This window comes from Pararge aegeria, chromosome 17 (genome assembly GCF_905163445.1).
Source record: "Pararge aegeria chromosome 17, ilParAegt1.1, whole genome shotgun sequence".
NCBI classification, from domain to species: domain Eukaryota; kingdom Metazoa; phylum Arthropoda; class Insecta; order Lepidoptera; family Nymphalidae; genus Pararge; species Pararge aegeria.
The window spans coordinates 7,553,130-7,841,487 of NC_053196.1; the positions used below are offsets into that span (position 1 = coordinate 7,553,130).

General features: G+C 34.5%; 3 protein-coding genes across 9 annotated transcripts; 2 read left to right on the top strand and 1 right to left on the bottom strand.

Moving 5' to 3' along the window:
• Positions 1–4,341: 4,341 nt before the first annotated feature.
• LOC120631169 (cGMP-dependent protein kinase, isozyme 2 forms cD4/T1/T3A/T3B) lies at positions 4,342–209,688 on the top strand. Of its 5 annotated transcripts, XM_039900630.1 has the most exons (13): positions 4,342–4,685; positions 40,280–40,903; positions 74,630–75,346; positions 141,528–141,694; positions 172,293–172,512; positions 183,966–184,107; positions 199,685–199,779; positions 200,605–200,751; positions 202,921–203,240; positions 203,890–203,977; positions 204,467–204,651; positions 206,028–206,244; positions 207,079–207,244. In XM_039900630.1, exons 3-13 carry the CDS (start codon positions 74,865–74,867, stop codon positions 207,242–207,244), a joined length of 2,229 nt encoding a protein of 742 aa, XP_039756564.1. In that variant the 5' UTR covers positions 4,342–4,685; positions 40,280–40,903; positions 74,630–74,864. The 5 variants fall into 5 exon arrangements, with proteins under 5 accessions (XP_039756564.1, XP_039756563.1, XP_039756565.1 ...); XM_039900629.1 differs by lacking the exon at positions 40,280–40,903; XM_039900631.1 differs by lacking the exons at positions 4,342–4,685; positions 40,280–40,903; positions 74,630–75,346 and adding an exon at positions 136,137–136,652.
• A 43,439-nt stretch (positions 209,689–253,127) lies between these two features.
• On the top strand, positions 253,128–256,474 carry LOC120631300. Of its 3 annotated transcripts, XM_039900787.1 has the most exons (4): positions 253,180–253,245; positions 253,447–253,742; positions 254,640–254,993; positions 255,298–256,474. In XM_039900787.1, the coding sequence occupies exons 3-4, from the start codon at positions 254,649–254,651 to the stop codon at positions 256,240–256,242; spliced, it is 1,290 nt and encodes a 429-aa protein (XP_039756721.1). In that variant the 5' UTR covers positions 253,180–253,245; positions 253,447–253,742; positions 254,640–254,648; the 3' UTR covers positions 256,243–256,474. The 3 variants fall into 3 exon arrangements, with proteins under 3 accessions (XP_039756722.1, XP_039756721.1, XP_039756720.1); XM_039900788.1 differs by lacking the exons at positions 253,180–253,245; positions 253,447–253,742 and adding an exon at positions 253,128–253,159; XM_039900786.1 differs by lacking the exon at positions 253,180–253,245 and having other exon boundaries at positions 253,289–253,742.
• Positions 256,475–257,130: 656 nt separating this feature from the next.
• Positions 257,131–259,231, bottom strand: LOC120631242. Its single transcript, XM_039900724.1, has 3 exons — positions 258,799–259,231; positions 258,545–258,724; positions 257,131–258,451 (listed from the first exon to the last, which is right to left on the bottom strand). The coding sequence occupies exons 2-3, from the start codon at positions 258,657–258,659 to the stop codon at positions 257,262–257,264; spliced, it is 1,305 nt and encodes a 434-aa protein (XP_039756658.1). The 5' UTR covers positions 258,660–258,724; positions 258,799–259,231; the 3' UTR covers positions 257,131–257,261.
• Between the last annotated feature and the right edge of the window lie 29,127 nt (positions 259,232–288,358).

Consider the following 288,358-nt stretch of genomic DNA (forward strand, 5'->3'; position numbering starts at 1 on the left):
TTAACTAGTGCAATATATTGTTTTTATAATAGTTCAGTTAAATATCAGCATATTATTATGGGGTAATGCTACTGATATTGATTATATTTTTGTACTGCAGAATCGTGTTAGTGACGAGCGTCGCATAAAATTAAATACATATATATAATGTATTTTGAAAATTTTATTCATTTTCATAAAAATAGCATAATTTAAAAAGAAAGTGTACAAAATTAATATTAGAAGTAAACATAAACTTTATTGCAGTTTACTAGGCTACAAAAAATTTATATTTCAATTGAGGGAAATGTTATGGTTAAGTATTTTTTCATAACAAATTACCGGATGAAATCTTACATATGTCTCTGAATAAGTTCAAAGCTTACTTAAAACGTAAGGATTACGTGAATGATAAAAAAGCTTGGATATGAATTGCACTAACTTCATAGCTAAATATTTATTTGACTGTTAGATGGTGATAACTAAAAGAACTCCGGCTAAGTTTGCTGTGGGCTCTAGTTTACTTTTCAGTTAACTTGATGTTTATCTTATAATAAGACCAGCTAGCGACATCTTGCGTGCAGTAGCTGGACTAAGTTTATTTTATCTTGACTAAAAAAATAATTCAAATAAATAAAAATAATTTAAATCAAATTTATCGTTAAATAGCGATGCCCTGCGACTTCGTCCGCGTACTCCTTTCCATAAGTTTGCCATAGACAACGATACATTTGTTTCCTTGACTAGGAGGTAGTGAATATTTTTATCCGCTATTCTACAAAATATACCTCGACCCACCGTATCACATTGTATGGCATTGAGGGATATTTTTGGTTCCTGATGTTAATTGACAAAATCGTTTTGTTGATATTAATAATTAGATACTACTCGCTTCTTTTCTAATACTAGTTAATTAGGCAAGTCTAGAAACCGAAAAACAGAAAAAAGCGATGATATACAGATTACTAGATTATTGTGGTTCTTATACTCTGAAGATACTCCTCATACCTATCTTGTTAGTGTTACACTTACCTATCGTAAAGGTAAGCGTACTGCGTAGTTTGTGTTATAAGATGACGGATAAATATTTTTATGAATAATATAGGTTTATAAATACTTATAATATACAGATAAACATGAATTTTTTCAGTGTTTGGGCTATGAAAAAAATTCATCCCATCGAAGAAATCGAACCCAAACGCGCTCCCTAACAGGTTAGCCCGCTACTATCTTAGACTACATCATCACTTACCACCAGGTGAGATTGCAGACAAGGGCTAACCTGTAGTGGAATAAAAAAAAAAGTTGAACTACTTTTATGTACCCGTTTTACGTTTTCGCACCTGTAACGGATAAGACGTCAGCCAGTGCACCGACCACAGATTATGGATACATTATTTGTCAAAGCCAAGCCGCCATGTTGTCGTACCTCACTTCCGTGCCAAAAATGCCGCCATTATGGTTTGGTACGTCAAGCTAGCCAAAGCCCGCCATTTTTTTGTTGTGTGTTGAAATATTTTGTTGTGCCAATATTGTTTTTATTTGCGTATCCGTTACACACCAATAAATCGAAACCAATAGATCTCTTTAATTTGTCCCTTAAGTAAGTTGGTAGCAATTAGCAACAATACTTTTTATCATCATCCTAATAATGATTCACCCCGTGATGTCTGATTAAAAACTGTGCCGTGTCCGCCAACCAACATTACGTGAGGCGTGGTTGGCGGACAACTCTTTATACCACTTTGTAAGATCGTCCAAATAACTTCTAGAGAGTACTTTATTTAGCCACAGACGAATATTCTACAAGACTTACAATTTTATTAGAAAATAAAGTTTGACGATATAGTCACGGTCACAGCGCATAGTTTCATATTTTTTGGACGAACTATATCGTCAAAGTACTCAGAAAGCAGGATTGCTGACCACTGCGCCAATCACTAGTCGTAGTTAAGGGATCAGAAAATAACATAACATACCTACTCATGAAAATTACCACGCGAACGAAGCCGCGGGCAACCGATAATGCTCAATATTATAAAGATTAAGAGTTTGATTGTATGTCTGGAACCTAACCACGTGATAGAAACAATATTTAAATGCATAAGTTAACCAGTTTATTGGGAAAGATTGCAGGGTAGGTACGATCTATATTTGACTAGTGTAAAACCGCGGGGCTCAGCTTCTAGCTAGTATCATTAACATCATAATGTCGACCAACGGACGTCCACTGCTGCACGTAGGTCTTTTGTAGGAAGTCCCCAATACCACGGTCTTGTGCCGCTTGGGTCCAATGGCTCCATGCGACTCGCTTGATGTCATCCGTCCACCTCGTCAGGGATCTACCAACGCTGCGTTTACCGGCGTTTACAAATAAACACACAAGACGTTGATTATAATTTTGCATGCGATGTCAGGGCTATATCTGATTTCTTTCAGCAAAAACTATGGCAGCGGTTTGCTCAAAAACGATTAGGTTTTCGGTGTCACAAATAAGCCTCAGAGACAGTACATACTGTACCTCTAACGCCTGTTAAGTATTATTTCGGTTTTTAAAGTAATATAATTTTTTTATATTTTGTAGTTCAAATATTGCTTTTTCTAAATACTATATTAAGAGTTACACTTGTCTATTAGACCTATTTAAGCATGTCACTGCTACTATAAGGTGATAAACAATTTAACGACGGGAAAATAGAATTTTTCTAAGGCGTATAAACAGCTGAAGGTTAATATTTTGGCCAGAACGAATGACGATGTTTAATAGGTACCTATAATATCCTTATTATTAGTTAAACAATTAATAATAATAGTTTTTTTATCGATCGAAGTTTTCTAGAAGTAGTAGATTGAGTATATATATATTCCCTAGAGCCAGCCCCTGGGCATTTCTCGCTATGGCTCAGTCGTAGTCGTTGACTGCCAATTGGCGTAGTCGGCAGCGTTCGTGCTTTCTGAGTCCAAGGCCGTGGATTCGATTCCCACAATTGAAAACAAATAAGCACGTACTTTAAAGAGTTTGAAGCCCTGATTGAAGAACAAAGATTAAAAAAATATAATATTTAAAAAATAGGCGTAGTCGGTGGCCACATATTCCACTAAACACACACAAGATAATGAACACAATTGAAAAAAGGATCCCATCAAGGATTTACTAATTCTTACTCATAAACTATGGGCAAGATTTAAAACACTGAAAACTTAATATCAGAACTCGGTTTTTTTTTTACGCTTTATTTACGAATTTACTCTTGTAGACACGGAATACAATTCGTGCAGAGTAATAATTGATGTCATTAAGAACCAATATACTTATCTAAGTATAACTTGGGAACCCGCAGACTTACCGTACAATATTTCAAAGTTCCACGTGGCACGTTCGATATTTCAAAGTTAAACGTCGCGCTGATACAGTGAACGTAGAGATTGTTGAAAGTTGGACTAGCCGAGAAGCCGATGTTTTCCAATCCAAAAACATCAGGACTAATTCTGGAATTTGTGATCTGACATTGTTAACGCTTATGGCAATGAGTTGGATTAACACAAGCGCTAACAATTATTAATTAATACTTTTAGCATAAAATAATTAGTATTTTTTACATAATTAGCGTTTCAATGGTGGAAGAAAGAACCTGCCCGAAGATAAAGTGTTGCTACCTTGTTCTGTAGCTTTTCTGACAAGCTACACACCACTTCTCCATGTATAACACTCATCTTTTCAAACACATCAACTGATTACTTATTTAGCAAGGTTGCTCAATACCGGCGTCAGTCAACCAGCGAATACATGGAAGAAGAGGTCAAGCAATGCCACCCTGAAAAATAAGAGCGGCACTTACTTCTGTGGAATATGTTAGGGTGGAAGCTTTAATACCAGAGTAAATGGAAAACTACTGCTGCAGCCCTGGTGCACTGAGGGTTAAACGATCATTTAGGTAATCGTCATAACGAGCGAATGAATTAATAGTTTTTGATAAGCTAACATTCTAATTTCAGTGCCTACACATTTTGCTGCAGTACATTTCATTCGGCATTAGTAGGTACGCAGGAAGTGCAATAAATGCAAGTCTTAAAACCTCAATGCAATCAGAAATTCAATGCTGTAATTCAAATACAATGCTTGGCTTGCTTCGCGTCTCGCTTATGGTAGGTGTTTTAAAGGGGCATGATAAAAATATTTTATAATAGAGGCAAGCTTCTAAATAGTTTTCACCCACATTGTATGTAATTAATGATGGGTAAATGACGTAAATTCGCTGCGCATTCATTCATATTCACAACGCGGCGTTTTTATTTATACCATATACCGCTTATCGGCGCATCATGCTGGCTTACAGTCTCTGTTTAGTTGCCATACGGGCGGCGAGGTAGCTGCTCGTATCCATCGCAGGCTGCCCTCTATCGGCGTCGCGCGCCGCTAGTTTCGCCTCCAGTGACCTTGACGTGGCGTACGCCGTTCATTGGCCGCGATGCCAAGCGCCGTGCTCCTCTCCATTACCTAAACTATGACAATAATCCAACGAAATAGTACGCGAAACTGGGAACCCGAGCAGCGTGTGCACACCACTGCGTGCAGGTGGCAGTATTGTCGCACGTCACCTGTCAAAATGATGTGATAATGTCCTAACATAACCTCATTTTGTTATAAACTTTATAGTGCAATACAATGATTTGGGAAATGTGGAAGCCGTTTCGACGTGGACTCGGTGAGAAAGGTTTTCTACTTTTGCTTTTTAAGTGCATTGTTAATTTATAGGTTATGTAATTGAGATAATACATACGTGCATTGTTTCGTGCCGGCTCCACAGTCGAGTCACACACAAACAGTCTGTATTCATTTACATTACGGCAGACAAAGTCGTGATCTCTGTGCGGAATCTAAAAATAACTCGCACAGTAATGGCGGTTAGGTTAATCAGTAGTTTGCTTTAAGTTAAAGCCCTTTTAAGTACCTAATAGTTGGAGATTGTTTAATTTACCTACTTAACAAAAACAATTGATGCATAATAGGCACATCAGATCAGATCAGATCAGATCAGATCTTGCACCAATTTATTTAAATGTTAAGCTCTTTCTTTACTTAACCAGGTTTAAATAAGTCACATAGTTCATTCTTTATTTCTATGATAAGTTTCGGTTTGTCTGCTATTGTGAAAGCGCGGGAAACCTGGAGATTCATACTTTTGGGTTGTGGCCGTCTGCTAAACGTAATCCCGGTTTTTTTACCGGGAGCCCTAAATAATTTACTGTGGCTGTAAATTAACCAATCATTTGCGCGACAGAATTTTTTAGCCGGAACTTCGTACTTCACTTATAGGATACTGTATGATCCAAGAAAGTTGTCCGAATAAGTCGTTAAAATAAAGATCACTCTTTCAAAAAAGCCGGGGTCGGTACTTATGCATCTTCAAAATATGAGAAGTGATTTTCACTTCTCATATTTTGAAGATGCACTTATCATTAGCGTGCTAAAAAGCACGCTAATGATAAGGAAAATCATCTCTAAATTTTAGAACGCTAATTCTAGATAATAGTGCTAAATACATTTTCGTGTGTTTAGCACAAAATATGTCATTATCGTTATTATCAAGCTATTACCAGCCCATTACAGAGGTCTTCTTTCGAAATGAGAAGGACTCAGGTCGTAGTCCACCACGTTGGCTATGTGCATCGGTAAATTTCTCACGGCTTTTTGAATATTATGGAGAACTCTCATGCATGCATTTTCTTACGATGTTTTCCTCCAACGCTAAAGGAAGTGATATTTTAATTGATCTATTTAAAAACGTACATAATAACTCCGAAAAGACAGATAGGTATGCGTGCCGAAAAGGTGGTCGAAACTGTAACCACTAGGCCATATAAATCTTAATAACAAGACACTGTTATTAAGACATCTATCCAGTAGACTAACACCGCTTCGCTTTTAGAAAATATATGTGAACAGTTAAATTACTTTTTTGCGAAATTAAGACAACTAATTTAGATTTGTTAATTCTTTAATAAGTTAAATCCGTTAGAACGCTCAATGCCGTTAGCATTATCTTAAGCCTTGAGTAACTTATCTATGACTCGGTTTTCCCATGGTATTTAAAATGTTTTACAGCGATTACAAATATAGTCATGCGTAAGTAAGTAACAAACACCGAAGCATCTTCACAAACTTGTACATTTACGTATAGTGTGATAATTTGATTATCGTGCTGTCCCAAGTGTGACTGACATTTGACATGCATGATATCCTAGTTTATTTTAATCTGTTTGATAATCTCGGTATCTTGATTGTAACTTAAATGTAACAGATAGGTAGGTAAGTATAGTTTTTACATACATTTCATTGGTAGGTAAATATTCTTCTTCTGTAAACAAGATAATTTTATGTCAGATTTTTGCACTCATCGAGTAGTGAAAATAAAGTTTTTTAACTATATTCGGTTACAACTAAAAAGTTTTCAGACGTTTACCACTAAGTAGCATATGTAATAATATGACACTTACATTAAAAAATGAGACGCATATAGCGATCATTTTGGATCCGGAATAATTGCTGTTTATAAGGATGACTTAGCCAGTGTGCAAGTCCAGATCTCTTGACGAAGCTCGTCTCGCTTGAAAGGTTAACGGAGATGAGGAGCTGTTAAGATAACGATAATTGATTGATTAGTTACAAACATCTCCACTCCTGGATCATGGAGTGTAGCATGGTGACTGGTGAGTCAGAACTCTAAATCCCCTATCTATGTGTGAGGAGGCATGCACCCATCAGTGTGATAACTATTAATTAGGCTGCCAGTCCAACGGAGCGGAGCGAGGTAGCGGAGCCGAGAAACTGAGAAATAATAACCAATAGGATTGCACAAAATCTCCGGTCCTCTTAAGTGAACAGGGACTTGTGAGCTAGTTTAAAAATTCGTATAAACCGGTAAGCGGAGCGGGGAATCGGGGCGAAGAATCACATGCGGGGAAATCGTCGCGTACTTGCTGCCTAACTCCGCATATTGAAAATACAGCAACTCCGCTCCGTATTACTTTCTCCCTTCGCTCCGCAGCCTTGCTCCGCTCTGGTCGACAGACACAGTACGCAACTCCGCTCCGCATTAGTCCTTTTCTCAGCTCAGCAGCTTTTCGGTGGACTGGCAGCCTTGATGCTGAGGATGATAAAATGACGTGGCTTTCGGTAATTATATCCCTAACTTGTGGTTATATTTGTTAAACCTCCACAAACCCGTAGGTATTAGAGCAGCGTGGTTTATCGTTATTGGTAGTTGTGCCGTGTGGTGTCTATCAGAACACGCCACCACCCCTTCTTTTCCTGCGGGTGTCTTACGAGGATTAAGGGAGAATATCGGATAACGGGCAGCAGCGTTTTATGGGCTACTAGTACCATCTACGGCGATCAATAGCCCATCTGCCCAGCTTGGTGATTGTAAAAGGCAAACCCTCTCGTTGGGAGAGGCCTTTAGTCGAGCAGTGGATTGTTTTATGCTATTTATGATGATGAGACTTGAGAGAAGAGACTATGAGTATGTAGTGAGAGAGATGATGCTTAGAATTCTAATTAGTGACCGTGAGTTATAGTGTGGGGTATAGTTTTACTGTAATTAAAGTTCGTTAGACGACACGCTTCGTGTACTAGTGTTCCTAGTAGCGATTCCGGGTAGTCGATATGGATTTCTTTTTCCGACTATTGCTTTTTGTGTAATCTAAGGTAAGCACGTAGAGTTAATGTTTTTGTTAGTGTAAAACTGCATTCTGGAAAAGCGGCCGATCTCATCTCACACACTCGTAATAGTATAGTAATTCGAAAGATAGACAACTATATATTTATACATATGGATAGAGTTTTCGCTTACTATCACGTATTAGTGAATAATAAATGGGTCTAACCACATACCGTGAGACTCGTCACCCATCGCCAATTTGGGTCAACGTTATAAAACCAAAGCTCACTCGCCGCTATGGTGTGGAATGCCCTTCCGGCATGCGTTTTTCCCGCCATCTAGATCAGGTTTAATATGGATCGATAACAGCAATTGTGCATCCTTTAAAAAATAATCTAATCCATACTATTGTTATAAATGCAAATATGTTTGTTCTTTGTTTCTTTGTTTGTTTGCTTGCTTGTTTCCTATGTTCGGCTTAGTTAATGCATCGATCTTTATCAGAACACTACACTACGGCTAACTAGCTGTTGCCCGCTTTCTTCGTTCAAGTTTATAACGCATTTTTGCTAATCCTATGGAAACCGTTCGTTTTCCTGACATAAAAAGAAGCCTACGATTTTCTTGTCGGCTTCTTTTACTTCTATCTACTAATTCTGAACGGTTTGTAAAAGTAACGACAAACGGACAGACTTGGATCAAAATAAATATCCCTACTGTATATTAAAAGAAATATATTTTCAAGGGATTTTTTTCTTGATATTAAACGTCTAAGTAGGTATACTAACTATGTTTTGGGCTTGGCCTCAGTTTATTAAGAAGTTGTGTTTTTTTGTAATTTTATGATAAAATAGCCAGATCTAATCAAGATAAAAACCGTTTAAGTACGAGTTGAAATCGCTGTAGGGTTCCGTACTATATAGTATAGGTACCTTTTTCCCTTTTGCGGGTTCTATAGTATATATTAAGGTATGCGGACTTAGGACCTTCATAATATATTTTTTTATAGTGTGTCTAAGTTTAAGTTCTTTCTTGTTTTTGACATAGTCAATAAATCCTTAATAAGATATAATATTAGAGCGATGTATACTCGAGCTCTTTTATCGTTTATGCATTAATTTTTCATGAATTACGGAACCCTCAAATATTATTTAGTTATATTATTATGGAATAGGCAAATCATTACCTATCTTTTAAAATATTATATACCTATTTGATAACAACTAATTCCTAGCAAAACAGTAGCTTTTTGATAACACTTAATCTACTTGTATAATATCTTTCTAATTTTAAATTCGTCATATTCAAATATTTTATAGCTACCATTGTTATATTACGTAAGATTTTATTATGTATGCTTTTTATACTTAAAAAAAAACAGTTTCCCTGACCGATTTCAGCCACGGTGATCAATCAGCAGAGAAATATTCCAGCAGATATTATTGTGCACAAATGTGTGCGCAAACGCAGATGCACTTTCTATGCCCTTACTCTAATAGTCCGATGAGACGGGAGCTCCGACACGATTGGAAAGAGTTCAGGAGCAGGACTGACATATTAACGTGTTCACCGAGGCACGGGGGTTAATCACCGCAGATTTCCAAACTCCGAGCTAGTACTAGGAATTTCTTGATAGAAACAACCAATAGAACCTAGGCCCTCGTGATCCGCAGTCGAACATGCTAACCATTTGACCAGGCAATTATTTTATAATAAGTGTAGAAATAAAAAACATCGAAAATATTATTTCAAACCCCCGACGCGCGACAACAATAACGCGCGTTAAAAATGACATGAAGCTACTCATGTAATTTTTTAAGCATGAACGTAAAGACAACCAATAAAATATAAATAAGGAAACCTATATTATACGAGATACACTAGACTGCACACAGTTTCTGTTTTCTCATCTTTCACTATATGTTTACTCTAGCAAAGTCCTCTTCTTAACTAACTAAAAAGTTCCATCGAAACCTGTGCTCGGTGTTATCTGTGCTCTCCGCTGAGCTTTTTTGACATCAGATGTTTATATACATTCCCACTCTGCGCTACTCTATCTCTTCTAAATTCTATATCTATATATACCTACATAAATATAATTCCTGACTGATTGTTAATCAACACATAGCCTCTGGGGCTAGAAAATTGGAATTTTGACAGTAGGTTTCTGTTAGGACGTAGACGCGCACTAAGAAAATTTCTAAAAATTCTGAAATGAAATGAACTCCTGAATGTTCATGAAAGTCTGTCATTTTTCAAATTATATCCATGTAGGTACCTATGCCTCTAAACTTGAATATGCAAATTGAAAATGTGCATATCTATAAGTATGTAAATACAAAAAATAGAACTTGCAACTTTAAACCAAAATCCCTTATTATAAAACACAATAGTTGACGAATAAACATGATAAAATCAGAAAGATCCCATATTTGACCACTTTACTCTTAAACTGGAGACTAATATCTGCCAGCGACCTTTTCAATAAACTACGGGATAAATAAGAAAACAAAAAACTCTGATATCGATACCAGCATAACATCGCAGGAGTTATGACTAAAGTAGGATAATAAAGGCCCTTTTTCTGTCTTATATCGGTGAAACTGGTTTAAGGGCCTACAACAAAAAAGAATAAAGCAAAATGCAAGAAAGACGGACTTATTTACAATGAAAGAAGAAATGCTAGGCTAGTTTAGGAACAGATTTGATAAATAAATCGATCTGTTATGTATTAACATAGCTTTTTTTCGTGTATAAGAATTAAAGTCAAATATTTCTTTAGGTCCATAGATCCACTTTTTTGCGTTCTTCACATATCTACTCCGACTTTAATACTACAAATCCGAAGCGATAAATAATGTGGAGTCTTTTTCGCCCCGTACTAATACATAAAGTTAGATTAGGTTTTAATAGTGGGCATTTTCAAGTTTGTAGCCTATACATTCGCTCACTTAATATTTTTGTAAGCTTTATTCAGTAATAACTATACCTTTAATATTCGCAAGTTGTATTACTATCCTAATCAATATAAGAACGACCATTCCTTGCCCCAACCCTATAGATATAAGTTTCATGAAACTCTGTATAATCTTAAAGCCATACCCCGTAGAAGTCATGAGTAGATTATTATTCCGCATAAAATTACAATTACGTTTTATCAACGATTTTTAAATAATGTCACATGTTGGCTCAACCTTTTAAAACGTCCCATATTACTTTAACTTAAATTGAATAAAACTTGTACTTAGTTACTTTATAAGGAATATCTTTATCCTGTTCCTTTATAAACATAAAGTGCCTACTTTATAGTAATGTTTATGTAAATGGATAAAATAAACATTTCTGATATGGCTTTGAAGGTAAGTGATCGTGCTCTGAAATTTTCAATTATTTTAAATGGGGCTAACTCGCAATAAAATTAAATTGACGCACGCAACTTTCCTTTTCTTTGAGTTTATGGTCTATTGCCTCAATATATAGACTTATCAGCTTTCATAAAAAGCAGTATAAGAATGGCAATTCGTATAAATTATAGCTGTTTAAGGTTGTAAGTTTACTCGTGCGACCTGACAGTTTTTTTCATATGAGATGAAAATTAACGCACTTGTTTTTCATGTATTTATAAACAATGGTTTATAAATAATCTATGTCCACAAACGTCAGACCTTTCCGGATTCATCATACTCTTAAAGTATATCGGCAAATTACATAAAAGTTTTAAAAGTTTACTAGGAGCTAGCGCGCCAGCGCTAGCATTAGATTCTGTATGAATGCACGCAATGTGGTATAAATATTTTATAGATATAGATATTAGACTACGATTAGGTTTTTTAAAAAGAAAATTTTTTTTTAGACTAAATAAACCTTCAACCCTATTGGAAGAAGAATGTCTATAAATCCTGAAACATTTATTTCAACTGTCAAATTGAGTACCAATTTTTATCTATGTAAGTGTAAGGGGAACCTCTGGATGAATAAAACTCCGCTGTTTGCATCCACCATTCAATCTTTTAATTCCTTTTCTTTTTCGTCACCACGACACACACCCGTTCTTGATGCTCGCGCTGACTCGAACCGTTTTCCCCTTTTGTTTTTGAACTACCTACTTTTCATTTCCTTTAAAATATAAAATAAACAAAGGTGGATTGCTTTTAATATTACGCAAAATAAAACCTAACATAAGTAACAAACTTTCATTATACCCCTTAGGGATGAAATTTTAATTTTTTTTATACCTTATAGCCTTATTACAAGAATGGAATGTTAAATGAGAAATAAATAGTTCTAGACCTATTATTAGTAGAGATAGAAATAATGGAAGGCATAATGGATCGTCCCATAACCGAAATACACGTTCGCAGCACTGCGCCCAATAGTCTAATTAAACATTGTTTCAATTCTTGCCGCATTACTGGTCCCACCGGAGATTACCGTTTAGTAAACTTATTGATGTTCTGAAATATAAGATCCGTTGTTACATCCACAGTTAAGATACATTCTAAGACCGATAAATTCAATAAACCGATGAGACAAGATTTCTCGCATATTTTCTTAGAGTATGGACAAACATTATTTGTTTTTAATAATTATTATGGGACGTCTAACTTCCAGGTGCGAAGCGGTGATAGCCTTTGCCTTAGATTTTGGGGAGACTGAGTTCGATCCTCGGAATGCAACTCTAACATTTCGTGGTTCTGTGCGTTTTAAATGTAAGCAATTAAAATTTATCACTCTATTTAACGGTGAAGGAAAATCATATCAAGGAAACAATTTTTTCGTCCACCATGTTGTCTTGTCCCTCTTGTTGGTTTTGTAAGGTGCCCGGAAAACCCGGTGAATATTTCCCGGACTAAACCAGCATGCCATCCATAAAGTTCTCTAGAGCGTGTGAAGTTTACTAATCCGCATGGCCAGATTGGTGGACTGCCTAAACCGGTCTCCTCTCAGAATGTGGCTGTCCTCGGGGAGACCCGTGCCCTAGTGGGCTGATAATGTAGAGGATGCATATTTTTAGTACTACTATATCACAATAACATCATCTTACTGACATCCTGGGGTAGCTGGAAGTATACATCGATGGCTGGAGGAGATCTCTTATAGAGATAAGCTTTCCTTTATACACTTCATGTGTCATATGTTCTCATTCATAATTTTTGGTACATAAAAATAAAAAAAATTATAAAAAAATGATGATGATTAACTTCCGTGTTAGTAATTTACTATATCGTATAATATCAGTCGGCAACCTAAAGCTGACATGGAGTGTGATTTTATTGCACTACTGCAAGTCAGCTAGTGCCTTCAGAATAATGTTGGAGCTACTCTCGACTTTATTTTAATGAGAGGTGAGGTAACTACAATTAAGTTACAGTATATTAAAGTACGGCAATTAACTCAGAAAGTGTTGTTATTTTGAGCAGCATTTTATCTTTGGGTTTATTTAACCCATTGTGCATGTATGGGGCTTAACAAAAGGACTTAATACAACGTGACTCTTACATCTTTCCTCTTTTGTGCAATGAATATGGGGGGTTTTTTATATGAGAACGGTAAGTTACACAAATTATAGCAGTTCCTTCACTTTAAAGATATAATTTTTTTTAATTATTTTATAAATAAGAGCCTTTTCATTTCATTGAGTTTATGATCTAGTGCTAAAAATAAGTAAGGAATAGCAACGTAGGTAAGGTAAGTAAATGAGTTCAAGAAGATTCACTTGTACTTACTGTATTGAATGTATTATAATAACGTCTCATAATATACTAGCTGTTGCCCGCGACTTCATCCGCGCTTATTTTGGGTTTCCAAAATTAATTCTGGATGACAAATCAAAAAAATAAAAAAATCAATGTTTGAGTTGTTTTTTTTTATATGAGTCCCCTTATTACCGAGGGACATAAAAATAGGCTATGTCCTATCCTCAGCCCTACCATAATATATACGCAAATACTGGCTAGCTATTTCAGATGAGTTCGATAACAAACACTGCCACGTGCTTTTAAATATTAGTAGCTGTTGCCTGCAACTTCGACCGCGCTTGTTTTGATTTTTAAAAATATTTAAAACAAAAAGAAATATTATAAAAATTTTATACTATGAATACGCAAGTGAACCCCGTGCTCTCACTGATAGGTCTATCGAGGGACACACAGAGTTTTTAGTGGGTGCAAGTCCCACATAACTACTCCGTTTCTCACAACGGAGTGGTATGCGTCAGGCATTTTCTCTGTATAAAAAAATAAAAAAAAAGGTGACTCCCCAAAAATTATGGCACGAGAATTATAAATTAGATACATAAAAAATAGATCAGTTGAAGAGTCTGTCTATAAATTAAACATAACTTTATTTTTAAGATCATAAATAGTTTTCCGTACAATCACAAAAATTCCAATCACCTTTTGACATAATATCTTTGCAAAACAAACTTCAAATAACATTTTTAAACGCTCGTGTTCGCACACGTTTCAATTTCCATATTGATTGCTACAACATGTGAACGAATGTGCCGAAGTGTAAGTATACCTACACATTATGTTAATTTAATTAATGCTTCACACATTTTATTATAAATTGAAATTAAAATTAAAATTTGAATTGCAATTCTCACATAAGTGCTAGCTATGTGGCACGTACTCGTAGCACAGCGATAAGATTTGTTGTCTAAAGGTTAGAAGTCCCACGTACGATTCCCGATCCGGGTCAAGTAATTTGCGAATTAGATCGCCTTAAGAGGTTAAATCAAAGTAAGTATCTGTTTCTATTAGAGTTATAAATCTTGGGGTTTAAGGCTGTAACTTCTGTATAATATTAGTCATCCAGTAGCTGGTATACAACAACCTGTTAGAAGGATTAGTAAATACGTCAGAGCCATCGGTTGCGATCAGTAATCGACAAAGGTAAATAATTAGACGTCAACAAAAACGAACGGAAAAGTGAACCGTTTTTTTATGTCCAATTGCCTATCGTAAGATATAAGCTTCTTGAACTTGTTATCTTAAAACTAGATATCATTATCTAAAACACTAAAAATTAAAATGTCGATGTTCAGAATGTCTAATTAATGGGAATCAAGATAATGTTAAAAAACAATTCTAAGTTTAATTAGACAATCAAATTGTATTTATTTGCGATTGAATGCATATTTTCTTCGGTTATTGTCAAATATTTTTCTTTATTCAAATATAAGTAAATATTGTTTTATGTAGGTTATTGGCAGCGTTAAAATATTTTAATTAATCGTTCTTCTGTTAATGTTATGTTGTTTTTTTTTTACTCTATGTATTAGTACTTATAGACTAGGTATTTATTATATTTATAAGGATTACGATTACAGGTCACAAGGGTGGTTGTATTTTGTTTAATTACAATTTGTGTTAGAATTAACTTCTCTGTTATGTGAAAGTTTCCTAAAGTAAAAAAATATGTTTGTAAAATAATTTTAAACCCGGGGAAATTCCTTACATTTCTAAAAATAGTTTATAGTTATTTATTTTTTTTTAATTAAAAAAAAACCTACTGATTATCGTTCCGGATATAAGACAATTTTAAAGCGAAAATATAAATCATTTTTTGCTTGGACCTTATGAAATTTTAAAATTTAGATCCGGAAAGGTACCTACACGAATTACAGCTGGGCATTTATGAGTAAGTCGGGATTTCTCTTACTTTTATCCGTGTTAAAATTCGTAAACTATGGTGTTAAGCTGGTTCCAGATTTGTATCTATTGCTCAATTCTATCATCGTATTCGTATCACCATATCACTCGCATATCTGGACCCGGCTTTATATCGCGTCCTGCCAAATAAAATAAGTGATGTGGATAGCTTTGATATAGCAAAATTTCTATGACGTCAAGATAAATGGTCATATCGATCTGATTGCGATAGGCAAGGACTGACAAAACTGGCTAGAGATTAATAGTTAATTTAACTATAAAACTAGGTATAATAAACTTATACCTAGTTTTATAGTTACCTCCTGAATTTTGATCTTGATCTTCTGCAGCAACGTTATTGAGTGTCATTTTAATTCGCCTCGTTAGTCGTAACTTTTTTTTTTATTATTGTACGAGGAAATCCTCATGGGCAATTAATACCTCTTAAGATGCACGACTTCGCTGAGAGTACAACAATCTGCGACCTACGGACTAAAACCTCCTACATACCCCGACCGTCCTTCCCGGAACCGCAATACGCATGGGGGCTGTCTGATCAGGCTTCGGCTGCCTTTTGCCGATCCCATTCGTCCTTTACTCGTTTATGCATAATGTTCTGAAGCATTGTTGCAGCCCTACTCCACCCTTCGCTACTCTCCAACATTTGGGGCACCAGATTTACCCTCTTAAGAGGCTCTCCATCTCCGCGGAATTTATTTCTCGCCTCTTCGAACTCCATGCACTTGCGTGATTTGGCGTGTCTTACTCACCACAGTAAAGACAGTCTTCACTCGATGCTTTGCCTATTGCATGCAGGTAAGTATTGAAGACTCCATGCCCACTCAGTGCCTGAGTTTGTAACTTGTCGACCTGACCATGCTTTCTTTCTTGCCACTTTGTAAGACTTGTATCAGGTCTCTGGTCCATTGTCTCGTACGTCGTAACTAATAATGATCATCAATAGCCTATCACCGTCCACTGCTAGGCTAAAGGCCTATTCGAACGGGAGGGTTTGACATAATCACCACACTGGGCTGACGAGTTTGTGATCGCAGTAGAGATAGAAGTACCGCAGAGGACTCTGCCATTTCTCAGTTATATTCCTTTAGTCACCTTGAACGACATCCTTTTGTAGATACACATGATTATTAATCTGTAAAAGTGTAACATTTAAATCATGCCAGAAAACTAGCAGATTAATTGTAATTGTAATTAATATGTTGGAATTGTAAATTGCGATAATTGGATCATACATGTAAAACCTATCTCTGTACTAGTCCATAGGGTACATTACTACTATAACTAAGTAAATGATACTGCGCTCTTTTACTCCATTGCCCGCTTCTCCATCGTTAAAACCATACCTTGATCCAATTCAAAGCATAGTTAAGGCACTGCCATAGTTCAGTTAATAATCAATGGTCAATAGTCATTTATTCATAAATATTAATATTATACCTACGCCACATAGTAGTTGAAATAACAAATAATCTCATGCAAATGCATATGAATTCATAAAATCAATATAATATTATTCTATAATTAATTACAATCAAGTAAAGTCAATTTTTACAATATTTTAATTTCCAAGAATTCATTTTCCAAGAATTAAAATTTTTTGAATTTGAATTTGATAATTTTTATTAGAGTTTTTACCCCTGCGATTTTTATTTGTGTTTTTAACACTTCGATTAATTCATTTTTAATGACGAACAGATTCTGTAGCGTCGTCAAGCGTGCGCTAAATATAAATGTGTTTATTCAATTCAATACTTGCAAAGAGTAAACAAAATATCAATAGATTACTTACGAAGCTAATAAAAGCTGTCTTTCACGGCAATAAATCTTCATTATAACCTTTCATGTGAATTTACTGCAAGCATGGCGATCAATTTATTATCTGCTGTAAATACACTTGCATATTTATTACCGACTAGAATTTACTTGCGTTTCTAGTAATAAAAATAAAAAGATACCAGTAACAACAAAAAAAACCTGTCTATTGCTCAAAATATATCCCGGAAGGTTGAATTGTGCGTTCCTTTACCCAGAAGTGGGACATAAATAATAATTGATGGTCATATAAATTAAACGCTATCATTTATTTGATTTATACTAAAAATTATTATTTTTTCCTTGTGTTTTTGCGTATATGTCAAATTAGCAATAATAATGCTTTTATCGTCGACGGACAAACGGACAGCTACTAATTTAATAAGTATATTATTTTTACAGTCATTTCTTACCGCAACTCTTCCGGGTTCGGTCATTTAGCAGTAAGCAGTATTTTATTGTTATCATGATACTAAAACTTCATTAAAATATTTTTTTAAAACTAACCTAGCTTATTTATTCACACAACTTAATAGTATACAAGATATCCACTTAGTATTTCAAAAGCAAAAAAAACAACTTCTATCGTGAACAACGCTAATCAATCATAAACCTGAATTTAAAGAACTCGTAAATGCTATATTTATGTTATTTATGTCGTTAAATTTAAAGTGCTAATTAATCCTGCAAATATATGTCGAACGGCGCCATAAAATGCCATTGGAAATGAAAAGAACATTGAACCTTAGAGGAAATTATCGATTTACAAAAATATATATTATATATGTAATGCTTCGGTAATACATAACCCATGGCAAGACTGTAGATAAATCTGATGCAAAACTAATCAACACAATTGCAGACAGCTTTTAAAAAATCTTAAATTTTCGCACGAAAGTTATATTTTAATCGAAGTAATTTGGAGAAGATGATTCTACTTTTACGACTTTTATAAAATAATGAATGTTAATAAAATAGTTTACGACTGTATTAGAAAAAACGCCGGCATAAAATTTTTGACGGATGATTTTATGTGTAGCTTCAGATGTAGATTTTTATCAAGCAAACTTAATTAAATCAAATGTAAAATAAAAAATTTAAACGGCGTTTGTACTTCTTTTGTCGTGTCAACCTCTTCTTGACAATATGTCATTGATCGCAGCGTGAAACTTCAATTAAACATGGTTCTAATGTTACGATATTAACATATAAACTTACTGATGCATATAAAAATGAAAACGCATGTATGCTTGACCTATAGGTATGTGTAAACGACGTAATAACTTATATCCCCATAAAATACGATCTAATTATGAGTAACATCGTAGATATTGAAAGGTAAAAACAACTTTCAGTCGGCTTCATTCCGATTTATACCTCAATTAATTAAACTCCCGTTAAACATTTTGCATTAAAACTGTAGAACACATTTTAAGCGAGAATTTAACGAAAAAAATCCTAGCTACACTTACAATGTCAATCAAGGGTACAGATTGCGACAGATTTCATCGAATGAGATAAAAAAGTGTTCAAAATAATAATAAACGATAAGCACTTTGTATAATGAGACTCGTGTCGATAGTTGACATGTTTTATCTCACCTTGTAAGATAATTTCTCGATAAAGAAATCCCTGTATTAAAGATCAATCTAGGTTATAACTTCCTGCTTAAATCTAGTGTGCAGTTTTATGCTATCATGTAGCATAAAATGTATTGTATCTAAGACGTTAACCAATATTGGGAATTTAACCAAACTTTTGCATTATCTGAGCTACTTTACTTAGTTTTTGTGATAAATCAACATCTTTTAGTTTTCAGTTGTTGTGATTACATTTGATGATAATCTTTAATTCTTGACGGATATTATTATTATGATTAATTTGCGGACTGTCTGTATTAAGTAGCCTCTCAAAAGATACTTAATAGAGAGAAGAGTATTTTTCTACATTTTAAAATTTTATGGGACGATATTCAGCGTTTTAAATATTTTAAACTAAATTTTATTTTATGTTGTTTTACGAGCCATGCTAGATTCTGTACTAATATTTTAAGGTAGTGCTACTGTTGCACGTACGTGCTCATTTATTGTTTCTATTTAGTGTTGTTTGTTGTCGTCTATATTTGGATCTTTGGTGAGGTTATTTTTAAATCTATTATATGTTTGCAGTTTATTATATAGATGCGTCTACGTTGTGTTGAAAAAACCCAAGCTATTTATTAATAAAGATGAAAACCTATTACAAAGCATATAAACATAAACTTTTAAACAGAAAAACTATATCTTAAAAAGCTTATGTGTCTTTGGTTCTTTTTTATTTTATTTTATATCGAATGAACGTGTTTTTCCATGAGGATTATGTAGAACAAAATTTGAATAGTTATCGCACACTTCTTTTTGTTGCTTCTGCTATTTAATATTACCGTCAAGTGCCAGCCATGCAAATACGTGCAATCAAGGTTGATGCAAATGCATTTATTCGCAGTGAGTTCACTATGTACATTGAACATAAAATAGTTATATGAACTGTACAATATGCAGTTTTAATCACATATTGTAGAAATAACATTTAAGAACACATAAAATCCAGTAAATCTTCGAGAGTACATAGATACATCCTATTAAACTGAGTTTTTTACATTCGAACGTTTTTTTATACTGACAGATGCATAATAAAATTTTAAAAACGTTTTTTTTTCTCTTTAGAATTATGCAATAAAGGTTATGGTAATAGGCACGCTGCAGCCTTTTACTAGATAATGAATAATAATTCTCAACACTTACTTAAACATAAATATCTGTGAAAAATAGTAGTAGTAGGAAAACGTACGAAGAAACTTAATAAATAAAAGTGAAATTATAAGGACCATATGTTTTGGTCTGATGTATGATGCCACCGGTTTAGTGTAATCTTAAAGCTGTTATATTAAACATCACAGAATGCCATTTAGATAAACAAATAAGTGAACGTAGACGAGAGCAGTATGTTTTGAGATCAAACAATCCCGAATACAAGTTCCAGTGTAGCTATCATCATATGTTGTAATAAATTAGCGATTACTGCAATAAATATTGAAAGCACTTTCAATAAAAATGATAAAATTTCATAATAGTTAGGTTGATCGATCAAATCTAAAAAATAAAAACTTGTGCTATAAATATACTGTTCCTTATACTATGATAAAGAATAAAAATATAATTACAATAATCATCACATAAACCTATTATCGGACCCAATACAGAGCACGGGTCTCCTCCCACAATGAGATGGGGTTAAGGCCGTTCACCACGCTGGTAGAATCCACACATCTTTTAGAACACTATATAGAACTCTCAAGCATGCAGGTTTCAAGCAATTGCAATTGATAGTTTAATAACTTAAAACGCACATAACTTACAACAGTTAGAGTTGGGAATCGAAGTCGGCCCCCCGAAAGAGAAATGATATACTAAGATTTCTAACGATGTATTAATGGAACAGCACCTGTGCTTTATAAGAACATAATTTAATTTGGTAGACTTATGTTTATTTAGCCCAATAAAGGATAATTACACGCTTAAAAATAAAACTTAAAAGCAGTTGGGTGAGTTTAGTTAATTAAAACTGTACCTACTTAAAAATAATAGACCCGGAACTCACATGGATACAATTTTATGACCTTGCTTGTTGATTCTTCTACAGTATTCAGAGGACTCTTAAAAAAAGTACACATTCTACTTTAAAATTATTTGAACAAAGTCTTCGAAAAGCAAAGCCTCAAAAAAAATTTGTAAGTAATTTAATGTCGAAATTAAGCTTGTTTTGAGAATAATTAATTAAAAAGCTCTGGAAGGACATAACACTTATAGTAACGACATTAGACAAGCGTTGAAGTATCCAATTGATGTACCAATAACAGGAAAATTTGTCACAAAGCCAAAATTAATAGATAACTCCAGCGTAGGTTAGTTGGCTTAAAGCCATATTACGTGAATCAGATCAATCAGTAAAAAGTACTTTGAAGCGTTTATGAATAATATGGTATCATGATAAATTTCATTCTTAATGCTAAATCATTATTACTTATTAGAGCGTTAAGTCTGATATGATGATAGTTAATGTGACTTTACATTGCAGGATGTATTGTTAAAAGTCGTCTAATTCACATTCTTTGATAAGTTTGAAAGAAGTGTCGGCAAACGTTGGGATCAAAAATACTACACAGATAAAAATATAGACGTAAAATCTGGCCTTATGACGTGTGAATAGTTCGCTTTGATATTTGTAAGGTACTGTCGGTTAAGATGTGAGAAACCCTGCATTTATATTTCATAGTAAAGGTTATGAAATATACTGCTGTAATTTAAATGTAATTTTCAATGGCAAATTTATAATCCATTGAAATCGAGAATTATGTCTTATTTAACATTGATCTCTATTTTCAGTTAGCCTTCAGAAAATAGTGAATATTTTAGATGGATTTTCGCTTTGGCAAATATATTCCAACCTACTTACTTTGTTCATAATAATTGTTATTAGTAGTACAATTAAATAAGGGAAAGCAAGAAGTATCATAGTAATAAATTGTGAGATCCGATACTGTAAACTATTACTTACATAAAATGTAGACTGCACCACATTTGTAATTTGTGATTTTCAATTCAATGCAACATCTAATTTTCGAAAAGAGATTTCTAGCAAAAACAGTTTCTATTACAAATCGGTAAGAACTATTATTGCTTGCAATTTGTTAAATTAATTGCAGTAAAGTCGATTGTACAAGAGAAGGTTCATTCATATTTATGAAGGTTTTCCAACATCGTCAGGTACATAATAATACCGAGTTTTGCGAATTCGTCGATTGAATGTAAATTATCCGTAACAAACACAGCATTGTCCAATGCTTTACCTTGTGTAACATTCAAGAAGGTAATTCCAATCACGAATATGAAAAAAATATTGATGAATTAAGACAATGGTTTCAAGAAGGTTATTTATAATATTCTATTACTAGAAACTACGAGATATTGGACTAATGGTGCAGCAGTAAAATGTAACGAAAGTAAGAAGTAATTATTACATCTTTTAGAAAAACACAACCCAATATTAAACGAAAATGAAAAAAATTACAAACACATATAAAAAAATCATTCATTTGTCATTCCAAGGAAGGAAATTAGTTTTTTTCAAAATCAGAAGAAGAACAAGAAGTCTTTATTGCACGTACAAATAGAAAGCCAGGTTAACAAAATAAACGATAAACAAAACATATGCACAGAGGCGACCTTATCGCTTGAAGCGATCTCCTCCAGACAACTTTTGGTTTATAGAACATATTAAGTAAAACGGGATAGTGCAATATCTGAATTTGTAATATTCAATTTCATTATATTTTTTTTATCTGATTTTCAGTTTACCTAGTTGTTGTTGTCAAATTGATTTTAAATATTCTATGAAAAAAAAAAATATTGAATTTAAATTAAACTGTAACTGTGCGCAAAATTATAGGCATTTGAACGTGATAAAAGATGACTAATTATGGGCCTATGTAATACGGGTGCCTCAAATCATATAGGGTGGCAATGATAGAAAACGACGACGATGTAATTACATCAAAATTATAATGCAAGGCCTGTCATGTAAATTTGTCAACTAAATTAATACTGTTTTCACGTATTTTTATTGTTATTTATTTTTTCTAGTTTTTTAATATATTTCTATTAAAAATTCGTCCGATTTCCTCTCAATATAGGAGCTTATTAAATTCAATGGCGAAAGACAAAACCTCAATAATAATGGATCGTCTCCTTTTGCATAATCTATAAAAATTGACGTCTCAAACTACAGTTTCGAGTTGGTCAATATTTCACAGGAAGCCAGCAAGCTACATAGCTTCAATAACAGTACCAAGGTGTTTGTTTTAAGTCGGGAAAAAGCATGCCGTTTTCACCCTGTATAATTATTAGCTTATTTGTCATTCTGCACACGACGGTACCTCGAACAACTGCTATTTCACCCGAGTCACGTGTAATGGCTGAAGAATTACATACATTTTTTGCATACTTGCATCATTCATGGTTGCTAACGGCTGCGGTTACTGATTGAACAGAATTAGGTTACACAAAATCAAACTCAGTAAATTATATAACGTCCTGAATTGCGCTATGGTGAGAGCTATGATAGACATCTCCCTTTGGTAGAAAATTGACAAAAAGGAAATCCGTTGGAGAACCAAAGTCACTGACATAGCTTAGCAAGTTAAATTGGCACTGGGCGATGCATTTATGTAATACGACCTATTGCTGTTGGGACAGACGCGTTTTAGAGGGAAGACCACGAATCGGTAAACGCAGGTCGGCACGACCACCAACCCGTTGGACAGATGACCGAAAGAATATGGACGGAAGCAGCTGGATGAAAAAAGGCAGAGGACCGTGTTTATTTGTAGAGCGATGTGGCCAAGTTAGGAAACCGAAAACCACAGGTTAAACAACGTTGACGGTCGGTGACCCATCCAGTTACCATGTTGGTATGGTTGATGTTGGTAACTGGATGGGTGACCGACTTTGGAGCTCCAGCTTTTACGTTTCGTTGCAGGGAATTCATATACAAATTGTCATCAGACTCTCGGCAACAATTTGTTTAATAAATAAGATGGAAGAGGTGGTAAGATAAGACCAGAAGAGTTCTCTTATTGCATAAGGTAGGCAGTGGATGACCAAAAGTTTTGTTTTTAAGTATCAATAATGCCTAACTCTAAAATGCTCAGCTGCATATGCAATCAGGAAAATTAGACAGCTTACCGATGTTGAAACAGCTAGGCTTGTTTATTTCGCATACTTTCACAGTATTATGTCCTATGGGATCTTGCTGTGGGGAAAAGCTGCAGATATTGAAAGTATATTTATACTACAGAAAAGAGCCGTACGATCAATATATAAACTTGGATCACGCGAATCGCTTCGTGAAAAATTTAAACAAATAGGTATTCTTACAGTAGCTTCGCAATACATTTATAATAATATAGTCTTTGTGAGGCAAAATATTACTCTTTATAAATCAAAAGCTGAAATTAACAATCGACTTACCAGAAACGGTCATAAATTAGTGATATCTGCATATCGTCTGCGAAAGGTGCAGAACTCCTTTTACAACATGATTCCTAAAGAAATTCTTGACCTACCAATGCATACATTTAAAAAATGTGTAAAAACTAAGCACTGCATCTAGTACAGCGAGGTTACTATACATTTGATGAATTCCTCAATGACAAGGTAGAATGGAAGCAGCCAGCCTCGCTCTCATCTCTCGCAAGATAGCAAAATGATTGTAAATGTTGATGTTGGAAAAGAGCAACTACTGAGTTTCTTGCCGGCTCTTCTCGGTAGAATCTGCTTTCCGAACCGGTGGTAGAGTCACACAAACATGCATACTTGACGTTTAGAGAAGTAGGCCTACTTGAAATAAATGAATTTGAATTTGAATTTGAATTTAACTAAGCATGCAAAGTTTTAATTGCTCCGCAGTTCGTTGGTCGATTTGCGTAATATTTGCTGTATGCTATGAAAAGCTCTCGATAGGGTCCGATTAAAAGTTTGTTAACTTCGATTGTATAAATAGATAGATAGATATTTTTTTATGATTTGATGATTTATTGCACACAATCAATAACAAAACAATAAATATAGGAATTAAGTAAACAAAATTAAAGAGCGCAGAGGCGATCGCAGAGCGAAGAAGAACGCTTAAAGCGATAACTTTAAGCGTTCTTCTCTAGACAACTCTTAATGTAAGAAGCAAATAATTATTGAAACGGGACAATGCAATATCCAAAATATGTCATAACATAAACTACATCAACTATACATACCAATACGTAAAAAGGTCATACAAGTATAAAATATATATATTTTAAACGACTTCTGAAGATGCTTAATGAATTAAACTGTCTAATGTCCCTCGGCTGTCCATTCCAAAGTAAACCGCGTTGACTGCAAATGAATTTACATACGCCATTGACTTACTGGCAGGAACGTGCAACCTGTTGTCATGTTTAGCCCTCAAATAGGGCTACAAAGACGGTTGAATTGCTCTTATAAGTATAGCGGCATCTGAGGAGAAAATAAAATATAATGTATTGTCAATTTTCCTAAAGTAATATATGTGTATAAGTACTTAAGATATTTTTAGTTTTTAACGGTAGAAAATTTTTCCACCGTCGTAGCGGCAAAAATAAAACGACGATTATCGCTTGGTAGTAAAATAAAACCCGATTAGATGCCAGATTTGCAATGAAAAGCCAAATTAGGGTAATCGGTAATTCCATTGTAAATTATTCTCCCACCAAAATATAACTATCCTGGCCGTATCAAACGATGCACGTCTATCGCTGCATTACTGCATTGCTGAACAGGTGTTTTATTCCGAATCCCACGACAACGTGCCGCTTGCGTCCAGCGGCTTTCTGCGTCTCGTTCGATGTCATCTCGCTACTTAGTGGTTTAGTACCAATGCTGAATTTATCGGTGTGGAGTCGCCATTCTAGTACTTCGGGACCCGATTGTCTATCGGCTCTCTGAGCTAACTACCCGGTCCATTGACACTTCGTGACTCGTTGAGTTGTTTAACTCTGGTTTCTTTTAGGATCTCCCCATATCTGATTTAATAACTTATGAAAATACTTTTGCGGTGATATACATCGCGGTCAGTTCATCACCTATTAAAGTATTTTGCTTCTTCGAGCATCGAATAACTCCCATTGCTTTGTGCACTTAAATGGTCATATGACTAACCGAATCTAAAAATAAACCGCTCAGGGATGGTCAATACGATAACTGGTTCAAAACTAAACTGGTTGGTTATATTTACACCATGTCATCTAAATATAGAACGGGCAGGATGGAAATAGTTACACGAGATTATTCACACGTCCGTCGCTTTATCTTCAATGTTGCTTATTATAGAATAATGGTTTATGATGGTAGACGTTTATTACATTGCTACCAATTACTTGTTACTTTGTATCAAAACATTATGAATACTATGATTACATAGAACTTTGCTCTCTCCTATACATAAACCCACTAAGTGTGTAGACAGACGCGCTGCATAAAAATTGTAAGATGGGTGCAAAATTTAAATGTTTTAGCAGCTATGGTAAGGTTAGCATAACTGCATCGAAAATGCAAGCCAATCTTGATGAAAATAGATCCAGAGATAGCTCGGTTTCTGGAGGATACTTTTTATCCCTGAAGCATTGTTAGACCGTCTCCGAAGGTTTCAATAATAACCTTTGTACTTATTATCTAAATCGAGTATCCGAACAAATTGATAAATGGGCCAACATAGGTTCAGGAAAGTAAACTTTAGGACTACCACTTCGCCCAACTTCAATAATTATGTATGTCCACAGAATTATGAACACACCCGCTGAATGTTTTCCATTTTTTTTAACGTTTAGAACTTAAAGAGGTAAAATTTTCGACTGCTAAATGGTATGAAGTGACTAACCGTTTGTTCGAGAAACTCCTCTACAGTCAGTGGCGTGCACTTCATACATGCGCAAAAGCACTGCATACCCTAAAAATTTTGGTATTACTCATAAAGGGGAAGGATTTTTTCATTTTATGCCATTTTCCTTCCTTATGCATACCCTGGTCAAAAACCCCGTGCACGCCAATGTCTACAGTAGAGTGGTTTTTCATGCTTCAATATTAGTCGGTAGGGTTTATTTATGTTCTTAATTCTGTGGTCACGTTATATTTACGGGCAATGTGCCTGTGCCTACCACTGGTGCAGGTATTTCACACAGGTTGATTGCCTTGGTGCGGACTTCTCTTAGGCTCACTCATCGCAGTACCTACCTCTAACAGTGCCAACGCGTATTACATATCTATCATAGTATCACAGTTCGTATTAGCAGTGTCAATTGTCAACATTCAGTGTCTGTACGCCTTATCTTTTTTGTTACCTAGATGTGTGTTAATCTCCTTTTCGACGTGGTAGCACAGCGTAATCTAGATAGTTGGCTAGCATATTCTAGATATTATTATAAAACTCATGACCTTTATGAATACGCTAAGGCGTTTAATCCAGTTTCTCGCATCAACATAAATACCTAACTACTATCTAATTTGTTATGTAGATTATCTAATTCTGAATTGAATTCTAGTTTTATTGCACCTGACAATCAATTAATTTTAATCATTTTATAAATAAAAGTGCAAATTTAATTTAAAATGTAGGTTAAGAGCCTACCGCAAATCTTTATTAACCTAAGTTATTAGATTGCCTCGCTTTTCGGCATTTCTCCAATTTCTTAACATTCCATTGTCACATTTTTGCATTTTGGTATCTTTATTTAATAGCTATATAACCTAAATTCTTAAAATATCTACTATTTAAATAGCTTTATATTCTTGTTTACCAAATAATAACCTGGATTTTTATAAATTAATCTACGGAATGTGTGAATGAGAACGTAGATATGTACTTAATTGTTGCCCATTTCTCAGGAACTGTAAAATCTCGTTCGGCCTATACTAGGTAATATAGAATTAAATTACCCAATTTTAGCGGCATCTTAATAGCGACGATTGTTTGTTAAGTTTACGTGGTTTCGAAAACCATATTGATATCAGAACTTACAATGGCGTGCATGGCTATACATTATCATCATCGGGTGCCATCTTCTTTATGTTGAAGTTTGGCAGTCATAATCGAAAAGCCTTACTATTAAGTGCCAATCTTGTACTTAACATAATTTCTTCCCCAAGAAGTAGGGTATCTTGTTTTAATGGGAGTAAACCCATTAAACAAAGAAAAATATATATGCACAGGGTATTCAGACGATATAAATTGAGGAAAATCTCCAGTACAAGTATACATAACTTTAGGGTAGGATTTTTATAACTCTTACAATGCCTATCCTTATGTTATAACCCGTACTGGCGATTTTTTATACTTTATATCATCTGTCCCCTTAGTGCATACCCTGTGCATACTTATTAGTGAGCAACAGCAGCTGTTATAGCCTATTGTCTATAGATACACTAAAGGCCTCACCTCACGAGAGAGTTTGTCCATAATCACCACGCCGGGGAGATGGGTAGATGTTAGTATTGCCACAGAGGACGCTGCTGCCCTCTCTCACCGTTATTTTCCCTTAGTCGCCTCGCACGCACAGGAAATTACATAGTCATCTGTTTCATAGGTGACACGGATTAGAGCATAGATCTACAACGCTCTCCAATGCGGTAGGCTTTAAAGACTATTATAACGACGATCACAAGTTAGTAAAAAAAACCAGTACCAATAGCTTAACGTGCTTTCCGATGCACGGGATAGTTGCCAGACTTGGGGAAGGCATTTTTAACGATCCCTTTCTAAAATCCCGGCAAATGGAATTCATCGAAATTGGATAGATATTTGTTACCATGTATTTAGTTATGTTATTGTGTAAAACCGTCGTTTAAGAGACTAGAGTATCTAAATGGAATCTGGAATAGTTAAAAAGGTTTGAGTGGCACCCTTCTCCGCGGCGTAAGCACTCTTGTTTCCAAGATTTCCTTATCTGTTTTATATATATATTTATTAATTTTATAATATCTTATTAATATAAATTTTTTCATGTTTTTTTCATGTACTTATATATTTTTCTTATTATTTTTTGCTTCCTAAAACTTTTGGCCACACCCTCATTCGTTTTTCACGCACGCCCGAAGGTTAGCAGGTAGAAAATGATTTAGCATTAAGCCCGCCTACTGTAAACCGTTTTGTTGGTTGTGCAGTGAAGTGAATAAATAAAATAAATAAATAAATTAGATGGCAAGCAAGTAAAACAAAAACTCTGAGTTTATGGCCGTTACGCCTAAATTTCTTGAATCATGATCCTTTTAGCAACTAGCTAGTCTGTTATTGTTATAAGAAAACGTGTCATAAGGGTAAAAACTGTAATTATAGAAGTAATATTATTTAAGTATAAAATTTAATAGAACACGAACAATAAGCTATTCTAACAATTGTATTTATGTAATGAATTATTCGTGACGTTACATTAAGTATAGCGTTAATGCTTGCACACGTTTAAAAATAGCTCCGTATCATGTTTATTTCATCAGTGTGGTTAAATATAACTTTGTGTGTTCTATCATTATAACATTAAATGAAATATTTTCTTGTTTAATCATTTTACCTTACACGAGGTAAAATGATCATCATTTATTGATACACAAGGCTTTTCGAGGCATCGTTTAGCAATCCGTTGCAAGCGATATCCAAAGACTTTCATCGCAGGTGTTCCCACTAACAAGTCACTCACGGATCTAAGTCTTGCACCGTTAACATATCGTCCGCTCATATATAACAAATATTACTTGTACAAGCTACTTGCAAAACAGACTGGTGCAAGCGCAACTATTTGAACAAGTTACTGACTGGGGCATTCTACTTGCACGAGATTTAGCCCAGTACGTACGACTTCGGCTTTCCTTTCGGTTAGACTGAGTACGATATCCTTCATGCATCTCAAATTTTTCGGGAGTTAGTTAGTTTTAAGTTTTAAGCAATAAGTGAAAACTTGCTTTTACGGTGAAAAAAACCATCGTGAAGTTGCAGATTACTTGGCCTGAGTTCAATATTCTCAAGGGCGTGTGAAGTCCACCAATCCGCACTTAGCCGGCGTGGTGGACTATGGCTAACGACTAACTAAATCCTTCTCGTTAAAAAATAAATAGGTAATAATAAGTAAATAAATAGGTCGGCAATGGGTCATGATCTCAACATTACACCGTGCGTGATATTTCATGTGTGTGTCAATCGAAAATATATTAAGAGAAGCAGTCATATATTTATTACAAGTTCGAGCCATATGCACTCTAGAGATATTGTGTCCCGAAATAGATCACTCACAATAAGATCATGAACGTCACTCCGTTTATAGACTTTATGATATCGCAACGCTGCATCTTTCATTCAAATGACATACATAGTTATATACAGTATACAACTTCCATGATGCTGCAACCCAGAGCTGATGAGTTGACCCATTGACCACTATTATTAACGTGCTTATTATTATTTTTTTTCTCATTATTTATATGGTGCTGTAAGACTGATTGTGGTCAATAAAGATGTTGGGCAGTAAAGCTGGGCGACCCTGTTAGCATGAAGATTTGTTATCTTGGTGATATTTCTTTGCCTGGTGTAGTGTTTCTATATATTAAATAGATACACATACATTGTCTTAGCTTTGAAACTAGAGTAAAAAATAGTTAAAACTAGCATCAATTTGGGACGATTGATAAAATTTTATAAGGCGTCCATTTTGGACACGGATTTGGTATTCCCTGGGGGTTTAAATCATTAGCCTAGGTTTGTTTTCTCCTCATTGGTACTAGTCATAACAAAATTGAAGGTCACTCGAGATATATTTATACTTAAAAGTGGAGGCGCCAGTAAAAGTGATAACATTTGAGCAATTTACCTAACTGACGATGTCTATAAATTACCTACATTTGTCTGTTAACAAATATATTGTATATACCTAAATAAAAATTCAGTACGTGTAGTTATATTATCATTATCAATTATCTTTACTGGGTAACTATGGGCACGGGTTTATTTTTATAGAATCAGTACGGTTTAGGCCGTACACCATCACGCCAAGTGCAGATTGGTGGACTTCACACGTCTTTCATCCTGTAGTGGGTCGGTAATGAGCTTAGTTTTACTAGAATAAATTTACTAAATAACTATTTTTTTTTTAAATCGGCGAGGTATTTCTTGATGGGTCTGGGATGAGGGTAGCTTTGGTAACTGTCACGCGGCGCAACTGGCATGATCTCTTCTAAGATTTCTGCTAAGTGGCGCGGCGGTTTTGTATTCTACTTCTGTCTTTTTTTATTCTTCATTTGTTTCTTAAACTTATAGTGGTGTACAAATAAAGGGTATAAAAATTAATAATGAACTAATGAGTTTTACAAATATATGGAAATATTATAGAAAGCAACGGCGAGCGGCGAAGCGATTTGCGACACGGCTGCCCACGTTTATTCACATCGCGCTATTAACCCCGTGGCCAGCACGTAATACATCTGGGGTCAAGCGATCTTCCTTCATTCCATCGTTCCCAAACCAAACAAAGGCGCTAAAAATACGGTATTTTTAGGAATTTTATGTCCAAAGCTTCATGAAATTCGCATAAACGTCGGTGATAAAGTAGCACTTAAAATATTTTTTCGCCCGTAAAACTGGGTTTAAAGTGTAAACACTCGACGTTTTTACAGTCGACGAAAATTGGAAACCGGAGGTTAAAGTTCCAATATTACTATAATGTCAGAATAAGACATTCCTTCTTGTAAGCAATGGCGTGTATATAATGAGGGTAGGCAAGCATAAATCAGGAAGACGGCATAAAATGGAAAAGTCCTTCTACTATAAGAGTAAAATTAAAACAATGAGGGTAGGCAGTGCTTTTACGAATGTATGAAATGCACGCCACTGTTCGTAAGTATTAAAAAAAGTGTTATTCGATATCAAAACTCATTTAGAAGAACAAAGAAAGTGAAAAATAGAGAGGCGCGAGTTCGATCTGGGGATCGCGCCTCTCACACTCAAACTGAAACTCTACAAACTTTACTCTAACTACAACTTACAAAACTCTACCTTTCCTAAGTTATGTGCGTTTAAAGCAATTAAAATATCACTTGCTTCAACGGTGAAGGAAAACATCGTGAGGGAACGTGCATAGAGTTCTCTATAATGTTCCCAAAGGTGTGTGGAGTCCGCCAATTCGCACTGGGCCAGCGTGGTGGACTACGGTCCTAACCCCTACAGATTGTGGGAGACCCATGCCCTGTAGTGGCCCGGTAATGGGGTGATATGATGATGATAAAATCGAACTTCATCATCATATCATATCATGCCAAACTTCATTCTTTATTAATTTTGGTAAAGGAAGGGAGAGTATTTATCCTATACGAGACCCACCATCCCGTTAACGATTTATAAAAAAGTAGTCATATCATTCTTGTCATAATTTTTCCCTATATCCCTCCTTATAATCGCAAGTGGCATTGATTTATTAATTTAGTACGGAACGTGAATAATAAAATATGAGGAAAAAAAATTAAATATCTAGGCAAGTTGAGTTACTATACGTACGTTTGTTCTCTTTGACCCAGTAATGCAACAAAACCTATAGGTATGGAGGTGCATTGTGTATTCATGCCTACATAATATGACACCAACGTGTTTCCGAACTCGTACGATGTGGTCTGTTTCACATATCCGCTCGGCGACCAATAGAAAACATTTTCATTAAATGTAATACCTAATCATAACACATCCATGCCCCTCTCTGCGAATTAAAAGCTAGTACGTAGGTGTACTAACTAGCTTATAGAATCAATAAAAGAATTGAAGCACTATTAGAGCTACATACCTATTAATTACAGTGACATCCATGATGGTCTAGAAGTTTGCAGTTCGATTTCAAACAAAAAACTGTTAAAAAGAAACTGTAAAATCTGTTAAAATATTTTCAAATGACAATGTGCGATGGTGTTAACAAAAATAACACCCGGCTAAGTTTGTTGTGGGCTTCTTCTTAGACCAGGACGCGTTTGGAACCCACGTAGCTTTAGTTTAAAGTTTACGAATGTAGTTATCGCCATCACTACTCACTACTATGTTCACATTTTGTACATAAACGACGCGTAAATAGTGCCATCTATGTGCCTATTTGAATAAAGAAATAGTTGACTTTGACTTTCACTTTGTTAGATATCTAGTTTGTTTTCTATGAAGAAATTCCAGAAATGTTAATAGGTAGGCACCTACCAGCCCAGACTCTGGAACAAAGTCCACGGTGTCTCTGATCGCACGTTAAGCCGTCGATCGCGGATATCTTCACGAACATGTGTAGTTGTAGTTATTGTTTTTTCACTACGAAATTGTTTTTTATTTAATTTTTAAGCATTGTTAAGAATAAAACAAAAAAAAGGAAAAAGAATAAATGATTATTGTGATATTATTATGAACAATGTATGAGTGATGTAATGTGAAATGCAAATAAATTGAAATAGAATACTTAGTAGTAATTAGGTAAATATATCCAACTATATAATATGTTGAACCAGTTGAAAATCATTTTAATTTTTTTGTTTGCTGATTCGCTGGCTTCTCTGTTACTTCTGTCAATCATTTAGATAACTGATTTAGAGTGTGATAATGCTGAAAATTATTAATGGTCAACCGAACTCACTAGTGAGTGAAGTTCTATTGGAACTTTTTTATGAGCGAGAGCGAATCCAATTATCTCTTATCCAATTATCTCTCAATATTATATTTTTCTAACTTATCTTAACATGTACACAATGTTTCCATTTATTTATGCAATTTAACTTGATTTACGGTGAAAGAAAACATTTTGAGGAAACCTGCACGCCTGAGTTTCTCAAAGGCATCGATATACCGCGGACGCGTACGAAACGCTTCGCATCTTCGTTTCTGATCCGCACAGCTAGGATCTGGAATGCCCTTCCAGCTTCCATTTTCCTCAGTGCGTACAATATGAGTAGCTTCAAATAAAGAGTGAATAGGCATCTTCTAGGCAAGCGCGCTCCACCTTAGGCTGCATCATCGCTTACAATCAGGTGTGATTGCAGTCAAGCGCTCGTCTATAAACATAAAAAAAAAATCTAACAATCCGCACTTGGTCAGCGTGGTGGACTTTAGTCTAAACCAATCTCACTCTGAGAGAAGGAACATGCCTAGCAGTGAGCTGGAAATGGGGTTTTAATGTTAAAGAACGTATTAAAAAAAACAGTATGTAAAAGTAATCATTTGTTAGGTATTTACTTGCTTTTTATTCGATATTTGGTGAGCTTTTAAACCATTTCCGCGGCAATTTGTTTTTTTTAGTACCTAATACAAGCTCAAATAAACTTAGTGAGACATTTTTTTACGGCCGATTGGCGCAGTGCTGGCCACCCTGGCCGACCCTGCTTTCTGAGTCCAAGGCCGTGGGTCCGATTCCCACAACTGGACAATATTTGTGTGATGAACACGAATGTTTTCCAGTGTCTGGGTGTTTATCTATATATTATAAGTATTTATGTACACTATTTATAAAAAAATATTCATCAGTTATCTTACGAGTAGTACCCATAACACAAGCTACGCTTACTTTGGGACTAGATGGCGATGTATGTATTGTCGTAGTATATTTATTTTATATTATTTTTCGTCAATAAATGTATTTAATCATACTATATTGAATCTGGTTGAATAAATTTGAAAGTCATTAATTACGGCACGAGGAAGGCAGGTATAATGTTAATATCAACGACACGAGTCATCGTGCATCTCGCATATGTTAAAGTGTTACCTTATCAGTACCAGAGCAACGCACCGCTCCTGTATAACCGGTTCGGCCGAATCTTGTTCCGAAACAGTCTGCCGATCGACTTTTCAACGCCCCTTTTGAACTTAACGTACGAACTTCGTAGATACATACGATACTTCGTAAAAAGTATCATCATCCGCAGCCTACTATGTGCCAATTCGGGGCCCTCGCGTCCCCTCACGGTTTTTAGAGCATAGCCTCACCACACTGCTCCAATGCGGGTTTGTGGGCTCCAAAGACTATTATCACAAGTTAGTGATAATAACCCGGAAATAAGGATTAACGTGCACTCCAAGGGTTGACGCCGCCTATAACTACAATGTTTTCTTACAGAAAAAACACTATACCCAACAATTTTAAGCCCGACCTAGAAGCTCCTGCTCTGTAGTTGAACTTGCTCACCACTAGACGAGGCAGTTAAAAATATACGATATTGATTTTTTTTTGTTTTTATTCCACTACAAATTAGCCCTTGACTTCAATTTCACCTGGTGGTAAGTGATGATGCAGTCTAAGACGGTAGCGGGCCAACCTATTAGGGAGTATGGTAGTATGTAGTAGGTGAGTCATAACCTTAATCGGTTTCTACGCGACATCGCACCGGAACACTAAATCGCTTAACGGCACGTCTTTGTCGGTAGCCACGGCTGAGGCCACCTACGAGACCAGACCAGAGAAAATTCAGAAATTATAAATTCCCAAACTGCCCCTGCCGGGAATCGAACCCGGTACCTCCTACTTAAATTCACAGCGCTCACCGTTACGCTAGGGAGGTCGACAAAAATGTTTTTTCTGCTTTAAAAATACAATGAAACTAAACAAATTCGTACGGTATAATTTAAAATAGTATATATAACATATATCAATGACATATATATATACATAACATCAATATATTCCTTTATTCTTTTACATCAATATCAGACAGCCTATATATCAGACAGCTGCTTCCCAAAAGGCCTATTCCGACAGGAGGAATTGCCTATAATCACCACGCTGCGCAGACGAGGTGTCGTACGAGGCGACTAAGGGAATAAAACTGAGAACGGGCAGCGGCGTGCTCTGTGGCCTGTGCTACTCCTACCGTCTACTGCGATCACCGACCCGTCTGCCCATTGTGGTGGTTATGAGCAAACCCTGGTCTTTAAGCTAGGCTTAGGCTGTTATAGTGTAAATTTTATGTTTTGGAGGTGGGCGTGATGCCTTTTACGCAGTTTCATACTTTTACAGTGATCATCGTTTCATTCATTAGCGGTTAAGTTATGTTATTGTTCACAAATAAATAAATACAGACTAGTTTAAAAGGTCGTAGGACGCCTTTTTAAACTACTCTGTATTTATACCGCGTTATTATATTTTATTGTGGGATAAATAACTTGATTGATATTGGCAATAACCAGTGATTACGAGGGCACGGTGAGTTATCTGAACTAAAAATATATCGCGGAAATATTAGGTCACTCTAGTGCTACATGCATTTATTTATAAACCTCTATCAGTGTAATTTATACAAAGAGACCGTTTGACCTTTATGTAGGCATGTTAGCGGACATGCGAAAAAGGCAGATTTTTAAAACCTCCCTTTTTCGTTATTTTAGACATTCAGATTGTGTTTATATCATTTACTGTCTATTGCTTGCGACTTTTTCCGCGTTGTTATAGTTTTAGATTTGGCCGGGCCAGCATGTATCCGGGCATACAATATTTTAGGATCAATTTAGCTTATTTAGCCTTGATATATTATGAAAATTAAGCACCAATTAACTAGTATTCATTATAAAGTCAACCATCTACTGAGAATGCTCCGGTTTCAGAGCGAAACGTACGTAGAGGGTTCATTGCCGAAGATCTGTTTGGTGTGGAGAATAAGGATTCAAGAAATTATAAATTACACCTTCTCCTGCTTTTCGCGGCGTATAGCAAATTAAGCTTAATTTTCATAATAATAATTATCATGGATTTCCGCAAAGTAACGCCTCCTTCTATCCAATATTATTTAGCCTTGTTTATCCCACAGGGACAGCTTCTTGTCCATTTATGGGATGATAACGAACAAGCAAAGACTCACCGGCATTTATAAGCTCGAAATAATACTTACAGCGGCAAAGCCCGATGATGGTGCTAATTCAGTAGATTGTGATTGCTCACAATGACACGCGTGTCTTTAAGTTTCGTATTGGTTTGTTTTATACCTTTTCCATAAGGTTTTTTTTATAATGATTCCAAAACTTTATCTTGAAAATAAATAACAAAGATTTGACATGTTGATTTGCCTCTAGTTTCGATATACTTCAATCACTTATATTATAGTTATGTAAATAAATATAAATATACTACGACAATACACACACCGCCATATAGCCCCAAAGTAAGCATAGCTTATGTTATGGGTACTAAGATGACTGACGAATAATCAAATGAACAATATACATAAATACTTATAAAATATAGAAAAACACTCAGACACTGAAAAACATTTTCCAGTTGTGGAAATCGAACCCACGGCCTTGGACTCGGAAAGCAGGGTCGCTGCCCACTGCGCCAATCGGCCGTTGAAGTAATATCCAATGTTTTCAAACACCCATCAGCTAACCCGTTACCGACCGCTCCTTTCAAAATAAAAAGGGGTAAGGCCGTAGTCCACCACGCTGGCCCAGTGCGAATTGGTGGACTCCACATACCTTTGAGAACATTACGGAGGACTCTCAGGCATGCAGGTTTCCTCACGATGCTTTCCTTCACCGTTGAAGCAAGTGATATTATAATTGCTTAGAACGCAAGCAATCCATAATAATAGAACTTCTTACTTACAAAAGTTAGAAGTTGGAGTCGTACTCCTAGTACTACCCATACTATCACAGCATGAGAGAGATTAGGTATGTAGGGATACAATACATGCGGATAGAATTTGCAGGCAAAGCCAAGGTTAGAACTAGTCATCTATGCTCATTTTAAATGTAAGTACCCACTTAACAATATCTTAGTTCAAAAGGTCTAGGATATGTCGTGCTAAATAAAGGTCTCAGTTAGCAAAATGTATTCAATAGGTAAAGTACCTACTTCATGTTTTGTTACCATTCGCTTGTATATAGTCAATCCCCTATCGATGGAAGATCTATCTGTACTACTTTATAATCTATTCTAATACAAAGCTGAAGAATGAGTTTGGTTGAACGCGCTTAGATCAAGAACTACTAGTTTGAATTGATTTATTTATCGTAGAATTATATAGGCTTTATAACATCCTTTCGAGAGTTTCCGTTGGCGTGCGCTGTGTTAAAGGTTAAAGTTATGCAATATTTGTGTATGAAGGAATTTTTCTTTTAATATATTTCCAAAAAAACAAAACAAGTTCTAAAAAAAAAATGGTTTTTTAAATCGACTCACTATAACAAATTTTATGGTAATCAAATTGCTTCCAAAGTAATGTATTAAATGCGAAGGTGTTTTTTAAACATGATATTCAAATAAATATATAAAGAAATCAAACGCGGACATTTGTTTGTTTTTTTGTTCGCGGGCAACGGCTAGTAATCTGAACTATTATAAAAGTGTTGCCATTCAAAATTATATTGATTATTTTTTTTATCTAACAATGAAACATGTAACTAAACTTATAACTGTATAAGTCATGCCCGCGTGTTTGCTAAGAATGCTGGCTGCATTACCCTATTCAAAAGTCAGGCTGATTCTTCGCGTAAAAAATGAGCCACCCCTTCTGACTCCAGAAAGAGCAAACACCCGCGGTGTAGATTTTTTGTTGCATTTAGACTCCATGGACCAAGGAAAGCCAATGCAATGGTAATAAATATGTAACTATATTAGAAAGGCATACAAGTTACGATAATGACCGTTTATAGCCATATCCAATATCTCAGGTTTAAACCCCGCCCGGGCAGTTTGGGAATTTATCAATTCCGATTTTTCCCTGGTCAGGTTAGGGTTTAGCCGTGTTAATTACCACCCTTCCTATAAACGATTTAGCGCTCTAGGACTGTCGTGTATAAACTAATTAGCGGTTGGTTAAATACGACTGCCATAAACCTAACAGGTTCGCTCGCTACAACCTTAGAGTGCATTATCAGGTGAGATTCCTAAAAAAACAGATAGGTACTCAAGCAGTCATGTTATGCATATGATGCAATCCGCAGGTCACGCCGATGACAATAATATAATAAAATGATCCGTTTATTCTTGAGTGGTTCTCGTAGTCTTTGAATAGGTAACTAACTCAGAGAGGAAAATTTCTAGAATTGAATAGGTAACTCACTCAGAAAGGGAAGTTTCTAGGTGTTTTTGTAAAGAGGGATCTAATCCATGTTTAAGTCTTGTGGCATTATTGCGTGTCACGTAATAGGTAGGTACATAATTACCGTTTGTTATTAAATTCTGTTCTAAAAATAGCCATTTAACCTTCGAAGTCAAGAGTTATCTTAACGGCGTTAATGATTTTCCCTTTTAAATAAATAGGTATCTACATCTTCATTGAATTGATTGCTTTGCTACCTCAAATAACAATGTAGATTGGATTTCATTAATTGCATATGATTGAAATTTCACACAATATTAAATTATTTTATGCATGTCAAGAACGCCCTCTATGGATAACACAAAAATTTAAAACATAACGGTTTATGTCGTAGTACTGCTACTCGTCACCAGATGGCAGTGTTTGAAAGTTGATTTATGTTTTTAAATTTCATAGTTTATTATTGTTTATTAAGCACAATATGCTTCAAGTTGTAAATTTATAATGTAAGTACTCCATTTTTATTTTATCTGTCTTAATAGTTTATTTTTATAGAACGTCAAATCCAGAAGGAACCACATTTGACCAGATATTTTTATCATTAGCGGCCTTTTTGCTTTTCAATGATTGTAAGAACGTTACCTACCGGTACGTTACCGGTAGTTGTCACAAAATATGTTATGCGGCCTCGCCAATGCTCGCCAGCGCAAACACATTGATAAGTACGGGCTACTCCGTGATGCATGTGCTAGATTGATCTTGGCGCAAGTGATGGAAGATTACGTGTTACCACTGACGTGTGCGTTTAACAATAATGTTAACCCTGCTAAAAATTTACCCTTTGAATATAGCACCATTGAATATTCAACAACTATTTTTTTATAATAACTAAATACTAGCAAACAAATTCCACTCATATAAAGCTAAACATGCCTAGCTAAAGCAAGTATATTATAAGTAGAAATTTATATATATTATTCCTAAATATTCATCAGTTATCTTAGTACCCACAACAGAAGCTACGCTTACATTGGGGCTAGATGGCGACCTGTATACTGTCGTAAAATATCATGCCTTTAAATATATGTTAACCATTCAGCCACGTTTACCTAAAAATAAGTGTCAATTAGAATTTGACCAAAAAGCGCCTAGGTACTCGTATTTAAAAAGCGTGCGGTCCGTAAACCCTACCTCTCTATATTATTGGTTTTATTTTAATAATACGGGTTTCAATAAAATTGGCAAGTTGGCCAGGTAAGACCATTATAGACTGCATTATCACTAAGTCAGGTTGCAGTCAAGAGCTAATTCTAGAAGGAATAATAAGGAAAGAATAATGGAGCGACTTCTAGGTCTTTCATATAGGATAAGAGGCCTGTACCCAGCATTAGCAGTAAAAGATTACTAATCGATACTAATCATAAAAATTTGAAATTTGTTACGCAATCACGCCAGAAATTTAATATAGTAAAATGTATTTATTAATTTATTAAAACTACTTAAATCTATCTTTCAGGTAACCCTAATGCGACAGACAAGCTTAGTAACTACTATGTTCGATACAGTTCATAGTGGCCTTTGTGAACTTGCTCAAAGTGCAACTGAAAAGGTCCAGGTGTTCGGCGACCACGCTCAACAGAGCGTGCGCGGCGCGAAAAGATAGTTTATAGTCTGGAATAGCAAATAACATAATTTTTATACCGATAAAATGTATGGTCCCTATGAGATTTAATGGACTGGCATACTGCCACTAGAACACCTAGTGAATATTGTCATAGGCAATAGTAACGCTATCGCTCATGACTTGGCGCATATCTCAAGTGGTTAACACTAGTAAATATGACATGGTGCGCTTGTCGTTTGTACGATATAAATTTATTGTCCGCCCGTCTGCGTCACGAGCACTCGTCTCCGCTGATCCTGAATCTAATCCAAAGATCTTGACCGACAAAACGCCGCCGGTGTACGCCAGTGTCGAAACAGTACCCGATAAAGATAACAACGGAAAACTCTGCCGTTGACGGTTGGATTTTGAAGTGCAAGTGGTGTGTTGTGTCAATACAGAGGCAATACTAACCTACTGTTATTGAAATAGCGTTCGCTGTATAGAATTTATCTTCTACTGAAGTGTTTCTTTCAGGTAAGGGTAATTTCTTTTGCTTCTATACTTACCTATAACGTAAAAAATGTCTACTCTATCTAATATTATTTGCGTTATTACGTGAAAACTCTTGAAGGTAGAAAACCGTGCTGATTTTCTTGTACATGAATCTCTGAACCCAAGCAGATCATTGTGCTGTTATTTTCACACTGTACAGATTTGTGTACAGTTAAATTGTATTGGTACTATTAGTTTTTTGTATATGGACACAAAGCTACAAATATCTATCGGACGTTCACTCGTCAAAAAAACGGGTACCGTGTTATAGGATTCTTCTTTTGGCGCGAAAAATCAGATGTACCTAATTATTTTTGTTTTTCTAGAAAGCGCAAATACAACACAAACAGAGTCTGCAATAGATTATTATTTAAGGTGTTTATTCGTAGAATTTAACGCCGTCTGTTGTTTAACTCAGTTCAAATTAAATAAAATGCGTAAAAATATTATTTTAGATTAACACCAAAGAGTTAGGTTTGAAGAAGAAGAAGAGGTAGGATATTTATATCTTCTCTTCTCTTACGTGCGTAAGTACATCATACACACTTTGTTTTCACTCTGTCATTGTCTGTCTTTGACAAAAATATACACGCCACTGTGCGTGCACAGAGTTTTTTTTTTTAAATATATACTAGCTACTAGCGCTTGACTGCAATCACACCTCATGGTAAGTGATGATGCAGCCTAAGATGGGGTGACTAGAAGATGCCTATTTATTCTTGATTTGAAGGTAAGCATTAAGCAGTCATAATATTCTCATTGGCGGTCTCAAGAAGGTCGTTATTGTCATTTAAGTGTTTTGGCACGCTTGTCTAACCCCACTCTTCTCTGGCAGCATCAGTAGCCTAAAGCAATTCATCATCATATCAATGCCATCATGCCAATGACAATACCAACCCACTACATGTCATGGTATTGTCTTTACGCTGGCCCAGTGCCGTTTGCTGGACTCCACACGCCTTTGAGAACATTATGGAAAACTTTCCAACCTCTTTTTGGGAGTTCGGAACTGGATAGAAGCAGCTTCTGACCGCCTCAAATGGAGTCATGCTTAACCAAGCCAAGGTCTACCCAGGGCTGTAGAGCTTTGATGATGATGATGGAAAACTTTAAGGCATGCAGGTTTCCTCGCGATGTTTTCCTTCACCGTTGCAGCAAATGATATTGAGATTGCTTGAAACGCACATAACTTAGAAACGTTTGCTGGGATTTAAACATAAAGAAGGTTGATAGCATAAAATGGGTAATCCACTCCATATACTAGTTGTATACAAAATTTGGGGTAGGCAGTGCTTTTGTGCACGTATGAAGTTCACGCCACTACCTTTGATATTTTATGCCCATATTACAGTACTATTAAATGGTTAAAGAAGTCACGATAATTAATATTACTGAAGTAAATTATAACAACAAAGTAAGGAGCCAGGACCCCGGTTATTATCACTAAAAAGTGATGAACTTCCTCCAACCAGCATTGAAGCAGTACAGAATCTTGAACTTGAAATCTTTAAGCTATTAACCTATGTCATACGAGAAAGCAGTGTTGGTAGCATTGGGACCATATTAAGAGATGATGTTAAAAAAAACAACATAAGTATCTTTTATAGATGCAAATAAACTGTATCAATCTTGCGATACCGATCTTTCGCCTTATCGCGGTACTAAATTGATGCTATCGGTTTTTATTTCTTATAATATAAATATTCATAAAAGATCCTTTTGAAAATATTATTATCACAAAACATCTGAGCGGTGATAATTTAGAGAATGTTTTTCCAGTAGCCCGATTTCCATCACCCTACAAGCCAAAAAAATATTATTGTTGCTTATCAGAAAGGCATTTGACTCGTTAACGTTCATTTATTTTTTATTTATACTCTTTATTTGCACACTAGGAGTAAAAAAAAACAGAAGAAGAATAAAAAAACAGACAGAAGTAGTCAAAAAACAGACAAAAGGCTGCCTTATGTAAGCAAAACATGAGGATAACAGACTGCAGGTTGGGCAATATTGAAAAAAAATCTGCATCTGTTCACGTCGCTTTTGCAAAAAATATAACAACTTTGTCAAATCTGCTAACGACTGAGCACATTGATGTGTGATTCCATGTTAGTAATTTAGGTTAGTTAGGTTAAATTAGCTGCCAAAGTTAACGAAATTTAATAGGATATGGGATGGGATAGGAAGGATTGTTCACAAATACTGTGAAAAGTACTCCCTATATTTCTGCGGAACGCAGTGTAACGATGCCGACGAAAAAGTGTGATCAGGAAGTCTCTTTACATTACTTATTAAATTTCATAACGTAATTGTATAAAAATAGATTTTCCACTCCTCTCTGCTCCATTAAAACTCTTGTGCGTTGAAGGCGAAATAAGATTTTTATCATCCAATCAAAGTTTCAATTACATACATGTTTAATATCATTGATCACATAAAAATCAATTGAAGCAATAAAACCGCGTATCAGCAACAACTTTATTACCAAAACGTCCTAATTAAGAGAAAAGTTATTTCTTTTATGTATGCAAATACATAAAACGTTGCAACACCAGTGTTCTTAGTATAAATTGTGTACGCTTGCAATCGTGGGGTCGTTTTCGAGTATCGAAATGCTATGGCGACATAATAAACCGGACCTCATGCTACTCGATTTAGAGTCGTTAATCCTGCCAGCTCTTCCTAGTATGGTTCTTGAAGAAGTGTGATCGTATTTGAGGTCGATAAATTCCATTTTACTTTTTCATTGCAGTGTTTAGATACTCGAAAACAGCTACGAGCGTATGAATCTTAAATTAAAGCGAACCCCTAGTATAGCTTATCAAGTTTACAACCTTAACTTTCGAGTAACGTTAATCTGAAAATTTATGATTTTTGACGTTTAGTCCTCCATATAGAATTGATGCGACGATAGTTTATATAAACACAAACGTGTTAAGTCACCTGATGTTAAGGGATCACCGCCGTCCATGAACACCTGCAGCAGCCGACGTGCGTTGCCGGCTTTTAAGAAATTTGTTTATCCCATTACGCCACCTCATGATAGTAGTTTTGATTTGATGGGGGATTGTTCTTCAATTTAAAAGTAAAAGTATCAGGCATACTTTTACATTTAAATTGAATATTACTTTTTAATAGATTGTGAGGATGGTATGCTTGTATAGCACTGTTGCATTCGAGGAGGTATTCTGTTAAAAAATCAACATAAGGTTATTTTCATCTACAGTTCCACGGACAAAACTCCTAGTTTGAACGTTTCTTAATAGAAAACTGACTTCTCTGTTTCTTAATAGAAAATGATGTACCTTTACTATTGATTTCTAATTTTAAAATTAGAAACTTCGGTCCATTCAAAGTAATGACAGTGCTAACACTTCTGTTGTACAAAATATCAAACTAAAATAATTTGACTCCTTCCTTGGAAACTAAAATAATCAAATGGAGAAAGATGGGCCTTGATACACAGACTGTCTGATGGACGGACCAACTAGCAACAGATTTGGTACTAGATTCTACCGTTTCTAATAATGTTGCTATATATCCGGTTCGGTCCGAAATCCTAAAAATAACCATTTTGAAACCCCGGTTCTTTATGTGATCCACTATGTTATGATAATATATTTTGCTAATTGATAACATAATTATAATGAAAACAACACGTGTTTATTACAATAAATTAACAAAATAGAAGTGTATGTTTATAATATCAAAATAAAAGCTTTTTATATGTAATATACGTATAGATAATAAAAACTATTTTTGTTTTTTCTGGCTGATATCCAAATAGGCTGAACCGATTTTCACGAGACTCTCACTGCCAGGTAGAGAATTTTAAAGGCAATCTTTAATGCTGAGTAAATGCGAGAACTGGGGATTAGAAGACTGTATAAGAGGCACATGATTTTGAATGTTAGGAAGATTTTATTTAAAATCCTTTAAGGGTGTCTATATCGGATAAGAAATAGTTTCTCTAATTACCAAACGGAGTGGTGAAACAGTTAGAAGATTAAATATAAATAAATATAAAATATAAATAAATATACTACGACAATACACACATCGCCAACTAGCCCCAAAGTAAGCATAGCTTGTGTTATGGGTACTAAGATGACTGATGAATAATTATATGAATAATATACATAAATACTTATAATATATAGATAAACACCCAGACACTGACAAACATTCATGTTCATCACACAAACATTGTCGTCCAGTTGTGGGAATCGAACCCACGGCCTTTGCTCAGAGAGCAGGGTCGCTGCCCACTGCACCAATCGGCCGTCATTATTATTTCATAGGACACCTAAGTATTTGAAACTTGATGGTATTAAAATCTGTATAGTACACAAAATATTTTTTTTAAAACAGGATTAAGGTTCTTATAGGAAATTTGTACGTATTACAAATTGTACGCAGACGAAGTAACGCACAACCACTTGTAAAAATGTATTCTGGTTTCACCGGTCGAATCACAAGGCAACGTGAACGTGGGTCTAAAGTTCGCATCCTTAGACATTCCGTAGATTACATATAAAGTGGTCACATTTTACATTTTACTTCCTCGTTTTTAATGTTTACCGGTACTAAGTCTGAGATCTAAACAGCATTTATGAGCATGATATTATATGCATATTATCGGTTAACATTTCTAGCCCAGACAAATCTGTGTGAATCTGTTGCAATCAAATTGTTTGGGTAGAGTTGTTCCGTACTTTGAAACTTGTCTTTATTTACTTCAAGATTTCTACAATTTATTATGTTTAATGTATTCTAAGTAAATTAACGGATAATTGGTATTTTCTATTCATATAACACAGACTTCATTATGCAAGTTATTAACACACTGTGTTTAATTATAAAGTCGTGGATGCTTGTGTCGTTTATTGTACCCATTGTTATTCTATAATATTTTTCTTATAGTTTTACAGTAATATTCTTTAACCGTCTTATCCAACGATGAACAAAACGAGAGTTCTATTGTAAAATAAAGGTATGCTTACACAATATAATTAATAGTTTTTGGATCCATCATGTGAGGACCGAATTTTACTCTCCTGTATTCGTTTGTATTGCAACGGACGGACATTTTAAATCACGTCTACCTTGAATTGAATCTTGCACTGAAGTGAACTACAGTGGGGTTATGTGCACCAAGTATGAATTGATACACTTTCAATGCACACCATAGAAATAAAAAATTGAAACATAAATACATAGAGGGTTTAATTTGGAGGCCTTATCGCTACACAGCGATCTTTTCCTGGCAACCAAAGACGCAAAAGGAACCATAAACATTACATATTAAACACTTATAGATGGTAGCCCTAGAAGTAATCATCTCTGTGAATTTAAGCCCGGATAAGGATGCAATGTTTTGTTGAATCACCTCGACACGGATTTGAACCTGTCTATAAAAATCCACAATATGTAAAAAATAATCCAAGATTCAGTTAAGTAAAAAGCAGTAAGCTTATAGTTTCCTAATTTATGTGACTGTAGAATTTTACAATGGTATACACACTATATAGTTCATGTTACTGTAAGTATAAAACAGCAGTGAAGAACCGCGTGACATTTATTTTGTAAGATAACATAATGTTACGAAATAATGCCGTTAGGGTCAGGGAAAATGAAAAATTTCTAAACAGAATTAGCACGGCTGTCAACACGAAATATAACACATTAGAAAACATTTTATCACAAATTAGATGCTGCACGTAACACTTAGTACGTTACTGGCATCACGAGGTTTCAATTACAGCTTGCACGCTAAACAGCAAGCTGACGTCACGTTATTGTTTTTATTTATTCTACGAGATCCGTCATATGATTGTTCCGATCAAGATCTAATGGAAACAGGAATTAGCTTGGTTACCATTAGCATAAAAGAAAAATGGTTGACTGAGGAGCGGGTAGGCGGACGGAAAACGGATTGATCCTATATAGTCAGTTCGTTTTACGACTAAAATTAAATAAGTAAATTAATATACTACAACAATACACACATCGCTATCCAGCCCCAAAGTAAGCGTAACTTCTGTTATGGGTACTAAGTTGACTGATGAATATTTTAATGCATAATGTACGTAGATACTTATAATATGCATATAAACACCCATACACTGAAAAACATTTTCCAGTTGTGGGAATCGAACCCACGGCCTTGGATCCAGAAAGCAGAGTCGCTGCCCACTGCGCCAATCGACCGTCGTCAATTAAACTTATAAGGGCTTACGTAGTAACTAACGTGACATTTTCAAATGTCAGAACGTGGAAAAACACAGCAGTTCCTCGTTCCTCAATCGTATTGAGTTGTAAATGAACGCGTGGCAGGCCAAAGGCAAATATAAAATCGGCTCTGGAAGCTGAAATAAAGCTTTTTCTAGAATCACAGTGAAATCTAATATAACATAATGGCTGAAAATAATATAATCGAATTTAAATTTAAATTAGATTTAAGATAATAAATTATATTTTATTAAGCACGTGTTAATTTATAACATTATAGCTCGACTCGTGCCTCGAATAATGTTTTATTATTGTATTATTATAATGATATCGTCTAATTTGAATATTAAGTGTTGATTCTAAAATAAAGCTATACTTATCTAGCTTTTTTATGGTACATGCACATACTGTTTGATTAGTTTGGTAATAAAAGTTCTAGCTATAAGGTAGTCTGTAGCATGAAATTTGAATAACTCTCTTATTTAAAGGTTGTATTTTTTGCTTCTTCTCGCTAGAATCTGCCTTTCGAAGAGTGGTGGTATAAACCTAGAAAAAACTGTCAGAATTGACGTATCAAAAGTGCACATAGAGTGAGCCGACTTGAAATAAATAAATAGTTATTATAATGTATAATAAAATGGATATGTTGAAAATTATTAATAAAAATAATATGGTATTTAAAAAGCTACTTGTTATTTACCGTTTGAGTGTAACAAGGTTTACAAGGTTTTTTTTTTTAAATTTTTTTTAAATTTGGCTTTTACAAATTAGGCTCTCGTCATTTGCACGGACATATTGTGCTAATGATAGCAAAACATTGTTCCAAACTCGACTGCCTTACTTTTCAATTAAGGAGTGACGGCCAGTAAGGGGAACCTGGTTGAATTATTGAATGAGTATTTACACTTTCATTGAACACCTACATCACAGAGAAAAAAAAAACAATGGGAATACAATAGAGCAAGTTAGAGTAACAAATTGTAGCAAAGAGCAAAAAATACTGTTTAAGCAACGTAAAAAGTGACTGCCATAGATGCATGTGTTATTTTAATTATGTTTTCAACCGATCTCTTTCGATCGTAATCAGGGATGAGAGGTTTTTTATTATGTAAAATTTTGAAAGGAAAAATCGTTATATAAATGAACACCAAGTTAAATTTGCTATAATGCGCGCCAACCAGACATACTCGTTTACCATAGCCAATGAATATATTGTAGTAATGGTATATTGCCCATTCATTGGTCTTAAAATAACGGGTGATGTGCTAGTTTTAAACTGACATACGTATTTATTGAACTATACAATATAAACTTTTATAATTAAAATATGATTAAGTATTTTATATTTAGGTAAACCGTTATAAATTCGTTTCAAAATTAGCAGGGGAGTATTTTTCCAAAGTTACATTTATATATAAATAAACATTCTACGACAAAACACACATCGCCATCTAGCCCCAAAGTAAGCGTAGATTGTGTTATGGGTACTAAGATAGCTGTTGAATATTTTTGTGTGTATTATACACATAAATACTTATAATATACAGATAAACGCCCAGCCCCTGAAAAACAATCATTTTCATCACACAAACATTTTCCAGTTGTGGGAATCGAACCTACGGCCTAGGACTCAGAAAGCAGGGTCGCTGCCCACTGCGCCAGTCGGCCGTCTAATATAATAAATGTAACCTTAAATACTTTAAGTAATTGTATCAAGCGTCTGATAATAACTGGGTGACATAACAATAAATTCATGTATTTCGCCCCGAAAGCTTTAATAACTTCATGATAAGAGGATTAAAAGAGCTTCACCCTTTTAAGCACTTTAAAAGGCAAAGTTATAGCTTTAATGGCGATTACGAAAAGAGAGAGCCTGTAAAACACTTTAAAGCTATTTATATTTCAAGATATACACATTTTGATATTTTAAGATTTCTGATAAAGCCTAAATGTAATATACTTACATGACATAATAATACGAATGGGAATTCATGTTATATATGCAAATGTAATTAAATTTTAACTCTAATAAAGTAGCGGTTTTTGTTTGTCTCCTATGTTTTTTTTAATTCCGCTACAAGTTAGCCCTTAACTGCAATTTCACCTATATGATGATAAGTGATGATGCAGTCTAAGATGGTCGCGGGCTAATCTGTAAGGGAGTATGGTAGTCATTCCCCTAAACACTAAATCGCTTAGCGGCACGCCTTTGTCGGTTGTGTGGTAACTAGCCACGGCCAAAGCCTCCCACCAGACTAACTAAGTATTAAAATACTAAATAAGCGATAATAGCCTACTTATTATCGCTTATTTAGCCCAACGGCTAAGACTAGCAATTCAAAGGGCCAATAGCGCCAGCATTTTGGGTACCAAGCCCATAAGTGAACAGTTAGACGGCTTATATTTTTTTAGTTTATAATTATATTATGTGCTTACTATTTGAATTATATCATGTATACTTATATAATATCGCTAATTTAAAAAAAAAAAAAACTACTATTACTACTACTACAAATAAGTTTATTAAAGCAACTTTTTATGTCAGTTTGAAAAAAGGTATGAGATAAAGTGAACATCTGTTAATTTAGGACTACTCTACCGCTTTTATAATAATTTAGTCAAATTTTATAACTCATACCACAGAGGCGGAAATTTTTTATCAATTATAGTAAGTCCTAGAAATGCTAAAAATATAATTCAAAAAAAACAATTCAAAATTAATTTATTACATACTCTACCACCAGTTCGGAAAGCAGATTCCACTGAGAAGAGCCGGCAAGAAACTCAGCAGATTGCTCTTTTCCAACATCATTTTAAAGTTTTACAACCTTTAGACATTTCTGTTTTGTGAGAGATGAGAGCGGAGTGGCCTGCTTCCAAGCAGCCTTGTCGTTAAAGAATTCATCAATCGTTTTACATAAGATATTACATACAATACTAACTAGCGGACCAAGTGGACGTTGTCCTGCCAGAGACCTGGCAAATTTTACATAACGTAGCAACTACTCGTCCAAATTATAGCTAAGAATCATCCGAGTCGATGTATTTAAATGTTGGGCCTTTTTTCTAATATGCGTATTAGAAAAATGCCCAAAATTTAATGTATCCTTATTAAACTCTTGGCCGAATTATGAAATGTTTTGTACACCTCAACTGAGACCACCCTTCAAATGTCAGAGCGTGTTTAAACACTGAATGATATTCCGATTCAAGCGGTGATAGCCCAATGGGTAGGACTTTGAATTCACTTTCGATGGGCAGAGTTCGAATCGCAGCACGCACCTCTCATTTTTCCAAGTTATGTGCGCTTTAAGCAATTTTAATATCACTTGCTTCAACGGTGAAGGAAAACATCGTTAGGAAACTGAATATTTTCCTTAAAGTTCTCAAGGAGTTCTTGTTGAGTTAGCCAGTCCGCACTAGGCCAGCGTGGTGGACTAAGGCCTTATCCCCTTCTCATTGTGTGAGCAGGGCCATGCCCTGTCGTGGCCGGTAATGCGTGGATATGACATCCCGATATAAGTCTTAGTAAAACCAACATATAGATATACTTATCGATTAAGTAAATATTTTACATTTTACAGATTAAGTCATTCCTGTAGTAAGTATCATAAATAAACATAGCGCTAACCGTTCAAACCTTGACCGATACGTATGTCAGATAAGTGACTAGAGCAATTACATGCTGTTATGACCCTATCACATGTTGGACCAACTTATTTGGCCAACGTAAACCACACCTCTTATTTTATCTTTGTTAACAGTGTAAATATTTCAAACAAGGACTCTTAGAGGTAACATTCTGCCAAAGACTGTGGAATGTGCAGATATTTCGACAAGATTTATAATTTTCGATGGCGTTATCTGGACTGTCGTAATATATTTAAAAAAACAGAGAAACTACTGGTGAGCTCGAATATCGACTTACTGTTTGTATCCTCTCTGACTACGACTAACATTTTGAAGTCGCACGAAAATGATTATGCCAGTGATTTTGCCACTTAACGAGGTATATCACAAAATTCTAACAACAGAATAAACTCGATTTTCTCTTCTTACTATAAAAAAGTACACCAACAACAATGAATTCACAATATTTTAAGTGCCCTTTAAGTATTATATAAACTTTTTTTTACTATTTAGAGGCATCTAAATAGTAAAAAAAAGTTTATATAATAAACGTATGTCACGTGGTATTTTCGTGATCCTTTCGACATTTAGATTGCGAAATAAACTAAAGAAAGTTTACAAATAAATGTGTGTAAATATTTGCCATTGGCATTGGGCACTGGTCCAAAACCCTGGCCCAACATGTACAGGGTCTTTGTAGCTGGTGCCCCCTGACATTTTGATTTCACATGCACGATATTGTTGTTTAAATATTGTAATTAAATAATTATAGTATGTGTACACGAAACGTAAAATGGATCAGCAGTTATTTCAGTAGGTTTTAAATGTTTTATTTAACCAATTAATATACTTTTTTGATACTGTCCATCCGGTAGTGATTAAAACGTTTGCTTCGTGTCCATTGTGGAAATGAAGCTTTCGGTATTGTAAGGAATTTTCTTCGGATTTATTGGCTTGAAGGTTAAAATATAATTAATATAAGTTTGACGTGTAATAATCGTTCAATAAATAAAATAATTTAAAAACGATATTAGACTAGTATTATTAGCGATACTTCAGAGTTAAGGATAACTCAATATTTATATTAGATGAGTGAAAATAATGAAATTATTGATTACCTTACTGTATTTGATTGAAAGTAGATGTACTGTTGTTATGTTTATTTAAGACAACAAGAATTATAAAACCACAATTATAAACTACAAATACGTTTTTTAAAAGGGAAATGACGAATATAACCTAGACATATATCACAAAATAAATACTCTTAAGTATAATTAAAGTCACCGAGCCACGCCCCGTGTCATAAAGATCCGCGAACTGCACATGTTGCAGTAACACAAAGAAATTATTCATTTGACCATATAACCGGATAAGGTAGGTAGCCAAAATATCAGTACTTAAGGCTTAATCACACCGGCGTTTTTTTTTAAATATTTAACGCATAACAAAACAACAGGGCCTGCTGTTGTAGGTTGTAGTATAATAATGCCATTTAGTAGGTTTGGATGCAACTTCTGCAATATCATAAACTTTCAATTATTGTTAATTATTTTAATTAACATTAGAAGAATTATATTGTAGTAGGTACCTAAGTAAGATATAACAGTATTATACAGTTGTACTTAAATTATACAGCATAATTTATACATCAACACAAATAAATACGATTAGGAGTATGCAGACGTGCGTTATTTATAAATCATCGTGTGTTATTTTGGTTGTTATAAAGCTCGTGTAAAATAAAATATATTTATCTTTTGAACACTGTTGTTATATGTCAAATGGAAATTTTAGTATAATTTCTTTGTTTACCAATATTGTAAAATTGTAAAAAGTCTACATAATATAAAATATGTAGACTTTCACGCGCAAAGTTTATAAAAGTTCCATATTAACAAAGAAGTCTGCAAGCACCTTTAGAGCATATTAATCAATAAAATAATACCACCTGTACAGTTTTTTACATTTATTTTTACCATTGCTGTGATTTATCTCGGTGCCGCCCAGAAACACTTGTTTTCGATATGATCGCTATTTAATTGTACAGCAACATGAAATACGTTCTGAATTTTAATTGCAATGAACTTTACAAAGGCCGGGTTAGGTTGGTAGTTCAACGAAATGAAAATTGCATTTGGTGTATTTAAATTTTAACTGTGCCAAGTAATATAATGGGACAAGATTTTATATTAATTTGATTTATAGTAGCTATAAATTATCATCAAGAATATTGGTAAAAATCTTGCGTTACCTTGCGGAATTTTATGACAAACAATGAAAAATTGGCTTAATTTGCTATTCTCCGCAAAAAGCAGGAGAATCTGTACTGTCGAATCTGTTATAATTTCCTCAATCTTTATACTCCACACCAAACAGACTTTCGGCAATGTTCAATTAGTACGCAAAGGTCGTTCCGACACCGGAGCATCCTCAGGAGGTGGTGACACACACAGACAGACTTGACGTTTCTAAAGTGCTTATATTAGGCCTACTTGAAATAAATGAATTTTAGAATTTTTAAGAATTTACATAAGTTTAATTTCAAGTTGTATTATCTCGAAAAACAATGTTTGACAAAGGCAATAACCAATATGTCACATTTCCAACAGTAACTGCGACATTTGACATCTGACTCACTATCAACTATCAATCAACCGGTAGGAGCAACCTTTTCTTTGAAATTACCCAAACTCGAATTATTAATAATAATTACATTTAAAGAATGTTGAGCTTCCGTTTTCCTACTGTTACTTACTATGTACATTGAGATTGCCTGTAGAAATATAAGTAGGTATCATTTCTCGTCTTAGAACTTTTATTCGCATTTATTATCAACTAGCTATCCCCGCGAATTTCATTTCGCCTTAATATATTTTACATCTCAATGTCTTTATAAAGTGCAATACGTAAAACTCATATTACTCCGGAACCTCCCTATAGGTAACTTCAACAGTTTTACGATTAGGTATGGACTACTTGACGTGCGCTGTCAGTTGTGTTTTGTTACTAATGAACGGCTAGATAATTACTTTGATTTTAAATTTAAAAAAAAATGTATTTTATTACTTATACGGGATAAACAGTATCCTATGTCCGTCTCCTGGCTCTAAGCTACCCACCCACAAATTTTCAGCCATATGGGTACAGCCGTTCTCGAGTTATAAATGGTGTAACTAACACAACTTTCTTTTATATATATAGATTTAAATTATAATTATTATTATCGACCCATTACAGGGCACCGCCCATAAAGCGAAAGGGTTATGCCGCAGTATACAGCCGATTGGCGCAGTGGGCAGCGACCCTGCTTTCTGTGTCCAAGGCCGTGGGTTCGATTCCCACAACTGGCAAATGTTTGTGTGATAAACAGGAATGTTTCTCAGTGTCTGGGTGTTTATATTTATAATATAAGTATTTACGTATGTTATTCGTAAAAATATTCATCAGTCTACTTAGTACTCATAACACAAGCTACGATTACTTTGGGGCTAGATGGCGATGTGTGTATTGTCGTAGTATATTTACTATTTACTGCAGCGCTGGCCAAGTGCGGATTTGTAGACTTCACACACCGGCACGTTATGGAGAGAACGTTGTAGAGAACGTTATGGAGAATTCTCAGGCATGCAAGCCACACGATGTTTGCTTTACCGATACTTGAAAGCAGGTGATATGGTAAAAAAGTGAAGAAATTAAAATTATTTTAAATAATATTAAGAGTAAGACAAAAATTGGAAAGTCTTAATACTACTAACCAAAATAATACCAGAAATTCATTTAAGTGCCAAATTTATTTAATAAAATAAATCTGCCGATTAATACGTATAGGATTTTATGTTAAATTGCCGAATTAAATACTTATGATTAATTACGTTTATTATGAAAAAAAATTATTATATATTTATATACATTTATTGTTTTATATAGATATATTATTACATTTATTATTTTATTTAATTATTAACGTATATTTTTTTTTAAATAGAATTACGATTTCCCGTCTCTCATTGCCTTATTCCATTAGTTAAGGTAGCCTGGAAGAGATCACTTTTAGTGATAAGGCCGCCTTTTGAGTATAATTTATGTTAATGAAAGTGTTCCTGTGTGTGTTTCCTTTATTAAAAAATTATATAAATAAAAAAAACAGAATTTTTACCACATAATATTAGTTCGCCATCCATGCTCTATACTTATAAGATCACGATAAAATTGTGATTGACACAATACTAATAAAGTCCTTTGTGAACTTTAATCAACTTGCTCTGAATATGTCAAAATACAATTACCAATGACAGTTTAAATGTTGTGGTAACCTGATAAATAAGGTTTAAAAGCATGCAATATCAGTTCGACACATTTCAAATCTGTGTTGAAAAAGGTCCGTCAACCGTCTAAAAACGTTTTAGTGTTGGAATTTTATTTACCTCTAGTTCAGAGATAACAGAGAATCAAGTAACCTGAAACTAATCTCTAGGTTAGGCTATTTTTTTATTATTGCTATTTGTGTTTAAGGATTTGAACTCTTAACTACCGTAGATATAGTTGGTTATTAAATAGACCCAGGGAAATAATTTTCATTAGCATAAAGGGTATCCTTTGCATGACAATAAGTTGAATTTTTTATGGGGTAAAAATATATAACTACTCTTAACAATCTTAAATACAAAGATAGAGTTTACATCCTAATCAACGTATAGTTAAAAGATCATAATAAATAAAGTGAATATTAAGTTAAGTTGTAATAAAACATCTTCATTGGCAAAAAGCAATCAACTACATTTCTTGAAATAAAGATAAGTGAAGAAAATAGTAAACCAAAGAACCCTGCTCAGCGCCCTTACATAGTTCGTCTAAGAATAAACAATCACGAAATATTGATTATTGGTAACATTATAACCTATAAAATAATCTTAGAATTATTTTATAGGTTGTTGTGTAGTATGCAAATGTTTGTTGATTCAAACACGAATTTGGCCGATGTCCTTAAAAAACTATTAGTAAATTTACATAAGTGGAAATAGAAAAACATAATTCAGTAAATTATTTAATACATCATGATTAGGCTAAGACGACATCTGCGTTAGTGAGTTAGTTGTATTTTCATGTGTGAAAAATGGATAAAAGTTTTAACCGTTTGTTAACAAACTAAGGTTAATTTACACGAGTGAGTTAATTGAACAAAGATAAAAAAAACTATTAATAATTTTGAAACTTAGGGGCTTTATTTTTAAGGAAATCACTAATTACAATCAATAAGCCTAATTAATTTTAAAACATCTTACAGAAATTAAAAGTATTTTCTCGTGGTCCACGCGAGTGATTTAATAAACGCCGTTTAATAAACACCGTTTAGTTAAGAACGTAAATTAATTCATCCAATTACACCACGGCATCTAATTCCTATGTATGGAAGTCTGTATGGATGCAGATTCCACGTAAAATGGAAAATTGAAAGGTCAAATCAATGTTGAATTCCCTAAAATAGAGCGTTGTCGATGTCGAGAAAAACTGATACGAACGATACCATATCATCGATATATCAACGTTATCTGTAATGATCAAGCTTTAACAACATACCATAACGAAAAACTTAATCGACCCGTAGGGCTGGCTACCTTTGGCACATTAATATTCAAATTTTTAATTTCTAATTTAAAATTTTCTTTTGATCCAAATCGAGACGCCGTAACGGCGTCTGTCGTTTGTTTTTGTTTGAATTCATTTTGCAAAAGCGAAAATTAAAATAAATAAACTAAATAAAATAAATATACTACAACAATACACACACCGCCATCTAGCCCCAAAGTAAGCGTAGCTTGTGTTATGGGTACTAAGACGACTGATGAATATTTTTAATAATGTACATAAATACTTAGAATATACATATAAACACCCAGACACTGACAAACATTCATGCTCATCACACAAACATTTTCCAGTTGTGGGAATCGAACCCACGGCCGTGGGCTCAGAAAGCAGGGTTGCTGCAAACTGCGCACATCGGCTGTCTAAAAATTATAGGAATCCTATGAAATCTCACACATATAAAAGTCAAAAGACAGGGACACAAAGAAAAATACTTATGGAATGCTCTGTACCTGTCTAGTCCATATCAGTAAGCGCCTAGTTAGTGGTTAGTGACCTAGGGTCCCCAGGGTTAGGCATCGGGGAAAAGGGTGGGACGACCTATGTGTTCTACCTGCAAGGACTTGGACCTCGTCATGGCTTTTCGTCTAGGGTTTAGTCCGAGTACTCCCGTGACCTTGTTAAAGACCTCCAACCGGATGGCGACCAAAATCTGGGCACTCCAGGAGACATTCAACGTCCACGTATGGTTATCATTCATATCGTCTGACCAACTAATGAGGGGTCCGACTACCTGTCATTTCGAGAAAGAATGCGGTTGCAATGTCCCACCCCAATATCCATCAGTTTTCCGTAATAAGTATAACAATGTTTCTGAGCCATAAACAACACATAATATTCGAAGAGTGCATATAATTCCTTAAATATCTACCGAGCTTCATATTCGACATGAGGACCGTAAATTATTTTAAATTTAGTTATAAGATGAAAAAATAGTCATGCCAGTCAAAACCCTATCGGATTCCCTAAATTGGCCGCCCTGAATGCCAGAGCAAACCGCTTAGACCCAAAGTTGCTCATTCAATTACTTAATGACTGCATCTCTACGGAAGCTCCTTATTTAACCTAAGCATAGCACGAGCTAAAGGTGAATGCTTAAAAACTAACTAAGCTGTAATCATTACATTATATCTGAGAATTGTGAGGGACTCATAACTATTCAAATCTCATTCCATATTTCTATACTAATATTATAAATATATCTACCCTATGTATGTTATATTATTTATTTTATTTATACTCTTTATTTGCAAATAAAAATACAGAAGAAGAATAAAAAAACACAGACAGAAGAAGTATTTTGTATTTGTAGGCGGCCTTATCGCTTTGTAGCGATCTCTTCCAGGCAACCTTAGGATAAGGAAAACAAAAGGATAACATACTGCAAGTTGTGCATATAAAAAAAAAATACATACTAATAACTACATACTAATACTTGAACTTTATTACACAAATAAAATAATACAAAATATAACCTATGTTCACCGGTTATATAGAAGTATATGCGTGATGATTAATTTTGAAAAACTGCCCTTTTGAGAACCTTGTATCGGATGCAAGAGACTGGATATAATATTAGAAATAATACTTAATTCGATGAGCTGTTTCAATGCTACATTAAGTATTCTGAGTTTCTATCAGTTGAAATCATTTGAAACATTACCTTATCTAATCCGATTGGGGTATATATAGGTATATAAATATGGTAAAAAAATATGCTGCTAGATGAGGTTGCAAGAGGTTGAGGTTATACGTTTTTTTTTTATAAATACAGCGAAAAAAAAGTTAATTTTGATGATATTACTGAATAAATATATTGTTGTCCGCTCTACAATATTCAAAAAATTTTAGGTATGAAAAGGCCTTCCTAGTTATTTTTAGTCCTTATATTAAAATTGTGGGTATATAATATAGATATAAATGAGTATTTTGATTTGTTTAATTTTTTTTTAATAAGTAATAGTTTATGCTTGTATTTTCTCGAAGAATACAAAAAAAATTGCAATTAAAATATATAAAATTTCTACGTTGCATACCGAAATCGAATCCCGTCATTTCACGATCTAAAGTTATATTTTCGCGACAAATCTAATTATCCAAATAATATCTTTTGCTGCCCTTTAAACGAAGAACACCAGTGAATTGTCGGCGACGTTAAGACGTAAAAAAAATATCAAAAGCAAAATCGTAATCCACACAACAATCAACAAAGCAATTGTTTAAGCCGCGCCGGCCAATAAAAATCAATTATTCTTAATTCTTAATAACCACGATTTAACTACAACATACCATGTAACCGTAAATAACAATTGTTCATATCACAACCCAGCCATTGTTGAATTGAAAGTAATTGAGAGCGAACTATAAATAGACGGAGCTGGTCATGTTAAAATAAACATTAAAGCTTATTAGGTCTAAGTGGTTGCTATTTCATAATTGGTTCAACGAACAGACGGAGTCAACCCTTCGCACGATAATAGCGGGATAAAAATCAAGTCAAACTTATTAATGTTTATCGTTTAGTATCTTGTATAGTAGCGCGAAGCATATCAATTTATTCCTGAACGGAAAACGCTGTTATGCGCCTATGTAAAGATATTTTCTTTTATATTCATGTCTTTGAAAGCTATAAACCTGAAGAGTTTTTTTTCTTTTATTTGAACAAATCTATGGAACTACCATCTGATTTAAAAGAAAACTTTGTTGCATTTTGCAGCCCAAATCTTTTTTATTTTATTTCGAATCACGCATTGCCTTCACCACGAAAGTTAAATCATGGTCCTTTGGGAGCTGAGCAAACGAAGTAATCAAGTGGGAGGGCGATAAGACGCGGCGGTTCAGGGTATATTACCAGGAATAGGATGAAATAAGTTTGGGGAAAAATGTATGTGTTTTACCTATTTAATTTAGTTCTATAAATGAGTGAACGTATTTTAAATATCCATTGAAAAGTTTAAAATACAAATACCAACGTGACAGCGTGCGAAATTCATTCATGAATTCATTTTCAACAAATACATCATTCATTTTAAATGAACCGTAAAATTGTTCTGAATCAGCCTTGTTTTGTAATCCTTCTCAAAGAACGTCATTATTTCGCTTTTAGTTCATAGTAGCGTTCAATGTAATGCCACAGTCTTTATTGTATAAACTTCATGTACGGTTATTATGTCCATTAACTTCCAACCTACGTAATTGATAATTCTACATAGCGTTTGCAGTGTACAAGGACCGTGCTGTACGACGTAGGTACTTAGGAACGTTGAGATCTTGTTCAGTATTAAATAACTTGTTACATTATACATGCAATGTATGAAATTATTCATACAATAGATGATATCGATATGCAAATAGTATGTAAATCTATAATATAATATATGACTGTACCGAGTATTAGAGAAACATATTATATGTCTTAACAATTATTCATTGTAAAGTCAACATCTCCTAAGGATGCTCCGGTTTCGGAGCGAAAAGTGCGTAGTACTCGTACATTGCCGTGGATCAGTTTGTTGTGGAGTTTACGGATTGAAGAAATTATAAATAACACCATACAGATTGTCCTCCTGTTCGCGGAGTATAGCAAATTTAAGCTTAATTTTCATAATATATTTCCATATCAACATCAATAACCCCTATAATTAAGTAAAGGTAATCAATCGGTTTTAAACCATCAAACCATTTTCGTGTATTGTATTCCCAATTCTTAGTACTTATACGATGCATTAAAAAGACGTAAATAACTTGTTTTCAGGTTAAAAAGTAGAGCATTTAAAATTTATGGTTTCGCTAACGTTCAAATTGAACTGTAATTTAGTGAACTGGTTTTCAGAAAAAAACGACGTCTTATTAATTATAATGGCTTTTTTAAATGTCTTAATAGTCCATTATCTGCGAGAAAACATAATATATTGGAAATTTATAAAGTTACTTCGGATACATATTTCAGTTAATTAATAATTTCGTGACATGATGTATTACACACTGAACCTAATTAATGTGGTAGAAACTCTTCAAAGGTTTCAGAAAATTAATATATTCCTTCAGTTTGAAATGAAGCTGTAAGTTTTAAAATATAAATATATATCTATTTCTGATCTAACAATGTTGTAGGCGGAATAAATACATAGGTAAAGGAAGCTATGATAGCCTAGTGAGTAAGGCTTCAGTTTCCATTTCGAGGAGATCGACTCAAAACCCTGCCCTGTCACTTCAAGTGCGTTTTTAATTAAAGCAATTAATCATCACTTGCTTTAACGGTAAAGGGAAACATCGCGAAGAAACCTGCATGCCTAGGAGTTCTCTAGGTTTAGGTTTAAAGACATTTATTCCCATAAAAAGACCTAAGTCACTTACATAGGAAACTTAATTTTCTATAATAAATTAATACACTTCGCCATTAGACTAAACTAAATTCAATTTTACTATTATCTACTCATTCAATGTATTCTTCTTTCGTCTTTTAATTTATTGGTATTACTTAATATATAAGAAGCTGATTTAGTTTTGAATACATTGAATGAGTTTACATATTTTATAAGTATAGGTATTTTATTATAAAATTTGGCGCCTTCAAAGGTAAGGGATTTTTTACCATAATTTGTTCTTGTTCTAGGTAAGGTAAGGAAACTGGCTCGACTAGTTTTATTTTTCTTTTTTGTGAAAGTGATGTTAGTGTGGATTGTGATTTTCTAATAAAGATTATCTCTCTAAGCTCTGTGTTCTCTATAAGCTGCATAATGTTTTCAAGCGCGTGTGAAGTCTACCGATTTGCACTTGTCAGCGTGGTGTACGACTGCCTAAATCGTTCTGATTCTGAGGGGAGACCCTGTAGTGGGCAGTTATTGGTTTGTTGATGATGAAATATGCAGGTACAATTTATTTTGCTATCATCATCAGCGTATGAATTTGTCCCTAGGAGAGAGGGATTGAGAGAGTAGACTCTATACGTTTCTCCTATAAGGGTTTAAAGGGTTTTACTATAGCATGGCAGGAAACTATAACAGGGTACTAGTGCTACTGAGAATGCCTTGACCCCATATAATTTGTAGCTGGGAAAATTACAATCGTGTGTAATAAATACATTACAAGTCTAATTCTCAGAATTTTAATGGAATGTTTTATATATGGCAGTTGTTGAAAGTGGATGCATGAGGCAACCTTGATGGATTTCTACAAATTACTCTTTAATAGCACTACAAAAGTTCATAATTATTGTCGAAACAGTATTGTGAATTACACTGACTTCACCTACCTTTCAGGGTACGCGTTTTCGATCCCCGGTAACTTAACACCGGAACACAAAAAAATCGGAATTATATGCGTTTTAAGAAATTATATACTCACCACTTGCTTTCGTGAACTAATACATCGTAATGAAATCTGCATGCCTTGAGAGTTCTCTATTATGTTCTCAAAGTCTACCAAACCTTGGTCAGCTTGGTGGACTACTATTATTTTGAGAGTAGACTCGTGCCCTGTAGTTGGCCGATAATGAGTTGATAATAAAAATGAATGAATGAATACGCTTTTATTGTACACCAAAGAGAAAAATGTAGTTACAGAGATATAAATACATAGAGATGTAAAAATGATGGTGATCCAAATTCAAAGAATATATAAATTAATTTATTTCAAGTAGGCCTTGTTTTCATACTCTTTCTAGATATTGACCTTTTCAAACGTCAAGTCAGTCTGTTTGTAGTGACTCTACCACAGAAAAGAAACCCAGCAGATTGCTCTTTTTCAACATAATTTTTTAGTTTATTATTAATAATTCTCACCGATAAGACATTCGTCTGACATAAATAATTCGAATTGCAAACCATTTCTGTCGTATATTTTCTAAGTCCGTAAGTCCTGCAACATGCAAATTTAATGTAACTCGTTCAAATTTTTTTTACATAGAAATTCGTTTCTGTATTCAGTTTTAAGTATGACCCTAGGATCCAGGACTTGATTGATTGAAAATCATATTTACTGACCTAGATCTACTTATAATAATTATGTTTTTAATGTTAGCTATATTATGCGTTTTTATAATCATGTATATCTTAATCATATTTATTTTAATAGCAGCTAGTGAATTAATATCAGATGGCATTCGCTTTATTTCAATATTAGCGTGTAACCACTTATGCTAACAATTAAAAGAATCACCTAATATTAACCACCATTTAATTTCTCCATAGGCTCAAGTTTGTTTGTAAAAAATATACGCCTATTTGGTTTAATTTTCGTAATCTTATTTACAAGAACTGGCATGTGAACACCTTCGAATCGGCGTAATTCTCCATCATTGGCCCATACATTGATTATTATAAAGTATTCAGATTTAATTTTTTTATGGGTAGCTACCAGACATAGGTTTCTTAATTAAGTTTCAAGTTTTACGTGGTAATTAAAAGCACAGATTTATGTGTCGTATTAATTTTACATGCAACCCGTGTTTAGAACAAGTTTCTAAAAACATTACTTCTAGTTAGTGTCGGAGTGTGTAATATAATTTTATATTCTAGCATTAATTCTCTTGACGTTTGAGTCGAAATCATCTATACTGATATTATAAATGCCAATATGTACTTGTATGTTTGTCACAAAAGAACGATACGTATGTTAGAGCAGTGATATAATGTTAGTGGTTAAGTCTTCAGCCTATCTTTCGGGGAGCATTGTGAATTTTTTATTTAAGCAACTAAAATGACACTTCATTTAATAGTGCCATAAGCTACTTTTTAATCCCGTAAAATGCATGGAGAAGCATTCTCTATAGATATACCTACATAAAGTTCTATTATTTTATGTTCTTAATACGTACTTGGCGTATGAAGCTTTCTGGCTAGCAGGTAGTTAATTTTTAGTAGAAGATCTAAGCTAAGAAAGCATTAAAAGATGAAAGAATACCTCCAGGGGTAAAATGGAGGTTAATAGTTCTACGCTCTTGAAGCCTCAACCTGAGAGAGAGGAGACCAGTTCCGAGCGGTGGAACGTAAATAGTTATAACACTATAGATATTACACTTTAATACGTAATTTATAGCTAGTAGCAACAATGAAAAACCAGGTCGGTGACATGACTTACCTATTTATCGTATTCTAAAATTACCCAAATACAACAACGATGATGATCAATGCTCAGCCACTGCTACTGAAGCGATTCTTACGAAATTTTGTGTAGAGACTTGCTTGGATCTTGGTGTCCAACAAGGTATGCTTTTTATCCTGTAAAAACTAATTACAGCTGACGAAGTCGAAGGCATGAGCTAGGTAGAAATATTTTGCCTTCAAGATCGTATAATAATTAATGATCATATTTATCGCTTTGTAGCCCATCACAAAAAAAGTTATAAATAAAAAATGGATTATTTCAAGGTATCTATTTAAATTTTGATCACTTCAAGAAGGTCAAAGATACGCAAGGTCAAATTTTATTATTATAATTTTGCTATAGAAAAATTGCCTGTGCCATAATTAAATTATAACCATGCTCTTGCAACGAGATGCCTTCTTCATAATTTCAATTTCATCATTGACTAGCGGTTAGAATTGACTTTGTGCGCGTACCTACACCTACTGATATTTATATTTTTTACCATGAAAATCTAATCCTTTAAGTTTCTGGTACAAAATATACCTACTCTTCTACCGCCCCTTTTCCCTTTGATTTGGTTACCGGCTTTTCTGACATATTTTATTTTAGCTCCTAAGGTTTGTAGTGCCATATAATCTTACTCCAGAATTAGGCTGGTATTTCCTAAGATTAACATTACTAAATAAATTCAAATAAACAAACATCTCTTTTCAACTTTATTAATCTTTACTATAGATAAATGGCTATAAACCATTAGAAATTGTAATTTTATGAATAAGAAAACCCTTTATTGTGAGAAATAAATTAAACAATACTCACAATTTATATAAAAGCTAAAGGCCAATTAATGCAATAAAAAAATGTTAAACATTCGTCCCGCAAGGCCATTTACCAAAAAATTGATCGAACAATGAGACCATTTATTTACCGTAGTTATTTTAACTGCACCTCATAAGTCAACTTTATTCGACGACACGGCATAGGTATTTCTGCACTCACTTTGCAATTTAAATAACGCGATTAATATTCTTATACATAAGCAAAATGCTTCTCATAGCTTGTGCCGATCGGCAGTTAATGGCAAAAGCTACAACAAACGTATACTTAATAGGTATTATACTCATTATATTTTATTGCTGGGTTATTGAGCGATTGCAATCTTTTTAGTACACAAGAAAAATGTTTTGACTGTTTTCTTTTTATGATGGAATCGTGTTTTCCCGCCATTTTGTCAATTAGCACCATATCTGATTTATTATTCATCCTATGAAGCATAGGCGTTTTCCGAAAGAAAGCTAAAGGCAAATGCAGATTGTCTCAAAATATGTTAACGTTACCGTTACGTTACATAGGTAGTTTAATAGTGTCACTTGTTCAGATCAGAACCATGCAGAATTACATGTTTAAAATATTTATATTGTCTAATTATATTAACATCATCATATTAATCGTTAGGCGCTAATTGCTGGACATAAGTCTTTCGTAGGGACTTCGAAATTCCACGATTGTGTGACAACGTAACAAACTTTTCATTATGAATACTTTATCACACTTGCCTTACTTAGTAAATAAAGGTGTGCATAAAATACACATTTTAAGGTATTTAACCTTTACCTATACTTTATTTGGTGTCCCACAGGGCACTATTTTGGGACCTTTCCTTTTTTTGGTGTATATAAATCTACCATAGCATGCTAGTAACACTTGTAACATTGAATAGTTAGTAAATGTTAAGCGTGGTTCCCTACCGCTACACTAGTGAGTAACCCCAATTCAGCAGACCAGGAAGCCGGAAAATGGAGCCAGTTTTTAGTGCTGATATAGATAGGATAGTTTATTTTCATATTGTAATGCCATACGGGATCTTGTTATAGGGCTGCTGATATAGAAACTATAGTTGTACTACTGAACAGAACTGGAAGAGATTTAGCATCTCTTCCAGTATATGTAAACTTAGTTTGCGTTGATACTGTTTTTTTAAATAATTTAAACTAAGAGAATATATACGAAGCTGCAAAAAAAGCAATAGGTAAATTTAAAATGCACGTTAATCAATGTAATCATTATACTAATTAACATCGGTTTCACTAAAAAAATAAGTATAATTGCAAAAAAAAAATGTTTTTAATTATATGTGTTAACAGTTTTTCTCCTCCAATTAACTTAATTCCACAAAATTGCACCGTCCAACTTTTCGTCCTTAATTTTTTATGCAAACATTACGGAGTTGAGATAATTGTTTCATTGACATAATTTTATTGTGAGCGACACACGGCGCACGCTTGACTTCTCTTATCGCGATGCTCATTCGCAAATTGGGCGGTCTTCTTTATCTCAGACTGTGTTATCTGTCGTTGAAATGATCGATGCATATGTTTTGAATAAATACATTATACGAGAAAACCTTTGATCAGCGAAAAAGATCTACTGAACCGATATTGATAACATTGCTTCAATTTACTAAGTCAACTTTGTAATTTTTATTATGTATGTTCTAAAAGCTTCAATTATGATTATGGACTTAATTTTACGTGCTAAGGAGTTTACATAATTGATTTGCTTATTTTGATAGATTATTTTAATCATATACTTATTACCTTTTTAATTGCATTGAATATGAATGGTGTCTTCTTGACTGTAGATAGAATGGAGTGGCAGAATCACTACAAACAAACAGACTTGACGTTTCAAAGTGCTTATACGGTAGGTGCTTAGGTGCTACTTGACATAAATGAACAAATAGTGCTTATTGTAACATAATGATTAAAATTCTGTAGTGGGCTCCTAGACTAAAAGTACACCTGAATAAAAGTAGCTTTTGTTTATAGAGATACATTTCGAAACATGGCCTTTCCAAATCCTTCAACTTTTTGACATTTAGTTTCATCTTGTGTGTTTTAAACAATTGTGTGCATATGAGCTTTTCATATTGTATAATATACCCATAAATATCCCCACCGGAACAAATATAGAGCGGGAACACCCACTTGTATAAGTAGGGTAAGGTTATGATTACCATAACATTTAAAACCAAGGTATTATTATGTGGTAAAGTTTATTTTAATTACACTTTTTTTAATGTTTGACTAGCCGGCCGCGCGCGATTTAGTTACAGTAAACTTCCTGATTCGGTGATGGATGAAATTTTCCCGCAGTAACATAATTATGCATTCTTAAAGAACGTTACTTTTTTTACTCTATCCCGTAGGATTGTTAGTATTGTAAGGTGAATCTCTGTGTAAATTTTTAACTTTTTCAATCCATTGGTTTGGACTAGACGTTGGTTAATCGGTCAGTCGGTGTGTGAATCGGGACTTTTCTTTTTTTTCTTCATCATCAGACCATCTCTTTGCTGGTAAATCCGCTGCTCCAATGCTTATTGATGGGCTTAAATGATCATTATCACATGTTGTCTAGGTTGTCGTTATAGCCCTTGTAGTCGTGTCTACATTTTTGACTAAATTCAATTAAACGATTATTTGTGTTGAATTTTAGCTGACTCAAAACGTCTATTGTTATTACTATAGTTCGTCATTTTATTATAAGTTAAGATCTTTGCGACTGTAACATTATTTTTCTTTTCAAAATGAGTACGCCTTTTTGTTCTTATATATTTTTTGTCAGCTGAAGGAATTGTTACGTAAGGACGTCATGGAAAATTCATAATCCATGTCAGGACTCCACTCGGATCGGACATTGAATATATTTATATATCGTGTTTATTTGGTCGTGGTAATGAAAACTGTTGCCATTATTATTGGCAGACTGCCGCGTTTGTCGCCTTCGAGTTATTTTCTCATAGTCTTTGTTTTTACAGTTGACTGAGTCAGTTATATGAAAAATCGTAGCACTTTAAAGATATTAAACTTAAGCATCTTTTTTGTATGTATATATACTTATAATATGATTATTTGTACCTACCATAAAATATAATTCTTATCTTTACTAATATTATAAATGCATTTATTGGTTTGGCCGACAACACCTTGTATAATAGTGGAACAAAGGCTAAAGAAACGCGATAACTTTCGTAGGCCCGATACTCGTTTGAGTGAGAAATTCCGACTGGAGGTAGCATAGGAAGATCTTCGTAGATAAATCTACTTTAAAAGTGCAGTTACCAGTTTTTATTGAGTTCCTTGAAATTATGTTCCTATGTACGAGTATGATGTTATAAAATGTAAAAAGAAATTAAGAGAAAGAAACTAACGAGAAAGAAAACTGATTTTTCAATTCTTACTAACATATCCTGTCAAAGTGAATAACTTTTTTTTTCTTTGGAGTTTTCGCATAAATCAACTGTCAAAAATTTAAAGGCAGTTTTCAGTTGATTTTGGCGTTTTAAAAATTCCCCATTAAAAATGATTTATGAATATTTGCAAGAATTTATGGTAACACTATGAACATATAAAATAATTTCTAAATTAAAATATACGAACGAAAAATAATTTCGTCCAAGCTGAGTATTTGTGATACAAATACTCAGCGATACTTTATGTGAGCGTTAGGTAATCAATAACAATAATAATTTATTTCACGTCAGAATCAACTATTTAGCGTGTAGTGCGTACCTGTCACAAACATGTCAACTAAATAAGCCACAAGTTTTGCGTAGCGATAAATTGTCTCTGCACGGCTCTGCACGGCTCTGCACGTTACGTGTATATTAACGCTATTATACGCTGCATGTAGATTAAAATATTAAAATTTACTTTGAAATACCATGCACTACTAGGTTTTTTTCTCTGTAGGATTTTTTTGTAAGACAAATTTCAGCGAAAATTTTATAATAATATAGTCAAACTTGTGAACAAAAAAACAATTGATGTGACGATTTTTTTCTGAATTGTACAAAAAAAAAAACGGCGTTCCATTTATCTTAATTTAAAAATGAAAAGGGGCTGAAAAAAAATAGCTCATTAGAGAATTAGTATTTAACCAACCTTATCATTATTATGAATATTTATTTATTTACATGTACTCGTTATTTTTTATGTCGTAACCAATAGTGGATAGTATATTAAAATAGCAAAACCTGACGAGGCATTCTATTTCTCGGCTAGATCTTACATAATCACTAATTTACTCGTACATGAGTTTTAATGTATAACTGTTTCATAAGTAAAACAAAGTGTCGAAATAATTTACTAATTCATAATTCGACATTTAAAAAAAAATTGTCTTAATAAGCTATATACTAGTCTCCTTGATTAATTATTAGTCGAAAGTTGATTTATTAGTCCTTATAACTTTAAAACTTGTGACCAATTTGTTTTGCCCCTCTAATAAGATGTGTGGCGTGTCTTATCGACGTAGAGGAATAACATAGACGAATAACCAAAGTGTGACCACGCCCACTCGCATTGTTATAGCATGGTGTGTCTAACCACTATAATAAGATCACTAATACAAAGCCTACACCTAAGTATTAAATTACATCAAGTTTGTAAATTTATAAAATATTTATTTATTTATTTTATGATGTGTAATGTTTTTTGTTTGAAATGAGTTAATCTAAACCTAATAAAACTTAAAAAAGTAAGCCCCGGTTGAGTTATTGTAGAGTTCTCTTTTCACACTAATACTTAGGTATTTGGAAGCCTCGTAGTTTAATGTTTTAATTTGACAAATAATGACCATTACCTTTAAACTCTTGATTATATACATTGAAACAATATTATAATTTTATTGAAATAAATAATTCATAAGGGCATTTTAAAACTTGCCTATTTGAATACAGATATTTCTTATTCTAAATTATTCTCTTGAATAGTCTTCGTGTTGCTATGTAACGAAATTCATTTAGATAGTTTGCTTAAAGCATGAATTTATGGGTCTAACATTTTCAATGGAAAATTTGTCAGCACGTGCCAATACGTCTTATTAATTAAGTTTAATTAATGCAACGATTTAAAAGTCGTTATTAAATCATTTAAGAATAATAGTATAAGTTGCTAGCTTAGTTCTATAATATATTATATACATGTTCTGTGGTCACAGTTTTCTATTTTAGTCCTACAGATAGTGTAGTGTGATGTAACAGTTTGTCTGATAATTTTGACCTGATAGATGTAGGCTATGATCCTGATCCACAAATTTAAAGTCGCGCAACGCAGTATGGAGCGAGCTATGTTGGTAGTGTCTCTTCGGGATAGAATTCGCAACGACGAAATCCGTAGAAGAACCAAGGTCACCGACATAGCTCAAAGGATAAGCAAAGTGAAGTGGCAGTGGGCGGGTCATGTCTGTCGTAGGACCGATGGCCGTTGGGGCAGACGTGTTCTAGAGTGGAGACCGCGAATAGGTAAGCGCAGTGTGGGACGACCTCCAGCCCGCTGGACAGATGACCTTAAAAAGGTGGCTGGAAGCGGTTGGATGAGAAAGGCGTAGGACCGTGTGGGTGGAAAGGCCTGTGTTCAGCAGTGGACGCATGTAGGCTATTGATGGTGATGATGATGAGATGTAGGCTGATACGTCTTGAGTTGGAAGCAAACAGAGAATGCTCTTAACCATGGGGTAATTTCCAACATATTATTTTGAAAAACTACTTTTTACTGCACTTTATGCACCTCTATGGAGCAGTAGTGCGCGCTCTTAAAAGTGAGAGACCCTAAGTTTAATCCCCAGATTATAATTTCTGAATTGCCACTGATCAATTAGGAGGCTTAGTTTAATTGACATAAAATTGTCTTGAAAATAATTTTTCTTTTTAGTAAGACTTATTATTCTATATCTAAAAATGACGACTGAAAAGCACGTTTTTCTTTTTTCGACTTAAACGCGGTATTGTGGCTCATTTGCAAGAGATATTTATAAGGTTTTATACCAGTAATTTTTAATATCTAGTATTTAGTTATGATGGACCATTTAGTCGGTAAACGTGGATGAATCAGCTCGGTACAAATTTTCTCCTGGCTAGGAGACATGTTTCTTCCCGGGGAATGGATAAAATTGTATCAAAAGTAGAGTATTCAAGTAATGTACGTGCAATAATAAACGGGGATAAACTTCTCATAATTCCTGTTACCGTTGACAGCTTGTGGACACATTTATTTTATACATTGTCAGGGGATATATTTCTTGTCTTCTGCCTATGCTAGTCTATGCTAGGCTTGCTTTACTTTTTATAAGATACTTTTTTATACTTGTTTAAAGTAGAGTAGAATAATACTTTTTATTCCTTTAAAATAGCTTTCTCAATTATGCAAATAAAGCTTTATTTCCATATTACGTCATGGATTTCCGCAAAGTAGCGCCTGCTTCTATATCCAAAAGCTTTCTGAAGGCTGAAGGATTTTTCTAATCTTTATATATATATAATAATAGTGTTAAAATTAATAGCTAAAAAACAAACAAATCTTTCCTCTTTATAATATAAGTAAATATACAATATAGTTTTTATGTAAATCAGACTATAAAAAAGATAAACTGTTAAAGCATTTTGAATGGTCTATTAATGTAAAGGTACGAAAATTACATAAACTAAAAAACATATAGGTTTTCTGTTGACTATTAAATTAAAGGTCATTATGAATATGTAATGTTTATTATGATGATATGATGATGATAATTTATCAAATAGCGAATACACGTGTCCGTTTTAATTTCTCTCAAATAATTGGTAATACAGAGTTTACTTGCGAAATATTTATTGAATACATAAAATTATCATAGAGACATAAATTTTATGCTTAGCCTGTAAATTTATTTCACTGTTGTTACATTTGTTATTTACAATACTGCAGACCCACCGTACCCCTGGCTGTGCCCCTGGTAGTACGGTGGGTGTTTCAACGATGTCACTAACCACAGAGTTAAGAACATACGGAATCCTCATTCAGCCATTATTGTACGCAGTGCATTGAGTCCTAAAACAGTGAAAACGCCCCGCGCACATCTACTTTTACACCCGCGGAATGTCGCTAGCTCACAAACTTTTTCCAATTTAATAGTAAACGTTTAGAACATTGGAGGTAAAATAATCAATGTCAACTGCTAAATAGTATTAAATGACTAACCGTTTGTTCGAGAAACTCTACTAAAATAGAGTAGTTTTTGATGCTTCAATATTAGTCGTATACACGGTTTCTATATGCTCTTAATTCTAATCTATTTACATCTGATAAAAAACGTTAAAGCCCGCCATCCTGTATTGAAGCGGCATGGAGGGTAAATCTTAATATCTCTTTGTGCCCAGCATTAATAGTTATAGATAGATGACGTTGATGATGAACTCGACATTTCAAACGAAACTATTAGGAAGGACTCATTGTCTAACTCTATATTAGTTTCTAGCGGTTGTCCGAGAAAAGTCTTGGTTTAAATTGGAATTTTAAATTCCACAGTTAACCTTTAATATCTCGGGAAAATATGTATCCTATGGCCATGTGCTGGATGCAATGTATTCCTATACATTATTTAACAAAGATAAGTTAAGCGTTCATAGTAAAGATAGAAATGTAACTTCGTAAAGTCAAAAGCTACATGTGTGGTAAATTTCATCAAATTAATTGAGCCGAGCACCTACCACCACCCTACCTACACCTACCTACCACCTACCACCAGGTAACTTACCTACAAACATACACACTTTCGCATGTATAAAAATTCCTTTATTCAAATAGGCACATAGGTAGGTTGCCTGGCAGAGATCGCTTTTAAGCGAAAAGACCGCCTATTGTACCTTTTCACCTTTATTTTAACTGTGTATTTTTTTTTGCTTGTTTTTTTTTAATTTGGTGTACAATGAAGTGTATTTTATTCATTCATTCATTCAGATAGATGACATTTTTGATGCGTACATTTAAAATATGTAGAAAGCGTAGAAGCGTGATGATGGCGATAACTACATTCGTAAACTAAAAATTAAATCTACGGGGTTCCAAACGCCCCTTGATCTAAGAAGAAGCCCACAACAAAATTAGCCATATTACGCAGGAATTAGGGATATTTTTATGAATCCTTGAGATTATTTATCCATTTTGAACTATTTCCCTATAAAACATACTATCTCATATACACTGTATTGTGTCAGTTCCAAGAATTTTAAGATTAGATAACCGGGATCATGTGGCCAGCGTACCTCTCAATCAGGTGATCAACAGTATTGTCATACAAATACGTTCGATGTCATGTCGATAAGGCAATTGCAGCCTTATCTATTACAAATCACTTCAGAAATACTTCTCATAAAATATGTGTTTTAATGTTAAAACATACATATTTTAGTATAGTTGTGTATTTTAACCTATGTAGGTTAGACATAGGTTTAGAGGTTTAAAGATTTTCGGTCTTATATCTGGTGACCCAAGAGCTGGCTTATATTTAGCCCAACGGCTAAGTCTAGCAATTCAAAGGGGCAAAAGCGCCAGCATTTTGGGTACCATGCTTGTAAATGTAAGTGATGAATTTCTTAATGACAAGGTTGCTTGGAGGCATCCGGCTCCGCTTTCATCACAAATTATAGTAAATTGTTGATAATGGAAAAGAGCAACTGCTGAGTTTCTTATCGGCTTCTTCTCGGTAGAATCTGCCTTCCGAACCGGTGGTAGAGTCACTACACACAGTACAAAAGTACTAATATTAGGCCTTCATGAAATAAATGAATTTTGAATTTTTAAATTTAGAGAGAACTTGATATAATGGTATATTATTTTAAAAACATTAAGTATTTATAGGAAACACTTAATGTTTTTTAAACGTTATTAACGTTCCACTTCTGGATGGTCTCATAAAAAAGTGATGTACAAATCATTATTTGTAATATTCTTTAAGCTCCTATGTTTTTAAAATAAAAAAGTGCATTCCTTTAAAAAATATCTTTTTAATTTGTTCGTTTTCATTTATTTTATCCCAACATAGCTAACACAACATTTAAAAATAATGAAAAGTTTGATTTTTGTGCTGATTTCAATCTTCAAAGCTATATTATATATTTACTTAAACGCACATAACTCCGAAGAGTAAGAAGTGCGTGCCGAGGTTCGAACTCGGGAAAGGTAACCTGTAGTCCAAACACAGTTTTCCAGAAGCCTGATCGGTTGACTTTATTACAGACAGTTTCCGGATGGTCATCTTAGAAATACTGGTCGAGCAAAAACACACGTCTCTGTCCCTCTCAGGTCCACAGTGTAATAATAAAAATAGTCACACAAGTAGAGCACCTTATCTAACCAGTCCTATATTTGATTCGTGTAGGCGTGATATAATGCCATAATCAGAATTCAGACTAATCAATGTATTATTTAGCATATATAGTAGATTACATTTTTTACGCAATCTTAGACTTATCGTACCTTAAGGCTATATATAAAATAATGTGGGACTGTCTTTGTTTAAAAAAATATTTATTTGCTGTGTCCCATGGTTCCGACCACGTTTACTGTTGTAAAGTGATCTTGCGTAAGCCTATAAATTCCCTCAATAATAGATTACGAGGTGACCCGTGCAATTTCGTCTGCACCAAATCGGTTATTACCGGAAAACACAAATAAAATGACATTTTCTAAACATGAATCCTAGCTAGATCGATTTATCGATATACTAAATTTCATGAAAATCGTTGGAGCCGATTCCGAGATTCCAATTATATATATATATATATACAAGAATTGCTCGTTTAAAGATATAAGATAAGATAGAGCTATCTAATAACTTTTGAAATCAGACTAGTATTTTCTAAAATTTTTGCTTTCAAATCTAAAAGCTGACCAATTCTTTAGCTAAATAATATTAGTATTGATAAGCAGATGAAGCGGCATCGCAATTTACAATAATTATCTAAGGAGTTATAGGTTATCTAAGTAATGTTTACTATATCCAATTAGTTTTGAAAAAGCTGCAGGACGTGGAAAGTTTTATTTATTCTAGTCATAATTTATTTTAAAGTACAACATACATGAATAGAGCCCCGAGCTAAAGCCTGTACCGATATTAAATTTTAAAGCGTACCAAATTGATAACAAGTAATTTGTTTATAGATTTTACACTAATTACCCACTTTACGAGCGACATTAATAAAGGCTTCTATTAGATAAAAATGACGTTACAGACATCAATGTTTATTTTGATATATAGATGATAGTGTAATGAGAAAAATATTATTTGCAGGGCGTCACCGAGGCACGCGGGGCTAACCACGGCGTGTTCGACGGCGTATCACTACACCGTACGTCCGCGCTCGAGTCGCACGACTCGATTTCACACACGCATCCTGCAAACTCCCTCTGTGCCAACCAAGTGACTATAAACCGTTACTAGAAGCAAGTGTACAAACGTGGACCTTATTAACCCAAGTGCAGTTGTAATCCCTAGTGATTCTGTGCAGTGCTCGGTAACCGAGTGAATGCGCGTCTGTTTCGACACCCTCTGCTTTGGATCGTCACAGCGAGTAGCTGGTGACGATGAGCCGAGGGCCGTAGTGAATACTGGAGGAGGTGCGCTTACCGTGGCGCCCACCGTTAACGGCGATAGACGTGCGTTAGACGAGACGTATCGAGAGGAGTTGAATGGTATAATGGGGACTCCAAGCGCAATGAATTCCGACGAAAATTGTGTTGCCAATGCAACGGTGGCGAGCGATATGCAGCCGCTCATAGAGCGGATTAGGGAGCTGGAAGCGCTGTTAAAGCAGCGTGACCAGGAGATGCTGGAATTGCGCTCGCAGCTAGATAAGCTGCAGAGCGTGTTCCCGTACCAGCAATATGCGAGGGGATCCAGAGGTCCCAGGAAGCAGAGAGCGCAGGGTATCTCTGCTGAGCCGCAGACGAGCTCATCTCTGCAGGATCTGGCGCACCAAACGTTCCCGATCTACGACAAAAGTGACGCGTAAGTACAATTTCTTTGTTAAACAAGCTTAGTTATTTGCTCCAGTTGTTTTCACAATATACAACATCATCCTTGCAAAAAAGAATGAGTGTTATCACTCAATAGTTTATCGAAGATAAGCTATATATATTTTCTTTAGGAAATACACAGCTAAATTATTACGAATGCATAGTTCTTACGATTATATCCCCTTTTTGAAAGTATCTAGTTTACGAACCTGTGACCTTTGTCAAGTAAAGTAATAGGATTTAAGTTATGATTAAAGTTTAAAACCTGTCATGGTATTTTAATAGAAATATCCTTTGCGACGATAGAAAACACAAATGGCGATTTTTAATTGGCAATATAACCAATGTCAAATAGTAAATGTTTATCATATTAAGCCGTAATTAATACTGTAGGAAATTAAAAGAAAACTTGGCTTTAATAGCCTTAAGCAACCGTTTTAATTTTATTTAATTACAGTTGTTTTATTTCACGAGAAAAGGTATTTTTTTAAATGCCTACACTACACAATTAGATACACTTGCCTTTATTCCTATAATAAGTACATAGTTTTATAGATATAGATCTGTTATCTATCTGAAAATATATAAAAAGTGTACGTTATATGGTATTATATTATTATGATACAACGTGTTCATAAATAGTTTATGAAAAACATAAAATATAAATTTTGATTAAACTACCCAGTTGTTGTTCCTAGCATGTCCAGCAACGGATATCGTAATACTGGGTTCGATTCCTAGGATTCCCAAAGTTCACTGTACCGGTCCGAAGTTGAAAATTGGCGGTGCCCATACCTGTACCACGGATATCACGCTAAGCTATATATCCAACATGTGATAATAATCGTCCAAGCACACAAATTCGCATTGGACCTTAGCGATAGGTCTATAATTAAAACCCCGCTCTTCAATAAGAAAGGACGCCTGTGGCTGGAGATGATGACATGTTTTGATGCCTTATATAATCTGTAGCTACTATAGATGGTACTAACCAATGAGGTTTTTTTTATGATGATGGAAAGGGTTCAGGCTAGCGCCATTCCATATCCTGCTGGATATAGCCTCCCAGCAAACAAAATCCATAGTATGAGCACAATACAAAGAAGAGACACAATAACTCCTTTGATATTGTGGTATATGCCGACGTCATCTAGACAGCGCTGCGAGATTGTGTAGAATCCTTACTACGGAGGCTACCGAGGGCCTTTCTCTCTACGCACTCCACTTCTATCAAGACGTCGTCAGTTCTCAGTATGACCATTCTAACCCTGTGGTAAAAGTATAGCCTGATATCTAAAACGATAAAGATACTATGTTTGCCCATTGTTTTACTGACTCATGTAAAGTTGGTATCCGATATGTGTTGATTTATGATTCATACTACTTTTGTCAAATATTTTTTCTCCTATATACGTTATTTTGTTTTGTCTTCCAGCGGCGCGGCGATGTGATTCATTAATGAGTCTTACATCTTAAGTATTAATTATTAAATATAAAAGTTTCTTAACAGTTTTTTTTAAAGAAAGATCCTATAGTGAATGCGAGCAATGTGGCGCGCGGATAGCGTCCGTCACCGTTCGAATCATTCATTATGGCAATAACAATATGATCGAGTAGTTCTTAAATATTTGCCTTATTTAAATTTAATCTGAACAGATAGATAAATAGGCCTGCCAGAGTGCGTGAGGGAGTCCTACAAGTAACCGTGGCAACATTACATTGTGGTGGATGAAAAAAGACATGATAACTTTTACTGATGCCTTCGTCAATGTTTTGTATATTCGAGACATCCCAGTGTTTAACAATTGACGCATAGCAGTACTAATATCAGTTTGACGAATGTTGGATTTGCCATAATTTTCGTATGTATCATCTTAGTCTTAGTCTTACACGTGTAAAAAACTTCTCATTGAGAATTTCTATATTAAATTAGTCGTAGTCTCCTTTTTACTATATTGCCTTGATATTTTTATTATTCTATTAAAACCTATTTTATACATTACAATACAATAAGGTAAATTTGATGTTAAAATTCACTTACTTTATACATTTAATGAAGCACTTATTAACAATTCCTGATGTCAATAAAAAAATGTGTATTTTTCCTTTAGTGGAGAGCTTTATTGAATAAGATACTTAATACCTTTTTTTCCCCAAAGGCTTTTCTTTTTCTACAAATGTATTTATTAACGTTGTAGGATTCATTCAATATATTTATATTTAACGAAACACTCTCTCGATGTTTTGAAAACTCTGAATACTTTGCAATTGGCAAATAATCAGAAAATTATACAAAATTTTGTTGGCAGCTGAAATCGTGACTTACGAAACATGAAAATTATTTGCACAATTTACACTTACAACAATTTCGTCAGCCTCATTGTAAATAGAAGTATATTTAAAGTAAATAACCACGTGTTATCAAGATTGAACGAATCTCTATTTTTTACACCAGAAAGCTTCATTGTATTAAAATATACCTTGTAGAGGAACCTTTAATGTTGCTTTCTTTACATCTCCAAATTCTCAATTGTACCTTAAATGTTTCGTAATTATGGTGGGTACAAAATAAAAGTATTTTTTTTACGAGGATGTCCATCACGTGTGTATAAATTTGACCGCCTCTATAGTATGACATTTTATTATAACTGTAAGAAACATTGATTTTAACGGCTGCTTTTATATGTGCCCTTTAACCTGCCCCATTTTTTGTGTTTTATTTCATGCCTTCATTCAGCAGTACCTGGCGTTTCTTTTTTGATGGTATATAAAAAATACATAGATTCCTTCTATTCTATTAAGTTTTGTATTATAACTTTATTTTAACCTTCCCTCAACATAATAAGGTATACATACCTATTGTTTTGCAACTTAATTTTAATTGTAAGACTATATAAATAATCCATAAAATTGTAACATAAACATTTAAATAACCGTGAACTTAATAATACATTAAAACATATTTTATAGTCGTATTAAATATATGTTCAATTAAATAATTGCTAAATGACTCTTTAGAATGCAGTAAACATGAGTTTTGTGAAATTTGTGCAAAATGCGAACTTAACTTTTAAAGCTATAAAAAGTTTTCTTAAGACACATATAATCTTATCGTGTGTATAAAGGAGGTACGAACAGTATAATACCACAAACCCACGACCAGAAATAACGAAATCACAGAAACACTGATTTTTGAAGAAAAAATTTTCGGCTGAAAAAAATTTCAGCACCTTTGTCTCTACCTCGTAGATATTCAACTAAGATTCTGTAACAAAGTTAGAATCTCAAAATTACAGTCATATTTGATTGATTTAGTAAAGTTATTGTTATTACTATAAATTTACAAAAATAATTATTTTATAAACGTTTAAAGGACCTACATCCACTTCCCTGATATACACAGTATACTCGTAACATTGAATGAATATGATGATAATAAAACTGCATCTGTTGATAATAAACATGTTGTTAGTAAATATATTTCAAGCATATTAGCCACAAAGCGAACTATAAACCCAACGGTACCGGGCTCAAATATTTAGATGTTTACCAGATTATCGGTACAAGAATAGATTAAAATTCTGTTATGTAATAGATACTGCACATTGCCTAATAAAGAATTCGCAGATGGTATCTATTTAGATTAACTTGAGACCACGATAGATTGAGTATACTTTAGACACTGTAAGGCATCAATAAGACACGTACATCTTTACGTGAAGGTAAACTGTTTCTTTGATATATTATGTGTCATGTATAGCATCGTTACTATCGCTAAGTTAATGTGGTTACTAATTCGTTTTCGTTGTATCATTTACAGTCATTTTTATTCTCATAGCGGTCTAATGGGCGAACGTAGTAGTTAAAGATTTGATAACGACTAAGGCACCGGGAGGTATAGTTCGAGTCCACACAGGACTGAAGTATATATAATGTCATAGACTTAGGCTGAAATTTAAATAAAATTTTATTTATTTAATTAAAACTATTTATTAATCAAAGTAAGAATTATCAACACATTTGTTAAAATGCTAATAAATTTAATAAAGTATCTGGCATAAATCGAATTATAGTTATCCAAAGTTTAATTAATTATTTAACCAATTTATAAAATTACTGTAACATCAGTTAAATAGTTAAGAAGTGTATTTTTATTTCATATATATAGCACAAATAACACAAAACAAAATTGGTTTTGATATTTTTTTCTCGATCTTAATAATATTTATACTATTATTAATTTATACTATTTTATATTTATACTATTATTATTTTAGTATTCACCTTGGTATGGAACCTTACGCTCGAAAGATTACCTCGCACTTAACCGTATTTTTACTATAGTAAATGTCTGGAATGGGCTACAAAGAGAATAAGATATATAGTTTAAATAATAACTAGCTATCTTTAATTCTATAAAATATTTATGATGTATGTTGAAACGTACGCACATGTGTTCCAGCTGCAACATTTATATGTATTCGTTAATTTTATGATATTTATATGATCAGCAATAAATTTTCCTGTCGCTTTATTCCATTTGCACCCACTAAATATTGTCTGGAGGATTATAGCTTGCGATGTCGAAATTGTTACGCATGGGTTTTTGTTGTTGTTATAATTACTTCGGTCTATTTTTTTTTAGTTTTCACTAGGAGAATTAGTTTCCAAATTTCAAAAGCAGAATGTTATGACTCTCGGCTCAAGTTGTATGTAAAGGAATTATAGATATCAGCCCGGAGTTAGTAAGTCCACCCGCGTTTAGGTGTGGGTTATTACTTATAATATTATATTGAAATTATTATTATTAAACCCAACCCGTTTTGAGCAGCGTAGATATCTAAGCTCTAAATCACCTTCTCATATTAAAAATAATGCTTTTGCCCAGTCATAAGGTATTACTATATCGACCACGATGGATGGCCTTTATTTTTAGGTAATCAAAAATAATTTATGAGCGATAATTTTTTCAAATACCGGTTCAAATTAATAAAAATTTAATTTCCTTTTACAAAAGACATTTACTTATAAGTATGTGAGAGTGATTGATGTCGAAGTAGGATACGGCCTCTCCTATACAAGAGGATTATTTTCTCAATGATTTAATAAGCATAAATACAGTTTATAACATGAGTTAGTAGCATTTAAATGTAACCAATCAGATAAATATCGCAGTGTCAGATGATGGATTGCCTTGTGTAGAGCATTGCAAACTGTTTATTTAATCTCACAGTTCATTATCCCATAAAATTTTACTGCCAGATTGTCCATTATTCTAACTTAATCAGCTATCTTAAGATGCATATTTAGAACTTCGAATAGCACAATGCGGGAGTAAGATGCAAAATAAAAACCGATTAAAAAATGCGAACAACTTCATTTTCGATTTTTAAATACTAAGTAATCTATTATGTCCATATTAATTTCGTTGTAAACGGTACTGTCACTAGATGACGTTGTTTCGATACCATATAAGTAAACTTTCACGAGATCGCATAAGTAAATGGTAGAAGATCTCACACTTGGCACTCAATAACGATGTTATATTTAACTTGTTAATAAAATTCTCTATATGTACAGTCAAGCTGAAATAAAAGCTGTATTACCTACTGTTTCATTTCGTTATTATTTATGTTAAAAGTATTTTTGAAAGGGTTATGTATTTTTATGTTATTCATTATAAAGAAGCTTTTACGATGCTTGCTAAATTGAGGTTTATGCCTCATCGCGTGTATGAAATAACTCTCAGATAACCATTTTTTGTTACCACTGAAGGTTTAATTGAACCATAAAAACAACAGCCTGCGATGTGTTTAACGATCTCTTTAAGGTTGCCGACTTGAAAGTTATGTACATCTCATACAGTGTGAAGTTATTGTTATTATAAGCAGAATCGGTATAAATCCGGTCGATCCGGCGATGTTGATTTTCACGAACAATTTTCGTATACACTTGGGTCTTCGGTTTTTTTTTATTGTTTAAAAACACCAATATGAATTAACCTAAACTTACTCATCTCGTCTCAAACCACACAAGGATTAGCCGAGGCATAATGGTTAGGTAAAGGTAGCACACATAGTAAGACAAATTTATGATTAAAACTTTGCTAAATATCAGTAGAAGATTGATTCCACACAGAGGTTGTTTATTATAATTTTTCATACATGTAATGTAATTGAAAGAAATTAATGAAAGGCTTACATTTAGTTGCAAGACTTTAAGGTTTACTTATCACAAGGAAGAAACTATAAAAAATATTCTAAAACACTTTTATAATTCTCATAAGTCCTTATAAAAGACTTTTGAGTTAAAATATTTGAATAACGGTACCGAACTATGTACAGTTTTTAATCAAGACAAAGATGTCATATATTATAAAACTAAAAATACACGCGGAGTAATCTAAAATGCTAGATTGGTATTATTTTGGAAGTGCAATCTTGCGATAATGTGTGATAACGAAATACTTTACCAGCTACATATAGTATTTACTTTGTTAATGCACTTAGCGTAAGTTTAAACTAACATTAAAACAACTTTTTAAGTGAGATTAGTAAACAGAGGATGTTCTAATTTCCCTCCGCTTATTCCTGTATTGGAATGCACGTAAACGTATACAATGTCCGGAGACTTCTAAGAAACAATGATCAGGTTAACTTAATTTCCTTGAATTCTTGAACTCCATGAAAATTGACCGTCAATTTAAAACTTGGTAGGTTTTTACTTCGTCATAAACAAATAAGATTATGACGATGAACGATTGTTTTAACAAACAAAATATCAAATATTGTATGGAAGCATACGCGTTACTTTGCGAAAATCCATGATATATTATAAAAAATAATCTTAATTTACCATGCTCCGCGAAATTTATAATTTCGTCAATCCTTATTCACCGCACAGATCTTGGGCAATGTACCCTCTACGCACGTTTCGCTCCGATGTTGACTTTACAATGATGCTTAACAATTATTCATTGTAAAGTCAACATCTCCTGAGGATGGTCCGGTTTCGGAGCGAAACGTGCGTAGAGGGTACATTGCCGAAGATCTGTTTGGTGTGGAGTGTAATTTTCATAATAAACAAAATATTAATTCTCGGTCGATTTTCTATGTTAATGGAATAATCCTTGGGTATTTCACGTTACTCGGAATCAATAAAAGGTGTTCGGATTTCAAAACAGCTATTTTTAAACCACCTCACATAACAGTTATAAACTGTGAGTGATAGCATTATTTAAATTCCCAAGCAGTATTAGTTTTATTGTTCAAATTGGCCAATTATGCTATGTTTGCTATTCAAACGTATCTGTCACTGGTTAACTATTAATTAATATTCTCAAAGCAGATGTTCTTTATTCGCTATTGCCCCAAAAGTGATAAAAACGAGAATGACATCCTGAATGTTGATATACTCATTAGTATGCGCAATGGTGTGATACGGGAGAGTTTTGGCAATAGGTACAATGTTTTTTATAGCCTTATCTAAATTTATGGGCTTACTTAATGCGATAGTTGAGGGCTTAAGTACGTCTTAAACACATTGGAATTTGGAAAGCTATAATATAAGAAGCGCTAAATTTTGAAACATTGAGCCATGTTGTGACGGCAGATCAGAATACAGTTGTCACCGCCGCAGGGCTAGCACAGGCAGGATACAAAAATTATATCCCCCGATAATATAATTAACGTGCCCACCTGCTTTAGCACGGGAACATGGAATAGGAGAAGCTTACCGCCATTTATTATTACACATATATTATTTGAATATTATTTCCACTTGTACGCCAATGCACTGACAGTTGATAAAGCTGTGGGAGAAGATAAATTTGTATTTTTCCCCGGGGACATAATTGTCGCCATGCTAGCTGTTCGGGAGGCTAAGTACAAGATTTGCTCGCTCGCAATCGAGAAGTCGTTTTCGCATATCAAACTCTATACAGTCAGAGTAAAATGGGTCTTGAGTCAACTCATTGCAAAAAGCCCTAGCTGAAGAATTGTAGGCAAATTTAAGCTTTTACTTAATTTGAATAACATCCATTTTGCTGTGGTGTTCAAAGATTTTGATACTCGAAAACGACTCCTCAAATTCGAGCAAGGAATTCTTGTACCAAGCCTACTACACTTCTCGCTCGGTGTCGTACGCCAACCAAGGGAATTTAGGTAAGAACGTGTAGCAGCGTGCTCTGCGCTATTGAGATCAACAACCCTTCTACCCAGCATGGTTGATTATGGGCAAAAATGGCTTTGGGGATTTTAAGGATTTGCTCATTGGTAGGGAGCCCAGGCTCTTTAGGTAGTCTGTCATAGGCTTTTTGACGTAGTCTTTGTCATCTTATTAAGAAAAATAACTATAATCATTTGAGTACAAATATATATACTTACTAGCGGACCCCAGCGCCATCTGTCGGACTGATTTGTGAATTTAAACCATCCAAGGTGCCACCCAAACGCATACCAAAAAATGCATTCAAATCGGTCCAGAAGTTTAGGAGGAGTTCAGTGACATACACACGCACATAAGAAATATATATATATAAAGATTAATTATTATTTATTCCATTGCTAAAGTACATATTAATTATTATCAGTAAACGGTATAGGTTGATAATCAAGACAATCGTAAACTATTAATACTTATACTCAAGCAGCTAGTGGTCTGATTTCAGGGTTAAAAATAGATTAACAACTGGTTATTTTTAGCGTCGGTGTTGAATAAAAGATTATACCATAAAACAATGACCCAATAATGTCACAAAAGAAAAAAGTAATCTTATTTGGTAGGTGGTTTAGACAGTTTTGTAAACTTTAGTTTAATAGGAATCTGTTCTAATAGTTACCATAATAGTGTGGCTGCGTACTCCGGTTACTTATTATATCTCTCTCTCTCTCTTTCCGATTATTCTTCAGCTACTAAAAATGAATTGTTTGAATAAAGACGAATGGAGTTGTGAATTGTGCCACGGAGCACCAATGTTATGTATAATTAGAAACTAAAAACAAAGGCTTAGTTCCGTTACGGATAATAGATTTTCAAGGAGTTGTAAAAGGAGAAAAGATACGTAGTCATTTGACTTTGCCATTGTTTGACACTCTTTTCCAATAAGTTTTCTTAGGTGAGAGGCTAATTTATTCAATGTACATGCAATGTTATTTTTTAACTTGATTGAGGTATTTGCGCGATGTCACTGTTATTAGCAGAAATAATTATACACTTCGTGACTCTATAATGTTCCTAAGTAGTAAATCAACAGTACTAAACGATAAAGATAAACTCCCTTAGCATCTTATTAGCATGTGTTAGTTGTTTAAAAGTATAGTCAAAAGTTGCGGTTCAAGGTATCGAGATAGCCTCCCAGATTGGGCTTATCGTTACGACATCTTACCCGTATGCAGTGTGCGTACTAGATGTACAGGTTTTGTATTGTATTTGGGACGTTTTATAGCACCATAACCATAATCTTGAGTCCTTACTTTACTCATTTGTATGAATTTTTGAAACCTCTATTCTTTATTGTTTGTTAAGACGACGTAGATTAGTTTATGCTATTTTTTTCGCAAGATTGATTTGCTTGATTATAATAAGGATATACGAGTATGTAACGCTAAACTTTAACTAGAAGGCCTTATTACCTCTTACATTAGCTTTGCTTTGGAGATACTCAAGTTATATTTGGCAAGAAACATAAACGACGTTCCACACCTTATTGTAATCGTATCTGAAAAACAGCGCGAGCTGATTTGAAGTCGGCCGCATAAGAATTTCACAGATCAAGTACATCATTTCGCAGTTCAGTGTTAGAACAGCGATGTATAAATAAGACTGAATACCGAAAGGACAATCACTAAAGTATAATCAGTTTAAGACTAATAAATTAACAAAAGATTAACAAAAGAGCTAAGTATTACTATAAAGGCGTATCTTATATGCTGTACGTGCCGCAGCCATTATACCGCACTATAATAGCCTTAAAACTCTTATTGTTATAGTGGTACTCGTACTAAGTGAGCAACAATGCTTTTGCAGAGCCAAGGTGGCTGCAGATTTTAAGTCACCTTTTTGAGTATAGTAACAAAGACTCCTTAGTCTTGTGTACACATATTTTGATACATACTCACATACTTTAATATTATGTTAGGGCTGTAAAATCCATGGCAGTGTTTACTCAAAAACTATTAGGTTTTCGATTTCACAGATAAGTCTCAACTCTCAGAGGCAGTACATAATGTACCTCGAAAGCCTCTGAAGTATTATTTCGGTTTACATAAATTATACACGTTGTTTTATACAATATTCATTTTTCTTTATCATAAATTGAAACATTAACTCTTTGTGCTAACGAAGTTGTTAAACTATTGATGTATAAGGGACAGAATGTAAGAGTAAAAGTCTAGCAATGTTCTTTTAGTATTATTCCGGTGGAGGTATTTTATTTAGCCGCATATCGTATGTTACGTTCGGAAAAACTCGACTACTTTGGAGTTTTGCAAACACATAAAAACGGAAGTTAAATTTAGATGTATTGTTATGAACTTATCTGGTTGCCTCAATTTTAACGTCACGTATATGGGATTATGTAATTTAGTCTCTTACACGTCTCGTATTTTATTTATTTAAGGATTTGTTTTATTTTAAACGATGCAGATGCAGTGAAAGTTTTATAACTCGGTTATCATATTTGCGTTTACTTTAATTTAAAATGTCTCAGACTGTTATCTTTAATGTCAATCTAAATTGAAGTCATTGCATTTAGGAGGGGCATAATTTAGTTGATAATGAATACTATATATTTTTTCTATATAGCAATGTCTTTATTAACAAAGATCAAAAATGTTTAAGATAAATTTAGATCCGTGTTACTGAAATAAACACTTGTAATATACCTATACCTGCATTATGTCATCCTTGGTTTTCCTTATCCTAAGGTTGCATGGAAGAGATCGCTACGAAGCGATAAGGCCGCCTTTTGTATACTGCTTTCGTCAGTTTTTTTTATTCTTCTTCTGTATAAATAAAATAAATAAATAATATTATTCGATATCGAATCAATAACTTCGGTATCGAATAATCTAGCCCTCTACCCGGTGTAAGTAAATATAAGTTAATATAAGAACTTTTTTATTTCCAGACTTATTATTTTAATAAATATTCACTTCTCTATTAACTTGAATTAAATAATATACGTTAATTACATGTAAATATACTAGAATTAATAAGAACATCATTTTTACGAAAACTGCGCATAAACGTAATAAATAGTAAGAATAAACGTTATTATTAGTATTGCAGTAATAATAAAAACGTTTATTTCGGATAAAATTCCATAGCTTGTGATCACAGGAAATTTATAAAATCATTTATTTTTAGTAACAATTATCTTATTAACTATTTCAGTAATTAAAATTTGCCAAACAAATCTCCTAATTAAGGTAGATACCCTCATGTTCACTTGCTCTGTTCTGTTTCTTCTTTCTGCTTCAGTACCCCATAAAGGGATTCTCTCATTTATTGCTTAAAATTTTCAAAATACTGTTGGAGCTTCCGGGCATCCTACTTATCAGTGATACCTTTTCCTCATGATTGCGTAAAAGTCATCACTGCAGAAGCGCGGCAGCCCATCAATACTCTGAAGCCATTATTGTACTGTATACGTAAATCGTTATCGGCCCTCTGCGTATATGACAAAAATTACCTGCACGTATAAAATGTTTCGCAATATGATCTGAAAAGTGTAAGCTTCATTTCCCTCGTACAGCGTGCGGCGTGCTGCTTACGGGCTATCTTATTATATTTCATCTGACCGCCAACGCCCCACACCCCTATGTCTTTCCTATCATTCAAGTCCGCTGTTACCAAATGTCCCAGATATACCTAAACTCCGTCACTCTATTAAGAGGTAATCCATTAATGTTACTGGAGCAATGTCATAAACCAAGCTACCTTTACTCTTAAAGACTAAAAGCTCACTCTTTTAACATTATATATTAGTCCATGAGACGCTGCATAGTTTTCGTGAAGCTTCCTAAGTCCACTATTTCATGGACTCAGCAAGATTGCATAGCTTAAATTATTAACCATAATCCCGTTTATAGAGCAACCAATTTCAGTCACACTGAGCTCACCAATAAGCTGGTTAATAAATAAACTAAACAGAGCAGGAGATGTCAAGCAACCCTGTCTAACCCCACACTCAAGTCAATAAGCCTCTGAGTACGCGCCAGCCCATTAAACTGTACTTGTTTGTGAGCTATACCAAAACTTTAAGATATAATAAAAAACATTAACGCACACTACCATGTAAGTATTTAATACATACACGGATTTATACTCTTTTTTAATCATTTTACACATACTGCTATGTATTTGACACATACACGCATATATATATGTTTTTTTCATGTTTTTTTGGATTATAATTTGTTTGGAAAAAAATAAGCAAATTATGGTGTAATTTTGACCAGTAGGCGAACACTAGTTATTATAAGTCTGTCATTTTTTTTTTCAAATAAAAGGTGAAGGATCGCGCGACGGGAGCTTAATCGTTTTATAAAAAGACTTGAGTGTTAATAAATTTGAGTTTTTTTATATGAACGAGTTATAAAGCTGTTTATTTGCCTAATAGCTCTACACTAGAAATGTAGCATGTTTAGTACTGGAACGGTTACGGTAATTTAGGGTAATAGAAGCAAGGGCCCAAAGATGGTCAATCGAAATACATAATATTATCGGACTATAAACAACATTTTATTGATGTTCTCGTTACGAGTATAGACTCTAGATGATACATATAATATGTTGGTGTAAAGGACTTAACTGATTAATAATTAAACTGGTAAATGAATTTTAAGTATCATCCGAAGAATTAAAGTATACTTTGTTAAATAAACTGTGAGAAATTTTAATGATATCAGTTTATTATGACATCCTTCTAAATATAGTTTTTAGAGAGTGTGAGATTTTATCCGGTGGGAGACATCGAATTTTGTTTGTTTTTTATATATTTTTAAGATATACTATAAATGAAAAGATTGTTAAGAGATTGACTTTACATATTTTAATCTTACAGAACCAATCAATATTCAATCATCATAATTGATTGTTATTGTTTTGTATTATATTATAGAGTATATTAATATCTCTGAATTGATAATATAAAGCACTTAATTATAACAAACACTGCACACTCATGTCAAATTACTACACATTATCTGATTGACTTTTACATCCTGTGTCTTGTTAATTCTTAATTTATGACATGTGTTTTTGTTCCTACGATTTGTCATGCCGTATGTGAAATTCCTTTTTTAAATATTAACATTGACGTTTTAAATGTTTCGAGCGTTCTGGTTTTTTAATTGAATTCCAGGACAAAGTTCAACATGTATATGAAAGAACTGTAATTTGTAAATCGTTTATCGCCCAAAAGTTCATTAAATGAGCGTATTAATGAGTAAACAGAGTACCAGTTGTCTAATTACCATGTACGACTACATACCAACGGGTCCAATTAAAAGTTTTAAGCGTGAAAGGCAGTACCACCTTATCTGCGAGACTGCCTTCAAAAGAAGTACTAATTGTTCGACATTTGCATCGGTATCACGAGGCAAGTTTACTCCAATTGGTTTTACCAAGTCACTATGTTATATTTTTCAATAGGTATTACGATAACGACAAAAGGGGATTACCTAGTATTACCTACTCAATACTTACTATCTTCTACTTAAAACCCTAACATTGACTGTCTAATAGACATAACTAATAGACATTTTGTATCTTATAGCGAAAATAAATTCAAATTCAAATTCAAAATTCATTTATTTCAAGTAGGCCTAATATAAGCACTTTTGAAACGTCAAGTCTGTCTGTTTGTAGTGATTCTACCACCGGTTCGGAAGGCAGATTCTACCGAGAAGAAGCCGGCAAGAAACTCAGCAGTTGCTCTTTTCCAACATCAACAATTTACATTTTGTATTTTAACATTCATTTTTCTATCTTGTGAGAGCTGAAAGCGGAGCCGGATGCTTCCAAGCAACCTTGTCATTAAAAAATTCATCAATTGTATAGTAACCTCGCTCTAATAAATGTGTTTTAACAAATTCTTTAAACTTGTGCATTGGCAGGTCCAAAATCACCTTAGGAATCATATTATAAAAGCGTATACTCAATCCCACAAATGATCCCTGTACCTTACGCAGACGATATGCAGATGACACTAATTTATGACCATTTCTTGTAAGTCGACTGTTTATGTCCACTTTTTGTGTATAAAGACTAATATGTTGTCTTACAAATACTATATTGTTATAAATATATTGTGAAGCTACAGTAAGTATGCCTATTTCTTTAAACTTCTCACGGAGGGATTCGCGTGATTTAAGTTTATATATTGACCGTACAGCTCTTTTCTGCAATATAAATATAGTTTCGATATCAGCTGCTTTACCCCATAACAAGATTCCATAGGACATAACACTATGAAAGTACGCAAAATAAACTAGCCTAGCTATTTCAACGTCAGTAATCTGTCTAATTTTTCTGACTGCGTAGGCAGCCGAGCTTAGTTTACCCGCTAGTGAATCTATATGGGCACCCCACTGTAGCTTATTATCCAAGGTCACGCCCAGAAAAACTGTGGAAGTCTCTATTTTTAGTGATTCACCATTTATCATTATATTTTTATCAATTTTCTTTACATTTGGTAAGATAAATTCGACACACTTTGTTTTTTTTGCATTTAAAAGTAAGTTGTTAACTGTAAACCAGTGCGACACATGCGACATAACACGGTTTACTTCGTCAGAGTTATCTTTACTCCTATCAGTCTTAAAAATTAGAGATGTATCATCTGCAAACAATACAATGTCGCATGTTCCACTGACATGGTACGGTAGATCATTTATATACACTAAAAATAGAAAAGGACCCAAAATCGAGCCTTGTGGGACACCCATTGAGGTATTTGAACCCTGAGACTTTGCATCATTTATGCAAACTCTTTGGGTTCTATTGCTGAGATAAGAGGCAACCAAATTTAGTGCAACGTTTTGGATACCATAGTGGCTTAGCTTAAGAAGCAAGGTTTTATGATCAACACAATCGAAAGCTTTAGATAGATCACAAAAAACAGCCATGGCGTTCTGTGAACATTCCCAGGCATCATAAACATGTTTTATAAGTTTAGCGCCTGCGTCCGTAAAAAATAGAAAATGAAATAAGTCAAAGAAGAATAATTTTAGATCATCTCCGAGTTTCTTTGAATCATTCTATATAGAAACGTTACTCTTAATTTAACTAATTGAAAATTAAAGTAAGAAACTACTAAGCGATGTGTATGCACTGCGTGTTATATTTTTCAAGTAACTTCTATAAAAAGTGAAACGATGGTCAACTCGCAACAGTAACAACAAAAAAAAATTTCTTTACAGAAATGTGTTTGTCCGTACAAATACGAGAGGAGGAGGAGAGAAACGTACCGTGGTTCTAAAAAAGACGCCTTTTTCACGGGAGCACAGCTTATAATTTTTTTATAAATACTTCAAAACTTGTTTATTTGTTTGGTATCATTGCAGAATTGGTTAAAGATGATAAATATATTCATTTAGGCGTTAATAAATAGCTACAAACAGATACAAACGATGGAGAATCTATCAAATGGCTCAATATATTTCTATGTCATGCATGACAGATTAGATTGAAATAAGATAAAACCGTGATTTGGTATGTGATATCACTGGAATAAATCATATTTGTGATTATTGCTTGGTCTATTCATGTACCTAGTTATTCGATCGTAAGATATTATATATGTTACCTCAGCAACGTAGTTATATAAAGATATATATACATATATATATATATATATATATATATATACTAGCCGTTTCCAGTCCGCTTCGCTGGGCGAATTGAAAAAGGAAATAAATTACATTTTATGTTTCATTTTTATTTATTTTTTTCATATTTTTATTATTCTCCTTTATTTTTATTTTTGTATGAACATAAATAGGCCCCGCGGATAGAACTGTAAGCATCGATATTGTTTAGACTTACTCAAATTCCAAATTCCATCGATTTAGCCTGTATCTTTCATCCAGGTGATTTTTCTCACTAATATTCATTGTAACTTTCAATGTGCAATCATATCCGTGCCTTTCTTCCAAAAATTAATAATAATTGACATGAAGAAAAAAATTTGAAATGAGCATTGAAAGTTTAAGTTAAAGTCATTGCAAGTCTCATATGTGAAGTTGAAATCGGTCTAAGTTCAAGTGCGACGAATTTTCTGTTAACTAAAATTTTCTCCGTGACATCAATTTTTTATAGAAAATTAATTGTGCATGTTTTTTATGAATTCTATTGGAATAAGTAACTAAATTTCTTTTCCACATCTCATGTGCTTGGAAAATGCATTCATTTTAATCTATTACATTTCCGCGATCCCGCAATAAAAGAATTCGTCGGTTATGTAGTCTGCAAAAGTAAAATGAATGTAAAATTCTTAGTCCGTTGATTGGATAGCTACATGTAAAGTTAAGTTTTTGAAACCTCTCAATGACTTTTTCTCCGCTGCCAAAAAGCCGATTGTTGTAAGGAAATACACGAATATCCCTACATACACGAAGATCCCCACTAAATTTGGAGTCTGTAGAAGTTACAGGTTAGAAATAAAAATTTTAGATTTTAACACCCACCCCCGCAATTCCTGTCGGAAGTAGACTTTATTGAAATCCATTTTGAGATTTTCTTTATGTGAATAATAAAAGATTCCTACCATATTTAGAATTTTTAGAAGCTATATTTCGAAATTGAAATTTTTTATTGTTAACACCCACCCCCGCGAACCTTATTGGAGGTGATTCATTGTAAAATCCGCTCGAAGATCATTTTTATATTACATATAGAACACTCTCACTAAATTTGGAGTCTATAGGAGCTATCGCTTGGAAATTGAAAATTTTCATTGTTAACGCCCCCACAATCTTCTTTGGGGTGGGATATCGTAAAATTTGTTCATAAATCATTTTTACATCACTTATAGAAAATTCCTACAAAATTTGGAGCTTGTAGGAGCTTTAGCTGGAAAATTAAAAATATTAATTGTTAATACCCACCCCCGCAACCCCCTGTGGGGTGAGCTATCGTAAAATTCGTTCATAGCCTATTTCTACACCTCTTACAGAAGATTCCTACCAAATTTGAAGTCTATAGGAGCTATAGTTTAAAAACGGGAATTGTTCATTGTTAACGCCCCCGCAATCCCCTTTGGGGAATGAATTTCTTAAAATCTATTCATAGCTGACCTCTACATAGCAAAAGTAATATTCCTACCAAGTTTCACGTTTCTAAGTCTTGTGGTTCCCGAGATTTCGTGGTGAGTGACTATATAGATGGGAATTCTTCGATTATCATCGAAATTTTTAACTTTTTATCGGGCTTTTTTAAAATTTTCTTACATACAAAACTTTCTCCTGACAATTCTGAAGATAAAAAAAGCCCAATTGGTCCAGCCGTTCTCCACTACCGTGAGTAGATTCTTAGCTGAATGTAAAAACCAAAATCCGTTTAATACACTCTGTTGAAATCCATGAAAACAAAAGAATCAAGAGAAAATGCTTAACTTTTGTTTTTATTAGCGGGATAAATGTTCATAAAAGTAAAACAGCAATAAAAAAATGAAGGAATGTTGGAATTCAAAAAATAGATAGCCATAAACCATCTAGGAAAAATTTCGCATCGAATGGTGGTAGTTTCATGTCGATACGATCAGTGGTTTAGGCGTGATTGAGCCTCAAACGAAGACCATTTTCATTATATATATATATAGATATATATTTAAAATTCTTGGACGTTTTCTATTATAAAAATTAGTTTATACCTACTGACATATACTTGACATAAACCTCACTCTTGAATTACTCCACAATAGCTGAAAACTGCTATAAAATCCTTTGCGAAATATAAAAGATCTGCGTGTACGAACAACGAGAGCGAATAATATTATCAAATGTCAAAGTTGTCGGATTTCCATTTTCCAGTATAGGTCCTTTTGGTCAGCTGTAATTTCTTGAAATTGTAACATGTATATAAATTAATAAATATATTTCTTACAGTTTATTCAATGCTAGTTCTAACGTTCGTGGTAGAAGTCCAGTAAGAATTAAACGGGTTCCCCGGGCGTCTAGCCTTTCTCTTGTCCAAAGGACAGAGGTTACAAAATATAAAGATTTAGATTAAGATATTTTTGTTAGGTTAGGTTAACATGAATGGTTATTAAAAACCGCTTAGGTTACGAATAACACATAAATCTACTTGTATATAGACCCAGCATAATAGTTTTGTTTTGTGACGATAATTAGTTATACATAAATTGAATAAATAAATTGACTTCAATAGCCAATAATTGAATTCTTATTTTTGACGGCAGATCTAGCATATTATTTATCGCAGGGCTGAAAATTAAAAGCAGCACTCAGGTTTTAGTATTTGATGTTTATCTTGCTTTAAATGTTAAAGTGCTAAATAAATATCTCTTGTTGTCACTTGGGAAAGTTACATAAGTCGTAAAGTACAAGAGATTTAATTGGAATACGAGTAAGACATAAAGTATGCATATATTTCCTGCAGCTCATGGAGAATATGTTTTCATTTATATGTAACTTGCTGTTGCACATGACTTCGTCCGTGTTTCTTTTCTGTTCTGTTTGTTATTTCTTAACTAAAAGTATCCTATATATGAATGTATCCTATATTTCCGGAATAATTAGATCGGCGTTGATTAAGGCGACCATAAGTTACAAATGATTAAATAGCCACACTTTCGCATTTACAACATTTGTAAGGATTACTAAACAGAGGCCATATAAGGGATCAAAGTCAAATATTTCTTTGATGAAATAGGCACATAGATGGCACTTTTGATGCGTCCATTACATACAAAATGTGTACATAGTAGTGAGTAGTGATGGCGATAACTATATTCGTTAACTTAAAACTAAAGCTACAAGGGTTCCAAACGAGCCGCGGTATAAAATAAGCCCAGGTCAGGTAATATTGGTCATAGATTACACAGTTTTGTGGTTACTACACGATTGATGAATTCCTTCTCCCCTCTCACACAACAGAAAAATTCTAAAGATTGTTAACCTATAAAATGATGTTAGAAAAGCGCAATCTGCTGAGTTTCTTGCTGGCTCTTCTCAGTGGAATCTGCCTTCCGAACCGGTGGTAGAGTCACTACAAACAGACTGACTTGACGTTGCAAAAGTGCTTTTAAACTAGGCCTACTTGAAATAAATAATATTTGAATTTGAATTTGAGTTGTTTGTTGTTTAAAGTTGTAAAGCTTTTTGTGACAGAGCTCGTCCAGGGGAGTACTATCGCCATGCAAATTTCTGACGCCAAGCAGCGTTGCTTTGTTCCGGTCTGGATTGGTTGGTATAACTGGCTGTGTTGGCTTAACTAATAATTATAGTATTGCTTAACCAACGCCTCAATTGGACACAGGGTGGCATTTTGTAGGACGTTTTCCTTTCATGCCCTGCGGATTGTTGCTTTGTTTATAGGTAATGTTTTTTCGCTTATCAGAAGGCGTGCCACCTGCTTGGTCTGTCAATTAATACTAAAATAATACTAAATGTTATCCCTGAATTAACTCCATAAGGGTTAGTTGTATAACATCAGGTGATTCAAAATTGATATTATGTATTCCATCACCATCACCAGCATCATATCAACTCATTACTGGCCCACTACAGGGCACGGATCTCCTAGTACAATGACAGGGGGTTAAGGCCTTAGTCCATCAAACTGACCCAGTGCGGATTGGTGCACTTCACACACCTTAGAGAACATTACGGAGAACTCTCAGGCATGCAGGTTTCCTCACGATGTTTTCTTTCACCGTTGAAGCAAGTGATAATTTAATTACATAAAACGCACATAACTTAGAAAAAATAGAGGTTCGAACTCACCCCGCCCGAAAGTGAAGTCGAAGTTCCACCCACTGGGCTATTACCGCTCCCAGAGGTATTATGAATTCAATCTATGATAAAACAAAGATCGCGATCGCCATCGATTACGATGATTGCAATAATCGCAAAGATTGTATGAAATACTAAAAATAGCTTGCATCCTTTTGACAATAATGATTGTAGGTTGATAACTACCCACCTATTGTTACTCCAGTTTATATAGTAATCTTCCTCTCGCCAGGTTAGGTACTTGTAGGTATATTATTTACATGCACAAATAAATCACCAACTGAGGGTTCAATCCGTTTAACTTGTTCTAAAAATAGTTAAACGGGTGCATACCACTATAATATTTGGCAAATTGTCTCTATTACGACCCAGTTACATGGAACATAGTCACGATTGGACTGCGGAGGTGCGAGACGTCAAGATGTCACGGCCGGAATCTAACTACCGGGTTTCGGCAACGAAAAATACGAAATCACCCGCTTTCGTGTTCTGAGTGAATCAGATTCTGGCAGAGACATATCAATTCATTTATATCTATGGTTCGTATCTCTTCATTCCATTTTCTATATAAACCATACAATACATAGTAGAGTATTTTTATGTAATTGCATGCAAATCAATACACAAACAAAGGAATTGTATACATTTTTACTTAAGGCTTTAAGGAGTAGCGTGTCCCATAACTCTAACTTAAGTAGGCAACCACAAGAGAGGCGGCACGCAAAACAAATAAATTCGAACACTCCAAGTTGAAATACAGGTGCGGAGTGCAGTTGTCGAATCCCAAAGATGGCAACGAGTGAAATCTCGTTTTCCAATTTGGCCTTTACCATACGCCTTGCGAGTTTTAACTTTTTCTTGTTACAATTTATCACCATATTAAAAATCCTCTCCCGTACGCAAATTGCGATTTCTATACTGCAAGAGTATTTGAAATGCGATCACAAGTTCAATTAAATTTCATTCCGGTTCCACCTCACTTGACCACGCTTATCATCTTAAAGTTCTGTGTCTTACTGTTTGTAATCACTGACAATTGCCTAAGAATAACTGTATATATCTAAAATGATCATCTGCATCATCAGAGCCGACAGACGTCCATGGCTGGTTACAAATCTTCCACTATTTTGTGAGATTCACAAATGGATGTTCGGGTCTGAAAGTGCTGGACTGGCCCCCCTGCAATGATCCTCCGCATAAGTTTGAAGACACCCTACAAGAACAGACGACATTAAACGATTCTCGGACAAAAAGTTCATAATATCCTTTAATTCTTGCAAATTAAAACGTCCTTGGCAATAGATGAATTCGATCGCTGGTAGCCAATAAATTCAAAGTTTACTATATCCTTAAATTTGCAAATTAAGTATCTTAAATCTCAATAGATAATAAAGATCGCAACGGACATAGTATTCTTTAGATGTAAACCTAAACTATTGGAAATTATAGTGACTTGGCAATAGATGATATTTATTGCTGGGAGAGACAAAAGATAGAAGAGATCGAAGGGAACCCATGGTTTCAATTTTCACTATAACTCTAATACGTGCAAATTAAACTGCCCTACCAATAGATCATAAAGACTGGCGATTGCTGGGAACCAGTGGATACAAAGTTCATTAAGAATATTAAAATCTGCTTTAGAAACTAAAGTAAACTTGAAATTAATTAAACTTGTTTTTACGTAGGAAAAATCCTAATAGGTACATAGTTCGTCACATTTACGTTCTGCAATTGTACACGAATGTGTTCGAAAGTGGCTAGTTTTATTTTATTGATTGTTGTTCTTAAGTTAATGTTATGTCATGACCTGTTCTGTCTGATAATTAATATAAAAAAAGAAGCCTAGCAATAGCGATCGTTGGAAGACTCAAAGTTCACAATCATTGGGTTCAAAGTTAATCTAATCCTTAAATTTTGCACGTTAAAATGCCGTAAATACTATCGATCGCAGAGAGGCAATGCATACAAAGTTCACAATATCCTTAACGCTTGCAAATTAACGTGTCCTAGCAATAGACGATACTAGTATCATTTATCGAGTTAAGGCAGATTCTGTATGACATTGGAGTCTTAACTGTGGGCCAAATGCACTTAATTCAATAACTCAACATTTACGTCACAAATAGTTTTACGAGTCACGAGTTTGTTTAGATTTGAATAACATATATTTATCATTGATATTGATTAGAAAAAGTAATAATATACATTTGGTGCATTAACAAACATTAAACAACAAACGTATTCGGTTTATTAACGAACAAACGACGAAACAAACTTAAAATTTAAATTCAAAAACTCTAATAAAGAGTTTTTGAATTTAAATTTTAACCATCACAGACACTTATGAAGCGTTCATACACATAGGTTTACATAATTGTAAGGTGATGGTAACAACGCTTGCCAACTTAAACCTAAAGCTAGGAGGTTTCCAAATGTGCCCTGGTCCAGAAAGCAAATCTCACAGTTAATTAATATAAAGCTATGAAATTAGAGCAATTCGTACACAAGCTTTTTTATCGTTTAAGTAATCCTTAATATTATAATATATTTTTTGAAAAGCGTACGTTTAATATAAACTTTGAACTTATTGAGAGACATCTCAAAAATCACAAAATGTACTAAATGTATTTCATTCGATTAGCTGTCAAAAATGGCAAAATATTTTCAATTTTTTTCTTTCGTATAGGAAACAGTTTTGAATATGACATAATATACACAGTACATCAGATTGCATAACTCAGCTTAAAATACTATAAAAATTTCACAAAAATATGATAAAGATATTTAGTTATTCCGGTCACATATTGTTGATAGCTGAAGCCTACTCCGTTTTACAGAATGTGTGTCAAGAGATTCAAGAGAGCTATTCAAGAAATCATTTTATTGTTCAAGTGGCCGGCTTCGGAGGAAGGACACCTGGCATGATATCATTTTACTAGGATTTAAGTATGGCGTTTAGTGCTTCATTAGTCATGTTTATAGCTGAGCGTGTAATTGAGGGCTTTTATTGTCGCTTTTAACTTATCTATCGATTGACTTGATGTATCACTAACGGTAAACTAGGTAACATAAATAACTGCTTGGTTTTGTGCTTGCGGCCCCAATATGCCGTCACCACCCATATCAATCCATTATTGACCCACTACAGCCGAGTAATAGGTCTTCCCTCAGAAGGAGATGGGTTAAAGCCACCAAACTTGCAAAATCGGTGTTAGAGTCACTACAAACAGACAAACTTGACGTTTCAAAAGTGTTTAAATTAGGCATACTTACTTGAAATAAATTAATTTTGTTTTTTTTTTTATTTCAATTGAAGTGGTAAAATACATGTTTCAGGCTTAAGGTTTTGGGCACCAACTAGCTATGCTAGCAAAAAATTAAAGCATATTCCGTGTATTCCTAAAAACCATAAAGATTCAATACCATTTTGCATCAACTTACATAGATAAACGGTTACCCTGTCAACCTGCCTTGCGGTACTACACGTTCACAGATTGTAAACATCACAATATAAATAGCAATCAAACAAAATTGGCAGGTAACCTTTCAATTAACATCGATTAAAATCGGAGATTAAAATCTACACTGATATTATGAAACCGAGTTTGTTTGTATGTTTGATTGAGCTAACCTTGAAACTATCAATCCGATAAACAAATTTATTTGACAGATCGTTTATTCCGGAATTCATTTATCATCACGGTAGCTCTCAGAGTCGTAGTTACCTCGGGTCAGTACGGGAGGCACCTTTTTGGCTAATTCAAAACCAATATTTCATATTAATTTTATATTTTAGTGCCAAGTAGTAGAGTTTTAAGTGGCAGAGCTCGACCGAGGCAGTACTATCGCCATGCTTATTTCTATGCAGCAAGTTGCAGGACGCGCTCCTTGCATGCTTTGTGAAGTGTTGCTTTGTTAATATATATAATTTCATCTGTTTGGCCAGTCACTTATAACTATAAAAGAAATTTATGAAAGAGGATTTGCGCATAAGCACCCCGCCAAATCAGCCAAGACTTCGTGATCCGTAGTTGTACATACCCGTACTAGTTGGTCGATAAGATCAACGAGTCAGTCTATTTTTGTACATGAGTGAAGGTAAAACATATTTGTCAATTAAATAGTCTCACTCTAAAGCCTATTTCAATCATCAATCATTGTTTGTATGGATATAATTAAATGGTCTGGCTAATTGTGATGGATTAGGCATGATCTCTTTATGTTTTTTATTTCGACTAACATTTTAAGGTTGTAGTAGTCACGATTGGCCTACTTTCTATAACGATAACATTATTATTTTGTCAAAACATTTTACGCGTGAGTGGCTTGCGACGATGCTCACCTCGCGTTTTCATCAAAGTAGAAGTTTGACGTTAACTATATCCTTCATCAAATACGAGTACTTTCAGGGTAAGATCAGGGTTATAATATTATTACGAACTAGCGTTCTAGGATCAGAATTCTGGGAACACAGATGTCTGAAGCAAGTATATTTATTAACAGTAGCTCGATTTGACAGCTGTAGAGTTCTTTCTTGTAACGAGAACCGCCACCGGTATTAGATCCTTAGCCTCCTAGCTACGTGTAATCTACCCCGCAAATTTTGCTTTGTGTTTCGGTGCGCGAATACGCTGATGATTAAGAGCTAAGGAAGATTCGATACATGGCAAACTGCGACAAAAATGACGTCAGTTGTTATTTATGTAAATTAAAATTAAAGAAACTTTTAAACAACTCTCAGAAAACGTAGACTACTTGGGACAGGTCCCCATTGAGGTTACTTCCAAGACCAAGAGCCTTTACTCTTACTCTCTATAAATAGTCTATGTTTTGGGGCATAATATATCTGTGGCCAAATATTTAAATGTGTGGGAAACAATCAAAATCAGATATAAAAATCGCTCGTTAACTGAATTAAAATACCTACTTATCACGTAATATTGACAAATGATTATTATCGATCGATATATTTAAATAATTAAGATTGACGATAATCAGTCGAAATGAAAGGCGATGATCGGTTGACTGACCACTTTTTGAATGTAACAAAAAAGTATATTTGTGTTAATATATTCTGTTCATGACATGCTATTAATTATATTTAAGTAATTAGCTCCCACGTGGTTGGGAATTTAAATACTATACAAATTAAGCTTAATTTTCTGTAACTTCGCGAATAGCAGAATAATCTTTAGGTTATAATTTCTTCAATCTATATACTTCACACCAAACAGATCTTCAACAATTCTCTCTTCACACGATCGCTACGCACCTTTTGCGGAGCATAGCAAATTAAGCTTCATTTTCATAGTATATCATGGAATTCCGCAAAGTTGTTTATCATAAAATTTCTATCCCATCAGAAAGATGTGGAACATAAGTTTTATTATTATCATGAATGCCCCTTATTAGAATAGTAAGGTGACTAGCCTTATAAACAACTTAGCTTCACTTCCTTTGCAGACATTGTTTAGCCACAATAGATATATATTCTAATAATATTTGGGTGCTGTGAATTTCGCATCTATCCTCTCGAAGGGTTCTACAGATCCCTCACTTACCAGTGTGTATCTGCTTGGCGCAGTGTTCAGGTCTGAGGTTTGATAGGTCATAGGAAACGGGTTCTATCCACGGTATGGACAATTTGGGAATTTATTATTTCTGCTGATGGAAAGCTTTGGCTGTGGCTATTTATCACCCTACTGACCAAGATTTAACCAAGCAAGCTTAAGAGTTTCTGCACTTTGCCGCGTAAAAACCGCGTAGGTATGGGTACCCCGCTACCATAGAGTGCAACATCACTTTCTATCAGGTGAGATAGCAGTGGATGTTTACCTCGTAGAGGAAAAAACATAAAATTATTACAAGCCGCAGCGGTGCATACCTAAAACTTAGCTTCACTAAGTTTCTTCCTGACAAAGCTTAGCTACGAAAACTTACTTTCACTAAGTTTCTTCCCGACTAAGCTTAGCTACAAAAAGCGGACTAAGCTTAGCTACATAACATTATGTTGTGGGTATCGAATAGCGTTGATAGCCCAGTGGGTAGGACTTCAATTTCACTTTCGGGGGGCCGAGTTCGAATCCCAGCACACCTCTAACTTTCCTAAGTGCGTTTTAAGTAATTAAAATATTAATGGCTTATACGCTGAAGGAAGACATCGTCAGGAAACCTGAATACCTGAGATTTATCCGTAATGTTCCCAAAGGTGTTTGAAGTCCACAAATCCGCACTGGGCCAGAGTGGTAGACGGGCTTAACCCTTTCTTTTTGTGGGAGGAGACCCGTGCTCTGTTGTGGGCCGATAATGGGTTAATATGATGATCGAATAGCGAGGTTTGATGGTATTACACCCACATCTTTCGCACGTCTATTGAAAGGCAGGCTTAAAATCTCTGATTACTGATACTGATACTAATAGGTACTGATTACACACACCCCTTTTCTTCCCGGGGTTGTCGTACAAAGGGAATATAAAGAAGAATTGGAAGTAGCGTCCTCTGTTCTACTAGTGCTACTACGATCTACTGCGATCACACACCCATCTGCGTAGCGTGGTGTTTACGGGCATATCCTCCCGTTGGAAGAGACCTTTAGTTCAGCAGTGAACTGTTATAGACGATACATAGTGTGATAATGATTAAGCACAAACTTGCTGACAATAATAAAAAAAGAAATTAAATGCCAGCGTGTACTTGGTGTCAACGAATTTGCTTACCAATTATTCCGTCGGTCGTTAAGATCCAAGATTAAAGAGGATACCATAAAATGTACATCTCGTGACACCATGCAATATACAAAATAACACAAATGAAGTCATTATGTAACGCAATACATTTTAAATTCTGAACAATGTATGCATTTAAGTGTTCAATTTATGACGTTTTATAACATTTTATATTTTGTCTTGAAATTCGTGAAGCGGAGTTTGTTGGCATTTATGTTTTGTTTCTTAATAGTTACCAAATGACATGACAATGAGTAAAACACTTTATGATCATTTCTATCTTACAAGTATTATAAGAGGATATATATATATATATATATTGTACTCTATATTCCGAAAGTACTAACCCGATTTTACCATTTTTAACAATAGAAAGCTCAACTGTTATGAAGTAACATTGGTTATAATTTATTTTTCCGCAAGTAAACTATAACCGATATGTATACCAATATCATATTATAACCTATGAAATAAAATATTTGGCGTGCACTGAGAAAACTTTTGTTGATACATAAAAGTTACGTACTACATGATTGAAGTATTTATTATTAACTAGAAATCCCCTGGAAAACCAACGGTTCCCGGGGGATTTGTAAAAAAAACATGGTTAACGCGGAAGAAGTCGCGGGCTAGTTAGCTATAAGTCTAATAATCTGTAGCTATATTGAACGCGATTTAACCGCTTTTTTTTCGCTTTTGTAAAAGTTCCAGATAAAAAGTATTCTATGTCAGACTCCAAAATGCAAGATTAAGTCTCTGGAAACTTTTGCCAATATTGTTGTTATATGGCTGAGAAAAGTATTTATATGAGCATCGTATAATATATAAGTACCAAATGATATTTTGATATTCTGCGGGAAATATACCCGTGTGCTTTCCCGGGTTGAAAGTACCTATTCTATCCATCTCCCAACTATTATAACTTTACATTCCGAAACCCCGTCACTCCAATCGTCGACTGAGCCGAGGTTCGGCCTCACACGAGGCGCCCTCAGGCCGACTTTACCTTCGCTTTCTTCAAGCCCTAGGGGTCAAACTATTCCTGGAAAAGCCTTATTCTGAGGCTCGCCAACCTGCCCGCGTTATACTGCTAAAATATTATAAAAAACAAGGCAACAATTTGACTTAACAATTATTCATTATAAAGTCAACATCTTCTGAGGATGGTCCGGGTTCGGAGCGAAACGTGCGTAGAGGGTACATCGCCGAGGATCTGTTTGGTGTGAAATTATAAATTATACCATACAGATTCTCTAGCTGTTCGCGGAGTATAGCAAATTGAGCTTAATTAATGATTAATTTTCATAATATATTATGGATTTCCGCAAAGTAACGCCTGCATCTATCCAACATTTATACTGCTAAAATAATTAGGGTTAATCAGCTACACTAAATCCGAAAAAAAAAACTAATGTAACGTGACACTGTTCATTTAATTATAGAGCCTTACATTTATGGCTTATACTAGATTGATATGTATTGACTTTTTTACTCCGCTGATGTATCAAGGCCCTTTTCAACGTAAATACCTCTTAATTAAATATTCAGATTGCATTCATCCCATACCATGTAATAATCGCCCATTAGTGAAACGACATAGTCTTTAGCAGCTGATATTTTTTGTTCTAATCTATATAAGTGGATACTCTAGAATCTCTAGCTAAACTTAAAGGCGACACCACACGTAAAAAAGCGTTGTTTTTTAATCGAAACTTGCACATTACACGTTGATATTTAGCAGTAGTAGGACTTTTAGTGAGTCCGGGAAAGTACTACCACAATAATAAATAAATAAATTTACTACGACAATACACACATCGCCATCTGGCCCCAAAGTAAGCGTTGCTTGTGTTATGGGTACTGAGATAGCTGATGAATATTTTTTTATGAATATAATGCACATACATATAATAAATACTTATTATATACAGATAAACACCCAGGCACTGAAAAACATTGATGTTCATCACACAAACATTTTCCAGTTGTGGGAATCGAACCCACGACCTTGGAATCAGAAAGCAGGGTCGCTGCCCACTGCGCCGTCGAAATTATTTCTGCCGCTTAGCAGCATTGTTTTAATACTGTGTTCCGGTCTGAAGGGCCAGGGTGCATGCCGGCGTAATTACATGCACATGAGGCTTAACAACTACACCTCAGGTCAGTGGCGTGCACTTCATACATGCGCAAAAGCACTGCTTACCCTAAAATTTATATATAACACGTAATCGAGGAGAATTTTGGCCGTTTCATGCAATTTTCCTGTTGTAAGCAAACCCTGGTAAGAAACCTAGTGCACGCCACTGCCTCAGGTCGATGGACGACACAAAGCGGCATGTTGCAGGAAGTGCTCCTTGCATGCCCAGCAAAGTGTTGCTTCCTCTCTTTACAGGCGACGGTGTTCCACTTACCATCAGGTGTGCCATCTGTTTGTTACGTCAATTATAATCTTTAAAATAAACAATGAATAAGCCAGGAACACATTGGCTACTCGTTACATTAATTATTACGTTCGCATTGAATCTCATACTCTTCTCGCACTCTTTTTTTTTTTTTGGATTGGTAGTAACAACTATGGCTGTATAACATCACGCTACGACGAATGGCTACTATCATTAATGAGAAAAGTTGCAAAAACTGCAAAAAATATTTTTGAGAGATTCTGATGCGTGCGATGCGTCAACGGTAAACGTTACGCAAAACGACGGAAGTATGTAATAACTATATCGTAATTGACGGAACTGTTGTTTCTTTAAAGTTCTAAAAAACAGTCCACGACAACATATGACTATTTGTTTTTAGTCGACTCATTCGCGGATGAAGTCGCGCTGGTCCGCTTGTCTTAAATATTTTAATAAACTAAATCTTGCAAAATGTCAAACTAAAATTATCCTTAAAATAATCAAAGAGCGTTAGTAAAAATAGGGTTAGAAGGCACTCTTCGTAGTCTTTTAATCACCACACTACAAAAATAACTCGCAAGTAAGTTACGCTTCTCTTCACGTTTCCGACACAAACTCCTAACGTGTGAAACGCCGCTATCTCAGCATCTACGTTTGCTGCTACATGTAACTTGAGTACCTACAACCTAAAAGGCGAGAGAGAATAAGGATTAAGAGAAAGCATCCATCCCAGACGCCATCATTGTTTTATATCAGACATGATTGCCGCCAATCGCAAGCCCATAAGAGAAATAAATAAATAATTAACTAAGCCTTTTATTTCCCGAAAAACACCTGCATCTCAAGGTCATCAACACATTAATCCACTACAGAGCACGGGTCTCCTCCCATAATGAGGGGGGGGCTGAGGCCGTAGTCCACCACGCTGGCCCATTGCGGGTTGGTGGACATTACCCCTTTGAGAACATTATTTAGATCTCTCAGGCATGCTGGTTTCCTTAACCGTTGAAGCAATGAATATTTTATTTACTTAAAATACACATAACTTAGAAAAGTTAGAGGTTCTGGGATTCAAACTCGCCCCGCAAGTTAAGTCGAGCTTCTACCCAATACGCTATCACCGCTTCTCAACTAATTGTATAAAATATTAACTTTAATTCCAAAAGATACTGAAATAGTTCTAATTAAAAACACTTCATTTTAAATTATAGTGAATAGTTCTTTCGGTTAATTGGGACTAGCCCCCCCCACTAGCAGGCATATTCCATTCCATTCCTCCATTCTTTGCCATTTAGTTCTGTTCTTGGCTAACCCAGTCCAAGTGTGGCCAGTGGTCTCCACAATAATGTCGGCGCAGTCTATAAGATATAAATAATTGGTTTACACAAACAAATAAGCCATGTTTTTAGTTTTATATTCAGTTTGCCAGGTTATCGATGCAAATTATCTAACCACCACCTACCTCTCTTCTTGAGCAGTTTTTAACGCCTTTGGTTGCCTGGAAGAGATCGCTATGTAGCGATAAGTCCGCCAAATTGTATACCTTTTGTTAAATTTTTACTTTTAATTTGTTATGTTTATGTGGTGTACAATAAGTGTATTCATTATCCGTTATTCAGAGATTTGTTATCCGAATAATTCTAGTAACTTAGGTGAATATATCGTTAGAAAATTCATCAATTCACTGATTGCACAGTTTCCCCGCGACTCGCGAGGTGTTAGAAAAAAGAAGTAAACCTACTTACGAACGTGTGTTAGATCCTTAATCCTTATACCATTAATGGCAGTGTGTATAATTAATTAATAGTATTTAGGTAATTATTTTAACATTTCGCACTGACAAGGGAAACGCAATGACAAGATTCCACACGTTTTTACTCAGAGGCCAACGCTATATTCTATTTTTTAAATGGTTATAATTAAAAAAGTTAAATTAATTATAAAATAAAAAAGATTGAGTACGGAATGCTCGATTTTCCCTTACTTAGATCAAAATATAACAGAATGCTAGGGGGGTTTTCTCGCAGTGTTTATGCGGTATGCACGGCTCTTACAATGCTATACATTCTAAACGCGAACCAAAAGAACAAAACTGCAGTAAGTATGGAGTGATTTGTGTATTATTTATAGAACAAATTCGTGTTAGTTACACCATTTATAACTTGAAAACGGATGGACCGATTTTCATTATTTTTGATTAGTTAGATTCCTGTTAGTACGGAATAGGATAATAAGTATTAAAAATTAAAAAATAATATTTATCAAAAAAAAAAAAAAAAATCAAAATAATAATCTAGCCGTTCATTAGTAATAAAACACAAGTGACAGCGCACGTCATGTTGTCTATAAACGTAGAACGGTTGATGTGACCGTTAGAGAGTTACATTAATCCGAAGTAAGATGAGTTCTACGTATGGTACGAGTACTTTACAAAGACATTGTGATGTAAAAAACATTAAGGAGAAATGAAATTCGCGGGGACAGCTTATAACAAATAATAATAAATATAGGACGACAATGCACACATCGCCATCTAGCCCCAAAGTAAGCGTCGCTTGTGTTGTGGGTACTAAGATGACTGTTTAATATGTTTACGAATAATACATCAATACTTATAATATACGGATAAACACCCAGACACTGAAAAACATTTATGCTCATCACACGAACATTTTCCAGTTGTTGGAATCGAACCCACGGCCTTGGACTCTGAAAGCAGGGTCGCTGCCCACTGCGCCACTTGGCCGTCAATTCAAATAAAAAGGAAAGTTAAAGCTAGTATTCAAATGAAATATAGGTTAATAATACTTGGTCTTGATGTCTGGTGACCCAAGAGCTGGCGCTTATTTAGCCCAACGGCTAAGTCTAACAATTCAATTGGCAATAGCGCCAGCACTTTGGGTGTGCCCATAAGCGAGAAGTTAGACGTCTTATATTTCTTGTTAATATTACACTCTAAAAAAAGAAAGCCAACTAAGAGAGATTTTCTCTTAGTTGACGTTATATAAATTATAACAATTATGATAATAAACATAACAACAAAAGCTGATTAGTTATAGCAGCAAGTTCATTATAGATTGAGCTAACAATGTACGTATGTTCATTGATTCTAACAAATAAATACGTTGTTTCTATTATTATTTACTTCTTTGTATGATTAGATCATTTTTAATTATTTAGCTTAAACAAGTACGTAAATTGAATCAGTTAAGAATATGCCTTAGTTAAGTAACAATAATAGGAGCAATACAGTTGCCCAGTCCATTTAATTATGATAAACAATCATTATCATCTTATTCGATGTATCTATGTTCTTGTTAGGCTCGTATGGAATCAAGATGCTTGATCACAACAATCACTATCTTGTTAGGAATAACCAATTTTTTTTTAGAGTGTAATGTTAGTTTGTAATAATACTTACATATTTCTGAATAGAGTAACTGATAAATCAATAAAAAAAAACCGTTGGATACTGCGATGGACCGTTGAAACTGGTCGACGAAGATCTCTGGATATCACTCTGTAGGTTTGACCATTTCTTCGCATTTCGAGTGCCCTAGCGATCTTCGTTGGTGCTAAGTCAGGCATAATTCAGTCCTCAACTCCAGAAAGATACGCGATTATAAAAAAGTATTTGAATTGCAATTGCATAAAATGTGATGTTCAGTTGTTTTCTTAATTTGAAAATATTTATTTTTAAATTAAATGACCTATAAACCAGCAACCTTATATGATACTGATATCAAACCTTTTTTTTTGTGTTCCGCTAAATATGCCGGTGTGTGTATAAGAACAAACATAATTAAAACGAGGGATGCTATGGATTATGGTTCAAAATAAGGTTACAAATTTAAGCAGCCTTTTGCTTTGATAGATTTCAAGTGACAAGTGGCAAATATAGTCGGCCCACTTATGTCACTCATTTCAGAGCGGCCAAACGGTATGAAGACAAACTAACCTTTTGAAAGACCTAAAGAAAACATTAGCTATACTGCAAGTCGATAGCATAAGTGGTTACTCAAATAAGTTGTAACCGATAGTTGTTGTGACAGATAGACGTACATAATAACGCAATAAGCGTTCGATACAAATCCTATAGACACAGAGTTTGTATTTATTTGATATCGAAAAACATTGAACAAGGTTTTTAAATCAGTACTTACATTAACTTATTATGGAAATTCATGTTTCACTAAGGGATACTTAGAGTTACAGAAAATTAGCATGATCACGTCACACGGCCCATGTACGGAGGATGTAATTGAAAATGCCGGTGCAAACCAATGTTGATCAGCTCCAACCAATCATTACGTACCTGACCCTTTACTTTGACCGCAAATTACACTACGATTGGGAATTTCGACACGTCAGCGTCAAGAAAGTTTCCGTTTAACGTTCAGTGCAATTCATTCCTTATAACCGACTACCTGTCTCACAAACTTATAATGACGCGAATGAAAAAGAAATGCGAGGTACGAAACAAACTTTCCGGCCTGATTTTTGACACGAAATGCATTTTGTGACGTATGTTTTTACATCTGCTGAATGCAAGAAGTGACCATTCAAATGTTAAAAATGGATGTGTTTCATTCAGATTTAGTTTTAGGTCTTAGCACGAAACAGCTGTAAGCACTGACTTAATTTTGAGTCATCATATCAAAACTTAATTATTTAAAAAAAAGTTTGCTTGATATATAATCAACCCATTAGCACGGGTCTCCTCCTACAAAGAGAAGGGGTTCAGGCCGTAGTCCACCACGCTGGTCCAGTGCGGATTGGTGGACTCCACACACCTTTGAGAAAATTATCGAGAACTCTCAGACATGCAGGTTTCCTCACAATGTTTTCCTTCACCGTTGAAGCAAGTAATATTTTAATTACTTAAAACACACATAACTTAGAAAAGTAACGAGGTGCGTGCTGGGACTCTCGGCACCCCGAAAATGGAGTCGAGCTTCGTCGCTCAAGATATCACAACAGTATACTTAAACGCGTTGTTTTGCCGAACGCTTCATTGACTAATTTCTCTATAATATCTAAAATAATTCCCTATTGTAAAATAAGAAGTTGCTATTTTAAAGAAGCCAAATCAAAAATTACCGACTGAAAAGCTTTTTCATATGATTGTTTTGCATGTGTTTTTCTTCTTACCATGACCAAGCGAAAGCTTACAGATATTTTAAACTTTATTAAGCACCTATGATATAGGCTTGCATAGTGAAGGTGCCAACGGAAATTCTATTAATGTTTAAATTGTTAATAGTTTATAAACGTTTTTCCATTTTCATACAAAACTCATACGTAGTCACATAGCGAGAAAGAGAGAAAGCTTATGTTAGTACTAACACTTTTTAAAACTAATTTCGTTTGCTATTTAAAAGTTTTTTGAAGTAGGTGCTAGTTTTTTTATATGTGACCCTTCTATTCGAACTGCAGTCTGTGTACCTAAAGTTTTTTTTAATTATAAAAGAAGTAAAAAATAAAATATTGTAATTAAGTTTGTCGGAATCCGACAAGAGCACGACATGAAATCTCGTTAAGCGGTATTATGTTAAATTTAGAGCAGTTTCGCTTTGGTTTGTAATTACTCATTTTAAATGCTGCACCCAATTCATTCCGAGAGAGTAATTAATATCTCAGACGCCAAATAACTCCTGAGTAAGAATGCCACGTCACTATGTTATTTTAATGCAATATGTTTAATTCCATTTTCTTATTTTTGAATCTCGATTTAGAACCACATTTTTGGCCAGTAAACAAGATTAATTCGTTACTGTATCACAGTATTAAATGTTTAAGAAACCTTTCGAAAATGCATAGCAAAATGTAAAAATGCTTGAAATATAAATAAAAAATCAAAATCATACCAACCCATTAACGGCACACTATAGGGCACGGGTGTCCTCCCACAATGAGAAGGGGTCAAGGCCGTAATCTACCACGCTGGCCCAATGCGGATTGGTGGTTTGACAACGCAATGTTTTCCTTCACCATTGAATCAAGTGATATTTTAATTGCTTAAGACGCACGTAACTTCAAAAAGTTTGAGGAGAGTGCTTAGATTATCGCCCCCCAAAAGTGAAGTCTAAAGTGAATATCTATGTCAAGCAGTCATCGATCACTAATAAAAAATATTTATTAGTGATCGATGCAAGCAGAAAGATAGACACAGTCTGACATTGTTTCCTCACTCATTTTTCTCTACGTGATATGAAATAAAGGGTTCAGACTACACTTTACTGACGGCTCTGTGGTGCAATGAAGATAAATGGAGATCCCGGATTCGATCCCCAGCAGGGGTAATTTGGGAATTTATTATTTCCGAAATCCTGCCGAAAAAGACGTCACGTTTCCGGTACTATGTCGCGTAGAAACCGATTAGGGGTATGGGTATATAACCACCTTACCCCTAACAGGTCGACCAGCTTACGTCGTTAACTGCAACATCACGTACCAGGTCATATAATAGTCAATACAAAAAAGATCACTCACTAAAAAACAAATACTCGTATATTGAAAAATTAAATGAAGTTTAAGTTTTTGGATGGATAAAAATTGTATGATGCTTTTGTGGCGTTATGGATCTATAACATAAAATAAGTTTGCATAATCAGAAATATTAAAACTCTTATAACTTCTAACGCTCTTGAATTATATAAATTTGCATAAGAGTACCCTATTTTTAGATATCATGTGATTTCCTTGGTAAAAATAATTTTTCGTATTATTATTAATTCTTAACTTTATATTATTACTAGCGGTCCCTGGCGACTTCGTCCGCGTGCTGGAATATAAGTCAACCTTAAAAGACATACATATGCGCGGACTTTTTTTTTTTAATTTTTAAAGGGGAACAACTTTGTCATCCATTATTTTATCGAAACTTTAACCGTTAACGCAGCGCACGAAGCGAAATCTTTTAAAATGAATGATTTTGAAACAATCTTCATTGGTGCTATGCTTCTATTGGTCTTAGCGTTATAAAAGACATAATCCAAGACTAAAGTTATTTTTTAAATCGGACCAGTAGTTCCTTAGAAAATCGCGTTCAAGTAAACCAACAAACAAACAAACTCTTCAGCTGTATATATTAGAATAATATTATTGACTATAAGCATCTGTAGACAGTAACGAAGTAACCGACCTTTCTTTAATTTGCGTTGTTAATAAAATTCATATTACTAATATTTACAATTTACATAATACAAATAGGAAAGTGTTTGCAAGGTTGCAGTCTAACCAAGGCTCTCACTAATTGTTCCAAAAATAAAACAATTGAAATGTTATCAAGACGATAAACAATTGTAAAAACGAATTATTGTTGTTAAGCTTTATTTCCGTATGATAACGTTTACAACTGCTACATACGAGTACAACGATATCTTTCATTATCTGGTAATTATGTGAATTTCGACCTTCACATCCATATTATAATTACCTAATTGGCTTATCAAAACGCAAAATTAATTTACTTCAGAAATTCGGACCACCAAAAGTAAAAACTTAATGATAATTACCCTTAAAGCAAAGCGATTTAAGCATTTAATTAAAGATGTAAAACTTTTGAATTTCGATTACAAAACTGTATGAGATGCTTTAAATAGTACGATTCATGTCGTAATTAGCTTAAAGTCATCACCATGAACTGCCGGGCTAAAAGCCATAATTACCACGCTGGGTTGGTGGTAATACATGGTAGTAGTATAGAGGACGCTGTAGCCCCTTCTCCCTTATATTCCCATTGTAGCCTCACATGAAACCTGAGTGAGGAGCATGGGTTTCAACAACTGTCTGATCTCTTAGATCCACGTTAAGTTGAATCTTGAATGGTGATTAAACTGATAGCTGACGATGTGTGAAAACACAGCTACTGCAATCATCACGCCATTTCGGCCACAGCATTTGTACCGCCTCGTCTAAATATATTTTTTAAGAAAATGTATAGGTACCCATATAATGTCGCAATAGCACATCCTCTTAGTTAATGTTTGGGTTTTTACTAACGCAAGTTTATTCCGTTTGAATCATTACCACTTTATGTTTACCACAATTTCCCAAATACTGGGTCGTAAAATAAAATTCACTGGAATAAAAGTTAGAACGTAGATATTTGTTTACGTGATGGTTTAAATCCTAAGGAAATCGTAAATACCAATTCGTTTATAGATACTTATTTTATTACGTCTGGAAAGTTCATGAATCACTGGAAATTCGTTTAAATGCTAATCTCACATAACACGCTTAGAAGAATGCGTTTATTTTATAATCAAAGTAGGCTAGAACACTTGAGAGGCTTGTGAAGTTCCGTCGAAATCGATTCAGTCTGTCTGTTGGCTAAAAGACATAGCCTCAACTATTCGCAATTTGTAATAGTAAAACCTTTTTGCTCTATTTATAGGCGATAGTTACAATCACGTAGGCGATCTGCTTATAAAATAAAATAATTTATAAAATATTTTTTTTACCTGTGATATATATTATTCATTTCCAAGGAAGACCGACACAAATAAATAAAACATATGTGCGAGCAACACACAAATAGCCATTGAGATTTAATTCCTCTGTTTTAATTTCAATTCAAAAAGTAGTGAATTCTGAACCACAGATAGACAATATGTCCCTATACCCTTACCCTACAATTAAATACCCTACAATTCCACCACCAAAAAAACTTGTCCTTTGCTAGGTTGCTTGGATGAGATCACTTTTTAGCGATAAGGCCGCCTTTTGTAACAGCTTTATATTTGCTGATTGTAATTCTTATTATCTATCTTCTTTTATGTTCTGGTGTATTTTTCTATTTGTTTTATTTAGTATAAAATATATAGATAACTGAAATCCCGTATGTACCCTGTTATTCAGACATTTACGGTTCTAAAGTGCAAAATAAAGAATATTTCCCAGAGTTCGCTAGGTACGTTTATAAGATATCGTGTTTAAGGTTTTCTAATATCTCGGCAAACTAGAATGTACGATACGTTATCTTGTAAAATCACATTACGTGTGTGGCCTGGTAGTCTGGTGCGGCTTTCAGAAAACACTGTCAAGTAATCCAAACATTTTGAACTTTATTTATGTTACAATAAGTGCTGTATTTATGTGTAATTAGCTACGCGTGTCTGCAAGTACTGGCCGGCCTGTCAAGTCCAAGTTACTCGCCTCGTTTGAGACAGTCTCCATGAACTTAATATTATTTGGCTGCGGACTGACGAAGCGTTTTATATCGAAGCTTTTTTTTTGACACACGCAAATGTAGTAAACTTTCTTACAAAAAGAGAACCGCGCAAGCGAGGAAGTGAGCTTCGCTTTGATGCTACAATTTCATCGAAAAGACAAAAAACTTGATTGAAATTTAAAAGTACTTAAATTGAAGTGCGATATATACGAGTTTATTAGAAACTGAACTTTTTTTCCTATAGCCCACACTTTTTGAAGTAAACAATAACGTGTGACTTTCAATCAAGATGACCAGTCTCGCTCTGCTAGAGTTCCTACAATGAAACTTCCTAAAAAAAAATTCTCTATGGTTTTGACTATCTTTTCCTTATTCTATGATTATTTTTACGGAAAATAAAGTAAAACAGAAATTTTGGCCATTGTAAAGCTACCTCGCATGTTATTCACTACCTTTGGCTTAACTGTTTATTGTATATAATATCTATTAAGTCAAATGCCTTCACGTGGTTTTGTATGTTATATATCTTACGGGTAAATATGCCTTAAGTACACACACTTTACGTATGTAAATGTCTAATTTAAATACACTATTCCTAAATAGGTAAAGTCGTAACGAGCACTTAGAATAATGATCTAAAAATATACTGTTTATTTACATTTTGCTATTGATGGTTTAGCCTGCGAAGATCTAATCTTGAACTACTGCGTTAGATTCAATCGTTTTGTCTTTGGGCTTCTTTGCAAAGTTCCGTTGACAAGTAACAATAAATTTACCAGGCACCAATTATGGTATTACAGTATTAGCAGTTTCCCCTTTTCCACTTTAACACATCACTGCTTTAAATGAATATTGTCACAATTCAAAAAAGCTGGAAGCAATCTTAAAAATTAAACTATATATCTGTTTTCAAACCATTATATCATTCTATAGTACCAGTTGTGTGAAATATCCTCAATTTTATTTACTTCCATTATTATATGAACCTTCTTTTCATATTTTTTGTGTTATGACTTGTATGTCTAATCCAGAATACATAAAATCGGTGATGAAATATTTAAGTTAACTTGTTTATGTATCTAACGTTTTATATTATTACCCTCTTTTTGTAAATTAGCCTGTCAGTTCCATTTAAGTGGAAATTACTTTATGGAACAATAAATATCTTAAACCAGAACGTACCTATATATCTAAATTTTGTAGAATTGTAAATAAAATACAAAAATTTACTACGAGTAGGATGAACTTCAGGTGCATTTTAATTTTATCTAAATAACGCAACTGCAGGCTTATACGTCACTTTGAAAGACCTGTATAAAGCCTTTATATAAAACTGTCAAGCCCCTTATCCCATTGTGTCTTAATTGTGTCGTTTCCGTTCGACATTTTTGATCTTTTTTCAGTCTGACAGCTGAATGCAGCTTATTTGAATCATTCGTAAAGTCTGTCATTATCAGGGAATCGATTGTAGTAGAATGACAGCGACATTATGTCAAGGCTTTTGTTGACTAACACCAGAGGCTGACACCAATTCACTATTGGCTTTTGAGATTGGCTCACACATTGAGAAAGAGTAACAATTGCGAAGCATTTTGTTCGATCATCATCGTCCATACACCGATTGTCGTTCGCTGCTGGACTTAGGTCTTTTGTAGGGAGTTCCAACATCCACGACACTGGGCCGTGTTTTTGATGTCATCTGTACATCTGGCCGTCACCACCGCCGACCAATGGTGAGTTTAAGGTGCGGGTCGCCAATTCAGCACCTAATGACCCCAACTTTCATTGTTTTTTCGAGATATGTACCCTTCAGCAACAGCAATTGCTACTTCAGCTTCGATCCTAGTTCGACCTTATTAAGTGACAACTTGATGGAATTGGAATGCTTTAAACATGCTATGTTAATACATAGCACGTTCCTTGGAATTTGTATTCTTCTGTATAACTGGATCCTTTATTATAAGTAGGTACAGGACACAATGACCCAAATACTTAGCGTCTATTTTACTTTTATTAATCAACTCATATTTTTCATTTAAATTTTCCTTTAACTTGTCTTTATTATTTATTATAAAACCATAAGTATAAAATAGATAAACTATTTATTCAACTGCGTAGTACTCGCATAAAAAGAATAATTTCCAAAAAAAAGCATTTATGCTTAAAATGCCGATTCCTGCCGGTTTACAGACACGATGAAATGAAAGCGACCCGGCTTATCTCGTAAGGTTTAGTCAGCCTCCGCAATATAAGCGCACAAAATATGTTCGTTTTCTGAACGACTTTGCTTTTCTTTACTAATATTATGCATGTTTACTACATATAATACCTTCTCTTGAATCACTCTATTTATTGCTGAAAATTGGATTCGAATTTTTAATCGACCCGTTAGAACCGCATCGTGTGTTTCTCACCTAATTAACTGGAAATATATCTCGCGTATCGAGTTCCGATAATAATCAGTCAAGGGAAGTGCAGTCGACCGGAGTCTTAACAACTACTCGTATATCTAATTTACAACTACAACTAGACAGGAAATGCTATATTTATTTTCTAATGCAACTATTAATATTAGTATTGAGTTCGACTCCCGCGTCTGGTCAAGAATATGTTATGTGTCATACGTGCATGATGAGTAATATTTCTTAATTTTTATCCATTGTAATTTATAAAATCAATCTTCTGAGGATGCTCCGGTGTCGGAGCTAAACGTGCGTATAGAGTACATTGCCGAAGATCTGTTTGGTGTGGAGTATACAAATTGAAGAAATTATAAATTACAACGTACAAGTATTGCAAATTAAGCTTTCTTTTAATTCCACTACAAGTTAGCCTTTGGCTGAAATCCCACCTGGTGGTAAGTGATTATGCAGTCTAAGATGGTAGCGGGCTAACGGGCTAACAGACCCTTAATCGGTTTCTAAGTGTCATCGCACCGGAACACTAAATCGCTTAGTGGCACGTCTTTGTCAAAAGGCCAAAGCCTCTCACCAGGCTAGACCAGAGAAAATTCAGGAATTATAAATTTCCAAATTGCCCCTACCGGAAATCAAACCCGGGACCTCCTACTTAAATTGAGGCCATACATTTTCATAGTAGATCATGGAGTTTTTAAAGTAACGCCTGTTTCTATCCAACGTGTGTCAATAACTTATAATTAGGTATCAGTTTTAATTTGTTGTTACGAAGGAAAGCCAATATTATAAGGAAGAAGTGGTTGTGCCACTTCTTCCTTATAATATTGGCATTCCTTTGAATACTTAGGTATTTGTAGTGAGCTTTAGTAGACCATTAATGATAATTCAAAATGATTTTGTAAAAACAGCCATATACCCAATTGACATTATATACACGGAGCATCGATAAACGCGTTAACACAATCTGTATAACCTGTCAACCCGTATATGAGAAGTGTGCTCTATCATTATCATCATCATCATATCAACCCATTACCGGCCCTCTGTAGGGCACGGGCCTCCTCCCACAAAGACAAAAGGTTAAGGTCGTAGTCCACCAAGCTGGCCCAGTGCGGATTGATGGACTCCACACACCTTTGAGAACATTATGTAGAACTCTCAGGCATACCTCACGATATTTTCCTTCACCGTTGGAGCAAGTGATATTTTAATTACTTAAAACGCGCACTAGAAAAGTTAAGAGGTCCGAACTGGGATTCAAACTCGGTCCCCCGAAAGTGAAGTCGAGCTATAACCCAATGCTCAATTGCCGCATCTATTATTAATATTAAAAAAAACGGTTTTTTTTCCATCGCCTGCACCTTATGTTACATATATTTTATTGACGTATAAAATCTTGTGCTGAATTCCTCACAATTGGCGTTGGACGAACAATAAAAGGACGTTATTATAAAGGCGAGCGTTTGTGTAGGTGGCCTATTTTTAGTCAACGAGCGTTCACGTCCACGATCAACAGTACCACGCAATCATTTTGACCTATCTCGCTTTGTGGACGACCGCGGAGCTCGCTGTTGCGTTTTATATCTTTGTTTACTTACTTATAACAGAAACAGGCCGTGGCTAGTTACCACCCCAGCGACAAAGACGTGCCGCTAAGCGATTAAGTATGTCCGGTGCGATGTGGCGTAGAAACCGATTATGGATATGACTAGCACTCTCTAACAGGTTAGCCCGCCACCATTTTAGACTGCATCGTTACTTACCACCAGGTGAGATTGCAGTCAAGGGCTAACTTGCAGTGGTAAAAAAAAAAAAAAAAAAGTAATATATAAATAAATTGAGATAAAAATGTGTTTTGTAATGGAAGAGCGAGATCTTCTGGCACAGGTTTTAAACTTAACAGAAGTTCTCCGCCTTATCTGCTATTGTTTTATGTGAACAAATAAATTTTCATTTCATTTCAAATTTTCATTTCATTTCATTTCAATATCTATATAACATCTAACAATATTATAAATATGAATGTAAGTTTGTTTGTTACGCTTTCACGCAAAAACCACTTAACTGATCCTCATAAAACTTTGTACACATATTCTTGGAAGTGTTTGAAGTAATATAGGGTTATTTTTATCCCGACATTAAGCTCGGTTCCTTTAGGAGAGGGGATGAGTGTTTGTCGATTTTACAACATAATTCCGACAAATTATACCCGATTTAAATAATTATTTTTGAGCTATAGAGGATATTATGTGTTTAATTTTGCCCAAACTGTGGTTGGAGATAGCGGACAGAACTCCTCAGTGGACGGCAGCAAACCCCTCATTTAAGGCTTAGTGATACTGAATACTTTATTTTTTTTTAGATCTACAACTAAATTTAATGCTACATCAAAAAACAAATTCGTTTTTACGCGGCATTGAACCGTCTAGTCTAGTGGTCTAGTGGTCTAGTGGTCTAGTGGTCTAGTCGTCTAGTGGTAACTAGATTATTAATCCCGGAATACCCCCACCTGGCGTCGAACCCGGGATCTTTAACTAATAAAATCCTCAGCGCTCACCACTTCACGCCACGGTGATCGTCTGGGAGTTTTAAGCAATTAAATATCACAAAGATTGCTAGGAAATGAACTTACATGTTTGAGAGTTCTACAAAAAGTTCCCAAATGCGTGTGTTTCACAATTAAGTGTGTCTTACAATTCGCACTCGGCCAGATTGGTGCACTACGGCATAAACCCTTTTTATTCTCAGAGACCCGTGCTCTGTAGGCTGTAATGGTTTGATAGTGATGGGATATACCCTTTTTTATTAATAATAGATACATTTTATTCTGTAAGTTTCACATTTAAACAAAACTTAAATGTGATTACAGTACACTTTTTTGACGGCCGCTTGGCGCAGTGGGCAGTGATCCTGATTTCTGAGTCCAAGGCCGTGGGTTCGATTCCCACAACTGGAAAATGTTGTTGTGATGAACATGAATATTTTTCAGTGTCTGGATGTTTATCTGTATTTTTTAAGTATTTATGTATATTTTTCTTAAAAATATTCATCAGTCATCTTAGTACCCATAACACAAACTACGCTTATTTTGGGGCTATATGACGATGTGTGTATTGTCGTAGTATATTTGTTTATTTATTTATTTACTTAAATTAGCAAAATTTCGTTTAAATTGCAAGGCGAAGGATAAAATTGGCTTAGTATGTATAAGCAACCTAACTTATATACCTAAGTTGGGCTTACTTGCCAAAGTCAATTTCTAGTATCTTATGATAGCTGTTTACTCAAACAGTCTACTTGGCGATAGATGGCGCCACGTAATGAAGTTTATAATTTTTGTAGGAACTCAAGTATTGTTTTGATTCTTTATAATCGATAGATTTTGAACAAAATATATTGAGTCTTTTCCGTAAGCGTACCCGACAATTCAAAAGTTTAGATAAGAAGGTTTATTTGTATATAAATCAAGCTTACAAATACTGCTTAAATTATTAGGTTAGTAGCACCATCTGTCGTCGAGTAGAAATTTTAACGTAAGTTTCTTTTCATACTTGTACATAAGATGGCACTAGCAGTTCACAAAAAATTATAAATTAATAAAAATAAGAATATTTTTCTACTAATTATAACTCTGTCTGAATTATTGGATAAGGTTTTATACCAACTCGAGTGAAGTAAGCATGTGACATGACTTGTAGACATTTGGTCTGCGCTTACCCAACGTAGGAATTTTATCGAGGCACTTATTATCCAGAAGGCGTGCCTGAAATTATAATACCATCTAAAAATATTTTACAGTGTTTAGACAGTTTGTGTCACAGTTTAGCGAGCATACAGTTCATAACTTTGTCTACGGCAAGCAGTCCAGTCTCCCGTCACGCGTTAGTCTAATAGATTCCCTTTCTGATCAGCTTAGACCCAACCAAGGCTGATCCGAGTGCTGAGTGCGATATTTTTTATCTATTCGATCGCGTAAAAGTTAACTTTGATTTGTTTGGCCTCGAAAGAGCGCCATCTAGGAACCAGAGATGTCACTCACAGGTGCGAATATGGTGGCATTATGTCTCTCCAATGACGAAATTATTACAACTGGCCAAGGCGGTATAGCCACTATTATTCATCATCTGTCTATGGATTTTAGGTCAAATCTTTGACTTATAATGAGTACCAGGGCTATCAGATGCAAGAGGAGGCAAAAGTGATCACCAGCATACCTGATACCTAGCGCGGGTCTTCACTCTTGCAGAACCCAATGGACTTTCTGTAAAAAATAAAGCTTTTGAGATCTCAGTATAAAATGACAGTGAATAAACTACAACACCTATCGCCAATAGCGAAATAATTAGATATAAATCGACTTAATTTGCTTGTGTGAGGGAAATAGTAATACTTTTCAGAAGCTTTAGATCTATATCATGATATTTAAAAATTGTATTGAGGGTTCAATCAGTGTTAAAAACAAAGGGAGACAGATAAAAAAAGGGCAATTCCACTAAAGAAATCTTTCACAATCAAACTATATATTGTAAAACCACTCCAGTAGTACGTAGTAATTAATTTTTAACTAATTTAATACATTTTAATAAAATTAAAACTGGTCTTTGGGAGCTGCGCCACGTTTTTGCCCTCAAGAACGCATAGCCACGTCACTCACGTATGCTACGCTAGTACGCTTGTCTCCGAACTGTGCGATAGCTAAGCTGTGATTCGCGTAGCCAGTCCCGTGTACCTGGTTTATGGCAAAACAGTTTCAAGGTTGGAATAAATTTGCCAGTGCCAAAAATAGCAACGAGGCTGCGCTAAATTAAGAGGTAGTCCACCCATTTCATATTCTATTAACCGTTTCAAATGATAGAGCATCATAAGCTTCTTTTATTTCGTTTAATTGCGTTCAAATGTGCCAACTGATAAAGTAGACATATCAAGGGGATTCTGACGTTTAGTGATTTAAAGTACGGCAACAATAATTAGTTAATCGTATCTTTAAACAAAACTAGTTTGGCAAGCGGCTTTTATGCGCTTATAGGTCCCTATTTTTATTATAACATTATAATATAAACCTGGTGGACCTCTGTGGCGTAGTGATGAGCTCTGAGGTACGTAGAAAGAAGATAAATACTTTGTTGTACCGTTTGCATGCAAAACATATAACATAATAAGTACAGAGTAATAGTTAGAGCTTTTTGTGACAGAGCTCGTCCGGGGAAGAACTAACGGCACCCTGCAGGGCTAGCAAGGGCGGGAGATAAAAATTATATCCCCCGATTATATCCCCTGACAGAAGATATCCACCTGCTAAAGCACGGAAACATGGAATAGGAGAGGTTTACCCCCGTTTATACACATATTATTTGGATACTATTTTCTGCTCTGAGAGTTATAAATAAATAAATATAAATATACTACGACAATACACACATCGCCATCTAGCCCCAAAGTATGGGTATGGTTACTCAGATGCCTGACGAACATTTTTATGAATAATATACATAAATACTTAGAAAATACATATAAACACCCAGACACTGAAAAACATTCGTGCTCATCACTCAAACATTTTCCCATAGTGGGAATCGAACCCACGGCCTTGGGCTCAGAAAGCAGGGTCGCTGCAAACTGCGCCAATCGGCCGTCAAGATAAAGCCGTGGGAGAAGATCAATTTTTATCCTTTCCCTAGGGATATAATTGTCTGCTGCACTCTGCACGGCTAGCAGTGCTGCAGATTTTTGCCATTCCAGTGTGACGGGCGTGGTTGCCAGAGTAATTACTGGCATTTGAGGCTTAAAACCTAAGTTTCAGGACGCAGGGACGTTACAGGATACGTGTACAACGTTACGTTACACAGGTAGACACTTTGTATAACGTTTACTTTGCATGCCCTTCTATGTTTATAGGCGATGGTTTTACAATTACCATCAGGTCACAAACACTATAATTTACGAAAATACATCTACTAATCTCTAATTTACGAATTAGGGGCAGTGTTAATTAGCTTACTATGGTCAGGTACTAAGATTACCTATAAAACATTGCCCAGCCCGGGAATCGAACCTGGTCCTCATATTAGCTACTTACATTCTCATAACAGCCCATTATTAGAAATTTCATTATAGTTCCAGAGAGTACGCAAACAAATAAACACAATAGGCAGTAGACACATCCTTCAATAATTATTCCCATCATCATCAGTCAACGCGAAGGTTCATTAAAGTATGAATTATTTTAAGATTGATAAGCGCAAGTACACACTAGCGACTTTTTATTATAACTACATAACTAATTAAAATAGTTTTTACAAAATAATACAAAGTAGAGTAAAGTGGCGGTTGCCCAGTGGTTAGGACTTCGACTTCACTTTCCGGGGACCGAGTTCAAATCCTATAACTTTTCCAAGTTATGTGCGTTTCAAGCAAAGAGTTCTCCATAGCTTTCTTAAAGATGTGTGGAGTCCACCATTCCACACTGGGCCAGCGTGATGGACTACGGCCTTAACCCCTTCTCATTATGAGAGGAGACCCATGCCCGGTAATGGGTTGATTTGAATACACAGTAAAAGAGTTGCCAAATTTTTTTTTATAAAACATGTTTACTTTATAAAACTGTATTACAAATTGTATTGAGGGTTCAATCAGTGTTAAAAACAAAGGGAGACAGATAAAAAAAGGGCAATTCCACTAAAGAAATCTTTCACAATCAAACTATATATTGTAAAACCACTCCAGTAGTACGTAGTAATTATTTTTTAACTAATTTAATACATTTTAATAAAATTAAAACTGGTCTTTGGGAGCTGCGCCACGTTTTTGCCCTCAAGAACGCATAGCCACGTCACTCACGTATGCTACGCTAGTACGCTTGTCTCCGAACTGTGCGATAGCTAAGCTGTGATTCGCGTAGCCAGTCCCGTGTACCTGGTTTATGGCAAAACAGTTTCAAGGTTGGAATAAATTTGCCAGTGCCAAAAATAGCAACGAGGCTGCGCTAAATTAAGAGGTAGTCCACCCATTTCATATTCTATTAACCGTTTCAAATGATAGAGCATCATAAGCTTCTTTTATTTCGTTTAATTGCGTTCAAATGTGCCAACTAATAAAGTAGACATATCAAGGGGATTCTGACGTTTAGTGATTTAAAGTACGGCAACAATAATTAGTTAATCGTATCTTTAAACAAAACTAGTTTGGCAAGCGGCTTTTATGCGCTTATAGGTCCCTATTTTTATTATAACATTATAATATAAACCTGGTGGACCTCTGTGGCGTAGTGATGAGCTCTGAGGTACGTAGAAAGAAGATAAATACTTTGTTGTACCGTTTGCATGCAAAACATATAACATAATAAGTACAGAGTAATAGTTAGAGCTTTTTGTGACAGAGCTCGTCCGGGGAAGAACAAACGGCACCCTGCAGGGCTAGCAAGGGCGGGAGATAAAAATTATATCCCCCGATTATATCCCCTGACAGAAGATATCCACCTGCTAAAGCACGGAAACATGGAATAGGAGAGGTTTACCCCCGTTTATACACATATTATTTGGATACTATTTTCTGCTCTGAGAGTTATAAATAAATAAATATAAATATACTACGACAATACACACATCGCCATCTAGCCCCAAAGTATGGGTATGGTTACTCAGATGCCTGACGAACATTTTTATGAATAATATACATAAATACTTAGAAAATACATATAAACACCCAGACACTGAAAAACATTCGTGCTCATCACTCAAACATTTTCCCATAGTGGGAATCGAACCCACGGCCTTGGGCTCAGAAAGCAGGGTCGCTGCAAACTGCGCCAATCGGCCGTCAAGATAAAGCCGTGGGAGAAGATCAATTTTTATCCTTTCCCTAGGGATATAATTGTCTGCTGCACTCTGCACGGCTAGCAGTGCTGCAGATTTTTGCCATTCCAGTGTGACGGGCGTGGTTGCCAGAGTAATTACTGGCATTTGAGGCTTAAAACCTAAGTTTCAGGACGCAGGGACGTTACAGGATACGTGTACAACGTTACGTTATACAGGTAGACACTTTGTATAACGTTTACTTTGCATGCCCTTCTATGTTTATAGGCGATGGTTTTACAATTACCATCAGGTCACAAACACTATAATTTACGAAAATACATCTACTAATCTCTAATTTACGAATTAGGGGCAGTGTTAATTAGCTTACTATGGTCAGGTACTAAGATTACCTATAAAACATTGCCCAGCCCGGGAATCGAACCTGGTCCTCATATTAGCTACTTACATTCTCATAACAGCCCATTATTAGAAATTTCATTATAGTTCCAGAGAGTACGCAAACAAATAAACACAATAGGCAGTAGACACATCCTTCAATAATTATTCCCATCATCATCAGTCAACGCGAAGGTTCATTAAAGTATGAATTATTTTAAGATTGATAAGCGCAAGTACACACAAGCGACTTTTTATTATAACTACATAACTAATTAAAATAGTTTTTACAAAATAATACAAAGTAGAGTAAAGTGGCGGTTGCCCAGTGGTTAGGACTTCGACTTCACTTTCCGGGGACCGAGTTCAAATCCTATAACTTTTCCAAGTTATGTGCGTTTCAAGCAAAGTTTTAAGTATAACTTGCTTCAACGGTGAAGGTAAACATCGTGAGGAAACCTGCATGTCTGAGAGTTCTCCATAGCTTTCTTAAAGATGTGTGGAGTCCACCATTCCACACTGGGCCAGCGTGATGGACTACGGCCTTAACCCCTTCTCATTATGAGAGGAGACCCATGCCCGGTAATGGGTTGATTTGAATACACAGTAAAAGAGTTGCCAAATTTTTTTTTATAAAACATGTTTACTTTATAAGTGAAGAAACTAACATTTAAAGTGAATTTAAACTAATTTGCATTTGTAAAATGTGTCGATAGGTAATAAAGAGAACACGGATACAAATGAGAAAGAAAGAAATAAACTATACTTTATTGCACACCAAGATACACCTACAATGACGATATAAAACGACATATTGAACTTAAGTTATAATTGGTGGCCATAACTCGCAATATCGATCTCTGGCAGGCAAACAAACCGGAGAGGACAAAATAAGTGACAAGTGGGTTATGGATCTTACAATAATATTTGTCCAGTCTTCTGCACGTAGGTACCTATCTCAAGTAGGTACGTACAGAAGAGTGGACAAAAACTTTCCAAACATTAAGTCCTCAGTGTGATCATACGCTAATAAGCACTTCACACACAAGACTGATTCACGCTGACGTATCGCGAGCGCGCTAGTCAAACCGCGACGTCGCAACTGACAGAACGTTCAAACGCGTTTTAAAATAATTGAATATCGTATTATTTCCGAACGCGCGTAGTTTTTAATCCGAAAGTGCAAACTATTTAACCAGTTTTCATGTACTTTAACCAATTTCAGTTGAGTTCGTTTATTAGTATATAGGTGACCTGGTATTAATATATTATTTCCACTTAAACAATTATTTGATATACAATAGACACTTCATACGTTTTTTATCGTTTGAATTATGAAGTCATAGAGCTGTCATCAATAGAAAAATTATGGGATTGATGTGGAGGCGTTTTTAAAATAAACTTATTTATAATTTGGGCTGATTTCTTATGTCTTACGATTTAAAATATATAACTTTAAGGTTACTTAATTATTTTTTCTTTTTATGCAAGTAAATAAAATTCAAAAATTGTAGTACAAAAACTTTCTGCCCATTATAGAATACTTTTATCGTATTGATTAACAAAGGAGAAAAATAAAAGCGCCTTTTTACGTAAGTAATGATGACAGATAACTGTGAAATCTCTTTCAATGCAAATTCGAACAAACAATTCTGAAACACAAAAGGCAGAATCTCAAAAAATAGTTAGAAGACACTGTACAAATTTGCTAGCGAAATTGATTTACAAATGGTAAAATTAGTCTAGTAATATCGCTAAATAACAACCCATCCCGCTAATAATATTAGTGGAGACGGTCACTTCAGGACCCACTTAGGGACTTCCACATTTGCACTTTTCCACTTTTGATTCAACCGTCGAAAGATGTATATCGTCTATACATCTTTCGGGGGCTCTTCTAATGATGTGGTGTTTCGTCGTATTTCCAGAACCTTGAGACGACGTCCATTTGTCCTTGGAGCTAGCTACCCGTTGCCAATTTAACTTCGCAAATATTTGAGCTAGGTCATTTGCTCCAGGTTTTCTATAAAACCCGTCGCTTCTGTTTTGATAATCTAGGGATATTTAGATCTTTTCGTGGTCCAATAAATAACTTTGCACTCTTTTTGATTGGTTGAATCTTCGTTAATCAGTAACAACCATAGCAGAATCTACTTCTTCTTTCTTCTTTTTTGAAATATGCATTAGCATTAAAACTTAAAATATGTATCTCTCTGAATCATTGCCACCATTTTTTGAGTCTCTTAATTTCATACCTCCCTAAAAAACATTAGCTCTTCTTGTTCGACTTTTTCAGCGTATATTTTGGATTTAAAAATCTTTAAACCGTTTCTTTTCTTGGAATATAAAGTGTTTATATCCGTCTCCAGGATCATTCCCAACATACTTATATGTCAAAGTTTTTTTTACTTCCCCGGGAACGTTACCCTTGTGCTGTTCTTTGAAAAAAGTATTAATTATCCATCTCCAGGATGCAAGCAATAAATGTCAAGTTTTATCGGTACGGTAGTCAAGCCGAACAAACAAAGAAATAAATAAGAAAACCGGCCCACGTTCACATTTATAATATTCCCGTAACGATTGTTAAATCTTATTGATACAAGAATATGTTAGCCCGTTACTATCATAGCATAACATCATAATTGCAAATGCACTGCGTGAAGGGCTAGCTTAAAAAAAGAAACACGAATCAAGAATCACTGATACAAGCCTGAAATCAGAGGACTTGTATGATTATTGATATAAAAAATTTATACAGTTTTGTAAAAGATGTAGAAGAAATAGATATAAAATGTGATGATCACTAGGAGACAACGCTAGTTTTACTTTCTGCTGCTGCTCCACGGATTTGATATTCATTATACAAGTTAACGTGTCAAAAACAACACACGTGATCCGAAATATCACTAGACTAGAATAAAGATTAGATTATATTTGATAATAGTCATATAGATGTGTATCTTACGCATATCAAGATTTTATGTTTCGGATACCTTTTTATAGTAAAATGCATGCAACGAACTTGCTCTGCTCTGCTTCACAATGTTCTTGGGTGTCTAGTCATCATCAGTGATGGGTATAAGTAGAGCTATAATAATACATAATATAGGTGCGAATGTAAAACATGCAGTTTTTAAATCTACCTAATATATTAATTTACTTTTATTGGGAACGTTGGTTATAAATTATTTCAATGTCATATATGTTAAATAACTAAAATGCATATCAATTTACATGTATAAACAAAGTTGAGGCTTCCCAGATATTTAAGAAACTTGTTCCTTCAGATCGTTAATTGTTAACACAAGAATAACGATGGGGAAAACATTTTCTTTAAAATGACTTCTTTCCTCAAACCACTTTCACTGCTTTGTTTTTCTCTTGTTTGATTAAATGTTTAATTTGGCTTTGTACAAAACTGCTCTTGTTGATGTACAGTGTGTTTAATGTAATTTAATTGAATGTTAATGAACCATTCTATTTTCCATCAATAAAACTATCAGTAATTTCAGTATGCCTACGTGAAAATTTGTGTAGTGTGTATTTGTATATTTATATGGACACCATTGTTATTTAGAATTTTTAAAAAATATATTTATATTTCATCTAATAATTAAACAAATGCATTCACTTAAAAATATTCAGAGATTCATCAATACTTCGCTTAAATCAGCGAAGCTCGCAAAATTATTTTGGACTTTTAGTTTCCTTGATGATGTGGAGCAAGGCCTAAGATTACACGTTTTACCGCTTTCAAAACTTCATCAGGAAAATTCAAATATTAAACTTAATCTCGATTATTTTGCGGCAGATTAATAATATTATAAATTTGTTTAAATTTTTGAAGCATTTGAATTAGACTTGTGTGAGCTCTTACGAATGCTAATAGTAATAATCTCGGAATACAATTATAATATCATTGAAATGATTTTTAATTTTTTATCTTTTATATCCTTCTAAATAAAATTAGGCACAATATTTTAAAGAAAAAACAATTAATGTTGATATCAATTAGTCTATTCATTAGCCACATATAGTTCTCACTTCTCAGGCATTGAAATTTTGACTCCGAATGTCATTTGGTCACCTTCATATTATATTCACATGGTAGTTACGTACGTGACCTGTAAGCATAGCAGATTTATCCGATACGCATCGACAACTTCCGATAACATCAAGAGCGACCTTGCCACTACCTTCCGGATATCCACTTTTTCTAACTTCGATAGCCTTTTATAGATTTACTTACAATTTACTTAAGGTGTCACAAAAATATTCCTCTGACCTTCACTTTCACAGGAAATTCGTTTATTTTATGCAGTTTCTTTGTATATGTTTTCGACAGTTTCATATTTCATTTCTTTATGCAACGATTGAAGTACAGCTTTGTGTCAATAAAGTTATTTTCGAATCTTTTAATAACTTAATAAAGTAATAAAATTTCGAAAAAATTTTAATTATTTATCATGATACCTGAACAGAATTATTACCGCAAATTGTTTATATCCTTCTTAATATAAACATAAAAATATTAATTTTCTATATATTATTGAAGTCTATGGATGTAGCTGTGGATAAGTACTTAGAGGTGGTAAAATTAATTAATGCTATTCAAGAAATATCAATTTTAAAACAATTTCCTGCTACGTAACTTTCATAGTTTGTGTTGTTTAATAGAAATATATAAATGCAAATGTATGTCATCATCAAATGAATTGTTAAGTTATGTTGTGATAATCTTTCTCTCGTCTCTAGCAAACTGTCTTTAGTTTCTGTGTCAAGGTTCACTCTCGGAAAAAAATAGTTTCATTCGCATGTTCTATTTGTGTACACACAGGTGGAAATGTGTTACGAGGAATGTTAAATGGCATACGTTATAGAATTTTCCACCTTTATAATATGATCAATAGCGAATCCATTATACTATTATGGTTTATTGTAAGCAAGGCTTGCTAACTGTATTTTAAGGATATAAGCGTTTACAGATGTGCTAGTAAGCTAAAAATACAAAAAGAAAGGTGATAAAGATTTAATAAAAATAAATAGGGAGGTAAGGGAGTGCACTTTCATCTAGACACTCCAAATGCCAACCTCACCTGCTCGTGGTACCACCTGCTGACTGACGAACGAGGCTCTGGCGGCCGACTAGTGGCGGGATAACCATTAAACTAAACTAGCTAGACTTGAAAAAATGACAGTTGCCGATGTCGGGCAGCAGCGATATCAGCGCAATCAAGTCTAGTGCTGCGATCACCAACCCGCCTGCCCAGCGTGGTGATTAGGGCATTATCCTTATGAGTAGCACAACAAAAAATAGGCCCCTAGTTCCCGGCGGCCCCACTTCTTCCGACTCTGGTAGCGGTCGAGGGGATGGTGGGGCAGGGGGTGCTAAGAATCTCCGGGTAAAAGCCGGCTACCAAAAACAACTACTGGATGAGGAAAGCCGAAAATAGGAAAAGTTGGCCTTGAAAGAGGCCTATGTTCAGCAGTGGACGCACAATGGCTGATGATGATGATGATGATGATGATGAAAAAAAAATAGATTTACGTTCATATAAATCTCAATAGATATAAATTAAAATTAAAATATGTATGGAGAGCTTTACTACATATTGAAATCATACTTGTACCTTGTACAAGTTACTTGTCAAGTTGTAGACTGCGTTCGGCTTTGGAGCGAAGTCCTTAAAGCTCATATTTTTAGATAAATAATGATTTACTCGGATGCTTGCACTTAAGAATTTTTGACGCTTATTAATATAATTTATAAAAAACTTAGAAATGCTAATGTTGAGATTGATGTTGGGTGTGACAAGAATGGATTATGAAAGTAAGAAATGAGGATATAAGGGGACGTTTTAAAGTAGCGCCATTGAAAGAATCGATGAGGAGTACAAGCTGGCTAGCATAGTGTGGTTATATATTGGGAGGGAAGAAATTGATATTCCCAAAAGAATGTTAAATTTGTAAAATTATAATTATAATATTAAATAAAAAAGTAAAAGAAGAGATGGATGGATTGCGTAAAAGAGGACATGTAAAAGCAGTGGATGATGAGGCGACGGCTGATAGATGTAAATGGAAGAAGAAGACATGTGGACTCCATGTGGTTAAAAAAAACATTTTTTGAGTACTAGTAACATTTTTCTTTTTCAACCCCAACTTACAAAAAAGGAGGTTCTCAATTTGGTTGTATTTAATTTTTAATTATTTTTTTATGTTTGTTAGCTCTGAAATCTGTCATTTATAAACCCATTTGAATATTTTTTTTTTGAGACCGTATACTTATCATTTCATTTCATCCCATTTGTCCCATTTCATCTTCTTCATCAAGTCAAGATTTGTTTAAGGCATCCTAGACATATTGAGGGATTCAAATATTAAAGGCAATGAACTTAAGCCTATATATTACTTACCATCCTACTATAGAGCAAAATATAGTCATTATGGCTATATACCAAAATCAAATTCAAAATTAAAAAAATACTTTATTCACTTATACCTATCACAGGCACATATGAAGCATTCATTCATACATGTATAAATGATAATTGTAAAGTGATGGTGATAACTATGTTCGCCAACCTACCAACTTAAGCTATGAGGGTTCCAAACGCGCCCTGGTCTAAGAACTTGAAGAGCCCACAACAAACTTACCCGGGATTACATACTGTTATGCGAGCTTTAGAATTAAAATAAATAACCAGGCTATGACCTATCACGTACCTACAATAAGTATCAAGATAAGTACGAACTTTATTGTTGGTATTAATACAAATTTTTGCGGAAGATACATTTCGGTAGCATTTTAGTGGTCATCATTACGTAATCTGACAGATTTTCCTTAGTGGTTTTGGATGTTTTACCGGTATCACGATAACGTCAAGCTCCATAAATAGCATTAGTCTGTCTGACAGCCTCAGCTAAAACGGGCTTAAATGGCACGTCATATGACGTCAAATGTAAAGAAGATTAGCTAGCTTTAGATAAAATCCGGTTAACTAGATGTCATTAGTAACGGATAGGAGATTAGATTGTAACGTAATTTTAACCGTGTTGATACGAAATTAGGGTCGCTACAACTAGAGCATTGCCACAACACATCCAAATTGGTTAACACGCTGCAATGAAACACCCCACAAAAATTAAAATAAAAAAAAAATTAACATGTTTTAATAATTGCTCATATGTATTTTGGGTAATTATAGGGTACTTAACAGTTGTTAAACAGTTGACTTTATGTCGAACAATTAAAAATAAAAGAGACAAACAAATTCTTATACATTATAACAAATTACACTTTTCAGAATATTCATTTAAAAAAGTAGGCTAATTAAAGAGTTTGAATAAGAGTTAATTAAAACTATAATGTAATAGCCCTTGAAAATACATTATACAGAAAGCTTACATTTAACGTCATTAACTAAAAGTCTTTATTTAAAATCCAATAAGCTATATAGTATTAACTATATTATTTATACTAGAACAGAATGACGATTTGCATAAAACATTATTTGAATCAAAATAATTTATAGTAAGACATAACGTTAGTGCTACAACCAATAATTTTCAAGTAACACAATAATTATGTCTATGTTAAACAAATACGGTAGCAACGTAAGTTTACGTTAAGTATGTGTAATAGCACCAGTAATCATTACGGCACGGAATAATAACAATGTTTCACTGAGTTACCAATTCATTATCATTTTCGATTCAAACGTAATTGTCTCTGACGATCAAATTACGCAAAGCAAATTAAAAACACGGATTTATTTCAAAAAAGTTTGCTGATATTGTAATTCCCAAACAAATAAATAAATGAGAAAAAACATTTAATTCCTAAATTCAAGGGTAAGGCTTTCTGGGCAACATACAACAAATAAAAAAATAACTTTTATTAGAATTGATTATTTACCTTCTTAGCTCCATAATAATATTTTTTTTATTTATTTATTTAATAATATTTTTCCATACAAATTAAAAACAAGAGCTTTATTATGGGATTCTTGAAAAAATTAAGAGGAATGTTTTTTTATTTTAGAGTTGAATCTGGTTAGGATTGATGTAACAATAAACAGTGTGGATATTGTAAAATATAAGTAACTTAAACGAAACTTAGGGGTAACTTATTTTTCACGCAACTGTGATAGTGAACGGAAAAATACAAATCTGTCTTTATATTATTATACCTAGTAAGAATCCCACTTACTCTAGAGGTAAGATTTTTCAATTTTTTAAAAGAATGTCCCTGCACATTTTGTTGATTCCTTCTAGTACAAAATGAATAAAAGTTCATTTAAAAAAAAATTTCATAGTTAAGTCCTGTAAATATAGTTAAGACCAAATATTTTCACATAGCAAAAAGTGCCCGAGGCCAACACAAGTTATGGGGTCTAGGGCAAAACGTAGTTCTGATAGTCAAATTTTTAACTCGTCAGCTTTATATTTACGTCAATAATATTAAATCAAATACATAAATACATTGGTGTATTTTATAAGAGTTTTCAACGTTTAGTTTGTTTTGCAAAGAAAATATTATTTAAATTATTCGCAACCTAGGACGCTAACATCGCTAATTTTCTAAGAAAACATACCGCAATGTTGCAAACAAGGTACCTATTTTTTTTTTCTTGAGAATAGCGAAACAAATTGCAAATATTTGACTATCGGAAAAAGGTCAAATTGTGTTATTTGTTCACTGCATGGACGCAGTTAGTTTAAAACTAATTTCTATGGAACTTTATTATGGGATTCTTGAAAAAATTAAGTGGAATGTTTTTTTATTTTAGAGTTGAATCTGGTTAGGATTGATGTAACAATAAACAGTGTGGATATTGTAAAATATAAGTAACTTAAACGAAACTTAGGGTAACTTATTTTTCACGCAACTGTGATAGTGAACGGAAAAATACAAATCTGTCTTTATATTATTATACCTAGTAAGAATCCCACTTACTCTAGAGGTAAGATTTTTCAATTTTTTAAAAGAATGTCCCTGCACATTTTGTTGATTCCTTCTAGTACAAAATGAATAAAAGTTCATTAAAAAAAATTTTCATAGTTAAGTCCTGTAAATATAGTTAAGACCAAATATTTTCACATAGCAAAAAGTGCCCGAGGCCAACACAAGTTATGGGGTCTAGGGCAAAACGTAGTTCTGATAGTCAAATTTTTAACTCGTCAGCTTTATATTTACGTCAATAATATTAAATCAAATACATAAATACATTGGTGTATTTTATAAGAGTTTTCAACGTTTAGTTTGTTTTGCAAAGAAAATATTATTTAAATTATTCGCAACCTAGGACGCTAACATCGCTAATTTTCTAAGAAAACATACCGCAATGTTGCAAACAAGGTACCTATTTTTTTTTTCTTGAGAATAGCGAAACAAATTGCAAATATTTGACGCAGTTAGTTTAAAACTAATTTCTATGGAACTTTTCTATGGTATAGATTACCATAGTAGAATTCCCTAGCTCATCGACGAGAAATTCAATTTATTACAAATCACGCGAGATCCATGGATTTCTTTCGGGGGCAAAACGAGCCCATGTGATAATTCAGGGAGGGAATTAACAAAAAGTGAATTATTAGAGCCCAGGGAATTCCTCCAATAGGTCTTGCGTGAAACAATAACAACTATCCATATATCCACACATACTCGCAAACATTTATTTAATTAGTAGGATCTTGTACTATTGTCAACTTATTGATTTTATTGACTGACTTGTTAAACAGCTTAGCAACAATGAAGCATCATTATATAATAATTACAAGGTACATTTTACATAGATATTAGACTTTGCATTTTGTTGTTTGCATAAATAATATATTGCTATATTTATGTTGTGCACACCAGTTAGTTGCTGATTGGAAATAGGTAATCCATATACTATCTTATCTTGCTTTATCAATGCCAGTTTCTATAAATACACCAGTAGATATAATTGGACGATGTAAAAATACACATAAACTAATTCTGGAAGTATTCGATTTGATATTTTTTAATGATTATTTCGATTTTGATGAAATCTTTTAGAATTTAATAAAAAATATTTTAGTCATCTTTTGAATAACATTATTCTCCTTGAGGCAATCGCTGTGTCAGCCAGAATAATGCTAATAACACAAAGTATTGATTATTTGAACAAAAAACAATTATTTATCCTGTAAATAACAAATTACTTTTTAACTCTATATATATCTGGGTAAATGGAATATGTGCTACATACACCATTATACAAGTTATCATATAACAAATATGATAACCTATTTATTTGACCTATTTTCTTTTCAATAAAGGTATTTTGTAAACCCTAAAATATAGAGCAAACATGAAACTGCATGCACTACTGAAAGCTGTGTAACGACTCTTGAGTTCAGAATAAACTGAAGGTCGTCCTTAGACAGCTCATATAATTTAGTAATAATATCGATAACATTCGTAATAATAACGTAAAGAATCGCAATAACCTATACTAAGTGTTTTTTATTATTCAATAAATATTACAAGCTGGAGTATCTTTTTTTCTGTTGAAAATGTGCTTATAAATGGTTCACATTTCATATTTTGTTCACCAAGACTGAGTTTTTTTAGCTTAGTGCAGCTATTCTATATGTAAAGTGGCGCCTCGACACATGAATGCTTTAATTGTATACTCCATTTTTTAATATGTCTTAAACATCATTTCAAAACTTTTTGATGTGAAATATGATTTTGATTAGAAGAAACAATGCGTCGATGACAAAGTCACATTAGTATTGGTTGGTACAAGACCTCTTAGAGCATACGAGTAGTTAGGGACTTAAAAGACGATGAACTAAGATGCTTTCTGTTTCTGCTTCTGATTTTCGATACTTCATTCATAAAATTCAAGAAATAATGCATCTAACATTTAAATTCAGATGTAATTGAATAACTGTTCATTATTCATCGTTGACTTTAGCTGTATCATCGTACTGAACACGTTAAGTTAAGATTCTTCTTAAAATAAAATAACATAAATACAATTTTATAGTTATTGAAGTTATATTCTTTTATAGTTTTTCGTTAATTTCAATAATATTGATCTGATTTATTAACATGTGTTTCATAATCATAAGCTTACATGTGTCCCAAATTATTTCATTGGTCATTAATCTTGTACTGGCCTTTACATATACTTTGAAAGGTATAATGATTTCTTGATACATGTCGCTGATATATCGACCTTAAGTGTTGCCACCCACATTTAGAAACGAGTCATAAATTATTTGTATGAAACACACATTGTAGTTATTCATTTGTATTTTAGTAATTTTGTCTCATTCATATTTTCATTATTTTGAGTCTACAAAAATATTGAATATGCACTAGACTAGCACAATTACAATTATATGTCCTATTTGTATAGTGCAGAAGTTATGTACAGCAGACGAGTTAATCTTACTCTTACGTGTTTATTTCTTAGAAATAATTTTAATAAATTTTTTCACAAATTGATTTGTCTTTATTTTTAAAAATGTCAACAATTACAACAACGCTTACGCTTCGTAATAAGGTTTTTATAGGGCTTATCTAACGACGAATTTATACTGAATAAATCGATTATTATTCAACTTTAAGTATCTATCAATTTACTTTGATAAACTGAGCCACTGTCATATATCCCAAACACGTCAACGGGATATGCAATAAATTTATACTTACAATAGACATATTATGATGTGGTAGAGCCTTATTGAATTCTTGCTGTATCAATAAAAGTTTAGTTTGGTATACACAATTAAACCAGAAAAACTAATATTTTAGCAATGCATAAATGTTAAGTTCTCAATTCTGTTGATGATAGCTCCTAAGTAATTCAAAACATATCAGTAACAAAATTATTTCATGTAGGTTGGTAATAAATAGAAAGATTAATTTCGAAATAATGTAAGACTAATACATTACGGCATAAAATAACAGTGAAGTTAGTTTTGTGTAACTAGGTCATTTATTTGATCAAAATGGCTCATAAACATACGAGCGCAACTCATTGCAAAATAGAAGAATATTATAAACTGGAGAAGAAGTTGTTTGAAATGAAGAGATTAGTAATAGAGAAGACGCAAGAAGTGAAACTTAGGGACAGGATAATAGCTCGGTTAGAAGACGATGTCGATGAAAAGGATGCCACAATAAGATATTTGACAAACGAAATAGATAAATTCAGACAAGTGGTAAAACCACTGACGAAACAAATGTTTGATATACAAAGAAATGATGTAGAAGAAGAACGTGTTAAAACACCTGGTTTAGAAAACACTAGGATACTTCCAGTCGGTGAACCTAGGCTAAAGAGAACAGCTATATCCGCGGAACCTTTGTCTTCGATGTCGCAGGATAACCAAATGCTGATTAAGATTCCTAAAAGTCACAAGTAAGTAAATCTAGTAAGTCTAGAAATGGGTTATTAAGTAACCTATTGAAAGCTAAGAAGCTTTCAATCCATTTCAACAACATTACTTAGCCCTAAAGTTCATTGCATTGATTAGGAAAATAACTAAAATTATGATTTAACAGCCCAGTGTGTAGGACTTCGACTTCGTTTTCGAGGGGGGCTAGTTTGAATCCCAGCACCTCCAAATCTAACTTTTCTAAGTTATGTGCGTTTTTAGCAATTAAAATATCACTTGCTTTAACGGTGAAGAAAAACATTGTGAGGAAACTCGCATGCCTGAGAGTTCTCCTAAATGTCCTCTTAGCTGTGTGGAGTTCACCAAACCGCACTGGGCCAGCGTTGCCACAGCCCCTTCTTATTGTCGGAGGAGACCCGTGCCCCGTAGTAGGGCCGGGCCGGTAATGGGTTGATATAATGATTGATCAACAAGCTATGATGATGATGATGATGATTTAATTCATCATCATCATCATCATCATAGCTTGTTGATCAAACTAAAGGAAACGCATAGTTAACTTTTACTGGACAATAAGTTACATGTAATGTAAAGTAATCAATCAGCGTGATTGAATTTCTTCGCCGCGTGTGTTGAACCGAGGTCAACGTGTGTTAGCCGGAGTGCCTTCAATCGCTCCCATTTGGTATAATTACGAACGAACTTTACGATTGTCCTCGCTTATGGCACTCGCTGACGGGCTATGTCGTTCGTGGCCGCAGTGACTAATTTCATTCAATTATTATTCTTATGTTCTTATTTGACATACAAAATATAATCAACATTAATTATAACTTCACGATGTAAATTAATTAGTGATAAGCTGTTTAATTCCTCAACAAAAACAAAGTCATGTGAAGTAACAAATGAATAGTTAATCCATTTTATTTTCGATTAGGTAAAATAATTTTAGTTTTAGTATGTTATATTTTCTATCTTGAATTAAAATAACCAGCGAAACCTAAAACAAATGTCAAAAGTTTTCGTGTTTACGTGGGTTTTGAGTTTTGCTGTATTTTGAAAAGGAAAAAGTTTCACGTGTTCGTAACCGGAATAATATTTATTTAAAATTTAGGCACATTGCCCAAGATAAAAATATCGTTTGACCGAAATACCACCAGAAAAAAAATGGTTTTAAAGGATAATTTTGCATACACGAGTCACGAGATCGTAATTAGGTGTGCAAAAAAAGTATTGGTATTTCCAGCTTATTACTCCAAACCAGAATTTTAAAGCTAAACTTTAAGATTTTTGTATGAATATGATTAAGTATCATAGGGACCCTGAATGTTATTACATTAAGTCTTAATAACGCTCGAGATGCATTTATTTTGTGACGTTTATAATAATTAATTTTATTTGTGTTAGGATTGAAAACTTAATTAAATCAGAACCCTAAAGTAAAACCGTCTAGCCGTTTCTACTTTATGCGAAGACGCGCAGCACAACAAGGCGTCCAACCAATCACAAGATGCGCCTTGAGCTTTTGTTCTTGACAGGCAGTCGTAAGACGCAAATTTGTACTTCACCGCAGACACAAGTTGTTCTTAACTTTAGCAGTTCTTAGATGCATCAATGAACAAAAAACAATTAAAGGCCAGGGTTTAATGATATTTGTGTTTAAACAATTTTCCGGCATATAAAGGTGCTAAATCTGAAGTTTACTGTCACGTTATAACATTACCCAACTCGTTGCTTTTGCGACTTTTGTAAGGTACTTTTTACCACTTTAACGATATTAAATCAAAATAATCTTTAATCTATTTGAATAATAAAATAATTCTACTATCATCGTACAAGTGAAAACCTTTAATTTTGTCGTAAATGGTATCTAGGTAGTTAGTTAAGATTTATTAAAACGTAGCGTAGACATGATCGCAGTTTACGACATCAATTTGCTGTAATAATATAAAGGTTATTGTCATTAAACTCTATTACCAGAATAGCCTTGCCTGGAACGTTCGCCTATTGCCTTATTGTTTATTCTACTAGGTATTTCTTATTGTATCAGTTTTTATTTTTATATAGGGCTGTTACTCCACATACCAGCAAAATTATCAGATTCCTAGCCACTTTCCTTTATCTCACTTCAGTAGGAGCGGACATCTTACATATTAATTATTCTTTCCTACTCAATTTAATTATCAGACTATAATAAACTTGAAACAATAATACATATATCAATTAAGAGAACAAAAGAGAGTGTTTTATCATCTCGCTTCAAAGTGAAAAAAATATCTCAGCTATGTATTATAGAAGTTAGTGCAACAGTTTTGTATGCGCCGTCTTCATGCAGTCTTACAATTTTCAATTTTCTAATACAATCTGCCTTTCTGTTGCTAAGTGCTATTGCTATCAGTGCTTAAACAGATGAACTGATTTGAATGAGGTTTATTGCATTACAGGCATGTTTTAAGAGATGGTTCACAGTTACAGAGAAAGATACAAAAATCATCCTTATATTCTTTAATGAAGTTAGACAGTAGGAAGTATTTTGAAAAAAGTTGTTGGGCCAATTTTTACGTTGTGTTATGCATTTCAGAGGCATAACCTTAGATAAGGGTTTTGTTTTTATATTTACGGTTATAATTCACTGCGGTGTGCTACAGAAGTTGTCAAAAAAATGAATGTTCTTCATATGAGCAACACTTTCGAGTAAATGATAAATTTTTAATTGAGACCGCACTTGAATAAAATGACCTTTGATGTCAAGTTTAAAAATGTCGTTTATTTTATTTAGGCCGTGGCAGACATTAGTCACTGCACGACTGAGCTTATGACATACATTCATTTATTACTTATTCCGTCTTCGTTCCGTAAATTTAGATGTACGGATCAGAGTTCCCTGTGGATCCCTCAGTCAGTGTGACAGATTTTGGAGGTCTGAACTAAGTATTTAGACTTCTATTCCGTTTTTTGCCTAGTAAAGAGAATTTCTGGATGTTGTAGGTCTGAATTTACACGACCATTCCTTCCTGAACTTGGGCTTGTAATGAGAATTTTTGATCATCATCATTATCCACAGCCTATTTATGTCCCACCAAGCCTCTCTAATGCAGGGCTCGAACATTAATACGGACTGCGGACCATAGGGTTAATACTGAGATTTACCGAATTTAGATACCTAACTAATTTTAGCCTGACCTCAAACATCATCAAACTCACCCTCGTAATCAACCACTACATTTTCTGGGAGTGTAATCCGATTTAAGACCGTGTCTCGCGCTATCTCTAAGTATGCCTTGTCATAGAACTAAGTTCTAAAAGCACTCGTTTACAATGCAAGCCATTGAACTGTGTCCAAATGACTTATTTAAAAAATCTGACAAAAATTACAATATTTTTCCTTAAAGCCGACTTGTAATAGTTTTTACTGTAATTTTTATGTTTTAAATATCACTAATTTTAAACTATGAAGGAAAACATCCTAAGGAAACCTGCATGCCCAAGAGTTCTCCATAACGATCTTGAGACCGGATAGAGAGAGAGACTTATAGAAAACTCTCGGGCATTTGAAGTCTATTAATCTGCACTTGACCAGAGTGGTAGATTACGGCCTAAGCTCTTCTCGGGAGACTCATGCCCTGTCGTTAATGGGCGAGATGACGATATGTTGTCTGTTGATGTATATATTAGTTTATTATTTTTTTTAATATTTATAACGTAATTTAATGTTTTATTTGTGTAATCTAGTTCAAGTATTAGTATGTTGTTGTTCATATGCATTCGTATATATTTTTTTTTTATATGCGCAACCTGTTGTCTGTTATCCTCATGTTTTACTTACCCTGAGGATGTCTGGTGGAGGTCGCTACTAAGCGATACGGCCGCCTTTTATATACTACTTCTCTCTGTGTTTTTTTTATCTTCCGTTTTTTTTCAACTTGTAGTTTGCAAAAGAAGAGTATAAATAAATAAATTAAATCAGCAGCCAGCTATTCAAACGCCATATTATTCAACACAACAAAAACGTGAAAGTACTAGTACCTACTGCTTCCCTGCAAATAATTACTGGGTAATGAAGCAATGTTGCCAGATCTATTGTACTAAAATTTCTAGTGGAAACTTAATTCATAAGTCTAAAAATAGTGAGACTCTTAGACGTCAAAATTTCGTTTAATTTGGAGATTTATGTACCACAGAATTGGCGCCGCAACTTGGCCTTATGTACAACCGTGCATCCCGATAACTGAGTCGACTATTAATAAAATATAATAATGAAAACCGCTTCAAATGCGGATGCAGCCTGTTTTCATCATTTTATACACTTAGTATTAGTTACGGAAAATATGTAGATGCAATTGAAGTTCTCGAGAAGCAATTACAAACGATCATGTAACATTCACAACACGCCATAATATATCTCTTCGAATTAATATTACATTTAAAGAAAAAGCTGGCCACGTGTCATATTCGTGTGCCGAGGATTCCGTACAAGTGCAACATAAGCAAAAGTATTACGGTAAAATTATAGTTATTATAAGGTAATCCTCGTAATTTAAAAATCCTTGTGTATATTTTTCTTTAAAAGCCACTTTACACAGCTCCACCAAAATTATTCTTACCACGTTTATTCGATACCTCAGCGTCCTTAGAAATTGTTCATGATGAAACAGATTAGGCGTTTGTTTTTAAAGACTTCCGCAAAGTATCCCACTGCTGTTTTATAGTATTTGAATCGATGTCAAACAGGAGTTCAATTGCATAGCGTATTAGCAATACTTAACTTACCAAGCAATGTTTTTATCCGTTACCTATCATCTAGGCAAGCGTGAATACGTCAACATATAGTTTTTAATACATAAGTATATATACGGTATAGGTACCAATCTAATATTATTGTTTTCTATTATTTACAGTTCACGGGAGTTAATCAAGAGTGCAATTCTAGACAACGACTTTATGAAGAACCTGGAGATGACCCAGATTAGAGAGATTGTGGACTGCATGTACCCAGTTGAATACGCAGCCGGCAGCCTCATCATCAAGGAAGGGGATGTTGGTAGCATCGTGTATGTTATGGAAGGTAAGTTTTAATTTTTTTACGCCATCTAGTGGAGAGTAGTGACGCGTGATGTAGCGCCATCTAGAATAAATTGTAGTAACTATTAAGTAACCCGCCATCTATAGAGCAATGGCCACACTATAACGAAGTGAATGATATTTTTTAAAAGTTCCCTCCGTGAAATGTAGATGGCGATTGAGCGGTTAGACAAGCAAAAAAAAAAAAAAAGCGCGCGCACCTTTTGTTTATTACAAAACAATGGAGCGCATTTTGTTTTAAATATTTTAAGATATTCAACAATATCGTTGGATATTCGGAAAATGCATTTAAAATATTCAATATACAATTGCACTTAATAGTAAAATGAATTTATTAAGAAAAAAATATCGATTTCCACCTTGAGAATGTAAACGTGATCCATAATTATTTAGTTTTTTTTTATAAAATTTATCAGTGATATTAAGACCGTTGTGCCTAGTTGGTACTAACTTTCTCTCAGCGAGAAAGCGGAAAAACAGCAACGACACAAACTTTTCTTGCGAGATACGGGAGTAGCTAACGCAAACCTTATGCATTCTCTAGTAGAATTCACGCTACATTTCTTTTATATTTTCCATGGTTTAGTAACCAGAACTCAACTAGTTTTACAAGCTCTTATATTGGTATACCTAACTGACACACAATTTTATATTTCGCATAGAATTCCACATTTGACATTCAAACATCAAAAGTGTTTTGCATCTTTTTATGTAGTCGCGATTCTATTTCAATTCGACATGCTTCTTTTTATTCAATTGATATTTATTTCTCAATCTGCTCGAAGGTTGATAGGTTATGAGCGATTAAGAACAAATAGTAAGCAAGCTTTAGCGAGAACGTGTTTTCATAAAAACCCGAGGTCAATTCTATATTTGGAATCAACTATTAGATTTTTTTTATATGTTTGACTTATGAACGTGATTGGAGTGCGTTCATCTCCTGGAAGGGTTTTGGCAGTTTTGTAACCTAATCAGTTCTCACTTCTCACGTACTTTGAGTGTTTTTTTTTATTTGAGAATTACTTCGTGTATTGATAGATAAACACGATTGCTTGGCTTTCCTAGTAAAGTAGTACCTAACTAACCGCAATCAAAGCCTCCCACCGGATTAGATCGGGACCAATTAAGAAATTAAATTCCTAAAATTTGCTCCCGCCAAGTATCGCGAATGTAGCCTTAGAATTTATTCTTATTGTGGTTCACATTGTTGTGCCATAAAGGTAGATATGTGTATATAAATTTGAGATTCTCAAAATTTCGTAACTCGTGGCTATTTGAACCTGCATCATTCTGGCAATAAAAAATCAGGCAATAAATGATATAAAATTTTGCAGCAAGTGCTTACCTAGAGAAAAAAATGTTTTACATCATCGAATAGTAATTACCGTTTTGGTAATTATCATAATTACTTCGGTTCTCAACGCATGCTAGACTTCGTATTACCAGGTCCTGGGTTCGGTCCCGGTCGGGGGAAAAATAATCGATATTATTGATTTGCCAGGAGTTAAGAAATGTACATCAAGCGGTGGCCCCAATTAATATCTATCACATACAAGTGATAATGATAGTTAACCGGAGTTAAGCCCGCCAGCATGCACTGGAGAAGCGTTGCGGGTTCCCTCTCTCCTAGAGAGACGTGGCGTGTTTTCAGCAGTGCAACATTATTATTTTGAGGATAATAGTGACCATCACGAAATCTCGAATTCACGACCGAGTAGGTAGGTAATTCCCGGGAATTACCTATCGGTTCAAAAACCTATATTTCCCCAGAGAAGTAAGAGATATAGATTTGATTTGATTTGTACACAAACTATATAATAAAGATTTACATTGAACCTATTAATACATATGTGAAGGCGGTTGAGTTTCCTGTGTATGTTTTTCTACCACAGAGTATGACTCTATGCGAAGTACGAATGTATCGACCTAGCGCAATGGTGAGCGCTATGTATTTAAGTAGGAGGTCCCGGGTTCAATGCCCGGCAGGTGCAATCCGGGAATTCATAATTTCTGAACTTTCGCCCACAAGATTTAAAAGCGACAACTATTACAATTTTAAAAGCCAAAAGTCGGCAGAATTTGTGAAAATTAGGCTCGTCGAGAAAAATACCACAGATAAGTAAAAAATACGTTTATCTCTACTTTTAATGTTATGAGATGAATATCATGTTAGCTTTAGTAGACATATAGAAATAATACAAGATAATGGGTAGAGATAATTATCTCGTTTTGCGCATCCTAGCTCCTGTCTAAGAAGAAGCAAACGACATACGTTGTTCCTTTTGTAGTCAAATGTCATTTAAGTTGGTCTTTGTTATTTAGGACCATTTAAAAGCAACCAAGTTAATACAATAATTCAAAGCCCAGCTTTTTTATAGTTTATATAATCCTTTATACTATAATACGACTTTTCTATAAGCTTTCGTTAAAAACTTTGGACTTCTTAAGATACATCTCTAAGATACCAACCAAAATCATAAATTGAACGCGTAAATGTGATATATATATTATATATATGTTTAACTTTTTCATTTTGTCTTGGTCCATTTAACAATTATTTGTAATTGTGATAATTTCACTACCTGCGTATCTATTTGGACAGTGCAAAACGACTGTAGACTGTTTGGAAATCGCAACACTGAAGTGGATTGTTAGTATTCTCCTTTGTACTTTGACTTGCGAAACGATTTGCAATTGATACGTGTGCCTTGAGCATTGGCCTTGCAGTTTTTTTTATATATAATTTTATAACACGAGCTCTTCTTACTTTACATTCTTTCTACATAAACACCATCAAGTTAATTTTTTAAAATGTTTTTACTTATGTAGGTGTACTTGGAGAAAATATCAAATTATTTAATATAAAAGTCAAAGTCAAAGTCAAAAATATCTTTATTCAAGTAGGCCAATAGGTGTCAGTTTTGATGCGTACATAAGAATTACACGGTAGTGAGATGATGGCGATAACCACACCACACCACCACACCGGTGAGTCGCAGGTTCAAATACTGTCGGTTCCGAAATTTTTATACGCATCTTAAAAATTATAAAGCATTAATTTATTTACAGCCATCGCTATTTTATGAAATTTAATAGTACTTGCTTTAACGGTAAAAGAAAACATCGTGAGGAAACCTGCATGTCTGAAAGGTGAAAGGAACCAACAGTATTTGAACCTGGGTAACATAATGTTTTCAAAAGCATGTGAGTCTACTATTCCGCATTTGGCCAGCGTGGTGAACTACAGACTTAGCCCTTCTCTGAGGTCCTCAGATGAGACCTGTGTCGCGTAGTCGGTTGATAATGGTGATGACTTCAATACAACTACGATATAGCTCTATACTATTCCGTTGTAGTAGAAGTGGTTTAAAATGGGTAAACCGTAAATTTATACATTCCAAACTTATGTCCAGTGACTTGCTTTATGTAACTATTCTGTATGGCTATATGTACTGATGGATTTATGAGCATGCAGAGTCATCTTCACTAGTGTTCAACTAGAGTCCACTGAGTACAAATTTGATTCTGCGCTGGAAGCAAATCATAAGACGCCTGCTGCAAAAGGCGTCTTTTGATTTGTGATTGGCCAAAATTTACCAAAATTTATTTAAAATTTATTTTTAACGCCTGCTTCTAGCCAAAATTCAAAATTTCACGCTTTTCGCCCTCGTTATTTAGCCTTGTATTTTTACGAAATATAATGTCACGAAGACCCTGTAATGTAATGTGTAATGTCAAATTAAGTAGTAATATATTCACTGACAATTTGGATATTTGCCCAGAGAGGTCTGGAAATGCAACACATGTTCCTGTATCCTTAAATTCTACTTTATCCGCTAAACCTAAAAAACAAAGTATAGTAATATCTGACAAAATAGGTAGAGGTTTAGGTCCTATTATGAATTGTTACCTAAACCACTCAGTGACAAATATATGTTCACCGGGGGCTAGTTTTGATTGTGTCATTAATAGCCTAAATGAAAAAAATCTAGATAGGCATACAAATGTTGTCTTATTGTTAGGGGACAGTTTAAATGTCAAAAAGCATCAGATTATAAGATGCATTGAAAAATTACTGCTTTTAAATAACAAAACTAAATGTAAGTTTGTAATGTGTGCCTTTCCTTATTGTGGCACTCTAAACTCAAAACAAAATGAACATATTTATAAATTAAACTTATTAATCTATAATTTGACATACCGTCATAGCGACGCAATTTTTTATTTTGACATTAATAAATTCACGTCATCATTTGTAATGACAAGAGATAAATTGTATCTGCCTAAAAAGTGTAAGCAGCAGATAGCGTTTTTACTAGCTTATAATTTAAATGATACTGTTACAACTGTTGTAACAAAGTCTATTGACACTTTTACAAATTGTACTTCAAGTACTTCTATTTCTATTACTGACCCTAGTACTTGCGCTAGTACTATTAAGAAATATAATAATGATTTAAACTAGTTAATAAGACAACGGAGGAGCTCTGCCATATGAACATTGTACACCAAAATATACAGAGCTTCACCGGCAAAGAATTAGAAATAGAGCTGTTTGTGGAGAAACTCAATGTACATATTCTGTGTATAGCTGAGCACTGGCTCACTGGTACACAAGTAGCAGTAAACTATAATTTGTAAAGAACGAAAAGACATAGTTGGTCTTTCTGTTGAACGCATTGCAGAACTGTCTTGTGTGGAGCTGGAGCGATTTATAATAGTGAGTGTATACCGACCCCCTTCAGGTGATTTTAGCGATTTCGAGAATGTCATGGAGGATGTACTAAAGCGTTTGTGTCTTTCTACTAAAAAAGTAATTGTATGTGGCGATTTCAATGTCGACATTTTACTAGAAAATGCAACAACTGCTAGATTGCTTAACTTATTTAAATGTTTTAATTTGTGTCACACTTTTAGTGAACCTACTAGAGTAACTGCAACTTCAGCATCCTGCTTAGATAATATTTTTTTCAATTGTGACATTTTAGATAAAAGAATAATTAATAATTTAAGGTCAGATCATTGTGGTCAACTTATTACTGTTTTAAATACTATCAATAAAAGCAGACAAATTATAAAGTGTAGGCCAATAACTAAGACTAAATTAATGCGATTCAAACGTGAAATTACTGCGAAAATCCCTGGTATTGCGTGCGAACATTTTCATCCGGACAGTCTTTATAGTGCACTATTTAATACTATAAACAACGAATTTAATAGAGTATTCAACTTTAAGCACATCAATGTCAGTAATAAATTAAAATTTAGTGACTGGGCTACTGTAGGTATATATAAAAGTAGGGAGAAGTTGTATGAGCTGTATGATGAAAAACAATTTAATCATACTCCAACTTTCGTAGAACACGTAAAAAAATACTCTAAAATATTTAAGAATGTTTGCACTAATGCGAAATCGCTACACATTAAATATAGTATAATGAAATCTGATAACAAAATACAAACAACCTGGAAAATAGTTAATTACGAGTCAGGAAAAACTAAATCTCGTGATGTGGATTTTGAACTTATTGTTGATAACAATAAAGTGACGTCTGACAGGGAGGTTGCTAATACTTTCGAAAACTTCTTTCAGAATGTTCCCATTTTGTTAACGGATTCTCTAAGCTCTTCACCAATAGCAGCTCAGCGTATATTGAGAGATAATGTTAAAGAGTGCAATGTTTTATTTAATTTTAAACATATATCTGCAATAGATATTGTAAAGAATTTCAGGTTATTAAAGTTGAAAAAAAACAGTGATCTGTGGGGTATGTCGGTGATGGTCATTTCTAACATTATTGACGTTATTGCCCCTTATCTAGCTGTAATTTTTAATGAATGTGTTGATATGGGTATTTTTCCGAACCTAATGAAATGTAGTAAATTAATACCCCTTTTTAAATCCGGTCATAAAAATGACCTTAACAATTACAGGCCTATTTCAATCTTGCCAACTCTTAGTAAGGTCTTTGAAAAAATTATACTTTTTCAACTTTTAAATCATTTTAATGTACATAACTTACTTCATCCGGAGCAGTACGGCTTCACTAAAGGTCGTAGTACAACGGATGCAGGCGCAAGACTCATAAAGCATATTTACGATGCCTGGGAACGTTCGCAGAATGCCATTGGTGTTTTCTGTGATCTGTCCAAAGCATTCGATTGCGTTGAACACAAAACGTTGTTATTAAAACTAAGCCACTATGGCATCAAAAACGTTGCACTCAATTTAATTGCCTCTTATCTAAGTGATAGAGTTCAAAGGGTATGCGTAAAAGACATAAAGTCTAAGGGATCATCTGCCTTAATGGGTGTCCCACAAGGCTCAATTTTGGGTCCCTTATTGTTTCTGGTGTATATAAATGATCTGCCACACCATGTCAGGGGCACTTGTGAGATTGTACTGTTCGCAGATGATACATCTCTCATTTTTAAGACTGATAGAAACAAAGATAATTTTGACGACGTAAACCGTGCTTTGTCACATGTGTCAGACTGGTTTACTGTTAATAACTTACTTTTAAATGCAAAAAAAACTAAGTGTTTGGAATTTGTTTTGCCTAACGTAAAAAAAATTGATAAAAACATCATAATAAATGGAGAAACACTTGAAATAGAAAACTCCACTGTTTTTCTAGGAGTGACCTTAGATTGTAAGCTACAGTGGGGTACCCATATAGAAAGCCTAGCGAGTAAACTCAGCTCAGCTGCATATGCAATCAGGAAAATTAGACAGCTTACCGATGTTGAAACAGCTAGGCTTGTTTATTTCGCATACTTTCACAGTATTATGTCCTATGGGATCTTGCTGTGGGGAAAAGCTGCAGATATTGAAAGTATATTTATACTACAGAAAAGAGCCGTACGATCAATATATAAACTTGGATCACGCGAATCGCTTCGTGAAAAATTTAAACAAATAGGTATTCTTACAGTAGCTTCGCAATACATTTATAATAATATAGTCTTTGTGAGGCAAAATATTACTCTTTATAAATTAAAAGCTGAAATTAACAATCGACTTACCAGAAACGGTCATAAATTGGTGATACCTGCATATCGTCTGCGAAAGGTGCAGAACTCCTTTGTGGGGTTGAGTATACGCTTTTACAACATGATTCCTAAGGAAATTCTTGACCTACCAATGCATACATTTAAAAAATGTGTAAAAACGCATCTAGTACAGCGAGGTTACTATACATTTGATGAATTCCTCAATGACAAGGTAGAATGGAAGCAGCCAGCCTCGCTCTCATCTCCCGCAAGATAGCAAAATGATTGTAAATGTTGATGTTGGAAAAGAGCAACTACTGAGTTTCTTGCCGGCTCTTCTCGGTAGAATCTGCTTTCCGAACCGGTGGTAGAGTCACACAAACATGCATACTTGACGTTTCAAAAGTGCTTATAAAGTAGGCCTACTTGAAATAAATGAATTTGAATTTGAATTTGAATTAGTTATAAGAAGACATATCAGGTAATATTCTAAATACAAGTTTGAAGATTTGCAAACTTTGGGGCGTACAAGACAAAAAGGGCGTGCAAAGAACAAGATAATTCTGTTAGTCACACCTGCATCAATGGTAACAAATGCTTACATAATTAGATTGTTATTCACAGCTGCATATCTAAGGGTCAGGTTGCCAAAATGATCCTATGATGTCTTTTGTTGGAAAAGGAACTCCAATAAGAAGAAAGTGTAAGCGTACATATCATAGTGTTGTTCACTTTGAATACTGGAGAAAAAAAACTAGTGTAGGCTAGATATTAGGAAGACATAAGGCAAGATAATATTTGTATTTCTGCAAGCAAGTAAAAGTAAAGTTTTGTTCTTTGGCAACTGTGATAAATGTCACACAAAAGGTACCTATAAATTGTTATGCAAGGCCCCAGACCTACGCGTATAACTCATTTTTAATTACAAACACGTGTGCATAAAGACTAGGAAGAGAAAGTGGTTTGCGTATTGCGTGGTCACTCAAAGGACCATGGGATGTGCTACTAATTTCTTACTGGTAAAAAGGGCGCTGACCGAGTGAAATAACAAGTAATATTGGCTATACATAATCAAGACCCAGTTAGAAACCTAATTGAGAATATTGTAGGCATATCGAATAAGTTCATGAATAAATTCAAACATTAGTCTTATATTAATACAACAAAATAAAAACGTGTCTGTGCTTATGTACACTCGTTAGAAGTTATACTTCTTTATATTACTTCGGCTATAAACGACTCTAACAATAGAAAAAAGGTATTTAATACGTTAGTTTTGTTATGACGCATTATCTAGCGCAATATCAAACACAACTATTTGTACATAATTAAAGAAAATAACATAATAAACATAATTAAATTTGGAATACTAATAAACTCAATATCGGGCAGCTAAATTTCACACAACATTAATATTTCAGATTTTGAACAAGTGCATCAATTATATCAGTGGAATGAGCCCGCAGACTTTGACAATTAAAAGTGTGCACTGAGATATAGCTAACTTCAGGATGTCGGTTTTTGTGACGGTTCTCGCGCGTATCTTAAAAATTTACTCTCATATTTTTCTCTAACGTGCCAAAAGAAGTATAACTACAAAAATGATACCGATGTCATAGACAGTAGAAGTAAATTGCATCCTAAAGTTTCTAAAAAAAGTTCACCTTCAACCTTTGCTTCATGACATGTAGATTATTCAGTTATGGAATGCTTTGTCTCTTCTACCTAACCATCAATCCTATTTTAAATGTCCAGAGTACAACTTTCGCATTATTAATAATAGCGCGACTTCGTCCGCGAATGAGTCGACTTAAACAAATAGTCTTATGTCTGATTCCGAGATTCCAATACAAATGAAACCAACGAATCTAAATTTCATGAAAATCGTTGGAGCCGATTCCGAGATTCCAATTATATATATATATTAATTCCAATTATATAATTATATATATATATATATATATATTTATATATATATATACAAGAAATGCTCTTTTAAAGATGTAAGATATAGAAACTCAATTGATATTTCTGGATAAACATAAACGCATAACATCCCAAACTAATATATACATACTGCCGTTCATAGTATGTGAATATACTATAAACGATACATTTCTAAAGATGAAAATCAAAATAAAACAGTTTTTAATCAGTAACGGTCAGTAGAGCTAATGCAGGCCTATAATACAAATTCTAAGAAAATTGAGCTAGAAGAAAATCAGATTCCGTCCTACTAAGCCCATCTTGATATTGCATAATGATCTATATAACATAACGTGTAAGGCTGATAGTCGCGCCATTAGTTATATGTAGTATGAAGATAATTTTCGACTTAGCTCCACTCACTTAGTATAGTGACCACATTAGCCAATAATATGGCCTTAATGTCTATAGGTTATTGTGAGAAATATTGTTATGTAGGCCGATGACGAAATACAGAGGCACTATAAATACAAATTGTTCTATACACGCACCGTAAATGCTAGCAAATTAAGTAATAAGTACTGTAAAGTAACTCTAGAAATAATGTCAGATTATACTGTTCATAAGAACAGCCGTTGTAGCCTTTATTGCAAATTTTCGCATTCATTGTTATTTGTTTAAATTTAGTGCCTTGGAAATGCAGAAGACTTTAAATACATGTAGATGGAAAAATAGCTCCAATTAAACATAATGATTAAAAATTTCCATTATAATATCATTATCTGCTTATGAAATAATATGGAGGAACTCACCACTGAGAACGAACCTGTTTAAAATTATTAATTAGTGCATTACTTGCGTCATCCAGACGACAAAAATCATCTTTCATCAATCAAAGATGTCATTTTCTAAATAAATTATCAGATGCTTTGAAAAATTGCGTACTCTCAATAATTTAGTCCTCATACAATCCAGTAGCTAATTACATGCATAACGAATTATTTTAAACTATTTCTTTGCATGGTGTTAGTCGTGTCTTTAGTTACGTTCCAGTTCCGGAAAAAATGAGAATGTTATCTGAACTATTTGCAACTGTAAATACATATATGGCGTTAGATGTAAACAGTTTAATTCTTTAATTGGTCGTGCAATATTGTCACAGATTGTAGCCATGTGACCATCCATGTCTGGATTTCTCTTTACAGACCACATACTTCAGAGTTTAGATCATAGGTCCTCAAACATATCACGTAACAGTAATAAAATTTTATCATGGAAGCTTTGAATGATTCCTCCTTGAGAGATAAAAAGCTTGATTCAGTTTTATGTTCCGCGCGTTATTTATAAGGCTAAAATAAAAGAATTTTTTAAAATGGTTAACATACGTAGATTTCCTAATAGTAATCCTTTAAATATATAGGTTGTGCTTATAGAAATTCATCATGTACCGCAATGTAATTTTATTGTTTAGTGACGAACGATAGAGGACATGAGGCATTCAGTTCCATCTTGGTAAACATTGAGTTTATGTGTAGTTCCTGTCATAGTTACATTTGGAAAGAACTCTTTATGAACGTAATATAAAGAAAAGAACTCAAGTCTTACTTTTTAAGTCTCTTTTGATAATTTATACACAGTAATATTATGTTAAACTGGCGATAACTTTCTTATAATATATTTCATACCTGGGTGGTTTTCTGGTTCTCTAGCTACAAGTGTTTTGTAAACTTTTATGTATAAAATTAATGAAATGTATAAAGTTTTGCTGATTGGTCGAGCTGGCGCTCGTCATGCAAAATTTATAGATTTTAATACAAATGTAGAAAAGAAAGCTGGTCCAGAACTGATTCCGGGAATAATTTTGAAGGATTTTTACTTTTGAGTTACTTTACATTGTAATGTAAAGTACCTCGTTGATATTTTTAAACGATTTCTTGTCGTGATTTGTGAAAGCGAAACCCCACGATCTCAGCCTTGGCCGCGGTCTGATTTGCGACGCAAATGAAATGCGATTGAAGCCTCTTGGATTACCATTTCTACTTTTACTTGAACTTTCCACCCACCACTCAAATTGATTAAGCACACGTTCATATTTATGCTGCTTTTTCTGCTAACTTTAAAAAGCATACAAAATGCTGAAGATTAGAAAAATATATCTCTAAATACGGAGATCAAAGCTCCTTAGAATTTGATTTCGATCTCTGTGATGCCTTTTATACTAAATGCGAAGGTTTGTTTGTTGAAATATTGGTCTATCTATAATGATCAAACAGGCACAGAATATTATGAATCGAAGAGTGACAGAAGCTCCTATTTATCATGCCTGTATTTCTATACTTCAAGAACTTTTTATGCACCGCAGAATTTCTTTCGAGAAGTTTTATTTTTATTTATTTATTTGTACACCACACACGGAGGGAAATAATGGCAACCTTAGGATTAGGAAATCATGAGCCTTGTCAAATAGGTGGTGCAAAATTATTATAAATTTACACTCACATAGCTACATACAAATACATAAATAAAAAGTCCACAAATAAGAGAAATGTACCGCGATTTTAAATATATCAAGTGATTTTGCTGTCGTATGTTCCTTGCGAGTGCATTTCAGAATTCGATAGCTTGTACTGTGAAGAGAAGCTTATAAAACTTCGTCTTGTGGAATGGCATGCTCAGTGTCAGCATACGACATGATCTCAGGTCCGAGGTGTTTTGGGATTTAATAACACAGTGTACACAAGCGAAAGTAGGTACATACAGATCCCAGAAACGGCGAATAGGAATAGGAAACCACTTGAGCTTTTGTCCAAATTCATATACGTGGTCATACTTGCGTAGGTCAAACATGAACCGAAGATATTGGAGAAAATATTTATTTTTCTCTGAAAAAACGATTTGAAACATTCAGTGGTGCTATTCTCCTATATATCTTAGCTCTACGATCTATAGCTTTCAATAATTAGGCTATCCAAAACTGAAATAATTTTCAAATCGGACCAGTAGTTTCTGAGATCATCGAGTTCAAGTAAACAAACAAAGAAACACACTATTCAGCTTTATATAACAGTATTAAAAGATTTAAGACAAAGCTAGCACAAGAATTGAGTTATTGATTCTGCTCTTATTATGTCGAACTACTAACTCAAATGGGAAATAGTTTTTTGCTCATTCTAATTAAAGTGGTTTGTAATTTCTCTTCATAACCTTTCAAATCCGCATTAAAGACAGTTCATTTGAGAGGTTTTGTAGAGGAATTTAATCCTAACCTGCAACTGCCTGACAAAATCGATTAAAAAAAAAGAGATAGGTATAAAGCTGTATAGCTTTGAAAGAAACAGGTCAAAACCTGGCTATTCAATAAATCATACTAACATGACGTAAAGTTAACTATAAAGATACATTTTAGAAACCCAATTTGTAATCATAATAACCAAAGACGAACTTTTTTGTATTAGATGAATATGTTATAATGAATATTCAGAGGTATTTAGTGAAGTCTCTACATTCACGTCAGAATGTGATATATAAATCAATAGCTTTGTTTATAAGTCTTTCGGCACAGATAATAGCATGGCAGATAATAAAATAAGGTATATTTAAGTTTTAATAAAATTTAATATGATTTAGAGATTTTATTTAAAAAAACTATGATTAAAGCAGCATTAAGGTGATAAATGTGATTCTCACATCAACAACTGATCGTGTCTGTGGAATTGACGTATAGCGACCACTATTGTGCTACTATCTGGCAATTATAGTCATAATTTTATAACCGCATAATTATAATTATGATTCTTGGTATTAAATGCTTATTATGACGTAGATCTGATAGGCTACCGGTTCTACACGTGCACATAATTTGAACTTGAACTAGTGTAACTGTACATCATTTCGTACATCGATAATTTACTTATCTCCCGCGTCAGGACTTCTATTTTTAAATTAAGAAACGAGTCACTCAAAGTAACCTAATATATTGAATGCGAAAGTGTGCTTGTTTTTTTTTATATTTTTCCGTTTATTTATTACGTATATTCTAAAGCGTCAACTACTGCACTGATCTTGATACTTTTAAGTATACCCTTTGTTACCTATGGCTTCAATGCTAAACCAGTCTTGGTAAAGTTTTGAATTGAGATAGCGTAGGTACATCGTGGACACAGATAGGATGTTTTTAATTCCGAGAAAATAACTTTCCCGCAGGATACAGCAAAAACTGAAACAAAAGCGTTAAGTTATATAATTAAAAAATGTTGAAAAAATGGGTTAATCTAGGTTGTTTATGTATTTAATTTCACTTAGCACTTTCCCTTCTCATTTCTGCCGCTTTCCATGTTATCCGGATTATGTTGTAACTTATGTAACCAGAATGAACGTAGCGATACACTCATATGGGCTTATTTGCATTTAATGGGATTTTAAAAGGCTTATTAATTCTTATGATACATCTCGAATTTAGTCTGTTCATTTTATAATGTTTATTCTCTTATCCGCATCATCATACTCCTCTCTCATAGGGCTATTAATCCTCAGACATCCAACGATGTCATTTGAGAGAAAATGAGTTTTTTTTACAAAAAAATATGCAGTAGAAGATAAAGGTCAACGCTCAAGTTATACGGAGTCGTAATGTCATTTTGTTTTCCAATACCTACTCCTAGTTTTTTTGGTTATTACGACGTGGTCATGGGCAATACCTTGCACTGGTTTACCTAAATTATCTTACCTTCTACACAACGTTCTTATTTTTTTCTTGTTGTTAACCTTCACTTTCAATATGGCCATCATGATGCTTCACTGGGTCTTGACAGAAAAAAAAACACAGGCTAAAATTAAATACTGGTAGGCTTTTTAAGTGTCCCATTAATATTTTAATAAATGAACAACGTATTACAATTTAATTGTATAGCTAATAATAACTATCTATGTCTTTATTATGAAAACATAATCTTTTTGTTCAAATATAATATTATAATATTTAAATCATGTACGCTTTAAATCTTTTACGTTAGCTCTGTAGTTTGCGTAAATATATTTTACGGGGACGTCATATCTATTGTTACTATTAAAGCTTTATAAATTCAGGTATAAAATGTTCTGTCTCTACCTGTATATCGATCTCGCTTGCTCACGTCATCACTACGTGCGCAGGAGTTGATCAAGATCAGAGTGCAACAGTAAGCGGGGCGACGCTGCCGTGATTGGTCGCCTTGTGGATTATGTTTTATGCTCCCGAATAATTTTTCGACGCGATATATCTCTCTTCTGAGAATGATGGTTTGTGTGATTTCCAGTTTTTATTCGTACGCAAGATTTAGTGATTCAATTATAAACTTGTGGAGAACGCAGTGAAGTGTCAAGGTGTTTTTTCGCGCAACTTGCAGCTGTCACAACACAAAGATTTCGAAGGATATTAAGTGACTTTCGTTATGAAAAGCTTGGATAGCGTGAATCCGCTTTATGCCACAACAATATTTTGTTACCACATTGGTGCTTGGCATCAGAATATTCCTTAATTAACAGGACTTTTAACATGTATAAAAATATTCAAATTTAATTTTAATACAAATAATATCTTGCGATTTTACTATGACTTGATCCCAACTTTTATAGACTGATACGCTACTTGGTCAAGTAAGATAGAATGCACTCTTAGAAGTTGATATTGCACTCAAGTCATGCTTGCGTGCATTACCCGAATGTGTCGTGAAAGTATTTTTGAGCGTTGTCTTCACGGTGAAGATTTTTAGCATATTAATGATTAAGCTTGGAGCTTTCTACACCAGACGTTCAGCCTCTCTGCATTTCTTGAAATTTGTTTAGATTTCTTTCGTTGTTTTGATGAGTGAATTTAGCAACCACACTAACAGCAAAAACAGCAAATATTGCCATAATTTATTATATATACAGTTTTAATTACACAGGCTTATTTACAACTCAAAGTTGTAAATTAGCTGATTAGACTGTGTTTTTGAAATAAAGTTTTTTTGTTAATTGATGCTGTTACAGCTCAGTTGTATTTAATTGGGTCTCCTGATATATTAATTAATCACTAAACTGTGGAAAGCTTTTGATTATTATAAATTAAAGAAGTTCCTGTATGTACGATGTCTCGTCAATTTATTCACTCGGAGATTAGAAAGTACCTACATAGCTATCATTGATTTTATCAAATTCATGTGTCTAATGTTATGATCCTGATTTACTGGCTGAACAATGTGGTATTCTAACCCATGTATAACATTGATATTATCATTTAATAATAGTGCGGGCTATAACGATTGTCACGACGCTATAGAAAGTTATGTTTTGTTGTGTATTGAAAATGTGATAAATTATAGTCATGTTAACCACTAGCTGTTAAATAAGGGTCGTATAGTAAAGTTATATTGCTCCCGTACGACCTGTAATATAAATTTTTCATTAAGTTTTTCCTAAACTACCTATGCAACCATATAACATGATGTGTAGGTCAAGGTTTATCTACATAAGATTGTCTTGATAATAAACTGTATCTTCCTTGTAATGATTAATATTTTATGCCAAAAAATGACGATTTAAAACAGATATTGTTTTTAAATTTGGTCATGTTATTACAAGACATACGTTTATGGTTTCGACCACTTTGGTTAAATCTTCTAAAGACCAAAATGTTTGTATAATAGGTATAGTACGAGTATTTCTGTATGACAAGCCATTGGACAGCGCATCACTATCTCGATCGTGTTTTCTCCTAGCTTGGTTTACAAATACATATCTAACATTATTTCAGGCTGAAATCTTATTATTATTTATAATAAATAAAGCCTATGTTAGCTCTATATACAATAGATTTCCAATGAAATTATTAAAATCGGTTCAAATAAAACAAATAAACATATCTTTCCTATTTTTATATTAAAATATTATTATCAACGCATTGGGAAACGAAATAAGATAAGTAAATGAATGGCCGGTTTATTAGTAAGACGGGTAGTTGTCTGTCTGATAAAAGGCTCATACAAATGCAGTTCATGGAATGCCTCTAATGTCGTAATGCTTTATTGAGTTCAATGGAAGAAAGGAACTCTTTTGTCTACTACTTTAACAGTTACAGTACGTAGGTTCCATAATTCAAAAATTCAAAATAATTCAAAATTCATTTATTTCAAGTAGGCCTAATACAAGCACTTTTGAAACGTCAAGTCTGTCCGTGTGTAGTGACTCTACCACCGGTTCGGAAGGCAGATTCTACCGAGAAGAAGCCGGCAAGAAACTCAGCAGTTGCTCTTTTCCAACATCAAAAATTTACATTTTATATTTTAACATTCATTTTTCTATCTTGTGAGAGATGAAAGCGGAGCCGGATGCTTCCAAGCAACCTTGTCATTAAGAAACTCATCAATTGTATAATAACCTCGCTGTAATAAATGTGTTTTAACACATTCTTTAAACTTATGGATTGGTAGGTCCAAAATTACCTTAGGAATCATATTATAAAAGCGTATACTCAATCCCACAAATGACTTCTGCACCTTTCGCAGACGATATGCAGATGTCACTAATTTATGACCATTTCTTGTAAGTCGACTGTTTATATCCACTTTTTGTTTATAAAGACTAATATGTTCCCACCTACCTATACACTAATCTGGAACGAGCTATTTATATCTGTGATTCTTGCCTTATGATGCTATAGCTGTGTACCTACAGTTTTTAAAATGATGAGTCATTACATAACTTCCTATTACCTACTTCTTCTAGGTAGGTACGTGATAGTATTCCGAAATATGGTATACACAAAATTTTATCATCATCTGTTTCGATACCGTTTACTTGAACCGTAGTAACCTTGATCTATTAATAGTAACTTGATTAAAAAAAAATCTTTTTTATTAAACTGGTTTAGTCATAGAAGAGCGGTTGCGAGAACAGACTGTTTCTTCTGTTTATGCCCCGTATTTATTTTTGGTGCCATACCTACCTGGCTACAATGTGATATTTCATCATATTTTCGAAGCCATCCGGAGTAGGTTGGTTTACCTACCTGGCCTACTTCGGATGAATTCCGGATGTTTGAGGACCGTGTCTGTAAGTGTTTTTTAAAGTTAAGTACATAATTACCTGAAATTTTTATAGTGATTAGGTAGGTACATAATACGCAGGATTTTATTTTTATTAGTCGTCTTTACCAAAGCACGTAGCACGTATTTGGTGGGTAAGTGCATAAGTATACCTTAGTCACAGGTGCGTGACTAAATCTTGGTCCCTTCGTTAGGGAAGCCTAAGCCCAGACCACTTGGCTATCATCGCTTCCTTTCTGAAATCTGAGATCACATATATTATGAAAATAAATACTTAGTAGGTATACCTAGCTGTTATTTTGTATAGTTTTTAGCTATTGCAAGCGCACCTACCTACCTATTATAAAAGATTTTTTTGAATTGTATGCAAATCATTCTTTATTTTGAATGCCTTGAGAATATTGTTATTAGAATCTCTTATTGTTCAAAGTGCTACACATACCAAGGTGTCATACCAGTCTATTGTTTGCTCGTATTCCTATCAGAGCGATTGTTTTATGCAGATTGTTTATTTTTGATTCTTATAAAGTTTACCTAGCGGTGTTTTGCTTGGTGAAAATATAGGTATACTGACTACTTAAAAGTGATTCCTTTCTCTTTCGATCTTTCTAGATTAGTGTTAGGTATCATCATCAACCCTTTTAACGGCCCACTACAGGGTGCGGGTCTCTTCTCAGAATAAGGAGGGTAAAGGCCATAGTACACTACGCTACGCTACGTACTTAGGTCTTCAAACACCATTGAGAACGTTATGGAGATCTGTCATGCACGATGTTTTTCTTTACCGTTAAAACGAGTGATATTTTAGATTTCTTAAATTAAAAACGCACATAACTCCTAAAAGATAGAAATGCGTGCCGGGGATCGTACTCAGTTACGCCGAAAGGGAAGCCGAAGCTTTAACCACTAGGCTATCCCCGATTTAGGTGGTAGTTATCTAGAATTATTATTCTTTAACATTGGTACCAACTTGTACTTCTTATTTCTTTATTTATCTCAGTTCAATGTCTCCCACACGTAGCTGGGCACAGGCTCTCTCTCTTATAGGGGACAAGGATAGCTTTCACCCGCCACGCTGCTCTCATTCGGGTCGACGGGCTTTATTAAAAAAAAAATCAAATTTCAAAATTCATTTATTTCAAGTAGGCCTAATTTATAAGCACTTTTGAAACGTCAAGTCAGTCGGTTTGTAGTGACTCTACCACCGGTTCGGAAGGCCGGTTCGGAAGGTTTACCGATTATTATCACGTGCTGGTGATAGTAACTGGGACTGATTGCTTAACGTTTTCTCTGAGGCACCGGAGCGTTAAAACGCCAATTTCCCAATAACCTTTTCTTGATCAGAAAAACCTTATAAGAAGGTTATATACCTAAGTATGTATCTTTTATTTCACTAGGTAGGTAGCTATGAATTATTATTATAGTTTACATTTGTTTGCCCGTCTCGGCATTTGAACCCAGAAGTAATCTTTATTGGAACATATACCAAGGAGGTAGCAAGAGGAGACCGTTGCCCGGTAATGGGTTGATATGATGAGATAGGTATTTTGTTTACTAAGTCGGTATATTTTTTTACTTTATATTGCTTTCTTAAGATATAATTATCTTTATGTTGATCCCCACTTACTGAAAAGATAGATTAGATTCTAAGAGTATAAGATTTAGACTACTTTAAACTACTTTTAGTAGTAGGATAGAGAGAGTGACAGCTTGTCCGGGTTACTACCGCCATGCTTTTTTGTGTCGCCAAGCAGCATTGATGCAATGCTGCGTTCCGGTCTCCAGAGCGTGTATGCCGGTGATATTTCAGGCACATGAGGCCACCACACCTCACCTCAGGTTTGTGAGCACGTGGCGGCGTTGCAGGGTGTGTTACTAGCATGCCTTGCAAAGTGTTGCCATTAAACACACTTCCCAAAAGGTAATCTGCTTAGTCTATATTAATAAATAAATAAATATACTACGACAATACACACATCGCCACCTAGCCCCAAAGTAAGCGTAGCATGTGTTATGGGCACTAAGATGATGACTATTTTTGAATAATATACATAAATAAATAGCAATATACATATAAACCACCCAGACACTGAAAAACATTCATGCTCATCACACAAACGTTTCCCAGTAGTGGGAATCAAACCTTGGACGGCCTTGGACTTAGAAAGCAGGGTCGCTGCAAACTGCGCCAATCGGCCGTCGCCAATATTATTACTATAGAAAATTTTACTAAAAAAAATAACTACCTATTTGTATGCTTTACCTTCCGTATGTAGTCAAATTTTTTCGTTCGCTGATAGGCTTTAATAAATGTGGCATAACGTTGAAATAGTGGTGCAGGTTTTTGACACACTTGAATTTGATCATCTTTTAAATGCCGGAGCGTGATGTAATCTGCAAAAGTATTCCAACTTAATGCCACGTTTGTAAATACTATTAAGTGAAAAACCAGGCATAGATTTCTCAAGTTCCTAGATTCTCACGTATCAGCTGGCCAGTCCAATGGATATGTGGACCATTGAACTGGTTTCAACTCTATCGATATAGAAATCGTTTTCTAGTAGTTCGATCATGCGTTTAATAATTACCTCCAATTTGCGATGTATGCTCATATTATTGTGATGTATCTACTTCTTATATATATGTAGCTACCTATCTGTAATTTTGCTCAAAGGCGTTAAAGTATAAATTATCTAATAATTGACTAAAGACTTCGCGTGAGGCGTTTATGTCCGATTTAACACGATCATCCTTTGAATATATAAATATGCCTATTCTACCAAATAATATAAAAAACTTGGGGTTTTAGTACACATAAGCAGAAAAACCAATACAATTACAATACATAATTAGGTACATCAACGTTCCATTAGGAGCGATAGAAATGCTATGACTTTTGTAAAAAAAATAGAAAAACCAAAATAGGTATTTTACTTATTTAGTTCAGGTATAAGTGGTTAGGTAGGTATAATTGATTTTATGTAGTAAATTTTCTGCACTCTTACTACTCTATGATATTAATTAAGCCAAATCCCACAGAAATACTTGCTTAAAATAGGGTTAAGAAGGCACAAAGTTTTTTTCCCTTATTATAACCACAATATTCGATAATGTCAAGACAAGCTAAGGCACACAGCTTAAACATGAAATGGTAGCGCCTTCTGAAATCAGGGACTCTCATTTGTGACACAAAGCACTTTCAAAGTAAAAACAGAAGAAACAAAAAGATTTACATATAATTGATTCTGCGGAAATGAAAACAGTGTTTGTAGGTTATCAGTACGAATAACCTTTTCAAGTCAAATATCTTGCTTGCTTGTTATAATACCTAAAATTCATTTAGAACAATAAATAAAATCAAAGAAGTTAAATAATTGCTATTATATTAGTACTAGTAGTGTGGCAGCGACAAAAAGTAATTAAACAGTTGTTATACATTAATTTAACATTGTGTCATCGTTCAAATCACATTGCCCGGAGTCTGCGCTTACTATAAGGTGGTGTGCACACGATAGATACCATACGCGTATAAAAAATATTTACTTCCTCACGATGTTATTTCATACCATTATAAGTAGGTAATGTAAACTTTGGTAAACTGATACGAAAATAAACATTTTTTAATTTAAATTGTCGTGAGTAAAGATAATTTTTACTAAAGTAGGTACTAAGAATAAAGAATTACCCGAGTTAGGGCATCTATTACACAGTAAAAAAAAATTTTTTTTGCACTAACATAAAACTATGTACGGTAGTTACATAGTTTTTGTTAGTGCTGTGGAACGATGCGATCGAAGAGTTGGTGAATTCTAATGCGGAGGACAAAACTCTGTTTTGGTTATAGGTTTTAAAATGAAATCTAAACCTATTTATATATTTGATAGATTGAAGCGAGGTTATAGAATTTGTCCTTCCGTTCGTCTAGCCGTCTATTGGTTGGCCGTAAGTGGAATCTGTAATTTACGTTTATTCTCCTTTAATTATTTTTATTCTGGATGTCTACAAGATGAAGTTATTTGAGTTACAATGCGAGATCCTAGTTCGGGGCAATTTCTAGTTAGGTGTTTGAGAGAATACTTTTTCCTTATAATCTGCTGTCGAAAATGGTGCTGTGTTTGTTGTTACGCATTTTGCGAGCACTTGCTCCCAATAGTCAGGACACTCAAGAAAAACGAGTAGCCATAATAACTTTTAAGAGCGTTGCTAATCAATCAAGCGGTAAAATTGAACCGTGCATATACACCTTTAGCAAATTGCAGTAAACAGCAGTGAAAGTGCAATAACAATAAATGTTAAAAACTTGCTACTGTGCGGACGGAATAAAGTCTCGCCCATTATCTAATTATTGCGTAACAAGGTACAGTTCGCGTTTGATGGACTCTTGAGCCCCAGTTATTTCCTCATGGATGGTGGTTTGTGCAATTCGTGCCTACCTTCCGTGACGCATCCGTTCTTATGGACGGTTATTTCGTTTATATTATATTTATTCTCACAAGTGAAAAGCTGTGAGTAGAGGTAAGTACGGAGTGATAAGATCGAAGACGTTCTCTCATTAACTAATTATAATGTGTTAGCATTAAATATAACGCTTTGTTTTTGATATATATTAGCCTCTCTCTAGGAGAGAAAGTACAATTTCCAAATATTGTTCGAAGTTTTTATGATATTTATTCAATTCAATTCAATTCAATTCAAATTCATTTATTGCATATTACAGGTCAGGTTGGATAGAATTATAAGTATGAAGTCCCAATGTATATTGCCTCTTTGGGCGTGCAACAATTACAGTGTAGATTTTATATTTTACAGACTAAAGTTAATTATTTAGAACTAGTACATTAAATGTCATATTTTAACTAATTATAAAATTCATTAATATTATAAAATGTGTAGTTAACTAAAAATTTAAAACACTCTTTTTTAAAATTAATTAAATTATTTTCCCTTACGATCTTTGGTAACTTATTATATATTTGTATAGCCATCACACAGACACTTTTGTTAAAGAACGCGGTTTTGTGAGGGGGAACTATCTAGAACTTCAGCGATTTGACGTTTCGGTACGATGCCGCATAGCAACCGATTAGGGTCAGCCCGCTACCATCTTAGACTGCTTCTAGATTCCAATTGAAATTGAAGTCAAGGGCGAATATAAAAAAAACTCATCTTTCGACGAATTGATGAACTCGATCATAGTTCTGTACGATCCCTGTGCACTTCATATATGAACAAAAGCACTGCCTAACCTAAAGAATTCATATCACTCGTAAGGGAAGAAGATTTTGCCCTTTTCTGCCAAGTTTCTTAATTATGTCTACCCTAGTCAAAAACCTTGTAAACGCCATGCTGTTTTTATATTATATTTTACTACTGCCGTATGATCATTCCATTATCGTAATCATCCTGACTAGGAATCATAGTTTTAGACGGAACTTATAGTTTTTAGATCTCCTACGTTGCATTATAAAATACAAGTTAGGTAATAAACTGTTAGTAACTGTTAGGTAATAATTATTGTTATTAGATATAGGAGTTTTGGCGCTCTCAGGGGGGTAGAAAGAAAAAGTATAGTCGTCTTTTAACCGCTGGAGAATAATAGAAGTCATACTACACGAGCGCATCGCTCGACCCCATCACTTGATTAACAAATTAATATTGTTAAAATGAAATAATAGGATGCCTTCTTATCAATACAGGTTTTATAATGATATGCTAATAAAAACAATAGAATTTTAAATAATACTAAGAGCCACTTGAACCTGTTATGAAGCTTTATTGATTTTTAATAAAAGCTATGGCATTTAGGTAAATAATAAGCAAAAAAGTAGGTTTCTATTGTGTCACTTTCAAGTCGAGTTTATTTGCATAAACAAGGCACTAACATGTTCAATTATAAATGGCTTATAACCAGATTATTTTCAAGGTTGTGTTGAAGCGACAGCTGTGCAATCGCTTATAATCTTCATAGTATATGCAGGTCTAAAAAGGACATTTTATTACTGGCTGTAATCTATTGACTAATCAATATGTGTAGACAAAGCATTTAGCTATTAGTTATGATAAATTGGTTTTAGCTCTTTTCTCTAGAAAAGCTGTGGAACCAATATCTTATTACTACGGTTAGTTCTAATATAAATACCCAAGCTGCGGAATATCACTGAGGTGCTTTTCCGTCTAGTCCCGTCCCGTCATTAGTTAATATCTTAGGTTAAATCCTTTGCTCATTTTTCTTCTATATACAAATTATAAACGCATTAGTATATTATTTTCGAACACAAACAGGGGTCATATATTTCATTTAATTATTATCATCTATTTTATTTGATTGCAGCCAGTACTTCAAACAATTGGTCGGTTAGGAACAATATTGCATAGGGGTCCCTGTTAATGTGAATAATACAAAGCTCATGATTTATTTAACCAGAATCACAATAAGGCAGCATACTTATATTGTACTCATACAAATTATGTCAACTTCATATTGTGTTGAACAATTAAATATGCAGTCGATTCCGTTAAATTATTATTACTGCTTGTTTCGCCGGAAACAAAAGAACTTTGAGCTAAGTTTTGTAGCTATAACTTAATTTTGACCAAACTATCATAATGTTCAGTTTACTGAAGTCTCAACAAAAGAAAAACCTAAACAACTCAATATATCAATGCGAGTTTAATGCTATATCTCAAAATGCATAGTACTGACAAAGATAAAGATAAAATTATAATAACCGATAATGCAGTATTTTAAATTGTTACTATTATAAAAAGTTGTTGTGGCATAAACGGCTTAATAGAGTTATTACTTTATTTTAATAAATGTCGTGTCTTGTTTATTAAAATTGTACCTTCATAATTAAAGGTATGAGCTATTATCACCAAAGTCTCACACAAGAAGCCTGATACTTACAATTGGACTAAATTAACTAAGAAAATGGATCAAGAATCGTTTAGTGTTGATAAAGTGTCAAGACAGAGATTGCACAGTTACAAGATTGATAGGGTAATTTTATATTTTGAAGCATTATGAAAATTAAACATTATCCAGGAAAAGCGGTCATGGAGGACCCGTGGCTTTCTATCACTGATAGAACTATGGATCTTGTTTACGCCGCTAACTGGGTTGGGGCCAACAATCTTAATGGCTACACAGAAGACGACAACCAGTCGGATAAATCATCATTTAATTCTATAACTAGAAGCAAATCATGTCGAGATGTGGGACGCAGCGTGGAAAAAGAAGATGATAAATACAACACATATTCACGTGCAAGTCGCGGCAACACCTATAATGGTAATATTTCTAACGGAAACATATCACAATTAGCGAAATACCAACAAGATATTGAAGAAAAAGCACGAGCGAACAATAATTTCTTAATGCAAAATAAATTAAAACATAGTTATAGTTTTAAAGATATGCCAAATGGTTATAAACCATCGACTTTGAGAAGAGTAAAGAGACGAAATTTTACGGAATGGGATATTGAAGCCTTTGGATCTAGTGATAGACAGGCTCCAGTTCCGCCACAGAGAAAAGATTCTCTCAAATATGCGCATCGCCAAAGGAAAGCGGATTCAAAGAAGAATTGCTATCCTCTGCCCGATCCTGGACCTGTACCTCCTGATCCTGCCTCAGAGTCATATTATGAATATTATTCAAGAGTTAGTCAACAAAACAATGATACGGACAGTGATAAAATTAAGTTGATTCACAAGGATCCAAAGAAGGAAAAAAAAATCGAAAATGGGGATGCTAAGATGAACGGAACTATGCGTGGCTACGGCAATGAAAGTATGTATCAAATAATTAATTCTATGGCAACTTTGGACCTAACCCCAATAAAACCCAGGTCCGGAAACAAAAACCTCGACATGGATAGCGAAGCGGAAGATTTGGGCATATACATGCACCCTATTAATGAATCGTTATCTACATGCGAGCAACTTCCTGAGCACATAACGCAACCTGAGAATAAGCGGAACGGACGCGTGGACGAAGTTAAACCTAGTTTTCGCTCAAAATCTTTAAGAGTGAAAAGCGAAGGACGTGCACCACTTCGATCTTATCTCGATAATGTAGGAAATGATACTAAAATGTATAATGGCGTTACTGTTACACAACCAAAAAGGAATCTCTCTCCGAGCGAGCAGCTGACACTAATGCAATACGGCATGATACGTGGAAGTCAGCCTCCACCTGTCCCTTTAACCAGTAATGGGTTTCACTCGGTCGATTTAGGAAAAGAAAGTGATTATCGGACTAAAAGTGTTGCTAGACAAATTAAACCGGATAAATACGGAAAGCTGTACAATACAGTGAGAGTGAAAAGTGAGGATAGGTATGATAGGTATAATGACATTTTATCATTTACTTCACCTAAAGATCGTATTTCTGAAGAACGTGTTCCTAATACTAATGGTGTTTATTCGCGTAGTGCTAAAAGTTCTTCCAGTGGTTCAGACTCAGATTTTTCGATTCCTCGACCAAAACTTATAGTGCCTGTACATACTTATGGAACACGTAAAAGGAGAACCGGAAATCTTTGTCAGCGAGACAGTACAGCTACTGAAACTTCACTTGATGCTGGTATATTACTCGATGTTACCCGTTTGGAAGACAACAAGTCGTATGACTCTCAGAAAAATGGAGATTCAGGTAAACTTATATGATGATCTAAATTATATTTTTCGTTTTTATCATGCGAACCTTATCTTTATCATGTGATGATTATGTAGCGGTTATGTTATGTCAAACTCGCCGTATCATACAAAGGTGGTGATCTTAATTTTCGACAAAGATGCGTACTCTTTGGAGTACTTGCATATTTTGTGTCATTAAGTATGTATGCACTTAGAAACTTTAAAGAATTATCTGATCGTGATAACAATTATGCACATAATTTAGTAATACTGGATTTAGTGAACTATATTTAGATCAGATGGCTGGTACACAGACATATATTTATATAGATGAGATGGTTCATAATTGGTTACAAATCAGAGCGAAGCTTACTTATCTAATTCCATAAAAGTTGATGTTATTTGGTTAAAGTTTTCTAACTTTTTATTTATAGTAATTTTATTTAAAACTTAGAAATCGATCAACTTATTTGACAGCATAAATGGTCCATTAATTCCTTTATCATTAAATTTTATGAAGATATTATATCAAATTTTACGTAAGAAAATGTATTTCGGGCGTGATACGATTTTAACATTATCAGATATCTTTAAATGCACTGAAAATTATTAAAATGTACCACTTAAAAACTTAAGGTGGATCTAGTTGAAACTTTAAGACTACGCCTATTTTAACTTAAACTTATCTCGTTTTAGTAGTTAATTGGGTAGTTTTGTTATATTCTTTTTGTTTTTGATTATTTCTGTTTTGTCTTATCACTATTCAAGTATAAACTATTCAAAACTTTGTCAACGGCTGAGTGTACGGAAAAATAAATTTGAGTTTATGCTTACATCTTTAAGTTAAAGACCTGTAATTCATTTTATGTTTTTTTTTTATTCCACTACAATTAAGCCCTTGACTGCACTTCACCTGGTGGTAATTGATGATGCAGTCTGAGATGGTAGCGGGCTAACCTGTTAGGGAGTATGGTAGCACGAAAAAACTGAAGCACGCTCAAGGATCTATTGAGCACAAAAGATCTTGGAGGGTCAAAGTGCATTCCCTGAAGCGGGCCTCATAACAAGATAGAATAAGTATGTTTTAATGTTATATGTAATGAGTTAATATATATAGTTCGAACATGAGTATATGTTACTTTTATTTTTTCAAAATCCAAATTCAGAAATATATGCAATATAAGAGCAAGTTAGAATAAACATTCGAAATATTTATTAGAACGTTGCTCAACGAATCTACTTGCGCGCATTAATTAAAACTAGTTTCAATTGGCCTACTTTTAAAGTTAATCATGCAAGCGTAGAAGAAGAATGAATATTGTTCAATTAATTAACCCTATTCTCAATAAATAATTTGTCAGCCCAAATTCTTGAAATCGTATTTGTTGATCCTAATCCTTATATTATTGTTGTTATTTTTCGTGTGCATTTCATTCATTCATTTCATATCCGAACACACATTTCTGTTGTTCAAATTAGATTATGTTAACGATCGTAAATTAGATTGCCGAAACAGGCGGATTCTTCAAGTACATTGGTATATTATCTTAGTGAACATAGTATCGTAATATCAATGAAGTTTAGTTTTTTTGTGAATGAAGTAACGTCAATAAAACATTTACAACTACAATGTAGCACATTTTGAACTTTCAACCCGTAATATTATGCGCGTCGCCTTGAAACACTTTCATATGCGAAATCAGTTATTTGCCTTCGTTTTGCTCAACGTTCCTAACGTAGGTGCCTCAGTGATCTGTACTTTGATCGCATCTATTTTAAATATTGATATCTATTGCTTTGGGCTTATGTTCGATTTTCGAGCTTGCATTTTTCTTTAAGATAAATTGACAATTTATAATGGTAAAATTTGCTGTGGTTGTTATAGTTTTTAGTTTACTTAATTTGGTCATGCCTATAGGGTGTAATATTTTGCATTGAGTGATATATTTTTTTAATGTTTAACGAAACAAGCTCTTTCAATACTATTATCTACGATGGAAAACTTCCACGAAAATTTAAATTTCATTTTAAATGACGCCAGATTATTGCCCATAAGCTATACTAAAATGTTACAATTCACCATGAAGTTGTGACATTATGTTATCTTTATAAATATTTAGCAAGGTCCTGATAGTAAAAAGAAAAATGGTTTATATAATAATACTAACTTTTAATTAAGTCATATCAAGTAAAAATGTTACTGTATTATAATCAATATAATTATAATATGAATGCACAGATCGAGTAAACTTAAGTAGTATTCAGGTGACCAACTTTAAGTTAGTATTGAAATTGTAACAGATTTTCAATAAATGGGTTTTACCGTAATTTGACCTTATTTACCTGGTAATAGATAAGAAAAACCTCCGAATTCCACAAACGTACGAACATCGCGGGCATGAGTAGTTTTTACAATCGCTTAACAATCAACTATTATTTTGTTAGGTGCGTTTACTTTTGAAACGTCTGTCTAAAGTTTCTACTACCAAAGCTAATAGCCAATTCTTTGTATTTGACTTTAACGACCTTTCTGGCGCAACGGTGAGCGCTGTGAACTTAAGTAGAAGGGCAAGGGTTCGATTCCTGGCAGGGGCACTTTGGAAATTTGTAAATTTTTGATTTTTCCCTGGTCTGGTCTGGTGGGAGACATAGTGTTCCGGTGCGATGAAATGTAGAAACCGATTAGGGGTATGACTACCATTCTCCCTAACAGGTTAGCCCGCTACCATCTTAGACTGCATCATCACTTACCACCAGGTCAGATTACAGTCAAGGGCTTATTTGTAGAGTATACAGTAGAGTTTTTCTACAATTAATAAAGGCAAAAAATTGCATATGTTAACAGACCATAATAAATTGAATTTAGAATAAAGAAACAATGTACTGTATCACACGCCTCTTAGTTTATTCGCACGGTTGTCACCTTGACTCAATTGTTCTATCTTTCATACATACTCAATTAAGGCAAGTAAAGATATACTTAAGAACTGATGAAATATATGAAAATATTATGATATATGTATTTGAAATAAATATGTATTAACAAACATTATTTTTTCGCCTGTTTAGTGTCTTAAAGAGCATCATCGCAGTCAACACGTAAAACATACGCTTGTTTTGCACGTTTTGGCTTTCCAAAACAATAACAAACATTTAGCAGCTTTATCAGAGTACCGATACCTTGTTTTTTTAATAAGGTGTTTTTCAATTGGTCCCTTGACGTATGCATCTTCAAATTAAGAGTAAAGTCAAAGTCAAAAATATTTTTTATTCAAGGAGGCCCATAGGTGGCACTTTTAATGCGTAGACATAAGAATTACACGGTAGTGGCGATAACCACATTCGTAAAGTTAAAACTAAAGCTAAGAGGGTTCCAAACGCATCCTGGTCTAAGAAGAAGCCCACAACAAACTTAGCCGGGTGTTTTTTTTTTTTGCTATCACCATCTCACAATGTCATTTAAAATTATTAGAAGAGCAACCTGGTAAGAGCAATAATTCACACCCAAGCTTTTTTATCGATTACGTAGTCCTTTATACTATAATAAGTAGGACTTTTCTATAAGCTTACGTTTAATACAAACTTTGAACTTTTTAAGAGGCATCTCCAAGATTTCAATGGGTAGTTTATTAAGAGTAAATAGGCTTCTACTAGGCTCCACTAGGCTCACATCACTAATTAACTTTCATTTAATGTACTGAAAATATTGTACTGTTTCCCTGTGATCCATTTATATTTCATTTTGCTTGTCAAGTTGCAGTACTTGTGAGATTAGCTTAGTATGAAACTTTTTGCAATATCCTGTCATGTTTTCTAACGAGACTGGTTATGAGTCATCGTGAGAAACGATTAGCCTCTGTGTTAGCATTAGCCTTGAACACTTATGGCTGTGTCAATAAACAATTCCGTTATTTTTAAATTTGACGACCGTTCCGTTTAAGTTTTATTTAAATTTTTCATTAATAAATCTAAACAAGCAATTACCTATTAAGATTTACTTACATACTATATACTATTTATTGGGTTTATTAATATTTACTTAAACGAATAATTATAATACTTATTATAGATTTGTTTGAACTTCGGTTGCTACTAGCTGTTCCTAGTACCTACCTGGATGAATGCTTTGCTCGGTTTTGGTAAATCTAAATATTAATGGCAAATCAAAAAAAATCCGAGCAAAAAGGGGGGAAAATCATCTAGAGGGCTAGCACAGGCAGGAGACAAAAATTATATCCCCCCCATTATATCCCTGACAAGGTGTATGATTGACGTGTCAACCTGCTAAAGCACGGGAACAGGGAATAGGAGAAGTTTACCCCTTTTAATATTACCATAATATATTATTTGTACCATAATATTTTATTTGACGGCCGATTGGCGCAGTGGGCAGCGACCCTGCTTTCTGAGCAAAGACCGTGGGTTCAATTCCCACAACTGGACAATGTTTGTGTGATGAACATTAATGTTTTTCAGTGCCTGGGTGTTTATCTATATATTATAAGTATTTATGTATATTATTTATATAATTATTCATCAGTCATCTTAGTACCCATAATACAAGCTATGCTTTCTTTGGGGCTGGATGACGATGTGTATATTGTCGTAGTATATTTATTTATTTATTATTTGGATAATGTCCACTTGATCGCCATGCTCTGAGAGTTGATAAAGCTTTGGTAGAAGATAAATTTTTAACCTTTCCCCGGAGAGAAAATCTTTGCTAGCCGTGCTGAAGTCGAACCGGGGTCTTCTGATTTTTTGAATAAAATGGGAAAAAATAATCATCTAGACTCCATCTGTTGTTGTCTTCTGATTTCATGAAAATCTATGGATCGTTTCCGAGATGCAGGTGATGAGAGGATATATTTACATATAGAATTTCTCGTTTAAAGGTATTAAGATAGATGTGTGATATTTTTTTAATCTATATTTAAGTGAGATTATTTTTGTCATCAGAGGGTCGAGTGGAAGTATCCCGCGAGAACAAGTACCTCAGTACAATGGCACCCGGGAAGGTCTTCGGCGAGTTGGCGATCTTATACAATTGCAAGAGAACCGCCACTATCAAGGCTGCGACTGATTGTCGTCTATGGGCTATTGAAAGACAATGCTTCCAAACCATTATGATGAGGACTGGGCTCATCCGCCAAGCTGAATACACAGATTTCCTCAAGAGGTGAGAACATTTTATATTACTCGTCGACTTCCATTTCTCTTTTTCTTTGACCTAGCAAAAGTTAGTAGTAGCTAGCTTAAAGATACAGAGCTTGTCCAGGTTAATCCTACTGCCATGCTTATTTCCCACTACTGGAAAATGTTTGTGTGATGAACAGGAATGTTTTTCAGTGCCTGGGTGTTTATATGTATTTTATAAGTATTTATGTATGTTATTCATAAAAAAAATATTCATCAGTCATCTTAGTACCCATAACACATGCTACGCTTACTTTGGGGCTAGATGGCGATGTGTGTATTGTCGTAGTAAATCGTAGTATATACTGTATTCCGGGCTGAAAGCCTTGGTCACCAGTGGAATTGGGTCTCATGAGGCTTAGGACCTACCGTTGATGGACACAGTACTGCACTCTGTAGGACGTATTCTTTGCATGCCCTGCGAAGTGTCGCTTCGTCGATGGTTTTTCACCTACCATCAGATGGCCATCTGCTCGCTTCGCCAGTCGTATCACTATAAAAGAAAGTAAAATTATTGTGCCTATTTTAGTTTCGGAAAAGAAAATCTAAAACACATATATTCAAATAAGATACACTCAAGTTCGCGAGAAAGACCGGTTTTAAGATCTGCAACAATGTGGTTACTGTGTTTGGTATCTCATTTCCTTATCAGCAAATTTTACAAGTCTAGCATGCTAAATAGACATATCGAGGTAAATTGAATGTACAAAGAAATAACTATACTATACAAGATATAACTCTATCTGACTCACCCACATTGATTAAGCATGCATGCATTTAATTCATTGACCTTTCGAAACCTACGCAAAATGCTAAATTAGAACCGACTTTTACTTCATTCGTTAACCCAAAATCTTCATTAGAAAATACTGTACATTTTTTGTTTTCTTTTACAAATAACTAGAATGTTAGGTTACGTTTGCCTTTAAATTTACGATGTCAATCACACAAGTCATCGCTTGACGAATATATCTTCTAAAGTATAGAAATACTATTTTACATTTTCGAATTTTGCTTTCGACAGGTATCTGACTTTTGAGTTCGTTACAAAACGCCTCTTTTTTACCATTCTATTTATATTTTGGTGCTCGTTTAATGAGACATGTTGTTTAGATCTCACGGTCAATAACTTGAACAGTGATTTTAGAACACTATCTATTTTAAGATTGTTTTGTAAAAAATGGTTCGGTATAGTTCCTTTATTTACACGGGGCAGTTGCTTTCTTCCTTAGTAGTTAACACTTGAAATAACAAAGTTTTTGATATAACACCGTGATAGTAGTGTTTATCACAAATTGGTCTTATCTACCCGGTGTATTATTAGGGTCGTTTAATAGTAAGACATTTACATAGATCTTTAGACTTTTTCAAAATTTTCAAAAGTTAATATTAGTTAAGAATCCCTGTAAGATATTATTAGTTAAGAATCACTGTAAGAAATATTAACCTTAAGCACACTTAAGCCTTTATAACGCATTTTTATCATACATTTATAACATACATTTTATTAAATAAAGAAGTCTATTTAGAGATTTTCAAAAAACTTTGCGATTTAATTTTTTTTTTAAACTGTTGAATTTTTATTCACTTTGCTACTCACTACTTTAGATCCGTTTGAAAATATTAGAAATAAATAATCCTGATTGATTATCATATTTGCCACTAGCTAGCGTATAAATAAAGAAGCGTTGAGTATACGAGATATACTTACGACCAATCTAAATTATTATTTTTAAATAGCGGAAACTACACAAAAAAATCTGAGTTACTCCCTAGTCGCGCCTAAAGAAGTTTTACTTCAAAAAAATTAAAAGTCCTAAAGTGAATACAAACAAATAGGTCGGTAGGTACCTACATAAGAAACAAACAGTTAAAAGCGGGTATTGACCCGAGACACTTATGCAAATTCAATGGGCGTGCAACGTCCTATTCTTCTTTCATCGGTGGGGACTTGAAATTGTCGTCTACACCACTTGTGAAGAGGAAATGTAATGTCAGAAATTTACAATCATTCAACATCGTTCTCTCGTTCATAAAGAGTTACTAATTTAGAATACTAAGTGCTGTAACACAGCTTGTACTAGCTTATTATTCGGGAAACAAATCCTGATTCATCATCATCATCACATCAACCCACTACCGGCCCACTATAGAGCACGGGTCTCCTTCCACAATAAGAAGGGGTTAAGGTCGTAGTCCACCACGCTGGCCCAGTACAGATTGGTGGACTCCACACACCTTTGAGAACATTATGTAGAACTCTCAGGCATGCTGGTTTCCTCACGATGTTTCCATTCACCGTTGACCGTTGAGATATTTTAATTACTTAAAACACATATAACCTAGAAAAGTTAGAGGTGCGTGCTGGGATTCGAACTCGGTCCCGAAGGTGAGGTCCAGCTTCCACCCAATGCGCTATAAGCGCTTCTATCCTAATTAATACTATAAAAAAATCTTAGAAGTGGTTTTGATCTTCTATTATTTAAAAAAGTTTTTGATATTGAATAAATATGAAAAACAGTTTGAACAGTAGATTATGCTGAAGAGAAAATTTATGCTCCAATTACGCTGTGTTCTGTTTAAGTATGTTAGCATCTACATGCAATTCTAGAAAGTACCCTAGACATTTTTATAGTCTCGTATTACGGAACTCTTCTCTGAATCCTTATGTTACAACCAGTCTTAAACACATCATATACGGAATATATTTAAAGTACGCCACGTTATCAATTTGTACGTGACTTTTAATTTAAATTATTGTGACAATACCCATCAATTAAAAATATCGCTTTCTATAGGTCATATAATAATTTCAAAACCTAAACACTACGAGTATTTAGGTTTCGAAATAATTTTTGATACTGCTATCATATCAAGTAAAGGTAACACGCAATATATAAGGTCTCGATTCCCTATTATCTACTTTAAGGTCACGTGTTATTTTTACAAAAATAGTCTAGTAAAATAAATTCGAGTTTATAGTACAGTTTACCTAATCGCTTCTATATTCAATGTTTTTGGGTTTTTTTTATATGGGTAAATAATTAATTTCAAGTGTTAAATGGTTGAAGTGTCTAACTGTTTGTTCGAGAAATAACTTTAAAGTGGAGTGGTTTTGATGCTTCAATATAGGTGGTGTACCTACTCGGCTTCTGTATGTTATTAGTTCTGTGATTGAAATGGAGAACTCAAGCGATGATTGAAACAATATACGAAGGTCTTTCCAGACTGAGACATTCCACTATCGTAACTTTGATCTGCATTCATCACACATATCAGACAATTTGTATTCCGACGTATTCCAAGATTTTTCGTAAACTACATTGTAAAACAAAGACTTGAGAAACTCGCCAACATTGCCCAAGAGGTTCGTGCGATACTTTACGACATAGGTACATGTCACGTAGTAGTTCATGATATTTGAATTTTCAATCCTTTCACTGCCCACAGTACTGTTTCATTCTAGGAAGGTCTGACACAAATGCGTCATGGCCACGATGACGGAAGCGCTATGTCACAACCATGCAGATATTTCTCTTTTTATAAAACTGGCGGGCATAAAGCGAGACGAATGTGCCTGCTCTTATAAATCCCACAGTGATATCACAGCGTTGTTATTTTTATGATTTGCTCGAAGTTGATACCTAAGACAAGATCGTGTTTCAGTATTATTACCAATCATTGCATTTTATAGTTGATGCGGTCTAAAGGACCCCATTCACGGGTGATTCGTTCAATCGATTGCATGCGAATTGTTGTGCATGGATAAAAAACTACGGTCTAACACAATCAGAAGCTGCGATTGATATCCCAGAAACATCGTGCAAGTTTTGTTTTAGCCCCAGCATGAAAATAGCATGTGCATATCGCTTGCACAACTAACTTGTGCAAGTAGCATATGGATATAACTTTTTGTCCGGCTAGCATGGGCAGGAGACAATTATCTCCCCGGCGAAAAGATAAAAATCTTCTTCCACGGCTGTATCAACTCTCAGAGTACTGGCGCACAAGTGGACATAATATCCAAATAATATATGTGTAATAATAGACGAGGGTAAACGTCCCTTTTCGGGGGATATAATAGAGGAATATAATTTTCTTTTCCTGCCTGTGCTAGGCCCTGCAGTAGCTGGTGCGAGTAACTGGCGTCTATAGATAGGTAGAGTTTGCACGACTTAAGTGAGTATACTTCAGTGGCGTGCACTTCATACATGCACAAAAGCACTGCATTCCCAAATTATTTTCATATAGCCCGTATTGGAGGGGAATTTTTCCATTTTATGCCATGTACCTGCTTTATGCATACCCTGGTCAGAAAGCCTGTGCACGCCACTGGTATAGTTGCAGATAAAAATTGGCCAAATAGCTTGGTATCTCTAATACCACCTTCGATGAAGGCCCATAAATGTAGTTTGAGATTGCCGATTGCCGATTGTCAATTTTAGACCGATTTAAATAATAATAATTACATGCACTAAAGTAAATAAATAAATAAAATAAAAATACTACGACAATACACACATCGCCATCTAGCCCCAAAGTAAGCGTAGCTTGTGTTATGGGTACTGAGATAGCTGATGAATATTTTTTTATGAATATAATACACATAAATACTTATAATATACAGATAAACACCCAGACACTGAAAAACATTCATCTTCATCACACAAATTTTCCAGTTGTGGGAATCGAACCCACGGCCTTGGACTCAGAAAGCAGGGTCACTGCCCACTGCGCCACTCTGCCGTCCGTATTTGGGGACAGCCCAGAACTCTAAAAATTGTTGAGACTTGTTCCAAACCCTAATTTATTTATTTTTTTGAATTATTTTTAACGAGAGCGTTAGATATAGGGAACAAAACAGTTTTGCACTAGGGTTAATAATTAGGTATCATTAAACGAATCTCGCAGCGAAATCTTTTAAATTTTTGTTTTGCTGACTCAGTTTCGCTTTAGGTCATATTCTGCCGTAATAGCATAGGTAGTTTTGTAAAATGTATTGGTCAACGAGGCCGTATTAAAGCATCCACCGCCTCGACACACATTGCCGACACATATCAACGAGTAATTACCTAGTTGTCTATCAGGCCACTTTATTTACTGCTTCTAGGTACTGTGTACTGTTATGTAATCGCTTGCATAAGCGGATAGAAAAATTGAGCATCATTTTATAATGGTTTTACAATGTTTACCTTGTTGGAGAATACGAGTATTATAAAATTATTTAAAGTCAAAGTCAAAAATATCTATATTCAAGTAGGCCCATAGGTGGCACGTTTAATGCGTACTTAAGAATTACACGGTAGTGAGATGATTGCGATAACCACATTCGTAAATATTGGATAGAAGCAGGCGTTACTTTGCGGAAATCCATGATATATTATCAAAATTAAGCTTAATTTGCTAGGATTGGAGAAATTATAAATTACACCACACAGATTCTCCTGCTTTTCGCGGAGTATAACAAATTAAGCTTAATTTTGATAACACATTCATAAACTTAAAACTAAATCTACGAGGGTTCCAAACGCGTCCTGGTCTAAGAAGAAGCCCACAACAAGCTTAGCCAGGTGTTTTTATAAAAAAATGACATTTTAAATTATTAGAAGAGCAACCTGGTTAGAGCAATAATTTACACCCAAGCTTTTTCATCGATTACGTAGTCCTTTATACTATAATAGGACTTTTCTATTAGCAGAGCAGATTACTGTTAGCAGAGCTTTTTGTGACAGAGCTCGTTCGGGGAAGTACCTACTACTATCTATTGACTGCCGCTAAGCAGTGTTGTTGCAATTCTGTGTTCCGGTTCGAAGAACGTGGGTTGCCGATGTAATTACATACACATGGCGACGAGGCTTAACACCTACATGCGTTCCTTGCACGCCCTGCGAAGTTTTCCCCTGGATATAGGCGATGGTTTTCACAAACCATTAGGTGTGTCATCTGCTTGGTCTGTCAATAACTACTTATTATTTGTGAACACATTAATTTGTCTTAGTTTTCAAGTTACTCATTGTTTTGTCACACTTTAACAGACAGCATCTTTTAAATGTCAAAACGAGACAAAACACTACAACACACGTTTATCAATAGGGAGGTAAATGTATTGATCCCACTAAAAAGTATACTTCTATATGTATTTACGTTACAGTCCATTATTAGAACAAATCCTAACATTACTAATTTATCTTCACAAACTAAAGTTAAATACCTAATGGTTTAAAGTTGTACTTTAAATTTTATGAGCCTTAATTTTTGGGTTAAGAGCTTTATAATCTCTAGCCACAATACGTACGAGTGTAAATTTCCAAATTTACCTGCGGCTAAAAATGACATTTCGTCGTAACCATAATCTTTGTTCCATTGAAAGACAATGTTTATGTTGGTCTCGGCGATATAAATTTACGTCACGACTTTATAATACCTACTACCCGTTGTTGTCTTGCGTAAACAGTTGCGAAATCAAGGCCTTTATTTCATTATGATAGTACACCTAACTATTATATTTTAATATCAATAATTTTGCCTTTGACGTGAATTTAATCAATAACTTGATAATTTCGGGAAAATTTAAATTTATGAAACATACTTAAAAAAAATTACTTCTTCAAATAAGTAAGTAGATAGAATTTAATAAATAAGAAAGGGAAATATATAGAAAAGGTTTACTCAAGATAACGCTCTCAAATAGAGTAGGTAGGTAACGCAAATGGCTGACTTGAAATGTAGGAATAATAATAGTTTATTTTAGGTATAAAAGGTGTTTACACTGATTTAAATATAAAAAAAAATGTTTACAAATGTAGGTAAACGACCTTCGTAGTTTTATTGTAGTAAAGTAATGTAAGAGATATTTAGTGGTTATGCATTACAACAGTTATATAAGTGAAAGGTCAATTCTAAGATCAATTTTGATTCTGCATGTGGGACAGGAATATTTATTTATTTAATTACATATTGTACACATAGCAACTACAAAAATACAAAATTGTAAAAACTTCACAAGTTATTTAGATGTATAATATTTATAGGTTAGTTGTTAGGTAGGTATATTTACATCGCAAAATACCTATGTGTAATTGTAAAACAATACAATTGTTCATTGACTACTGAACTAGTATAAACTGTGTTTCAGTAGTCAGCCTACCTCAATTATACAGGAAGGAATATAAAAACACAATGAAAAAAAAGAGCAAAAATAATATTATAGACGCTGTCATGTCGTGAGTAATAGTCATTAATCTTACTAATATTAATACGAACATTTGTACGGATGGATGGATGTATGGATTTTTGTTACTCTTTTACGCAAAAACTGCTGAACGGATTTTCATAAAATCCTCCCGGTGGGAGAGGCCTTTAGTCCAGCAGTGGACTATTATAAGCTGTTGATGATGATAATGAAGGCTGCTTTATGAGCTAAGAAATCTACTTATAAACAATAATAAGTCTTATAAAAGAGACTAAGTGCAGGCGGGTAAACCTGAAAATAATATAAATATTGGTTTTGACGGTCAACTTTTGAGATCAAGAGTTTGTTTAACAAGAGAAAACAATTTTTCTGAGTCAATTCATACCTGTGTTTATACACATATAAAACTAAATAGACTAAAATATTTTCAAGCGTCAGGTTCCCAAGTCACAACTATCAGAGTTCTACTGCTGCTACAGTAACTACTACGTAGTATTACGTCTATTTACTGTAGCAGCAGTAGAACTCTAATAGTTGTGACTTGGGAACCTGACGCTTGAAAATATTTTAGTCTATTTAGTTTTATATGTGTCTACAATATCCATTGTTTTTTTTACCAATGTGGTAAAAAAAACAATGGATATTGTAGACTGTAGATGATAGATAGATTAGGTTTCATACTAAGTTCTTTTCATCATCATAATCAACAGCCTACAAGCGTCCACTACTGAACATAGGCCTTTCCAAGAGCGCGCCACCACACACGGTCCTCCACGCTTCCAGCCGTCTTTTTAAGGTCTTCTGTCCAGCGGGCTGGAGGTCGTCCCACACTGCGCTTACCGATTCGCGGTCTCTACTCTAGAACACGTCTGCCCCAACGGCCATCGGTCCTACGATAGACATGCCCGCCCACTGCCACTTCAACTTGCTTATCCTTTGAGCTATGTCGGTGACCTTGCTTCTTCTGCGAATTTCGTCGTTGCGAATTCTATCCCGAAGAGAGACTCCCGACATAGCTCGCTCCATTGCGCGTTGCGCGACTTCAAATCTGTGGATCAGGTCGACTGTCAGTGTCCACGTCTCGGCTCCGTATGTCATTACAGACAGGACACACTATAAGAGAAGCGCCAATACTAAGCAAGTTCTTTTAAGCGTAAAAATATTTTACGTGTGCAACGTGCGATCGACATAATTATTACAATTATAATTTTTCTTCACGACTGACAGACGTCCAAATATTTCATATATTATTCATAGAAGCAACAGAAAGTGATACATTGAATATAGTTTAATTAGAATCAAACAGGTTTGATATGGGCCGATCGTAAAACAACTTGAACCGTAACGAAATGCCCCAGTGACTTAGTAGCAATTGGGTAATTTCCTATGTTTTTGATACGTGTTTCGCAATAAAGGTATGAACTACGTGACTAACGCAATGCTTTCATATCATGATCATCATATCGACCAACCCACTGCAAGGCACGGGTCTCCTCCCACAATGGAGGTTTAGAGCGTAGTCCACCACTGGCAGTGGCGTGCCCTTCATACATGCACAAAAGCACTGCATACCCTAAAATTGAAATATAGCCCGTATTAGAGGAGGATTTTTTCCATTATGCAATTTTCCTGCTGTATGCATACCCTGGTAAGAAACCCAGTGCACGCCACTGACCACTGGCCCAGTGCGGATAGGTGCGGATAGGTGTACTCCTCACGCCTTCTAGAACATTATGGAGAACTCTCAGGCGTGCGGGTTTCTGGGGAAGCAAGTGATATTTTGAATTGCTTATAAAATAACTAATTAATATTATGGCACTTGCTGGGATTCGAACTCGGCCCCAAAAAGTGAAGCCGAAGTCCTAACCACCAGGCTTTCACCGCTTACTTACATACTCTCATATATCGCAATTAATTTTTTTGATACCTTCTCTTTGCTGTGGTAAATATCTTATATTATGTATATAAAAGGAAGTTGTGTTAGTTACGAACGGCTGGACCAATTTTTATGACACTTGATTTTTTGGATTTCTGTTAGTCCGGAATAAAATAATAAGTATTAAAATATAACATTTATGAAAAAAAAAAGGTCCGCGGTATGAAGTTCGCCGGGACAGCTAGTTATGTATATATTTAACAGAGATTGCACTTGAACTTTATTTTTTTTTTTTCATTTCATCTCTTAACATTAACCGGCTTCCATCTTAGACTGCGCTAAATGCTACAAGTGATTGTAGAGGAAAACCAAGTAGCTACTGGTTAGCATAGGGGCCCAAGTCTGCTATAACAATTGTGCATCAGTCGATCGATAACAAGAAGTACAAATGAAAAAAAAAATTATAACCTACGCTTGGTCAAAAAGCATTGCCGCGCTGAATAGCGCACACCAAGTAATCCCCAGAGAATATAAGTCCCCAGGAATATATATTATGATTAAACAAATCGTTAAAAAATAAAATTTCCGTTGTCACACACACTTAGTGTATCGTTGGTGCACATTGAATTTACTTTTCGCTTTTTTACCGTAAGGTTTTTCACACTGAATTATTTAAGAAAAAAGCGGACCATAAACACTGTGCAAACAAACTTCTTATATCTATGTTGCACATAATACAATTTTAATAAAAAATAATAAATGTTTTTAATATTTTTTTTATTAGTAAGTACGGTTTGTCAATGATACGTCACCACTAAGCAGAAGAGGACAGAAACGATCGAAATAGCAAACTTGGGCTCCAGGGGGACTCTGAAAGCAGATTATAAATTGGGCATAAAACATTTTAGTTTTGACGTTGGCCTCGGAAACTAACCTCGACTGGTGTAAAAGTATACTGAATTATTTTATAATGTCAATCGACGTTTAATGCAGTCCAGGAAATTGAAACCGGTATCTGTTTATTTTACGTCGTCAAGTTTTAAAGCTTAATTAGTTTTACTAGCGGCTGCCCGTGACTTTGTCCGCGTACAATAATTTTAAATACGTAAGATTTTCCCACACAATTTGACGCGTAAGTCTTAAGCCTCATGTGCCTGTAATTACACAGGGAACCACGCCCTTCAGACCGGAACATAGTATTGTAACAATGCTGCTTAGCGGCAGATAAAGTATGGCGATAGTACTCCCCTGACCAGCTCTGTCACAAAAAGCTCTACTGGTTAAACCAAACCTTAAAGGAACCTACCTTTTAAATTTGAACACGTTACGGACATATACGGAGGTATTGGATAGAAGCATCCGGAGCATCCTCAGGAGATGTTGACTTTATAATAATTCATTGTAAAGTCAACATCTCCTGAGGATGGTCCGGTTTCGGAGCGAAAGTGCCTAAAGGGTACCTTGCCGAAGATCTGTTTGGTGTAATAAGGATTGAATAAATCGTAAATAACACCATACAGATTTTCCAGCTTTACGCGGAGTATAGCAAATTAAGCTTAATTTTCATAATATACGGGGTTTGTAAGATTGTATGAAATGTGTTATCGAATGTAAAAATTCATGAAAAATGAGACTCTGATACAGATTTTCAGAGTTTTGGAGATCCCGAACAAAAAAACGGACACACAAATATTACCTAATAATATTTTTTTTTATAAATATTAATCAATGAAAAGTAGTTAATTTAATCATATAAATCGACATTTAAATTTTATTTATGACATTCTCGGGGTCGGGCCAAATTTAAACTCTATTCGTTACATTAGTAATTTATTATTGAGAAATATAAAAGAGTTATTTTACATTCTTTACTCAATCGACGACAATACGACATACGGTCAGATATTGTCTTGCTTGGCTGGCCTAAAGTTTGCTGTCGGACTACAGATACGTTAGCTCAAAATACGTCATACACAAAGCCATTAACCATCTCTGAATTCCTTAAAACCAAATCGTACACTACCTTTTTTTACTTTTGCGTACCTTCGTCTTTTACTATCCAAATACTCTGCCGGTTTTGAAGACGCAAATAAAAATGAAACCGCAATTAAAGTTGGGCAAATATGATACTGTACTGTTCTTGCTTTAATTACTAGATATTCCAAAATTAAAATTTACGTGACCGCTGAGTGTGACTGATATAAAACCACTTGTACAAATGGTGAAATCAATCGAACGACTTGATCAGAATTTCTCAGTGTCATGTCAATAACTGTTTCTTTAATTATGAATCCAATACTAGCTGAACGGTTAAAATAGAACTGTCAATCTTTAATCTATTTATAATTAAATTCTTCATCTTTCACAGTGTACCGATCTTCAAAAACCTGCCCGAAGACACGCTTATCAAGATATCCGACGTGCTGGAAGAGACGCATTACCAGAACGGCGATTACATCATAAGACAAGGCGCCAGGGGTGACACGTTCTTTATTATCTCAAAGGGACAGGTAAGATTCTAGGTCCATTTGATTGTGGTTTATATATAAATAGTATATAATCGACCGAGCGGGCTGACCTGATAACCGCAACCTATAAACTTCAGCAGAGGCTAATGTTGCCAGCTTTTTGACGGCCGATTGGCGCAGTTTGCAGCGACTCTGCTTTCTAAGCCCGAGACCGTGGGTTCGATTCCCACTATTGGAAAATGATTGTGTGATGAGCATGAGCATTTTTCAGTGTCTGGGTGTTTATATGTATATTCTAAATAGTTATGTATATTAATCATAATAATATTCATCAGTCATTTTAGTACCCATAACACAAGCTACGCTTACTTTGGGGCTAGATGGTCATGTGTGTATTGTCGTAGTATATTTATTTATTTATTTTGAATAGCCCTATATCACATTTAAGAGTAAACATTGCAGAAGAAAGTGAGGATTACTAACTCGTGAACTGTAGGGATGAAATCGGCTTACTGTAAGGTATGGTACCGTCAGGAAAACAACTCGTATGAACTCTCCCCACTATATAAACAGATTAAACGTGCCCAAAACCATTATAGGGAGTGGAAGTTCCTGCAATGCACTAATGTCTCCAATATTACAGTCTTGATGTTGATATAACGACAATTTGCATGTGCGTGGAAAAATGTTTTGGTATACCTAACGGCTTACTATAAGGTATGGACAGACAATACAGTAAGACAACTGGGTGGGGAGTGTTCTGACAAGTTGGAGTCCAACACTCTCAAATAAAAAAGTGCCACAAAACCAATCTTGTTAATCATATGGTTCCTGCGATGCACCTAAGTCTCCAATGTTACAGTTTTCATGTTAGTATTATGACACCAAACACTGGTAGTACAACTATTTCACTAATACCTAATAACCTACACAAACAGTTTATCAACTTCATAGCTATTTACGGTATTTAAAAGTATTTAAATTGGAGTTATGTATATTTGCGATATGATGTAACAGTTCAAGAAAACCTTCAACATACGACATTATTATTCGATTAGAATTATGTGTTTAAATTATTGTTTACTAGTCTTTACAGCGGTATGGTAAAAGGAAAGGTTTTTTTGAGGTCTGTGACGAAAGGAATTTTGGAGTAGAGAAGTATGAACATAACGTGACGAGGGAAACACGAAACGTTAAGTCGCCGGCTTTATGTCATCGCAACGATGCCGCCGGCTTTCAATACCTTTACGTTTTTCGGACGTTCCTAACAAGAAAAGACTTTGAAGCTAGAGTGAAATGGCTACGGCTTACCGTTCAAATGCAATGTTATTGACAATAATCTGAATATAGTAAAAAATACTACAACATATTGGATATGTGCGGTGTGCCTTCAATTTTAATATAGTATAATCTGATAAAAGCATACAAGCGTATGGACATGTAAAAAAAACTACTTTTTATAACTATATTATGTAAACCGAAGAAGTTATACTTATCTCATGCAGAAACTTTCGGATTTCAATCATAAAATCAAAATTTTTATAATATTAATTTTTATTTCTATTTATTCTACTCTCAATTGGGGTCTATCAATCATATGCAGTCTAGAAATTACATGAAATATTATTAAGTTCGAAATATTAAAATTGATGATTTTTTTTTCGTACGGGAAAAAAATATCAGGTTCCAATTTTGTATCGAGCAAATATTTAAAACGTACGATAATTATTATTACCGTTTAAAATGCATTCGGAACAGCTGAATATGCAATTAATACAAATGAACTTCCAAGGATTAACGAAACTGATAAAATGCACACTGAAGCTTGCTTGCTTGAATTTTTAACACGCAGTTCCTAACCATATTACCATACTTGCGTTGCGTTGCGTTTGAAATTTATTATAGTTTATTATATTTTAATAGGCAAGCTATTTCATTTGATACACATATTCAGAGAATAGTGAAATTCAAAAATTATTTATTCATGAAGGCCTATCACAGACACTTATGAAGTGTTCTCACATACCTATATGTTTACATAATTGTGGGGTGATGGTGATAACTACGATTGCTGACTTGAACCGAAAGCTACGAGGGTTCAAAATGCGCCCTGGTCTAAGAACAGTCCAAATAAAACTTAGCCGGACTGTAGCATTACCCCAAAAACAAAACTTAAAAACACACACACTGTGTGTGTGTGTTTTTCACGCACACACTCAAGCGCACGCACAAAAACATATACGCCGCGCGTTGGATTGATAATTAAAATAGCCATTAAAACAAGATTGAACACCTGACACTTAAAGTGTTTCAAAAGTGTATGACTTTTTAATAATTGTTGCAGAGGAAACTATTAGCGAAACTGGTATTTGTTGCTCTTTAGTCAATAAGATATCAAATATCTTGAGTAATATCGTTGATGTTTATGTCAAAGTTATTACCTAGATTGACTTGAAAAAGCGTTGTCGTGAGATCTTCATAAAACTTAATTGATTATTATGAATGCCCGTTGCAACCAAGTTCGCGCATTTCGCGTTAAAGTCGTGCTAAATGACGCACTAATTGAGAGTTAAGGGGATACGAAATTTTAAAGTTAACCGTTAAACAAGGCATTCAGTTTTAACAGTTACCGTTAAGTGTTATCGTTTCATTAGAATTCTATGAAGTAATAAACGGTACGGATTATAAAATACAATTATGTTTCCACAGTATATAGCTTTTAACATGACTAACTCAGACCTCAGTTTTCTGAAATATCATTCCCATATAAAATTGCGATAGTTAAACAACAATCAGCGCTGGAAGTTATGTAGGAAAAGGTACTTAACACAAGTGCAGATCGAGCTTTAGAATAATAACTCACTGTAGTAGAGCTTTTTGCGACAGAGCTCGTCCGGGGAAGTAACTACTACAACCATGCTTATTTCTGCACCCCGTATTGTACCGGTGTAAATACAGGCACATGGGGCCAGCACCCACCACTCAGGTTGATACAGGATGGCACCTTGCAGGTCGTGTTCCTTGCATGCCCTTTTTTTTTTGGCATGGAGCTAGCTAGATTTATGGCTACCTCGGGCAGTTGGGCTGGACGGCAGATGTTAAAAAAAAAGTGTATTGATAGAAAACCGAAAACCGTTCTTAACAAATATCGAATCTTCAAACAATTTCACTAGCTAATGGATACTTTATTATATTTGTTTAGATGACTAGGCTTAAATAATTCATACATGTATTATACTATTATGTTTGAACATCTCACGTATTAGTGAAGATGTTCAAACACGAGAGTTAACAGTCTCACTTTCGTTTCGCGGATCGACTTTCGAGAAAGACTGGTCTGGCTTAGGGCTGCTTCTTTTTACTAATATAACGTCTTGTAAAATGCATAGATATGCGAACTTTTACGGCTCAATATCATAGGTTAAGTAATCAGGGTTCCCTTTCCTTTTATCCTATTACAGAGTACGCCTGTTTTGACTATCGTGAGAAATATTCAAAACAATAAAATTAAAATATTTTAATAATAATTTAAAAAAGTAAACCTCAATATTTACCAAATAAATTGACTTTACAGGCTATGTAAAACAAAATAAATTATAATTAGGTATTTAAATTACTGCCATTAATCAGAATGCTTTGGCATTTTGCAAGTATTTGTCATTAGTAAACCTTCATACATTTTAATGAACATAATAGCTATTTGAGTGTTAAAAGCAATTTAACGACAAGTAATATAAATGAAACTCCGCTAATATACCGCGCAGCCCTACACTGGTTGACAGCGCCTAGGTCTATGTTTGGTAAATATACGATTCGTCTCACTTGCGTTATCTCTGCCTATTTTTAAATATTTTGTGTACCACAAGCAATAAAGTAGATTATTGGTTTGAGGGGTTGAGTTTCCTTAACACTGATGGGACTTTTATCCTATTACATTAAAATAAAGTAACGGTTATTTTGTGAGGTTACCCTAACTTGAGATAACTCACCTAGTATCAGAATTTTTCTGTAAAATATGATATCTCAGGGATCCGAATTGGAATGTATTCATTCGACTATGATACTCGTATACTTATACAAGCGTATACTCGTAAATAGATAATTTGCTCTTATGTAATGAAAGTGAGAAATTCTTGTACAAATTAACTTCTCGCGTTCATAGCGGATGTGACAATAAAACCAATTAAAACTTATAAAGCGTGTTGCGAGGGGGATACCAAATTTCTCTTCAGCGTGGTTTGATAAGCAATAATAATATTACACTCCATATTGGTATCCTTCTTCTGTAAATAGTATGAAAGTCTCTTGTGCGTCGTACGAATATCATCCGATATATATCATAGAAACTGTCATTTTTTTTGGGATAAACAGTAGTCGTGCCATTCTTCGATCCGTTAACTCATGCAAAAAATAATAATCAATCCGTTACTAAATGAAAAAAGAACATACTAACAAACACGCATCACTTTTCACATTTATAATATTTGTAGACTCAAGTTTACTCAATAAAATAAACTATCTATGTAAATACCTTTCTAACTAAAAAACATATTTTTGCGACAGTTATGAGTGTATAATCTCGTTACGTATAAAATAACTAGTTTTACTATGGTTAATATGAATTTAAGTTTCCGCGCCGAAAACTAAATGGCGCTGTTCCCTTATTATCTTCGCAACAGCAATAGCTAGTTTTTGTTCCATGAGCGTATTCAACTCTTCAAAGTTTGTTATAATAAATATCTCATATAGGTTGTTTTGCCCGCTGCTTAAAAGACCGTTTCTTTTCTTGGTATAAAAGTATCCATAGTATCCGTAGTACTCCTATATCCAGTTTCCAGTATGCAAACAACACGTTCGAATTTTTTTAAGATCGGATTATCATCAAGTCTTGGATAGCTAACAGAGGCTTTATTTTCAAAACCTTCGGTAACGTAATCTTGGTGCTACTCCGCGATTCCTTTATCCAACTCCTGGATGAAAGCTATGTTATAACATCCAGTTTTGAGTAGTGGTTGAGCTGAACATAGATCCCAAATAATTTGCCTTTGATACTTATTTTATTATTAGTATGGATGACAGTTTAAATAAAGATTTGTAATTTAGACTTTGAAATAATAAATTGTCCGCGTAGAGACGGCGATTGAAAGTATAAGTAGTTCACCTTGGCATTTAACTGAGCCTCGAACCGAGACCTATGTCTGCTTTGAGATACCTACAACAATTTGCAGTTTTGAAACAACACTTGCGAATTAAACTTTATTTGAAAGTATAAAAAAGCGAACCGATCAAGCTGAAAGTAAAGTAAAGGTTTAATTTTACGATGATGATATTATGGAGATAAAAATCAAAAGAGCCAGAATGCATATAACAAGAACAATAGCTTTATTCTATATTATTCATAATTAAATAAGACAAGGTTTCAGTTTTGAAACTACATTTGAACGTATAAACACACCTATAAAACTGACGGTAAAGCAAAGTTATTAATTTTATGATCATGACAATAAAGGCATAAAAATCTAAAGAACAAAAATGCATATAAAAGAGCAATTCCTTTGGTCAATATTATTGATAATTAAATGCGATAAGTTGTAAGCTTAAAGCATACCTATCCGTGTCAAATTGAAAACGTTATTAATCCTTAAACAAGAAAGATTTGCTAATATCCTAGTTCTACTTCAAAGCCGGATAGCCACAAACAAACGAAAACGCAGTGACAACGCCATCGCGCACAGCACGCGTTTTTGGTAGCGTCCAAGTTTGCATCTTGCCAACCAATGACAAGACTTAATGAAAAGGCGTGTCCATGGTTGGTCGAAAATTTTATCGGTTGAATGTTTATGAGATCCGGGTCGGTCACTTGGGCCAACAAGAAGTTAGATATTGTATTTTTCTGCAAGGATTCACTACACCAACCTGCAGTTACTTACTTAGGAAATTGGCGTTGACTACCGCCTTGCTCAGGTGCGTTGAGATAATGTGTGTCCATCTTATTGGAGGAGCATGGAAGGTTAAGATCTCTCATGGGAGAGAGGAACCCTGTGCTAAGTATCAGCACATTAAAAGATGATAATAATGCTGGCCTACACGTTGCAAGCCTCTCCACATGCACAGAAAACAAAAGCATTGTAATATTGTAAAGTACCAGGGCAACATACTGGCCCCAAACTTCCAAATACATTTTGATCTCAGAGGTAGACCAATCACATTATAGTACAAATAAAAAAAAATTAAATCTATAACGTATATAAAAAAAAAAATGTGCAACAAATTATAATACTATTTGTCTATGGCGCCGCTACCCTTTACAATCTTAAATTACTTTCCCCAAGAGCTGTCTGGAAGAGAATTGTCCTAGAAATAAGACCACCGTTGCACACCAATATGTGTATAAATTTATTACGTTGTCATTTGTATTGTTTCTTTTATGTGCGTAATGAAGTGTTTATCTATCTATCTATTTCTAATAAAAGAAAATCGTTTCAAATCAATAAGCAGTGCATAATTTATTCTTAAATAATTCATTGGCGGTAACCGAGTATAAAGTAAACACTACTTGAATAGGCAACCACGATACAGACTTGTCTGTGTGGGTGGTAGGTACTTAACAACGGAAATTTTATATTTTATAAAATTGTTTATTGGACGTTTTGACATTTTAATTTTTATCATTAGTAGGTACTGTGATTTCATCGATTGACCTCTGCGACCGAATCTTAAAAGCAGACTGGGGCGTCCGCGAAAACACAGAATTTATAAAATCTAGGTACAACAAATGATAACAGTTTCAACAGTCCATCGTTTCTATGTTGAATCAGGTTCTACGAGCAGAAAAGTACCCATTTTCGATAAAGCACGCTATCTAATCCAAGACCAATGGGTTCTGTGAATTCAGGGCGTCGTGGAATATTCAAATGTGTTATTAGGAAGACCTAGACAAAAAATCTTTAAACTAATTTGATTGCAGTGCCTTTCATTTCCTTAGGGAGGAATGTAAAAGAGATGGCACTAGCTTTAAGCCTACGAATATAAAAAATTAAGCCAAAAAATATGCATTAGTGCTTCTAATCCCAACGTTGTCATTTGATTTTTTATTTAAACAATAGTTTTTGTCTCATAGATACAAGTTTGCACGTTTACCTCTCCGAATTTGGGCAACACTAATGACGTGGGGTGAAGTTACAACGATTTTAAGTTTTTGATGTTTGTTTCAAGAAACAATGTCTTTTTTTATGATTTCTGGTATTGAATATTATAATCTTGGAACAAGTTTCTCCAATCCAAGCTTTTACCAGTAGAAAATTTCACAAACAAAATAACTAACCAAACGGTTACACAACATTTCAATATTCATTCAGTATAATACGCTATTATACTTTCTATCTCATTTATGCTAATACATTTCTACGGACAGACAGACTATAATCATCGTCGTGTAAACATTCTCGACGCAGACACATTGTTCTTGTCACTTTCGTGTAAAAACCCTTTCACACTGACCGAGATGATCTTGCAAACGATGTTAGGCGTTTCGATTTAAACAGTGTTTTAGTAATTTTAAACAGTGCTCAAGTAGTGGAAGCGCTGAGGTACCGAACACCTAATGCTAAGTTTTTGTAATGTATAGCATGATTAATATTTAATACATCGAGGTTACTATATATATTATTGATGAATTTCTTAATGACAAGGTTGCCCGGAAGCAAGCCTCTCGTTTCGCTTTCATCTCACACAAGATAGAACAAAGATTGTTAAATTGTCAAACGATGTTGGAAAAGAGCAACTGCTGAGTTTCTTGCCGGCTTCTTCTCGGTAGAATCTGCCTTCCGAACCGGTGGTAGAGTCACTGTAAACAGACATATTTGACATTTCAAAAGTGCTTATATTAGGCCTACTTGAAATAAATGAATTTAGAATTTTTTGAATAAATAAAAATTATGGTTGTACACAAATATAAATATTCGTCTTTGAAGTCTAGATGGGTCGGAAAATAGGGCTGTCCTTCTCTTACCGTTTCCCATAGAAAAGGATAGCAATACTTCTAAATTCAGATTCAAATTCAAATTCAAATATTTATTTGCGTGGTTAACAAATTTGATCTTATAATAAAACATAACAAGAAACGTGCTACAATCTGCCATTCTATGGCATGCAAATAAAAATAACACCTTAATTATAAAATTAGACATTGCAGTTTATTTTAGAGAACTGGATACAAAAAAACCATTCTATTACTTGCTTCTACTTTCTTCATCAGGGCAACTGCACATTACGGTTAATATAAAGGATCAACGTAAAACAATATTAAAACCGATATCCTTGAATTACCATGTTGCATGCATATTACGCATGTCCTGACGCATCATCATCTTATGCAAGACAGGCAGTACAGACTGTCTATTTACTTTGTAATGACAGCTTGTTAATGGTATACCAAATATCATACAAGAACCGGATGTTGATGTTCGGGAACACCACAACTCTAGCAAAAGTTTCAAGTTGTATAACTTCTATTTTGAGCTTAAATTCTAAGGCTAAATAACTCCTTTAGCCATTAAAAATGCTATATTTGTGACTACAACTCTAACACTTTTTTGGGTCACAAAAATAGCCAATGTTATTATCCGGTACGTAAACGATCAAATTCCAAATTAATTGCGTAAATTCTTTGTTATATTGCTCTATCGTTTAAAGGATAAACTAAACACAACTTTCGCATTTATAATATTAGTTAGGATTCTAGTTCAGAGCATAGTGAGAGGTGTAAAGGCTTTAAACAAGCATTTGAGGCTTTAGAGGCCGCAGTGTGGGGCTATTGTGGCTGCAAGGTCAGCGGCCGCGCGCGGGCGGAAACATAAGGGTCATAGCGCACTTCGAATTCCCTTTAATGAGCAACACATCGTGTGAATTGAAAATATGTACACATTTTATCCGTAAAAAGTGTAAGGATTTCAAATTTAATCTGAATGAGTCTTAAATGAGTCTCTCTTAAGGCGCGGTACTACGGTACAGTGGTGATAACTCAGTGCGAAGGACTTCGACTTCACTTTCGGGGAGCCGAGTTCGAACTCCAGCAAGCTAGAGGTGCGATTTTTTAAAGTTATAAGCCTGAGAGTTTTCTACGGCCTTAACCCCGTGTAATTGTGGTAGGAAATACGCGACATTGTTGTAGTGGGCCGGTAATTGGTTAATATGATGATGGCAAATATCAGGATAATTCTGGTGCAACTTCGCACTAACAAAAAATCACAAGACGGCGGCTCAAACATACGAGTACAGCAAGGTACAACAACAATCCAATCGTCACTTCGTCAGCGTTGTGGTCTATCACAACACACAATCTTCAAATGAAGATTAGTAGACTTCACATAATCTCACTCTCAGGCATGCAGGTTTACTCATGATGTTTTCCTTTACCGTTAAAGCATATAGTCTTTAATTTAATTCAAAAATAACACTAACTAATTTATTTACTAAAAAATGAAAACATAGAGCTAATTATATTTAATTTTATTCACCTACATGAAATCCCACCTACGCATACCGGTTATATTAATACTTTGTAAGTAACTTGATATGTGTATTTGTGTGCTAAATTGATATTATATTAGAAATAAACAAAACTTGTAGCATTAAACTACATAATTTACATAATTATTTTCTATTAATTATGTAAATGCATCTTGTATTATATGTTGACCGTGAAACCGTTTTATGTGCTATAAAAACTTGAAGTATTAGCTTCGAGCAATAAAATAATTTGACAATAATTTTGAGATGGTCGTTTGAAGTGGGCGGTAACCTTAACGAGAGGGATATGAGGTCAGAATACTGTGCGTCCGCGTGTAAAATTGTTATCTAAATGAACCTTTTGCAATTTTGCATCACGCGTTACATGTCAGGGTCAAGCATGAGTGGCGCCTTGCTCACAAAACATTCTCACTCACTCACTCACTCACTCTCTCTTGGTCTCAATGTTTGACGCCTGTGTTTTTTTTTAAAATTAAATATCGGATCAACGAACAAGTGTGTCACCTAATGTTCAACATTTCTTGTTGTTAAACATCTGCAGCTCCTTAGGAACCACCAATGCGTTCCTGGCTTTTAAGGAATTTGTTTAGCCCTTAAATAGCGTGTTCGTTTCCTCATAATCGTGATTATGAGGAATCGAATTGTTCCACCATTTGCGAGTAATTTATCGTTTTTGTAGCGGTTAGCATGTTCGACTTAATAACACAAGGACCTGGTTTAATTCTCGGATCTGACCAAAAATGTTCAAAATCCTCCAGTTCTTCTCCTTCTTCCACTGTTTTTGGTCCTGTCTCCGTACTTAGTTTTCCGGATGAATTTTTTCACATGCCGTAACGTTGCTGATTCGGCACCCTGGTGGGTCCCTCCTATAAACTAAACTCACTCCAGAAGCTTAGCAGGCATTCAAGGTCGCTAAATGCTTCTGGGGCTACTGAGGAGCCAGTGTGCTGCGAGTTTTTCTGCTACATCGGAGCTTCCACTGTCTTTTAGTAAAGCTCTGCACATATGACTATCTAGGAATCAGTTCAGTTATATCAGTTACATCTAGAAAAAAAGTTCAAACTCCGCCGTGCCCTGTTATCAGTTTGGCCCGGTTTAGTTGTAGGAGTTTTTGGTCTCGATTATCATTTCTCATTTTACGGTAAGTTACTTATAACCCACTCTTTCATCTGACCCTGATACAGTTTCGAAATATCAGTAACTAGCTGGGATTATGCTGACAAGTTCTTAACTGTTTTGGGTCTGAAAGGTGCCTCAGTAGCTAACACCCGATTAGCAAAGATAAGCAATTTTCCAATTGCAATAAGAAATTAATCGTTCCGCTTTATAATTACATGTACACATTAAGATAATGGTTCTTATAAAACTGCTTTAAACTCTTCTGCGCATGAGTATTAATATTATAGACTTGTCACTTAATTACCATCTGATGAGCTCGCGGTCAAGAGCCAACGTACTTGTAACAACGGATCAAATACAAATATAATCTCTTCAATCGATTTAAACCTTTATGCGTATAGTCAATTGACTACAAAATGAAATAGTTATTATGTTTAGAATATTATAGTCTATATAAATATTTCCATGATTGCCATCTGTTGTTCTTTATTCATTAATTTCGTTAAAATGATTACCGCAATGTCAATTACTAAAATAAACTTTATTTGAAGTCTAAATATTTATGCTCATGCGCAGAAGAGTTTAAAGCAGTTAAAAAGACCCATAATCTTAATGTATAAAAGTAAGTATAAAACAGAACAATATTTTTATTATTGTAATTATTATTTATTTTAGGAATTGACATTAATTTATTTAATAAACTAAAATCGATTCGATGGCTTAAAGGTCGGTAGGTACAGGTGCTTCAGCTATACAGCTTGGCGCATTTTCCTGAAACGTAACTGTGACAAATTGGTTTCTTGACCCAAAAATCTGGTAGACCGTAGATTTCATAAACATCGTTTGAGGTGATTTCAAGAACACGAGTTTTTACACCTATTGTCAAATGAGCCAAGGTGCAATGAGCAAAACTTATATAGTATGATGTGACTTAGGACTCCGAAACATATCACTAAGGGGCTCGTAAGACAAAAGCGAGCGCTGGAGAGGGCAATGCTCGGAGTAACTCGTTGAAGCCTTGTGGTTTAAGTGGGTGGCCCCGGGTTCAATTCCCGGCGGGGGCAGTTCGGGAATTAATAATTTCTACATTGTCGATGGTTTGGTCTTGTCAATGTTGGTTTGGCCGTGGCTAGTAACCGCCCTACCGACATAAACGTGTCTTCGAGTGATATAGCGTTCCGTTACGATGTCGAGTAGAAACCGATTATGGTATTATGGGTTTAATATGTCAAACCCCTAAACAGGTTATATCGTAGACTGCATTCTCACTTACCACCAGGTCAATGGCTAATTTGTAATGATCCAATCAGAAAGAAGAATCCTAGAGGATACAAGGTTACTTACTAGCTCATACATAGCAATATGGCTCAACAAGTTGAGAAATTAAAGTGGCAAGTAGTTCGTAGAAGGATGCCGAAGTCCAAAGGTGCTAGACTGATAGTTGGTAGACATTCCACTAGGTAGACAAACGATACTACAAGAGTAGCATTAAAACGATGGACTCAAGTAGCATAAGAACCTAATAACTAATTAATTTAAAAAAATACATCGGTTGATACTACGACGATATCAAAACCTTAGCAGGTTGAAGTGGGAATGCTTATTATAGGAGTGATGGCCACTAAAGCGTTTTTATCAACGTTTCTGATACGTACCGCTACGATGTGGAACGCCCTCCCGGCAACTGTGTTTCCTGCCACGTATAATTTGAGTACCTTAAAGGCTAAAGTGAATAGGTTTTTTCTATGCAAGCGTGCTCCAACCTAGACCTCATCATTGCTTTCTAACGGGCACGATTGTCGTTAAGCGCTGGCCTATCGTAAAAAGCAAGTGGCCGGAGCAAGTAATCCAAGTAATATGAGTTGATTGTAGTGCGTCTTCCAGTAAAAGGTTGTGGGAATTGGTTAAATTTGAGAGATTTAGAAAGACCTGGTTTCCGCAAGCTGATGATAATAATTTTTAATATGTAAAATTATTCAGCTTATGAACCACAGTGTAGTGGACTAAATGTCATCGGAAAAGACAGGAATAAGTACGGACAGGCACGTTGGTGTCAATCCGACTCCCAAACTATCTGTAAATTCTTACTCTTGTTGATAATAAAACATGTTTATTATTTTGGAACAAAAGAATTTTAATTGCAATAATTTCAACTAAAGAACTCGTAATATGTATATAATTATAAATTAATTGATTAACATTAATACGTATTTCCTAACGAGTTACTTTTTGCTGAATGATACGTAGGTATAGTGATGGGGTTATTCCTAATAATATATAATTTACTAACTCTGTTCCTATTTTATCTTTACTTATGAGATAGAAGATACTTATAAAGGTTTAAATCTAAAGAAAATGGATTTTGTTTGTATGCCAAAATTACACCAGTAATTAGTATTACGAATAATATTAAAATTATTCGGAATTAAAAAGCTATGGTTTAGTATGTTGGAACGCGCTAATGTATAGACTACCGTTTGGTATGAAAAAGTATATCTTACATAGTTTTGCATTTTAACAAAGCAGTTTTTGAAAAAGGTAAATTTTTAAATTTAGTGAAATGATCGCGTTGATAACAGCGTACAACGCCGATTTCCTAACTTAACCGTAAATCGAACTCAGAACTTCGTGCTTCGTACTTGAATTATTACCACTGTTTTAGACACGTGGACAACCAGGATGTAACTGGTATACGTAGTTATGGTGTATTAACATAATTACTTTTGCCTATTGTTCCTCAACCGTGTAATTATATTTTATTTTAGGTAAAGGATTTTTCGAGATGTTTCTATTTGCGTTCGTGACATCCTGATTTTAATTGATTACCGTTTTTCACAGACTGTTTTAAGATAGGTATACATAAATGAGTAGCTCAGCGAGGTCCAAAAGGGCGAGTTGATGGGCTTACCTATGATATTTTGATGGGATATTTTGCCTGTAGACCAACATTTTATTATACAAATTCTGTAGGTAAATCTTAATACTTCTTTAAAAAACTTGTGAAAGATCACTTTTGGTTTCAATCATCTGATGACCCGTGATAGCTCCCACTACTACATTTTTTATTATTTTAGTTTTAGGATTATTATGAATTTTATTTATTTTGTTTCATATTTAATTTATTATATTATTATTATATAGTATATTTGTAGTGGTAGTTACTTATTTATTTATTCGTCTTTAGTTACAAATATTGTTTTATATATATTTATTTAGGCAATGAAATATTATTTTATGGGTATATGCACTAACTAACTAACTATTTTGTGTATTTTTATCTCCGCCATTGGTTGCCTGGAAGAAATCGCTATGAAGCGATAAGTTTTAAGCTACCGATTATAAATTAGCCCTATAGCTCTATAGAATCTTAGAGGTAGGTAGGTATCTATATACCTGCCTACCTCTAAGATTCTACCTACCTATGTAATACAAAAACTGCCTAATAACTTTTTAGGAAAATGCTGAGGATAGAAATTATGCATGAAAAGTATTTTAATTAGGACCCTGTAACGACCTGTGTGTCCTGTAACGACCGGTTCGTAGGTATAGTTCAGATCATAACTTTTTAGTTTCCAAAATACGGACTAACAAACAAAACTGAGATCGGTCAAAATAAAAAATAACTCGTTGCAATTTAGTCGTTAAAATCCAACTCAACATCAACATCAATAATGTTGTCCCAAAATTAAAGTAGCGTCTGCAAGTCTATACAAATCTTTGTTCAGCGGTAATTGAAATTCATTGGATTCTTTGTCTACTTTATTTGTACATATAGAAGAGTTAGGTAATCATTGCGGTAACTAAGTTCGAGGGAGAGTGATCTCTTACATTGTTATTTTAAGACCACGAATAAGGCTAAGATCAAGGAAAACTTGATCTAGACTTTTAGTTAACAAATACAGAAATTGTTTGCTTATTTCTGTCTTGACAGATCGTAATTGAATTAACGACGTAACTTTAAACTGACGTTGCTACCATCAATAGCATATAACCGTCCACTGCTGGACTAGAGAAGGAACATCTCGGGAAGAGGAGGCCGGGAATCGAACTCGGTCCCCCCGTAGGGAAACCGACGACTTACCACTAGGCTATCAATTCTACATTAATATTAGTTACAAAACACAATTAAATTTTCATGATCGTTAGGTTAACTAAATCACGTTTTCTAATTATTCATTACAAGCTATTGATTGTCCACCAAGCAAAAAAAATAAACATACCTACAACGTAAACCAAAATATTACTTCGCAGGCTTTAATGGTACTTTTTATATATTATCTGTGAAACAGTTTTAGAGTGCCATAGTATTTACTGACGGAAATCAGTGACTCGGGTTGCTTTATTAGCTGCGGGTTGTGTAGCGTAGGTACTATGCAAGTGTCGGTCTTTTATCTTCAATAGGGTTGGCATAAGTAAACACTTAGAATGATTTGAATTTGTATGTATGAAAAAGGAAATATGCTTCTTTTGATTTATTATTTTTACAGGTTGATTCCTTATGAAATATTCTTATGCACCTTCAATACTATTTCGTAATTCGGTTACACGTTGTATATAGAGCCTCCTGAAGTTCTATATATAAGTAGCTTAAGTAAGAAAACGCTAAAAAGGGTGTTTCAAACTACACTATACGTTAAAAATACTTGGAAAAATACTTCCTTCCTCAATATACGAGCTAGAATATAGAATTAATATTGTTTTTAATCGTATACATAATACTAAAGCCTTATTAACGAATGTTTTTTTTATTTGATATCTATACATGTCAACAGCTCTACAAATTACGAGGAAAATCTAACTCATTGCTTGACCGCTCCAGTGCCCTTTTATCGGTACTTGTTTTGGTTTACTCAAATAATTATACTCATTAGAGTATAAGATAACAGCGAAACATTTGAACGGTCTTGTTCTAAGAAGCCTATACAATAAATTACGATAGTTGTTTATGTTATTTTTTTCTTCATTTCAGGTCAAAGTAACTCAGAAACAACCAAATAGCAACGATGAGAAATTCATTAGAACTCTCACGAAAGGAGATTTCTTTGGCGAGAAAGCTTTACAAGGGTAATATTTTTAATTATGAATCTTTTATTCTTAATAAATATTCGCTTGACTAGGATTTTTAAATTTTAAAGAAATTTTAAAATGAAGATATATTAAAATGGAATGCACTTTTTCGGAAAAAGACAGAGTATGTTACGTTCAAAGAACTTGTAATCTTTAGTTGCCATTAAAAAAAAAAATGTTGTCCATATAAAAATACCTCAGGTAATGAATAATTTATCCACTGCTGGACTAAAGGCCTCTCACATCGGGAGGGTTCGCCCATAATCACCACAAAAGCAAACGAGTTGGTGATCGCAGATAGATGTTAGAAACAGCGTGGAGGACGCTGCTGCCCGTTACAACTAAACAACATACAACTGATTGTATTCCCTTAGTCGCCTCGTACGACAATTATGGCAGACAAGGGCGGTGACAACTGTATTCTGATCGTTTTATACAGCTATATATATATTTCCTAACAACATATTATAGTTACATGCAAACACAGAATTAAGAAACGACGAATATTGAAGCATCAAAAACCACTGCACTTTAGAATGGTTTCCCGAACAAACGGTTAGTCGCTTCATACCATTTAGCAGTTTACAGTAATTATTTTATTTTACCTCTAATCTTCTAAACTTTCACCATAAAATGGGAAAATGGGAAAAAAATTTGATTGCGTGCTAGCTAAAATTCAGCGGGTGCAAGAGACTTGTTTTTGGACACAATTCACTGCAAACAATAATGGTTGAATCTGGATTTCATATATTCTTAATTCAATGCATGATTCTAATAAGTAAAAATAAATAAATATTAATAACAACTTGTGTAATGTTCTAGGGACGATCTTCGAACGGCGAACATCATTTGCGACTCTCCGAACGGCACCACTTGTCTGGTCATCGACAGGGAAACCTTCAATCAGCTCATATCAACCTTGGATGAGATCCGTAGCAAATACAAGGACGAGGGTGATGATAGGCAAAGGTAAGTTAAGGATTATTTAGAAGATCCTGTGACTTTGATGGATTTTTTTTTTTTTTAAATGTTCGAATATTATTAGAACCAATCCACGCGGCTTATTCAACTTTACAACTTGACAGTTAAAATACCTTAATATCAAAACGTGACCGTGAAGTATGCTACTTAGAGGCATATCTTGGTTCAAATTTTAGTATTAGAAAGAATAAAGAAAAAAAAAACTAGTATAAATATTATATTTTACTTGAATTTTCTACTCGACCTTAGGAAGATGATGATCTGTTACATTTTTAACAAATGTGTGATCTTTTTTATCGTTAATTTTTAAACTGGAGCCAAAACTTTAGCTCATCCACACATATAAGTGCAGCCATATCTCTATATCCTTCATATAAAGGTATGATGAGACACTACTACTACTACTGCTTGGAAGTAGTTCATTAAAATGATCTGTCTTCTGCTTGCGATAACAGTAGCTACAAGATACTAATATAAAAAATCGTTTAAAATTAACGATACACATCGTATGTTAGTGATTTATTAACCAGTGTCTACTGTCTTTTAGTACTATTAACATTCTATTTAAAGTCTAGGATATAAAGGCCAAACTTAGGACCTACACATTCATTGATTTATGTACCTAGTTAAAAAGATATAATGGTATCGGAACTAGGTCACGCAATGTTTGTCTTACAATGGTACTACATTGTAAGAAGGGTAGGTGTACATTAACATAAGTTCTTGAATCAAGTTCACAAAAACTTCTAACTAAGACCGATACGGACAACAATAGGTTTTACAAGAATGCGTATACAGTATCTATAATTAGGCTATTGTATTAGATGCTTTATTTTTGAAACGTTCGCGAACTATTTTGGGAGTGAGGCTTTGTCAATTCGTTCAATAGATAATAATATGTTGTATTTCTGTTAATGCAAACTTGGATATGTTTTACGGTAAGTCATTAGCGTAATTTTAATTTACAACACATTTAGTTTTTAATTAACGCCTATTAAGAACATTTTTGTTTCGAAATGGCAAGGTGGTAAATCTATTTCAAGATTTAGAAGTAAAAGAAGACAAACTACTTACAATGGATACCGGAAAGTTATTCTTTGAACTAATTACAGTACTGTGTTACAACCCAACTAAAGAAGATATGTCATGTAATTGAAATTTAGATGGTCCTGAAAATCGATTTCACTAGAATACATGCGCAATTGCTTTAGTATATTATTTCAACGAATGTTCATAAATGCAATTACTATACGTATTCGAGCAACGGAAAACTAATTCGTAATGAACTGACATTGAACTTTTACTTTTAAAACGCTAGCAGTACTTTACATATAATATTTTCCAAACGGATTACGAAACTGAACGTTACAGTTAACGCTTATCACTTTCACTATCTATCGACCGCGATGGTTAAAGAAATTAGTATTGAACAGTGGAAGTAAATCGCGGGTTATTAACTTTCCTCTTTGGCATAGAAACTTAAACCTTTTTGCCGCTACTCCGGCACAATTGATGATTCCCGCGGTTTTATCGCCATTATTGTCAACAGAAACAATGCAGCTGCACTTCGGTACGTGATAAACGACTATTGATTTGAGGCGATTGCACTTTAATTTTCGACTAATTAAAGCAAGGTCTAATGAATTTCAAAATCTAATAGCTTTAGCTTGCGACTCTGTTATAACACATCAATAATCGCCTTTTAGGGCAGTGGATAGTTCTGCTCTGGGTACGTGATAGTGAAAACAAAGTATACTAGCCTTATTTGGGGATACGATAACATTGTTTAACCACCACAGTCAGACATTTTTGGTCCCATATCAGTACCCATAGAAATACTACTGAGTACCATATCAATTATGTTTTTTTACTGTCCTATATGATGCATTATCTAAGTTGTTTGTTGAACGAATCTGGATGAGCAAAGAGATAGAATAGCACATAGGCTAGTTAGAAAGTTTTTGTTCTACATAGAGCAAAAGATATACATCTATTTTTTGCGTAGTAGTAATTCGGGCGTCAAAGAATAACTTAGGGAAACACAAAAATAGGTTGGTGATATTTCTAAATACACTTAATTAACACAAAAAGTTAAGGTTTCTATAACGCTAAGGAACCAAAAAATAAAAAACTTAACTTAAGCATTTTGCTTTTCAGACTTAACGAAGAGTTCGCGAACCTCCGACTCTCCGACCTTCGAATCATCGCGACGCTGGGTATCGGTGGCTTCGGTCGCGTTGAGTTGGTCCAGATCCACGGAGACTCCAGTCGATCTTTCGCCCTGAAACAAATGAAGAAGGCTCAAATTGTCGAGACGAGACAGCAGCAACACATAATGTCAGAGAAGGAGATCATGTCGGAAATGAACTGCGAGTTCATTGTTAAGTTGTACAAGACATTTAAAGACCGTAAATACTTGTATATGCTGATGGAAACTTGTCTCGGTGGGGAGCTGTGGACTATTTTGAGAGATAGAGGTGAGGAGTTTTAAGCACTATTTATGTTAGGAGTTGTTATTTTTCGGTGAACATTTAGATTAGCCAATTCTGAATTATGGTTAGTTTAGATCTTTTCTTAGATATAGAGATAGAACAATTATGTGAGAAATAGACATACAACGATTATGCTTAGTTGGGAAATTTTTGGTTTGCATTCTCGAATGACTGGAAGACGCGATGATTGCGAATGACCAAAGTTGTTTATTTTAATTTACTACGTGAGCAATTTCAACAATGTTGACCCATAATGATTATCCCTACGATTTCATAGCACCGGAACGCTTAATCACTTAGCTTTGCGTTTTTGTCTCCAGTGTGGTAGCTAGCCACGGTAAAAGTGTCGATCAGACCAGACCAGAGCAAACTTAAAAAAAATTGCTAAATTGTCCCTGCTAGTTATCGAACCAGGGACCTCCTAGAATACTGCAGTTTTACCACTGCGCCACGGACATCAACGAAAAATACTAGTCACTCGAAATCAGTCATTAAAAAAAATAATGTTCTTATGTTCATCCTTTCAAAGAGAAATCTGTAAGACCAAGTTATTTGTGACTTGTTCGTAATTCGATAAAGGCTGAGTTGAAGGCCACGGCCTTAATTTTTTTAAATTAAATCTGTTTCGTTTCAGGACAATTTGACGACGCAACTACAAGGTTTTACACCGCGTGTGTTGTCGAAGCTTTCCACTATTTACATTCTAGAAATATTATTTACAGGTAAGCAAGTTTATAGCACGTGACATATGTACTGGGAATTAACATTACATAACTGAACTCAACTTTATAACTTAACGAACCACGTGCGTTTCAATGCGCAGAATTAAATAACAGCCAATTAGCCGGTCGGTGCAGTTACTACGTCCGAGAAGCGACACTTCTAGTTCTACAACTTCATAAAGGGACTATACACGTGTGAATTTAGCACTGGTGTGAATAAGTAAGCATGCCACATGTTGCACCGCTGCGCCGCGCCGCTACCAGTGGCATACTTGGTAGATTTCCATAGATTGATTCAAAATTCATTTATTTCAAGTAGGCCTAATTAATAAGCACTTTTGAAACGTCAAGTCAGTCTGTTTGTAGTGACTCTACCACCAAATAGTTGCACTTTTTGAGAGAACGGTTGGTAGCCCTGCTTACCACTGCGCCAGGATATACTAAAACTGCTCCAGTAGAACTATCTTGTAATGATGTGCTCTTCCCCAGGGATCTCAAACCAGAGAACTTATTGCTCGACTCGAAAGGCTACGTAAAGCTAGTGGACTTTGGTTTCTCGAAGAAACTGCAAGCCAGCCGTAAGACCTGGACCTTCTGCGGCACGCCGGAGTACGTCGCGCCCGAGGTCATTATGAATCGGGGACACGACATCAGCGCTGACTATTGGTCCTTAGGTGAGATTAACATTATATGCAAAACCGGGTACTTAATTATCAGTATCCTGTAACAGCCCACTGCTGGATTAAAAGCCTTTTCCAATGGGGTTTGCCCATAATGACCACGCTGGGCAGACGGGCTGGTGACCACAGTAGGACCATCTACTAGGACAGTTTCGATTAGGTATTTAATTCTCTAGACCCATATGATTCAGAGCTTTTAACTGGCGTTGCTATCACCAATCCCCTAAAAAAGTCCACTGCTGGACTAATCTGGACCATACCACAATGGACATCACCACACTGGGCCAACTAGTTGGTCATCGCAGTAGATGATCGCACTAGCATAGAGCTAGTGTTCTTAGTTGTATTTCCTTAGTCGCCTCGTACGACACCTGCCTGAAAAGAAGCGGTGGTGACAACTTTATTCCGAACTACACAATATCATGTTTATATTGAGGTAGTGTAATCAATGTAATTCAACCCTTTATCGATGTTTAGGCGATGTTTTCCTTCTTCCTTTCATACCTTTGCGCTATTTGGCGGAATTTCATGATATAAAATGAAAATTAAGCTCAATCATGTTATACTCTGCGAAAAGCAGGGATGCAGTTCGGTGCAATTTATAATACCTTAAATTTTTATACTTCACGAGAAACAGATCAGCAAAACAATCGGCAGTGTACTCTCGACGCTCGTTTCGCCCCGACACTGGAGAATCCTCAGGAAATGTTGACTTAGCAATTGTTCAATGTTAAGTCAACATTTCCCTAACAACTGTTCACTGCAAAATTGATTACGGAGTGAAATGTCCGCAGAGGTGACATTGCCGAAGATCAGTTTGGTGTGGAATCTAAAGATTGAAGGAATTATAAATTGTACCCTGCAAATTTTCCTGCTTTTCGCGGATTATTGAAAATAAATCTCAATTTTCATCGTAAAACTTAATGAACTTTTTACTTGTATTTTGCTTTCAGTATTCTTAAGTGTTCTTAAGTGATTGTTTCGCTCCGGCATCGGTTTCCTAGTACATAAAACTTGAATGCCTTTAAGGCGTGAGTGAATAGGCATTTTCTGGGCAACTTAGACCGCATCATTGCCTTCCATCAGGCATGATAGTTGTCAAGCGAAAGCCTATCTAGTATATAAAAAAAGGGTACGAAAGGTATAAAAGGCATTTGGCAATTTTTTCGTACATTGCCGAGGATCTGTTTGGTGTGGAGTATACGCATTGGATAAATTATAAATTACACCGTACAGATTCTCCTGCTGTTCGCGGAGTATTGCAAATTAAGCTTAATTTTCATAACATAAAAAAGTCGTTTTTATAACTTTTATGTAATCGTAGTCATGCGCAAACGTTTTTACTTTGAACTTTTCTCATTTCTTTTCAGGTGTACTAATGTTCGAGCTGCTAACCGGTTCGCCACCGTTCACGGGCACCGACCCAATGAAGACCTACAACAAGATTCTGAAGGGTATAGACGCGGTGGAGTTCCCGCGCTGCATCACGCGGAATGCAGCCAACCTCATCAAGAAACTGTGCCGTGACAACCCTGCCGAGCGACTGGGATACCAGCGAGGCGGCATCACTGAGATACAGAAACACAAGTAATTATCTGGTTTTGTTTTTATAACTGCTTCGTTGGTCTAGTTAGCATGTTCAGCTACTGATCACGAGGATTTTGGAGTAGGAGAGCTTTTTGTGACGGAGCTCGTCCGGGGAAGTACTATCGCCATGGTTTGTGGAAGCATTGTGGAAATGATGTGTTCCGGTCTGAAAAGCGTGGTTGCCGGTGTAATTACAGGAGTTAAGCCCCATCTTAACACCTATTCCTCAAATCGATGTACACGGGGCGGCATGTTGCAGGACCTGCTCCTTGCATGCCATGTGAAGTGTTTCTCTGTTAATAGGCGATGTTTTTCTTAGACCGTCAATGATTACTAAAAAAAAGGATCCTAGATTCCAAACCCGGTTCGGGCCAAATTAATAAGGTGCTATTAAAGAATTTTCGCGGTGACAGCCCCCGTGCCGAAGTAAGCGCGTAAAGCCGTCGGTGCAGATTGTAATCACTTATAATCATATTGTCTTAATAATGAAAAGTTATATAAATAAAGTTAAGTTCCGTCCGTCTTACAAAAAATTACTCTTTGTTACTCTTTTTACTTTTTTTTCTCCTTTCCTCGATTTATTAAAATTTTGAAATAAATATAAAATGCTATTTATGAAGACATTACTGAGAAAGTTGGTTATTTTTTTAGTAACTATTTTTTACCGATATTTCCTCTAGGTGTAGGTAAACTTTCATATAAATATTAAATTTAAAACATACATAAACACGACGACTTCTAGAAATAATTAAAAAACAAATTCCAGCGTCGCATGCCGAAATCGAATCCGGTCATATAACGATGTTAATTCGAGAAAATCGAAAATCTTTACAGATGGTTTGACGGCTTCAACTGGGAAGGTCTGGCTCAGCGTACATTGGACCCACCAATCACGCCCATCGTCAAGTCAGCCGTTGATACGCACAACTTCGACCAATATCCACCCGACGCGGACGAACCGCCACCCGACGACCTCTCCGGATGGGACTCCACCTTCTAACCGCGGCGCCAGTGTGGACACTGTACAGCCTGGATGTAGTTACGCTTCTGTTGAGGCCACGATGATGTCACAAAGTCTTTCTCAAAGGAGATATGAGGGTTATCGCAGTGAAGTTAGCTAAATTGTCGTTTGGATGTACGTTCATCTCCTATTTGAATAATAGTTCTAAACTTACCTCTGCTTTCTGCCGCGGCTTGATACTAACGATTAGTGAATTAAAATAACATCATCGAGGAATAAAGATTAGACTGTTTTTGCGTAAAAATCGGCATTCAAGCATTAAACCAAGTAAGAAACTTCCTTATGATGAAATAAATGTTTTCAGCGCCATCTATTTTATTAGACAGTTTTATTATCTTTACAACTCAGTACAGCTATTCGTTACTAGATGGCGCGAGTAGTATATTTAGTCACTCATCATCGTAGTCTCAATAAAGTAACGGCAGAGGTTAAGCCAATTAGCCTTGAAATAATCGAATATGGCAATCATGTTAGATACAAATAAGAAATATCTCATTTAGTTTTTATATTTGCAGTTATAGCTGTTTGCCATTATATTAGTTACAGCGCTTGCCAAGGGTAACATATATTTTATAGCGATTCTGCAAATAGCTTGTTTAATTTGTATATATTTATAATTAATAATATATTATATATTCCTATATAAAATACAGTGTACTTTCCTGCATGTTAATGCGACATTTTGCCTACCGCGACAGAAATATACAAAATATTGGGGAGTAAGCACTTAAAGATCTTACATATTAGCTTAACATATTTAATTATACTTTGAATTTAAGACTATTTTATTAAGAAACATACATATAAAATATTTATGTATTCACTATAACCGACTATTGACTAAGATGCGAGTATTTTTTGTTTCCAAAAGAAGCAGGGTATTAAAAATACCAAAATTTCGTTACCAGGTAAATGTCGACCTTTTATTTTTCCAGTAATTCTTTCTGCGTGTACATAATTTCTTTCTTTACATACCTACATGATAATGATAAACGTTTTCATCAATTAATTAATGCTATAAAAATAATATTGTGAATGAAAGTAAAACATAAATATTCTCAAGTTTTAAAGTTCAATAAAATTTATTATTTGTTCACCTACATCTCAAATTTTAATGTGGTGCTCAAATTAAAAAAAACGGTAGGTACCTACTTCTAGCGTATGTGTAGACTATTTCTTAAATTTTGGTATCACATATTTATAAATATATGATATGATAAAGTCACCGCCGTCATCCTCAGACTATTAATTTACTTTAACTGGTCACAGGCCTCCACTTTTATAAGGAAGAGATAATTAGAGCATAGACCCATGGTGGCTGCTCCATTGCAGGTTAGTGCGAAGACATTTTAATTGATATAAATTGTGAGAGTAATTTTTATAAACAAAATGTTTTGATTTAACGTTAATGTTCTTTGTTTCCCATACATACATGCATAGTTTTGACACGTTTCACTATATTTAATTTTTTGATAATATATATAGCCCAAGTGCATACCAAGAGATTGTACGATAGGAAAAACCAGATTCTAAATATTATGTGCTTAAATGTCAATAACTACAGACATACATTTTCCGCAAGAGTGGAGAATGTTATAGGAAGGAATCAATTATAGAATGCAAGAGGAAAACTATCTTTGTAAATTATAATGCAGGTCAGGGATGAGCGAACCTTTATCTACATATGTGCCAATTTTTTCATTTATTTTTTAATTTGACCGTGATTGTGCCAACAATAAATTAATCTTAGTGTGATAGGCATTTGAAACAAGAAACAGTCTTAATACATATCCCCGATGATTAACGTTATCTAAGTAGAAAAAATAATATAATTAATAATCTGTTATACTTCCTATAAAAATAAAAAAAATATAATAGTATAACTTTTTTTCACCGTAAATTTTTATGACTGCCATTAAAATATCTAGTTTTTTACTGACCGAATGTAAGAGAAAAAGAATGTTATTGTTTTGTTGATCTATTTTACCAATATTCAATATCGCATAAATATTCAATATTCTACATTAACCTGTCTATTGATATGGATAAAACTATATACCTAGTTGCTCAATGAATGGTGTGCCAACTTTTATGTTGTGTGATGTCAGTAGCAAACGTGCCAATGGTTCGTCATCCCTGATGTAGTTATTATATTAAAAGTAATGTGCCTTCTACGATAAATAAATAATCTTTGGAAATGTTTCTGAATAGGTACGTATAAACAATTTAAATATTCAAATAGAATGTGAGAACTTTTTTGAAATGTCATTAATGGTAGTTGTAAATTAATATTACACTCTCATAATAATAATATGAAGTCAATTAAGGATAAGTCTTCCGTAATAAGGTTGCAAAATCTGTTATTGTAAATATTAGTAGTTATTAGAGGTAAATGTTAAAATGTATGAAACTTTATAAACATGATTTCAAATAATGTTTTAAATAAAATTGTAACTATTGTGTAAGTACATTATTTTTGTAATCATAGATTATATAGAATAAATGAATATTATATGGATTTTTGAGAAATGTAAAATACACTATTTCGATTAGATGTTCGTTTTTCCTTTTTCCTACATAAAGGGAGTGAGGGATGTGCTAACGAAAACTTAATTCATTCGTATTTTAATTAATTCGCCGATGTTCACAGATTTTTTTTAATTTATTATCGTATTGGATCATTTATGTAGTCATTATGTCACCATATTAAATCATCTTCAGAGATTCGATTGATGTCGTCTATCTTACTCGTTGGGGGCCGACCAAGTTACCAACGCTGCATTAACTGGTGCGGGGTCAATGTTCCAGCTCTTTGCAACCCGAACGTCCATCGGTTCTTCGAGCTTTGTGCCCAGTCCATTGCTACTTGAGCTTGAGCTATGTCGATAACACCAGTTCTTTTGCGAATCTCCTCATTTAATCACGTAGAGATTCACTCCCAGCAGTGGCGTGCACAGGGTTTCTGACCAGGGTATGCATAATGCAGGTACATGGCATAAAATGGAAAAATTCCTTTCCAATACGGGTTATATAAAATAAATTGGGTATGCAGTGCTTTTGTGCATGTATGAAGTGCACACCACTGACTCCTAGCATAGGCATTTTAAACGCTCGCCGAGTGACTCTTGTGCCTTCTTATAACGCCGATAGTAAGCGACCACGTTTCAGGCACTGAGGGATTTTAGACGAAAACATGTCACGAAGTTCCCCGAACGCAGCCCTACCTGTTACCAATTTGATTCGGCAGTTCGACTCTTTCTCGAAATTGAACCTACCAAAAACAAAAAAAATTAAAACACCCAAACCATATATACTTATATTAATTCTCGCCAACTTAGTGAAACCGACAAAAAATAAATTTTACGTTAGGTACTTGTGAAAGAAAACGAGCAAACCGGCATGCCATGCCATTTGACGGCCGATTGGCGCAGTGGGCAGCGACTTTGCTATCTGAGTACAAGGCCGTGGGCTCGATTCCCACAACTGGAAAATGTTTGATGAACATGAATGTTTATCAGTGTCTGGGTGTTTATTATATATTCAAAAATAAGCACTTTTGAAACGTCCAAAGTAGTAGTAGTAGTATATAGTAGTATTATATATATTTTATATTATAAGTATTTCTGTATGTTATTCATAAAAATATTCATCAGTCACCTTAGTAGCCATAACACAAGCTACGCTTACTTTGGGGCTAGATGGCGATGTGTGTATTGTCGTAGTATATTTATTTATTTTATATATTTAGTTCCCCATAATACGCACTAACTACGGCCTACGCCCCTGTCCTTCTTAGTGGATATCAGTGTCCTGTCTTGTTGTGGGCCGGTAATCGGTTGACGATTATCTTTACGTTTTTTGTTTTGAAGTAAAACTTCTTAAGGCGCGACTAGGGAGTACCTAACTCAAATTTTTCTGACGGAAGTAACGCTTATGTCAGACGTCTGTGTAGTTTCCGCTATTTAAAAATAATAATTTGGATTGATCGTAAGTATATGTCATGTACGCTTCTTGACTTATAAATATCATAATCAATTAGGATTATTTATTTCCAATATTTTCAAATGGATCAAATGTTAACAGCAAAGTGAATGCAAAAGTTTTAATAAAATTATTTTAAATTAATTAAAAGTTTTTGAAAATCTCTAAATATACTTGTTTATTTATTACTTTTGTAACAAATAAATAAAAAAAAAAATCTGACGATTGCGTCATTCTATAATATTCAATGACAAGGTTATATTGACATGTGCTGATCTCACTTTAAATTTTCTACTGTCAATTATTCTATATGAAAATATTTATAAAATGTGAAAGTGATATCAATGAGTTTTAAATAGAATATAAAATGGCGGAGTCCCAGGAACATTTTACTTCTTCATCAATAAATAATAATAAAAGTTTTACTTCAATCGCGCGTAAATGTTACACGCACACACTTTTTATTTTTATTTGTAATTCAGTATACTTTGAAACTTCTGCACAGGTTTTAATAAATAATCATATCAACCCATTACCAGCCCACTACTGGGCATGGGTCTCCTCTTACAACATGAAGGGCTTAAAACGTAGTCCACCACGCTGGCCCAGTGCGGATTGGTGGATATCATATAATATTTTGATAAATAATAAGTGTTCAGTCTTATAAAATAACATTGCCAATCCGTGTTATCCGCATGTGTTCTACAAAAGTGTTGATGTTTAGTCTTTCGCAGATCTAAAAACAAGTCCTCAGGACCATCTAGGTACCTATCTCTAATACATAAAGACGAATAAAATGGGATTTTCAATTGTAATTTTTAGGCTTAAAATGCTTACAAGAAATTAGACAGTGAGTTACCAAAAAAATCTTAATTTTGACAGGATTTATTTGTTTGCATAGTTTAGGAGATATTTTATATTAATTAATTACTATAAGCACATACGCTGTTGTATCTATCTATCTATTAATTAATATAAAATATCTAGTAGCAGATATTTTATATTAATTAATATAAAATATTGCTACACAGTATATATATATATACAGTTTTGCGAGCTTTTACTAATCATGGACAGCAATTTTCTATCTCTGGACTAGTATAGAAAAACCCAATCCCAAATAATAAAAATAATAATAAATTAGATTTATTTGATTTATTGCATAAATACACGTAGATAATCAGATGTTACAATTTAGCTTTGTTTATTGAAATAGTGTATTACCATTAATTTGGCGTGCAACTTACAATTATATAATATGAAATAATAAAAAAATGCCAGCATCTTAGGAACTGTGCATCGCTGCGGTGGTTTTTTTTAGATTTTATTTAGTTTTACATTTTATGTTACATTTTAGGTTACAAAACAATAAATTAGTATTCCGTGCAATAAAAAAAAACATAATATAATGAAAAGAAAATAGGCAGTTAAGTCAAAATACAAGTAGATTAAAATCAAATAAAAAAAGTCATTCTTAAATAATATCAATAATATTAACTCATGCAATTTTCTCTTTCTTTGTACCATTTTCAACTTATCGACTAGACTAGTAGCTTCATCTAACATACCTACTTTTCACTTTTCTCATAATTCTCCCTCTATCAGCGTATAAACTATTTAATATTAAAACCAACAAAGTCAATATTACACCTGCAGGTTATGAACAATATCGCGTAGTTTAACGTAAACGTTGACACAGTTTAGTTTGCACCACGCGTCCATTGCTTCCCATCGCGGAATTCCGCTGGCAACTATCGCAAAGTTGTCGTTCCGATCCTGCCGCAACTAGCAATAGTTGTGGCTGACTTCGCTCGGTCGGATATGCGGTCCAAATAGCTGGAAATCAATATGCCTCCATCCGTATCCTAGGACATTATTAATAAACTTCGCTTATCAACTATCCATGTTATGTAAGCGTTGGTAACATAGTAAGCGGAGATACTGTAGTGGTTAATACTACAGCTTCTCTTTCGATAGGCCGAATTCGATCCCCGGGAATTCAGAGTAACGTGAGTTTATACAATCAAATTAATTGATTTATGGATCTAATGTTAGCATTCTGACTACGAACTATAAGTTATAGGAATTTGATTCAAAAAATTACGGTTTATTTGTTATGATATTATCCTTGGACTGAAAAAGCAGGATCACTACCCACTCCGCCAATCGGCCGTCGAACCACGGTAAGGATTAGGACAATAATTGAAACTGAGGAGCAGCTTCAGTTGGTCTGCTTTCCAATTTAAAGGTATGACTCAGCTTATAAAAAAAATATTCTCGGAAGCAAAGCTGCAGTAGTAGCTCGTAATAAAAAAAAAAACAAGACAACAATAAGTATGAGCAACAATGAGAGTTAAGCAGAATTAAGACGTCTCGCATTGTTTAAAGCATGTTTAAAGTTTGCTAATGAACAACCGAGGACAAGCGTGCTGGATAAACTTCCTATTTAGTGTCATTAATTAAAGAGCAAGTCTGGCAAAGTGTAAACCGGAGCGCATAATGGAGCTAATCCAGTGTGTTAACGGCAGATTCAGGTCGCGGATAATGAGTTTACCCACCTAGGCACGTTGTACGTATACGTACCAACGTGTTAAATAAAGCGGCGTAACTCAAAACGCAGTTTTAAAAGCAGAGGCAAAAATCTCGCTCTAAATACTCTAAAATTTATTTATCACCAGTAGGCCTTATTTGAAGCTTAAAACAAAGTCAAAATTCTAAGCCCAATTGTTTATTTTAAGCAGGGCTAATATAAAACTACTTTGAAAGCTTTATGTCTGTCGGTTTGTAAAGATTGAAGACGCCGATTGGGAAGGTAGGTTTTACCACGCAATAAACTCGTCAGTTGCTCTTTTTCAACGTGAACATTTAACAATTTCACAATCGTTTTCTATCTCGTGGGTTATGAGAGCAGAGCTGTCTGCTGGGAAACTTCATCTTTCGTAAAATTCTTTAAAGTAAATGATATATTGGTGTGCTCACAGATTAGCAGAGATAGACATTTTGCTGATAGATCTTATTATTATTATTATTAAACTCTTTATTAGTATACCACAACATTAACATAAATAAAATATAATAAAAACAGAAACATATCGAAAGAAGTAGAATACAAAAGGCGGCCTTATCGCTTAATAGCGATCTCTGCCAGACAACAATTGATTTAGGAAAAAAAGAAGAGGAGAACAGACTGCTGGTGGTACAAATTTTAAAATACATACATGCGAATAACTACATACTAATACATAAACTCATCATCATCATCACATCAACCGATAGACGTCCACTGCTGGACATAGGTCTTTTGTAGGGAGTTCCAAGTTCCACGATTCTGAGCCGCTTGGATCCAACGGCTACCTGCGACGCGCTTAATGTCGTCTGTCCACCTCGTTGGGGGTCGACCAACGCTGCGCTTACCAGTACGGGGCTGCCATTCCAGCACCTTGGGACCCCAACGTCCATCCTTTCTCCGAACTATGTGCCCGGCCCATTGCCACTTAAGCTTCGCGACTCGTTGAGCTATGTCGGTAACTTTGGTTCTTCTACGAATCTCCACATTTCTGATTCGATCGCGTAGAGATACTCCGAGCATAGCTCTCTCCATCGCCCGCTGAGTGACTCTAAGCCTTCTTATGAGGCCCATAGTTAACGACCATGTTTCAGAGCCATAGGTCATCACTGGCAACACGCACTGTTCGAAGACTTTCGTCTTCAGGCACTGAGGGATTTTTGACGAAAAGATGGCACGAAGTTTCCCGAACGCTGCCCATCCGAGTTGGATTCGGCGGTTCACCTCCTTCTCGAAATTGGACCTACCTAACTGGATCGTGTGTCCTAGGTATACGTATTCGTCAACAATTTCGAGTGCAGTGTTCTCAACGATTACTGGTTGAAGCGGAACATGAGCATTAGACATAATCTTCGTCTTGCTCATGTTCATTCGTAGGCCAACCTGTTGAGAAGCTCTGCTGAGGCCATTGAGCATCGTATTTAGGTCTCCCAGAGTCTCTGCCATTATGACTACATCGTCGGCAAACCGAAGTTGAGTGATACATAAACTAGTGTACACAAATAGATCTAAGTATATAATATGATTAATAAATAAATATAAAAAAAAACTAATAAATATAATAACAACACTTACTTAAATGAGTACTTAAATGAATAGTATCTTATCCGGGGCATTACTTCCGCCATGCTTATTTGTGTCACCAAGCAGCATTTCTTTGCTCGGGTTTGAAAGGCTTTGCTAGTGCAATTTCAGGCACATGAGGCTTAACACCTACGCTTCAGGTTGATGGACATGGGGTAGCACTTTGTAGGATGTGGATGTGTTCCTTGCATTTCTCCCTGCGAAGAATCTTTCGCCTATAAAAGGCGATGATTATCCTCTTTCCATCATGTGCGCCATCTGCTTCCGTCCATCAATTATTACTAAAAAGGATTACTTAAACGATAAAAAAGCTTGGGTGTGAATTGCTCTAGCTTCATAGCTAAATAAATTTACTGTGAGATGGTGATAACTAAGAAAAAATTGCCCGGCTAAGTTTGTTGTGGGCTCTTCTTAGACCAGGGCGCGTTTGGATCCCTCGTAGCTTTAAGTTGGCGAACGAAGTTATCACCATCCCCTTTACAATTATGTAAACATGTATGTACGAACGCTTCATAAGTAAGTGCCTGTGATAGGCCTAATTTTGAATTTGAATTTTAATTTAAAAAATAAGTGTCAAATCTCGTTTTGGAAAACCCAAACATTATAAAGGCTATAAAAGCATTTATGTTATGCATGATGAAGACAAAACACCTTATGAAAATTAAGCTTAATTTGCCATACTCCGCGAAAAGCAGGAGAATCTGTATGGTGTAATTTATAATTTCTTAAATCCTTAAACCTACTCCACTCTACGCACGTTTCGCTCAGGAGATGTTGACTTTAACATTATATACATTTATTTACCTGATTTTAGCGGAGTCGGTATAACAAATTAAGCTTAACTTCCATAATATATCATGGATTTCCTCAAAGTGAGTCCTGCTTCTATCCAACACAACACCTTTCTAGCTAGGAGCAGACACGATTCAAACAAACCGTGTGGCGAGGAAGCGTCACATTTTCGCGCGATCCCTATTCCTGTGGCTAATGGGATAATTCAGTTCCGCGCCTAGGGTCGGACCCTCGGCTATTGGCATTTGACAGATTGCACTCGTAAAATTGAATCGGCATAGGCGCTCTGCGTAAAATAGGGCGGTTTAGGATGACGTTGTTGTTCAGCACTTGACAGATATTCGATCAAATTATTGGGATAAAACCGATTTGATGTGTTTTAGCAACGTCTCGATTATTAAACGTTTATTTGAGTTAAAAATAATAAATATATTAAACCAATACATATCACCTAGTTCCAAACTAAGCGTTGCTTGTGTTATGGGTACTAAGATAACTGATCAATATTTTTATGAATAATATACATCGTCATCATCATCGCATCAACCCATTACCGGCCCACTACAGAGTTCGGTTCTCCTCCCAAAATGAGAAGGGTTTAAGACCGACACGCTGGCCTAGTGCGGATTGGTGGACTCCACACACCTTTGAGAACATTATTTAGAACTCTCAGGCATGCAGGTTTCCTAACATTGTTTAACCGTTGAAGCAAGTGATATTTTAATTACATAAAACGGATATAACTTAGAAATGTTGGAGGTGCGTGCTGGGATTCGACCTCGGCCTCCCCGAAAGTGAAGTTAACCTCCTACCTACTGGGTTATCATCGCTTCCAAGTAAATAATAATAATAAATAAATTACATCAATACACACATCGCCATCTAGTCCCAAAGTAAGAGTTGCTTGAGCTTGTGTGTGATAAATATTTTTATGAATAATGTACATTAATACTTATAATTTACAAATATAGAGCCCAGACACTATTCATATTCAGCACACAAAAGATACTTTGTTTGGGAATCGAACCCACAGCCTTAGACTCAGAAAGCAGTATTGCTGCCCACTGCGTCAATCGGCCGCGGCTAAGATTGCTAATTGCTCGTTGTTCATTGTATACTCGTATCATGGAATTCCGTTAAGTTAAGCCTGCTTCTATCCAAATCCAACGGTGTCTGAGGGAAGTAACAACTAGATAAATGACCTAAATTTCACAGTTACAACATTATAGTTTCTTCAGACAAACTTTACAAACTAAACTATAATACCAAACACTAAAAACAGATTACAAAACATAATATTGGCGCTTGTATTTTAAACGCTTTTGGTGCCTAGCTTTTAACAGGATTTCCTGTCAGGAACCATTTCCGTTCTCCATGAGAAAAGTATTTCATATAGATGGTAAAATCTATTTATAGTTTCCACAGCGTCACGTCTTTCGTGTCTAATATTACTTTAGCCGTATCGCACGGCACATTAACTTTCGTATTATATGAAATCACGTTAATAATTACGCTAACAAGCTTATAAAACTAAAACCGATGAAATTGTATTGTTACTCTATTCATTAAAATATTTAATTTTGTGTGCAACAACCGTATAACTCAAGGTTACATAATACTGTAGGTATTCCAAACTTCATTTATTGTCTTCGTAAATAATATTAAGTGCCAAACTAAAATCTTATACTTATATATAAAGCTGAAGAGTTTGTTTGTTTGTTTACTTGAACGCGATGATCTCAAGAACGTAAGGTTTTTTTTTTACTAACGATAGGCCAGCGCTTGACGACAAACATTCCCGTTAGCAATGATGAAGTCCAGGTTGGAGCACGCTTGCCTTGAAAAAGTCTATTCACTCTTGCCTTGAAGGTAATCAAGTTACCTACGTCTCAAACACAGTTGCCCGGTGGGCGTTCTACCTAGCGGTACGTATCAGAAACGTGGATAAAATCTTTTCGATGGTCCGATTTGAAATTTCTTTCAGTGTTGGATATCCCATTTATCGAGGAAGGATATATATATATAGATATATATATACATATATATATATATAGATATATATATACATATATATATATATATAATATATATCATCACGCTAAGACCAATAGGAGCAAAAAGGAGACGACCAGAGGAATTGGGAAGTCTGATGTCTTGGAGCAAGTCTTAGTAACGCTTTGCATAGTGACAAATAAGTTAACCAAATTATTTAGTAGACACAGAGTGCATACACTTGCCACCAAAATAGCAGTTCTTGGCCGGTCCGGGATGTCGAGAGAGGTCGCCTGAAAATCAGCGCTGTAGCAGTGATCATAAAACCACTGCTACAGCATAACGCTGAGGCGATACTCTGTTTGGGAGGAACAACACCACAGATATGTCACTGCCGACAGGGAACTATATTTGTTTGTTTTTAGCATACTTATTTATTTTGTAACCTAATTTTAAGATCCTTTCTTTTATTTTTAAAAAGTTTAATTTGTTAATGATAACTTTATTTTTTATTTTTTATTTGTGAAACTCGTATCTTATATGTTAATTGCTATGTGTTGTTTTTATCCCAAATAAAAGATTTTATTATTTTATTATTTATTAGGAGCAGTACCAAAAAAGAATATTTAAAAATCGGGGTATATTTTTCCTTTTGATAGCTTCCACTGCGTGCGCTACGTAAACGGTTAAAGTTTCGATAAAATCATGTACACGACAGCATATGTCTTTCTTTTAAGGTTGACTTATACGCGGACTAAGTCGCGAGACACCGCTAGTGTTATAATAAGGAGCTCAAATATGTCATCATACATCATCATCATCATTATCCAGTCCACTATGCTAGGCACGAGTTTCCTCCCAGAGTGGAAATGTTTTATACAACTACTAACTGTTGCCCGCGACTTCGTCTGCGTTTCATTTTGTGTTTTTGAAATGGCATTCAATTTAGTTGTACCTAGTTCTAAAATATATTCAGTTTCGCTAAGCCTTTAATGAGGGGTTTGCTGCTGTCCGCTGAGGAGTTCTGTCCTCTATCTCCAACGACATTCATCAGATCTAGACAAAGTTTGGGCAAAATTAAACACATATTATAATAACCTCTATAGTACAAAAATAATTATTTAAATCGGTTATAATTTGTCGGAGTTATGGTGTAAAATCGCCAAACACTTTCATCCCCTCTCCCAAAAGAACCGAGCTTAATGTCATGTCAATGTCAAAAAAGTATCCTTTATTACTTGTAACACTTCCAAGAATATGTGTACAAAGTTTCATGAGGATCGGTTAAGCAGTTTTTGCGTGAAAGCGTAACAAACAAACTTACATTGACATTTATAATATTAGTAGGGAGTAGGGATGGCCAAGTGTGTGTGTGATAGGTACACTTCACACGCCATTGAGAACATTACAGAGAACTGTCAGGCATGCAAGTTTCCTCGCAATGAGATATTTAATTACTTAAAACGCACATAAATCCGAAAAGTTGGCGGTGCTTGATGAAGATCGTACTTGGCACCCCCGAAAGGAAAGCTGAAGCATCACCGTAAGGACTAGTTTGCCTTTCCTGGGCATCGAACCCGGGCTCTCACATAACTAAAACCACTGCGCTCACCGCTGCGTCATTTTAATTTATCAAATAAAAAATAGAAATTTATAATTTTGAACAGTTAGACGGCTTATATTATTTGTGAATATTAATGTTACTGTAATTATTATAATTTTTGTCAAATTATTACCAATAGAGTGGTTTGATAATATATTAGAAGTTGTTCGTGTAAATAAAGGAAAATCCTATATTTCTGTATAAATTCTTTATTCATGTATGCCAATGACGTTCGTTCATACATATATGCTTACATAAGATATTTTTATAAGAGGGTTTTAAATAGAAGAGTAGAATTTAGTTTGTACGGGATAATTTTACTTATCAGAAACTGTATCGGTGTAATTTAAACAACCGCTCGCGTTTACCTATGCGTAGCGGTATGTGACGCAGTGCGGTATAAATGCAGTGCAGCACACTAGCATTTTGAGAATAAAATAAAAACGGAAATTTAATGAGCTACGAGTTCTTGAGCTTTAGAATCCGTTGGAAAATTACGCATGACAACTATCGCTATCTATCCTCATGATATTAATGACCAGCTTCCATTTCTCTATCAGCAGCGAGTCTAGGATAGAGAGTGTCTAGAAAGAGCAATTCTACATTTCACTACACATTACAAATAACAATTACAATGATTTACAATATTGTGCAAATTATTAAGGTAGTTAAGAAAAAACAATATTAATTCTGGTGGTGGCTATCTTGGAATTGAAGTTGTATCATAGTGTATATTCTACTAGCACAAAAAAACATTTAAGGATTGCTCACGCGCGAAAAGTTTGATATACAACATATTGCATTAATATTCGACAATATTTAAAAAAAAAAATGCCTTCACGAAAGGTCCCGGGATGCTTTATACTAATATAGTAATTTTCAACCGCTGAAATCAGATACAACATTTATATCACAGAAATAAGCTTTTTCAAGCAAAAGTTATCAACAATAATCACAATAATCTCAAAAAAATCATCGCGTTCTTCTTTTGCATATTCTATTTTGCTATACAATGAAAAGCTGTGATAGCAAAGTGGTTAAGGAGCTCGACTTACCTTTCGCGAGGCCGAGTACGAATCCCAGCACGCACCTCTAACTTTTTTAAGAGAAGGAAAACATCGTGAGGAAACCTACATGCCCGAGAGTTCTCCATAATGCTCTCAAAGGTGTGTGGAGTCCACCAATCCGCACTGGGCCAGCCTGTTGGGCCACGGCTTTGATTATGATGAAATAATAAAAATTGCTGAAATACAACAAATAATAGTAGGCACAAGTGCACAACTATTATCATGAATATTTTTCAATGTCTGGGTGTTTATCTGTATGCTTATAATATGCATGTAAATTATTCATAAAATATTCAGCAGTCATGTAAGTACCCATAGCACAAGCTACGCCTACATTGGGGTTAGATGGCGATTTGTGTGTTGTTTATTTATTTATTCAATTACAAGTTTTATTTATTTATTTATTTTTATTTATTCAATTATTAGAACCTATTGGTTGGGCGCGGAGCGATGGCAAGAGACCTGATGGTATGACGCTCAGACCTTGGAGGCTTGGAAGGTCACTTCTGTGGGATGCAACTTGTGTTGATACCTTAGCTGCATCACACATCCAGGCCACCTCGTCAATGGTAGGTGCGGCTGCTTCCAGTGCCGAGCAGGCCAAGAGGCGTAAATATGAAAACCTGGATAGCAGCTTCATTTTTGTGCCTCTTGGAGTAGAGACTTTGGGACCGTGGGGTCCGGAGGCAAGAGCCCTTTTCAAAGAATTATCGAAAAAGGTTATCGAGTCTACCGGTGATCCTAGAGCGGGCAGTTACCTTGGCCAACGAATTAGTTTGGCCATCCAAAGGGGCAATGCTACCAGCATCTTAGGAACTGTGCCTCGCTGCGGTGGTTTCGAGGACGTTTTAGATTTTATTTAGTTTTAAATAGTTTATTTTAGGTTATATTTATATTTTAAAGAAACAATATTACTAGAAATACATGAGCAGTAATTAATTATGACTAGTAAGAAATATGAAGCATTGCATAATATGAAATTCCTTTTGCATACATAAGCAAATACTGAGAATAAACTCTATAGGTAATGTTTTATTACAAGTCCATTACAATGTCATATAGAATACATAATTATTATATTTTTCAAAAAGAATGTCAATCTAATGTTTACATTTGAAATGGAACCTTGTGAGGGCGCTGTAACCAGATTGAAATTGTCGTAGTATATTAATTAATTTATTATTTATCTAAACAAGGAATACTGGGACCGAATTCTAATAACGTAGGGACGCAACACGCAACACCTGACAAAGGGTTCATACACTTACAGTCTACGGACCCTTATTAGTTTGAATAGGAAGAAATGAACCGACTCACAAAACCACACAGCCTATGCTGAGGTCAAAGAATTTTAAATACAAATTTAAACTTTATCACTACGACTTAAGGATCATTAATGTTGAAACGGAATACATTTATATTGCGGTGTACAGTATATAGGTTGGGTGAGGAAGCTGAATTTTCCATTGCGTAATTAATTCATAATGCAATATTATAAAAGGTAATTATAAGAAGCGTATATGTTAAGAAATTAAATCATTATAATGCTTCTCACACACACACGCACACACACATACACACACACAAATTATAAAAACCCGTTGTTTCTTCGTCGGGCGTTAAAAATAAACTTCTAGTCCAGGTAACAGTTTACTGTACAAAATTTGTATTTCATTCAATAGGAAATTACATATTATCATTGAAAGGATTATACAAAAATCCAATTGTAATAATATGGATTACATTAACGATAAAAAAAGCTTGGGTATGAATTGTTCTAAATTCATATCTAAGAATTTATTGCTCGTGAGATGGTGATAACAAAAGAGACCCTTCTAAGTTTGCTGTGGGCTTCTTCTTAGACCAGCGTGGTTAAACCCTCCTAGCTTCAGTGTTTAGTTAACGAATGTAGTTAACACCATCACCTAACAATAATGTAAGTAAATATGTATGATCGCTGCAAAGGTGCCGGTGTAAGGCCTACATGAATAAAGATTTTTTTGATTTTTAATATGATCAAACCCTTTTTGGACCATTTTCGCTCAAAGGTTTCGAGTTGGTACGATAATAATGAAATAGGTGCGATTTTGAACCTACGTTGTGTCGAATGTTTTTTATGTTAGCCTCCTGAATGATTTTGAAAAACTTTTTGCAGACACCCTAGTGTCTGCAAAAAGTTTTTCACCTTTTTTTATACGGATGTCACTTTCAGTGTTTAGGTAGGTATTGTATTTCTTTCTTCTTTGTATTGAGTTTCTTTTTTTCCCCATAACTTTTCGTCCACCTCCCGATCGAGGCATCTTATAATTTCTCAATTCTCTCACCTTATGTCTTTTTTGTAAATAAAGATTGTTTATAAATTTGCCGCTTAACGTTGTACTCGTCAGATATAACAAACTTGATAAGCGATGACTCGATGTTAAGCGCGAACGCGAAAGAGTTATTATAATTAATAGGTAGACTTGGGATACAGATAAAATCTTGATTTATCGCTTCTCCGTGTTTCTAATATGTAAAACCGTGTAAGCTATGAATGTTTCTATCACGTAAGTTAGAGAAACCGTAATGAAAGTTTAAGTGAGAAGTGTCCTCACGAATAAAAGCGGTTATAACAAAGTGGGTCAGTCTTCGAATCTCTTCCTCAGAGATAAGTGCATTGTAACCAATAAAATATCACTTGTTTCAACGGTGAAGGAAAACATCGTGAGGAAACCCACATGCCTGTGAGTTCTCCATACTGTTCTTAAAGGCGTGTGAAACTGACATTTCTAGCATCACCAGTAGACTTGTTAACCCTTTTGTCGATACTTTAAAAGTCTGTACTACTAAAGTTAAAAAAATGAAATTGCTATCAAGGTTCTACAGATAAAAGTCAAAGAGTGATCAATTTTCGAACTGTGTACTTATGCACAGAAATTTAAGTGCTATTTAGGTAAGACTCTTTACAACAAATTAAATAAAACGCTTTCCATACATAAAATGAATAAATTTAATTGCAAAAAAGTGGTCACTAATTATTTACAAAGCTTAAACTATGTTGAAACAGAAGACTTACTGAAGCGTATTCACTGAATAATGTTGTTGGATTAATATTAAGGCAATCACACACACTCACACACAGACGCCATACACACACACACACAAACGTCACACACACACTCCACACTCACATACTAAACACACACATACAGTAAATTAGTTGATTAAGAATGCACTGATTTTGTTATTTTAGTACTTAATCAATATTAAGGAGGGTAGGTCGCTGATGCCTATAGCACAGGGTTACCTAAATTAGGCAGCAGAGACCGTCCATACTTTTTGTTTGTGTATTACTAAATTACTAAATTTAATCTTGTTGCCACAATAAATAATTTTTCAATTTTCAATTTCAATTAGAGATTAAACAAAACTAATATTATCTTCTTGGGATTCAATCATAATCCGTTCGTCATCCATCTATTTCATAATCATCAACCGTTACCGGTCCACTATAGGGCATGGGTGTCCTCTTAGAAAGAGCAGGGTTTAGGCCGTTGTCCACCACGCTGCCCAGTGCGGATTGGTAGACTTCACACGCCTTCGAGAACATTATGGAGAACTCTCAGCCATGTAGGTTTCTCCACGGTGTTTTCCATCACCGTTAAACCATATGCTATTTAATTTCTAAAATTAAAAACGCACATAACTCCGAAAAGTTAGAGGTGCGTGTCGGGGATCGAACTCGGGAACCCCAAAAGGGAATGAAGCCTTACCCACTAGGCTATCACCGCTTCATCGTTTTGCACCATAAGAAATCATAAAACAAAGGAATTCAAAGTCATCCTTTACCATACAAACATAATTTAAATCAGTCGCTATACATCCAGTAATAAAGTACTACTCCAACCAGTGATATGTTATTACTTCTAGAGGCTTACAATAGACAGGAATCTAAATTGTAGTGACACGATATGTCAGGTGGCAAGATGGCATAATTCAGCCCCACTGTTGGGCATAGGCCTCCAGTTATCGGATTGAGGAGTCTGGAATAATAGCTAAGTGTCACCAAAATACTTCATTCACTGTTTTGTCAACGAACACAAACTCTTACTTAGGTACCGATTATTTATTATGATCTCGGGGCTTACTACCTAAGCATAATTATTTTGATGTTGTTGATGTTTTGTTTTATAATTCTAATCCTTATTTTAAGGAAGGCAAGGTATAACATAATAACGAAAACCGTGCAAATTTGGCGTGCGCGGCACGGGAAAGGATAATAACTTTGCCAGATTATTTAAGTTCCATATATATCAAGAAAGCCAAGTTTAAAAGAAATAAATAATCACCTTTAAAACATCATACCTGTTTGTTTATAGTGACTACCACCAATTCGAAAGGCATCATTCTATCTTGCCTACTTTAGAGTTAGTTACATCTCGCAGATTTATACCATACAATTGCAATAAGAATACGTATTCGTAATTCAGTATTGAAGCCTCATAGAAAGCTAACACGCTTCGAACGGATGATATAATGCGGTCAGCTTTTTCTAAGGACTCGCACAGATGGAAAATTATTTTCGTTTATTGAGTAAATAAAACTTTTTTTCTGTCTCGTCGGTGTAGTGGTTGACGTTCAACTACAGATTATGAATTCTTGGCTTCGATTCTAAGGTCAGGCCAAAAAGTTAGGTTAGGTATTGTGTTCTTTCTGTTATAGAAATATCAGTAGGTACCAGGTTATTCAGGAAATTGGCGCTTCCACTACCTTCTTCGGTCACATTTCATTTGATAATAATCTTTAAATCCTGCTTAGCCACATTAAAGCAGCATAGAGTACAGAAAATCCTCTCTCATAGAAAAGAAGGATAAATAAATATTTTTCTTTTTCATATGATGATAATATGTGTGCCAGCAGTGTCACATTAATAGGCGGATAATGATTTTCAAAAAGTTTTTATTCAAGTTGCACATGTTGTATACTCATCGCAAATTTTATATGGAAATCAAAGGCGGCAGCGTCAGGAACGTTTGTAAATGGGTGAGAAGATTTTACAGAATACCGCATCAGTTTTACACAAAAATATAAGTATACAAAAAGTAGGTGCTAAATCTTTGAAAATATAAAAACAAGACTGCCGAATATTATTCAAGTTTATACATTTAAAAATGGTGCCGAAGAACCGCCATATTGAATTTATGATGATGTAAATATTCTTATGATACATCATACATCCAAATCTATTCAGGGATTTCTACATAAATACAATAATGAACCTTGGATAATGAAACACGCCTTTTTAGTTGTGTAGAAATAACAAAAATCACGAGCTTAGTAAGAAAATATTCAGGTTTCTTTATTTTTAAATTACTGTGCTCTATATTTTTATATAAGTTTGACCGAGTAACGGATTTGGATGCATTTTTCACTGTAGCCTGTTGGATGTAGATACCTGTAGTTTTAAAATAGTCTAGGCATTGGAAGGGTAGAGTTTTTCCTCATATTAACAATGAGCTAACGGGGTCATTATTGTTTAATCTATGCACGTATAAAATTTTAAACAAATAGTTAACGTCAGCGTGGCGCTAATGTAAATCTGCCTGCCAAACTGTCCCGTCCGTTCATTTGTCTGTCAGAGCCAAATGATTTATAATTCTTAATTTAAAATTATATTTATATAATACAATTATAGTTACCTGAGATGAACTACGCACTTGAGACGATATTTTGACAGTTCTTGGATAAGGAAGTATAACATTTGGATAAGGAAGTATGAAATTCACCCGTGCTTACGATGTTCATGTCATAATAAGGGCCTTGGTTTCTTATGATTTCTTATGTCTTAAAGTCTGAACAGAGCCTAACGGAAGCCATAAATGGCACCCTCTGAAATCAATGCGCAGCTTTCCGACTTCCGACGTGCAATATAACATATTGCTTCGGATGATCGGTCTTTGACCGAATATGGAGTAATAGAGCTAAGACTGACGTTGAAGTTATGGAATATGCTCCAGGCAAACTGAGCTCATCCTTAAACTACTCTTTCCGCAAATGTATATTTCCATAAATTGCTTTTTGTTATTTGTAACTTATCTTCATTGAGTCCCATACTGTGTAATATGGTTAAATAAGAACTAACAACGATTTGACCGTCTGTAAAAATGCCACGTACCTTTAAGATTTTTACATAAACTTCTGGGAAAAATAACTTCAATATAAATTAGTCAAAGGAGATATAAATGGGGTTTTATAATACATGTACACATACAAGCATATGTGAAAAATTATCTGAATGATGGTCAAAACCGCATCAAAATGTTGCGCGGTTAAAAAGGAGATAGCGGATAAATAGACAGAACCGGTAAGCTACTTTGTGGTATACGAAATAAATAAATTTAAAAATTAATTTATTATTAAACATAATAAATAATAAATAAATTTTCACTTGATTTTCAATCAATGCTACAATTAACCAATTGAAAATATCATAATCCTACTAACACAACATCTTCCCGAACGATGTATAAGAGGATACTATTGCAAGAAATGGCAATCCGGAAATGTTCTACTTTTAGAGGAACGAAATTGTATATTTCCCTTTACGTTTGTTGCGATTTCCTGCTAGTGATCAAGGCAAATATAATGTTATACTCGTAGTTTGGCTTTAAAAAGTCGATATTTTAGCGTACATAGAGTCGGGTGGGACTTTATTAAAAAAACAACTAGTTTACTAAGTGGCTGCCTTAAATTTTCGACCAGACCTTTATAACGTATGACATCAAAGAATTGCGTTTTAGATTCCTTAATAACTGTGCCTTTTTTATAAACACAAAGTAAGTCACATTTTTCTCCCGCCAATAGTTAATATAGTTCTATAAAAAAATTACGTTACTCGTTAATCTGTTGAGAGAGATAGAACGCATTCTTTCAAAGACAAAAACTAACAAAAATTCTTTCGTAATTTATAATATTGGTATACCTATAGAGTTTTAATTTATTTGTTAACTATGTTGTTGCCACGATCTCCGCTCACGTTTATTATAGTTTTTTTTTACAAATCCTGTTAATTTATTTGTTAACTATTTTTATAATTAAGGTGTTATTATAATTTGCATGCCATAGAATGGCAGATTGTAGCACGTAACTTATTATGTTTTAGTATAAGATCAAATTTGTTAACCTGCAATCACGCAAATAAAGATTTGAATTTGAAAAAAAAAAAAAAAATTGAATTTGAAACTATATTGTTGCCCGCGATCTTCGCCCGCCTTTATTGTGTTTTTGTTTAGAAAGATATCCCCTGGGAACCCTTTGTTTTCGTTGGATAAAGCCGATTTTAGTCGTCGTCCATGCAACTTACTTCATGCGAATAATCAAGTCGATTGGTTACTTAGTTAAGGAGTTAATGAAGGACAAACAAACGAACGGACTTTCGCATTAATAATATTAGTGAAGATGCAGCTCTATCGTAGAAACTAGGAAGGTGGTCACCATCTCTACAGGGAAGAGCGAAGTTTCAAAGTTAATGGACGATAAATTAATGGCAGTCAAGTTATTTAAATTATATTCGTGACTGTTTACTTACGTGCGCATGCTTTGTAGGTGATAAGTAACCACGCAATTTACTAATTGACAAACTTGTTTGTTTTCATACTGATTTAGCATTTTTCTTAATGCAATTCATGATCAAGTTTTTATTATATTGAACCGAAAAATATGCGATTTATTAGGGTTTCACGGTTTCGTTCATAATGCCAATACATATATAGAATAGGTACTCAGTCAGCATTCCTTCAGTGTGGTTTGTACATTTATGATTTCTGTACTGATCGGGAATCGAACCGAGGACTTCGTGATCCATAGTTGAGTAGTCCACTTGCAAACCACGTTATGTTAAAAAAAAAACATTTTTTATCCAATGGCGCCAATCGGTTAAGGATTTAAAATATTAACGTCAGCATTTAATATACTGTGTTAAAACTCGCTATGATAAGAATAAAATGGGATTGAAATCTCAATACTTTTGCAAAAGTCGTTATGTTGATCGGCAGTCCACTTTCAAAAATCGCTAAGTTTGTATTAACTTGCAAACGACGCTAAGTTGCGTGGTGACTTTTGCAAAAGCCGCCATCTTGAGTGCCAGTACGCATAATACTGTCGAAGTGCATGCACGCGTTGCTTTCTTCAGATACTGCAGGCTTTTAAAAACGAGGTATTTTCTATTAAAATTATCATGGAGTATCAAGAACAAGAAGTTGTTTTGGCACCAAACAGAAGAGGACGTAAAAAGATAGCTGATAAATCTACATGGAAGAGAGAACTTGAGAAGTCGAAACGGTAAGATTATTATTTTATGGTTACCTTTTGTAAATAGGATAGATACCTGGTTATTTGCTGGGGATTTTTTTGCTCTATTGTTATTTATTAATGTGCCTATCTGTTTTGTTTTAGACATATGCCTAAGGGACTGCCAGTTATACCACAATGTGTACATGGAAATTCAAAACAGGGATACAAGTGTAACGACTTAACGGTTCAAGACTACAGTAAATTTCATCGGAATTTTTATTCAACTTCAGTTAAAGTCACCCAAGATACTTTTTTATTAAAATACTGTACAGCGCAAACTCCTAAAAAAGAAGGAAAGAGAAAATCCCAGACTATATGCTATTTTATACCAAAGCACGAAAATTTGGCTGGAAGACGCCGCGTCAAATTAATTAAGGTGTGTCAAAAAGCAATGACCACAATTCTGGGAATCTCTAGGGACAGAATTCAAAGAATTTGTAAACAGCATTTAATCACGATGGCAATGCCGAAAGAAAGAAGAGGAGGTAATAGAAAGTCCAATCTGTATTCTGATCGCACAGAATCCGTAAAATCGTTTATAAAGGGACTTGAAGCTTTGGAATCACATTATGTTAGAGGAAGATCTACTGTGCAATATCTGAGCAGCGATCTAAGTATAAAAAAATTGCATAAACTTTACAACGATGACGCTCAGAATGTGTCAGTGAGATATGAATTTTTCCGACGTATCTTTAACAAGTACTTTAATTTGAGTTTTAAGTCTCCCGCTACAGATGCATGTTCTAAATGCATTCAATTAAAAGAAGTTATTAAAAGAGAACGCGACACAGCAAAAAAACAGCTGCAAATAGCTCAGCTTCGTATTCACAAGCTAAAGGCCAAATGCTTTTACACTAGCCTCAAAACACAAGGCGACAACGAAATAATTTTCTCTTTTGACTGTCAAAAGAATTTGGTTTTACCAAAAGTACCAGACCAGAGTGCCTACTTTAGCCGACAATTGTATACGTATAACTTAACAGTATGTCAAGGGCCATCTCGTGGGGCTCAAAACTGTTTAAACACATTTATTTACACGTGGTTGGAAACTGAGGCAAAGAAAGGATCTAATCAGATTGCTTCGGCGGTATTTCATCGGCTAATGAATACCAATTTTGAAGACACTGTTAGTCATATTAAATTATTTTGCGACGGTTGTGGGGGGCAAAATAAAAACTCAATCGTTTTGGGAATGTTGGCATATTGGCTAAAAACAAAAGCTCCACGTCACATCAAGAAACTTACGCTGATATTCCCTGTAGTGGGGCATTCATTTTTGCCCCCCGACCGTGTATTTGGAAATATCGAAAGAGAAATACGTCCTTTAGAAGTCATTGTGGAACCCCAGACATATTTTGATATTTTTAAAAAGTATGGTACGGTTCTCAGACTAGGCAGCGACTTCCATTTTTATGATTGGAAATCAAGCGTTAAAAACGTACTTAAGTTACCTGGATCTTGGCACTTTCAATTTAATGCCTCTAAAAGATTCTTTTTAAGAAAGGATAAAAATAATAGAATTGCCATTAAAGGGGAACCTAATTATGTATCTGAGGTAATAAATTATGGCAACGTTTGCAAAAGAGGCAAATCATTCGAAAATATTGTGCCCGTTATGATGAATGTTGGAGTTCCAGTAAAACCAGTAAAGTTAAATGATGTGCGAAATCTTTTGAAAAAACATTTCGGTGAAGATTGGGCTTCTTACGATTATTTACAATATTACAATTTTCTTCAAGAAGAACCAAATGAGACTGTTATAGAAGAGACTGATAATGAAGAAACCATAATACACGAAGAAATAGACTTAAGAGTGTAATAATAGATAAAAATTGTAATTTCTTAAGAGTAGAGGAAAATAGAAGCTTATATTTGATTATTTCAAAACTGCCTATGTTGATTGCATACAACTGCAAAACTATCTATGTTAAAAAATCTTTTGCAAAACTAGCTATGTTTAATTTTAAAATGCAAATTAAATGATTATTATGAAAGAGTGATTTTATTTGCTAACATAATTTAATTCGATGTGCTACTAAGTTCATGTAATACACAAAAAAATGCATCTTAATATCGTAATTTTAAGTCTAAACATTTTAATTAGTTTTCTCAATTAATTGCTGCATAAACTTAACGGGGTTTGAAAGTGGACTACTCAGTTGACTATGCAAAAAACTAGATCACACAGTCGGAAAAAAGTAATATACTGAAGCTAACATTTATTTCTATTGATGCCTAATTCGCCTAATAATATTGGCGCACAACATGAATAATGCCCGACTAATCACTTTGTCTGCAACGTTGATATTCACGTAGTCCCTAGTCCTCTAATAAGTAATGGAAAAACCAACGAATATATATATCACGTACCGAAAGTAAAATTAACATAGATTTACATATTATAAATGCTTTGGTTTAAAAAAAATACTATCTTATCGCCTTCTTTTAATTTTAAATAAATGAGTGACCACTACAGTTTTTGTTAGAATGTAGTATAGATTAGTATTAATATATCCATGTTTTTACCAAACTAAAGGATATTTGAATGATAAATGCAGCTTACAATTTTCTAACAATATCATTGTTAAACATTGTATGCCGAAAAACGTTTTCCACTACCGGGCCTAATCACGAACAATTTTCATCGCCGGTTGCCAGTTTCAAATGCGCTCTCGGAGGGAGAGTATGTCTCGCCTCTCGCCTCTGACATCGCGGAACGTAAACAATCAGAAAATAAATTGAGTGGGGCGGCTTAGAGTGTAAACCTGGTAACTCTTTTACATTCAAAACTCGCGATATAAAATGAGATCACATAAATCGGTAACCCAAAAAAATACATCGAAAATAACCTGAAACTACTTTGCTATAGCTATTAAATTAAAACAAATATAAATTTCTGTAAAAAAAAAAAAACTGTCCACTTAAGTTATGAGTTATCAAGTTTACACTCTAAACTAACAAATGAAATTTTAGTTATTACAGTGGCATTCCAAAATTTGATGAGTTTTTAAAGCTCAATTCCAGTAACATTGAAGTGCTGTTTAAGTTACGTTTGTGTTTCGTACTTTTTTGAGTGACCCCTAAAGGATTTTTCCAACAAGTAATTGAATACTACGTCGCAATTGGCTCCGAGTTTTAAGGTATGAAGATTCGTGTTTTAGTATAGTTTTGTTGTATGTATGAGTAATGCTATAAATTTTATATGTGCGTGAACCGATACTCGTTTGTTTTGATTTCACCGGAATTTTTAAATGGATTATAATTAATGTTTAATTTCCTACATGATACTTACCCACCGGTTCGTTCACGGAATGTAATTGTTTGTAGAATTGTTGCCATTGTGCAAGTTTTAATCATTATTGTACATAGTAGGGCACGTGGTTCTTTGCCAAAAAAATGGCAGTTTTAATTATTCTCTAGAACCTCTTAAAAAACTTACGTGTCTGATTTTAATTATTAATGAGTTCTCTTATTGGAAATCAGATATTGTCCATCATACCTACTGGCTTTTAGCCACTCGGGCACGCTTAATGTTGATCAGATATTAATTCCCGTTTATGTGGGAACTAAGAGATAAAAAGTGTACAAAACACTTTTATATCAAAATTAAACTGTGTGTAATAATTTCAGGTCAACCTTTTAATACCTTTCAAGTTTTACAGACACAAATATGCAGATGTTTGTGTCTGTAAAATTAAATGTGACTGATTATAAATAATGTTTCTTTAATTTACCTGATATGTCATATACCCATTGAATATTTTTATTGAAGGTTTTTGCTAAGCGAGAGTAAAATGGTAGTCAAAAGGTTAGGGTTTGTATGTACAAAGTTGGGCTAGTGTCGTTTTACAATCTCCAAGTAAAGGTATAAGTAGTACCTACCTACTTATCATGATCATCATATAAACACTAGGGCACGGGTTTCCTCACACGGTGAGAAGGGTTTGGGCCGCAGTCATGCTGGCCAAGTACGGATTAGTGGACTTCGCCTTTGACATCATTATGGGGTACTCTCAGGCATGCCGGTTTCTTTATATTCTCCTTCATCGTTAAATAAAGTGATATTTAATAACTTAAAAGGCAAGATGCCTTGCTTGATGAAGAGGTGTGTTCTGGGGTTTCTGTCTCCCCCGAAAGTTGGGCCGCAGTTCTCACCACTAGGCTATCAGCGCTTATACCTTCATAGTAATCGGAAAGCAGTTTAAATAACTGTTATTCAAACTGCCTCCTTATTACTTTGTATCTGAAGCAGAACTTGCAACATAATATCGTTTTCTTAATTCTTACGTATTTGATTCAGGTTTTCAGAATTACATTTTCGCCGGGTGATTAGTTCAGTAATTTAAGTGTAGTTAAATGAGTATGTAATGATTGTTTCGCTGTCTGTAATGATGCATATTGATGCTGTAATGCTATGTGTACTTAAATCCTAGTATGCATGCTAATATTACAAAATATGCGAAAGGGTATTTTTGTTTCTTTGTTACCTACATTATGGTCTGTCGCTTAACTTATTCTTAGAAATTCGCCTCCTGAAGAAAGAGGAAGGATGTTTTTCGAGAGAGGTCCGAGAGTAATCAATCAACAGCCAAGGTCAGTACACTGCAAAACTAAAGACCTCTTCCAACCCGGATTTTCCCGTAATCATCTCGCTGGGCAGATGGGATGGTGATCGCAGAAGATGGTATTAATGTTTCCTAAAATAAAATCATTAATAAATATGTATACAATTTATTGTAACTAGGAATTGAGGCTCTAGCTTGGCAGAGTACTAAGTAATATATATACTTTACCGAGCATTTATAGAGCAAACTGCAAAGTTGAGACACTGCCTTTCCTACTATTTTGCCTGCTTTATAAACACTGTTATATCAGTTATAAATCTTATGGGAACGGTAGTAAAAAAAACATACGACGTCACTTGCTGCGATTGTTTTTTTTAAGTAAGTTTAGTAGTTATTGGGTTTATTCATTAGAAACAAACATACACAAAATTAAATCTTTACTGTACCGATCTACTCTGACTTTGGTGAATTTTCCCGAGTGGTTTTCTCTGACCTGTAGTAATAAGCGGAACGAAACGGCGATTCTAACAATAGGTAGGTTACCCATTTATGGTCGGACGAAATTACTTTTACATTATATAGAAATTGAGGTTGCTGCTAGGGCACTTTTGGAACCCTCGTAGCTATAGTTTTAAGTTAACGAATTTAGTTCAATTATCATCGCATCACAATAATGGGAGAAAACTTAATGAAAGCTTCATGGGCCTATTGGAATTTATCATTTTTGCATTTGAATTTGAATAAAATATTAACAACATTTACTTGGTCTAATTCATAAAATTTTAACTTGCACTTTTTTTTTTAATAACAACAAAAAACTCAATTAAACTCAATTAGTTTTGAAATGTTTTGAGTACTTATAAATTTATCAGCAGTACTTGGAGTCCTTACAATATTAAAGTCATTTTGAAGCTACGACTGGCTTGATCTGGCTTGATCGATATTCAACGTAGGTGCTCAACTTATTTGCCAAACGGCGAAATACGTTTGACCCAGATAAGAAGTATAAACATAATCTTGTACGAAATAACAATTTATTTAAATGTTTAGTATTAAATTAGTGCTAATAAATAATAAAACAGTATATTTCTCATGAATATGTTATAAAGACTATACAAAAATAAGGTCACAAACAATGATTATTTCTGATCAAACATTCACAGAGTGTCTAGTAAAAGGACCCTGAAAAATACCTTCACTTTTCTCTGTCCATCTTATTTTTCCCTTTAATAAATAATTCAAGAGTGGATTGATGGCTGGGAAAGTTTTAGTAACTTACTTTATCCAGGATAATATCGATATTGAGAAAGAAAATTCTTATATATTTTTGACGTCCTGAATTTCCAGTTGATTAAATTATTGTAAATGGATAATACAATGTTAACAAATGCAAATAAAAATTAGATACCTCTGAAACATTTTTGAAAAGGTACATTGTAATTTTTTCCTTGTGCAATAAATTTAAAAAAAAAACTTCTTTATCCTCATATACGATAAGCATTTTCTACTAAACATAAATCTCCTGGAGGCATTTTCAAAGTTCACGACCGTATCTCTAGGTTCAGTGCAAATCGCTTGATGTTGTTAATCCGCTTTGCTAGTTGCAACTCTTTGAGCTATGTTACTCTGGTTCTTCTACAGATCTCACTATTTCTACCTTGATCACGCAAAAAAATACTCCGAGCAAAAACTCTGTCTGAACGCATGCTTATAAAGCCATGTTGTGACCATGTTTAGGTTAGGTTAGGTGTACATATATATTAGGCACATATATATATTGCTTTAATTTAAAAGCACTTAAATAATATTTCGTGGTTTTATTTGATTAAAGACCTCCGAATGGCGCAGCAGTGAGCGCTGTGATTTTAAGTTGGAGGTCTCAGGTTTGATTCCCGGCGGGAGGCATTTTGTAATTTATAATTCCAAAATTTTCTCCGGTCTAGTCTGCCTTCAGCCCTGGCTATTTACCACCCTACCGACAAAGACGTGCCGCTAAATAATTTCGCGTTCCGATTCCATGTCGAGTAGAAACCGTTAAGGTACAGTCTAAGGTGGTAGTTACTTTATAGGTTATATATACAATTATAAACTACCACCTTAGACTGCGTCATCATTTTCCACCACGTGAAATAAAAAAAATAAAAAATATATTAAATCGTATGGGGAAATATCAATACTTTAAACAATATCCGATCGGCTTGAAGAACAAAAAGTGGAAAAATATTTGCATGTATTCAACAACACCTGAACATGGTAATTACTTCTCTCAACAATCGACAGGCGTATAATGATGAGAATATTTTTTGCCACTCATGATATTAAACAGAATGTCGATATGACTGACAAAACGCGAGCCATATTTGTAAACATGAGTTATTTTCTGATTCAGCAGTGCTATTGAAATATTTAATTCACTTATAGGGGGTTTCTTCTTTGGTCATACGATGGACTGGAAAAACATAATCTTCGTTGGGCGAGACATGGCAGAGGAGGTAAACGTGACAATGAATATGAGGACCGTTGTATTTAGAAGGAAAAGGTTCACCAACATTCTGCATTTCTTCTCTCATAACCTCCTCTCTACCTAAATTTGAAACTTGTTTTTATGCTGTTTACGATGGTAACGGGCTAATCTGTTATGGCAGTTATATTAAACCCCTTTCGTTTTCTAAGCGACGTCGTACCGGAACGCCAAATCGCTTAGCGAAACGTCTTTGTCAGTAGGGCCGAAGCCTTTCCCCTCAGAAAAATTATGGGTGTCTACCCATAATTTTTCCCACCCTCATACAGTTACCGATTTAGATCAACGTTGCTCCTCAAACGTATATATTGTCTTGCCACTCAATAAATACACTGGCTTAGGATTATCTCGAGCTTGAAATTTGCTGCAACTACAGCGACATTTTGGTGATACTGTACCTTCCTGTATTGTATATTTCCTGCCCATCGCATTCTTGCCAAGTTTAACACTTTACTAAAATATGTACAATATGGAAACAAGCGGCCCGGGACCGTGGATTTTGGAGTTTCCTACAAGATATCTATGTCCAGCTGTGGATGTCAATCGGTTAAAATGATGACGATGATATTATTGCGCTCAATTTTGAAAAGGAAATTACCACGACCTACTAATAACACGAACAAAAGAAACTACAAAACTTAACAGAAACCGCTATACATAAATGGTAAAAAACTTTCGTTGAATCTTCAGATATACCGTCCGGATACGGTTTTAAATAACAATGCGCGTATCCAGCAAATCTAACAGTGTTATTATGTGAAGATATTCAGGTCTTAGAATGGTACAAAAGGATTCTATTCCTGTTATAGCACGATATAAAGGTAACGTTTTTACAACAAACAAGAACTGCAAAAATCTGTACGCTGCCACATGTTCTTTGCATAGCCTTCTCAGTAATACCTACACATTTTTCTTGTTCTTTCTGACGGGAAGCTTGTGCATCTTTCCGTGTTACACCATGTATATCTGTTACAATTGTATTATTTTAACACAAATATTAAAGATCTTGGTTCTTTGGTTTATCGAAATATAGTGAGTAGGAAATTAGTTTAACAATATTCTAAAGAGCATTAAGGTGCAGTAAAATATTATTTACACTGTATGTTGGTGACAATTAATTAGGTTTATTTTACACTTTTGTTGTATTTTCAAGTTTGTAATTATCGCACATTTCTAGAATTATATAGTTTTTTTATTTGTTTTATAAGTTGGTTACAATGAAATAACCCTGAGTTGCTGTGGGCATCTTCTTAGAACAATTTTGAACCCTCGTAGCTTTAGTTTTAGTTTGCATAGTTATGATTCATCACCATCGCAACAAAATAAAAATTAAAATTAAGTGTGTTCATTTTTTTATTCTTGACCGTGATATTGCACTTCACGTGATAGATTTTTTTTTAAATATAGAATTGTTCATTTGATTTGGTTACTATAAGTACTACCTAAGAAAACTACCTTTACTGATCACATATACCTATAGTAATAAAAAGGTAAGGTAAAGTGTCGTTCTACTTTCCAATTTCTATCCCCAAGTAGGACATATAAATATTCGACCCTTTAAGTTTGGAAAATGGACAAAAGAAGACAAAAATTTATTTGCTAAAAAAACCATTGATAACTGTTGTAAGGAGTTTCTATAATATAAATACTATCTCTTTATAAAAAGTGAGCTTGTTACAACAGTAGCATAATATGAAATCTATGAATACGGTCAAGAAATAGGTATGAAGAAAGACAAGGAGGCATGTTCGTTATCGAAGAAAACATTACATTCGAAGAAAACCTATTTGGGAGAAAAACACTAATTAGTATATAATTTGATCTATTGATCCAATACGATGGTTGTATATATCACATTTCGCTTAATGTTTTTGAATGCAACTATACTTTCTTTGTAGCACGGATAATGACTTTTATGAAAACTGTAATCTGACTCTGCTATGTTAAAATTAATAAGTCAATAAAAACCAGCAAAGTGGGAGTCAGACTCGCGAACGAATGGTTTCGTACATTGTCTATAACAGAGACTAAAAATTTATTTTAGTCTGTTTTAGTGTGTTGTTATTACGGATGTAGAAAAACGTCATCTGTGAAATTTTTTGTTGTCTAACTATCACGGCTCATGAGATACAGCCTGGTGAAAGACAAACAGACATATTTCGACGTACGCTTTACGCTTGGGTACGAAATCAAAACATTATGTGCAATTGTAGATAAATAATTGTGTAGTTAAATTATTAATTAATTTGTCCACCCAGTCTAGAAAGTTCGTTGGCAACAAATTCGTTGATGCTCTAAACCCAATTTACCCGTTCCTTAGTAATATGGATTAACAAAGGCAATTTCAAGACGCTTACGAACTATCCAACTGGAAAATCAACCGAGATTATCTTTGGATCCAGAATTTGGGATACACGAAATAACGGGACTGTTACTTGAATTTACATTACCGAATCCAAGTTGGGACTACATAGGTGCAGTTCTGATATTTATTGCTGGATTAAAGATACTTACTTGCATAGAGAATGGAGAGGTGAATTATTCGTTTGCGTTTGTAGATCACACTGGGTTTAAAGCCACTTTAAATGTAGGTACCTCTTTTTATATATCATAGTAATTGTATTATGATCACCAAACATTATAGAGTGGGTATCAAACATAAGCATAAGCATATTTAAGTATGTTTTAGTATATATTAGTTTATTATTTTTTATATTTATTATTATTAGTATTTTAAATGTGTAATCTTGATAAGTATTAGTGTGTAATTGTTCGTAAGTATGTATATAATAATAATACACCACAACAATCGGTTTTTTGGGTTTTCCTAACCCTAAGGTTGCCTGGAAGAGATCGCTACTAAGCGATAACGCCGCCCTTTGTATCCTACTTTTTAAGTTTATTTTTGTTGTGTCCATTGTTTTTTTTTCCTAATTGTGGTGTACAAATAAAGTGTATAAATATAATAAATAAACAAATAATACTCAATTATTCATAAGTTTTAGTTTCAACTGTTGTTTTTCGCACTCTACTAAAAAATAACAATTAGCTTCATTACTACGTATCCGTGTAATTGAGTAAGTTTATTTTTACTTTGTCCACCATCCACTTTATCGGCTTCGCAAGCTCAGGTTGCCTATAAAAGATCGCTTTTATGAATAAGAAGAAAAAGAGAGTAGGAGAAACTTTATTGCTACCTCCGACCCTTGGGCACGACGGAGGTTATGAGGGACTCTACCACTCTAAAGGAGGTATACCCAAACTAAGAACAACCACGGCATTTCCCTTTTGTTGGCTTTGTAAGACGCCCAGTGAACCCTTTCTGTACCTCCCGGACGTCTACCAACCACCCAAACCGATTGCTGGGGCCCCCGCGCTAACGAGGCGGGCTATTCTCTTTATTCTATACTTAAAGCTTTAAGCCGTGAGAACCACTGTCTTTGTGACCCTCATCCATTTTGAGTGCTTATTGGATCTGTATGGTCTGATGGTGTTATTTTACAAAGAATAAAGAAAATTATAATTTGCAATTTCACGGATTATCGCAAATTTAAGCTTAATGTTATTTGTATATAATACAACTCCGCTAGTCCAACATTTAAATAAAAATATTTATTTTTCCGTATACACCGCAGCAATTATTTTTTTATTTAAATGACGTAATTTGAAATCCGGTGAGTATAGAAATCCACGTACTCTCTCTCTACCTTATATTTGACAACAAAGAACATCTACTGTTTTTTTTACCGTGTCCTGGTTAATTGGCGTTATCTGTTTTCCGTGCTATCGAATAAGACTCAATTTCGTTTGAAACCGCTTATGAAACGATATACTCCTAACATCAGAAGGAGACAATCATTAATTAGCAGGTAATTGCACCTATTGATCTGTGATCATATGATGGCTGGATATATTATTACATTTTTGTTATTGCTACGTTAGTAACTACCCTATCTTTGTAACAAAGACAAAGACTTATTCGAAAATCTTCCTTCAAATAAGAGTGGTCTGACTCAAGGACACCAGTTACAAATGTTTCCTTAAAGCCGCTGTGTTAAAATTAAAAGTCAAGTGCGAGTAGGACTCGCGCACGAACTGTTCCGTACCATTACCTATAAAACGACTAGTGTCTGTTGTATGGGAGCCTCCTTAAATATGTACTTTATTCTTCTTTTTAGTACTTGTTGTTATGGCGGCAACAGAAATATACCACCTGTAAAAATTTTACCTGTCTAACTATCACTGTTCATGAGTTACAGTCTAGTGACAGACGGACGACAGCCTTCCAAATAAGAGTATTTAACGTAATTATATTTTCACCTGTAAGTACTGCATTTCTTAACAAAAACGCGGTTAGCCAAAAATTATAATCATTTACATTATACTCTTTGATTTCTAAAAGCAGACTGTGGTTATGACTAGAGTACTGTAAAATGAAAGGATTAAACTCAAGTCCTAAAGGAATTAATTGTACCATGCCGTACCAATGTACAGGCAATTTCGGCTGTGGTTACTTTTAGGGCGAGAATCCGAATTGGGTTCACGGAATCGTTGCGTCAGTTAAGGGCTACATAATTATAGTCATAATAATAATAATAACGTTTAATTCAGATAAAAATCCATAGCTACAACAATAACAATTATCTTATTTACTATATTCTAAACTAAAATTGGTCAAACCTATAAATAATAAATAATTAGGAATAATTTATTAATTAATAATTTATTTGCAATAATTTTTGGCATTCTTTAAGTCTTATTCATTATGTAAAAAAAACCTTTATTTTTTTTAAATTACGGATAGCTCAATGTGACTTGATGGGGCTGAAGTTTCCTCCCCGAGGCATTCGTGCATGACTTGTGTATCTATTTACTATTGAATTGATAAAACTTTACCTGTATCAGCTTCAAACTTTCCTCGTGCCTCACTTCTTTCTGGCCAAAAAAGATCTTTTTTAGAGTTTATTATGGTTTATTATGCTTTTTTTACAAATTCAAAGAGAACCATTGGTTTCCCTATGATAGTAAATTATTAGTTAAAAAAAACACGCTTGGTATATAAAACCAAACTAATTTCTACCTGTTAGTTAATTTACAAAAGAATCTTAAATAACATCATGCCTTCCTTATCGACTGTAGATGATAATCATAACAAAAATCTTACTTTCCATATTGAAAATCAGAATAATATTATGAAAATTCAAATTAGTGTATTGTCATCGGTCCTCGATATTTCTACAAAGTTTGAACGAAATCAGACCGTTTGAGACGGTCCAAATCAAGCCCAAAGGATTCGTTTACTAGCTTATATAAAGCGTGTAAAAAGTAACCTATATTACTACTCTCCGTCCGTCAACAAACTCTTTGCTAAACATCAAGATGATTGGTTGCTTACTTTGGATGTAAAGGAAGGACAAACAATTAAACAAACAAACTTTCGCATTTCTAATATTAATATTACGTTACCAATATTAATAAGGATGAGTTCCAAGATGAGATGCTTAAGTATAAACATATAAAAAAATGTATACAGTACATGTACAGTTTAATATTATCATTTATAAGTAGGTAAAATATTCAAAGTGACTCTTAGTTTATCAACCGCTCAGGAATTCGAGATACGGTATGTATATTCATCGACTAATCAAGGACGCTGAGTGATGATGTACTGGTCAAGTACTCAACGCTGTCACTACAAACGTATTTGAATGTCTTCAATTAAATAAACATTGCATAATAAGTGTTTGCGTTGCATATCAGAACTGGATTGAAAAAGCATAGATAAGAGAATACATCAACAACTTAAGAGATGTACTTATTCAAGATGTACATATTATCAATTAAATAAGTGTACAAATACAAGCATAAGAAGATCAATGGTTTAATAGATTAACTAACCACCTTTCCCGTTTGTTCTCACTCCAGTGATTATTATATTTGAATGATTATCACCAATAAATTTTTAAGCGATATTTTCAAATAATGGACGTATGTTTTAATATTAATTGACCTTCGAGCTTTAAAGTATTGATGGAATAGTAACGTGTAAAAAACAATCTGCATAAACTATGAAAATAGGCTCCATCGAAAGCCAACTAAATATTTCAAGACGACAGAGCTAAGCTTTGAGAAGAGAACAAACAACATAAACTTACGTTTTTGGTATCATTTATGAAGCGGTTCCATTTTGATGTCCTCATCGCCATCGCAAGCCGGAGGACCAAATCTGATAAAAGTGGTTCTTTATTCAAAACAAACGCATTGTAATTTTTACTGATAAACAAACTATGCCAGTGATTTCCTATCCCAGACCACGTTCTAGAAAAGTCCCACGGAGCATGTTTAGGCATCCATTAAAGTTACTAATGACCTATGGAAGGGCGTAAATCTCATTGAAGGCGTTGCTTTGAATCCTATATCTATAGACCGAGGGTCGTTATTACTAAGTAATTTGATATTAAATTTTACACTCGAGACTTGTTCGGTGGCAGAATTCGAGGTAAGTATTCGCATAGCAATGGCTCTAAATCAATGTTCATTGTCGTATCTAAATCAATAAGGCCGATATCGGTTAGATAATGGTGTGCGCTCAATTTCTCTTTCTGAATTATGTTAAGAGTTGACGACTGGCGATACAAATTTCCACTATATGAATGTCCATTGGTGAGTTTTATTAAATTTTTTGCTTGTAGAAATCTTTTTTGAATTAAATCATTTTTATCAATCCATTACCAGCCCACTACAGGGTACGGGTCTCCTCTCAGAATGAGAAGGGTATAGCCGCGACAGATTGCATGCAATCTCCGAAATCGCTTGCAGTGTAGGTATATGAACATACACGCGCAATCTGTCACTCGCGACTTATTGCTCAGCGATGGATTGGCCCTTGTATTAACCCTGTATTACATTCAGAACTTCTAAATCGTCCACTAAGTCGCTTCAGTCAGACTAGTCGAGGTCGTCATCTTGATGTGGTGATGCCCGCCCTAACGATTGCCTTTCTTATGTATTCATGGAGCCTCGATTACAGATTTACAGCCTTCCGTTTACCTCATCGGTGATCTACCCCATGTTCTGGTACCCCTAAATAGGCTTCAATGATTTCCATTGAAATTTCTTCTTGTTATGGGATATTCCCACCTTATTAATGAAACAGCCAAAAATCGAAATCATGTGCGTTAAAGCCTTAATTTTGGTTTGATACATAATGCATTTTTTATATAACCCTATTCTCAATAAATGATATGATTGGATTAAAAAGTGACATGAAAAAAGTAAAATTTACAAAATCATTACTTCAATTTATTAAAATGGAAAAGTACCTATAATAGACGTAAGACACAACATAGCACAATATAAAAAAAACGTATCGATAATTTAAACTACGGTTTCATTATCGACTAGAATACTAAAACAATACTTTGAGGCAACTTACGTAACGTACTTTGATAACACATAATATCATACTTAATATCATTATAAATTTGAAAGTATTTTTTTTCATTTGTTACCTTTCAACCATTGAACAGATAACAATAAAATTTGGCTTCGTTAGATTACAAAAAGTTTATAAAAATAATTAGATTTTTTATCCCGGAATGAAAATAGCCCGATTTGGATAATGTTCCATTGAATTATATTCCCATATGATATGTTTCCTTATCTGTATGATATGTTCTCCCCATTCCGAATGTGTCGAGTAGATTGTAATTAAGACTCGAAAAGCGGGTAGCAGAAATTACATTTTCGTGGAAACTCACAAATTAATTCTTCCTTGAATGCTCGCACTGTTATTAATTACTAGTTTTTGTCAGCGTCTCCTCCCGCGTTAATTCCAAACCGCTTTTCCGAGAACTAGGCAACATGGGCTACAAATTTAACAATGCTGCACTGTATACAAAATGTATTATGAGTTTACTTTTGTTGCTGAACAAGATTTTTGTTGTACTACTACGTAGAACATTTTGCAAATATTATCTCAGATGTACCAGAGTCCTTGTTATCTACCATGTGATCGAAAGACACTCGAAACTGACGTCAATTTATGACGTCATGCTTGGCAGGACTTGTATTAAAGGGTGTCAAATTTGTCATCATAATGGCATTCACGTTACGATGTTGATATGTCAAGTTTTACGTGTTTTAGTTCTTGTTCTACTATCACGGGGTTATAGGTCTGATTGCCGTTTTTTTATATTTATTTAGGTACTAGATGTTCCGAAGGTGTGCCGTTCTGTGTCCGCGTTTGGTTCTACTGGGATAATAAGTGGATGGAGAGTAACATAAGCTATGTTACTCTCGGTCTTCTTTGTCTTATTGGCTGCGCTAGGGCGTTTGGGAAAGACAAACAAACAAATCAACACTCTTCTCCATTTACAATATGGGTTACGATTAAAGCCGTCCGGACTGGACGGCTTTTTGTTAAGCCGGGAGTTAGGATGTTGGCTTTATTTTGCCCTTACGCCTTTGAGATCACGTCAGGATGCTTTCGCTAATTGTTCGACTCAACACTGTACCAACACCTTGAAATTTACCGTCAACTGTTAAACGGTCGACTCGAAGTCATCTAGCCTGTTCCCAGCTGTGGGGCACAGTCAGGCTGAGGATGAAAATAAGCTTTTGATTTTTTTTACATCAAATTTAGCTAGTTCCATTCAGTAGAATCCAATGGTCTGATATATTATCAAAATTAAGCTTAATTTGCTATACTCCGCGAAAAGCAGGAGAATCTGTGTGGTGTAATTTATAATTTCTTCAATCCTTATACCCCACACCAAACAGATCTTCGACAATATACCCTCTACGCACGTTTCGCTCCGAAACCGGAGCATCATCAGGAGATGTTGACTTTAAAATGAATAATTGTTAAGTCTTGACTTAACAATTATTCATTGTGTGGTGTATAAGGATTGAAGAAATTATAAATTACACCACACAGATTCTCCTGCTTTTCGCGGAGTATAGCAAATTAAGCTTAATTTTGATAATATATCATGGATTTCCGCAAAGTAACGCCTGCTTCTATCCAATATCCAATGGTCTGAGCTAACTTTTTAACTTAAAAGGTACTCAAATTATACAGAAACTTTAAACACGATTTTTAAATTCACCACTAAAACAGCTGTCTTAAAGCACCAGACGAGAAGTTTTCTTCTTGTATTATTCTTTTAGGAATAAATTATCCACACTTTCTTCATTAGCCGGATATATAAAGATCTGTGTAAAGGTATCTTGATATTCCCAGAGAACTAACTATTAAGTGCTTCGTGTTAATTAAAAAGATTATTAAAATGCTATCCGAGCTAATAATCGGAAGTTTTACAAACAAACTGGACAAGTTTGACGGCCGATTGGCGCAGTCAACCTGCATTCTGAGTCCAACGACGTGGATTCGATTCCCACACTTGGAAAATATTTGTTTGATGAACATGAATGTTTCTCAGTGTCTGTAGTATTATAACTATTTATGTATCAACATCATCATATCAATGCTCTATCGTTGCACATGATGTTTTCAAAAGTTGGAGGTGCGTGCTGGGATTCGAAGTTCTGAACTCCCCCCCCCCCCCAAGTGAAGTCAAAATCCTTGCCTATTTTGTCTATTAAAATATTCATTAGTAATCATAATACACACATTAGGACTATGTACGAAATACAAATTTTATTTGTATTTTAGAAGTAATTGCATGTAACTAAAGATTTAGGTGAAACTAAGATTTTTTAACTAAGTTAACTGCAATCTCAGCTGGTGGTAAGTGACAGTGCATTCGAAAATAGTAGGCCAACCTGATTGGGGTTCTGCCACTTAAAGAGATACACCTAATCGGTTTCTAGGCAACATCGTACCGCAACGCTAAATAGAAGGATGGTAACTAAATTAGAGAAAACTAAGAAATTATAAATTCCCAATTTATAATTTCTAAGATCTCTCTACCAGAAATCAAACCCGGGATCTCCAACTTGAAACCATAAAACACACCGCTCGAGGAATAAGATGGTTTTCATGGTTATTCAACATTTCTTAAAAATTGTTAAGTTAGGCAGTCTCGTCGGGACCACGATCAAGTCAAAGTCAAAGTCAAAGTCAAATATTCCTTTATTCAAATAGGCACATAGATGGCACTTTTGATGCGTTATTGTATACAAAATGTGTACATAGCAGTGAGTAGTGATGGCGATAACTACAATCGTAAACTTAAAACTAAAGCTACGAGGGTTCCAATCGCGCCCTGGTCTAAGAAGAAGCCCACAACAAACTTAGCCGGGTGTTCTTTTTGTTATCACCATCTCACATTGTCATTAGAAAAAATTTAAGAAGCAACCTGGTTAGAGCAATTGTTTACACCCAAGCTTTTTTATCGTTTACGTAATCCTTTATACTATAATAGGACTTTTCTATAAGCTTTCGCTTAATACAAACTTTGAACTTCTTTAGTGACATCCCCAAGATATCAACCGGTAATTTATTGTAAAATTGTATTCAATTTCCTTTAAATGAATTGCTTATTTTGTGTAGTCTAGTGTACTGCACTGCAAGTTTATTTTTGCTTCTAACGTTTAAATTATTGCAGTCACTTTTTCTTTTAAATTTTGATATATTTTTGTGAACATACATTAAATTTTCAAATATGTATTGGCTATAGAGTGTCATTATTTTAACATCTTTAAATTTATCTTTCAATGACTCTCTCGGACCCATTTTATAGATCGCACGAACAGCCTTCTTCTGCAGCACGAAAATAGTGCCAATATCAGCAGCATTACCCCATAGTAAAATTCCATATGACATAATGCTGTGAAAGTAACTAAAATAGACTAGCCTAGCAGTTTCTATGTCTGTCAGGTGGCGTATCTTCTTTACTGCATAGGCAGCAGAACTAAGCCTGTTCGATAAATTATTTACATGAGGGCCCCATTGAAGTTTAGCATCTAACGTTATTCCTAGAAATACTGTTGTATCCACCGGATTCAATTCCTCATTATTAAGTAGTATAGTGGTTTTTACATGTTTAACATTTGGTAATGTGAATTTTATGCACTTAGTTTTATTTTCATTTAAAACCAAATTATTAGCTTCAAACCATTGTACTACTTTAGCGAGATAGTTGTTTACATCGTCTAAAGCTAATTCACGTCTCTTAATTTTGAACATAAGTGATGTATCATCAGCAAACAATACTATCCCGTGATTGTCCTTAACAAGGTAAGGCAGGTCATTAATGTAAATAAGGAATAGAAAAGGTCCTAATATAGAACCCTGTGGAACACCAATTTTCACAAATGACCCATTAGACCGCTTTCCATTAACGTCTACCATTTGCACCCTATCACGCAAGTAGTAACTAATCAAGTCGAGAGCTACACCCTGAATTCCATAGTGGTGTAGTTTTCTGACTAACGTTTCATGTACAACACAATCAAACGCCTTAGACAAATCACAGAACACACCAAGTGCATCATGTGACTCCTCCCAAGCTTCAAATATATTATGTATTAGCTCAACACCAGCGTCGATAGTTGAGCGACCCCGTGTAAAACCAAATTGTTTAACGTGGAGTAAATCATACTTATGAAAATAGGAAAGTAACTGATTTAAAATAAGTTTTTCAAAAATTTTACTGAAAGTGGGCAGTACTGATATTGGTCTGAAGTTAGTGGGGTCAGAAGTACTACCCGATTTAAACAAAGGAACTATTTTACTATGTTTCATTAAGTCAGGAAACACACCACAATCTATACAGTTATTAAATATTAATGCTAAATCGGGTGCAACGATGTCAATTAGTGATTTGAGAACTTCAACGGAAATGCCCCACAAGTCACTTGTTTTTTTATTATTTAATAATTTAAAGGCTTTAATAACGTCAGAGCCACTAACATGGCTGAATTTAAAAGCGTTTTTACACTCGGGCACGTTATTCTTCAATAGAGAGAGAGCAATATCTGGTGAAGAGTTCAATGATTTAGTGGTGGAGATAGGAATGTTAGTAAAAAAGATTTCAAAAGCAGTAGCCACCTCGAAATCAGATGTTAAGTCTTTATTATCTACATTAAGTTTAAAGTTATTATGCCGCGGTGGTACTCTTCCCGTCTCCTCATTAATTATTTTCCAAGTAGTTTTGATTACGTTATTGCTATTTTTTATTTTATTCTGTATGTATCGGGACTTTTCCAAGAAGCAATCGCGTTTAAAACTACTGGAACACAATTTAACACAATCTCTAAACTCAGCATCAGTATTGTATTGACGTTCTGCATAAAGTTCGTACATTTTTTGCCTACTCTTATGCAGTTCAATTGATGCCCACTCACTAAACACTAAAGCATCAGTCACCACAACCGACTTACTAGTGAATATAGAATTAAATAGACGTTGAAACGTGTTGAAAAAACAACTGTACATCTCATTCGGACTTGTCCCCGATTGTAAGAACGGGAGGTCTTTGACGAGGCTAGTTCTCATTTTCTCTATGCGGTTTGATGTCACTGGTACAAAAGTAATTTTATGTTTGGAGACATTTTTCTTCACATTTTCAAATTGAATCAATTGACCACAATGATCAGAATCTAATTTATTAATTATGTGTTTACTTATTGGAATTATATTCGTAAAAATGTTATCCAAACATGTGGCGCTAGTGGCAGTAATTCTTGTTGGTTCCATGAACATATTTGTAAGATTGTATGTTTTAAATAAATTTAATAAATTAACACTTAAACAATTACGTTCTAAGATGTTTACATTAAAGTCTCCGCAAACTATTAACTTTTTATTTGACTTTGATATTTTAAATAACACTTCATCCATTACCTTTTCAAAAAGTTCAAAGTTAGACAAGGGTGGTCTATATACAGTGACAATTATTAATTGCTCTAATTCGACCGAGGCTAGCTCTATTGTCCGTTCAACAGACAGGCTCACAATATCATTTCTGTTTTTAAATTTTAAATTTTTATTTAATATTATTAAAGAGCCACCATGAATTGCAGTAACTCTGGTGAACGAACTACCAACCTGGTGGTTACCAAAATTAAACAAGTATTCATGAGTCTTCAACCAGTGTTCAGTTATACATAAAATATTAATGTTGAAATCATTCAAAAATAATTCAATCTCTAAGTCCTTTCCTTTAATACATTGAATATTTTGGTGAACCAAGTTGATATGATTAGAATTAGATTTTTTGTATATTTGACTTTGATATTTTAAATAACACTTCATCCATTACCTTTTCAAAAAGTTCAAAGTTAGACAAGGGTGGTCTATATACAGTGACAATTATTAATTGCTCTAATTCGACCGAGGCTAGCTCTATTGTCCGTTCAACAGACAGGCTCACAATATCATTTCTGTTTTTAAATTTTAAATTTTTATTTAATATTATTAAAGAGCCACCATGAATTGCAGTAACTCTGGTGAACGAACTACCAACCTGGTGGTTACCAAAATTAAACAAGTATTCATGAGTCTTCAACCAGTGTTCAGTTATACATAAAATATTAATGTTGAAATCATTCAAAAATAATTCAATCTCTAAGTCCTTTCCTTTAATACATTGAATATTTTGGTGAACCAAGTTGATATGATTAGAATTAGATTTTTTGTATATTTTTTGGTTTACTTTTAAATTGTGCAATGCCTTAATATAATTTATATTGTATATGCCAGAGATAGTCTCAGTTGTCTCTTTATCTAAGGAAGAGGAAACCTCTGTTGTCTCCTTAACTAGTTTAAAGTAGAATGACTTGGAATGATTTCCAAGGTGTTAATGTCAGAATTATTACACTGCTCAATAAAAGCAGCTTGTTTAGCCAAGTTCTTGGCTGTAATTGTAAAAAAATATGATAGCGAAACAGCTATCTGTCGTTTAAAATAGTGTGATAGGTAATACCTATCTCTGTACAAATTATAAGAAAGACTAGCACACTTGCTAAAGTCAATAATATGAAATTTTTTATTATATGTACATAAGTTGTACAAGGTCATGTTTAAATTATATCTAATAGTATTTTCTTGGTGTGGCAAACTATCACAATAAGGAAATGTGTACAATACTATACTATTTACATTTAAAGTATTTAGAGAATCAAAAAGTTTAATTAGATCAGGTTTGTTGACATTTCCTCTATTTCCTATTAGGATAATTAAATTACTTTTAACATCATACAAATTCCTATTTCTACAAATAGCAGCTACAATACTTTTAAAATCTGATTTGGATAAACAGAAGTTCAAAACTGTGTGTCCGTTTAACTGTGAGTTAAGATATAAGCCCATGTTACATCCAATTTCATCGCTGTACATAAATGTTTTTGTTGAGTTGGTACTATGAGTAACAGATGGAATAAAGGAATTATTAATATTTATATTTGGTTTTGAGTAATGGTGCTCCCACATTGCCGTTAGAAAATGTTTAATAACGTTAGTAAACATTTGTTAGCAAACATTTAATCACAAATAAATTTTCATGTTAGAAAATGTTTAGTAATGTTAGTAAACATTTTATAACAAAACAAATTATAACAAAATAAAACATGTGTTATCTTTTGTTTGTAAACATTTTATAAGGGTGATGGCGGGATAGGCGGTGCGGTGCGAGCCAATACTAGATGTTATAAAATGTTTAAACATTTTCCATCAATGTAGGAGCACTTATAACATGTAACAGTTTCTAACAAAGTGCAACAATTGTTAACATTTGTTAGTAAATGTTTTGGTGTTATAAAATGTTTACAAACATTTTATAACGGCAATGTGGGAGCACCATTACTTAACCTGATCCATGTAACGGGGTCGAAATATCAAAATATTATAGTGGTATGAATCCTTTTAACTATTTTTAATCATCATCATCATCAACCCATTACCGGGCACGGGTCTCATCTCAAAATGAGAAGGGTAAAAAAAAAAAATTTGGTAGACTTCACATAGCGTTGTCAAGCATCGCTATGCAGAACTCTCAGGCATGCAGGTTCCCTCACGATGTGAATCTCTCACCGTTTAAAGCAAGTGATATTAGTTGAAGAAATGTTAGTTGTGCGTGCCGGGGCTCGAACTTGATCTCCACGAAAGGAAATCCGAAGCCTTACCCATTGGGCTGACACCGCTTCTTGACTATTTTTAAATATATGCATTTAAATACTTTTTTGGTAAAAAATAAAGGATTTTGCAACATCGAGTCCACTATATATAGTCCACTATAGATAGTGCCGGCAAGGGGGCAAAGCAAAACATTATTATCGATCAAACCGGGGTATTATAACTCATCATTTCGATGATGCAGAATAAATTGTCTAAAGTGATGGCTATCGGAACATAAATTGCGTGTAATATCAACTATATTAGACGCCCGTTCCAGTTACATTGCAGCTAACAAGCGGTTACCTAATAATCAGTCTACCATTCTACATTGATATCATCTATCCAGCTGCTGAGATAGGCGTAACGCAAACGTTCCGATCCGGTCTGACGAGATTTAAGGACTCCTTCACAGTATAAGAACTCTTTTCCTTTTTAAAGACGCTTTATTGCTTGAGTGCAATATCTTACTAACTTACTAGATATAATAGAGGCTTTGGCTGTGGCTCGTTAACACCCTACCGACCAAGACATGCCGCTAAGCGATATATTATTACTTATTATTGTTAAATTGTGCAATAAAAACAAAATACAAAGAGAAACACATATAGATAAAAATTAAAAAAAACATAAAAAACAAGTTTAGGTGTGCAAAGGCGGTCTTATCGCTAAAGCACTCCCAGACAACCTTTGGAGAAAGTAGTAGTGTTCCGGTGCGATGTCGCGTAGAAACCATAGGTATGACTACCACGACCCCCTAGCAGGTTAGACCGCTAACATCTTAGACTGCATCATCACTTAAAACCAGGTGAGATTCAGATTGATTCGGTGATTGGCAGTGATATCGACCCGTATGACGTCACGTCAATTAGTATAACGCTCTTTTGCCACCGTGGCCCTCTACGCCACCGCTCTTGACTCCCTTCTTGTTAATGTTTCACATATGCCGGGTGGTCCGTGACGGCCATCTTTTTTTTTACCTTGACTTCCTAAAACCAAGGTATTTTAAAATATATTTTCAAGAAAATCAAAATAATAGCAATAACGATTCAAGCGATGATATTTAGCCCCAGTATTGAATTTGTTTTCAAAAAAATATTTTCTTATGTATTTGATTATTATTTATAGTTTAACACAATAATATACTTTTTAATCTATAAAAAGGCAGATGAGGTGTGATGTGTGATATACTACTTCTTCATCTATACAGCTGCTTCGGTTTGAATGCATAAGTATCAGACATCTTCAATATAACAGAACGCCCGATAGTATTTTCATATTTGTTAAGAAAGATTCTAGAAAGATTCTCGGTGTACAGACAAGCTTAGTGCTTACCAATACTGGATTGTAATCTAGGATCGTTCATAGTGGGTGCACGGAGCAGACTATTGTAACAAAAAGTGGTCTTGTAGTGGTTCCGGAGCCAGGTCTATAACAGGCTAGTAAAAGTTTATAACCACAGAAAAGGGCCCATTTTATACGCGTACTTTTGCTAATAAAACACTCATAGTAGACTTGGCGAGCACCACTTAGATCAATAATACACTTATAGTTGGACTACGCAGAACTATTTGCTCCTGCGAAGCCAGCTATGAGCATCTAACAGAACCAGCCACCACGACTTAAGCCCATAATACACTTATAGTTAGACTCCGGAGAACCATTTGCTCCCGCGAAGCTCACTATTAGCATTTAATAGAACCAGACAGGCGTGTAACGTACTCCGCGCTTCTATTACTAGCTACTTCAAACATTTGTGAATTGTTATTGTGTTATGTTTTGCGGTCGTGGAGAAAAATAAAAAAAATAAAAGGTAAGTTCATCTATTATATATAAAATATATTAATAAGTATTTCGCACGAAATATTATACGTGCATACGTGTGTGCACGGCAAACGCGTAAGTATTTTCGGTGAAGTATATTGTGTTTTACATCTCAATTTTTGTTCGCCTTTTGAACACGGCGTATTTACAAAGTTGTGTTTAAAAATAATATTAGTCCTAACAGCATTGTCGCGCCATATTGTGACGAATTAGAGTTCCGCACACAAATGTCTTAAATGCTTGCTAAACTAAGAGTTTATTATTTTTATGTTTTAGTTGTGACTTGGATCGAACTACTATGGTCATATTTCTAGACGTAGACCGTTTTTTGACTAAAAATGATATCCGAGCCTTAAAAACTGCGAGATGGCCTTGGATTGAAACTCATTTCTTGTTATCTCGCAATTGCCATGGTTGTGGCAAGAGAGTTTCAACATATTCTGGAGAAAGGCCAGTTCATATTGTTTTGAAGGAAGAACACATAAAATTATTGTTAAACGAAAAAAATTTTTGGTGTGAAAATTGCAACTTCGCCGTTTATGACCATTTCACTAGTGACGAATGTGAACTAGGTAATTAATTTTATTACTTCATTTCATAAATATTTTTTAAAGATTGTAATTGCTGCTTGGTGGAAATCATCCGTAAATGTACTAGATAAGTATTTCTAGGGTTTAACCTGTGGTATAACTGCGGGGAATCCCTGTGTTATGTAGGTAATGTTTGAACTGAAGTTAGCCGCGCGCGCGGGATAGCTGGCGCGGCGCTCGCTCGCCAGTCGCATGCCGCGTGCGTGTCTGTTCTTGTTCAGTAAGCTCTTAGTTAGCTGTGCTAATGTGATGACGGCGGACGTGCGTGAATAATATTGAGCAATAATTTTTCGTTTACATCACAAAGGTTGATGTTATGCACTGCTTACTTAACCTGTTCATCTGACGCCCACTAGCACCAAAGATAAACCACCGGCGCCGGTTAACCGAACTTTGACAACATCATACCATAGGAACATATTTTGGGATAAGTATTGGTGCAGGTGGGAACTAAGGACTAAAATTTCAATTGTTCTTGCATCTTGACTCATGACGCCTTGCGTACCTGAACCGGTGCTTTTCTTAGTGCTTACGTTCGTCCCTAATATTCTACCTATATCGTTTAAGCAAAATTGTATTACGTGCAAATTAACTTGTGTTCGTTTCACAAGTGAGCTCTCTTTTCGTTATGTTGGCAGCATGCGAAATTGTTCGAAAATAATCCGTAGGCTCATGTAATAAGGACGTTCATTAAAGAATGGGCATAAGGACGTCCTTATTGCATCTCCATACAGATTATTTTTGGACAATTCGCAATGCTGCCAATATAACGGAGCTCTATGTAAACTATTGCATCTGTCTCCGTAAGTTCGTTCGGTTTGTTTCTTATGGTTTGATGTATTATAAAATGTATTTATAGTTACATGTATTTTTTTACAGATTCCTGCCATGCCTTTCTCAGTAGTGCAAACAATTGAAAAAGGCGAATTAAGATTAACGGCCGTACCAGATCTGTGGGTGCATAATAAATTACTTTTTTGGCCAAAGAAGTCAGCAGATAAATTAAGGAGGCAGGAAAATAGTTCACCTGATGCTTCTTGGGAAATCATGTCATGTGATGTAAAAAGAAAAAATCTTAAAACATTTCAAGAGGCACAGGATGAAATTGATACAATGAGTGACAAATCAGATACTGAAACTGACGAAGGAGATACGAACCGTCGATCATTACGCAAGGAAAAATATCCCTTGCCAGATAAATCTTTCAACGAATTGGCGAAGACTTTAACAGATGTAAGTATCATCCATCATCCAAGTTACCAGTTCCTATACCAGTTCTAGAACCACTAGATGCCACGTTTGACACATATTGCGAGGGTTATTAGGTATTATATGATAGAACAATAAAATTTATAAATTTATATGTATCACCCATTATTGGTGAGAGGTGGTCAGCCTTTCGCCTATTATACAGCAGTACCCTTATATCCCACTTACAGACTCAATCATCTTGGTGAAAGAATTGTGTATCCTGCGTTGGTGGACCTTAAAGTAAATAAATAAATAAATAAAAATGTTATAATCATATTTTTTTCAGAATCATAATCAAATGCTAAGTACCACAACACCAGTCACTCAAGTAGCCCAGAAATCCCAAGAAGACACAAATTGCTGTTTTGTGCCCCAAGACCAGATTGTTGGTACAGTCGAGGGCAATATTCCTGTCACAATTCCGGAATCGAATTTCCTCTTTTATACACATACAGAACCGGAAATTTCAACACCAACTAACGAGATTGAAGCTATTAAGGAGAGCATAGCAACCATTATAGCCAATCAAAATTCCCTACATGAAATCCAAACTAATATGTGTGTAAAGATCTCAGAAATACAAACAGAGCTAAGATCATTCATAAAAATGAGCGTATCACAAAAAAGAGTTGACGAAGAGCCAACTCTAATAAAAAATATCAAAGACCTTGAGGAATTTGAAAAAAATCTATCAAATAGAACATTCAAAGATAACATGTTGATGAAATTTGTCGGTGTGTGTTCTAAAGGTTTGGGCAAAGGCGGCGTAAATGCCTACCACTTGGTCGATTCTTTGTTTGAAAGAAATTTTCTTAAGCAATGTACGTGGACTGGCTTTTCCAAGAAAGAAACAGTAAAAATATGTTTTAAAGCGTTTACGAGAACGATTTCTCTTTTTTTTGATATTATCCACGCAACAGATGAAAGTTTTACAAAAGTGGACTGCGATAAATTTTTTAAAACTATTTTGAAAAATGCTCATAAACGCAGCGAAAGCAATCAGAGGATGTCGGCTCCAAAAGTTAGAGTAATAAAGAGAAAAGGGACAGCAAAAACTCTTCCAATAGATGTGCCGATTGAGAATGTTAACGGAGAGGGCTCCGGTCAAAACAGCGTCGAGACTCCCGATTTAAACAATGAAGAGAGATCTGACCAAAATGATGTTGAGATTTTCTATCAAAGTGATGAAGAGAGGCCTGATAAAACGACGAAGGGATGTCCGACTAATTGAGTACGTAGTTAATGTTTTCATATAATGTTTACACACCTACATTTGGTAACTCGATTCATTTTTTGTCGCTGATTTTTGAATAATCCTAGATTAGGTGGGAATAATTAATTATTGATGGTGATATTACTTAACAAGAGGTTAAGTTTTCATAGTTGTTATTTCTAAGTTTATTTTAAAGTTCCTTTGGTAGCTAAGACTTGTTGGTTGAATAAAAGAGCACCTATTTAACTAAACGTGAAAAAAGTGATTTTTGATGTACCTATATAACAAAATTTTGTATTGTAGTACCTATACCTAAAATTAAGCTATGTAGAAAATAGTAGTACCAATAGTAAAAGCTGTTTGTATTGATGAATGCTATCATCTGCTTATGGGATCAAAACCTTCGAAACGGGTTGGAAGATTTTTGTGTGGAGCCTGAGGGGTTGCGTCCCACCTACAACTTTTCTTGTGAAAAGTCGTAGCCATTGATGGAACTTCCATAAATCGATAGATTGTTTCAATACGAATCGAAACTGAAGAGTGATACGGGCCCAACCTAGGCCAAATGCTGTTTTTACCATAGTTTTGTATATTTTTTTTAATTTGTTGGAATTGTGAGTTTTGTTCATTAATTTTTAAGCACATAATTTTTTAATGTTAAATTTTTTAACTTTTTTTGTTTAACCTACAACTATAGAGTATTTCGTTAGCATAACTTAGTAATCTGACGAATTTTGGCTATTAATTTTAAAGTCACGTTTGGTTAGTCAAAAATTATATTTATTTTTATCTATATGTAAGCATAAATAAAGGAAAGGAAGTATTTGATACACAAGATACTGAAGGACTTGTAATTGTGATAAATGATTGTGACTGTATTCTTGTCAATATGCTAAAGGAAAGGAACGTGATTACCTCATTGATTATACCTTTTAAGATTGATTTTGGTCTCGCTTTAAGATTATTGTAATAAAAAAAATTGTTATTGAAATAATAAAACTTTAATTTTGATTATTACAGACTTTTATTATGTTCACTTACAGAGTATGTAACAAAGGTATGAAAAACATTTTCCTACCATACAAAATACTCACCATTTTACACTTAATAATTGAAATTTTGAAAATATCGGCCTCTCTGTTGCGATGTAATTCATCATTATCACACTGATAAATGTTTAAAAAAGAAGATTTTAGTGGCTTTTCAAATGCATCTTGAGTTTGTTGCACAACAAAACCACGTATTTCTATATCTTGCTCCTGGGTCTGACTATTGTTTTTAATATAAACTGATATGAATTCAACCAAGTGATTATCATTAGTGAGAAACCATTTGTCTTGTTTCTTTTTTGATAATATAAATGAATTTAAACATAAAACATTTTTCTTTATAACTGGACATTTGTTGTTCTCTGTTGTTAGACTATTTAACTCAACTAAATCCCTTTCAATGATTCTCCTTGCAATTTGACGTAGTGGCTTTTTTCCATGTCTTACCATATGCTTAAAATGTTGAAGTTTATTTTCGAATTCGTAGGCATTAAAATTTTGCAGAGTCCCGAATTTTTTAACCTCGTCAACTAAATGAGAGAGATTGTGAATGTTACTTGTCACATAGTCTTTACCGTATATTCTTTTGAACTGTTCTGTAAAATGTGCCAACATTTCTTCAGCAATCTGAAGGAATTTAAAATGTTTTTCGATCGAACAGATTGTGATAGCACAAAAGAAATGCATGAAATGTGTATAAGCTTCTTCTTTTAAGACCTCCTTAAGAATCACCAAGCTAAGGTAGTAAAGAAAACTACGAAACTCTGAACCTTTCCAGTGTTTTAAAATGTCCAGTGATCTAACTGACCGATGTATTTCTGTAGGCATTTCACAATCATTTAAGAAATTGTCAACTTTAGCTATATCGCTAGCACTCCATTTAGTTAGATAAATACCAAAATTGCCATCACGCCATCCTATAAGTAATCTTTTCATAAGCCCCAGGTCAATGAGATGCAGCGAATCTGACACCGGAAAATCTTCAATCATATCAATGTTGAGTTTGAGTAACGGCGAGTCTAACTTGTGGTGTTGCCCGTATTTCTTTTCACGAAAGTCTTGGTCATTCCTTTTGGGGCAATTAAACTGGGGAAATGTCACAGTATTTGATTTGTGAGAGTATTCCCCGACCACCGTGCATTTAAGGCATCCATGTTTACTATTAAAGTTCGATACACCTGAAACAATTATATTGTTTTTAATTAGCTGAATTAGTTAATTAGCTGATAGTACTATATGTTTCTATACTATGTAATTAGTGAAATAAAAACCTTTTATCATAGCTCTTGCAGGTGAATCGCAAATGAATGCTCCTAATTTGACATGTATTATTTTTTCTCTTTGTGATTTGTCTGTTATTTTAAGTCCCTCTTGAAGTTGCTGCATTTCTGTTACAAAAGGTCCCAAAAAAGTGTCAAGATCTTTAGGCTTTCCATCACCAGCATAGATACCTATGAAAAAAGCAAACATTGTCATCTAAGATTTTCATTATTTTGTCTACGAAGCTGACGTAACAGGTACTTACCTACGACAAAAGGCGGCAGTGGAATTTCAGATACTGAACATAAAATGGGCCAAAACTGGTACTTAGAACTTTTAAACACTGGAAGGCCGTCAATGTTTATTTTTAAAGAAATTTTATCAGGTGGGACAGAGAGCTCTTCAACAATATTTTTTAAACATTTTTTCAGACCATTATGCCAATATTCCCCTGGAGCTGAACAAATAATATCCACATTTGCCTTGTTTGTTTGTAGAAGAGTTCGTGCGTCATTAGGGAGGATATTTTTCAACTTTATATTTAAAATTTTTAATAATGAATTTAACGCCACATGTGGAATATTGTGTTCTACTGCCCATTTACTAAGGTTACTACGTAGTTTATTATTCTCCTCGTATGTTGAATAGCAGTCATCTTCATCTTCCTGCTCAGAATCAGAGTTGTCACAAATATATTCCTCGTCATCCGTCAAAACCTTGTTTTGTACCGAAACGCCACTACTAACTCCTGGACTAATATCTTGAAAATTATTATTTCGTCCGGAACCCTCACCATCTTCTACAGAACGTTCTTGGCTCGATGTAAATCTAGTACTCGGCACACTTATCATTTGTTGGTATGTTTTCTGCACTTTCCTTTTATATGAACCGCTTTTTTTTAACCGCTTCCATTTGTTTATATCCATTTTTATAATAATTTAATAAAAACCCAATGACTCAAAAGAAATCAAAATGGCCGTGAAGATGCGATAAACATTAAAAGCAATTGTCTTCTTAAATGGACTTCACGAAGATATCTTTGGACACTAATAGTTTTACAAGAAACCTTTACATAGAAATTAAGACTATAACAGCATTCGAGAGTCCACAATAATACCACGTACGTCTTACTCTTAGAGGAAACCATTGTAGAACTAATTCACTTATAATTGGTACGTAAAGTTGACTTATAAACCCCTACAAGGTCAAGTAACAAATGCAAATGGTTCTAAGTGTATTTAGTTCTATAAATTACTATTACTGGCTTAAGACACTTATAGCGGATTTATAATTACTTCTTGTAGACAATTATAAGTGTAACTTACTGGAGCAAGTTTTCTCAAGTGTATTTACACCTATACAACACTTTTATAGGCCTTCTTAGCCTTTACTGCGCCTATAATTTCGTTCTATACATGACTATAAGTCAACTTATAGGAACAGGTGTACTATAAACCTAAACGAACTCCGTGTAACCTGTTATAAGCTTGATAGTAAAACCTGGAACCACTAAGAGAGAGGTACTAGTGCTGTGAGCCTGTAAACTGTGCACTACAGGAGAACTTTGTTACTTGGGAGTCGCTTGTCTGAGTTTCAGGTTCGATCTTCAACTGATAGTAGGTATGTTGAAATACACAAGATTAGGAAAGGAATTGTAGTTAGTGGCCTTGTAAACTATAGCGTTAACTATACTGTAAATAATTAAATAAATAAATATACTACGACAATACACACAATTATTATTAAGAGGGAATGTTTGTTTCTTCACTTCACACGTCCCACAGAGTACCGGGCTGTGTCCATCAACTTAAGGCTTCGGCCGTGGCTAGTTATCAACGTACCGACAAAGATGTGCCGCTAAACGATTTTTGAAGCGTAAGATGTCGCGTAGAAACTTTTCAAGGTATGGTTTAAATATAACTGCCGTACTCTGTGGAATCTGCCTTCCGAACCGGTGGTAGAGTCACTACAAACAGACTGACCTGACGTTTCAAAAGTGCCTATTAATTTCAAAAGTTATTAATTAGGCCTACTTGAAATAAATGAATTTTGAACTTTGAATTTGAATACTACCTAAAAGGTTAGCCCGCTACCATCTTAGACCGCATCATCGCTTACCACCAAGTGAGATTGCAGTCAAGGGCTAACATGTACTGTAAAAAAAAAAAAGGTGGGCATAGCCTGCAGTGGCGTGCAAACTAATATCCAGTTTGAGTTATAAAAAACTTAACAGTTAAAGCCTATCCTTAAATTCTTATAACGTACTAGAGAACGCTACTTCATTATAAACTTCATTATATATTATCTGTAGACCTGGTGCATACCTTCTATGCATGCCACTGACCGCATAGTGAAAACCACAGAATGAAGAATATACGGAAACCATGCACACGACTAAGACTGAAGCATAAAAAACCACTTCACTTAAGAAGTGTTTCTCGATAAATTGGTTTGTCATTTCATTTCATTTAGCAGTTTACAGTAATTTTTACCTTAAATGTTCTTAAATGTGAAAATGAGATAAAGTTTGTGAGCTGCCATCATTGGAAGTGTGAATTGGTGTGAAGTAATCTTTAACTGTTTTTAAATACAATACACTCTATGCAATAATGGCTAAATGAGGGTTCTGTATATTTTTAATTCTATGGGGAAAACAAACAGTTACCGGGGTTCCTTAAAAAACCGGAACAATGCGGACGCGGGAACATCTATAGCATCTAACATTGTATCAACCCTGTTTGAAGGAAAAGAAATGTAACTCCGACGTTCATATATCCTAACGGTTCAAATGCGTGTATTCAGCTCTCAATTTGTCACAGTCCCCAGGTGAGCATCTAGGAGCCCCATTTGAATTTCATGAGCCGGGGCTTCATCTCGTCAATTAGGCGATACACCGTCTGCCGCTGACTTATTGCGGAAAGTTGTAAAAAATGTACGATCGGTACATCATTAATCGTCCACTTACAGCGCAAGTTGAGTTAGAAGTAAATTGTAAATAGTGATGTATTTAGAAGTGATTGCAGTAAAGCAGGAATTGAAATAAGATTAAAAAGTTACGTCTAAGATTTTGAGTAGGATTCAACCAGCTTAAAAATTTATGGCCATATAAAAATCCTCATGTATGAATGAGTGAATGAATGCACTTTTATTGTACACCAAGAAAAAAGTAGTTACAGAGATATAAACATAGAGCAAGTTAGTACAATTTGGATGTCTTAACGCGATACATACTCATTTCTCTCGAAAATAGTTTTCTTAACTATTGTTAATAAACCCTTGTAACTAGATTTTACGATACGATACGAAACGAAGACGGTTATTATCACTGACGCTGTGATAATAGTCGTTTTAGCCCACCAACCCGCATTGGAGCAGCGTGGTGGATCTATTCTTGAAACGTCCTGTGCCCAGCAGTGGGTCGTTAATAGGCTGCGGATGATGATGATGATAAAAAAGCGGTAATAGTCTATTAGATATGGCTTTGGCTTCCTTTTCGGGGTACCCAGTTAGATTCCCGGCACAAACCTCTTAACTTTTCGAAGTTATATGCGTTAATTTAATAAATTAAATATCACTTGCTTTAACGGTGAAGGAAAAGATCGTGAGCAAACCTGCATGCCTAAGAGTTCTCTATAATGATCTCAAGCGCGTGTGAAGCCAACCGCAGTTTGCCAACGTGGTGGACTACGGCCTAAACCCTTCTTACAATGGTTGGTGACAGTGGCGTGCAAAGAGGGTATGCACAGGGTATGCAAGATAATATAAAATCTCCAAATAGGCATTGTAAGAGTTATAAAAAGCATACTCTTAAGTATTTATTACTCGTACTGGAGATTTTTTTCATTTTATATCATCTGCATACCCTGTGCATACCGTCTATGCACGCCACAGGTTGGTGACGATGAACTAGATTTTATTGAGCGAAACTACAGTTTACTATCAGTTATTACATTTTTTACTTGTAACTTTATTGCAGTCATGTAAACCCAAAGGGACCGTTTACGCGGTATTTTTATTTATTCAATTACTAGATGTTGCCCACGTTTATTTGAAAATCAAATACACATTTTTAGTACAGAAACGAAGAATTATAATTGCGTGTGTGGTCCCAAAATGGCCGACACGCAGCATTTACTATACCTGTGGAGACACCAAAGCTATAGTGCTGGTCTTCGATGCCATAAGGAGACAATGATGGATGTTCAATTAAATAAACAACACAAACACTTCCACTAAAAACATAAGACAGTCAAGGTCAATAGACAAAATAGCATTATCGTTATTGCGATAAGAGAGCAGCGTTCAAATACCCAATTACCGTGATATTTCTAAAGAACGTATTCTGCACTGGATGTGACACACAGCCCCAGGTGAACATCGCGGAGCGTCATTTGAATTTCATGAGGCGCCGCCTCTCATAAATTAGGCCTGTTCCGCATGCCATTCACTTATTGAGACGTACAGCGTACGGTAAATAAAATACAGAATACATCAAGTCAGGTCTTGTTATGGTCAACCTTAGATTGAAACGTTTCAGATAATCCTTATCTAGCTACTACAAACATTTTTGATGTGCATGGATTTAAGCTTCTTATTTGTCATTCTCTTTTTTTTCTAGGTATTAAATTTATTAATTCTTTATATATATATATTTTTAATATAACCTATAATAAACTATGTAAAACTAAATAAAATCTAAAACTTCTTCGAAACCACCGCAGTGAGGCAAAGTTCCTAAGATGCTGGAAGTTTAGTATCGATTATATCGGTTTCGCCGATATAATCGATACTAAACTCTACGAGTCCATTTACGATTTTTATTTAATTTTTGTCTGTCTGTCTATCTGTCCGGGCATCACGTGAATACTACTGAACGGATTTTAATAAAATGCGGTATAGTGGTAGCTGATATTCCGGGTCGACATCTATATGTTGACACGGAATATCATCTCCTTATTTTTATAAAAATGTTTCTTCATGGCTGCGTTAAATTTTAACCGATTTTAATAATTCAGGCATCTATGTCTAATTTTTATGAATTTGTAATAAATGTTGTTGGAGATAAAGGACATAACTCTTCGCAAATAACAGCAATTCGCAAGGCATCGAACGCATGCGTACCATCCTACTAATATTATAAATGCGAAAGTTTTTAAGGATGGATGTATGTTTATTGTATATATGTATCAACTAAAATAATGACAACTTACTAGTTCAGCATACCACGTAAAATAATATTATTTTACGTGGTATACTGAGCTAGTAGCCACGATGATTATGATGTTAGCATCAGATCTTTTCTAGCTTCTCGATTGACTCATACGCGAACGAAGTCGCGAGGGTCCGCTAGTATTCAATAAAACTGACGATACGTATAGTGCATGGCCGGCCACTTCTCGTCAATCGACTACTTCATAAAGTCACGTCTTTCTCTGATTTATAGAGAGGTGCGGCAAAAAATGTTAAATCACTTATGGTAAGTTTAAATGCGGATGATATATTGACGTCGAATGTAAGAGATTGTGATGAAGTGCGAAGATGTAATGAAGATTTATGAGTTGATAGTATTGTAGGGGGTATTGCACTGTATCCATCGTTATTAATTCTCTCTGAATTTATTTAGTCGATGATAGCAAACGAGTCGCAGGGAGCCGCTAGACCTAAGTGGCACAAGACCGTGGTATTTGGAACTACCTTAAATAGACCTACGTCCAGTGGACGTCAATTGGTTGATATGATGATAAATAATGATGATAGAGACAACCTGTTATTAGACCGTCTACGTCTAACTATTCGATCGCGTGAAAGTTAGTTACGATTTGTATGGAATTAAAAGAGCGCCCAGTAAGAATACTGGGAAACAGTTTAGTTAAATGATTGCGCTGTTTCGATTGATAGAAAATGTCACACCAAATACTTTATCAATGAACCAAACAGAAGCATGTCCACAATAGTAGGAACATGTATTCAATGATGAATTAATTTTACTTTCAGGATCTTATTTATAAACGTGGCCTAACGTCGGAAGAGTTATTTAGTTATTATTTATATGCCCATATTATATTGATTGTAAACGTTGAGCGTCCGAAAAGTGTTCGCATAATAAAACTCTCAATACTCCTCTGTTAGGGAGATCATTGAAAAATCAATAAAGGTTTCATATAGCAAAATACACTTGACTACAATCTGACCTTGGTGAAGTTCGTTATGAACTGTTTTTATTTTAGCCCGAGTCGATTGTGAGCACTGGATATTTCTATGACAGCTGTGTCTGCAAGATTAATTAACCTTTGTTTAATCCCGAGGCATATAACTTGATAATTGAGAGTATTCATCGATGCAAATATTATATTCTACCAACTTATTCATTCCACTTGCCTTAAACATTTTAAAATTAGATGAATAGGATTCATAAATTTTCGTTTGATTTCGAGGTTTTTTTTTATAATTCGGGATAGCCCTGTTTGCATGTATAAGACTTCCAACTTATTTATTTCGTTTTTCAAAAATAGAATCTTATTAAGATTAAAGAACAAACAGAAACCGTGTACACGACTTATACTGAAGCATCAAAACCACTACTAAAGAGTAGTGTTTCTCGAATAGGCAGTTAGTCACTTTATTCCATTTAGCAGTTTACAGTAATTATTTTACCTCTCATGTTTAAACGTTTAGAATAAAATTAAAAAAAATCAAAGTTTTTGAGCTAGCTACATTCCGCAGGTGTTAGTGAGATGTGTGCGGACATTTCCACTGTTTTTAGACACAATGCACTGCATGCGATAATGACCGAATTCTGTACATCCTTAAATATAAAAAAAACCTTTGTTAAATTTCAAAACAGTTCTTATTAATTATCATTTGGGACTAATCCTTTTTTCTGGAAATATTTTATTTCCTACAATTCCACCAACTCATTAATTCCGCTTTTTAAACATGTTACAACATCAGAATTATAAGGATTCACGAAAATCCCTTTAATGTACTAAGCTTAAAGCTAAAAATATACCAGACCTTATCTGACCTTCCATTGCGGTCACGTAGAGAGCTGGGTTTATAAACCGATTTGGAAAAAGAACACTCGGATGAATCTAGTGCCTACCTTGCCATTATTAAATTTAAAGCATCGATACAAAATCATTCTAATTAATGTAAGTTTAGTGGATTGTTTATTCAGATCAACAAACGCAAAAAGGAAGATCAGGGACACCGAAACCGTATTAGTAAAAGTAAAATGACTATGGAGCCGACACTGTACTTTTACTTGAAACCACTATATCTGTAAGACTGAATTAACCTCTAATTAATCTCGTGAGGTTTCTGAATAAGTAATTAGGGTTCATTCCTGAATATTAGATAGAACCAGGCGTTAATATGCGAAATTACGTGATAAGGTTATACAAAATCTTCGTGGCAATCCACACACAGATTCCCCGAAACTGGCTCTTTATGAGTACGTACGTTCGTTCCTATAGCCGATTACCCTTACAATCTAGTCAACAAGTGCTTTATTGACTAACTTTTTTCAGCGATTCGATTTGGAATGACATCTAGATGATTTTTGAAAAACCTGAAGATCCGCTTGCAAAAAAAGGGGACTTTGGTTTTTTTCACATATCTCAAAAACTAATAAAGATTTTTCAAAACTTCAAAAAGATTCACTTGTTATTAGGATGTACACTTTTGTTAAAGTAATTTTTTAAATTCGGTAAACAACTAAACTTTGGATGACAATAATTTGATTTATGCAAGATATGTTACTAAATTTCTTAGCATTTTAACAAATGTGCTGATAATCCTTATTTGATCAATAAATAGTTTATATTATATTTGTTTCATAGCCAATGTTCATAACATTGTGCCGGTGGGTGTTTCGATATAAATACGGGTGCATTTTCGATACAATTCACTTCACTTCACTTTCTATGAGACTCTAGGCAATGCAAAGATATCTCACGGTGTCTTAGTCATTATCACTTTATAAATCACATATTTGCAAAGCGTTGCAAAGGCAAAGATAGACTTTTGGCACAGTGGGCAGCGACCCTTCTTTCTGTGACCAAAGCCGTGGGTGCGATTCCCACAACTGGAAAAATGTTTGAGTGATGAACATGAATGTTCATGCTTCATGTGTTTGTTATTTTTTTATCGTTTTTCTGAGTTTTGTACAAATAAAGGTATTTTTCAGTGTCTGGGTGTTTATTCGTTTATTATAAGTATTTAAGGTTTTTTTTTAACGATAGGCCAGTGCTTGACGACAATCATGCCCGTTAGAAAGCAATGATGAGGTCTAGGTTGGAGCACGCTTGCCTAGAAAAAGCCTTCACACTAGCCTTGAAGGTACTCAAATTATAAGTGGCAGGAAACACAGTTGTCCACATTTAAGCGGCACGTATCAGAACATGGATAAAAAATGTGTATTATATTCATGAAAATATTAATCAGCTATCTTAGTACCAATAACAAAAGCTACGCTTACTTTGAGGCTTGATGTCAATGTGTATCGTAGGATATTTATTTATTTAATGATCCATTATGTAATAATACTTAATTTTTCGTAAATAATCTTCAAACAAAGTAACTTTTTTTTGCGCACTTGACCTGCGTAGTGGATTACGACCTAAACCCTTCCTTTTATGTAGTACTCTGGTAGTGGATTGATAATAATAATGATAACTCTAGCTAAAAACCAACCTGCATATAGTCTAATCGATAATCAAGGGAAACCTACGCAAAAAAAGATTTTTTTGCACTGGCAGATATGACGCTGGTTATTTTTTTCGGTTTAGCAATACGTAATAAAGATTTTAGAATAACTATGTGCAGATCCGTTCTGGTTAAACAATGCAATGCTGTACTTGCGTGGGGTCTTACTACGTACCTAGTTGCACGTAATTCAACTTTGTAATCCGACATGGTCTAATAAATCCGTTGTAAATCTACAACATTAAGATGCTGACTAATACGTTTATTTATATACATATATATATTAATTGTATATACAATATATTTGTATATAAATAAATATATATATATATATATATATATATAGTTATAAGGTGCTTTCCTGCAGCTGTTCCTGTCTTTTAAAGGTTTCCTGTAAGAGATTACTTACAGCAATAAGGCCGCCTGTGCACGCCTGAATATTTTGTACTCTTTACTTTATTTTATATATATTTCGAAGTTTGTGTATAAAGTGTTTCTTTTTTTCTTCAATTTTATCATCTGTACTCCTAGATGGCGGTTCCAACTACCAATCTCAACTACACAGTGATAGAATATAGGTAAGTCGTACGGTGTTATGTACTAGAACTATTAAGACCACTTTGGTCTGGTATATTTTGCATGAACATTATTTCTTTTATTTCAAATCTATGGTTTTTGGGTACAAGTTTCTAATTTTAACCACAAATATAAGATGTAGGCATACGGTGCATGTTGTCTTTCGAGACCATGTGGTTGTAACCGAAGCACTGAAAGAGAATCGTAAGCATACATTCGCTCATGGAAGAGAAGTACTTTCATCATCAGCCTATAACAGTCCACTGGTAGAATAAAGGCCTCGCCCACTGGAGCATTTCCCAATAATAACCACTGGGTAGGTTGGTCGGTGATCGTAGTAATTGGAAATAGTAACATAGAGGGTGCTGCTGCCTAGTTTTGGTTTCAAATCTATGGAATAAGTTTCTGATATTGACCACAAATATATAAATATAAGATACATACGATGCATCTTGCTTTCGAGACCATGTGGTTGTACCCGAAGCACTGAAAGAAAATCATTAGCATACACTCGCTCATGGAAGAGAAGTACTTTCATCATCAGCCTATAACAGTCCACTGGTAGAATAAAGGCCTCGCCCACTGGAGCATTTCCCAATAATAACCACTGGGTAGGTTGGTCGGTGATCGTAGTAATTGGAAATAGTAACATAGAGGGTGCTGCTGCCTAGTTTTGGTTTCAAATCTATGGAATAAGTTTCTGATATTGACCACAAATATATAAATATAAAATACATACGATGCATCTTGCTTTCGAGACCATGTGGTTGTCCCCGAAGCACTGAAAGAAAATCATTAGCATACACTCGCTCATGGAAGAGAAGTACTTTCATCATCAGCCTATAACAGTCCATTGGTAGAATAAAGGCCTCGCCCACTGGAGCATTTCCCAATAATAACCACTGGGTAGGTTGGTCGGTGATCGTAGTAATTGGAAATAGTAACATAGAGGGTGCTGCTGCCTAGTTTTGGTTTCAAATCTATGGAATAAGTTTCTGATATTGACCACAAATATATAAATATAAGATACATACGATGCATCTTGCTTTCGAGACCATGTGGTTGTACCCGAATCACTGAAAGATAATCATTAGCATACACTCGCTCATGGAAGAGAAGTACTTTCATCATAAGCCTATAACAGTCCACTGGTAGAACAAAGGCCTCGCCCACTGGAGCATTTCCTAATAATAACCACAGGACAGGTGGGTCGGTGATCGTAGTAAAATAGTAGCATAGCGGATGCTGCCTGATCTACATTATATTCCTTTAGTCGCGGAATGGAGAGGGGTGGTGACAGCTATATTTTGATCTGCCGTCACCACACGGCTTGGAATAATACCAAAATTTAACATAGTTTTCTATCGTTTCGTTTACGCCCTACGAGTGCAGTATAAAAAAATAAAAATAGTTTATTTGGGTAAATAGTATTACTACCCCTGTGTCAGAAGACACCGCCCTTCCATAACAAGAAATAAACATAAAAACGAGGGTAGGTATACAAACAAAAATATTTGTGTTGATACTAAAAATAATAGACATGTTACATAGCAGAAGATTAGTTAACTAAAAATTAAAAATTAAAGAAAAATGAAATTAAAAATGTCATTTTTCTTTAATTTTTATTTTTTATATATAGTATAATGATGGATTCAGATTGCTGTTGGGCTTACCCCGTTATTGTAGTGCATCAGAAATGTTCGTGGGGGCTTATACTGATGACTTTTTTGCCATCAGAAGAAAACGAATAGCATCCTTAATGAAAAGAACGTGGGTAAGCAGTAACGGCATTCTGGAAGCACTAATAAATCGATATGACTCTCCAATTTACAAGTTGCATGTTAATCTCCACGTAGGGCTGCCTGGGCGCAGAAATTTTAATTTGTAACTTTTTTTATGTTGCATATTAATATTTAATGTAAGTTTTTTTGATTTAGGTTAGTTTTTAATTATTCTATTTATGTTATTGTGTAGTGTGTAGTGATGGGTCATAGATACCAAATAAATAAATAAAATAAATAAATAAAGCCAAGAGTAGGTAATAGCTATCAAAAACCCCTTATCCAATTACCATACTCATAAAGGACTCCAAGTTTATAATTTTTGAAGTAACTTAGTCCGGCCCATTTACGTAATAGATACATATCTTACAATAAAACCTAGAACACGTTTAATTGTAATTTGTGTTTTTTGTGTACCTAAAACATAGATAGGTTTGTTTTTTCTCAGTCTCACTATGAGATCATCAACGCTACTCTAACAGCGCGCTCACACGAGCAGCTTTGCGAAAATGAATGAAAATGTTATGTTTTTAGTAGTAGTAGAAGCTTTTTGTGACGCATCGGTCCGGAGAAATACTGCCACCATGCTTATTTCTGACGCCAAGCCGGATTTTTGCAATGCTATGTTCCAGTCAAAAAGGCGTGGTTGCCGGTATAGTTACCGCCATAGGAGGTTCAACGTCTACACCTCAAGAGGTTTTCCTTCATGCTTTACTGCGAAATAAATTCCACCCTCATCATCAGGATGCGTGGTGTTCTTCTACTGTTCGAAATACCAGATCATTTCTACCGCGCACGTGCAAATTATGGAACAATCTCCAATCTGATGTGTTTCCTCAAAAATACAATCTAGGGTTATTCAAGGGGCGGATAAACAAATTCCTTAAAAGCCGGCAACGCATCGGTGGCTCCTCTGGTGCTGCAGATGTTTATGGGCGGCGGTGAACACTTACCATCAGGTGACCCACTTGCTCGTTTGCCCGCTATTAATATTTAAAAAAAAAAAGTGTTGCTCTGATTAGGTATAGACAGTGGCGTGCACTTCATACATGCACAAAAGCACTGCATACCCAAATTATTTTATATCACTCGTATTGGAGGGGAATTTTTCAATTTTATGCCATGTACCATACATGCTTTATGCATACCCTGGTCAAAAACCCTATGCGCGCCACTGGGTATAGATGATGGTATTCCACTTACCATGAGGTGGTCCATCAAAGTCAAAGTCAAAGTCAAAGTCAAAAATATCTTTATTCAAGTAGGCCCACAGGTGGCACTTTTGATGCGTACATAAGAATTACACGGTAGTGAGATGATGGCGATAACCACATTCGTAAACTTAAAACTAAAGCTACGAGGGTTCCAAACGCGTCCCGGTCTAAGAAGAAGCCCACAACAAACTTAGCCGGGTGTTTTTTTTTTTTTTTTTTGTTATCGCCATCTCTCTCATGTAATTTTAAATTATTAGAAGAGCAACCTGGTTAGAGCAATAATTTACACCCAAGCTTTTTTATCGTTTACGTAGTCCTGTATACTATAATAGGACTTTTCTATAAGCTTACGTTTAATACAAACTTTGAACTTTTTAAGAGACATCTCCAAGATGTCAATTGGTAGTTTATTGTAGAATTGTATGCAATTTCCTTTAAACGAATTATGAATTTTATGTAACCTAGTATATTGCACTGTAAGTTTATTCTTACTTCTAATGTTTAAATTATTGCAGTCACATTTTTTCTTAAATTTAGAAATGTTTTTATGGACGTACATTAAATTTTCAAATATGTACTGACTATACACTGTCATTATTTTAAAATCTTTAAATTTATCTCTCAATGACTCTCTCGGACCCATTTTGTAGATAGAACGAACAGCCCTCCTCTGCAGCACGAAAATAGTGCTAATATCAGCAGCATTACCCCAAAGTAAAATTCCATATGACATAATGCTGTGAAAGTAACTAAAATATACCAGTCTAGCAGTTTCTACGTCGGTCATATGGCGTATCTTCTTTACCGCATAGACAGCAGAACTAAGCCTGTTCGATAAATTATTTACATGAGGGCCCCATTGAAGTTTAGAATCTAACGTTATTCCTAGAAAAACTGTCGTATCCTCCAGTTTCAGTTCCTCATTATTAAGTAGTACAGTGGTTTTCACGTGTTTAACATTAGGTAAAGTGAATTTTATACACTTGGTTTTTTTTCCGTTAAGAACCAAATTATTAGCTTCAAACCACTGTACCACTTTAGCGAGAGAGTTGTTTACGTCGTCAAAAGCTAGTTCACGTCGATTTATTTTAAAAGTCAGTGATGTATCATCGGCAAACAGAACTATCCCGTGTTTATCCTTGGCAAGGTAAGGAAGGTCATTAATGTAAATAAGGAACAGAAATGGTCCTAATATAGACCCCTGTGGGACACCTATTTTCATAACTGATCCATTAGACCGTTTTCCATTCACGTCGACTTTCTGAATTCTATCGCGTAGATAGTTACTCATTAAGTCTAGAGCTACACCCTGAATTCCATAGTGGTGTAGTTTCCTAACTAACGTTTCGTGTTGAACACAATCAAACGCCTTAGATAAGTCACAGAACACACCAAGTGCATCACGTGACTCCTCCCAGGCTTCAAATATGTTTTGTATTAGCTCAACACCTGCGTCGATTGTTGAGCGACCCCGTGTGAAACCAAATTGCTTAATATGAAGTAAATTATACTTATGAAAATGGTAAAGTAATTGATTTAAAATGAGTTTTTCAAAGATTTTACTGAAAGTGGGTAGTACGGATACTGGTCTAAAGTTAGTGGGGTCAGAAGTACTACCCGATTTAAACAATGGAACTATTTTACTAAGTTTCATTAAGTCAGGAAACACACCACAATCTATACAATTATTAAATATTAAGGCTAAATCGGGTGCAACAATATCAATTAATGATTTGACAACGTTTACGGAAATGCCCCACAGATCATTTGTTTTTTTATTAATTAATAATTTAAAGGCTTTAATAACGTCAGAGCCACTAACATGCGTGAATTTAAAAGAATGGTTACACTCAGGCACATTTTCCTTTAATAGAGAGAGAGCCATATCTGGTGAAGAGTTTAATGATTCTGTTGTGGAGACGGGAATGTTGGTAAAGAAGGTTTCAAAAGCAGTAGCCACCTCGAAATCTGTTGTTAAGGCTTTATTATCTACATTAAGTTTAAAATTAATATTTCGTGGTGTTACTCTTCCCGTCTCCTCATTAATTATGTTCCATCTGCTTGTTCCGTCAATTATTACTATAAAAACAGATATTGTTACTGCGGCGTAGCCACAATGTTGTAGTCACATTGGTTGTGCCGAACATACGTTTTAAAACAACGGACGTATTTTCACGTTTATAATAATAGTAGGTATATGGTGCGTGAGCGATGACTTGGTATACCTATAGTCCGTGCCTAATGAATTGAGACAAAAGTACATTGACCCCATGGTCATTAAAGCAGTAGTTGCAAACCTTTATTATACTAATTACATTTTGTTAGCCCTTTACTGTCTTTAGTTTTTTTGCAATAAAAATTAGCGTGCGCGGAGTGGTTATTTATAAAGATATAAATTCACAGAATGGGATTTCTTGTTCTGACAATTTAAAAAACAATTATTTAGAAGGTAGGACAACATGATTATGTAAAGGATATTGTTACTGATATATGTGTTAAAGTTACTCTATTTTTATTTTCATAAGTATTCTGTTTTCGGTCACCCCTACAAATTAGTTACCAAGTTACAATAAATTTATCGAGTGAAGAATTTTAATTGATATACGAAATCCTTAACAAAATCAGAGAGTCGAGACGAAATAAACAAACTAATGAAAACGTAAAATTAAATTCAAGTAACGCAATCAAGACAAGTTTGCAATAGGTTTATTTTGTGTAATATTTATAACTATCATATTATATTAATAAAATTTCTTAAAACAAAACATACAAACTTTAAGAGGTCATAAATAATAAATATCATTAATCTGCATATTTGTATAAATCGAAATATCTATAATACCTAATTATTTGTGTCATTAGTGTCAAAGAATATACATATACCGAGGACACACAATCCAGAATCCATCAGAGAATACACCTCGTGTTCGCGTTCGGGAAACTCCAAGACATCTTCTCGTCCAAAATACCTCAGTGCGTGAAGACCAAAGTCTTCAAACTGTGTCACTTAGCGGGCAATGGAGATACCTCAGCATAGAGGTTCTCTACGAGATCAAATCAGGAATGAGTAGATAGAAGAACTAGAGTTACCGACGTAGCTCAGTGTCTCAAAGGTAAAGTGGCATTAGACGAGATACATGGCTCGGAGAACCGATGGTCTTTAGTGTCCCAAGGTGCTGGAATGGCAACCTCGCACCGGTGAATGCAGCGTTCGTAGACCACTCACGTTGTGCACGGACTACATCAAGCGAGTCGCTTGATGAAGTCAGTGACGCGTTATATCCAGCAGTGGACGTTCAGATGATGTCCAGATGATGCCATCTCTACATTTGTATTAGACATATATACTATAATCTACTATATACACGCCTACTAACTGTTGCCCGCGTTCTTCATCCGCGTTTATTCCTTTCATTACATCCCGTGGGAACAGGATGTTTTCCTGAGATAGAAAGTAGCTTATGTTACTCTGCGTCCTTTTGACTAACACTAAAAAATCAAGGCGATCAGTTCCTTAGTAAGGGCGTAAACACGACGAACTAAAACAAACAAACAAGCACACTTTCGCATTTATAAAATTAATATATGGAATACAAATGAAGAGATTACGTACCGTAAAGTTATTTACATTAATATACAATAAAAATATTTTTTACAGTTATGTTTCTTCTAAAAAGGTAACAAAACCCTCAAAATTGTTTTAATTGTAACACTCAATAGTTGTAGCAGAGTTTTATAGACTAGGAAATAACAGAAAATTTTGAATGTAAGTAATTAAAAAAAGTATTTATTTTATTTTATTTAAAAAAACTACTGTTGTTTGTTATAGTTACTCCAAATCTAGCATCTTAAATAGACTATGTATTGTTATGTTTGCTAGTCTGTCGCAAGTCGTAGAGTCGTGTCGTGTGTTTGCAACACACTTTACAGTCTTATGGGCAATGGATGACCCCTGCAAACTTATCGTTGCATAGGCAAGCAACAAATGGAAGCCATCAATATAAAATTTGATTTAAACAGGAATACTTTGAAAGTTTAAGTCTTATTTAAACACATGCGAAGCTTTTTGCCTTAAGCATTATTCGGTTATATTTTGTAAGTTATGTATGTTTTAAGTAATTAAATATTACTTGCTGCAACGGTGAAGGAAAATATCGTGAGAAAACCTGCATGCCTGAGAGTTCTACATAATGTTCTTAAAGGTGTCGAGTCCACCAATCCGCACTGGGCCAGCGTGGTGGTAGGAGACCCATGCCTTGTAGTGGGCCGATAATGGGTTAATATGATGATGATGATAATTATTGGCTTAAGTGTTAAGTGCCCACGCATTAGAAGGTGCATACATATTTGTCTGTTAATTTAATTTTAACTGCATTTTTATTTCCTTGTCATTTAAGCTCAAATTTACTTTTCCACTCCAATCCTCACCGCTTCTTTCCGCACCACTCCACTGTTCTCAACTCTACTTCTTTCCGTTCTCCTCCACGAAACGTCATTTGCCCTCACACTTCATTCAATCATTTCATTTAAGCTTTCTAAAAGTGGAAGAGCGTCTATTACTTATCTCCATAGACCTATAGCTGCACGCACTAGTCTAGTACTTTAGCGTAATGGTCATAAATTTGAACACCAGGTGATATGTCTTATCTGCCCGCCACAGCCGAGCTCTAATTACAAACACTTAAAATGCACGTCAGACAAACTGCATTTCTGATACAACAGCGAAATATCTCAGTTAATAACTCAGGGTACCTTGAATGGGCGGCGCGTGCCTTATCGAGAGTCGTATTGCTGATAAAGGGCAAAAAGTGGCAGTTACACGAGGGCTGTGCGTCGCTTCGGCTCAGGATAATAGAACCCTCGATCAAGTTAAAATTTATGAAGAACATCCTTCCGTTCGTCTCGCCTATTCAATATGCTGTTTTATTGCACACTCTCGCCGGATGCGGAAAGCTTGCCGAAGCATTAATGCAGTAGGTATCTACTTACGATAAATTAGGGGCTATTGGAAATTTCATCAGATTAAGTTACTATTATAAAGTTACAAAGGAAATGTAACATTGATTTATTTGCGTGGTTGATATTAAGTACTTATCTAGTGAGGGCGGTAGGCCCTATTTTAACTAAACTTCCCAATAAATATGATCTACAAAAATTTTATTTTATACCAGCGGACCTGTCTTCGACTGCGTACTTCCCGATAAAGCAGCGCCACCTACCGGGTTCAATTGTCTTTTCAGACAAACATAGAAAAGGTTCCTTCATACCATTGAAATAATCACACGGTCATACTAATCGGTCTAGCCATTTAGGGAGAGTACCTATATGGGATATTATATAATACGTAATAGATACAAATGTAATTTTACCGATTTTTACCTATTTCAAGAGAGCCAAGCCGATAACAGACACTCATCATTCGCACTGACTATGAAAGTAGGTTTTAAGTAGGTATACGCAATTAGTGCGGGCGAAGCCTGTAACAGTTCGACATTCAAAATATTTAACCTTAATTTGAATGAAACATAAACAATTCAAATTTCGAATGTCCACCAGAAATATGAAATGTTTGTAATAATATTCTCTCATGTGGTACTCGTACGTACTACGTTTGTATTAATTTGGTTTGCTGTCTTCCGTCGTCGCCGTCGCACGCTGTTGTAACCGCAAACCGGCGTCGTGTTACCGCAATGGTTACATTGATAAATGTTGTGAATCACTTTTGATTTTTAATTGTTTCACGGTCTAATGTTTACGGCGTTGGTACGTTGTATTATATTAATCGCAGACTGCCGCAGGATTCGTATAAACCACAACAGTCCCAAAAGGCGCATGCAAATGACATCAACAGCAAGAGTAAATGCCATCTAAATCCCTCAATTCCTGAAGACCAAAGTCTAAGAACACTGTGTGTTGCCAGTAATTACTACTACTGATCTGAAATGTGATCGGTTACTATCGGCCTCGTGAGAAGAGTTAGATTAATTCAGCGGGCGATGATGAGAGCTATCAGCTATAATAGGAATCTCTACGTGATCGATTCATACATAGATCAGCGAGTCGTCGTCGTCGTTGTCTTTGAAGTGGTAAAGGTTCTGGAAAGGCGTCTCCGGCATCGGCATCGGTAAACGCAACGTAGGTCGGCCCTCAACAAGGTGAACAGCGGCCCAGGACCGTTAATTTTGGAACTCCCTACAACCTATGTCCAGAAGTGGAAGTCAGTCGGTTGAATTGATGATCATGATGAAATCGAGGAACTACAATTATTTTTATCTAAAGCCAAACAACGGAATCCAACACTCTAGCATTTAAATAAAAATTAGCTACAAAATATAAGAATCTTCCGTTTGAGACATTCTTGTATGATCAGTCTCAGTTAGGACGAAAATCTGCGCGCCAAAAAGGCACAAGTCACTTTCAACAAGTACAAGTTACAACTTTTATCCACGATGGTGCACACACACACACAAGAACCGCCCGTTTGAGCAAGCCTATAGTGATCGGCTTCAGGTAGGGTAAATTCATTCCTCCGTCATATTCGTGCTTCCAATGCGGTCGGCTTATGTTGCCGTCATAATTTGCAAGTTTCAGTGTTCTATCTCGAGTTTGCGGCTCTTGCAACAGTCTGCGAGCAACATTAATGTATTAAAAATAATGATGTGCGCAGCAATTATTTTGTGGTACTGCTAAAGTATAATACCGCTTTATTGATATGGTTTCTTGCCTATAATGAAGCTATATAATGAACCTTGTATGGTTATGAAGATTCGTGAGAAACGTACTTATAGGTATTATATTTATATTTTCAGGTGGGTCATCTGCTTTGCCCGTGTACTAAAACTATTTAAAAAAACGACTGATTCGCGCTGTTTTAACTTGAATACCTGGAATACCACCATCCTTTCTTCGGACTCCAAATTCCTTAATATCTTCACACTCCTCTAATCTAATCAAAGCTAAGGTGCCCCACTTCTTCAACCTTAAGTGAACAGACCCAGAAACTTTGCTTGCTTTCTTTCATAAATAACATACATAATACCCATATAGCTTCATAAATTACTCGGCTTTTCTATCATCGTGGAAATCAGTTGTTGTAAAATTGCAGCGAGCGTAATGACGTTGCGACGTCACGACCGGTCAAGTGGGAGCCGGGCGAATAAAAGTCAAGCTGCATTGAAACTTTCACATTGTTTCAATTTTTTATTTTTTATCTTTATCGAAAGAGTTGTGTCGCTGGGCGAATATACTTCCCTATAATGCTATAAAACTGTTCATAAAAAAATGCATAAACGAAAAGACTCCATCACCAAGTAAAATATCTTCTTGTTTAAATTTAAACCCATACTAGTCTAATTTATATTGTGCACGCCTCATAAGCGAAGCGTTGAGGTGATGCTATACTCCTGATATATGAAAGCCAAGGACTTTTCGAAATAAGAATGAATGTATTTTTCTCACATTGCACTTATAGTATACTGTTATCATGCATCAAGACAAAACACTTGTTTAAACATTTGATATTTTTAAAAACAATTTTTTTTTTAAATTTGTAAAAACTCAAACTAACAAAAATATTCGAGGACGTCCGGATGTCTGTCCGTATGGATCTGGCACTCTCACGACCGTAAAATTTTGCGTACCGATGTATTTTTTTTTAAAGCTTCATAATCGCAGTGTTTGCTATTTATAATCATTTTAAAGTAGCAGCGAGTCGCTGAACCCAAGAGGCACTAGACCGTGGTATTTTAATCTCCCTACAAAAGACCTAGGTCTAGCAGTTGACTAATCCGCCTAGATCTGGCATCTGCGACCATACTACTCAAAGGTACAAGTGACTGACTGGATTTTTGGATTTTTAGTTTCTTTTAATACTTTATGTGTGTAATATGATCGTTTATAAATTCACAGGTGGATTTCCTGTCCTATTAGATACACGTATATAGAAAATTCAAAAAAATATCTTCATAATTTTGCGATTTTTTTTTTGTTGTTGTTTCTTCATTTCAACCTTTTAGAACAGTCAAGATCTTCTTTTCTTTTTCCTTGAATGCAATCTCACCTGATAGTAAGTTATGATACAGTCTAAGATGGTAGTGGGATGCTAACGAAAGTTGTCTTTCAGAAAAACATTTACGACTGAGTAGGCTGTATGGTCAATGATCTTTGGCTGTCCTGAAGCTGAAAGGTACAAGTGAAATCACAAATATTAAAAACAAATATATTATACTTCATGACAGATACATATATATATTGATATAAAAAGATTTTTGTTTCCATTGAGTTTATTTCAATGATATTACTGCTATTCTATGAATGACTTTGCAACAGTAAATTACCGAATCGCTGAACAAGTATCTCTTATAGCTCGGTGGACACAGTTACGTTCGTTTTTTTTGACGTAACCATCGTTATAAAAATGATGTTAATAATGTACGCACATAATTTGTTACGCTTCGCACAATGCTTTGTTCTCTTTGTCTTCACGCACACAATAATATGAAGTATATTTTAACCAAATAGAAATTTCCAATGAACTACTCTGACCTGTAAATGATAGAAGTCAATATTGTCAATTTTAGACAAGCATTTTTAAGTATCTTTTAGTGTTATAGAAATTATGTCTTTCTACTAAAACAAAAAAATATGAGTCTGAAACAAAAATTACTATATTAATATATATATACGCTTGATAATTTCATTGTTTTATTTCTTACCTGTAATAACTTACTCTTATGCAAGTCTGTCTAGCATTAAGATACGATCTTTTTTTTCTTTATAATTTACCTGAATCTGTTAAATGTTTATACAACTACATCATCTACATCATAACTCATCGTTGATCTAGTGGTTACCATATTCAAATGTAGATCTCGTGGTCCTGTGTTCGAATCCCGGGTTGGGCTGAGAATTGTTAGGTATTGTTTTTCTGTTGAAGAAATTTCAACGTTATAACAGTGTGATTCTTGAATTACAGAGATAAATATAGACGAATAAAATATTCCCAGACTCAAACAATATTATTGTTTCATGTTTAACCATCATGTTTAAGAAGATTTTTTTTTTTTTTATATTTTATATAAAAAATATACCAGTATCCTATCCTCCTCCTATTTAAATACAATAAAAAAAACGTTATGCAAAAGACAAAAAAAAGAAAATGTTGCCGGCAAATAAACCAAGGAATTATCCGAAATGGGAGCAGTAATATCGTTATATATGTGCGCATCATTAAATGATCATACACATGTACTATGATCAAACACACATATATCCGTAAGCTCTGTTTGTTTAGAAACTACCCAAACCCATCATATCAACAAATAATCGGGATTGTTTTTATATTGATATTATGCACCACGCGTCTTTTGTTTCTGTAAACATACAAGCCTCCATTTTTATAGGAGAGGGGATCGATCAAAATATAGTTACCCAGACCGAAAATAATACCATTTTCCTAACCGGTGCTAATAGATAGTTACATAATTTTGCTGCGTGGTGGGTCTTTGCTTTAAAACCGTCTCATCTACGAGTGACGAAGCCTGTGCCCCGCAGTGGAACGTTAATAGACTGTAGATGATGATGCATCTATATATATTGCCACGTTGTGCTAAGTCAATACTTACTTACTTGACCCCAATGGGTCACTTGAAAAAACCACTCCACTTTAGCAATGTTTGTCGAACAAACATTACTAAAGGGTTAGTCATTTCATACCATTGAGCAGTTGACAGTAATTATTTTACCTCTAATGTATAAGTGATGACCATAAAACGTGTACCATAAAAAGGGTAAAAGTTCGTGAGCTAGCAGGTGTAAAGTGAGACGCACGGGGGCCTTTTCACTATTTTTGGAAACAATGCACTGCATACAAAAAAAGCTGAATGAGGATTCTGTATGTTTTTAATTCTGTGGACAAATAACATCTTCCAATACCAATAAAACCCTTTTATGGATGTTAAGAAAAACTCTTTCTAAGCCGATGCCGAAGCCTTTGGAGACTTTTCGCTTACAGTCCAAATTTAACTTGATGTACCAACGACCGGCAGGACAAATAGCAACAGAATAGATGTCGGATCCTTGTTAGCCTAAGTGTTTTGAAATATAGAGATAAACTCAGTTATAGCTTAGTTGGTAGAGTCACTACAAACAGATATACTTGACGTTTCAAGAGCGCTTATAAAGTAGGCCTACTTGAAATAAATGAATTTTGAAGTTTGAATTTTATATTTATTTATGTAAATTATAATATAATAGTTCCTCCTTTTTGATTGTTTCATATATTATTTAAATTAACTTGATTTGTTCAATTAAGTTATTTCGAATTTCAATCTCCAAGGCTGATGGATGTTTAAAAAAATGTTCTTGACTTCATACACGAATATTGCGTTTTGTGATTTATACTTTTGCGTTGGTTTTCGGAAGTTGTTTGCACTGTATTTTAAAGATTCATTATGTGTTAAAGTTAAATAACTAAGAACTATCCTTAATTTTTTGCAGGTAATCACCGTTTGATGTTCCGAAAACTTGGATGGGTAAATATACTCGTAGCTAAAATAAAAGCGTAAGTATGAAAATACCAACTTCATAAATTCCCACCTTAATATGGAATCGTTTATATAAATAAACAACAGTGGAATCACAAACTACAACCTGTTGTTTTTGATAAATTTCATTGTTTTGCAGTTACAATTTGAAATGGAAAACCCCCGTTGCGAATGCGTTTTTACGAGAAAAGCCTCAGAAGGGTAATGTGCTTTATTCAGGTTAAGAAAATATAATGTTTACGGATGGAAGTTTTGCAAATTGCAATATAGGTCGGTCTTTAAAATTACTTTTTTTTTTAATTTAGTTGTGTGATAAACCTTAATCAGCAAGCTTTTAATTTGTCTTACTTTTATTTGATAAGATTCAACTTTGGTTTACTTGCGCTTTAAGGGCAAAGTTTAACATCATAGTAACATTGTTTTAATATGTTACGAAGAATTTTCTGTAGATACTGAGATATTCTGCAGGACCTGTTCGGTCCTGGAGGATATTTCTGTTATTGGCGTCTCTCTAAATGCTTAAGAGGAGCAAACCTTCAAGCAGGGACTCCGAGCTACGGTAGGCATCATATTATTAATATAACGAGGTTACGTCAAGCGACATCGCTTCGACTTCGTCTAAGGCTGGCAATTTATTAATTTTAACTTTTTATTAGACATTTTTTTTATAACAGGTGACCGTGAAAACCAAATCACACAATGCTTATTCTATTATGGACTCTGCGTGAGGGTAGGAAGGAATAATATCGAGCATAAGGGGGGAGAAGGACTGACATTAAAGTATAAGTGACATAGGTCAGGGATAAAAAGGCTATTTATACTCCGCAATAATGTCACTCAATGTTGAAGTCTAGAGAATTACAAGGGTTATTTTACATTCCCAATTGAAAGAAGAAAGAAGTTTAATGTACATTTTTACAGTACTAGCTCTACAACACCTTATTACATAAATTGTTATTGATACAAGCTACAAGCTTACGTACATTAAAGATACAAGCTTAACGGAGGAGAACAATTATTCATGGTAAAGTCAACATCTCCTGAGGATGCTCCGGTTTCGGAGCGAAACGTGCGTAGAGGGTACATTGCCGAGAATCTGTTTGGTGTGGAGTATACGGATTGCAGAAATTATAAATTAAACCATACAGATTCTCCTGCTGTTCGCGGAGTATAGCAAATTAAGCTTAATTTTCATAACTTAACGGAGTTGTAATGTTTTTAAAATCAATATTCCTTAAGGTTTGTAATCTGTTTTGAGTTATGAACAATGCCACATCCGAAAAAACTTCTGTTCATTCTAATATCGCATAGAAAAAATGATGGTTATAAAATCCCTCCAACACTTATACTTTTAACTGCGACTCAGTCTTGCACTATAGCAGTATTATCGAAATTGGGTTTCATGATACACATTACCTTATGTTTGCCTTATTCTGTACTATTTTTAATTTGCTGTGTAACTGTTAATTGAAATAAACTTATTACTTATTACTTATTACTTATTACTTATTACTTATGACTGATATAATAATTTATTTTAATAAAATTAATTATTTATTTAATTTAAAATAAAAAATGTGAGTGATGATGATACCAGTAATAATGATTAAACTCCGGTAACTTATAAAATAGATGGTCAAAGGTTCCTGTTTTCGCACTAGTGAGCCCTTTAAGTGGGAGGTCCCGTGGACTATGTCCTTTTGGGGTAATTTAAAATTTAATGATTTCGTGATAGCTTGTTATTGGGGTATGGGAGATAAAGCATTCCGGTAAGCTGCCGCGTAAGAACTGATTAGGGGGCTTAGTCTTTAACTACCTATGTAATATTATTGGAATTACATAACATTCGTGTATTGATGAATCCATTAGGGATTCTAAACAAATAAAATGTAATAGTTGTACATTTTATGTTTGTTTTGTTATTATGTTTGTATATACTCGTACGTGTGTTTTTATATGTGTTTGTATAAATGTGTATTCTCAGTTTCGTAGTAATACGTTTCTCAAGTATTTCTATGAAACAATTTCTTTACCTTTTCTAGTTTTGTATCAATTAGGTGATGCGATCACCGTATAATTTTGTCATTGGTAGTACCGTATCAAGTGTAGGATCTCATTGTGGACACTGATCTTGATCATTTCGTGATCGCATATCAAACTTTCCAGTCCTGTGTTAGTTCTCTTTTGTGGAGCGGACTAAAACCGACAAGATATGAAACGGGACGTATCGCGTATTGTATGTCGTAATAGAGTGGCGAATCCGAACCGCGTATCATGACTGCAGAATATCATCACTTATACACATAATATCATTCGATCATATAACGCGTCCGCGATATGGCAATGTTGATCAGATCGGGAAAATGATATATTTTTGGACCTGGCTTTAGTGAGTCCAGTAGTGATTTGGCCATATCTACTATTGCTATGTCTTAACCTAATACGAATGTTGATACAAAATATCAGTTTCGAATGAGAAAACTTATTTTTAAGAATAGAATACTTGAATTAACTATGAGGAAAATACAAAGTTTAATTTAAAAATATATTTAAATCTAAAAATAACAATGTTACACCCTACTCTATCATAACTATAACAACGTGTGACATTTTTCCGATACATCTATAGCCTATATTCATATTCCACGTGAAAACTTGTCAAAGCAGAAAATTTCGGGAAACCGCCCTCGACATTTCCATTATAGTAGACACGTACGGGTAAGTTTCTCCTATAAGGATATATCCCATTAATAGAAAAAAAAATCTGCCAAATGAGTTTTCCGTAAATATAGACTTTTATGTTACATTACCACAAAACCTATTTTCAATATTTTCAACCTCTTAATCAAAATGCTAAGTTTATTTATTTTTCAAAAAAAGAAATTTAAAAATTCGAGACCATTAGAAGGAAAATAAAATATTAACTAATATTTTGACAACATCAAACAACATAAAAAGCAGAAGAGGTGTGTTTGTTTATTTGAAGGCGCTATTCTCTGGAACTAAAATTCGATTCGGTTCGGTTTCGAAAATAAATTTTGTTTTGCAATTCGTTTTAAAATTTAAGTTAAAATATTCTTTGTGTGAAAGTCCATCATGCTCGAGTTATATCGATGGAAATATGGTATTTAGGTTAAAAATTTAAATAGGACATCTTTTAGGATTAAAAAAAAATTCAACCTCAAAGTGGTTAAAACAGAGGGAGAAAGCTTATTTTTGAGAACGTGCTAATCTCTGGAACGGTAGGATTAAGTTTGATTTGAAAATCTTTTTTTTACAGTTGATAATTAACATAACGCCAACCTTTAGATCTTAAATCAACTAGTGGGGGAACGTGGAATGAAAGTTTGTGCGGGAATAAAACTTATCAAAAGTGATACGCAGGTGTAGTCGCAGGGAACCGTTAGTTTAGCTGCCCTAGTATTATTAGTTATTCCGTGCTTTACCATCAAAATACGGGTTTCAGACGTTCGAACAGAATGTTACCAACTACGGCTTATTCTATTCTGACCATTGTCAGACATATATATGTTCTTATGCTATACAACATCGAATAATTCAGACTAACTGTCATACAAGACCCTTCTATTCACCAATTTGGGTCAACAGTTCCGCAAAACGAAGTACTTTACTTTACTTTTCGAACTACTTTATACCTTCGAATATAGAAGCGGATCATTTTAATCAACTTTATTCCATTTGTTCAGTAACACGTTAATCCCAGGGAAGCATTTAATTAATAATCCCAAAGTGTATAAGTAATTTATTAATTAAATACTGGGATTTAAAAACAAAGTCCTGAGCCTTTACTGAGCGGTTCTGAAGAGGTATATCTGTCTGTCAACCATCGGTTTTAAGGGTCGGTGTTGTAGGTGTCATCTTCATCGGTAATGATGATAATGACACCTTCAACAAATAGTAAATATGGTAAACATATAAAACCTACTTACTAAGTACTTACTACTACTAAAAAATATGGGTAAGTTTAGAGGAAAGCCTCTAAACTTACCCATATTTTTTTGCACTTAATCTTCTTGCAATGCTGTCTCATTTATTGGAGGTTTGAATCCATTAAAGCTATTTATACTTTGCGCCGAACAACGATCAAGTACTTTTACCGAACCATTGGTATTTCAGCCAAGACGTTCTTCTTCTCGGTTCTTGGTCTTTTGCCAGCTATTTCCCACTGAATGATGGACTAAACATCATCAATCTCAAATTAATATTTTTTAGTAATATGACCAAAATACTCTTAACTTCTGCCTTTTCTGTGTTTAGTATATCTACATCTTTGCACATAAAGTTCCGCTTTTACTTGGAAATATATTATGTCTTCTGTGTTATCTGGGACTAACCAGATGAATTTCGTTGACCACCCTGTTACAGAGTTAAGTTCTGTGGTATTATATAAGTGGGAGGTCCCGTATGTCACATGAGTGTATATACTGCTAGCAGGTTAGCCCTTTGTATTCTCAGATTGCATAATCACTTAACACCAGGTGAAATTGCAGTCATGGGCCAACTTGTAGTGGGATACGAAGACGTCGGAACTATAACATAACAGAGCCAGAAAATCATGTGTTGAATGATAAATAAATATTTGAAGTGGTCACTTTTGGCGCAACGGTGTGGGGTCACACCGGCGGAGGCCCACTCAATTTTTTGTTTATTATAAATACATAAATATACTATATGACAATTCACACATCGCCATCGAGCCCCAAAGTAAGCGAAGCTTGTATTATGGGTACTAAGATAAACAGAGCTTGTCCGGAGGACTATTGCACGTGTATTTCTGCCGCCAAGCAGCATTTCTGTGTTCCGGTCTGAAGGAGTGATTGCCAGTGTCACATGAAAGCCTCAGTTGATTTTCACAGGGCAGCACGACGTAAGAAGTGTTAATGCAAAGTTTTGCTTTGTTGTCAAGTTATAGTTTTCCATTTAACACCAGATAGCTCACGCAGATGTGTTTCAATAGTAATATCAATATCCTTTAAAATATACATTTTACGTGTTATTTATTTTTATTTATTTATTTGGTATCTATGACCCATCACTACGCACTACACTATAACATAAATAGAATAATTAAAAACAAAACTAAATTAAAAAAAAACTTACATTAAATATTAATATGCAATATTATTATTTTATGACATTTATTTTAATTAACCAATTTCATAAGCCTAACTTGATATGTCTGTAATCTTTTATGGATAACCCGGTTAAGTTCAAACCCGGCCATCTGTCTTAGGACGATATAAATCTCCCATGAACCCCAAACTGATACTTGAAGGGCAAAGGTCAGTCTACGGGAGCTGAGTCATTCGTTGCCCGTTTGTCATGATCGCTCCACATTTTAAGTGTCACTTGATACTTCTCACCTATTTAACAAGAATATATATAAGGCTACTTAGAACCCTTGAAGCCAGGGGTTATTACAGTATTCATAATAGTTAAATATTTTTCTAAACATCTTCCTAAGATCACGTTTTAATTAAAGTTAAACTGTAAAATTTTGATTTTGAAAAAGAACACAAGCCCGCAAGATACCAATTCTTGCCGGCTTCTTCACGTTAGAATCTGTGTTATAACCGGTGTTTTAGTGTCGCTGAAAGACATGTTTAATATTTCAAAAGTTCTTGAAAAAAATGAATTTTGAATTTCATATCTCGCTTAAAAATTACAGAAAATGAAATCGTAAAATGTGATCTGAGGCTAAAGTGGTCGTAACACTAAGTGGGTACTTACAACGAAACTCTTATCCACACTTGATTATGGTACTTGATTCGTGGTGAAAAAGATAATATTTTTCTTGCATTTATCCCATAACTATACAAGAGTACAGCACTCTGCTCGTAAACTATAGTCTCTTATTTGTTTGCCGTGTGGTGATGACAAATCAGGACACGATTTTCACTCCTCCTCTGAACGCGGGTTCTACCGAACTGAGGGAGTATTATTTTTTTTTATTTATTTATTTAACTCTTTATTTGTACACCACTATGAAGTTAGGAAATAAAAAAAAAACAATACAAATACAAAGACAGAAGTAGAATACAAAAGGCGGCCTTATCGCTTAGTAGCGATCTCTGCCAGGCAACCTTTGGTTTAGGACAAGACAAGTATAACGGGGGTCTACAGCACATCTGCCCAGCGTGATGATTATGGGTAAAAGTTAGAAGACTCCGGCAGTGACTGGACTGTTAGAGGCTAATGATGGTGATAATTAAATATATAAAACTAGTGTTGCAGTGAAATGACTTAAATAATTCTCAAACTCAGAAAAAAATCGATTCGATTGATTGTTTCTACATGAACCCTTAACATACATAGTTTGCATATTTAGAACAACTTTAATTCAGATGCCTTAAAAGCGAGTGTAATGCCCGTTTTCACTAACGACGAATAAGGCATTGTTAATAGTTTTCAACTAAGTGTTGGTGAAATGTTTATTTTCTATAAAAATCGCGTAAATCATTAGGAATTCGATTTGAGCGATACCTCGGTTAAGTGAAAACGGGTAAAAATCTCGGCGTAATGGAAATTGAAACCTTTAACGGCAGTAAAGGTTTCAATTTCCATGTTCCGACTGTTAATGTTACACTACTGAGCACAGGCTTCCTCACTTATAGTGGCGTGCACTTCATACATGCACAGAAGCGCTGCCTACCCTAACATTTTCATATAACTGGTAACAGAGGAGGATTTTGTTAGTCTATGACATTTCACTGCTTTATGTTACTCTGGTCCAAATTCCTGTGCACGAAACTGCTTATCGGAGAGAGGGAATGAAACAATTGGCCCACCATAATTATCCAGTACAGTTTGGCGGGCTACGGCGATACTTATAACAGTGTTAAAGTAATCTCGGAAATTGTTGGTAATAATGACTGGGTCCGACGTGACGTCAATTTCTCAGAAAGCTCGACACTTTACAAATATTTGTCCTACCCGGCATTCAAATACAGATCCTCTGGATCCGTACTTGAACATAGTAATCA

Bases quoted from the DNA above. Each gene is read 5' to 3' on its own strand.
- LOC120631242 (XM_039900724.1), bottom strand. From the start codon at position 258,659: ATGCAGCAACTTCAAGAGGGACTTAAAATAACAGACAAATCACAAAGA. The intron at 258,452-258,544 runs GTTTTTATTTCA...TAATTGTTTCAG, and splicing joins TGCAAGAGCTATGATAAAAG to GTGTATCGAACTTTAATAGT.
- LOC120631300 (XM_039900788.1), top strand. From the start codon at position 254,649: ATGCCTTTCTCAGTAGTGCAAACAATTGAAAAAGGCGAATTAAGATTA. The intron at 254,994-255,297 runs GTAAGTATCATC...TATTTTTTTCAG, and splicing joins TGGCGAAGACTTTAACAGAT to AATCATAATCAAATGCTAAG.
- LOC120631169 (XM_039900627.1), top strand. From the start codon at position 165,717: ATGAAAATTAAACATTATCCAGGAAAAGCGGTCATGGAGGACCCGTGG. The intron at 204,652-206,027 runs GTGAGATTAACA...ATTTCTTTTCAG, and splicing joins CGCTGACTATTGGTCCTTAG to GTGTACTAATGTTCGAGCTG. The intron at 206,245-207,078 runs GTAATTATCTGG...AAATCTTTACAG, and splicing joins ACTGAGATACAGAAACACAA to ATGGTTTGACGGCTTCAACT.